Here is a 288,358-nt window from a genome sequence, read left to right as displayed (position 1 = left end):
GTATCAATACAAACACTTACATAAAACATTATTTACACTCAAAACCCATTATTCAAAACTGATGTCCATATGTGTAACTGTTTACAGTAGCAATTATTAATATAGTTACTATTGCTAGCTTTAATATGGATTGTTAAAAAGTTTAGAAATGTTAACTTAAAAATGAACTGTAAGCAAAATCTTTTCTGTTAAAAAGTTAATGTTGAAACCACTGGAGAAACATTATAATGTATTATTGTAGTCATCATGTACACTGAAAAAAAAAAAAAAAAAAAAAAAAATTGCAACACCAAAAAGTAATTAACGTAGAGTAATGAAATTTCAGGAATATATATGTCTAAGTAACTTATTTAAGTGATTAACGTTGCAAGATCACAGGATAATATAAGTGCGAGATACACCATTGCAAATGTGATACAGTAATACATTGAAATCCAGTGTAACTGCCCGAATGTAAGCATGCAAACGTGCATGCATTGTGCTGGATATGAGTTTGTGGGATGAAGTTCCATGCCTGTTTCACATTGTCATCGAAACAGGGATGGTTAATGCTGTTTTTGGGAGACACTGGAGTTGTTCAACGATGTCCCGTGTGCACTGAATTGGAGCCAGACCTGGTGATCAAACAGGTCAAGGCAACATGTTGACGTACTGTAGAGTATACACCCATGCCTCCATCTTTGCTACCCTCCCTGTTTACCTCTACCCTGTTGCTTCATAACCTGGGTTGTGAGTAACTGAATCCACTTTCTCTTCTTCCCCTTCTTTCCCCTCTCTCCTCCCTGATGAAGGAACAAAGTTCCAAAAGCTAGGATACGTAAATTTTCTGTTATGTTTTGTGTATCTATTGGCTGTACTGGCCAGCCCCTCTATCTCTTTGTTAGTATTTGTTTCACGTCTTTATATGAGATTTTCCATCATCACAATAATGTTAGTTTATAATTTATGGACAGCCTAATCCATTATTTCCTGTCAAGGTTTGAAACTTTAGTAAATCATAATTTTTGTCTTGGTAAAATAAAGGTGATTAGCTGTTTCCCTCATGCACATGTAAGAGACTGTCAGTTCACATCTACGTTTATAATCTGCAATCCACCAGGAGGTGCATGGTACAGGGTAAGTCCCATTGTACCAGTTATCAGGGTTTCTTGCTGTTTCATTCATGTATGGAGCGTGGAAGAATGATTGTCTGAATTTGTCTGAATGCCTCTGTGTGAGCAGTAATCATTCTAATCTTATCTTCACGACCCCTGTGAGAGCAATATGTGGGGGGTTGTAGTATATCCCTAGAGTAATCATTTAAAGACAGTTCTTGAAACTTTGCTAATACACTTTCTTGGGATAGTTTACACCTGTCTTCAACAGTCTGCCATTTCAGTTCCTTCAGTATCTCTGTGACACTCTCCCATGGATTAAGCAAACCTCTGACCATGCTGCCTTTCTTTGTATACATTCAATGTCTCCTCCTAGTCTTATGTGGTACAAGTCCCACACACTTTAGCAATAGTCTATGGTGGGGGGGGGTCACACGAATGACTTGTAAGCATCTCTCTAGTAGACTGATTGCACTTCCCCATTATTATACCAATAAACCAAAGTCTACAACCTGCTTTACCCACAACTGAACCTATGTGATCATGCCATTTCATATTCCTACAAAGTGTTACACACAGGTATTTGTACGAGTTGGCAGATTCCGACAGTGACTCACCCATATTATAGTCACAGGATACTAAGTTTATACATTTCTAAACATTCACAGCAAGTTGCCAATCACTGCACTATGTTGAAATCTCATCAAGATCTGACTGAATATTTATGCAGCTTCTCTGAAATAGCACTTCATTACAGATAACTGCATCATCTGCAAAAATCCTGATTTACAGCAAGGTCATTAATGGGCAAGAACTGCAAGGGCCCCAACACACTTCCCTGGGGCACACCTGAAGTTACTTCTACATCTGATGATGACTCTCCATCCAAGGTAACATGCTGTGTCCTTCCTATCAAAAAGTCCTCAATCCAGTCACGAATTTCACTTGATACCCCATATGATCGTACTTTTCACAGTCAGTGTAGGTGTGGAACAGAATCAAATACTGTTAGGAAATCAAGAAACACTATCTACCTGTTGCCTTGATCCAACGCTTTCAGCAAGTTATGTGAGAAAAGTGACAGTTGGATTTCATATCATCTATGTTTTTGAAAACCATGCTGGTTGATATTGAGAAGGTAGTTCCGTTCGAGATACCTCATTATGTTTGAGCTCAAAATATTTTCTAAGAATCTACAACAAATCTATGTCAAGGCTATTGGATGGTAGTTTTGTCACTCCTACAACCCTTCTTGTAGACGGGTGTGATCTGTAATTTTTTCCAAAAACTGGATAAGGTTTTTTGGATAGATTACAGTGAGAAGAGAGGATAACTCAGCCACAAATTCAATATAGAATCTGACGGCGATTCCATCGGGGTCTGGAGCTTTGTTTAATGATTTCAACTGTTTCTCAACACAACTGACACTAATACCTATTTCATTCATTTTTTCAGTGTACTAGGATTGAATTGGGGCAGTTCTCCTGGGTTTTTATTTGCAAAGGAACATTTGAAAATCGAGTTCATAATTTCAGCTTTTACTTTGCTACCCTCAATATCAGTTCCTGTCTCACTTGCTAGGGACTGGACACTAACTTTTGTGCCACTAACAGGCCTTACATACGACCAGAATTTATTTGGATTTTGTGAAATGTCATTTGACAGTATTCTGCTACAGTAGCCATTGAAGGCTTCATGCATTGCTCTCTTGACAGCCAAACATGTTTCATCCAGCGTCTCTCAATCTATAATCCTACACTTTGTTTTACACCTATTATGCAGTAATCTCTGTTCCTTTAGACGTTTTCTTTACAGTGACTGTATACCACGGAGGTTCCATCCCATTATGAACTGTTCTACTAGGAACCTATCTACTCAGTGCATGGTCAACTGTTCTTTTCAAGTAGAGGAAGAGCACCTCTACATGCTCCTGACCTGTCCTGAAAGTTTCAAGTTCCTCACTGAGATAAGATAATACTAATTTCTACTTAGTTAACTGAATGCATAATAAGAGGATCCTCACGACACAGTAAATAACTGTGCGTCAGTCGGGTGTGGCCAATGCGGAGCCAACAAACGACGACTGAGTCCCTGCGGGTGGCTCGCAGGGATGACCGCCAAACAGTCGTCGTCTCCTTGATATGACGGAGTTTGTTTGGCACGGGCAGGTTGCGCCATTCAGTGTCCCAGAAATCGAAAACTTTGCGGCGTAATAGTGCCCGCAAATCAGTCGCCGGGAGGCCAATCTCCAGAGGTGGTTTACTGATGGCCTCTTTCACCAGGCGGTCAACATTCTCATTGCCGGGGATCCCAACATGGCCTGGGGTCCACACAAAGACCACAGAGCGGCCGCTACGTGCAAGAGTATGCAGGGACTCATGGACAGCCATCACCAGATGAGAACGAGGGAAATACTGGTCGAGAGCTCGTAAACTGCTCAGGGAATTGCTACAGATAACAAAGGACTCACCTGAGCAGGAGTGGATATACTCTAGGGCACAAAAGATGGCGACCAGCTCAGCTGTGTAAACGCTGCAGCCATCCAGCAAGGAACGTTGTTCAGAATGGTCCCCTAGAGTAAGCGCATATCCGGCACGACCAGCAACCATCGAACCGTCAGTGTATACAACGCCAGAGCCCTGATACGTGGCCAAGATGGAATAAAAACGGCAGCGGAAGGCCTCTGGAGGGACGGAGTCCTTCGGGCCCTGTGCCAAGTCGAGCCGAAGGCAAGGCTGAGGAACACACCATGGGGGTGTCGCAAAGTGGCCCGGAAAGGAGGTGGAACTGTAAAAACCCTAAGCCCGGAGAGAAGCCCTTTGACGTGGACTGCGATCGTACAACCTGACCGGGGCCGACGTTCAGGAAGATGGACGACCGATTGCGGGAACAGGAGACGATAGTTTGGATGCCCGGGCAAGCTAAAAACATGGGCAGCATAAGCGGCCAGTAAATGTTGGCGCCTCAATCGCAGTGGAGGGACACCTGCCTCCACAAGTATGCTGTCCACAGGGCTGGTGCGGAATGCTCCTGTCACCTGTCGAACCCCACAGTGGTGAACGGGGTCCAGCAGTTGCAACGCTGAGGGCGACGCTGAGCCATACGCCACACTCCCATAATCAAGCCGGGACAGCACAAGGGCTTTGTAGAGCTGCAGCAGCGTATTACGATTGGCACCCCAAGTTGTGTTGCTGAGGCAGCGAAGGGCATTCAGATGCTGCCAGCACTGACGCTTGAGTTGACGAATATGTGGAAGCCAAGTAAGCCGGGCATCGAACAGCAATCCCAGAAAACGGTAAGTGTCAACAACCCTGAGCATGGCATCCTGAAGATAGAGCTCAGGGTGGGGATGGACAGTTCGACACCGACAAAAGTGCATAAAAAAAGTCTTCGCAGGAGAAAATTGAAACCCATGAGCTAGGGCCCATGCCTGCGCCTTGCGTATGGCCCCCTGCAACCTACGTTCTGCAACACTAATGGTGGAGGAGCTGAACAAGATGCAGAAATCGTCAGCATATAACGTGGGTGAGACAGACGACCCAACTGCTGCTGCAAGGCCATTAATGGCCACAAGGAAAAGGGGCACGCTCAATACTGAGCCCTGTGGAACGCCGTTCTCCTGGATATGAAGTGAACTATGGGATGTGCCAATTAAAACGCGGAATGTCTGAACAGATAAAAAATTCTGAATAAAAATGGGGAGAGAGCCCCGGAGACCCCACCCGTGCAACGTGGCGAGTATATGGTGCCGCCACGTCGTGTCATATGCTCTGGAGAGGTCGAAAAAGACGGAGACAAGGTGTTGGCGCCTGGAAAAAGCAGTGCGGATTGCAGACTCAAGAAAGACCAAAGTATCGGCGGTGAAACGGCCCTGACGGAAGCCGCTCTGGCACTGAGCCAGAAGACCTCGAGACTCGAGCAGCCAACACAGCCATCGACACACCATACGTTCCAGTAGCTTGCACAGAGTATTTGTCAAGCTGATGGGTCGATAGCTATCCACAGTAAGCGGGTCCTTACCAGGCTTCAGCACCGGAATGATGGTACTTTCTCGCCACTGCGACGGAAAGACACCATCGCCCCATATGCGGTTGAAGATGGCAAGAACACATCGCTGACAGACCAGGGACAGGTGTTTGAGCATCTGATTGTTGACGCCATCTGGCCCAGAGGCTGTATCGGGGCACTGTGCCAGGACGCTTTGGAGTTCCCACAAACTAAATGGGGCGTTATACGTCTCAGGGTGGTGAGAAGCTAAAGAAAGCCGTTTGCCTTCCTCCCGGCGTTTAAGCGCGCGAAACGCAGGCGGGTAATTCCCCGACGCAGAGGCCCGAACATAGTGCTGTGCGAAATGCTCGGCGATTGCATCAGCATCGGTGGATACCGCCCCCTTGATGGTAAGCCCTGGGACACCTGTAGAGTGCTGCACTCCAAAGATGCGCCGAATCTTCATCCACACCTGGGAGGGTGAAGTACGGGAACCAATGGTGGAAACGTACCTCTCCCAGCACTTCTGTTTCCGCCTCTTGATGAGCCGCCGTGCCTGAGCACGGAGACGTTTGAAGAAAATTAGGTTCTCCAAAGACGGGTGCCGCTTATGTCGCTGAAGAGCCCGCCGACGTTCTGTAATGGCTTCAGCGACCTCCGGAGACCACCAAGGCACTGCCTTTCGCCGGGGGCACCCTAACGAACGAGGAATGGTACGTTCCGCAGCGGAAACAATTGCTGCAGTCAGTGTCTCAACCGCCACATCGATGGTACCGTGGGGGAGAGATGCAACAGTGGCAGCAGAGGAGAATGTTTCCCAGTTTGCCTTGCTAAATGCCCATCTAGGCAGGCGTTCATGGGATCGACGCTGGGGTAGTGAAAGGAAGATGGGAAAATGGTCACTACCACACAAGTCGTCATGGACTCTCCAGTGGACCAATGGTACAAGCCCTGGGCTGCACAACAACAGATCTATGGCCGAGAACGTGCCATGCGCCACACTGAAACGCGTGGCAGCGCCAGTGTTTAAGAGGCAGAGGTCAAGTTGGGAGATGAGATTCTCGACATCTCTGCCTTGGCCAGTAATCTTCGATCCACCCCACAAGGGATTGTGGGCGTTAAAATCCCCAAGGAGAAGAAAAGGCGTGGGAAGTTGGGCGACAAGAGCAGCCAATTCGGTCAGGGAGACTGTACCACCTGGAGGGAGATAGACACTGCAGACGTTTAAGTCCTGGGTAGTCCTTACGCGGACAGCCACAGCTTCCAAAGATGTTTGAAGGGGCACAGGAGCACTATATACAGAGGTAAGGACATACACGCAGGCTCCACCTGACACACTATTGTAAGTGCTTCGGTTGCAGTAATAACCCCTGTATCCACGGAGGACAGGGGTCCGCATTGCCGGGAACCAGGTTTCCTGGAGAGCAATGCATAAAGCAGGTGTCAAGCTTACAAGCTGACGTAGCTCAGGTAGATGGCTAAAATAACCGCCACAATTCCACTGGAGGATTGTACAAAGCGTGTCCTGTAGAGGCATTCAGGCACTGAAAAGGCAAATTACTGGCCAGGGTCACATGCTACCACCAACTGAGTGACGGATGTCGCTACGGCCATCGTTTCTGAGGAGACGGCGAGATCCAGGTCATCAGGGGACGCAAAGAGCTCGACCTCATCCTCAGAGGCTGAGCTGACAGGAAGCGTTGGTGCGGGAACCACTGGGTCCTTATCCTTCTTGGAGAGGTTCCTCTTCTCTCTCTTGTCTTTCGGAGGAGGGTTGGCATGCTGGGTGGGCTTTCCTGACGCATTATCAGGAACAGAGGAAGAGCGTGAAGCCCTTCGACCAGCAGCTGGTGGCTTCTTCAGCCACTGGCTAGTGTCTTGTGAGACACTGGGGAAGTCCTTGGAAGGGACTCCCCCAAGGGATCCCTTCCGAACAAGTGAGGCCGGAGGAGGCTGTTGCGTCTCTGGCTGAACAGCCGGAGAGAGATGTCGCTTCCCCGGCTGAGGAGCCGGACAGGGCTGTCGCCGCTCCGGCTGAGAGGTGGGGACCGACGTCCCCGGTTGCTTGGGGCGCACTGCTCCCAAACTGTGTGTTTTGGGAGCAGTGGAATAGAGAGTGGCCCCCACCGGTGGTGGGGCAGGTGAAACGTGACTGTTCGGTTGGCCAACTGTCAAAGGAGTCTTTGCAGGAACTGGTGGCTGCAGTGTTACAGCAGCATAACTCCTCAACATAGGTGTGGGGTTGAGCCATTCTAATTTCTTCCTCGCCTCTTGGTAAGTTAAACGGTCCAGGGTCTTAATTTCTTGTATCTTCCGCTCTTGATGGTAGACTGCACAGTCTGGCGAGCAGGGAGAATGATGCTCCCCACAGTTAACGCAGGTGGGAGGTGGAGCACACGGAGCACTTGGATGCAAAGGTTGTCCACAATCGCGACATGTGGGGCTGGCAGTGCATCTGGAGGACACGTGTCCGAATTTCCAGCACTGGAAGCATCGCATAGGGGGCGGGACATAGGGCTTGAAATCGCACCGGTAGATCATGACCTTGACCTTCTCAGGCAAGCAGTCGCCCTCATAGGCCAGGATGAAAGCACCGGTAGCGATCCTATTATCCTTGGGTCCCCTAAAGACACGACGAACGAAGTGTGCACCTCGTCGTGCCAGGTTCTCCCGTAGCTCGTCATCAGACGGTAGCAGAAGATCTTTATGAAAGATAATCCCCTGGACAAAATTTAGTGACTTATGGGGAGTGACGTTAACGGGTATGTCACCAAGCTTCTCACAGGCGAGCAACGCCCTTGACTGTGCAGAGGAAGGTGCTTGTATCAAAATGGCCCCGCTCCGCATTTTGGAAAGAGAGGCCACTTCCCCGAACTTATCTTCAAGATGGGTCACAAAGAACAGAGGCTTAGTCCCCAAAAATGAATCCCCATCAGTTCTGCTGCACACAAGATATCACGGTGAATATGGCTCCTGTCTGTCCGCAGCCCTGCGTCCCTCCCAGGGCGTGGCTAGGGAAGGGGACGATTTGGGGTTACATGCCACAGCGTTAAAGTCTACTTTATTGCGCTTAGAGACGTTGGTGGTCATGCGACCACCGGATTGAGATTGTACCCATTTCACTGCGGGATATCCACCCCGATGCCACCCACTCCGACCAGGGGCTCTCCCCACGGGTGGCACCCAGCCACAGCAAAGGCCACCTAGCAGGATGGCCGTTGCCGGGAGTCCTGATGCCCCGGAGAGACGGGCATCTACTCCTTGGCTTACGTGGGGAGGCGGCAGCTCAGGCATCGGCAGTACGATCCCTGTGTTGTCAGGGGGCTACAACCTAGAGGGTACATGACGACCCCACCACAACGGGCTGGCTACCGTGCTGGATTTTGGGTGCCATGGATAGTCCATAGTGATCGTGGGTGCAGATGATGATGCACTAAGGGCGTAACTTACACAATCCATCAGGTGTGTATGCCCAAAATGAGGGATGGAGGGTGCAGTTACGAGGCCCAGACGATAAAGAGTGCCAAGGTCTTAGGGCACAGAGGACTGATGGTGCACCACGTAAGGGGTCCTTCCCCAAAAGGCTCTTACTTCTGTTGAATTTGGAAAAATGGAGGTCAAACCCTAATGGGGACCATCACATTAAAGGCCGAAACAGTTGAGACTCCTTTTAGTCGCCTCTTACGACAGGCAGGAATACCGCGGGCATATTCTAACCCTCGAACCCGCAGGGGGGAAATGGACACAGGCAGACAGTGTTTGTTGGTAATGAGGATCACCCTGTGGCTACACTAGCCTTGGTGCACAGCCAGCACATCTTGGCACAGTGTTACACCGTCCGGGTTATCTGGATACTTCCCACTAACACCAACCTGTCAGAACTCCAGAGATGGGAACTTGCCCTTCAGTATATCCTCTCTTCTCGTTATCCGCCAGGCCTCAACCTCCGCTAATTTCAAGTTGCCGCCGCTCGTACCTCACCTGTCTTTCAACATCATTTTTGCCTCTGTACTTCTGCCTCGACTGACATCTCTGCCGAATCTCTTTGCCTTTACAAATGTCTGCTTGTGTCTGTGTATGTGTGGTTGGATATGGGTGTGTGTGCAAGTGTATACCTGTTCTTTTCTCCCCCTAAGGTAAGTCTTTCCGCTCCCGGGATTGGAATGATTCCTTACCCTCTCCCTGTGTGTTTTTCCCTCTATTATATAAATATAATCATACTATCATTTATTGTTGATGTGCCCTATTCTTGTATACACATAATATACAGAGAAGAATTGCATTTTATGTTCTTTATATCTGCTTTTTTCATATTCTATTCGAATTTTACGATTCCAACAGGACAAAAACATGCCACGTAAACTTACATTTGAAGAAATTCTAGCAGAACTAGAGAACCATCAAGAGAGTGACGATGAAGATGATATACAGAATTGGCGATTATTCCACCCGATGCAGATGTAATAACAGATGAAGAAGACACTGACGAAAATGTACTGTTGTACAAGATGACGCCGGTACTTTAGAACTCACAACCAGCTGAGATGAAGTTAATGCTACAGTTGTACATCCAGAAGCCAAAAGAAGGAAAGCGTTGGGAGGTGGAGGAGAAAGTGGTATGTTATCTACAAAAAAATATATATGTAAGTGGTATAAATGTCAACCAACGTACACAAACAATAGTGAACCAGGGAAGAGCAACAAACATTATGATGCGGAATGTCTAGAAAATAACACAGTGCCCCAAGTGTTTGAGGATTTTTTTTCTGAGAAACTAATGGATACTATTATTGAACAAAGCGAAATTTATTCTTGCCAACATAACAGAATAAATTTTCTGCTAACCAAAGAAGAACTAAAATTATTTATTGGCGTATTACTTCTGAGTGGTTATCATAAGCTTCCCCACAAGAATAAGTACTGGGAACAGGCTCCTGATGTCGGTGTTCCTTTAGTCTTCAACTCCGGGTCAAGAAATAGGTTTGGGAAATAAAGAGATTCATTCATCTCAATGACAACTCCAAAATAGACAGAAACGACAAGATGTACAAACTGAGGTTATAATTTGAAATGCTGAAATAGGAATTTGGTAAATTTGGCGTATTTCATTCAGAACTCTCAACTGATGAAATAATGGTACATTATTATCGCAAACATTCAGCTAAAATGTTTCTGAGGGAAAAGCCTATCAAAGTTGGATATAAAATTTGGTGTCTTACAAGTTCCAATGGCTTTCTTTATAATTTTTCACCATACTGTGGCAAGACTGACAACAAACAGGAGCCTTTAGGTGCAAGGGTAATAAATGAACTAACCAGCATGATTCCAGAATCAGAGTATCCGAATTATAAGCTTTTCTTTGACAACTTTTTCACCAGTGTTGACACACTGATCACACTCGGAAAGAGTAAAATGAAAGCTGCAGGAACAATAACAGAGATCCGAACTAATGCATGTCCTTTGATTGACTCGAAAAGAATGGCAAAAGGAAGGAACGAGGATTCTATGACTACAGATTTGACAAAGAGAATGAAGTTCTGGTTGTGAAATGGAGTGACAACAAACCAGTATGTGTAGTGACAAATAACAGTACTATTATTCCTCGAGTTCTACAAAAAGATATTCACGAGCAAAAAAAAAAGGAAATATCTGTTACACTGCCACATATCATTGAAGAATACAATGCCCATATGGGTGGCATATATCTACTGGACAAGCAGATATCACTTTATAGGACGAGGATAAGGTCAAAGAAATGGTGGTGGCCATTATTCACACAGATGATATATATCTGCGTAGTAAACACATGGCGTGCATACCAAATTGCTAACTCTAATGAGAAGCTCTTACTTTTGGATGTCCGACAGAGAATAGTGATGTTTTTTCTATCAAAGAAAAAAGGATCAGTACCAAAACAAAGAGGACCACAAGGAAGCAAATTGATGGGAGGACGGGTGAGCACAGATGTACGACTAGATCCAGGAAATATTTTCTTTGTGCCAAGTAAAACACAGAAGAGATGTGCTTACTGCAAGAAAAAAACAACAAAAATTTGTGATAGGTGCAATGTTGGTGTACATGACAAGTGTTTTGCTTCATTTCATACTGAATATACATTCCATAACATTAAAATATTCTTTATTTAATGTTTGTGTTGCTTCTTACAATATTATGCATGGAGAATAAGATTGTGAATTTGGATAGCGCATTTGGCCAATGTCCCAAAAATGGGACTTCTGTAGTTTTTGTTCTAATAAACTGAAACTTTTCAAAACAACTTTTTATTCAATTTATCACTCAATGTAACATATTTATGTATAAAAGTTTGCAAAAAAAAGATCCAATAGAGTTTTGGCCAGTAAAGGGTTAAGGGAAAACCAGATGTAACACAAAATGTCTGGCAGAAAATCTGCTACAGGAACTACATCACAAACCCCGACTGCTCACAGATTATGCAAAGGACAATGGTAACATCCCCCCCATGAACCATGGACCTTGCCGTTGGTGGGGAGGCTTGCGTGCCTCAGCGATACAGATAGCCGTACCGTAGGTGCAACCACAACGGAGGGGTATCTGTTGAGAGGCCAGACAAACGTGTGGTTCCTGAAGAGGGGCAGCAGCCTTTTCAGTAGTTGCAAGGGCAACAGTCTGGATGATTGACTGATCTGGCCTTGTAACATTAACCAAAACGGCCTTGCTGTGCTGGTACTGCGAACGGCTGAAAGCAAGGGGAAACTACAGCCGTAATTTTTCCCGAGGGCATGCAGCTTTACTGTATGATTACATGATGATGGCGTCCTCTTGGGTAAAATATTCCGGAGGTAAAATAGTCCCCCATTCGGATCTCCGGGCGGGGACTACTCAAGAGGATGTCGTTATCAGGAGAAAGAAAACTGGCATTCTACGGATCGGAGCGTGGAATGTCAGATCCCTTAATCGGGCGGGTAGGTTAGAAAATTTAAAAAGGGAAATGGATAGGTTGAAGTTAGATATAGTGGGAATTAGTGAAGTTCGGTGGCAGGAGGAACAAGACTTCTGGTCAGGTGACTACAGGGTTATAAACACAAAATCAAATAGGGGGAATGCAGGAGTAGGTTTAATAATGAATAGGAAAATAGGAATGCGGGTAAGCTACTACAAACAGCATAGTGAACGCATTATTGTGGCAAAGATAGATACGAAGCCCACACCTACTACAGTAGTACAAGTTTATATGCCAACTAGCTCTGCAGATGACGAAGAAATTGAAGAAATGTATGATGAAATAAAAGAAATTATTCAGATTGTGAAGGGAGACGAAAATTTAATAGTCATGGGTGACTGGAATTCGAGTGTAGGAAAAGGGAGAGAAGGAAACATAGTAGGTGAATATGGATTGGGGGACAGAAATGAAAGAGGAAGCCGCCTGGTCGAATTTTGCACAGAGCACAACATAATCATAACTAACACTTGGTTTAAGAATCATGAAAGAAGGTTGTATACATGGAAGAACCCTGGAGATACTAAAAGGTATCAGATAGATTATATAATGGTAAGACAGAGATTTAGGAACCAGGTTTTAAATTGTAAGACATTTCCAGGGGCAGATGTGGACTCTGACCACAATCTATTGGTTATGACCTGTAGATTAAAACTGAAGAAACTGCAAAAAGGTGGGAATTTAAGGAGATGGGACCTGGATAAACTAAAAGAACCAGAGATTCAGGGAGAGCATAAGGGAGCAATTAACAGGAATGGGGGAAATAAATACAGTAGAAGAAGAATGGGTAGCTTTGAGGGATGAAGTAGTGAAGGCAGCAATGGATCAAGTAGGTAAAAAGACGAGGGCTAGTAGAAATCCTTGGGTAACAGAAGAAATATTGAATTTAATTGATGAAAGGAGAAAATATAAAAATGCAGTAAGTGAAACAGGCAAAAAGGAATACAAACGTCTCAAAAATGAGATCGACAGGAAGTGCAAAATGACTAAGCAGGGATGGCTAGAGGACAAATGTAAGGATGTAGAGGCCTATCTCACTAGGGGTAAGATAGATACCGCCTACAGGAAAATTAAAGAGACCTTTGGAGATAAGAGAATGACTTGTATGAATATCAAGAGCTCAGATGGAAATCCAGTTCTAAGCAAAGAAGGGAAAGCAGAAAGGTGGAAGGAGTATATAGAGGGTCTCTACAAGGGCGATGTACTTGAGGACAATATTATGGAAATGGAAGAGGATGTAGATGAAGATGAAATGGGAGATATGATACTGCGTGAAGAGTTTGACAGAGCACTGAAAGACCTGAGTCGAAACAAGGCCCCCGGAGTAGACAATATTCCATTGGAACTACTGACGGCCGTGGGAGAGCCAGTCCTGACAAAACTCTACCATCTGATGAGCAAGATGTATGAAACAGGCGAAATACCCACAGACTTCAAGAAGAATATAATAATTCCAATCCCAAAGAAAGCAGGTGTTGACAGATGTGAAAATTACCGAACTATCAGCTTAATAAGTCACAGCTGCAAAATACTAACACGAATTCTTTACAGACGAATGGAAAAACTAGTAGAAGCCAACCTCGGGGAAGATCAGTTTGGATTCCGTAGAAACACTGGAACACGCGAGGCAATACTGACCTTACGACTTATCTTAGAAGAAAGATTAAGGAAAGGCAAACCTACGTTTCTAGCATTTGTAGACTTAGAGAAAGCTTTTGACAATGTTGACTGGAATACTCTCTTTCAAATTCTAAAGGTGGCAGGGGTAAAATACAGGGAGCGAAAGGCTATTTACAGTTTGTACAGAAACCAGATGGCAGTTATAAGAGTAGAGGGGTATGAAAGGGAAGCAGTTGTTGGGAAGGGAGTGAGACAGGGTTGTAGCCTCTCCCCGATGTTGTTCAATCTGTATATTGAGCAAGCAGTAAAGGAAACAAAAGAAAAATTCGGAGTAGGTATTAAAATTCATGGAGTAGAAATAAAAACTTTGAGGTTCGCCGATGACATTGCAATTCTGTCAGAGACAGCAAAGGACTTGGAAGAGCAGTTGAATGGAATGGACAGTGTCTTGAAAGGAGGATATAAGATGAACATCAACAAAAGCAAAACAAGGATAATGGAATGTAGTCTAATTAAGTCGGGTGATGCTGAGGGAATTAGATTAGGAAATGAGGCACTTAAAGTAGTAAAGGAGTTTTGCTATTTGGGGAGCAAAATAACTGATGATGTTCGAAGTAGAGAGGGTATAAAATGTAGGCTGGCAATGGCAAGGAAAGCGTTTCTGAAGAAGAGAAATTTGTTAACATCCAGTATTGATTTAAGTGTCAGGAAGTCATTTCTGAAAGTATTCGTATGGAGTGTAGCCATGTATGGAAGTGAAACATGGACGATAAATAGTTTGGACAAGAAGAGAATAGAAGCTTTCGAAATGTGGTGCTACAGAAGAATGCTGAAGATTAGATGGGTAGATCACATAACTAATGAGGAAGTATTGAATAGGATTGGGGAGAAGAGAAGTTTGTGGCACAACTTGACCAGAAGAAGGGATCGGTTGGTAGGACATGTTCTGAGGCATCAAGGGATCACCAATTTAGTATTGGAGGGGAGCGTGGAGGGTAAAAATCGTAGAGGGAGACCAAGAGATGAATACACTAAGCAGATTCAGAAGGATGTAGGTTGCAGTAGGTACTGGGAGATGAAAAAGCTTGCACAGGATAGAGTAGCATGGAGAGCTGCATCAAACCAGTCTCAGGACTGAAGACCACAACAACAACAACAACAACAACAACAACAATGGTAACTTCCGAAAATTCTCAAAAATACACATTTATTTGCATTGATATACAATGAAATTCAGGGGTGATGTATACTTTGGCTGAGCTGTGAACCACAAAGCATTGATTTGCTACGTAAATTACGTATACAAAACACTGGTAGCACTAACTTACAAAGTATAGTTTTGCAGGCATCTCAAAATTCTGAAACTAAACTATTTCTCACATAATTGGACAACAAAATAAGAGACAGACTATTTTGAATGAGGATGATAGGCATACTGTTCTAAAAATTTTTGAAAGAGCACAATTTAGTTTAAGCCTACAATTGACGCTAATAGTACTAGTTTATCACGGGATTCCCAAATGTTTGAAATTTCACAACATATCAGAATTCAAACAAGTATCGATACAATCAATGAAAAATTATGCAGAAGTGACATGAACAGCAAAATATACAAATATAGAACTTCAAACAGACACATTATCTAGTACAAACAGTCCCCACATAAGGGAAAATTCCTAAGTCAGCTTTATTTAAATGGGCAAATAAAATAAATAACAAAACTGGAAATTGTCCCTCCTCTTGCAATGAATTGCTACTGGACAACTGCTTTTGTACATTAAATGGAGAGTACAGTACACATCTAATTAACACCAATGGATTTCTTTTCGCAGAATAACAATCTTCGGATACTGTACTGCATAGTGTGGGAATTCTGAGACATTCTGGGTTGCTGCAGAGTGATTCATTTTCTAAAATAGACAATGTGTAGTGGTGTAGACTGTTAACACACTAGGCATATTACACGGGCCACTTGTTCACTCCTTTTGTACACACATCACTTAGACTGAGGTAGCAATGGAGTTTAAAAGAAGACATTCATACATGGCACTGAATTTAAGATAGAAGTGAATTTAAAGCAGTATTTGGAATCTCTTCATGCAATAAACCAACAGTCTGCTGCCGATTTAATGATTTCTGAGACACACTCTTCAAGACTGAAGTCAATAATGACAGCCACTACTGAAAGAAACTAGCTTCACCTCTGGATAATGATGACTGAAGAGGACAGCTCCCCACTGCCTCTACCAACAAAATGAATGCAATCTTTGAATCAGATCAGAACTAGTTTGTTGAGTTCCTGCATGGCAATCTTCAGATCAGAAAAATAGTTGTGAAGATCAGAAAAATAGTTGTTAGATAAAACACCTTTTAACACTTCAGTAAAAAAACTTGCTGCTAAATCCTGATAATAAACAGTTGAAAAATTTGATTCTCAGCGGTCAAAAGCAGCATACAATAACTAATGACAGAAAACAACTGTACCAATCTTAGAAACAAACATGTGATAGACCTTCTCAAACACACCCATATGGCAAAAGTGAAAAAGAGGACACAAAAATTATTAATGTCATTGGATGAAAATGATATTTTTCAACTTAAGATAATAGAGTTACTAAAAATATTTTTAATTAAGCAACTAGTTTCAACTCGAAAAGCCATTTTTCGGTTTACACACATAGCGAGGTCCCACAGAAATAAAAAGGCAGCAAACTCACACTATGTGCTACTGTTCATCATGGCTTACAAATTACAGTAGAAATGCTACTGTTTGTTGTACTTTAAAAACATTTAAAATGACTTTTTGGGCCAGAACTACCTGTACAGGGTGATTCAAAAAGAATACCACAACTTTAAAAATGTGTATTTAATGAAAGAAACATAATATAACCTTCTGTTATACATCATTACAAAGAGTATTTAAAAAGGTTTTTTTCACTCCAAAACAAGTTCAGAGATGTTCAATATGGCCCCCTCCAGACACTCGAGCAATATCAACCCGATACTCCAACTCGTTCCACACTCTCTGTAGCATATCAGGCGTAACAGTTTGGATAGCTGCTGTTATTTCTCGTTTCAAATCATCAATGGTGGCTGGGAGAGGTGGCCGAAACACCATATCCTTAACATACCCCCATAAGAAAAAATCGCAGGGGGTAAGATCAGGGCTTCTTGGAGGGTAGTTGACGTTCAGGTAGTTACGGACAGATAAGTGCCAATGTGGTGGTGCTCCATCCTGCTGAAATACGAATTATTGTGCTTCTTGTTCGAGCTGAGGGAACAGCCAATTCTCTAACATCTCCAGATACTGTAGTCCAGTTACAGTAGCACCTTTGAAGAAAAAGGGACCAAAATCTTTATTGGCTGAAATGGCACAGAAAACGTTCACCTTAGGCGAGTCATGTTCATACTGAGTTGTTTCCCGCAGATTCTCAGTGCCCCATGTACAGACATTGTGACGGTTGACTTTCCCGTTAGTGTGGAAAGTTGCTTCATCACTAAACACAATCTTCGAAACGAAAGATTCATCTGTTTCCATTTGAGCAAGGATAAAAACACAGAAATCGATTCTTTTAATCTGATCAGCTGCAGACAGTGCTTGAACCAATTTCAGACGATAAGGTTTCATAACTAACCTTTATCGTAGGACTCTCCATACAGTTGATTGTGGAATTTGCAGCTCTCTGCTAGCTCTGCGAGTCGATTTTCCTGGGCTGCGAACAAATGCGTGCTGGATGCGTGCTACATTTTCATCACTCATTCTCGGCCGTCCAGAACTTTTCCCTTTGTACAAACACCCATTCTCTGTAAACTGTTTATACCAACGTTTAATATACCACCTATCAGGAGGTTTAACACCATACTTCGTTCGAAATGCACGCTGAACAACTGTCGTCGATTCACTTCTGCCGTACTCAATAACACAAAAAGCTTTCTGTTGAGCAGTCGCCATCTTAGCATCAACTGACGCTGACGCCTAGTCAACAGCGCCTCAAGCGAACAAATGTACAACTAAATGAAACTTTATACCTCCCTTAATTTGCCAACAGATAGTGCTTAGCTCTGCCTTTTGTCGTTGCAGAGTTTTAAATTCCTAAAGTTGTGGTATTCTTTTTGAATCACCCTGTATAATTAAGGAGAGGTCTTATTAAAATACAACAGCTTAAATGCAAAAAATATCACCTTCATTCATTATGAAGGTTGTCGTAATGTCAGAGACATTTTGAATGTATCACGCATATGTAAATTTAATTACCTGAGCAGATCAGTATCCTTCATCACTCCAAGTAATGTTGTAAACAGGATATGCAGTCTTCAGAATTTCTACTGTCTTGCTGTGGTCTGCCTTCCCAAACCCCTGAAATGAAGCAGTCTTTGGGTATTTTAAAACTAAAGTACAATTAAACAGTGTGCTACATATCACAATAATAATTAAACACTAAAACGAGAACTCTTAACTACAACTACATCATAAGTAACCGATGTGCTTGTACGTACACTAAAAATGCATCTAATACAGAGCACATGAAACCGTAAAGCAATCTGAAATTTTCTAAACCACACATCACAACACAAAAGCAGCAGAAAAAGGGAGTGTGTAAAGACCTTCAGAACAGATGTGCAATATGCAGCATCAGAATTAATTTTTCTATTGATGGGTCTGGCATTGTACACAACACTGAAACACAAGCAGCAGTAATCGTGCAAAAACATTAAACACGTACCCACAATCTGCAACTGTATTAACTGTGTTAAATGAAACAGGTAGGTCACAAAATGTGTGAAACACAGTCTGAAAAGTATAAAATAGGTGCGAGGGGTACAGAGGAATCATTTGGTCTGCTCCAAGTGCAAGTAATTGTTGATTTGAGTAATTATGACAACTGTCCTGGCAACTGGAAAAAGTCTTGTAAAAACACCAGGCTCACCACAATTCATGTGCTGCCGTAACTATACTCAATCAAAAGATACAGAAGCTGGTAATAATAATAATAATAATAATAATAATAATAATAATAATAATACAGATTAAGTGTGGAATATACCAAGGAGACTCATTAAGTCCTTTCTGGTTCTGCCTTGCTCTGAACCCACTATCCAACATGCTAAATAATACAAATTATGGATACAATATTACTGGAACATACCCACACAAAATCACACATTTGCTATACATGGATAATCTAAAACTACTGGCAGCAACAAATCAACAACTCAACCAATTACTAAAGATAACAGAAGGATTCAGCAATGATATAAGTATGGCTTTTGGAACAGACAAATGTAAGAAAAATAGCATAGTCAAGGGAAAACATACTAAACAAGAAGATTACATATTGGATAACCACAGCGACTGCATAGAAGTGATGGAAAAAACGGATGCCTATAAATATCTAGGATACAGACAAAAAATAGGAATAGATAATACAAATATCAAAGAAGAACTAAAAGAAAAATATAGACAAAGACTAACAAAAATACTGAAAACAGAATTGACAGCAAGAAACAAGACAAAAGCTATAAATACCTATGCCATACCAATATTGACCTACTCATTTGGAGTAGTGAAATGGAGTAACACAGACCTAGAAGCACTCAATACACTTACACGATCACAATGCCACAAATATAGAATACATCACATACATTCAGCAACAGAAAGATTCACATTAAGCAGAAAGGAAGGAGGGAGGGGATTTATCGACATAAAAAACCTACATTATGGACAGGTAGACAATTTAAGAAAATTCTTTCTAGAACGAGCAGAAACTAGCAAAATAAACAAGGCAATCACTCATATAAATACATCGGCTACACCACTGCAATTTCATAACCACTTCTACAACCCTTTAGATCACATAACATCAACAGACATGAAGAAAGTAAATTGGAAAAAGAAAACACTACATGGCAAGCACCCGTATCATCTAACACAGCCACACATCGATCAAGACGCATCCAACACATGGCTAAGAAAAGGCAATATATACAGTGAGACAGAAGGATTCATGATTGCAATACAGGATCAAACAATAAACACCAGGTATTACAGCAAGCATATTATTAAAGATCCCAATACCACAACGGATAAATGCAGACTTTGTAAACAACAAATAGAAACAGTAGATCACATCACAAGCGGATGTACAATACTAGCAAATACAGAATACCCCAGAAGACATGACAATGTCGCAAAAATAATACATCAACAGCTTGCCTTACAACATAAACTTTTAAAACAACACATTCCTACATACAAGTATACACCACGAAATGTACTGGAGAATGATGAATACAAATTATACTGGAACAGAACCATTATAACAGATAAAACAACGCCACATAACAAACCTGATATCATACTCACCAATAAAAAGAAGAAATTAACACAACTAATCGAAATATCCATACCCAATACAACAAATATACAAAAGAAAACAGGAGAAAAAATTGAAAAATACATCCAACTGGCTGAGGAAGTCAAAGACATGTGGCATCAGGATAAAGTTGACATCATACCAATTATACTATCAACTACAGGAGTCATACCACACAATATCCACCAGTACATCAATGCAATACAGCTACATCCAAACATATATATACAGCTACAGAAATCCGTAATTATTGATACATGTTCAATTACCCGAAAGTTCCTAAATGCAATATAACACATACCGTACAGTTAAAAGGAAGTGACGCTTGATCAAGGTCCGCGTCACTCCATTTTTAACCGGACTTAACGTCTGAGAAAGTGAAGGTAATAATAATAATAATAATAATAATAATAATAATAATGTCATAAAATTATGGGACAGAAGATTCTCTCTCTCTCTCTCTCTCTCTCTCTCTCTCTCTCTCTATCTCTCTCTCTCTCTCTTGCTACATATACAACTCTCTCTCGCTATATATACAAGTGGAAGCAAGGATTGTGGCCTCAAAAGTAATCTGAAAGGTGTAAGAAAAAATCATGAATCAGATTGAACAGCACAGTTGGTATCAGCATTGTCCACGGAAGACAAGGTTTCAGGATGTAGTCCTGGCCCGGCACACAGTTTTAATTTGTCAGGAAGTTTCATAATCATGGCTGCTACCCAGAACAACAGTAGCCATTTCAACCATAACACTTGTCCACAACACCACACACAAATTATTGTACACGGTTGTAAGAAGCATGATGATGATGATTTACAGGTATTAACATCTGGTGACATTTGCTTCTGACCATATAACAAGGTATTCTATAATTTGTGCCATGTAACCGAAGCAGAAACTGCTTTCCCATGGAGGAGCTTGGCGTATAACATTCTTAAAAACTTTAAAAATACTTGAATTATAGGGCACACAACGTATGAACAGAAACTTCACTGTTCTTAAAATATTTTTTGTTAACTGTGGTCTGCAGCTTATACGAATTGTAGAAATGACATCACGTAACACTTTAAGCTGTTCATAAATTTTTTTTACGATGCAACCAGTTTTGGTCAGAGACCATTCTTGAGCATCTGTTGTACCCACAGCATGGAAACAGGAAAAATTCAGGCAAAAAGGATACTTCAAAATTGTAATAACAATACATACAATGCTTGTGGATATTTAATTTATATTTCTGACATTGTATTCTTTTGATATATATAGTTTTTGCTGGTAATCAAATTCTGTAAGTGTTGCTTGTATTGTTACTATAATTTTCAAACATTCTTTTCATCCCAAATTTTCCCGTATCCACGATGTATATACAACAGGTGCCTGAAAATGGTCTTCAACTGAAACCAGTCACACAGTAAAAAATTAAGTTGAATAACAGCTCAAGATGACACATACTGTCATTTCTACAACTCACTGCTTTAGGTATCACCTGTGAGTAGCTGTATACTTTGATGACCTTGGCACTGGGGTCGTGCTGTATTCTGCCACCACCAGTGCACTCGGTATCAACACCGAGGCCTTTCACCCTGTCCATTGTCTCATCGTAGACGTCCGAATGGAAGCCAACTCACTTGTATTCTCGCACCTAGTAGCAGGAACCATAGTCAAACTTTGAACAAAATGTATCAAGAGTACTAAGCAAGAAGAAAACACAAAAGTAACAACGTGAGTGGAAATTGTGGCATCAAAAATAATCTGAAAACATAACTTAAAGGAGCTGTTATTATATCCACTATCTATAGGAAACACAAACAGGAGCTTCTGTTTTTTTTTTTTTTTTTTTCATACCTACTGCAAATGCAAATGAAAGCTTTTGTATATTCGGACATGTGTTCTCTCGGAAAACACTGAACATAAAGTAAATCATCTAGCTGACAAGGTAGTTGGCAACATCAGCACACGGCTTTTGGAGAACGGATTAATACTTCACTGCCAACAACTGAACTCTTGTAAAATAGAAATAGTCTTGTCCTGAGCTGGTCGAACAGACATTTTAAATTCTTAAGACTGAAGATAGATGAAAAGCTCTCTCAGAAGTATCATGTTCAACACCTTAAGCAGAAAATGAACACTTCTGTCTTCACTATACACTATGTCTTGGACACAAACACAAAAGCTTGTTTACTTTTGCTCTGTTATCTCATATGGTGTTATAGTTTGGGGCAATTCTGTGCACTTCGCAAGAATATTCTCATCCCTCAAAAATGCAGTCAGCAAGCTCTGCAGTGCCAGCTTGTGAACATTCAGGGTTGCCGCAAGTTTCCCCAAGTGACGTTCCCCGATTTCCAGCAACTTTTAGCATTTTTCCCTGACAAATTTCGAGGTCTCAAGAGCAAGTAAAGACATAAGTTCACAAAAAAAAAAAATGTAAGGACTTCTGTATTTCTTCCCCTCATGAGCAAAAATCTTAAGTACTAATGTCAGCATCTTTTGTAATGAACAGTTTTTAGATGGAGAAAGAAAGACGATGGTATATAATATTCCATGAAGACCACTGATGTTATTTTATTTCAATAAAACTAAACATATTTGGTGACACAAATACGCATTTCCTTGGAGTCGCAAGACAGATTTAAAATACCTACACTGATTTCAGAAATAACCTCAGAAAAAAGTAGGCCTATTGAAAGAAGTATATAAGGCAGGCCAAAATATACAGGTACATAGCATACAAACCGCCTGTGACTGCCGCAAGTTGTTCTTCCTATCACTCATACTTTCTAATATACAGGGTGTACATTACATCTGGGAACACTTTCAATTATTTATTGCACAAGAACCAAACATAGCACAGATATCACACATATGTCATTTTGAAGAGAAACCCTGAAAGTTCTTTTTCATGTATACCACCACAGCATACTTTGGTGATTTGCCGATAGCACCAGTCATAAACATGGCAAGTTCAGGTGCGGAGCGAGCTTTCTGCGTGTTGGAGTTCGACAAAAAAAGTGTGTGCTACAGCTGTTCAATGGATGTTTAGAACAAAGTACAGTAAGAAACCACCAATAAGGAAGGCACAACAAATTTATTATGACCGGTTGCTTGTGCCCAGCACAGAGAAGCAGACATCCCAGTGTGAGTGAAGTGAATTTGGATTGCATACCAGAGACATTCATAAGGAGTCCAAAGAAATTGGTGCGTCGTGCATCCCATGAACTCGAAATGGCTCCACTGACTGTGGCAAGTCATGCGACAGAAGTTGTCTATGAAACCATTCAAATTGGAGCTAGGGTAGAAGGTCAATAACAACGACAAAGACAAGTGTTTTGAGTTTTGTTCACAGTTGCAACAATTGAATAAGGACGGGGATGGAATTTTTGATCGCTTAAGTTTTAGCAATGAAGCCACTTTTCACACTAATGGGAAAGTGTACAGGGATAATTGTCGAATCTGGGGTGCAAAGCATCCACACTAATACATTGAATTTGGGTGTGATTCGCTAAATGTAAATGTTTTTTGTGCTTTGTCGTGTCGAAAACTGTACGGGCCATTCTTCTTCGCCAAGAGAACTGTCACTGGATATTCCTACTCGGATATGTTGCAGCAATGGCTGATGCCTCAGATGCAATTGGGCTCTCCGTTCATCTTTCAGCAGGATGGGGCTCCACCCCATTTTCATCGTTAAGTTTGTGGGTACCTGAATACGGAGCTGCCGCATCGATGAACTGGCCGTGCTACAGAAGGGAACAGCTGTTTCATGAAATGGCCTCCCTGATTACCAGACCTCACTCCGTGTGACTTTTTTTCTGTGGGGACACATTTAAGATCCGGTGTATGTATGGTCTCTACCACGTGATGTAGCGGAGCTCCGGGAGAGAATACGAGAAACAAATATCACAATCGACGATGCCATGCTGGGACAGGTATGGCACGAATTCGATTACTGTATTGATGTCTGCCGGGTCACTCATGTTTCGCGTACTGAATGTTTGTAAAAAAAAAAAAAAAAAGATATGTACATCCTGTATAAATTATTTTCTAAGCCCCAAAATGTACTAGAATAAATAAAATGTTTATAAAACAATGTACCGCACAATGTACTTGCAGTGAGAAAGTCACAATTCCTGAACTCCATCGCCCATGGCCTCTGGCCTGCGAGGAGCACCACAGTCCTGAGTCCTCGGATAAATCACGAAAACCCACTGCATTATACCACACACAAACAGAGCCGGCCTGGGAACAGATCGGCGAGACTAGATCCGATGGGCAGGGCTTGCACATTATTGGGAAACGATGGGCTTCAAATCGGCAGACCCAATCCGTTAGAGAGACCCACAGAAATGACCTGTGGTTTTGGCCCATCATGGAAGTCCATTCATGTGGCCAGCTTTACACAAGTCACTGACATTATGTTGACGAAATGAGATGGTGGTGGTAAATCCATCAATTTGTGCAAATACTCTGAGAATTAATGCTAATGAAGATAGGTAGCAACTGACCGTAAAGATGATCGCTGAACCATGGACAGACACGTAGAAAAGACAATCACACTCTCACAACTAAATTTTTGGCCATAGCCTTTCTTGGAAAATAACACACACACACACACACACACACACACACACACACACACACATATTCACACAATCACTCAGACACAACTCGTGCACATATGACCGTTGTCTCCAGCCACTGGGTCAACAATCTCCAAGAATCATATCAAAACAAACCACCCCTCACGCCTCCCATCGGCAGCTACTAGGCTAGTGGCAAGAAGTGGTGGCAGCACTGACTGCAAGCTGAGGGGAGTGGTAGGAAGTGGAGAAGCAGTAAGAATGAGGGAGTAGGGAAGCGGTGCATGTATTAAGCTGCACCCAGCCAGCGACGATGCAGGAAATCCCAGTAAACAAACTGTTTCATCTACTGAGACAAAAAACTAGATTTCTCCAGGTTTTTTTTTTTCCAAATTTCCCAGCAGGGCAGAAAAAAAGAGTGATACACCTAAGTATTCAAATCCACACACGAAGGTTACCTTGTGGTATGCTAGAATTCCGCACAGGAGGCCCTCACAATACATGAGAACTTCTCTATGCAACATGTAATTTATCCTAATTTCTCTTAATTTCATATTTTATTAATTCTGTAATTTTTTGTTTATAAATTTTATATTCAGCTTTCTGTAAACAAGGTACCACCTCATCCCACGAGCTTTGGCTCAAAGTCTCAAGATATGCGATAAAAAAAATAAATGTCAATCCCAAAACCTCACACGCCAATATAATGATCTGCATGCAATCATTCTGTTGATAATGGCACATTAAATTTGGGGGGGGGGGGGGGGGGAAAAAACTGATGTCCTTGATAATTCAAAGTTGTCATTTAAAGTCACAATTGTATGTATTATAGAACATTGTACAGGAAAAATGGAGTTGTAAATGTAGCTGTGTTTTAGTGAAAACAACGTTTTTTTCAAATGATGGAGAACCAATGGAATACTTGTTGGTAACATCTGCTCTATACCATAAAACAGCACAGTACGGCACTTTATGAAGTTTAGTCAAAGGCCTGTTTTGTGAGATAATTTCTTTCTGGAAGTTGAATGCATTGCTTCCGTCACCAAAGCAGGCGTTAAAAAAAAAAAAAAAAAAAAATGCATTCAGCCCACTCACATCATTACATCATTAGTGCAAACCAGACGATATTTCTCGTGTAAATCTACACAGCTATCTGGCAGTTCACACTTAAGGATACATGGCATTTTTCCAGCTCAATATTATGTAAAAATCAACACCTATTTCTTTCAGGCACTGTTTATAATGTATATGTTTTAAGATTTTTTTGTTGATATCAGGTAATAGAGCACACTTTCTAAACAAATTAGAAGTATTTTGAATATTTTTGAACCTGCTTAGAGTTATTTAAAAAAAGTAACAAGGAAATTCTTCCTCAAACTGAGGTACCATTTAATCCAATGTTATACATTTGAAGGAGACCAAATTTTTACCAGACATGCATGACATGGCTGAGGTACTAGACCTATTTAATTCCACCTATTACGTATATTACAAGGATAAAAAAGTATCACATCTTACATTTAATATTTATAATTTTTTCCTAATAAAAATGTTATTTTTTCAATGATTTAGCTGATTCTGCAATAAAGCTTAGGTCTACTACATAAGTATGGACTACCGAAAGTTACAGAAAAAATTAGAGCAATGCTTTCTAAACTTTAGGAAATATTTGTACCTGAATTCTGAAGAAAACAACTTGCGGGAAATTGCGAATGAACATATGAGTCCAATTAAACTGTGCCTCAGAACATTCCTGAAGCATAGTCTACATCCTGCAGCCTTTCTTCATCTTCAAGCTTCCTCTTGGCATTCCTTTTAGCACTTCTTGCTTCTTTGGTAACTTGAAGAGCGAATCTTTCAACTTCATGCACCCGTTGTCTGTCACACAGAAGAAATTGATCTTTCATATTAGAGCCACATTTTATGCCTAAATTTCTCAGGACTTCCTACCTTCCTATCACTCCATCATTGAAACATAGCACACCATCTAGTACACCAACTATTAATGTATTTATTCCTACAAAAACATTCTTGAGTAATCTTTCCCGTATGGAATGGTTGAAACTTTCATTTGTATTCTGAGTGCCCCCATGAAGACATTTACCGTATTTACTCGAATCTGAGCCGCACTTCTTTTCCGGTTTTTGTAATCCAAAAAACCGCCTGCGGCTTACAATTGAGTGCAAAGTAAGCGGAAGTTCTGGAAAATGTTGGTAGGTGCCGCCACAACTAACTTCTGCTGTCGAATATATGTAGCGCTACACAGGCATGCTTTGCAGGCACAAAGATAAATACTGGCGCCAAACCCTCTGCATGAGTGTATTAAAAAAAAAAAAAAAAAAAGAAAAAGGGGTGGCAGACAAGTTTTTCCTCCGCCTCGAGTTTTGACCACTGCATTTTCATACATTATCCAACGAAGTAAATACAAATTCCGTATTGTGCACCTTTGAATGTAGCAGCATTTCAATGCACTACGAAAATCCCACTGCCAAGACTGTTTGGGATGTTTGTCAATATGGCCAACTCTACGTTCTGAATTTTTTCCTAACTGTGAGAAGAGATGGTTCCTTACAGGAACTTTTATGAATTGTGAATAGCATGCAGTATTCTCTTCACATAAGAATAATTAGAATATAAACATTTTGCCATGTATTCTTTCGTGTTTGCTGCTAACTCATTTAAATCCTGTCTGCCTAATAAACTACGAAACTAGAGTGAGACAACAGCAAACGCGGAAAAATATAGATATCATCCCATGTTTATATCTGTATTATTCTTATGCCTAATAGTGATACAGTCAGAAATGAAGCACGGCAATTGACTAGATTTTTAAATCTAAGATGACTAATTTCAATGCAGAATGTAATGTACTAAAGAGGTGCCTGCAAAGATTTTCAAACGGAGAAAAATTTTCGCTAAACTCCCGTTCAGAATATCTTCTATCATACGCTGTCTATTATTTGTTTCTTGTTGATCATTCTCAAAGAAAGCAGGAGTGTAGGTAACAGCAAATAGCAGTCTCTTGCCATTGTTTCGCTAACGAAGTACGCGAAAGAGGAAGGGTACCCGTATAATACGGATGGAGCGCCTGACGCATAATAATGGCTACCTGGTAAAGCTTAACTACTGAGCTTACGACTCGAACCAAACTACTGTAGCTGTATTTGACCTAAATTGTGTCTCATATTACAATGGACCAACTTTGTTTCGATTTGGAGGTGCGGCCTAAAACTTTTCTCTCCCCTTGAATTTCAAGTCTCAAATATCAGGTGCGGCTTAGATTCGGGAATTTTTTTTTTCCTGGATTTCGAGTCTCATTTTTCAGGTGCATCTTAGATTCGAGTAAATGTGGTACTAAGCAAAACAGGGTCCACTCAGGTCTCTAAAAATTGGTTTTATTTCATTCATAACAGGCTCAATAAGATAATGCTTATGATATTTTGATAGTATATTTGACCACTTTCTTTTGCTTTTTGGTAACCACACCTAAGAATCTGCTCCTTTAGTGCAAAGTCCATGAACAGTGTGGTCATCTGTGGACAACTTATGAAAGTAGGTGGCCCATACAGCTTTCCTCATTGCTGTATCATCATTCAGAGGTGCAGTTTGTCTAATGGCCAGTCCTTAATACCTCTGAAGGAGGTCTATTTCAGTTTCTGTCAATCTGTCTCAGCCAGACAGAGATTTTCCATCAGATAGCAATTTTCCTTTCATTTCTCTTCTTAGCTTCCTCAATCTAGCACCCATCCTCTTTTGCAAATGTCCACAACACTCCAGTTTTGTTACGAAGCTATCACCATAAACATTGAACTCATTAATTTTATTGAAAGCTTTAGATTCCCCTTCACCTAGGTACTTTGTATATCTAACGTTATAAACGGGCACTGACCTCTGAAATAATTTTAGAGCTCCATCACACTCCATACCTCTACTGTAACCATCATAATTATTATAACACTGATGTTCAATAATCCTTCAGTTTTACTATGGCAGGTGTGGCAATAATTAGATAAGCACTCAACATCAAAAACTTTTCCATTCTCCACAGAAGTAGCACTTAAAACACCATTCAAGGAACGATGTCCTCGATGTTGCCATGTCCCATCAAGTGCAACAGCAATGTCCCTTGTTTCACTAATATTAACAGTTTTTTCTACTGCACATTTCACAGATGCTTTAGACACAACCGTCAAGGCACCTAAAAGTATTCTTATGTACTTGCTGAACCTACTGGGAGGAGGAAGGTCAATCAAATGACAAAACGTTTGTGCAGCCTTTTTTTCCTTTTCCTATTGCACGCATTGCGTACACTAACTTCAAATTCACATCATATGAATTATGCACAATGTTCGAAGTCATTTTCGAGGTAGATTTATTGCAGGATCTACACAGACCAACTAATTTTGACGCTAAACCCTTCCTGCTACTTTGTTGTTCAGTTATTTCCAGACAGCCTACACCATCACATTGTTTACATTTTTCCACTTCCTTTATAAAAGAAGATAAGATACCCACACCAACAACAACAAATCCACTACAAACAGCGTCATTTTTAACACAAAAATTTGAATCACCAGGAGGCGTGCCATGTGCGAATTTCTTCACTGAAGAACTGACACGTACGTTACTTTCAACAGTGTGGCTTGTTTTGTTTGTCAACTGGTTACCACAGAATTTCCTTTTATTGAATTTCTTGATGTGTGGCACACTAAAAAATATGTATTTTCACAAATATATGTAGCACTTGGGAAACAAAATTTTATTAACATGTGAACAAACTGCTTCAGAACACAAAAGTAAATACTTGCAAAGATAATCATTTACAGACGCTACAAACCTGCACTGTTACCAACATATACAAAGTATCATACATATAATCGCTGGAAACAGAAAGAAAGTGCACAGTTCTTTTCAAAATAATACTGGTTTCTGTAACAGAAATAAAGGGGGCATGGCAGTATACAAGGTGCGAATGTAAAGTAATGACACTGATGTGAAAAAAAAATGTTGCTTACAGTTTTAGTCAATTTTCGTGTTGTCTCCTTCAAAGTTCCCTTCAGATTGTACACACTTTTTTTAGCACTTCTGTCATTGATGGTAACATTTCTGGAACTCATCTTCTGTAATATCCTCCAAGACCTTCGTCACAGCTTTTGGGACATCTTGTGTTGTTTGAAAATGGTGTCCTTGACCACCATTTTGACTCTTTGACAGAGAAAAAAGTTGCACGGAGCAATATTTGGTGAATAAGGTGGCTCTGGTAGTACTGAAATTTGTTTTGAGGTAAAAAATTATTGTACTGACAGAGCAGTATGGGATGGTGCATTATCGTGATGCAGAATCCAATTATCAGCAATGTTATTATTAGACGAACCGTTCCTCGATTGATGTGTAGCTCTCCTGCAATCATTTTCATGGATAACCTTCTATCAGATTTTACGAGTTCATGCACCCTGGCCAAGTTGACATCCGTCCGTGAGGTTGACAGTCGTCCACTGCAGTCTTCATCTTCAACATTTGTTCTGCCTTCACTAAACATTTTATGCCAATCAAAAACTTGAGCTTTTGACATAATCTCCTCTCCAAAAGCCTTCTTAAGCTTACCGTAAGTTGTCGTCGCGTTTTCACTCAATTTAACGCAAAAAGAAATGGCATACTGTTGCGCAATATTATGCAGTTCCATTTCTGTGATGAGAGACACTAACACGTGTTAACTTATTACAGCACAACTCATGACTGAGCAGTTGCTTCAACATGCCGCTTGGACTAGAAGCGGCTTAAAGACCAAGGTCACAGATATTGTGCCTACGCAAGCCTGCAGGGGTGCCACACCTTGCAAAGAAAATCAGTCTCATTACTTTATTGTCGCACCTCGTACATGACCGTAACTTTAAAATTTGGTATGTATAGGTCTTTTTTCATTTCAAACCCTACAGTGTATATATCAATGTAATCAGGAAAGACTATAGAATTTAATAAAGTCATTTAAAAAATTTTGATTTTTCCACCATTTATAAGTATCCTGTATCCTTAAGTGTTCGGCAGAGGATTCATCGAAAAGCCTTCAGACTATTTCTGTAACATTCCACTCTTCAACAGCACTGGGGAAAAATATCATTTAAATCTTTCTGTGGGAGCTCTGATTTCTCTTACTTTATCACGATAATAATTTCTCCCTATGTAGGTGGGGCCAACAAAATATTTTGCCATTCAGAGGAAATTTCCTGAAAACATCTCATCATAACAAAAAACACCTTTGTTTTAATGACTGTCAGCCCAACTTGTATATCATGTCAGGGTATACGCGGACAAGGAAAAAAAATTCCCAGATTTCTCAGTCAAAAATACACTTTCTCCCAAGTGAAAACATACTTTTTCCCTGTTAACTGACGGTATATTTTCTCTTGGAACTGTATAACTTGTAAGTCCGTTGATTATGGTTTTATACACGGGCGTAGAATTTCCTGGCGCTTTAGGAGAAAAAAAAAAAAACCACGCATTTTGGAAAGATCTTTGATGTGCAGCAACATGTATGCTGTATATTTTTGTATTAGGAAAGTATAAACTCGAATTCCACCAAACACCGCATGTTACTTTCCAAAGCATTGAAATTGAGATTGGGATGTGCTTTTGTAAGTTAGTCATAGCTCATTTCATGCGATTTCGCCAGCCGATCACAGCAGGTATTCAGAGCTTAGGACACGTGATGTAGTCAACCAACAGCAACATCACTGTTAAGTAGCGCGAACACACAAACAGAAAAAGTTAATGGTTCAAATTAATGTAAATAGAGTTGCTAAACGAAACGCAAAGCCTTCACATATAATATTGGTCTATCAGATTAATACGCTGCAAGAGAAGCTAAGCTTTCACATAAAATGTTGGTCTTTTATGCGCGTATTACAATTTAAGATGTATCACACAAAGGTGCCAGTAAAATTTTTAATAACGACATAAATGTCTGATCTTCCAGGCTCAAAATTCATCTAAATGGCTCATCATCAAAGAGTTGATTTTTAAATGAGAGTCAAACACTTTGTGATTTAAGAAATTCATCGTACATTACCTCACATAGTTCTGGTGTAACTGCTAGAATGGTACATTGATGGTAACGATTTTCAACCCACCATTCGAAATATTTTCCCACGACCTGTTAGAAATAGGTTCGTTTCTGCAGTTGCCAGAGAGCGCCAGATGACAGGCATCACTGCGCAAGCGCAGCTACGATGTCGTAGGGAGCCCGCATGTTCGTACGTGTGAAACAATAAAAGATATTACATTATGTAAGAAACAAGACATCAGAGGATACTCCAAGAGAATCGGAATTTCATGGCCCATACTAAAATGTTCACATTTAAAGTGCAAATTTGTATGTCCAGAATCCCACGACCTGTTATTAAGCTTTTCTATGTGGTTTTTGGGATGTAAATTTTCTTCGAGTACCAGTACTGGCCTGTCTCATGTTTGGTTCTTTATTATGGCGTAATGCCAAATGTGCTAGAAGTTGAAAATGTGCACTTGAAATGCAGCAAACACAGTGTGTGGAATTAAACACTTTGTCTCAAATATATTGTCTGCCTTAGTGGAAAAGATTAATGAAAGAAAATTTCTTTGGCAAACCAACAAAAATAACTTCATTGTTCTAAAAGGCAATTAATGCTTGACTGTCAGAAAGATGGAAATAAAATAAAATCTGCAACTAATAACACAGTTTAGCCTTCCATAATTATGTGAATGTATTTTAATTCAGTTGATAGCTCCCGGCCACAGAAATCTGTTTTGTCTTCATTTGACGTGGGAGCAGTAAATGAAGAGGAAACAGCAAAAACACTAAATGTAAAAATGGGTCACGTGGAGACTACCCACTTCCCAACTGTAATTCAGACTGTTCTGCGCATCAGTCCCGGATCTCTAAAATTTCCGAACCGGGGCAATACCCCGCCATCCCCTCGAGCGTTTGAGATAGGACGTTAAAAAAAAATTTTATGGATGATGTGACTTACCAAATGAAAGTGCTGGCAGGTCGACCGACAGACACACAAACAAACACAAACATACACACAAAATTCAAGCTTTCGCAACAAACTGTTGCCTCATCAGGAAAGAGGGAAGGAGAGGGAAAGACGAAAGGATGTGGGTTTTAAGGGAGAGGGTAAGGAGTCATTCCAATCCCTGGAGCGGAAAGACTTACCTCAGGGGGAAAAAAGGACGGGTATACACTCGCGCACACACACACATCCATCCACACATATACAGACACAAGCAGACATATTTAAAGACCATTTTTTGTGGGGGTGTTGTGAGGGTGACATGGTATTAGAAGGTGGAAAGTGTAACATGAGGTTGAAATGAAAATGAAAGATAAAAATATATGGGTAGAGATAAAGGTGAACTAGAAAGCAACTGGAGATCTGGTATGAAAAAAGGCGAAAAAGTGTAGGTTAAGTTGAGACAGCAATGTGCATAAAGGTTAGGTGGTTGTGTTGCTGCTAAAACACGTTAAAGGACGGACAAATTCGGGAAAATTTCGAAAAAACGTGTAATATGTCTGCTTGTGTCTGTATATGTGTTGATGGATATGTGTGTGTGTGTGTGTGTGTGTGCGCGAGTGTATACCCGTCCTTTAAGTTCATTTTGTAGTGCACGTCTTTCTGAAGGGTCTGATGCATGCAACATGTGTGTTCGAGGAAATTTTTCGCTCTGTGGAATTGAAATGTGTATATTTTGTAATGGATGCCATCAAACCATATTCAGGTCTCCTGTTTACAGTTGGCCGGTTTGACATTCTGTCCCTCATTTTTTTTAAAAGAAAGAACTCTTCAGAAAATCTGCACTCTTTGTTCCCTATCAGCTCACAACTTGCTGCTTTGTGTGACATAAAATTAAATATAGGATACATAAACCCAGTAAAGACATGAGACAAGCAAGACAATACATGTTTCTTCAATCCTTAGCTCCTAGAATTTTTTACCCTCTAATCTTGGTACAGCTTTACATGGAGTGCTTTCCTTCTGTGAAAGAATCTATTACCTCATCAAAGTTCGTCAAACATTTTGCTACACGAAAAGTCGAAATGTCGTTGTCTAATACTGAAAAAGCTGTTAATACAAATAGGACCCAAGACTGGTGTTGTTTCCTGATCTGATTACATCTATTTTGTCACTGTCTGCTAGATAAAACAAAATAGGCCTTTCTAATACTACAACAATTGTAATACACACAAAATAAATGAGACTGTTTTGGCACAAACGGTCTTTTTTGTAAGGACAGAAAATAATTCACAAAGTACCCATATCAAATGCCTATTAGGCCAACTACAAGCAAAAAGCTTTACGTTAGGAAATAGTTTCACACTTCATTCATACACTCCAGTTTCTCAAGCACGAGATCGAAAAGTAGTAGTATGAAATTTTTATACGAACTTGGAATCGTCATATTGTTCCATAATTTGTGTGATGCCCCCATTTCTTCTCCTTCATCATTCTAACAAACAGTCTTGTTATCACTAATTCTGTAACTATTCCTGCCAATGCCAAAGCTTATTTGCAGGTTAACTTCATTAACTCTACCAGAATCACCGGTTTAGCTATCCCGTGATTATTTTCCGGTTAGGCATTGTTACATGGTCGTACAACACGTTTTCCGTGCTTCTTCCAGAACAGAACCTAAAGTAGCTGCTAGCTGTGGACTGCACAACTCGCCCTTACTAGTATAGCGATCTGCCCAAAAATTTTTTGTCAAAATTTCATTTTCTTGTATACACCGAGAAGGTAATACGTAATCATTCTTACCTGTTATTCGTTTATTTCCACTCCTGTAGTCTGAATCTATGGATTCCGCTAGTAATTACAACAACGCTCATCATTCGCAAACACAATCAACCACACAATCAGACAGCGGTTGGCATTCATCCGTTCAGCCTTACTTCGCTCAGCTCTGTCAGATTCCACTGACAGAGGAAACATGTACACTACGCACGCATTCACAAATCAACTTGCGATTCATTCAAACTCAACTAGAATGTGTTAAAAATGTTCAAAAACCGACAGGGATGAGTTTCAAAGTAATATGAATAATCAATAAACTAACAAACTAACGTGCGCTGGATGCGAGTCGCTTTGTGAAACAAGGTTTCCTTCCCCCCCCCCCCCCCTCAAGAATATGAATTTGCCCCCCCCCCCTTCCCTAGATTTGGACCTCCTGCGCATGTATAAATCTGGCAGCTTGGGCGCTCCAGTAAAATTTTTCCCGGTAGCATCTAGCTGCTTGCTGCGACTGCTTACACAGCCAACAATTTCTGTAGCCAGAAGTGGGAGAAGGTACTACTCAACTGTGCATGTGCATGATCGAGCTCGTAACTGTTAAAATGAATTTAATGTAAACAGTTGTGACGTCACGCTCAGCGGAGGCAAATTGCTGTTACAAAGCATTGCACAGTCTTCCTAAAGCCTTTGACACATTTTACTGTTGGCGTACACTTGTATGAGCACCGTTTTGTTGCTGTATATGGTGCATTTCCCTTGAAATTTAAGTTTTATTTTCGTTTTTTCTCTTGTTCATGTTTTATTGCTGCAGTATTGAGACACAGTAATATCCTTTGTTAGAGTATTGGTTCTTACCAATCAAAATTACAAAAATTTAACTGAAAACAAAAACAATGAAAAATTTCCCGGGTTTTTCCCCGGATCTTCTGGGTCGTATACACCCTGCATGTCCATGGCGCACTCCCCCTTCTTAGCAATAAAACAACATAAGTTGCTCTTCTTTGAATGCTTTTTCATATCCTCTGTCAACACTATCTGGCAAAGATACCATAGCACACAGGGCCATAACTGTAGTTCAACAGTGTTTCAGTGAAAATCTTTTGTGTGTTTTCAGTTGTATCGCCATCCACCATCTCACTTCCAATTTAACAGTAAACACTGAAACACTATGTTATGCAGATAACAACCAACCTTAGGCTACAATTCCCCATTGCAAGTCACCGACATCAAAAGAAAAATTCAACTGAGAAAATTAAAAAATGATGCAAACGACTGTCTCTCAAATAATAATGTATCACAAAGTTGACCAAATATTAGTTTACCAGTTACTGACCACTAATTTGCTCGGTTCTTTGCCATCAGGACCCTCTGGACCAAAGACATGTATTAGGACATACTTAAATGTTCCCTCTGGGTCGATATCCACATCAGGAACAGCGGCAAGCTTCTCTGCTGCTGTCATTAGTGTCCTGTTAAACAGGTGTTAAAATTATTCCAGAAATATTTATATACAACAGGTGAGAGAAGAGTAGTGGTGCAGTCACAATGTAAACAATACAATTCTGCCTCTAGGATTTATACTGGAAAAAATGTTTCCTTCAGAGAAATAATGATCTAATATTTGGATTTTGAAACGTGTGCCTATTAAGTAAATACAAGCATTCTGTGGAAGATCGTACACCATCCAAACCATAAAACTATCAATTAATTGTATCCAAAGGGAAACATACTTGAGAAAGCCATAAAATTACAAAGAGAGACAACTGCATTCTCGTAGAAAGAATTCGCTGGGTGAATTCCTTCATGTTTGGTGGACTCAAAAATATTTTTTAAAAACATTTATTGGTTATCGTTTAGAAAGAGCAGCCATTTTTGTTTCAGGCTGCAAGCATTCTTACACTTTTATAAGTGTCTGTGGTTTTTTAAATTATTCGGTAATGGATTGCCCCAGACCTTTCATATAAGAGGTATTTATTTCAGCAGACACTGGACTATAAATTAAAACCATGATCACCCTGCTGAATGTATTAGGGAATACACTTTTAATGTCTCAAAGTTGTTGGTTGTAAATTTAAAAAACCCATTTTTAATACTATCTTTCCAAAGAGTAGTTTCTTAGCCTTAATACATTTTGTGGTATTACACTACTCAGTACAGATACCTTTTTTTTTTTTTTAGAGAAACAATTATGACAAGCTTATACTTAAAAACACTTTAAAAACAAATGTTTTGAATTTTTTCATTCTTTGGTCTGCAAATCTTTGTTAATGGACCAGATATAAATCTGAAAATTACACATTTAATAGACCTTTATGATATCAAACTTCTGTATAAATTTCAACCTTGAGATTCCATGGACAAAAAAAATTTCAAATATGAGTCAAAAATATGTTTCTTACTGTTTGCAATATCTGGGCTGATGGAAACAGTGTATAAATTACATAACTTAAAAATATCTAGGATAACTCTTTAAAAAATGAGACAATTCATTACATTATCCCGTTTTCAACTTATTTGTTTTTACTATGTTGTTTATTGAACAACAGAGATATTTCTTCACTCATGTTGGGCACAGGGTTAAATGTTCGCCTAGTCACAGTCATAAATTCCAGGGGAGAAGACAACTCCTTTAATGATTTTTAACGGGCCTCTCGAATTGATCCTTTTCAAATTTTTTAAACGGGGTTCTTGGTGCTGGTAAAATGTAACATCCACATCTTGGTTTTGACGAGCAATGTTACCAACTTTGGCAATCCACCACTGTTCGCCATAGACACAAGCCACTATGTCCTTCCTTTGAAGTGTCAGTGGTACAAGTTTTCCACAGTGATGACGTTCACTATCAGAGGATGTTGATGTGAACTTACAGTTGAGCAAGTTGTATGACTAAGGTATAAAACAATGAAAAGATCAGGTGCCTTTAATCTTCTGACAAGTTTTGAATCTTTCCTCCAAGACATTGGCATAGAGTTCTAGTATTTCCTCACATTTAATGAAACATACGTAATCCCTTTTACCCATTCTTTATACAGAATTTGAACATTTCTTGACGTGTCCAGATTTGGTTCTCATAGGTCCGTTGCAGACTAGCTTTTGTGACAGCTCACTTTGTTGTACCCTTTATGCCATCACACTCACTCTTCCAAGGGCATGATGCAAAAAAGTGCTATTCTGCACCGAGCCAACGGTCTTTTTTCTTTGAGGAAGGAGATATTAATATTTGTTTGCTTTTATATTGGCTTGCAGCACCATCAGAAAAGTTCATCAGTTTGTTTATGGAACTGTCGTGCTGTTTTACGTAGTTTGTTAACTGCAGGTGAAAAGCATGCACTGCTGTAGCTTTGTGCTCAAAGTAATCATTTGCAACACAAAAACTATGACTCTAGTTTATCTGGATCTTTATAACAGAACATAAATGGACAAACTGTGGCCTGTTTGTTTACCCAGTGGTGCCCTTGTATTTCACTTGAACAACAAAGGAATAGTTTTCAGAAAAGTCAGCAATAACTATACATTCATCAACTGCCAAGGTTTGCTTTTGTCCTTCAGAAATTTATCCTGACTTTGGCAATTAAATGACACACTATTGAGTTTTCAAGGTTAGTAACCAACACTTAGAAAAACTATTCTCGTTATTTTGAGACTCCATTGTTCAACTGCACACTTCAAGGGCTCATTATTAACTAAGTGTGAGTGAACAGATGTTGGTGGAAGGGGGATGACAACACACAAATTTGTACAGGCTTGTCTACATCTACATGGATACTCTGCAAATCACATTTAAGTGCCTAGCAGAGGGTTCATCGAACCACCTTCGCAGTTCTCTATTATTCCAATCTCGTATAGAGCGCAGAAAGAAGGAACACACCTATATCTTTCCGTTCGAGCTCTGATTTCCCTTATTCTATCGTGGTGATCGTTTCTCCCTATGTAGGTCAGTGTCAACAAAATATTTTCACATTCAGAGGAGAAAGTTGGTGATTGGAATTTTATGAGAAGATTCTGTTGCAACAAAAAATGCCTTTCTTTTAATGATGTCCAGCCCAAATCCATTATCATTTCTGTGACACTCTCTCTCATATTTCGCAATAATACAAAATGTGCTGCCCTTCTTTGAACTTTTTCAATGTACTCTGTCAGTCCTATGTGGCAAGGATCCCACACCGCGCAGCAGAATTCTAAAAGAGGACGGACAAGCGTAGTGTAGGCAATCTCCTTAGTACTGCCAATAAATTGCAGTCTTTGACTACCCTTCCCCACAATATTTTCTGTTTGTTACTTCCAATTTAAGTTTGATATCATGAAGATCCATTAAGTGTGTAATTTTCAGACTTTTATCTGCTCTCCTTACAAAGATATTGTAGGTCAAAGAATGAAAAAATTCAAAAAATCAATTTTTTAAAATAGTGTACATTTTGTGTAAGCTTCTCACTATAAGAAGTAGTTATACTGTATAGTGTAATAGCACAATAAATATTAAGGCTGAGAAAATACTCTTACTTTTGAAAAATACAATTAGGGTAGATAAAAAATCTACTCACCAAGTGGCAGCAGAACTCGCACATAAAAGACGGAAGAGGGGTGAAGGAAGAGAACTGGAGAGGTCTAGGAAAATTGGTAGATATCGGGAAAGTCACCCAGAACAGCGGGTCAGAGGAGACTTACCGTAAGTAATGTCTTTCCTTCTCATCCCGTATGGTAAGTCTCCTCTGACCAGCGGTTCTGGGTGACTTAACCAATATCTACCCCTTTTCCTAGACCTCTCCAGTCTTCCTCCTTCACTCGATTACTTCCCCTTCCACCCTTCTGCCTGAAGAAGGAGCCACTGGCTCCAAAAGCTTGCCAATTACAGCTGTCTTTTATGTATGTGTTCTGCCGCTGCTTGATGAGTAGAATTTTTATCTATCCAATTAAATAGTTTAAAGAATGAGCTTTTTTAGCTTGCAATCAACAAGTTTGAGCCATTAAAAGTAGGGCCTATATTAAGGAATACATTCATCATGGTTATCATGGTTTTTAATTTATAGTCCAGTTAATGATTCTTATTTGAAATTTCTGGGGCAACTCAGTACTGAATAATTTTTAAAAAACAGATGCCTGTAAAAGCAAAAAATAGCCACTGTTTCTAAATGTTGAGAATAAATTTTTTTTAAAAATGTCTTTAAACCCATTAAACATTCGGGAATTCATCCAGCAAATATCAATTTTTTTCTGAAATGACCGAGCGACCGGTTACTTTTTTCCCTGGCCCACTAGTCCTAGCTTACATAACAGAAATTTTGATTTTTATCAATACCAACTGTCTGCTTTCACCTATCACATCATCAAAATGCCGGACATAAATCACTCATCGAAATCAGCCACACACTGCAACGACAATTTTATCTATTCTCATAACGAAACAATCATAGGCTCCCCAACTTGCATTTAAAAATAATGCAGAAGCAATATAAATATGGAAAAAAAAATGACATACTGTTTTAGAGGTAAGGGATCTAAAATTCTTTTATATATTTTTTGACATAATCTCACAAGCATTTCACAATGCTGTATCCAATTTTGACAAGCCAGCTAACGCCTTTAGGGTAAAGGCACATACTTGTTTCCATTCTGTTCTCAACAACATTGAACACAACAGAAACAGATCTCTGTCTACCATCAGCTTCAGCATATGCCTTTCGTCTGAAGACTACCACTGACTGGTTGAAACTAATTACGGCATTGTGAAACAACCCATGTGTTTGTGTGGAAGTTTTGTGCATGGATATCACACACACCACATCATCAGTAGCATGCTACCAGTCAAAGGCAGTGTCAGTAGATCCAATTAAACCTTCGGAACTCGGCATTAGGGAAGCATCCGATTTAACCCATCTGCTTTGACCCATGACGTCATCTATATGACAGAAACGCCTAAATCCAGAGTATACAAAATGTCGACAATATTGTCACTATGTACACATGCCAACAAACCTGCAGGAAAATAGAAACAGTGAAAGTAATCTTACTTCAATGATAAAATGAAACTACAGAACAACCGCGGGAAATAGGGGGTCTAGGGCAAGGACAACCTAATTTTAACAATACAAAACATCACATCACATCACCCCTAAAAAAGTCTCAACCTACGACATAATGCTACAGCCACAAAGCCAGCAGGAATCATACCGTTCACTCGACCTATATAGCTCAAACCAAGCCCACAATACCAAAAAACCATCATCTGCAATAACGAAAATGGCACTTACGCAGTTTAGGGGGTACATGCGCTGATCATGAGAAAAATACCTATTTTTGAAGCAAACACATATTTCTGAAGAAATAAGCATATATATGCATGGAATACCAAAAAAGTACGTATTTTCATATGGAGGTGGGGGGGAAAAAAGATTAATTAACTGCCTGCTTTCACCAGGTTATTCATGTTGCTATGCCAATATGCTGCAGACATTTTAATATATTTCTTCACAGAGTTCTTTAGCCATTGGTAATGCTTACAGTTTCATACATCCTTACCATGATAGCTATTGTTGGCTTTGCATATTGTTGCATATGGTATATGTCCCTGTTGCTCACAGTTATGCATCTTGATCAGTGCGACCAACAACCTATATTTTTCTGTTGTGGCTGTCCATTTTGAAGTATCGTATATTACTGCGTGTGCCAAAATGGCGAGAAATTTTCCAGATTTGAGCGACTTTGTAATGGAAGATTTATACCATGTTATGGAGAACACCCAAAGCTCAATACAATGGGCTAGGCAACAAGGTCTTACGAAGAACGATATGGTGTGTGAAAATGGGTATTGTGTTGGATACAACGAGATGAAGCTGGAGAAAACTACAGGGAAAGATGGCGAAATTTGGAGCTGCTCCATTGGCAGGGACTGTAGAAAGAAATGTTCAATCAAGAAAATGTCATTTTTTGCTGACAGTCATTTAGACATTTCTAAAATTTTGCAACTGTCTTACATGTGGGTTTTCGAACGCAATAGGCAAAAGTTTTTAATGAGGGAGCTCAAAATTGGCAGCGAGCACACTGTGGTCGATTGGTGCCAATTTTGTAGAGATATCTGCCATGAATATTTCTTAATTGAGCCAATACTTTTGGGCGGCCCTGGCCATACTGTTGAAATAGACGAGAGCTGCTTCGTCAGCACCATCGAAGTCATAGGTGCAAGAGCAATGGGTCTTTGGTGGTTATGACGTTGAGACGAAGCAAAGCTTTATGGTTGCTGTGCCACAACGTGATGCTACCCATTTGCTGCCAATTTTGCAACAGTATGTTTTGCTACTGGAACCACAGCAGTTTCTGATTTGTGGCAACTTACAACACCATAGGTAACTTGGGCTACAATAATCTGGCTGTTAATCATTCGCTTTATTTTCTCGATCCCTTTACAAACGCAACCACAAATCACATGGAGTCAGTCTGGCAAAAAGCTAAAGAAAAAAATCCTATAAGGCCTTTCAGAACTCACTGTGCTATGCTGAATAACTACATGGCGGAATTTCTCTGGCGTCAACGTTTTGGGGAAAATCCATTCCACAATTTTGTTATTAATTCCACCTTTCTTGAAGAGAAAGAGAGAGAGAGAGAGAGGGGGGGGGGGGGGGGGGAAATAAAAATTAAAATCCGTGCATACATATGCAATATGTCATTTTTGATACAAAAAAAATTTTTGAGACAGTTAACTGATTTTTTCTTTGCATCCAAATGAAAAATAAGTACTTTTTTGGTGAAGAGCGCGTCAGATATGACTGTAACACTCAAGTTTTGAAATAAAAAAATTTTTGGTATTCAGCGCATATATATGCTTATATCTTCAGAAATACGTGTTTCCTTCAAAAATAGGTACTTTTCTCGTGATCAGCGCATGTACTCCCTAGACTGCATAAGTGCCACGAAAAGCAGAATCAGATGTTTCCCTCGACCTATACAGCTGAAAGGAAGCCCAGATAGCAAGGAACCAATACAGCTGAAAGGAAGCCCAGATACCAAGGAACCAATAGCTACAACCCGAAGAGTGGAATCAGACATTTCCCTTGACCTATGTAGCTCAAATGCAGCTCTCAATACCTACCAGCAATAATAATAATAATGAAAACAATGTAAACTTCACACACCAACATAACTCAAATAACACCACAAAAACCCAAACCTTCAACAACTCGAAAACACAAAAACCTGTATATACACCAGATCAATTAAAACCAACCAAAGTACGATAAATGTAAAACAGACAGAACATCAGAATTACTACAGATTAAAACCAAAATAAAAGTTTATTACCAACAAAAGCATGCAACAAAATCACCTAGGTTGGCCGCCGCTACCAGTACACACACACACACACACACACACACACACACACACACACACAAAACTAATCAAACCTAACAAAATGCCACACACATAAAAAACCATCACTGAAAAATGAAGATTTCCAAATCCACATTGCAGCACTGGCTACCCAGACTCAAATAAACCCACCATGTTACCATAGTGATAATGAACCCAATATCACATGTTAAACTCAACAAACACAAACCAATTCAAAAACACACACACAACACCATTATGTCATGGGTCAAAGGAGACAGGTGGAATAGAACACTTCTAATGGCCCCTTAACTTAGTTCCTACCTCACGCAGACAGACAGGATGTGAGGACAAGAATGAATAGTTCTGAAAAATAAGATTAGTGTTTCACTTTTAAAAGTGTTAATCAGCAGTAGGGCCTCCTGGGATCTTGCTTCCTTGACTATCAGTAGTGACCAGCCATACTGTTTCTTTATAAAACAATTCCTTAATAACTTCATTGTTTAATATTTGGATTCTTGCACTGATGTCACCTCACGTGTAAGATTGTTCCCCCTATTGTTATCTAGACAACAAACTTGAACTCTAAGACATGATATCACAGTACATAAAAAGATTTTTACATGTTAGTCTGAGAACGTGGACAGTGACCAAGAAGGCATACCCTAAAATTGCACTTACTTTAAGTTTTCAAAATGTCACAACCCCTTTCTTCTGTCATTTATCACTCTTTAACCTCTGGCAACAATCTGTTAATATAAAAACTGCACTGTTTTTAGGGTTCATGTTAAACCACAGACCTCTCTATAACTGACTGGTTGGAGAAAGGCAAGACAAAGAACTGGTTATGAACTGTTGTGTCCAAATCAATCTTTGAAATGCCAAAAACAGGATTAGTTAAAAATGTGATACCAAGCTTATGAACGACAACACCCTTAACGTGGTGGAGATATAAGACACAGAACTGATCAACTGCTCACCTAACTAATAACACGAAAATGTTAGCGAAATAAAATGCTAGAGACTACCAGGATCTCTGTGAGAAAAGGTAGTTTTGGGCCCAGGATGTTCTTTCTATTAGTCCTTCAAATATATTAAAAAATTGAAAATACCAGACCACAATTCGAAAATGGAGCCTCACATAGGTACTTAAATGTATCTATGAAATGACCTACCAACCCAACCTATCCTAGATATATGTTTACACTAGTCTACAGATCAGCCTGTCAATGTAAATGAACACATATATACATCTTGTATGCCACAAGCATTCCCCCAGTCGAACACCATCTCCAGTAGGCCTAGACTTAAAGTACACCTAGCAAACAATACAGTCTAAGCTACCAGCCACAAAAAATAAACTTCATATTATGATCAAAACACACACTCAAAATATTTTACTGAAACAAACAAAATATCCTAGATGCCATATGACATCACACTTCATATAGGCTACCTATGGCTCATGTTGTTCACTGAACTCCAAACACGTTTATTTTTTCACACACAAGCATTTATTGCTTAGTCCACTTTCTTGAATAAGTATCATGAGGCTATCGTGGTTAAGTTTGTCAAATTAACTCCCAAAAACATCTTTTTGATAGCAATATTCTTGAATACTGGTTGTTTCTCAGATTCCACACCCCCTCAGAATACCAGCTTGGTGCTTTCTGGGGTTAGATATTAGCTACACAGTCATAGTTATGCTACCAAGACCTTGTAATGGATCTGGGAGATGTTATTTTTTTACCGTATTTGTCGATACCGAATTGTAAATGTTTTCTTATATTTTTGTCAGAATTTATTATAATTTGTCTTATTATATGTTAATTTACTTCTGTTTTTGAGAGTAAAAGCATATTGATTACTATTAGAAAATGTATCCACAGTCTAATATAACAGTCGCGACACTCACTGCTGTAAAAATTGTTGCCGTTTGACAGATGGAGCGACACTAGCGCTCCAAGTGGCAGGTAAGGTGAACGTCAGACGCGTCGTAAGCATAATGTTTGTTTGCATCCATTTCCTACTTAATTTCCGAATTATTTGAGTTATTTTCTTGGCTCCAAGGGTTTGTGTGGTACCAGAAGGCATATATGTTTCTAAAAATGATTCTAAAAAAAGTGCAAGTAAGGACAAAAATCATGAATAGAGTGGCAAGCTACAACACATTCGTGAAGAAACACTTGTGACATTGGACAGAATTGCAGCTTACCACGTTGATATCAAAAGAATATAAACACACAGTTTCACATGTAGGAAGCACAGACATGTACCTCTACATGCAAAAATGACCGACAGCTTGTTTATCGTTCTGTAGGCCTACTGCGTTTGTCATTTTCGCCTGTTGCCACAAGTACGACCTTCATCTTTATATTATTCTAAGTGGGACAAGCAACTGCAAAATAGTGGGAGAAATATGCTAAAAACATTATAATGAGCTGATTACACTACATTTCAAGAAAAACCAAATATTTGAATAATTTTCAATCAATCAGTCAGTGCACAAGGTGCTGACAAAATAATGTCATCGCACGAAAGAAGCAAGGAAAATTAAGTGACTAAGAACAGAAGTGAACGAAATACATACCAAAGAAATCAGCAGCCCAAATGAGCCAACTTCTTCAGTTTCTTATTTGCTTTCTTGTTGTTAGAAACTAAGTCTTGATTCCAATATTTGAGCCGGTAAACGAGTCTCACTTTAACAAATATCTTGATTAACAGCAGCTTAGTTTCTTCACAACATCCAGGGGGAAAACTTGGGACAGCCATCAACAAGTTTACATATAATTCACCACAGTTTTTCTTGTGAGAATGTTCATCAAAAACTGAAGCCATCTGATTTTCACAATCCCTCAAAAATAAACAAATATTTTCACTGCAAATAACCAAGCTTCAAAATTGCCTTCGTAACTTTTGAAATGGCAATAAAATTTGTCATTTGCATCTAAGTCCTGGCTGTTGTCTACAAGTAGATTCCTGCACTTGACACAATTATGTAAAGAAAAAAGTTTCTTCAATATGTAACCAAACACATATCTCATACTGTATTGTTCTCCAAGGTCTGCTGGAACTTCCACATTTGGTAGCTTTGTTGCAGAACTTGTATCACTACTGCATAACAACTGTGAGACCTTTAATGTTTGAGCAGATTTCATGTCCAGTATTGCCTGATCCCAGTCAATTCCTTCACAATTACTGCTTCCCACATTAGAAGAATTTATCAGTTTGCTTAGTGTACAGTTGTTAAATGCAGCACAAAACTGCCTTGGAGATGGGTTGCTGCAAAAACCACCTCTCTGCCTCATAGTTGAAAAAAAGTTTTCCAATGTGTCTTGGTTAATTTTACGTGAGAATAAGTACAATTTTGTTCCAGTCAGTACCTCGGCAGCAAGCATTTCCAAAGCACATATATTGCTTAGAAGCCCCTTTACACATTTTATCCTCAGGAAGTAATCTTTTCCATCAGAGCCTACAAATTTCCAAGAGTGAATCCATGGCTTCATCACATGTAGAACATCCAGATGCTCTGAATCACTCCTAATACAGTTCCTTAGATGCACAGGCCCTTTCACACTGTATGTATTAAAGAAATCAAAAATGTCATTAACTTTCTGACAAAAGTCTGAAGTGCCAGTTGCAGATAATGGCATACTACCACAAAATACAAGTGTGTCAATACCAGCTGCCACTGTGTGGCTTAACACACAAACTGCAATACCCACTTTCATTTTTGAAAAAGCTGGCAGTTCGACAGCTTTTTTAGTCAGCTTCGGAGCTAACTTGTATTTCCTGTGCAAGTCATTTGAATAGAGCTGAGAAATGTCCTTCCAAGAAGCAGTACCAACCAAACCATCATTTGATGTATGAATTATGTCATACCTAAATAGGTTGTTTCTGATGTTCTTAAACAAATGTGGGGTATCATAGAAGAAATAGATCTTCTGCTCCTCATATACCAAACTTGGATTGACTTGTGTAATTCCGTCTCTTTCTCCAGTCCACAAAATTTGAACCCTGATCAGTCACACAGGTCTTTACAACCAAGCCAATTTCCTTAAGTCTCTTGACTACTTCATAAAATATAGCAGTCGAATGCATAGCTCCCACTGTTCCTTTACAAAAACAGTACAGCAATGGTTGTTTGAAACAAGAAAAAATGCCACTAATCATTATCACCAACACACTGTTCGCAATTTTAGCTGTGCCTCATATGTCAAATTTGCCATTAGAGACATTTCATCCAATGACATGTTCACAAGTTTATCATTATAAGAAAAATGTTGCACCTTTTGCTTTAAAAGATGGAATATATTGTCACTTATCCCACATTTTATTTGTATGCCTTCCACATACCTTTGTAATGTAGCCCTACGCACTGATGGAAGCATAAAACATTCTGACAAAAACCTGTATGCCTGAGTGCTGTAATATAATAAATTTAGAGCAAACAGCTTATTTTCGTCTTTCCATCTTGCAGCACGTTTCTCTTTCAATGGCATGCTAATCTGGCTTAACAACAAGTCAAGGGCACTTTTTTTAAATATGGGGATCCTATGGTCTTTAACATTCGTTTGTCCTTGTTCACTTGCTCCTTCTGATACAGTTTCTGTCGCTGTCTGTAGGCACTTTCCTTGTCCCGTAATAGTTTCGCTCGAAGTCTAGCGATTTGCACATTCTGACACTTCACACGCTTTTGTAAGACACGAACAGCTGCACTTAATCTAACCACTTCATCGTCAAAGCAAGTCTGTGTTGACAATTCACACGAATCTGGCACTGATACATGCAGAGTTGAACCGGCTGCTTCTGTGTCATAGGACTGTTTTACTGCTTTAGATTGACTGTCGAATCTTTGTGGCAGTTTCCTCTTCATCGTCAGCTGAGGTGGCTTATTTGGAATGTCAAACAGTGTGGGTACTGCATTCCACACGAGTTTGTTGTTGTCTGCGTTCATGAACAGGTTTTGTTCGAAATGTAGCGAACAAAACCTAATATTATTATACAGGTACACTGGTTCTTTCTTAATGAGGTCTTCTCGCCTGCTATTAACAAGCCATTTTCTGCTCCTAAAACGAAACATTCATCATTTATACACATATAGTTTGCAAGTGAATCCTGACGATACAGTTTAGTAACATGATGGTATATACCTCTCAGGATCCTTAGGAAACCTAAAAAAAGACAGCTGTGGTGTCTTCTTCCTGTTGTTGGTGCAATGTATTGCGCTACAAACGCTCCCGCCAGTAAAAGCCATTGTATAAATCAAAATAAACAACCACTATTCTCTTTCACGATCGCGCCGAATTCACAGTGTAACCTACCAGCCTCTTGGGGCGCTGCTGGCAACAAAATCGAGGCGAAGTGTCGCGACTGTTATATTAGACTGTGATGTATCGAAGAATAGCAAAGAGGCTGATTACAAGTGAAAACTTGTGAATTGTGTAAAATATCTTTGACGTTGGAGTCGTCTTTGACTATTGTCGTGGTGTGTTTTGACGGAAGAACAATGAGAAGGTCGCCATCATAAATAATTTTGAATTATGTTACTATTATTTTTGTATTAACTAAAAAGAAGAAACTACATTTGAAGAAACTGTATTTGAAACACCAAAATGAGAGAAACACGTTGAACCACGTCTTTTCTGCAGCCGACAACGATGCATTGTGGAATCATACTTAGACAACTGAAGCCAAGACTAATATCGCCTTGCAAACGTCTAACGGAAAAGGTACTGTCACGAAATATGGCAAGATAGTGATCATATTTTCAACTTGTCTCTTAGCCGGGATGCCATATTTCAACTGGGGACTGTAGCCGGGATATTGCGTTCACGAGATTTTCAACAGTGCTACGAGGAAGAACAGTTTTGTGTGTTAATACCAGTTTCTTCAGAATGTGTGTTGCAGTGTTTGTGTTCATCGGGAAGTAAAAGTTTTGGAGAAGAAATGTTTCGGCAAAAAATTAATTTTCGACAGAAGAAAATACTTCAAGAATTTTGGTCAACAATCACATGGATGGAAAACGTGGTTCTGCAACAGTAGAAGAATGTTCCAGATAAGTCACGAAACCCTCGTATTTTGTTAAAACAATATTTTTATCTTGTTTTATATTGTTGTGTATAAATTTTTGTTCTTCACAATGACTTATGAGATTTTCGAGAGTATTGTGCCTAAAGTAGAAAGTAGTAATTTAATAGACTTCGAACATCAGGACAGGTCAAATGAAAGAGAAAGAACCGATAAATTTGATTTAAAAAGTTTTCTTGTAAATTTTACGAAAGAAATTAAACAATCAGTTGACGACAATGAGACTTACTGGGATGAAAAAATTGATAACATTTTGTTGCAAGTCCAAGCAGTCAATACCCAAGTGGGTGAGCTTTCGAACAGAGTTGGCAGTGTTGAGGAAAAAATTGAATCTGTGGAAGCAAAAGTAAATGAAATTGATGCTAAATTGAGCGGTGAAATTAATACTGTACAAAATGAGTTACTGGTAGATAGGGAACGAAATTTAATGGGTTTTAATGAGATAAAAGGGGATATTAAAAATTTGGATGAGAATACAAAAAGTTGGGTCGACAGAAGCGTCCGATCCAACGCGTCGGCTTTGACCCGTGACGGAAGGGTGTTGTGTGTGACGTCATGACGGCGCGGAGTTTGGTTTGAGTCCAGTTCCGTTTTATCTTATTTTATTTACTTTTCTGATCTGTTCGTTCTATCTCGTAAGATTTTTTTAAATTTAAAAACACTTATTACTTATTTTAATTATCTGTTTCCTCGAGTTTCTGTTTTAGTTTATTATATTTATCTTTGATCTGTTCGTTCTATCCCGTGAGATTTTTTTTTTTTAAAAAGACAAAAAACACTAATCAGCTACTGAAGCACCTTTTATCTTCTATGGGTTGCAGGGGTTACGACCCCTGGGGAGGTGGGTCGGTATTCATGCATGGCTGTCTTCACTTACACGTTGTAGGTACGCAAGGCGTCTAAATTTGTTTATATTTAGTTTGCCCCCCACCGAAAACACCCCATTTCCCGCGCTTGTCCCGTTAGTGTCATTAGGCTTCTGTGTTTGTTTTTGTTTCCGCCATATTTGTGACGTCATGGGTCAAAGCAGACGGGTGGGATCGGACGCTTCCGTATTTCCCAAAAGTTTTAGTAAAAAATGTAGAACAAAAAACTGACAATCGTTTGGTTACTCTAGAAGAAAAAGTAGAATGCAATGATTTAGAAAACAAAACATCTGTCAAAGAACTTAGCGAAAAAATTGAAAGTTTTAGCATTGAATTTCAAAGCAAAAATTACAATGTCAACACATGTAATCTTGTATCTAATATTCCATTGAAGCACTTTTCGGTAGATGGATCCTTACATCCCGTTGATTTTATGCTGTATTGTAAGGATTGTTTTTTACCTCACTCACCAGATGAAATAAAAATTAAATTTGTGAAAAAATTCTTGGAAGGGGAAGCTTTGACTTGGGCAAACCAGATTGTAACTCTGGAAAAATTTTGGGATGATCTTAAACAAACTAGAATCAAAAGTGAATTTTTGAATGGGCGAAACTATAGAGAATCAGATGGGAGCATGAAACAATTTTGCAAAAGTGAACTTCAAAAACTTATTCATTTAACAAAACCTTTGGATGACTTGATCAAAATTGATACCTTAAAGAGAAGATTGCCATCAGCAATGCAGTTGAGTTTAGTTCATTGTCCTGATAGTAATGTAGAGCAGTTTCTCAATTATATTGACAAGTTAGATAGGGTAACAACACGAACACACAGTGGGTTTACTCAGAAAGGTAATGGTCAAAATTGGGGAAATGACAACTTTCAAAAAAGGGAACAAAACAATTATCATGGCGTCAGTCAAAATTCAGGGGGATATAACAATTTTGAAAAGAAGGACCATAATTTTTATCCAAAAGAAGAACAACATTTTCACATTAATAATCAACAAAATAGAGAACACTTTAGGGATCAAAATCACAGAAATTTTTATAGAGGTCAGTGCAATAGGAACTACCAACAATCAGGTAATGTTTGGCATAGGAATGGGATCAGAAATGTTGATCAGAGACATTGGCAGAACCACAATCAGCAGTTCATACAGGAACCAGAAATAATAAACGAGTAGACGCCCCCTTGAAGGTCCGCAAGGTTGAGGCAGAAGGTGAGCATGATGAAAGGACCAATGGATGTGACTATCATAAACCCAAACATGACAGTTCCAAACCTAAGCTATCACATGAGGTTATTAGTTGTTACTTATTGAAAAAATTTCAAGAGGAAAATAATATTGATAAAGATAAAATTTTCAGTACACAAGAACATACAGTAGATAAAAGTAATTGTGATTCATTTAATTTAACAGAGTTTTACACTCGGGCAGAAAAGAACAACACTTTGTCAGATGATGTAATTTGTAGTAGTTCAGAGATGTGTGTGAATGAAAGAGAGAATGCATGCTGTGAGAATGAAAATGTTGGTGAAATTGATCTGGTAATTTTAGAAAGGGGAAATAATATTTTGGGGAATAATTTGAATGTGCATGACCTGAATATGTGTAATGATAATGATGTTGTTGATAAAGTTGATAATGATGGTAATGGTATTGATGATGATGTTGAGGAAAGGTATTTCATTAGTTTAAATAGGGAGTTGGGTATACACATGGTTGAAAATGGATTAAATAGTGAGAATATTATAGAAATTCCCAGGGATGTTACCAGGATGAATAAAGCTCACAAGCTGGATGTATGTGAAAGTGTGAATTTTGATGTTGTTGGTAAAGAATCTGACTACACAAATAACGATGACACATGTATATCTTGTAACCTAAGTGAAACTTTTACAGATACTAATGATACACACACATTTCTTATGAATATATGGCTGAACAGTGAAACTATTTCTTTTGACAAGAACTTTAGAAAGATGCTTATTAATGTATGTGAAACTGTATGTCCTGAGTGGTGGAAAAAGATGAGATATTTTATTTTTGAAAAGCTGAAGGATAAGTACTTCAATAGTATACAATGTGATTTGTATGAAAATTCTTGGCTATTTGAGATAATAGAGAGTACTCATGACACTTTTGTCTCTTGTGCAAATTTTATAACTGTGACAATTAATACATGTAATGATATGCCATATGATTCTGATAAGTATAGGTTTGGGGAAATTGAAAGTGATTTATTACATGAGGATACAGGTTCTGAGAAAATTTTGCAGTCCTTATATAAAAGTTCAAATTGGGTCATGGATTGGTAAATGTTTAATTGATACTGGAAGCGAGATCTCGGGAATATCTGAAAGGTTAAGCAAGAAATTGAAAGTGGGGAAAGATTATGTTGAAATGCCAGTTGTTGGGGTAAAGATAAAAGGTGCTACTGGGAAGAGCAGTAAATTGGTAAAAAGCCAGGCTTTAGTGACATTTTTAATTGAAGGCAAGTTGTTCACACATGGATGTTTTGTAATTCAGGAATTTAATGAGGATTTTCTTTTGGGTATGAATTGGATAGTAGAAGTAAATACAGCATTTGATTGGGTTGGAAAATAACTTTTGTAGAAACTAGTGAAAGGGAATACATTCAGACAAATTTTGTGAACACACTTGGTGATCGGAGTAATGGAAATTTTGACAGTATCAATTTACTAAAAGAAAATAGATTGGAGAATATTGAAACTCATAGATTTGATACTGATGAAGTTGAATTTGGGAATTTAGTAAATTTGAAAATTTCAGAAACACAAAATTTATCTGGGGAGCAAAAACAACAGTTAGAAAATCTGCTGTGGGAATACAGTGATGTTTTCAGTGACATACCTGGAAGGGTAAAGGGTTATCAGTGTGAGCTTCAGGTAAAACCTCATAAACCATTTTTCATAAAACCATACAGTATTGCAATATCAAAAAGACCTGCTGTTGAGAAAGAGCTGAAAAAGATGGAAGGATGTAATATAATGGAAAGGAGTATCAGTGCATATAATAATCCTCTAGTAGTAGTTTCGAAAAAAGATGGTGGAGTAACATTGGTTTTGGACTCTACACACTTAAACAAAATTTTGTTCAGACAGACAGACCATCCTGAAAATATTGATGAGTTACTCTATAAATTTACAGATTTAAAATATATGTCAAGTTTGGATCTAACTTTGGGTTTTCATCAGGTACCACTTTCGGTTAATCCTAGAAAATATACTGCTTTCTTGTACAATGGTAAGAGTTACCAATATTGTGTTGTGCCATTTGGGTTAAATTCTTCTGTTTCTGAATTTATAAGAGCTTTGGATCATGTACTGGGGCAAGAACTTGCGTCTAAACCGATAATTTATGTAGATGGCATTTTGGTTACAGGGCAAAATTGGGAGGAACATTTTTTGATTTTGAAGTCAGTTTGTGAAAAACTTAGAAAAGGGGGGATGACATTGAAATTAGAGAAATGTAAATTTGCAGTTTCTGAATTAAAATTTTTGTGTCATATTGTCACAGACAAGGGAATTTTGGCAGATCCAGAAAAAATTAAAGCAATTTCAGAAATTCCTATTCGTAAGACTAAAAAACAATTAAAGTCGTTCTTTGGGTTATGCAGTTATTACCGAAAACATATAAGTGATCAGAGTCTGAATGCACCATGTTTAAGTCAATTACTTAAGAAAAACACTGTTTGGGTTTGGTATAAAAGTTGTCAGGAAGAGTTTGATAAAATTAAGCAAGAGTTGAGGAAGCAACACTTATTACACAGACCAGATTTTAATTTACCATTTTGTTTGAACACGGATAGCTGTAATTATGGGCTTGGAGCAGAGTTATTTCAAGAAAGAGTAGAGAATGGAGTTAAGATACATTGTACCATAGCATTTTCAAGCAGAATGTTGCTCAAGCGTGAGAAAAATTATACAGTCACAGAGAAGGAACTTTTGGCAATTCATTGGGCTTTTACAAAATTTAGAATTTACCTTGTTGGACATAAAACCATAGTATTTTCGGATCACAAAGCTTTGAGTTACTTACAAGAGTGCAAATTATACCACAGTAGATTGACCAGATGGGCAATTTTACTGCAACAGTTTGACTTTGAAATCAAACACATAAAAGGTTCTGAGAATGTAGTAGCTGATTCACTTTCAAGGTTACCAATTGGGGGAGAAAGGGAGATTTTTGAACAAGAGGAGGAAAAGCAATTTAAAATTAGATACTTGAAAGGGGTGGAAAATGAAAAAACAATTAGAGCTATGTGTAACAAAATTAGAAAAAATCAAAATTTAGATCAGAGTTGGAAATTAATCAAAGAATGTTTAGGCAAGAAGGGGTATGAGAAACTTGATAAATTTTACAAATTGCATAAGGGGATTTTATTTCGGAGAACAGATGTAGATTCTGATAATTGGAAACTGTGTTGGCCAGAGGCAGATGCTGATAAGCTGATCATTTACATACATGAAAGTTTTGGTCATTGTGGGATACAGAAGTGTATTCAAAAGATACAAGAAAATGTTTATTTTTACAATATTGGAAAGAAGGTAAGAAAAGAATTGGCAACCTGTGACAAATGGCAGAGATTTAAAGTGAGCAATCAAAGATGTGGTGGAGAGATGCAAAACATTATTCTGGAAAAACCTTTAGATCTTATCGCAGTGGACTTATATGGAATGTTACCAAAGAGTAAAGGTGGTTACTGTTACGTATTTGTTATGGTAGATGTATTTTCAAAATTAATTAAACTATATCCAGTGAAAAAAGCTACTTGCCATGAAATTATAATAAAAATTGAAAGAGATTATTTCGAACAGGTGGGTAAACCAAAAGCTATATTATCAGATAATGGTTCACAGTTCACCTCTAAAATTTGGAAAAAGTTTATTGAAAGATCAAAATTGAAGCATATACTTATATCTGTTTATTCTCCGTCCACCAATCCTGCAGAAAGATATATGAGGGAAATTGGGAGACTTTGTAGAACCTATTGTAGCCATAAACATCCAACCTTGTTTTGGGCACATTCGAAATTTTGAAGATATTATGAATAGCCTACAACATAGTTCCACAGGATTTTCACCGTATGAGATTATGTTTAATATTAGACCTCCAAATCTTATATCAGAACTTATTGAATTTCCTAAATGTACACCTTTAACTATGCAAGAGAGAGAAGATATTTTCAGGGAAACTATGAGGAAACAAGGGGAAAAGAGGAATAAAAGACATAACAATAGGGTAAGATTAACCACTTTTAAAATTGGGGATCTTGTTCTGGTCAAATCTCATGAAAAATCAAAAATGTTAACTTCAGAAATTAAAAAATTCTTTGATATCTATATTGGGCCTGTTGAAGTCATAGAAAATCCACACCCTAATGCTTATCGTTTGGTGTATCCTAAGTCAAAGAAATTATTTGGTCTCAGGAATGTTGTCTCTTTAAAACTGTATAAACAGAAATCATAATTTCAAAATTTAAATAACCTATTATCATCTAAAACAAAAGTCCTCCACTGGAATACACTTGTTAGAACAAAACTGCCTGTACAACCAAGTGTGTATATTTGCATGTATAAATTAATAATTTGAAGTCACATATTAATTGAAACTGATGAAAAAACACTGTTGTAACAAAGAATGAGAGAAAGATTTATTTTTACTTTTTTACAAAAAAAAGTCTCCATAGTGAGCATTTCTGAATTTTTCTAATTTTTGGAAGCTAAGTCTTCCCTGTGGGTGAAGGCATGCATGTGAGGACATGCATGCAAAGGTATAAGTTTCAAAACCAATTTTAGATAAAGCCTCATGATATATGAGCAGTTGATTGTTGTTTATACTGATGTTGTGGGGAGCAAAAGTACTCTTCACAAGAGAAAAATTCGGGGTAGGCATTAAAATTCATGGAGAAGAAATAAAAACTTTGAGGTTCGCCGATGACATTGTAATTCTGTCAGAGACAGCAAAGGACTTGGAAGAGCAGTTGAATGGAATGGACAGTGTCTTGAAAGGAGGATATAAGATGAACATCAACAAAAGCAAAACAAGGATAATGGAATGTAGTCTAATTAAGTCGGGTGATGCTGAGGGAATTAGATTAGGAAATGAGGCACTTAAAGTAGTAAAGGAGTTTTGCTATTTGGGGAGCAAAATAACTGATGATGGTCGAAGTAGAGAGGATATAAAATGTAGGCTGGCAGTGGCAAGGAAAGCGTTTCTGAAGAAGAGAAATTTGTTAACATCCAGTATTGATTTAAGTGTCAGGAAGTCATTTCTGAAAGTATTCGTATGGAGTGTAGCCGTGTATGGAAGTGAAACATGGACGATAAATAGTTTGGACAAGAAGAGAATAGAAGCTTTCGAAATGTGGTGCTACAGAAGAATGCTGAAGATTAGATGGGTAGATCACATAACTAATGAGGAGGTATTGAATAGGATTGGGGAGGAGAGAAGTTTGTGGCACAACTTGACCAGAAGAAGGGATCGGTTGGTAGGACATGTTCTGAGGCATCAAGGGATCACCAATTTAGTATTGGAAGGCAGCGTGGAGGGTAAAAATCGTAGAGGGAGACCAAGAGATGAATACACTAAGCAGATTCAGAAGGATGTAGGTTGCAGTAGGTACTGGGAGATGAAAAAGCTTGCACAGGATAGAGTAGCATGGAGAGCTGCATCAAACCAGTCCCAGGACTGAAGACAATAACAACAACAACCAGTTTCTTTGGCTCTTCAGTGTGTGTATCATATATATTTCCTTATATATATGAAAAATGATAAATAACTCTTGCATATTTAATCTTCACACAGTCTGTCCAATCATGACTGGTAAACGACGCAGATCCAGATATTAAAAACATCAAGTTACTGGTATTTCTATAGATACGTTAACTTTGCACACCTTATGTTATGGAAGTAAGAGCTCTGGAAACCAAGGGGCTGTTAGTTCTGTTTTGCATATATATCTACTTGATTAGTTCTCATTAGTTGGAAAATAATATTGTTGTTGTTGTTGTGGTCTTCAGTCCTGAGACTGGTTTGATGCAGCTCTCCATGCTACTCTATCCTGTGCAAGTTTTTTCATCTCCCAGTACCTACTGCAACCTACATCCTTCTGAATCTGCTTAGTGTATTCATCTCTTGGTCTCCCTCTACGATTTTTACCCTCCACGCTGCCCTCCAATACTAAATTGGTGATCCCTTGATGCCTCAGAACATGTCCTACCAACCGATCCCTTCTTCTGGTCAAGTTGTGCCACAAACTTCTCTTCTCCCCAATCCTATTCAATACTTCCTCATTAGTTATGTGATCTACCCATCTAATCTTCAGCATTCTTCTGTAGCACCACATTTCGAAAGCTTCTATTCTCTTCTTGTCCAAACTATTTATCGTCCATGTTTCACTTCCATACATGGCTACACTCCATACGAATACTTTCAGAAATGACTTCCTGACACTTAAATCAATACTGGATGTTAACAAATTTCTCTTCTTCAGAAACGCTTTCCTTGCCATTGCCAGCCTACATTTTATATCCTCTCTACTTCGACCATCATCAGTTATTTTGCTCCCCAAATAGCAAAACTCCTTTACTACTTTAAGTGCCTCATTTCCTAATCTAATTCCCTCAGCATCACCCGACTTAATTAGACTACATTCCATTATCCTTGTTTTGCTTTTGTTGATGTTCATCTTATATCCTCCTTTCAAGACACTGTCCATTCCATTCAACTGCTCTTCCAAGTCCTTTGCTGTCTCTGACAGAATTACAATGTCATCGGCGAACCTCAAAGTTTTTATTTCTTCTCCATGAATTTTAATACCTACCCCGAATTTTTCTTTTGTTTCCTTTACTGCTTGCTCAATATACAGATTGAACAACATCGGGGAGAGGCTACAACCCTGTCTTACTCCCTTCCCAACCACTGCTTCCCTTTCATGTCCCTCGACTCTTATAACTGCCATCTGGTTTCTGTACAAATTGTAAATAGCCTTTCGCTCCCTGTATTTTACCCCTGCCACCTTCAGAATTTGAAAGAGAGTATTCCAGTCAACAAATAATATTGTGGAAATATAAAACCTACCACCCCAAGAAACGACAGTGAGAAAATGGATGTCATGTAAAAATAAGCAAACACTGCAGAAAGTGCTAGATTCCCAATTTCTGGAATAGACAGGAAGATTTATGGGTCTCTATGTCAGCCGAACATAACGAATAGAATAGTTTGGTAAATACCATAAATGGATATAAGTCTGCCACAGCAGCCTGTATTCGAGATGACTGTAACTGCAAAATCATCTGAAAGGAAAAAAGATCAAGGTCAATTACAAATACACATTTTCTATCTAATCAAGTGCTTCAGATGAAGGATGTTTCATTTATTTATTTATTATACACCTTTAAAAATGCAACCAACATAATCTTTTGTGTACACAGACATAGCAATACAATTACATAAATAACACGCACAGACTAAAAAATATTTTACGTAATTACTGTTCGACATTAAATTGTCCATCATACTGCGCATGATGTATTCTGTAGAATCACATACATAATTTTAATGTAATGAAACTATATTACTGTCTGAGATAATTTTTAAAGCCTGTTTTGAACTCTTCTATTGTATAAAATGCTTTTTCTCTCAAAGCCACATCTGTGCGACGTCTTTAAACATATTGGTGACACATTGTGTACCTGTAGTGACAACATATTAAACTGTTTTACCCTCATGTATTTGTAACTGTCTAGAGTTTCCTTAAGTCTAGCGACTGTGATGTCTGTCTTCTGTTTTAGGTGTGTATTATATTGACGGGCCACGTGGCTACACCACCGCGGGGTCGAGGCACCTTGCCACAGTTCCTGCAGTCCTCCCCCCCTTCAGAGGTTCGGATCCTCCCTCGGGCATGGATGGGTGTGTTATCCTTAGCGTGAGATAGTTTTAGATTAAGTAGTGTGTAAACCAATGACCTCAGCAGTTTGTCCCAATAGGAACGTACCACAAATTTCCAAAATAACATCAATGGATAGAGTGTTTTAGTTTGTAATAATGCTAGTTTTTTTTGTATGTAGGCCTTTTAGACAACTTAATATGAAAAGAAATGTAGCTGTTGGTATTTTTATTTATTTATTTTTTTTTTAAATAGGGTTTCCAAGACTCATTATTTACAGCCCCACAAATGCATCTGAACTCCTTATTTTTGCCAAATGTGATCTTTTTTTGCTCCAGGGAAATTACTCAATAACACAATGGCATGTCAATTGTGCTTGGAAAAAGGTATAGTATGCATTTAGCAATAGCTTATCATTAACACATGACCTTAGTTTACCTAACAAATATGTAACACATACTAAGTTAGTAGAGATATATTTGGTATAATTCTTCCATGTTAATTTCGTGTGAAGACAGAAGTCAAGAAGTTTAGCTGAAGCAGTTATTGCCATCCTCTTTAATTGATAAGGTAAAGAGAATATTTACAGTTTGTCAGTATTAATACAAAATTCAGTGAGATGGAACCACTTACTGGCTGCTCTGAAATGATCCCTACTTTACTGCTTTAATGCTCCTCAATTTTTACCAGCTGGAACAAAAGTGGTACCATCATAACATAAATTTTCACATATTAATCACTGGCTATGACATAACGTATCGTGAGTCACTAAAATTAGGAAGTATTATGTTATGTAGCTGGCATTTGGCTGAAATCAGAAATTAGTGGCTAGTGTTTGGTTGAAATCAGAAATCGGTCATGTGACATTCCTCACTCACTAATTTTGAGACACAGTATTGTATCATCATATTTCATTGTTTCCATGTTATAACTTGGATTTTTTGACAGTATGCAATTTGAAGGCAACGTCAAAAAGAAGATTTATCACAAACACATCACTCTATATACAGTTTGTTATAATTAAATATCCCTTAGACACATCAGTCCTTAAGAGATTTCAAGATGAAATGCATTCACTGTGGTTAGAGACGTATTGTTATAGAACTGAAAGAAGTAGGATAATATCCTAGAACACACTAATACCTTTTCTCTCCAGCTTTGCTTTTGTAACACATTCTGGGTCTTCTTATTTATGTAATAGAAGCATGTCCCACAATATTTGATGTTATTTACATGAAATGAGTTTCTTCTCTTTCATGGCTTCAAGCTTAAAAAATGAACGATGAAACTGCTGCTAGTGAAACAAGCAGTAAAGACATTTACATCATATGAAATTTATATTTTTTCTTATCACAAATAATTGACTTTTTTTTAATATGTCATGATTCCTGAGGGTGTGGTTAGGTGGGAACCTACAAGTAAAGCTTAAGTTACTGCGAGTGAAACGAGCAGCAATCATATGTATAGTCTTGCTTGTTACCAATACTTTGTGGTTTCTTTGAAATAAGCCACGATTTTTGAGAGTGTGGTTATACACAAACCTAAGAGCACAGCTTAAATTGGTGCAAATGAAATAAACAGCAATCATATTTGTAGTTTTGCTTGTCATAAATGCTGCGTGGGATTAGCCGAGCGGTCTAAGGTGCTGCAGTCAAGGACTGTGCGGCTGATCCTGGCAGAGGTCCGAGTCCTCCCTCGGGTATGGGTGTGTGTGTTTGTCCTTAGGATAATTTAAGTTAAGTAGTATGTAAGCTTAGGGACTGATGACCTTAGCAGTTACGTCCCATAAGATTTCACACATATTTGAACGTTTTGTCATAAATATTTAGTTATGATCGAATCTTTAGCAGCGCTTTCATAAATGTGGTAGTCAAGACAAAGAGCACATTACACTGTGGGAGAAAGATATCATGTCACAGTCTGATTTCATGCAAATGCCAGTCACACACTGTGGTACTTCCTGATTTCAGTCACTCATAGCATAAGAAACAGTCCCTAATACAACATAAAAATGCTATCAAGTTATTGTGTCTTTTCATATAAATCTTTTCACTTATATCTACTTTATCAGCTTTCACTTTGTAATTTAAGTTTTCTTATTTAGAAACTATCATCAGCATTACTAACACCTAGTGGAAATCAGAACCACCCACAGTAACATTATGTGTGTGGAGGATGGCTTCTATGGACTAATCCCACTAACTCTGATACGAAAGTGTGTTTCACTTTGCTTTTTGGTACTTTCGTTAAATATAGTTTTTAAACATATGAGATAGATTGATCAAACTGTGAGGTCAAAATGCCGTGATAGAAGAGATCTGATTAATCTAAAAGAAGATGTTTTAGTCATTATTAATTAACTAAAGCAGAAATAAGGATGTAGCAGCAAATTTCAAGATAACTCAACCTTACAAAATCCGACGCCTAATACGTAATGTGCTAATCAGATACAGTCTTTTAATATACCAATTAAATTATGTATAAATTTTGATTTTGTAGTAATTATTGTTTTTGTAACTTTTAGCCCTTCTGTCCCCACACCAAACCAGTTTAGTCAATATATTACAAACACGATTTGCCTCCAAACAACAGAGACAGAGTGTAAGGATACCTGAACATCATTTTGGTTGTCTTTGAAATTGTTTAAACGATAATTCGATTGAAAAGTCATTGTGTAATTCTAACCTGACGCCATAAGAACGACATTACACATCACCATTTTAAAATTAGCTGTTATAGGCAGTTATCTACTAACCAACTAATAAGGGACACATTTGTTTGGTTTGACAGCTTCAGATGACAGTGTGTATTTTCTTTTCTGAGCTATGATATGGTGCAAACATTGATGGCAGCCATATTTAAATGCAGCAAACGTGGATGTTTGCAGAAATTTATTCAGGAGTGGTCAAGGTTTTAAAATTTTCGTATTTGATATGGTCCTCAGCAGGCAATTATACCTAAGAATAAATTGTAATATGGTATTATCAGTTTTATTGTATCTCAAAGCATTGGTAGTTGACTCAGTATATTTTGAAGAACACACTACTTTCATAACCCAAAAGGCAAGCATATGTCATAAATAAATGCAAAGTAAATCTTTTTGTACTAGTAATAATGAATATGGATACATTCTTTTCAATTAAACGATCGAAAATGACATCTGCATATGATTCAACAAATCGGGAAATTATGGCAGACAATATTCACTAAAGATATTTTCATTCATATAGTTATAATGTTTAGATTGTCACTGAATACTGCAATAGAACGAAAAAGTCAGACAGGCTACATAAACCTTGTTGAATATCACAAAACTAACAATAAAAAGTGACTGATTAAAATAGTAACTTTGAAGTCATCTGGCTTACAAAATGTAAAGTCTGATCATGTGAATGGATTTATTAGATTATTTTCACACCATCCAGTGTTTAGGGCTGGCCTGCATAATTAAAGTAAAATGAAGCTTCTTTTTTGGTTTGTTTGGATAATGTGCAACCCACAGTCAGCATTCTAAGCTCCCAAAAAAACTCAAGTTAACCAGTAGAACTGACTTAACAGCCTAGAACTGAAGAAACAAGATGATACTCTAACCCCAGGTTGTCACAATATTGTGCAACATGCCTACTGCACTTCAGGGTTCATAACTCTATAGCTACATGTAGGCAATGATTTTGCCACAGTGGTAACACCGATCCCCATTGTGTGACCCAAGTTAAGCGTTGTAGAGCTTGGCTAGCACTCGAATGTGTCACTATCCCTGTCTGCCAAGTGCTGTTTGCAAGTGGGGTGCATCGAGCAGGTAGTTTGGAGAATTTAAAAAGGGAAACAAATATGAAGATTGATATATTTGAAATTAGTGAAGTGCAGTGGCAGAAAGAACAGGACTTCTGGTCAGGTCTGTACGGGGTTATAAATATGAAATCAATTGGGGATCATGCTGGGATATGTCCAATGATGAAGAAGAAAATAAGGGTGTAGGTTAAGTTTCTATGAACAGCATACACATCATCGTAGTCAAGAAAAAAATGAAACCAACATCCACCACAAAATTACATGTTTATATCCCAACTAGCTTTGCACATGACGTACAGATTGAAAGAATTTATGATGAGATAAAATAAATTATTCTGATAGTTGAGGGAGAGTAGAATTTAACTTTGATGAGGATTGGAATTAGGTAGCAGGAAAATGAAAAGAAGGGAAAAGAGTATCAGGACAAGGACTGGGGGAAAGAATGAAAAATTCTGGTAGATTCTGCATGGATCATAATTTAATCATCACTAATAGATGGTTTAAAAATCATGAAATAAGGCTGTACACATGGCAAAGACCTGCAGACACAAGAAAGATTTCAAATACATTACCTGATGGTAGGACAGAGATCTCGAAACCAGATATTAAACTCAAAAAATTTCCAGGTGCAGATATGGATTCTGCAAATATTTTTATTGGTTATGAATTGCACATTAAAACAGAGGAAACTGCAGAAAGGTAAGAAATTAACGTGATGGGACACAGATAAGTCGAAATAAGCAGAGGTTGATGAGAATTTCAAGGAAGAAGTAGGCAACTATCGACTGAAAGAAGCTTAAGAAACCCAACAGAAGGCAAATGGGTAACACTGAGAAATAAAATGGTGAATATAGTAGAGTATCAAACAAGTAAAAAGAAAAGGACCAGTAGAAATAGCTGGATAATGCACGAGATATTGAAATGATTGACGAAGAAGAAAATATAAAAATACGGCAACTGCAGCCGTGAAAAGGAAATACAGATGTCCAAAAAGAGAGATTGACAGCAAGTGCAAAATGGCTAAGCAGAACCTGCTATATGAGAAATGCAAGGATGAAGAAGCATGTATAACTAGGCAAAGATAAATTCCGCCCACAGAAAATTAAAGAGTCCTTTGGAGAAAGGGAAGCTGCTGTATAAATGTCAAGAACTTCAATGGCAAGCCAGTACTAATCAAAAAAGGCAAAGTTGAGAGGTGGAAGATATACACAGAAGAGCAATGCATTGTAAATTACACTCCTGGAAATTGAAATAAGAACACCGTGAATTCATTGTCCCAGGAAGGGGAAACTTTATTGACACATTCCTGGGGTCAGATACATCACATGATCACACTGACAGAACCACAGGCACATAGACACAGGCAACAGAGCATGCACAATGTCGGCACTAGTACAGTGTATATCCACCTTTCGCAGCAATGCAGGCTGCTATTCTCCCATGGAGACGATCGTAGAGATGCTGGATGTAGTCCTGTGGAACGGCTTGCCATGCCATTTCCACCTGGCGCCTCAGTTGGACCAGCGTTCGTGCTGGACGTGCAGACCGCGTGAGAGGACGCTTCATCCAGTCCCAAACATGCTCAATGGGCGACAGATCCGGAGATCTTGCTGGCCAGGGTAGTTGACTTACACCTTCTAGAGCATGTTGGGTGGCACGGGATACATGCGGACGTGCATTGTCCTGTTGGAACAGCAAGTTCCCTTGCCGGTCTAGGAATGGTAGAACGATGGGTTCGATGACGGTTTGGATGTACCGTGCACTATTCAGTGTCCCCTCGACGATCACCAGTGGTGTACGGCCAGTGTAGGAGATCGCTCCCCATACCATGATGCCGGGTGTTGGCCCTGTGTGCCTCAGTCGTATGCAGTCCTGATTGTGGCGCTCACCTGCACGGCGCCAAACACGCATACGACCATCATTGGCACCAAGGCAGAAGCGACTCTCATCGCTGAAGACGACACGTCTCCATTCGTCCCTCCATTCACGCCTGTCGCGACACCACTGGAGGCGGGCTGCACGATGTTGGGGCGTGAGCGGAAGACGGCCTAACGGTGTGCGGGACCGTAGCCCAGCTTCATGGAGACGGTTGCGAATGGTCCTCGCCGATACCCCAGGAGCAACAGTGTCCCTAATTTGCTGGGAAGTGGCGGTGCGGTCCCCTACGGCACTGCGTAGGATCCTACGGTATTGGCGTGCATCCGTGCGTCGCTGCGGTCCGGTCCCAGGTCGACGGGCACGTGCACCTTCCGCCGACCACTGGCGACAACATTGATGTACTGTGGAGACCTCACGCCCCACGTGTTGAGCAATTCGGCGGTCCGTCCACCCGGCCTCCCGCATGCCCACTATACGCCCTCGCTCAAAGTCCGTCAACTGCACATACGGTTCACGTCCACGCTGTCGCGGCATGCTACCAGTGTTAAAGACTGCGATGGAGCTCTGTATGCCACGGCAAACTGGCTGACACTGACGGCGGCGGTGCACAAATGCTGCGCAGCTAGCGCCATTCGACGGCCAACACCGCGGTTCCTGGTGTGTCCGCTGTGCCGTGCGTGTGATCATTGCTTGTACAGCCTTCTCGCAGTGTCCGGAGCAAGTATGGTGGGTCTGACACACCGGTGTCAATGTGTTCTTTTTTCCATTTCCAGGAGTGTATGTTGAAGGTAATGTTATGGAAAGGGAAAAGAAATTAGATGAAGATGAGCTGAAAATATAACACTGGAAGAAGAATTTTGGCAGAACACTGAGGACTTAAGTGGAAACAAGGGCCTTGTAGTGGACAACATTCAGTGTGGATTATTGGACACTGTAGAGAGCCAACCATGACAAACTATTTTACCTGATGTGCAAGATGTAAGAGACAGGCGAAATACCTTGAGAATTCAAGAAGAATGTATTAATTCCAGTTTCAAAAGAGGCGGCTGCAGATAAGTCCGAATATTACCGAACCATCAATTATTTAGTCATGGTTGCAAAATACAGACACTAATATTCACAGAAGAATGGAAAAAGCCATTAAAGCTGATATTGGGGAATATGTGTTTGGGTTCTGGAGTATGAAGGTACACACAAAGCAATACTGAGACTACGAATTATCTTAGAAGACAGTTTAAATGAAGATAAACCTACATTTATAATTTTGTAGACCCAGAGAAAGCTTTCAACAATGTTGATTGGAATACAGTCTTTTAAATTCTAAAGGTAGCTGGGATAAAATACAGAGAGCAGAAGGTTATGTACTTCTAGCGAACAGACCGTATTGCAGTTATGAAATCGAAGAGCATGAAACATAACTTTAAACGTAATTTTAAATCTTTGTTAAATTTTTTCTCCCTTACATGGTTAGTGTCGAATATTTAACACCTTACCTCATTCTCATATTAATCAGACATTTGAAAGTGTTTCATACATATGAGTTTGAATCTTTAAAGAATCGGGTGATGGGTTTACTGATGAGGCACGTAAAAGTTTTAGTTGATTTTTGCTGTTTTGACAGCAAAGTAACTGAGGATGGCGGAAGGAGAGAGGATATAAAATGCAGACTGGTTGTAGCTAGAAACACATTTCTCAAGAAGCAGAATTTGTTAACATCTAATACAAATTTCAGTGTCAGGAAGTGTTCTCTGAAGCTATTTGTGTGGAGTGTAGCCTTCTACAGAAATGAAATGTGCATTACAAGCAGTTCAAATAAGAAGAGAATAGAAGTTTTCCAAATGTGGTACTACAGAATAATGCTGAACATTAGATAGGTAGATCGAGTATCTAATGAGGTGGTACTGAATCTAATTGGGGAGAAAAGAAATTTATAGAAGAATTTGACTAGAAGGAGGGACCATTTGGTACTACATGTCCTAAGGCATGAAGGTAGCGGTAGTTTGATAGTAGAGGGAAGTGTGCTGAGTAAAAATTGTAGAGGGAGGCCAAGCGATGAATACAGTTAAGCAGATTCAAATAGAGGTTGCTGTATTTAGCCAACATGAGGAGGCTTGCACAGGATACAGTAAGGTGGAGAGCTGCACAAACCAGTCTTTGATTCAAGACCACATCAACAACTACATCACGTTTTATTGGTAGCATTATTATTATTATTATATTTTCCTTATTACTATGCTTGAGACGCTGGAAACAAAGGGAATGGATACCGCTACTAGCTTCACAGTTGTGTTAGGCTTTAACCATAAAGATTGCACTGTCTGAGAGGCTAATTTTGCATTTTTGAATTGATGTTTTAATCCGAGAATGTTATTAAAATTGTATTTAGAGAAATACAATATCACTCTTTCCAACGATCTGTGTGCTGAGATGACGTGGATGCGACCACACCCTGCTCTGTACTGCTATGAGAGTATCACGCCACTTCAAGGCAGCCAGTCCCGTGTCAGCACGTCGCCACGTGACCGACGGAATGACGGCAGCCTACGGGACTTTGTCCTTCCTGTTTCTTTTGCGCAATACTCTTGCCATACGACTGGGCAAGCTGACGCATTGGTTAGCTCACTGTACTCGCATTTGGGAGGACGACGGTTTAAACCCGCGTTCGGTCTTCCTGATTGAAGTTTCTGTGATCTCCCTAAATCGCTTCAGGCAAATGCCGGGGTGACAGCTTTGAAAGGGCACGGCCGACTACCTTCCCCGTCCTTCCCTAATCCGATGCGACCACCGATGATCTCGCTATTTGGTCCCCTCACCCCCAATCAACTCAAACCCTCTTACCAAATGAGGCAACATAAAAGAAATCTATTGCTTCTATTAGTGAAAACACGATTTCTCGAAAGTTTTTAAAAAAAATGTTAATCATGACAAATAACAACCATCCTGTGGTTTTCCACACTCATGCAGCATATTTGTTTGCAGAATCATTATAGCCGTGGTTATGGCATGAGTGAAGAAACACAAAGTATGATGAAAAAATTACGACTAATTGTGGTAATTTAGAAATCTGATAATTTCCGGTATGAAAAACTGTCATCATACCCACTCCTGTGTGTGAGTTTCGTCTGAGGCGAAACGACAGGAAACTCAAAGCGGACACAAGTCAGTGTAGTGCGATTTAGGTTTAACAATAAGTTGTAAAACGAAGGGCAGCAGCGATCGAGTATTCGCTGCTGCATGGTGGTCTTACGTAGCAGCGGCGTGCGAGACGAAAGTGGAGGAGGCTGGCAAAAAAGGCGTGGCCAATATCTTACTCACAATCTCTCGACGTCAGCTATTATCGACTGATCGAGAAAAAGAAGTAGTCCATCTTTAGGCAAAGCCTTTACAAACTATTTCATTATGCCTAACTTTATATGTAGAGGTGGCAGGAGGACATTATTTGGATCTACTAGGTTTTGTGTAGAATGTTCTTCTCACCAGGTTTTAAAGACTTCCTCACAGACGGTTTCTTTCCGTACCAGTGTTCATCCCTAGTCCTACTGTCCCATTCACACAAGAAACATGGAAATTTGGTAAAGCCACCTTGCTGACCAAGGAGCATGCATGTTACTTTTAGATCGCCACATATCATCCAACCATGAGCAGAATAGCCTATTTTATTTAACATTATTTCTAGATTTTCATAGCTTTTTTTCATGTGTACAGAATGTCCAACAGGTATAGATGCATACATGTTACAATTGTCTAATAAAACAGCCTTAAAACTAGTTTTGGATGAATCAATAAACATCCTCCAGTCTTCCTTGTTGTATTCAGTACCAAACTCATTCATCAGACCTGGAATGTCTGAGCAGTGCACTAAATCACCTTCTTGTTGAAAAAAGTTGGAAAATTGCTGCTCACTCTTTCTGTGCATGTATATGCTGGTTTCAACTGCCAATAAGTTCTTTTCTTTTAATCGAAAGCCAAGCAATTCAACTTTTACTTTCATTAAGCCCAGATCCCTAACCAAATCGTTAAGCTCGGTCTCAGTAAACAATTTGGGCTCTAGACTTTCTGTATTACATTGGAATTCATCATCGTCTGGTTCATCTAAATCACATTGTGCATCAGAAAATACTTCTGTTAGAACAGAATTTAAATCATCTGGTGGGTCAGGAAACAGCAAATCTACACCATGCCTTACTGGTCGGATGGCAGTGCAGACATGTGGCGCCCATCCTTACCCATGTACATGCACAGACAGTCATAAACTTCCAAACAACATGCTATTCTAGAACAACAAACTTATAAAAAACCGGTATGCTCACTATGATACTCATCATTTGTCGGCCTGGTAGACATTGTGCAACACATTACCTTACCCAAGTGGTATGTTATACTGTATGTCACCTTTTTGTGTATGTAAATGATGTCATCACAACCACAGGACATAGAGAAATAAATAATACTGCTAGTTCAGATTGTACATTTGTCTTCAGAAACGAAAATTGTTAAAACTTTGTAAAATAAAAACCCTTTACTTATGGTATTTGAACTAAGTAATATTTCATATAATTCTATTTCAAAACATCTTTACTCATGACATAGCCCTAACCTTACTTAATGATTACTTGTGGATTACTTACAAAGACTCAGTAAAAATTTATCATTTCAATGTATCTGATCTCAAATACTTTGCTTGAGGTCGGATAAACACTGGTGCAAAGTAACCATTCTTCAATAGGAATTTGAATTCTTGAAGTAAGTTATAGTCTTAAAATGTTATGACCATATATTATTTTTTCATTGTCTCTATTTCTCTATGTATGTGGACCAGCCACAATGGTGGCTGGTAAACCAGCTGTACCTCTGTTTTAATTATCAATGGTCTATTCAGACACAGTGAGTATTCGTAGCCTAGTCATGCTGACTGGACATGGAGTAATTATTAATTCCTATTATGAATTGATCATAGTTGTATCTTCATCTGGATTACCAACTAAACTTGTGAGGAAACATAGGCTTAGGAGCCTCATTTCTTATTTCCTCTACACTTCCTTCAAGTAGGATAAGGTAAGCAGGCAGTTAACCTACTTATTCTAAGTTAAGCTAACATTCCCTAAAAATGTGTATAAACTAAATCATGTGATTTAACCATCCAAAATAAGTAAAAATTCCCCTCGTAAAAAGCTAGCAAACAAAGGTATTGCTAACCATGAGAAAAGTACAAAAAATTCTAAGGAATAGTTGTGAAACATGCAAACATCCCAAGTCGTTGGATGTATCCATTCAGTTCTGACAGCAAATTATAGTTTTCCATAGACACTTCGAGCTTTTCGGAGTTTATATATTAATCTGTCAATTCCAAACAATGAAATGTAATAAATGTTGAGAACAACTAGTGTAGTGAACTCGTTAACTTCCTACTTTCTGTGTTAAGAGCAGCACACAAAGTTAAGACAATTCTGTCCTAGTTATCCATTTCTGAAATGAGTATAAGAATTAGACCACAAAACTCAGGTTCGTTCCTGTATTTTGCAACTTTGGAGTAATCCTCAAAGCTAATAGTATCCTACTTCTGCAGAAACCCATAAATACTCCTCCTCCTACAGAAAAATCCTTCATAAAGACCATTCAAATTTTATAGCTATATTGGCCCTATATATATGCCTCCATTTTTCCTCCATTTAAACTTAAGTAATACTCCCTTTATCCCACCTGCACTATTCATAATATAATTCATGTATATATGCGTATCATGGCCTGTTCATTATTACATCACTCCCATTAAACCGCTACTTTCTCGTCTTCCTCTTATAACTTTAGTTACCTTAATTCTATTGTATTTTGAACCCATACCTTATTACTGAGCTTCCTCTTAAATATACTACTGTCTCTTAAATATACGCCTGTCTCTTAAATATACTACTCTTTGTTCAACTCAGCATGAGCAAGAAACATTATTTTGAGTAAAGTCATCTAGACCGATATTAGAATTTTCTTCATTTATTACACCACTTCAGCTCCTGCCACTATCAGAGATCGAAAAGCTTAGAACTTACAGAACAAGGTTGTCCTTAACAAAATATATTTTGTTCCTTTTACAGAGTAGCCTTTTTGGACTTAGAATGTAATCTGGATATTCTTGCCATTTATCTCTCTATGTGGTGATGGCTATGCATGTAAGAGAGAATCTATTCAGTTCTGATGTCTCTTCTGATCTCTTGTTCTTTTTAAATGTGGGCTGTGGTAAATTATGGTGACTTCTGTGAGTAATGAGTAATTCCTTAATAGTAAATGCTATCTTCTCATGCATACTTATCTAGATATTACTCATAAAATATTTATTCTCATCTATTATGTAGTGAAGTTCATAGTCAGTGTGAAATAGTGACTTGTCTTGCTTCCAAATTGTTCGGTAATTGAGTAATTCAACTCATGCTTGCCAATATTTCAGGTAATGAAAGCTATTTTTCTGTGAGCTCTCTCTCCTGGATTCGATTCTCCTTGGTACAGCTCACAATCCAAGTTGAATTATTATAAATCAATGGCTAGTTTGAACACCTGATTCACTTTAGGGTGATGCTTTTGCTGTAGGTTGCTTAATATTGCTAAAGTCTTCTTTTGTACTTTCATCACAGTTCCAGATAGTTTTCTATTTCAATATGTTCGATAAATGAGCATCTTTCACAGACTAGCCTCTTATAAAGCTCCTATAGAATCCAGCCAAATCTAAAAGTGATCATAGATGCTTAATATTTCTAGTCTCTGGACAGTCTTTTATAACTTGCATTCTTTCTGGTCTCGCGTCCGTCGGCCGTCGTAATTTAATATATTATTATTATTCTTCTTCTTCTTCTTCGTTTCACCCAACTTTGGGGTACGTTGAATCAATCACTTCTGTGTGTTCTGTGCCTTTCTTTTCGCCCAGTACTGCTTCATTCTTTCTGATCTTGCTTTTCTTTCCTCATCAGAGATGACAATCGTTCTTTTCTTTCTATTTTGGAGCTGGAATCACTCTTTTCTGTCTTTGCTTATCATTTTTGCGGTCCTGTCTGTGAGCATTTTTTCTGTGATGTGTAGTTCTCTTAAGTCTTTCTCTGTTTGGATAAACCAATTTGGTTTGGATTTTTTATTCCTGAAGTAGTCAAACATTCTTTTTGTAAGTCTATTTGGGTTCATTCAGAGTATGTGCCCATAAAACTCAATTCTTCTTTTCCTCATTGTATCCGAAAGTTTTTCTGTGGTTTTGTAGAGTGTTTCATTTTTGGTATGAATTAGTTTGTCGTTATGAAATTTGGGGCCTAAAATTTTTCTCAATATTTTTCTTTCTTTGATCTCTAGCCTTTCAATTGGGCCATGGTTAGTGATAGATAATGTCTCGGCTGCATATAGTGCTTCTGGTTTAATGACAGTGTTGTAATGTTTTATTTTTGAATTCCATGAGAGGGACTTTTTATTATAAGTATTTTTAGTAAGCTGAAAGGCTAGTTCAACTTTGTTTCTTCTTAATTCTATTGCTTTTTTCTCAAGGGCGTTCCAGCTAATCCATTCACCAAGATATTTGAATTCTTTAACAATTTCGATCTTTTGGTCTCTTACTTTAAGATATTTCATTGGCTTTTTTATATTTGTGATTATTTTGGTTTTTTCAAAAGAAATTTTAAGGCCTATTTTCTCTGCTTGTTTCTGTAATTCGAGGATCTGTTCTTTGGCTTCTTCCCATGTTTCAGCTAGTAGGGCCATATCATCTGCAAATGCTAGGCAATTAACCTTGATGCCTTTGTTTTTTGTTCCTAGTCGGATTCCACTATTGATTTTCTTGTTCCATTCTCTTACTATTTTTTCTAGGGCACAGTTAAATAACAATGGAGAGAGTCTATCACCTTGTCGTACTCCAGTTTTTATCTCAAATAGGTCTGAGAGTTCTCCCATAAATTTAATTTTGGAGTATGTGTTGGTGATGGTTTCTCTAATTAGGTTTGTAGTTCTATTGTCTAGGTTCAATTCTTTTAATATGGAGGTTAGAGATTCCCTGTCTATGGAGTCGTACGCCTTTTGAAAGTCAATGAATGTGATGACATACGCTTTTGCTCTCGATTTTTTGTAGGCCATAAGATTTTTGAGGTTTAGAATTTGTTCTGGGCAGGATCTTCCCTTCCTGAAGCCTGCCTGGTATTCTCCAAGTTGACAATCTAGCTGGGGTTCTGCTCTGTTCAAAAGGACTTTAGACAGTATTTTGTATGTTACGTCAAGGAGCGAAATCCCTCTGTAATTGTTGGGGTCTGTTCTGGATCCCCTCTTATGAATTGGGTGAATGAGGGCCATCTTCCATTCATCCGGAATTCTTTCTGTTTTCCATATTTCTTCAAATATGTTTTGGAGAGATTCTATGGCATTTCTATTGACATTTTTCCACAGTTCAGCTGTAATTTGGTTCTCTCCCGAAGCCTTGTAGTTTTTGAGATTCAAAATGATTGATTGTAGTTCCTCGACGGTGGGTGGTTCTGAGTTAGGACTTGTTGAAGTTGAGTTGCTGAAATCCATTTTTTCAATTGGTTCTTTACAGTTGAGAAGGTTTCTGAAATATTCCCTCAAAATTTTGCAATTATCCCTGTTGTTGTGTGCAGTATTACCATTTTTATCTTGTAATTGGAGTGTCGGTGGGCTGTACTTGGTTATTTTTTGTTTAAAAGTTCTGTAAAAGCTCCTAGTCTTGTTATTATTGTTATTATTATTTTTTTATTGTTGCCGACTTACGTGGTGGGCCTTAATAAAAATGATATTTCATTTAATTTTGATTTACGATTAAATGATTTCCTGAAGTTCTCCTTTTTAGCAATATTAATCTCAAATTATTTGTTACGTTAATGAATGTTAGACTCGCTGAATCTTAAAACTTGAGCATATAAGCTGAACAATGTAATAAACTTTTCATATTAATTTCCTCTGCTAGTCAGCTCACTTTAAAGCAAAAGATCTTTAGTTATTAATTACAATTGCGACCCACACACGTGCGAAAGTATTTTTTCTTACCTCCATTAACCATTGTATTGTAGTCAGAGTCCTGGCTCTGGCTCTCGGCTATGGGACTGAAAATAAGAATCTTAAAGCTACGTATTTCTGCAACTTCATGCGACCGTGTAGAAAAATTAATATTATGTTAATAGCGGGCGAGTATTTCGCTTCCGCTAATTTTTCATAAGTTAATATCGCCACGTAATGGCGTCATTGGCTGCATCGGCCGCTGCGATTGTTGAACTGTAAATTACTTGAATGCAGGTTAATTCAAGGAAGGCGGACATGAAATCGGGATCACCTCTTACAAATTAAAAGTGCACAATAATATTAAATCAATATATATATAACTCATACAAAGATGCTTACATTTGCCAGCACTCGCAAGATGTCCGTCTATACACAATCAAGACAAGAGAAGAAGTGAAGACTACTAAAAAAATTAACAAAAGAGCGTATCTTGTCGTCTCTTTAGATCAGTTTGTTGTATTTCTCTGCATTGCATTTCTTTGCATTTCTCGACAGAGGAATTATTGTTTTACGGCTACATGATAAAAATATATCATTCAATTTTTAAATGTCTCTTCTTTATAAATACTGTTTTTTAAGTATTTTCGTAATATAGCACTGGGGACGCTATATACTCATAAAATATTTATTCTCATCTATTATGTAGTGAAGTTCATAGTCAGTGTAAAATAGTGACTTGTCTTGCTTCCAAAGTGTTCGGTAATTGAGTAATTCAACTCATGCTTGCCAATATTTCAGGTAATGAAAGCTGTTTTTCTGTGAGCTCCCTCTACTGGATTCGATTCTCCTTGGTACAGCTCACAACCCAAGTTGAATTATTGTACATCAATGGCTAGTTTGAACACCTGATTCACTTTAGGATGATGCTTTTGCTGTAGATTGCTTAATATTGCTAAAGTCTTCTTTTGTACTTTCATCACAGTTCCAGATAGTTTTCTATTTCAATAAGTTCGATAAATGAGCATCTTTCACAGCCTAGCCTCTTACAAAGCTCCTATAGAATCCAGCCAAATCTAAAAGTGATCATAGATGCTTAATATTTCTAGTCTCTGGACAGTCTTCTATAACTTGCATTCTTTCTGGACATGGTTGTATTCCCATTATTCCCACACTGTGTCCCAAAAAGTCAACTCTTGTCACCAAAAGTACTTTTATTAGTAACCCTTTTGCTTCCAGTCACCTCAAAATATATATCAATAATTGTCAACAGTCTTCCCAAGTCTTGTAGACTATTAATAAATCATTGACATACATTATTAATTCTTGCACTAATTCCCTCCCTAATAAATATTGAGCAGGAATGAAAACTGACACAGGAATGTCCAATTCGGTAATGGAGTAATTCAATCATGCTTGCCAAGACTTCAACTAATGAAAGCTATTGTTCTGTGATCACCCTCTCCTGGATTCCATTTTCCTTGGTACAGCTCACAACCCAAGGCGAATTGTAATACTTCCATGGCATTTACTTTAAACTGAAAAAATTTTCTTTCGAATAAGAAGGCTGTGTATGGCCTTGAGTGGTCATGTAATGCTACCTGCCAGTATCCTTCCATGAAATCTATGGAAATATGAAATTCTGCTTCATCAAAGTTAGATAACATCTCTTCTGTACTCAGGGTTCTAACCCTTTCTGTCTCTTTGTGTTTATGGAGTGATCATGAATCTAAAACTAAATGAACACCTACCACAAGTCTCTTAAGTACCCACAACAGACCCTAAAAATACATTGAGTTATGTTGCTGTCTATCTCCTTTCATATTTCATCTCTCACTGCAATTCGAAGGTTTATTGGTAGTGGATATGACTTGCAAAAGGAAAAAAACTGTGTCATATTTTACTTTAACTTACAGAAGTATTCCTTCATTAGTCCCAAGTTATCTTTGACCACATCTTTATGTTTTAACAGAATACCTTCTAATTAAGATTTCCGTTCTTCTGACACTACAGGTGATTCTCTTGCTATCGATTTAATGCCAACTCCTCTTGATTTAATACTTCCCTTCTTTTTGTTGTTTATTTTCATCTGTTGCAATAATATCAGTAAACACAACTAAATGAATATGCTCCTCTGATGATGGGCCTTGCTTGGATTTCAATGGATTGCTTTGGAAAGCTATGCTAGCTACCTTTTTACCTATTTTCCACACAAATATTTTCTGGTTGAAATCCAATCGATAATAATTATCAAGTAACCAATCTTATCCTAACAGGATATCTATGGCACCAGCAACAATGTTTGATGGAAATTCCACTTTTTAATCGTAACTGGTAGTCATGTTTCTTTTTTAATTTGCTTCCCTTTATTACAGGTGGTTCCGGTAACACACACTCCCATTACTGGTACTAGGAGGCAACAATATTTCTTCCTCATTAGCGCTAGCCATGGTGTAAGATTAATGATATTTTATGCACAGAATATAGGTGAACATCAACTTTCTTTCCAAAAATGTCACTCACTACTATTGGTTTACAATGTTCTCCCTTAGCTTTTACTTTTCCTTCTTTAAACAACTACTCAAGAATAGGTCTCAGCCATGTGAGGATTACTGTCTTCTCTGAATGAGGGCCTACTATTCTATTATTAGTTTGGCATGGATCTTAGTGTCAAATCTTTTTCCTGAACTTTAGGTTGAATTTTACAGCAATTCATCCACAAAGCTTTAATGTAGCAAAAATTATGTTTATATCTTTTTTAGTAATAGGTCAAATTTCGGACAACTTTTTCCATAATGAATCATATTTCGACCAAATTTTTTTCCAGAAATCCAAATGTTTGTCGTATTTTTAAGTACACAAGAATATAAACACGAAAATTTTACTCACATGACAATGTTTGATGTAATGTTGTCACAATTAAACACAATTACTACAAAGATTTATTTATCGGGTTTATAGTAGACAAGCAGTGTAACACATTATGTAGTCCGTTCACTGATATAAAGATTGTTGCACAGAGTCTACAAAACATTCTCGAAGCCAACAAGGGTGGCTTCTGGCGTAATAAACGTAGCACAAGTAGTCGCCCCATTCAGTTTGAATACAAACTTAGTCCTTTTCGATGAAACCAGGGGAGAAATTCTTCAGCAATGACAAGGAAATATTATTTTATAAACTATATGAAGTTAAGGTTAATGGGGGAAACGGCTTTAACGTGTAAAAACACTGCAACACCTCCAAACACAGTAGCTGCACGAAGATAAGTGCTGAAAAGGACAGCAGACGAACGCTGTTATTTGAGTAGACATGTCCATCTTCAGAGGTGCAAGAACTTGTTTAAGATGGTGGTGTCTTGCAATGTCCTATTGGAGAAGCTGAAGAATCCCCGCTTCAGACAGTTCTTGAAGTACAAAATAAATCCAGTTCCAGATGAAGCTACACTGAGAAACGACTATTTATCTGTGTGCTACGAGGAAATGCTCGACAAAATACGAACTAAAGTTGTTGACCAAGAGATTAGGGCGTCTATCGGAAATCACCAATTTGGATAGGGGTTAAATTGTAAATACTTTTGTTGGTGTCCTTAAAGTTGACGGACCTGGAGAAATGTTTCTCCTAAGGGTGTGAAGCTCTCAGCAGAATAAACAGCTTGACAACCGCCTTTGCGTTTGACAACTCAATGAAGCTACTGTCACTAGTTGGTGTGAATAGAGACGAATAAATGGTGCTTCATACATGGCTGTAGCAGCCTACAGACTTCAGAGTCTCTATCCCAGTGTGGCACACATCACTTGCCTTGCACACGCATTGTACAGAGCTGTAGAAGAGGTGAAATTAAATTGCACTGATGTAAGCCAACCGATCTCCTCTAGCAAGAAAATCTATGTGAAATCTCCACTAAGAGTACAAAAATTAAAGAACAGGGGGCTTCCCTCCATTTCCCCCTCAGCTTGTACTTACACAATGAGGTTCTTGGGTTAATGTTGTTGAGTATTACTGTACCTATTACACCAAAACAAGACGATCTTTTCTGAGCCTGATAATAAAGTGCTATCAGAACTGCCAAAGAGTTCTTTACAGATACGTTGTCTCTAAACTTGACATACATCAACGCGCTGTGTCATCCGAACAAGACACAGGTGCAAAGATGCGAGCTGGTGCCAGTGCCATAGAGACTCTCCACTTGCGCGAGTTCCACCTGCGCCACGTCGGCGCTGAGCATGGAGGTAAGAATAGAGGGAGACGCCGTGATGTCACAGCTGTGAAGCTATGTGAAGCCGAGGGTAGCCATCTCAATCCGACCAAAACATTGCTGCTGTAAGCTTGTGTGCATAGGCTGGTCGCTCACTTTTGGAAGGATTTTGCGCTATTATGGTGACTTGTGTGGTGTTCGGATGTACGAATCTTTCTGATTGTGATGCGAAATCGAAGGGAATAACATTTCATGTGTAAGTTGTCTCGTTAAGTGTGATTTTACAACTTCATTGTGAATGAACGTGTGCTACATCGGTACTTGTACTATAGCGTGTTTTTCTCCTGTAGATTTCCTAAAAATGAAAGTCGGAAAGCTCTGTGGGAGAATGCCGTGAGGAGGAAGAATTGGTGTGCGTCTAAATGGAGCACTATATGTTCTCAGCATTTCCGAGAAGAGGACATAGACTGAACTTCCGTTTCAACAGTAAGGCTCCGAGAAAATGCTGTACCATCAGTTTTCCCTACACACCCAAAACATTTGCAAAAGGTATGTTAATTCAAAGAATTAAATTCTTAGTTTTCAAGTTCACGTTTCAGTATAATACGTACGTATCGTCGATAATCGAAGTGTTGAGTAACTCACTTTGTCTTCATCATGTACCAAATTAAAAGCTAACACTACATTAACTGGCCTAAACAGGGCACTGTTTAGATTTGCCATTCTATGTACCACATTTCAGTAAATGTTGGTGGTAATGAAGAGTGTTTCCCAGTAGTGTAACGTAACTGAAATGTCCCAGCATGTATTACAAACAAGATGTATTTATGGGTCTTTGGAGGGAGGGTATAGCTAACTTAGTTTTCAGTTTCTATTATTCAGTTTGTGATACACGTTTATTACTGAATTAACAACATTGTATCGTTTACATTGAAGGCTAGCTGTTCGTAATATTACATTAAAAACTATTTTTAATCAGAAGAAATGTGGAATTTCACCTTTACGAGATTTTATTTCAAACAAAAACTTTGAAACAACCAATCTGATGACGTTACATGTGTATATGGTGCAATTAGCAACTGTAATACACGCAGCGCTATAGCACACTGACAATGTTTTGGTCAGAGTGTCATGGCAGCAAGCCACGCCCCCATGGCTTCAAAACGTAGTACGGCTGGGATTCGTAGCGCCATCTCCCCTTATTCTTACCTCCATGGCGCTGAGGGTAAAGATATCGACCTCGCCTCAGCCACTTGCTGACCGATTACAGTCCGCCAATGACCAGACGACAACGGAAAGAAGCCTGCTCGGACGATAGAAGAGCAGCTCTCGCCCACTTGTTTATAGATCATCGTCCAGAGCTGACTTGGACAGGGAACTTCATTTAGTGAACTCTTAAAAGTGAACAGACAGTTCTTGTAAAAATTTCATTTGCTATGTACTGTGAAGTTTACCTTCAATCATTTGCACTTAGCCATTGAGGGCCTCTTTTGTCTTATATTACATGCAGTATTGCAGACTTAATCATTCAACAAGTCACAAAGACAAGTAAACCTTTTTAATTCATTTGTGTGACTTTGTTGCTAATTTGTTGGAGTGTTGTTGAATCTTCATTCACCTATCCTGTCACCTGACCCTGGGGCGCAGTTGTGTAATAATGCCAGGGACAAATTGTCTTAGCGGTGTACTGCACCAGAAGCCATTCCACAAACTCTCAAACCCGGCCTACCGTAACACGGTGGCAACTCGGCCTCCACAGCAGTATCGATGAGCCCTTTACAAAACTGGTGACGTGAGTTTACAAAACAACGCCAACTTTCCAGTGGTATCAAAAGGCATCACATGACTGTAAGCTGATGGTACTCAACTGTGTGATGCCCTGTCTATTGTGCAACACAAGCAAAGTGAGTTGCATTGAGCTCGTGTTCATCTGATCAGTAAAGTGAACAACAAACTGCAAGGTGTTCTCCAGTCAATCAGCATATTAGTACTTACATTACTGTTCACACAACAATTTGACACTCGGCACGGTGGCTGATGGGAGCGACAGCTGCTGGAGATACCTTCACATCAGCCACCTTCACATCAGCCACCACACTAAGTGTCAACCTAGTTTCTGATGATGTTGTTTACATTACTAGAATGAATTGTCTATGCCTCGTTACTTCCTTGATTATTTCTCCTATTATTATTCCACATCCTTACTTCACAATACTTCGTATTACTTTTTCGTTAAAATGTGTGTGGATACCTTTCTCTTCATTATTGTCTGGTTGGCAGTTGTCACCTTGTGCGTAGTCTCCTCATTCTTTGTTCAGTATATCAATACCTTTGATAAATGTCAATAAACAGTTTGCCGTCATCTGCTAAAATATTATATATCTTTCTTGACATAGTAAGGTATCCTCTGCACCAACACTTTAATTACAGGCTGTCCTCTATAGGATTGTCCACGTATTTTGAGCTTTTTAGCTACCACTCAATATACAGGGTGTCCCAGCTTTTTAGCTACCACTCAATATACAGGGTGTCCCAAAATAATGTATACGCTCTTTGAAACAGAGAATATCATTAATTAAAGGAGACAGAAATACAATTTTTATGGGTAATAATTAAGAAGGCGGTGAAAAACATAACAATGATTTCTTCTGTTTCAGGATTGTCAGCGAACATGGCGTTATCGTTTGAACAAAGGAAATGGATGCTAAAGTGTTACTGGAAAACAGAGAATGTGAGTGTTGTATGCTGACATGTTGTTGTTGTTGTTGTTTTCAGTCCTGAGACTAGTTGATGCAGCTCTCCATGCTACTCTATCATGTGCAAGCTTCTTCATCTCCCAGTACCTACTGCAACCTACATCCTTCTGAATCTGCTTAACGTATTCATTTCTTGGTCTCCCTCTACGATTTTTACCCTCCACACTGCCCTCCAATGCTAAATTTGTGATCCCTTCATGCCTCAAAACATGTCCTACCAACCGATCCCTTCTTCTAGTCAAGTTGTGCCACAAACTTCTCTTCTCCCCAATCCTATTCAATACCTCCTCATTAGTTACGAGATCTACCCACCTTATCTTTAGCATTCTTCTGTAGCACCACATCTCGAAAGCTTCTATTCTCTTCTTGTCCAAACTAGTTATTGTCCATGTTTCACTTCCATACATGGCTATAGTCCATACAAATACTTTCAGAAACGACTTCCTGACACTTAAATCTATACTCGACGTTAACAAATTTCTCTTCTTCAGAAACGATTTCCTTGCCATTGCCAGTCTACATTTTATATCCTCTCTACTTCGGCCATCATCAGTTATTTTACTCCCCAAATAGCAAAACTCCTTTACTACTTTAAGTGTCTTATTTCCTAATCTAATTCCCTCAGCATCACCCAATTTAATTTGACTACATTCCATTATCCTCGTTTTGCTTTTGTTGATGTTCATCTTATATCCTCCTTTCAAGACACTGTCCATTCTGTTCAACTGCTCTTCCAAGTCCTTTGCTGTCTCTGACAGAATTACAATGTCATCGGCGAACCTCAAAGTTTTTACTTCTTCTCCATGAATTTTAATACCTTCCCCGAATTTTTCTTTTGTTTCCTTTACTGCTTGCTCAATATACAGATTGAATAACATTGGGGAGAGGCTACAACCCTGTCTCACTCCTTTCCCAACCACTGCTTCCCTTTCATGCCCCTCGACTCTTATAACTGCCATCTCTACGGAATCCAAACTGATCTTCCCCGAGGTCTGCTTCTACCAGTTTTTCCATTCGTCTGTAAAGAATTCGCGTTAGTATTTTGCAGCTGTGGCTTATTAAACTGATAGTTCGGTAATTTTCACATCTGTCAACACCTGCTTTCTTTGGGATTGGAATTATTATATTCTTCTTGAAGTCTGAGGGTATTTCGCCTGTCTCATACATCTTGCTCACCAGATGGTAGAGTTTTGTCAGGACTGGCTCTCCCAAGGTTGTCAGTAGTTCTAATGGAATGTTGTCTACACCGGGGTCCTTGTTTCGACTCAGGTCTTTCAGTGCTCTGTCAAACTCTTCACGCAATATCATATCTCCCATTTCATCTTCATGTACATCCTCTTCCATTTCCATAGTATTGTCCTCAAGTACATCGCCCTTGTATAAACCCTCTATATACTCCTTCCACCTTTCTGCCTTCCCTTCTTTGCTTAGAACTGGATTGCCATCTGAGCTCTTGATATTCATACAAGTGGTTCTCTTCTCTCCAAAGGTCTCTTGAATTTTCTTGTAGGCAGTATCTATCTTACCCCTAGTGAGACAAGCCTCTACATCCTTACATTTGTCCTCTAGCCATCCCTGCTTCGCCATTTTGCACTTCCTGTCGATCTCATTTTTGAGACGTTTGTATTCCTTTTTGCCTGCTTCATTTACTGCATTTTTAGATTTTCTCCTTTCATCAATTAAATTCAATATTTCTTCTGTTACCCAAGGATTTCTATTAGCCCTCGTCTTTTTACCTACTTGATCGTCTGCTGCCTTCACTACTTCATCCCTCAGAGCTACCCATTCTTCTTCTACTGTATTTCTTTCCCCCATTCCTGTCAATTGTTCCCTTATGCTCTGAAACTCTCTACAACCTCTGGTTCTTTCAGTTTATCCAGGTCCCATCTCCTTAAATTCCCACCTGTTTGCAGTTTCTTCAGTTTCAATCTGCAGTTCATAACCAATAGATTGTGGTCAGAATCCACATCTGCCCCTGGAAATGTCTTACAATTTAAAACCTGGTTCCTAAATCTCTGTCTTACCATTATATAATCTATCTGATACCTTTTAGTATCTCCGCGATTTTTCCAGGTATACAACCTTCTTTTATGATTCTTGAACCAAGTGTTGGCTATGATTAAGTCATGCTCTGTGCAAAATTCTACAAGGCGGCTTCCTCTTTCATTTCTTCCCCCCAATCCATATTCACCTACTATGTTTCCTTCTCTCCCTTTTCCTACTGACGAATTCCAGTCACCCATGACTATTAAATTTTCGTTTCCCTTCACTACCTGAATAATTTCTTTTATCTCGTCATACGTTTCATCTATTTCTTCATCATCTGCAGAGCTAGTTGGCGTATAAACTTCTACTACTGTAGTAGGCATGGGCTTTGTGTCTATCTTGGCGACAATAATGCGTTCGCTATGCTGTTTGTAGTAGCTAATTTGCATTCCTATTTTTTTATTCATTATTAAACCTACTCCTGCATTACCCCTATTTGATTTTGCATTTATAACCCTGTCCAAAAGTCTTGTTCCTCCTGCCACCGAACTTCACTAATTCCCACTATATCTAACTTTAATCTAATCATTTCCCTTTTTAAATTTTCTAACCTGCCTGCCCGATTAAGGGATTTGACATTCCACGCTCCGATCCGTAGAACGCCAGTTTTCTTTCTCCTGATAACGACGTCCTCTTGAGTAGTCCCCGCCTGGAGATCTGAATGGGGGACTATTTTACCTCTGGAATATTTTACCCAAGAGGACGCCATCATCATTTAATCATACAGGAAACCTGCATGTTCTCGGGAAAAATTGGAGACATTGGAGAGCTGAATTTGGAATACCACCATCAACAAGAGTAACAATTCTAATAATCAGAGATAAGTTTGAAATCGAAGAAACAGTGCACAATGAGAAGAAGAGACATAGCGGACGAAAGAGAAGTTCAACAGACAACGAGGGTTTTGATGCAGTAATCCAGGCATACACACGATCCCCGAAGAAGTATGTGAGGCAATGCTCTCATGGGACTGGGATCTGCAGAAGCAGGGGTCATACAATTTTGCCATCTCAGAACTTTAAGCCTTACATTCCAAGACTTCTCCATGCTCTTAACGAGGATGATCCTGATAGGCGAAGCGAATTTTGTGAGTGGCACATTAACAGATGTGAAGAAGAGCAATGTTTCCAAGATCGAATTATTTGGTCAGATGAAGCGACGTTTGAACTTGATGGAGCAATTAACAACCATAATTGCGTGTACTGGGCCAGGGAGAATCCATATGTAACTGAGCAAAGGCATGTTAATCTACTAGGAGTAACAGTCTGGTGTGGTCTGTCTTCTAGAGGGTTAATCAGGCCGTACTTCTTCAACAACACTGTCACGGGTGACTCGTACTTGGAAATGTTGTAAATGATAACTCCTGGTCTTAGTGTTGTGTCTGGAATGGAAGATTATTACTTTCAACAGGATGGGGTGCCACCTCACTTTCACCTGGATGTGAAGGCATTTCTCAATCATACATTCCGTACCAGATGGATAGGACGAAGATGGAGTGTGGAGTATCCCGCTCAATCTCCAGATTTAACTCCTCTAGACTTCTTTCTTTGGGGTACTCTCAAGAATACAGTTTACACTGTGAGACCACACACACTGGATGACCTTAGAGAGCAAATTAAACAAGTCTGTGCTGCTATTCCATTGGAAACAATAACATTGGCATGTCGCTCAGTTGTAAGTCTTTGTCGACAGTGTATTGCGATGAACAGACACCACTTTGAACATTTACCATCTTAAGTCGGGCCATGAGGCACCTAGTACCACTAAAATTGTATTTCTAACCCCTTTCATTAAAGAGATGTTCAGTTTCAAAGAATGTATACATTATTTTGGGACATTCTGTATTTCTTATAACTACCAGGATGCCAACTATTACTATAATATTTTGGGCCAAATAACTCTAGCATTAACTTTTCCTGTGTGCTGGACAACCAGTACTTCTTAAACATTTCCTGAAAATCATTCCAAGAAGGGAATTCTGCGAATGACCAGTTCCTCATTTAGCATCATCCTCTTCCAAATAACTCGGGGAAAAATCAGTTTTTTGGATTCATCACAACACTTAAGCAGGGACTTATAAAATATCTTTAAAAACATGTAGAATGTATATCTGCCTCTGGGTTTAACTTAATACCTCCAGTTTCAATATTTGCATAAGTAGTATCCAATTTATTATTAAAGTCAGATTTTAATTCTGCAAAAACCTTGAATAGCTCTTCCATCTCATATTGGCATATGGTAAAACCATAACGAGTTTGCACCTAATATTCTACTGCTGCTAACTTGAGGCTAAACAAGTGCTGTATCGTTATAAGAGGCACAGGGGAAAGCTAGTGTGCAGGGGTTTACTCCAATTCACTACTACCAATGTCACATCATCATAACGTCTGTGCTTAACATACAAAGGATTACACCATAATATAGTTGTGATATTAAATCTAAATTAAATGCTCCAAACTTCATCAGTGTAGGCTTAAGTATATTATTTTTAACATTTTAAGGTCTCAGAATGATCAAATGAATATGAAGGGCTTATTTCAATAGTCGTACAAGTCCATTTTTGTTCATTCTGAGATACAGAGTCCTAAAATTAAATGAGCGCTGAAAAATCTGCAGTTGAGATACCAGAAATATTCAATTATACTATTGAAATAAGCCCTTCATATGTCAGGCAAAATATACGACCTTAAGAAAAAATAGTGGCACTAAATAATAGAACTTGAGAGCTTAAAACTGGTCATAATATACAAATGCACATCATGTACATCACAATCAAAAGTTATTTGGGTTTTTATGAAAAATTAAAGGTTCTAAATACTAGACTTAGAAACATCCTCAGTAAGATGTAAACATCTTCTATATGTAGCACCAATAAGTTACCTCTTTTGGTTTTCAAATTATTTACTAAAAACCAAATTTGAAATGAAGTCCTAACTCATAATTGATTATCATTTGTATTTGTAATAGAAAGTTGTACCTACAGTACGCGATTGCAATAGTGCAGTAATACAGCTATAGCAAGTTTCGAGACAGTTCATAAATAACTATGAGAACAAGGAATCTTAAAAAGGCTGTTCAGAGGTCTTGTTCTACTGTCGATTCCGCTTTAAAAAATTGTAGCCAGCTAAAACATTTTAATAACTAAACCAAACTTAATTCTATTTATATACAAATTGAGAAGATTACAAATTGTTAAACAATTATTATTAATTAATACGTGTCCGAGAAATGGGCCTTTTAGATTCTGACCCTGTCCCTAGGACGACTGATAGCAGATGTTCCCTTTGGTGGTCCACTGTGGCCATATATAAATATGGCCAGAGAGGCAGTTAGGAGAGACACTTTGAACCAGGATATCAATATGTTCATGTCAGTCAAATGCCTGCTTGCCTGGTGTCTTGGACGACGTCAGAGCTTGGCAGAGTTGAATGCGATTTTCCATAAAAGCTGGAAGTGAACCTGTGAAGATATTCCACTGTCCTGGTTCCCTTAAATTTCACAGAAGTAACTGTGTGTCGCCCACAATGCTGACAAAACCACGTGGCAAGTGAGGAAATTATTTTTCCGCTATATTGGCAAGGAAGTAACTTTTGGTGATTAGAAATCAGGATGATATACCATTTTACTTGGAAGTTCCCACAGTGGTCATCTCTGCACTGTTAATAGTGCTGTTTCTGAAACGATTATTATTATTTATTTCCTTCACTTTCTCAGACGTTAAGTCTGGTTAAAAATGGAGTGACGCGGACCTTGATCAAGCGTCACTTCCTTTTAACTGTACGGTATGTGTTATATTGCATTTAGGAACTTTCGGGTAATTGAACATGTATCAATAATTACGGATTTCTGTATTTGTATATATATGTTTGGATGTAGCTGTATTGCATTGATGTACTGGTGGATATTGTGTGGTATGTCTCCTGTAGTTGATAGTATAATTGGTATGATGTCAACTTTATCCTGATGCCACATGTCTTTGACTTCCTCAGCCAGTTGGATGTATTTTTCAATTTTTTCTCCTGTTTTCTTTTGTATATTTGTTGTATTGGGTATGGATATTTCGATTAGTTGTGTTAATTTCTTCTTTTTATTGGTGAGTATGATGTCAGGTTTGTTATGTGACGTTGTTTTATCTGTTATAATGGTTCTGTTCCAGTATACTTTGTATTCATCATTCTCCAGTACATTTTGTGGTGTATACTTGTATGTAGGAACGTGTTGTTTTAAAAGTTTATGTTGTAATGCAAGCTGTTGATGTATTATTTTTGCGACATTGTCATGTCTTCTGGGGTATTCTTTATTTGCTAGTATTGTACATCCGCTTGTGATGTGATCTACTGTTTCTATTTGTTGTTTACAAAGTCTGCATTTATCCGTTGTGGTATTGGGATCTTTAATAATATGCTTGCTGTAATACCTGGTGTTTATTGTTTGATCCTGTATTGCAATCATGAATCCTTCTGTCTCACTGTATATATTGCCTTTTCTTAGCTATGTGTTGGATGCGTCTTGATCGATGTGTGGCTGTGTTAGATGATACGGGTGCTTGCCATGATGTGTTTTCTTTTTCCAATTTACTTTCTTCGTATCTGTTGATGTTATGTGATCTAAAGGGTTGTAGAAGTGGTTATGAAATTGCAGTGGTGTAGCCGATGTATTTATATGAGTGATTGCCTTGTGTATTTTGCTAGTTTCTGCTCGTTCTAGGAAGAAATTTCTTAAATTGTCTACCTGTCCATAATGTAGGTTTTTTATGTCGATAAATCCCCTTCCTCCTTCCTTTCTGCTTAATGTGAATCTTTCTGTTGCTGAATGTATGTGATGTATTCTATATTTGTGGCATTGTGATCGTGTAAGTGTATTGAGTGCTTCTAGGCCTGTGTTACTCCATTTCACTACTCCAAATGAGTAGGTCAATATTGGTATGGCATAAGTATTTATAGCTTTTGTCTTGTTTCTTGCTGTCAATTCTGTTTTCAGTATTTTTGTTAGTCTTTGTCTATATTTTTCTTTTAGTTCTTCTTTAATATTTGTATTATCTATTCCTATTTTTTGTCTGTATCCTAGATATTTATAGGCATCCGTTTTTTCCATCACTTCTATGCAGTCGCTGTGGTTATCCAATATGTAATCTTCTTGTTTAGTGTGTTTTCCCTTGACTATGCTATTTTTCTTACATTTGTCTGTTCCAAAAGTCATACTTATATCATTGCTGAATCCTTCTGTTATCTTTAGTAATTGGTTGAGTTGTTGATTTGTTGCTGCCAGTAGTTTTAGATCATCCATGTATAGCAAATGTGTGATTTTGTGTGGGTATGTTCCAGTAATATTGTATCCATAATTTGTATTATTTAGCATGTTGGATAGTGGGTTTAGAGCAAGGCAGAACCAGAAAGGACTTAATGAGTCTCCTTGGTATATTCCACGCTTAATCTGTATTGGCTGTGATGTGATATTATTTGAATTTGTTTGGATATTAAGTGTGGTTTTCCAATTTTTCATTACCATGTTTAGGAACTGTATCAATTTAGGATCTACTTTGTATATTTCCAATATTTGTAGTAACCATGAATGGGGTACACTATCAAAAGCTTTTTGGTAATCAATGTATGCGTAGTGTAGCGACCTTTGTTTAGTTTTAGCTTGATATGTCACCTCTGCATCTATTATCAGTTGCTCTTTACATCCTCGTGCTCCTTTGCAACAGCCTTTTTGTTCATTAATAATTTTGTTCTGTGTTGTATGTGTCATTAATTTCTGTTTAATGACTGAAGTTAATATTTTGTATATTGTTGGTAGGCATGTTATGGGGCGATATTTAGCTGGGTTCGCTGTGTCTGCTTGATCTTTAGGTTTCAGATATGTTATTCCGTGTGTAAGTGTATCAGGGAATGTGTATGGGTCTGCAATGTAACTGTTAAATAATTTAGTTAGATGTGAATGTGTTGAGGTGAACTTCTTTAACCAGAAATTTGCTATTTTATCATTTCCAGGGGCTTTCCAATAGTGAGTAGAATTAATTGCTTGTGTGACTTCATGTTGCAAAATTATCACTTCAGGCATTTGTGGTATCATCTTGTATGTGTCTGTTTCTGCTTGTATCCATCGTGCATGCCTGTTATGTTGTACCGGGTTTGACCATATGTTGCTCCAGAAGTGTTCCATGTCTGTTATGTTTGGTGGATTGTTTATTTTAATGTGTGTGTTATCTATTGTCTGGTAACATTTCTTTTGGTTTGTGTTGAATGTTTGGTTTTGTTTCCTTCTATTTTCACTTTTTTTGTATCTTCTGAGTCGTTTGGCTAATGCTTGTAATTTCTGCCTCCTTTCGTCTAATTGCTCTGTCGCTTCTTGTTGTGAGATTTTACCTAACCTTTTTCGTTTTTTTTTCCGAGATTTCATTTCTTATAAATTGTGTTAGCTGTCCGATGTCTTTTCTCAGTTTTTCTATTTTGATCTGTAGCCTGTGTTGCCATGCTGGTTTTGTGGGTTTCTTCTGTGTGTTGGTTGGTTCTGATCTCTGCCTAGTGTGTATATTTAGTGTAGTGAGTGCTCCTATATAAACCAGTAGTTGTAACTCTTCCATAGTTATGTTTTCATTTATTTTGTTGTGTATGATTGTGTTGATAGTTTTTATTGTTGTTTCGACTTGTGGGTTATTTGGTGATCTATGCAAGAATGGTCTAATGTCTGTATTTGTGTCTTTGTATTCTATATATGTTAGCTGAAATTTTTCTTCTATATCTAACATCTGTGTCACTTCGTGTTCTATTTGTGCTTGTTCTGGTGGCTGTCTTAAGATTTCGTTTTCCTCTGATTTTTTAATTGGTGCGTGTTGTTCTTTGTTTGTTTGCTCTGGGATGTTTGAGTCCATTACTGTATTTTCTTCTTCTTCTGATTGCACATTATTTTGTTCCAGTATTTGTTGTACTTGTTGTTTGATGTTTTCTAATTCTGACTGGGGTATCCTGTTATTTTTTATTATTACACGGATCTGATCAGCTAGTCGTTGTTCTGTTAAAAATTTTAATTCTGGGTATCCGGTAATAAATGTTGTGTATACTTGTGATCTGTATCCAGTTGTGTTGGTTCCTAGGTTTGTTGCTTGGTAATAACAGAACATGAGGTGTCGATTAACTTCATCTGACCATCTCATCCTCTGTCTTTGTTTTCCTTCTAGGGTGGTTGCAGGAAGCATATCCTGCAAAACACCTCTATTTGGATTTAAATCATTTTCTAGTTGGCTAGCAGTGTCGTTACCATTATTATTATTATTATCAGGGATATTATTATATTTTGTACATGTGAACTTTTACAGAATATAGCAATCAGTTAAAACTCAAAAGTTTTACTAATAGCCGTAGTTCCTGATCCTGCTGAGTAAACAGCAAAGAGGCATATTTTCTTTCAGTGAGCATAAAGAGGAATCTGGACTTGCAGACTGGAAATTATGCTCAGTATGTTCTCCACTACTTTCTGCCAGACTGCAAAAGTAGTTTCCAGGCTCTTGTAAATATCAAAGGAAGGTGTAAAGCATGCACACAAAATTTAAGTGCTTATTCATAACTGCATAACAAAAGAAATGACCATTTGAATATTTACCTGCGACCCCATGAACTGTCAAGCTGGTGTATATATATTTCGTTCAACGTCTCTGTTTTTGGATGTAGACACTTTTAAATTATTTCACAGTAGGTACTACTGTCACAAAAAAGTAGTATGAATTAAGTACAGCTCACCACAGTTGCTGTGCAGCATGGTGTGTAGCGGACACTGATGGCGAGCTGGATCACTGTGCCAGGTGGACTCCATTGCTTCTCAATTCTATGACATAGTTGTGGAACCAATGAAACAGTTTTAATCCTTAGAAATTGTGATTGACGATCTTCCCACTCATTCTTCAACAGCAGAGTTGATGGCTTTAATAATTACTCATCAACCAAGCAGGTATTCCAAAGTTTCTTTATTGAATTGCTGGTAATGGCTCGTGTGCTACTGTAATCTCAACTATTGGTCACATAGTTAAGAACAACAACAACAATATTTTTCGATGAAACCCCCTTCATAATCGTTATTTTTTCCTGGGTTTCTGTTTATTTTTCTTATTCAGATTTACAGCACAGAAGTAGTCTGGGCTCTTCAATGAGTTGTCAGGATGAAGTGTTTTCCCTTTTGTGAGACAGTATGTTTAGATTACGGCCATTATTTCAATTTCTGATCTACTTCTTTATTGAGTGTTCTGACAATCATGTAATTCTTCTTTAATGTGGACTAATTCCCCACTGCACCTCCTCAGGTGATGGAAGCTGTAAACTTTGTTAATTAATTATTAATTAAGATCAACCTCTACACAATTCTCATATTCTTCTAGTTTAAGATAGACCTTCTCTTTCAGCCACTTTAGTGAGACCTGTGGTACCTATGAAGGTAATATACTAAAACGTCTTGTAACTAGACACTTGTAACTACACTGCGTTTTCTCTAGTTGTTTATGTATCTGTTTTTAATATTTGATAAGTATTATGTTTGTGCACAAGCTGCCTTAGGCTATACTGGTGGTGGTTTTCTTTTAAAGCAAGGGACAACTGTGTATGAAGAGACATGTAACTATTAATACAATTTACTGTTTGGAATAAGGCCCACAAGATGTTTCAGTTATGGAAACAGCTAATGCTCTACTTCTGCTACATTTTTTTTTCTCCAGGAGAATCACCCCACCCAACAAAACCAAATCTTATATAAAAGTGAAAGAATGCACAATATGAACAAAGGTACAGTTTTTCAGAAAGACATTTATGTAGTTTACGCAACAGATAAAACCTGCATCCATATACATGCCAAGTAGTTTTCCAGATATTCATTGGCATTAAACCAAGTATTTGATAACTTGAAGGACTCACCGTTTTGTAGTTTCAGTTTGTTCACATCTTTTCCAGAATTTGCAGTCATTGTGTCATCTGCATCATGTACAGATATACATGACAAATTACTCTGAAGATCATTAACAAACATTGCAAATGACAGTGACTGAAGAATTGATCCTTAGGCAAAGGCTCCAAGTCGTGGATGCCATAATGCCTTGGTATCTCCAGTTTACTAAATCAAATACATTACTCAGATCAGCTAGAGTGCCTTCAGTAGATGTTTTTGATTCAAAAGAAGCTTGCACGAAAGAAATAACATTTTCACATCTTTGAATATGAACCATTGGGGCCTGAAACCACACTGAGACCTAGTGAATTATAAACAGTGTGTATAAAAACAATCATCTGATTTCGCACATCAACATTTCTGAAACTAAAAATAAAATATACAATGAACTTTGTTTTTTGATGAATGGGATACTCAAAAAGTTTTTTCGACTTAAAAGGTCATATTTTTTTATTAAAGTTGGGTATGGAAGTGAACATCTTGTAGCAATCACTTGGGAACATCCAGTATGCTAATGAGGAAGTTATCTGCTTGAGACAGCATTCATTTTAAAATCATTTTTGAATGAGTAACATCAATTTTGAAATCTTTTTTGAGCTATATTTGTGGCTCTGTAGCAAGATCTAGTACACGTATGCAAGCTGTCATGCCACCTCACATTAAATTAGAAGTAACACTGAAACATCTGGCAAACTGATGTCACTGCAATATTTGTATATGTTTGTTTCACTGGTGCAGCACTTATATTGTAATCAGAATTTATAAAGCTGTGGAGAAAAGTAATCACTCAGTAACAGCGCCAATATGAACACTGTCATATTTGCATAGGATTTTAATGATGGACAAGAGTAGTTTTAATTCTCTAAAGTTAAAAATAAACTTCTATTTCACCATAATACTTACACTCAATGACTAAAGCAAGACCTTATTATCACTATACTGAAATAAAAAATACCTTTACAGTATTGAGTGTTCTGCTGTAATATGAACTTCGACAAGTCCATTCTGCCAGTAACGATACTGTTTAATCATTTCGTCGCTTTGAAAGATGATATGTTACTCTGATACAAATAAATGATTATAAAGAGTTGTTGAATGTTAAAAAGATGTCCCTGTCACATAGTTTAAGAATATTTTGTCACTTTAGAAGGTATTCATTTACTTAGTTGAAGAGCAAGCACATTATTTTGGTATGACGCTAACTTTTCACGTAAATAAACAAACGATTCTAGATCTGTGCTGTTGAATGAATCAGAGTAGAATGAGAGCAGATCCACTAATCATAGTTGCTGAAACTTGTAGATGATGGTGGAGGAGGTAGAACGCCACTTAACTTTCAAAAGTTAGGTGTAAGTTGGTATAACAACATGCAAATTGCATGTTTCCACACGTATGTTGAATTATGGGAGTGGTAGCAGGGGATCTACTTGTAAGAAATTCATGCCAGTAGAAACCCAGCTTTAGAGCCAGGTATGGACTTCTGATTACCAAGGGCAGGGGAACTGGCCTTTGTAGCATTGTGACAACAAAATGAAAGATTAAATTTGTGTTAAGTAACATTAACATCATAGATAGCTTTTTCACACTTTCTGCTTCTACCTAATTTTATGTTAATGATAATCCAAGGAGATGGGATAGAGACCATGATGTGGAATATGAACTAGAAATAATTAAAAATACAGAAACATTATAATTAAAGTTCAACTTTCAAACCACTATAGAAATAACACCACTGGTCAGAATAACTTCAAATTGATATGGAATATTATCGGAGAAGGGGGAAAACGTATGGCAGAAGAAAAACAAATAGTTACAAAATGTAGCAAAAGAGGGCGCTGTAAGCATCATGATTTAATAGTGATCGACTAAAAATGAAGGATGAATCATACAACGATACCTAAGGTGTATGTTTGACTTTAAACAAACTGTACTACTCAGTGTGCATGGGTGTACAGTTTTGATACTGTTAGTTAAGTAAGCCCATCCACCATGGCAAGGTCATATCACATAAGATGGGAAAAATCGATTTTTAATGTCCTGAGGTCAAAACCGCATAAAAAGCATCACTCACATTGGTTTTTAATTGTTCTGAGGCATAAAACCACATAAAAAGTATCAGTCACATCGTTTTTTTAACTGTCCTGAAGCCAAAAACCGCATAAAAAGGATCAATCACATCGGTTTTTAATTGTCCAGAAGCAAAAAAGCACGTAAAAAGCATCAATAAAAATCAAATCGTATTATTAATTTCCATGTGACTGGCGCAAAACATGTGCAGTATGCTGTCCACCGTTTTCCACAACACTATGCCTATTCACACACAGTTCAGAAAACATCATTCCTGTGAAACACAACTAGCTCTTTATTCACCTGAGCAGCAATGTAGCAGGGCATGTATACACACCCACAGCAGCGAAAGGCAAGATGATGATAATCTGCATAACTTGTCATGAAAAAGACACTTCCACTTTCACATGGATGCTGGTTGTCATCTAACTTGGGAACACCCAGCTTATGGTGTGCATGTAGATATACTGCTGCCATGATGTAATATCATCTGCACACTCAGACAGAGAAAATACAGTAGCCTTGGTCTGTCTCTTTATGTTTTAATTGTTGTTGACAATGATGATGATTTGATGAAGATGATGGTATCTTCAGACTGGCTTGATGTAGCTCTCCACATGGACCACCTTGTGCAAGCCTCTTCATCTTTGCATTACCACTGCAACCTATATCCACTTTAATCTGCTTACTGTATACAAGCCTTGTTCTCCCTTTACAGTTAGTGCATTACATTTTACTGGGTGCATTCTGTTTTCAGACAACAGACAAGGGAATAGTGATAAACGGAGATCACATCTTTTCTTTCTTTATTTATTTTTCTTTCTTTCTTTCTTTCTTTATTTTTCTTTCTTTCTTTCTTTATATTTTTCTTTTTTTTTATGGTTGATGCAGCTGCTGTGGATCTCTTTTTAAAATTGTATTTTGCCTGATTGATTTCTCAGTCTTTCAAAGCTGATGCTTTAATGTTTTTCAGTGTGCTTAGCTCATCTCTGTTTTGTCTGATGTTCATTGCCACACATACAAATGTATACAGGTTGGAATTCTAAATTAGGGTGTTTTTGCTAAAAATGAGAATGTGTTTGCAGGACATGCTGTAGGGATAAAAGAGTGAGACCTTGTGACTCCGAGAGATTTGTAAAGAAATAAGAACTGTTTCTTCTCATTGACATCGGGGACTTATAACATGGGGGATGTTTATAGGGAACCATTATTGCACTCATTATTTTTGCTCACTTAAGGCTCCAATTGTTTCAAAAAATAATCCTAACTTCACAATCAGCAGCAACAAAAGTTATGAAGTATAAGAAAAAACAAATAGGCCATTGGACCTAGTAGGTAGAATATGGACACCATGATGAAGGCAATCAAGAATTTACAAGACAGAGAGAGAGAGTTTCAAGCAATGCTAAGCTTTTTCTTTTTATCGTGATCTTTACATCCTGGCGTATTTGTTTATTTTAATTATTTTAACATCTAGCTTATCAAAATATTTTATCATTATCAGTGAAGACAATGTTGTGTGCTGTGTAAACTCGTGGTTTCCTTCAACATTATGTCCATATCTTACTTACAAGGCCAGATACCTTGTTTGTTTTATGTTACACTTTGTAACTTTTGCAGCTGCTCCTAATTGTCAAATTGGAATTTTCTTGAAACAGTTGGGAGCCTTATACATGAGCAAAAATAATAGCTGTAACAATATAAATCCCCAATGTTACAGAGAAGAAACAGTTCGTATTTGTTTACATAGCTCTGTGTGTCACATGATCCTGCCCTTTTATCACTATTAGCAAGTTCTGTAAATATGGTTTTATTTTCAGCAAATGTATCCTCATTTAAAGCTCCATTCTGTTTAGGCACATCTGCTTCTCTATTATTGTACAAAATTGTGACATATTTCAGAATGAAGATAACAACAACAACAAGAACAACAGCTAAAATATCTAATTGAGAAGTCATAATTTATTCTTCAAACAGTTGGAACCTTATATAAGCAAAAATAATAGATGTTATAATAGTTCCTTATAAATGTGCACCTCGTTATAAATCTCAGATGTTACAGAGAAGAAACAAGTCTTATTTGTTTACGTCTCTCTCTAGGTCATGTGGTCTCACTGTTTTATTACCATAACATCTCCAGTACATGCTTTCATTTTAACCAAAAACATCTTTATTTATAACTCCAATCATTTTAGGCATATTTGCTTCTCATCTATTATCCAACAAGTATAACATGTTCAACAAGTAAGATGTAGTGTAAGTTCACATACTCCATATCATGTAACACAGATATGATAACAGTTTGAAATTCTGTTTACAGTACAGAGTTGGAAGGGCACGATATAATGAAATCAATTGCCTATCAATGTATGTGTCAAGGTCTCACTGCAATATTGTGAAGAAAGACAAAGGATTATACATAATAGATGGTGGGGTAAGTTATGTAAAGTAGAGACTCGAAGTTAAAATAAACTGATTACTTTCTTGTAAACATTTGAGTATGAGTGTTTTATTTAATACACATTTTATTATTTAAACTGCTGCATGTAACTTTAAATGTCATATTGGCTCGAGGAATAGGCTCAAACCCTTTTTAATATGTACTTGCTAGATCTAAACAACAGTATAATATAAGAGAAACCAGTGGAGTGAGGTGTGGCATATAGAAACATGCAGTAGAAAACAGTATTCATATTAGCTTTCGAGCTCTTACACTTTCTCTAGAAAAAGTACACATATTTAGGCACACAGACACCCAACTACATTCCTGCAGTGAGACTGGCCGTTGATTATCGCTTATTGAGAGCAGTTGCCTGTGCAGATGGTGGTGGGGAGGGAGGAGAGAAGAATGCACTAGAACTGAGGGGTTAGTAGGATAGTGTGAAGGAGGTCTTTCGACAGATGACTCAGTGTCTGCACAACAAGACAAAAGAAATTCAGAGGGTAGAGTTTGTAAGAGATAGAGAAAGGAAGTGGGGTTGAAAGGGATGGGAGGAAGGGAGAGGAAGGTAGAGATGAAGAGGGAGACAGGAAGGAAGGAGGAAGGGTGGAAAAGGGTAGAAAGGAGGCGGGGGGGAAAGAGAGAATGCATGCCACCTCTGGGGGTGGGGGGAGAGTGCTGGGAGAAGACAGTACATGATCTGGAGTGAAAAGGAGTGGTGAGGACAGAAGAGAGAAGGGAAAAGGTAATGAGGAACTGATTAACGGAGGTTTAGATCACAGGAATTGCGTGAGTGCAGGATGTGTTGGAGAGGGAAGTCCCACCTATGTAGTTCGGAGAAACTATTCTGGTAGGGGAATCCATTTGCTCAGTTACTGAAGCAGCTGTTGAAGTCATTTGTGCTGTGGTACACAGCATGTTTGGGAACTGGATGATCAAGTTTGCAGACTGCCACAGTTTGACGATGGCCACTCATGCAAGTAGACAATTGGTTACTTGTCATGCCCACATAGCATGCTGCAGAGTAATTGCAGCATAGCTGATGTATAACTTTTCGGATTTTACACATGACCTTGCCTTTTATTGGGTAGGAAATTCTCTGTCTGGACGGGCCCTGGGGGGCCCAAATGGTATCGAGTGATTGCCACAGCAGGTTATAGGTGTCACGGGATGTGGTTGTGGAGGGGCATGTGGTCAGCCCACTGCTGTTCTGGCCATTGTTAGTTTTCGTGACCGTAACTACTACTTCTCAATGAAGTAGCTCCTTACGTGGTTGTCTCAACGGCTGAGTGCATCCCGCTTACCAACATCCCAAGTGCTAGCCAAGCCTGACAGCACTTAACTTCAGTCATCTGATGGGAACCAGTATTATCAGTGTGGCAAGGCCATTGGCCATTGGAAAGGAAATGCTGTCATATATTAACAACTTATTGAATCATTCACTGTTAAGCTTGAGACTGTTGGGAGTCAGCAAGAGTGCTCCGAGGCAAGAAACCAGAGACACACTGTAGGTACAAGCGTAAATCGTAGCTTTTAGGTTACTCTAGGGAAATAGTAATGGAAGAAACTTACGAACTGCAAATGCTTGGACAGCTGTCCCAGGGTATAAGCCATGATAAAGAGAACTAATTAGTATCTCCACAACCATCTACATGTTGTTGTAAGTAGGCGATAATCATAAACAGTTTCTTAGCACATGCAGCAAGAATGACCATTATACCTAAGAACAGCCGCATCAGTAGTTTCTCAGAAGTTAGATTGAGAGGGAAAATGAAGAAAACTGCTGAAGTAGAGGCCTCTGCTCATGAGATAGAAGCCTGCGTCTGCAGGGTGAAGCATGGCGATGTAAAACACTGTTGTTCCTTACCGTACTAAGAAGGGCAGTGATGTTTAGCTTTCAGCTGGATGCTGTTGCTACCAAATGTACAGCTTGTTAGTCTGAATGCTAGAAGCAGTCATCCAGCAGAGAAGAAGAAGGGGAAGGATGCAAAATGGAGTTGGTTGGAGGCACCATGAAGGAGAAAAGCCCCATGTTAGACTGGCAAATGACTGTGACATTCCAGTAGTGTTAGTGGGGTGGCTGCAGAAACATTGTGCTGTCAGAATACTTTCTAAAGCCTCAGGTTTTCGTATTCCAAGTATTTCTCAGTCAGAGTGTTGGGATTACGTGTCGCTCAACACCAACCTTGGGTAATGTCCAATTTAAGTCTGTTTTCTCACTTTTAATGTTGCTCTCAAATGTTTGTACTTAATGAAGCACTGGGTGATTCTTCTTCTGTTCTCTCTCATCTATGTTTATAAATGGTCTTCAGTGTAGTAGTAAAGTTGGAATCAAGTAATTGATTGTTATGAAACTCTAGAATTCCTTGAGTCTCCTATAATATTGTGAAAGGATAGTTGCTACTCACCATATAGTGGAGATGCCGAGTCAGATAGGCACAACAAAAAGACTGTCGCAAAGTTGTTTTGTTGTCCACATCTTTGACCCAGCATCATTGCTATATGGTGAGTAGCAATTATCCTTTTCATAATATTGTCATCATTCCATCCTGACTTTTCGATTGTTTGAGTCTCCTACAAGTATCCTCCAAGAGTCCCAAAATCCACGCCACTTCTAGGTGCTCCCTGTGACAGTGTTTGGTGCTGACCCAAGCAGCTACCTGCTATCACTGGATGTTTGTCTTTCGGCATTTGCTCCTGACTGCTCGAAAACTATGTCTCACCTGAAACTCCCCTAAAGTTCTCATACACTTCATCTAGCCTATATCAGAACATTACAATGCATATGACTTGACTGCAGTACGAGGTGGTGGATGGTGGGTTGGTGTATGGAAGTGTCTTGCTCCTGTGTTGACCAGAAGGAAATGACCCATGGGGTGCAGGATTGGGAGCTGTATGGCAAGGATATTCTGTTGGTCTGGTGCTTGGCAAACCACTACTTTGGTTGATGTGGGTATGATTTAAGGCACAATGTCCCTCATCTCAGGGTGTAATGAGAGGTAGTTGAAAACCTGGTGAAGGGTGTGGTTGAGCTTTTTGTTGATCTTTTCAAGGCCAAGGTGATACTAGCAGATCAGCGGAGTGCTGGTCGGTGGCTGGTTAACAGGTTTACTGGTGTTTCAGGAGATGACACAGCAGATCTGTCTGTGGACTAGCTCGATAAAACCTTATTGACAGACAGTATCCTGTTCACATCGTGCAGTGTTCTACTGCCCACGCAGTTTACAGAATATCCGTATCCGTCCCTATTCCAAACCTACTGCGAATGCACCCCATGGGTCATTCCCTTGTGGTTAACTCCAGTGCAAAATATGTCCCACACACCTAACCATCTCCTATCACAGTCCACTCACTGGCATTTCCTAGCCAATAAAAGGCAGGGCCACATTTAAAAGCAACCATGTTTTGTGTCAGCTATGCTGCAGTTACTACCCAGTGTTCTATGTGGGCATGACAAGTAATCAACCATCTACTCGCATGAATAGTTACCTCCAAACTATGGCAAACTGCAAATATGACCAACCAGTTGGCGAACATTTTGTGCACCACAACACAGGTGACTCCCACAACTATTTCACTAAGGGAGCCATTTGGATACTCCCTGGCAGCACTAGTTTCTTATAACTACACAGGTGGGAATTGTCTCTCCACCATATCCTGCACTTGTACAGTCCCGTTGGCCTAAAACTCCATTTAACTGTCTACCACTGCCTCACCTGACCTTTTCCCTTCTCTCATCTGTCTACAGCATTCGTTTCCTGTCCAGATTATGTCCTGCTGCTCCCTCCTCCTGCCTCGTGTCGTGTCAAGTGGGCTCTCTCTCTCTCCCCCTCTCTTTTTCCCTCTCCCCTCCCTCCCTCCCCTTCTTCTCTCCCCTCCCCTCTCCCCCTCTTCTCTCCCCTCCCCCTCTCTTCCCCTCCCCTTCTCTCACTCCCACCTCTCCCTCCCCCTCTCCTCCCAGTCTACCTCCCCCCATCTGCCACTCTTCCTCCCCTCCCCTCCTCTTACCCGCACCCTCTCCACTTCCCTCCTCACTCCCCTTCCCCTCCCCACTCCCCCTTCCCCTCCCACCCCCTCCCTCTCTTGCCCCTATCCCTCTTCTCTCACTCCCTCCCCCTCCTATATCCTCCCCTCTCTCACCCCTCCCCATCTTCCCCCTTCACCCCTCTCTCTCACCCCTGTCCCCCCTTTCCTTTCCCCTCTATCTTCTGCACTACTTTTGTCTTGGTGTGCAGCCACTGAGTCATCTGTCGAAAGATCTTCCCCACATTAATCCCACTATCCCTCCTTGCCTTGTGTGTCCTTCTCTACATCCTCAGCACCTGCAGCTGTGCAGGCAACTGCTCTCAATAATCATTAGTCAACCTTTCTATAGTTGTGGGAGAGTGTGCTTGGGAGTTTGTGTGGTTGTGTGTGTGAATATGTGCATTTTTGCTGGAGGAAGGTAACGAGCTCAAAAACTAGTGTGAATAATGTTTTCTGTTGCGTGTTTACATGTGTGATACATCAGTCCTCTACAGTCCTTATTTTATGTTTCAGTTCATCCAGAAATTTCCATTGTTGTTATATGGCAATATGGCAGGCAGTGGGTTATAAATTCCTCTTATTGTTTCAATGTGAAAACAAATTTACTTTTTCAACTGTAACTGCCATGCATGCCTTAAGCTATATTAGATCCTGCCAAATATATAACTGAAGCTGATTCCTTGTACTGATCTCCTCCTATAGCAGACCATAGCAGAGTGAGTGGATTATTGACATTTTTTATAAAACTGTGCTTGAGTTCACTCTCATCTCGAGTATTGAATAATTTCTGTGATTCAGAAGTCCTTAACGTTAATGGCAGATTTCAAAAGAAATGTCCGGAATGTCTATTCCAGTGCCAAACTGTAAATGAAATTCATGAATTTATTAAGTAGCGAACAGACCCAAATCTGAATACAAGAATGTTTTTATTCTGTCTGTATGTTTCTGCAAAATAGAGTACCTTCACTTAAATTTTTAAAAACAATAAAAACTCATAAAAGATGTGTATTCACTATATTTCTGTCTTAAATTACACAATTTTTCGATTTTTTTATGCTTCTTAAATAGCTGTTAAGTATTTTTGCAAAAACTATAGCCCATGTAGGAAGGTGTTATCACACAGAGAAGTGGAGCAGTAGAGAAGTGTGGAGGGGACAAGATTTACGTAAGAAAGGCAGTAGAGAGTGGGCAGTCAAAGTCTGCATTGCAAGGCCTTGTTGCTGTGGGCAACAATCAGTTTCATTTGTTGGTTATGTGTTCCATTGATCATTCTCACAGTAACCATTATGATGTGGAATGTGTCAAGTGCATAATAAATGCATACATGAATCAATTTTTTTATGCTTAAAATTTGTATCATGTACCCCATATCATTAAATGGCACAAAACTCATATATTATACCTATAAATTTATTTATTCCTATTCAAGAATTCATGTATGGTCTGTCAAACATTTTATTTCATCTGGTAATTTATCAAAAAGTTTTACAGCAGCATATTTTACCCCTTCCTGTGCCAAATATAGGTAAAGAAGAGGAGAGTGTAAGTCTTTCTTCCTTCTAGTATCATAATCATGAATGTCACTGTTGTTTTTAAAATGGTCCATGTCATTGAGAACAAATTTCATTAGTGAGTAAATGTACTATGAGGCTGTTGTAAGAATTCCTAACCTTTTAAACAGATTCCTAGATGTGCGACTATGAGTCCCACAAATTATTCTAACCTCTTTCTTCTGAACAGTGAATACATTTGCCTAAGTGTTGAGTTACCCCAAAATATAATTCCGTATGACATCAGAGAGTGAAATTGTGCTAAGTATGTTAGCCTACTAATTTCTATATCCTCAGAATTGGCAATTATTCTGATTGCAAAGTTCCTGAACCTAGTCGCTTTAGGAGATCCAAAATATGAATTTTTCCAATTAAGAATCTCATCTATACGTCCACCTACAAACTTAGTATGCTACTGTCTACTGACTTCTGTTGATGTGTTATTTTTATTGAAGGAACTGTATTCCTTGTGGCAGAAAATTGGATGTACTGTGTTTTTTTTTAAGTTCAGAGCAAGCCCATTCGCAGAAAAGCGATGAACAACTTTTGCAAATTCATTATGTGTATCATTTTCTATTGGAGTTTCTTTTACTGTATAAATAATGATGCTTGCAGAATCAGCAAATAGTGTCGGGTTAGCTTCTTGTTTCACAGAAGTTAGGAAGGTCATTCATTTATATCAAGAACAGAAGGAGACCCGGGATCAAACCCTGTGGAACACCTAACGTAATTTCACTCCAGTTACATGAAGTGGCAAACTTCCTTAAATCATCTAAACCATAGAAAGAAACTTTTTTGTTTCCTCTTTTGTAGATATGGCTTAAACCATTCATATGCTGTTCCATTTATACCGTAGAATTGCTAGTTCTGTAATATAATGTCATGGTTCACACAATCAGATGCTTAGGATAAGTCACAGAAAATTCCTATTGGCGATATTTTACTATTTAAAGACTCTATTACATGGACAGTGAAATTGTATATAGCTGTCTCAGTAGAACAGCGTTTTTGAAATCCGAACTGTGATTTACTAAGTATCCCATTACTGTTGAGATGGCTAACCACTCTTGAGTACATTACATTCTTGGTGATTTTTGAAAATGCTGTAAGCAAAGATACTGACCGGTAATTATTGACATATGTGGTGTCCCATTTTTACTAGAGAGGCTATGACAATGACATATTTTAAACTGTCTGGGAAAATACCTTGAGTTAGTGATGCATTACATATGTGACTCAGAACATCAGTTGTAAATTCTCCACATTGTTTTAATATCTTGTTAGAGATGTCATCTACTCCAACTGAACATTTATTTTTCAAAGATTTAATGATTTTCCTTATTTCATAAGAGGTTGTTAGGTGAAAATTAATTTAAGATTTCTCCAAACTGACTCTTCCACGTGCTGCTTGTTTTTTTCTCTTGAACTGTTCTCACCAAGTTTTTTACCTACACTTAAGAAATGGTTGTTAAATACATTAGCTGCTTGTGTAGTTGTTAAATACATTAACTGCTTGTGTACTGTTGGTTAAAATAGTCTCATTCCCCTTAATAGTAATACTAAATACCCCCGCCGTTACTTTTCCTATCTCCCTTCTAACAACATTCCATATTGATTTGATTTTATTGCCCGACTTGTTAATTTCATCTCTAACATATGTATCTCTTTATTTTCTGACAACTTCTTTCAGTATGTTACAATAACTTTATAGTGTAAAATTACTCCTGGGTCTTTACTAATTCTTGCTATCTCATACAGTTTTCTTTTACTTTCTGAAGACATTTTAATACTTTTAGCAATCCAAGGTTTCTTTGAAAAATGGTGTTACATTTAGTAATTTTTTTGGGCAACAATGTTTAGAAGGGGATATAAACCTATCAAGATATATGTTGCATTTATCATTAGCATTTGGCTCATTGTATAGGTACATCTCCCCAATTAACATTTCTTAAACTTTCTTTGAAGTGCTCTATAGGTACTGGGCTGAGCAACCTTACATTGTTACTTAATGGTTTCTGAACTGTACACCCTGCTAGGTTTTGTAAGTTAATCAATTGTGCATCATGGTCTGATAATCCATTTGTCACAGGGAAAGCATGTGTTAGTTCTGCATCCTCTTGCTTTACAAATACATTATCTATTAGAGTGGTACTGTCTTGAGCTATATGTGTAGGGAAATTGATCATTGATTCTAAGTTACATGTCATTAATAACACTTCTAGTTCACTTTTCCTATCAGAATTGCTTAGAAAGTTTATATTGAAATCACCACAGATTAATAACTTCTTCTATCTGTATGACGGACAGCATAATAGGAAGTCAAACGTTTTTTATGAATAGCTCCCATTCTCCTAATGGGGACCTGTGCACTGTTGCTAATATCAACATTCACTAGCTAGCTGTAGTTCATATGCACAAACTTCAGAGTGTTGATCAACACAAAATTTGCTTACTTCTACAGTTTTGTATTTGTACCCTTGTTTTGTGTAAATGGCAATTCCTCCTTTATCCATGCTAGATCTGCAAGTGTAAGATGCTGAATTATACCCATTTGTACTGACACTTTCCATCCCCACAGTTACATGGTGTTCAGACAGACAAAGTATATCAATCACATTCTTATTTTTGAGATCATCTAAACACACTAATAGGTCATCTACTTTATTTTTTGTTTCCCTGATATTTTGGTGAAGTAAGTTGATAGTACCCATAGCTTTATCTCTATTTGCTGTACATATGGCTTCATTTGTACTATTTTTCTTGATTGTAGTCTGTCTGGACTTTGGCTTTAATCTAAAGAACCTGTTTGCCTGGTCCCATTAACCACAGGGATCGTCCCATGTGTAACTGTGGCCCTCCTTACAGTATCTACTAATAGAGAAGCGACCTTGTCTTTCCCCTTCATATTTAGGTGCAGGTGTATTCCCACTTACCAATAGCATCAACTGGAACAACACTTACATGAGATTTTGCCGGTGTCTGGGGCATCCTGTCCAGTCGTGCCTTATAGCAGTGTTTATCCAGAGCCGATCATGGCATAGAAAGAGCTCCACAAACCCCACATTTGTGTGCCCATTTTCTGCTCCTGTTTTATCCAGGTCACTCCTAATGATTTATCTTGGATTCATAGCCAGGCTGTCTCCTGCTCCTCCAATTATAATAACCTGATGTTCCTTCTCAGAGTTCCTGCATAACTGACCTAAGTTTTCTGTCACCTGGCTAAGGCTAGCACATGGTTTCACAAAACTTGTGACCTGTTACCCTGCGCCTAATTCGTCCTGAAGCCGCTGGCCTACACCCCTCCCATGACTGCTACCTAGAAGCAGGATTCTTCTTTTCCTATTCTAATTTAATCCCAACCTGTTTTTTCCTTTAAGCTAATATTCTGCTTCAACCTACATTCAACTACATCTGGGTGAGACCCTTCCTACATTGCCTCAGATAGCAAGTAAAACTGATGATGTGTTCAAATCTGTGAGGGGAACAACAAATTTTAAAATCTGATTTGATTTGATTTGATTTTTTATTGGTCCAGTTTTATCATACAGCACAAATTGTACAATTGATATTGGACAGGTCAAATATAAGTTACAATAATACATAGTATAAGCAAAATAGTAGGCAAATTAAAAATAGGTACCTATTACAATTAATTTTGTTACGTATTCAGAAATTCTCTGGCAGAATAGAAACAGTGCTTTATTAGAAATGCCTTTAGTTTAGCTTTAAATATTGGATGAGTAGCATTTTTTATTTCCTCTGTTATCTTATTATGTAGTATTACACCAATGTTAATTATGCTCCTCTAATAGGTGGTTGTTCTGTGATATTTTTGATGTATATTTGATTGCCCTCTGGTACCATAGTTGTGTACATTTTTGTTCTGTAGCAGTTTGCTTGTTTTCAGGAGGTAGTCCCTAGTGAACAAGACAGTTTCATAAATGAATAAACTTGGAACATTTAGAACACTAAGCTCAGTAAAATGGGATTTACAGGAGTCCATCTTTTTAAGGCCACAAATTATTCTTAGAGCCCTTGTTGCATTCTAAAAACCTTTACACTATGAATTGAGTATCCCCAGAAAACGATCCCATATTGGACTAGTGAGTGGAACTGTGCATAGTATGCCTGCAGTACTGTTGTTTTGCTTGTTGTAGCCTTTAAAATTCTTAGGCCATAGCACACAGATTATAGTTTTCTAGACAAGTTATTTATATGTGTGCCCCACTTTAAGTCCTGCTGAACCAATAGACCCAAAAATTTTGTGACACTTACATTTTCTAGGGGATCATTTTTTAATTGTGCTTGAATAGACATTTGATTAGTTGGAGGAATTAAATGAAAATCGACACACACAGTTTTTTCAGTATTTATAATGAGGGTTTTTTTTTTTTTTTTTTTTTTTTGTGAACCACTCAGAAAGTCTTTCCATAGAACTTTCTGCTGTGGACTGCAAAGTTTCTGGATTGGATCCAGTGAGCAATATGCTGGTGTCATCGGCAAACAGGATGGTTTTTGTGGGACTCGTATATTCAACTAAGCCATCCACATAAATCAAGAAGAGTAATGGACCTAAGATTGAGCCCTGCAGTACACCAAGTTTTATTGTTAATTCGCTAGAAAGAAAGGAGTTGTTTCTTATTTTATTAATTTTGTCGAATTCATACTGAAGTGATACTTTCTGCCTGCAGTTTTTTAGGTATGAAAACAACCAGCTATGTGCTACACCTCTTACTCCTTGTCTTTCTAATTTTTCGAGCAGAATGTTATGGTCCAGGATATCAAAGGCTTTTGATAGATGTAGAAAAATACCTGCAGCTAATTTATGTTGATCAAGGGATTAAAATGCAGTCTAAGAATTCGAAAATTGGTGTCTGTGTAGATTTAGACTTTCTAAAACCGTGTTGTTGTACTGTAAGTGGTGCATATTTATTTATGAAACTTAGAAGCCTGTCATAGAAGAGTTTTTCTAGAATTTTAAAGTAGAAACTTAACTGTGACACGGGTCGGTAGTTTGATATTTTTTTCCGAAGAACCTTTTTTTAGCATTGGTGTAACTTTTGCTATTTTAAAAACATCTGGAAATACACCAGTTTTTAAAGAGAGGTTGAAAATTTTTGCCAAGGGGTTTTCTATGTGGTGAGCACATGTTTTTAATATGAAATCAGGTACTTCATCAAGACCACTTGACATTTTATTGCTTAATGATTTAATTTTACTTATAATTTCATTGGGGTTTGTTTCATAAACATACATAGAAGCAGTCAAGATCACTGACTTGCTGGAGAAACTTTGGACTTGTCCTTGACAGTGTACTTGAATGAGGTCTTCAGCTAGTGAAGTGAAGTATTCACTGAATTTTTCCACTATCAAATTTGGGTCTGTGACTTTTGAGTCTTCTAGTGTTAATGATACATTCTTTTTCTTTGGAGCTGAACTACAAGTTTCTTTCTTTATAACTCTCCACGTGGATCTCATTTTGTTAGATGAGTTTCTTATCAAATTGTCATTCCACATAATTTTTGCCTCTTTGACTGCTCTACCATAGATTCTTTTGTAGGCTTTTGAATAATCTGCGAATTCTTGGGTTACTCTATACTTTTTACAACAGTACTGCAGAAATCTGTTTCTCTCACTGGAAATTTTTATGCCTTTAGTTACCCATTGCTTATTATTGTTAGGTTTTACTGTTTTTACTACTTTTGGAAATGCTACATTAAAATAGTGAAGAAAGATGCTCTGAAATCTCATGTACATGCTATCAACATTGTTCTGAGTGGCGATGCTTTCCCAGTTTTTCTTCGCCAGTAAAAGATTGAAAGATTTAATGTTAGCTTCAGGAAAGGTTCTCTTTTGAACTACTTTTTTGGAACTACTACTACTTGTTGGCATTTCTATACACAGCAGCTGTGCCTCATGATCACTATAACCCATGCTCAGTACTCTGCTTGTGAAACTGGAAATTGTGTCAGATATGAATATTTGGTCAATAATGGAATTTGTGCATTCTGTTAATTTTGTTGGGCAGTCTATTGTGGGAATCATATTGAATGTGTTGGTCATATTTATCAAAGCATCTCTGGTGCTGCTGTCTTTGGAAAAATCAATATTGAAATCCCCACAAAGCACTATCTTCATATTTAGTGTATTGATCCTGTTCAGCAGAACCTCTAGTTTATTCATGAAGACTGGCAAGTTTCCACTTGGCACTCTCTATATATGTTAATAACTATGAAATTAAGTGCCGTCAGTTTAGTAATGGAAAGTTCAAAGTCTTTTTCAATCGGGTCAATATAACTTTTACTGACATCACAGAACTTTATTTGTTTTTTCACAAAGATAGCAGAGCCACCTTGTTTGGAAAACTCTCGGCTAAAATGACTTGCTAATCTATATCCTGAGAATGAGGTTAATTTTACTTCGGCATTTCATAGCCAGTGTTCAGTAATGCAAATTGTATCTACATTTAGTGCATACTGGAGTAGTGCTTCCAACATGGAAATTTTATTTGTGAGTGACTGAACATTATGGTGTAGTATAGCAAACCCTGGGTATTTAGTAACTTTAGTGGAAATGGTTTCTGATTCTTTATCCAATGGCATTTCTAATACAGCACTTACCCTAAAAATTTTCAGTACCTTTCTTGTGTATGGCTTCTGTTTTCTGGTGGCAATCAGTTAACTTCTGGAGCTTGTATAAGTTTTGCTTCATCCACATCTGACCTCTTCAGTTTAAATCATTTCGTAATTTTCGTTTGGCTGATGACTTGATTGTTTGTTTCTCACCTAATCGGTTTAAACCACACTGTTTGGCAGATGGCACAGCTTGTAACTTGTCTAAAGCACTTCTTAATCTCCGTTTGTTTGTCACTTATACTTTTTTCTTCACTCTTCTTTGAGATGCGAGTACATATTTTTTCGGCTAGTAATTTCTTTCCATTAATCGTCTACACGAGACATGAGCTGACGATGTTGTGTATGTTGCTCCTCAGCTATAACCTGTGTGACGGCAGAAGGTGAAAACAGCTGATGCGGCTTTGTGAAGACTTTTTAAGTACAATTTTTCTCAAAAAAATGATCGTCTAACGATACGATCATCAAAATTGGTTACAGTGTTTATCATTTTAGTAAAAACTGAACAATATTATTAGTAAAAAATGTAGTAACAACCAGATTAACTTCAAGCAGAAACCAAAATTGCTATACTTGATTGACAACTGCTTCTACTACATAGAATTAAAAAAAAATGTAAGTTTATATTTTGTGTGTGTGTGTGTGTGTGTGTGTGTGTGTGTGTGTGTGTGTGTGTGTGTTTTACTGTAGTTGAATGTAAATCACTGTGTGTAAAAAAGAATTACTTATCACAATTCTTTATAATTATAGTGGTTGGGGGGAGAGATGATGTGAATTCTCCAGATCTGAAGTAATTATCATTTAGCCGCAGCAAAACTTGTCCATAAATGCGCACAGGTATAGATGCGTACATGTTAAGAACATTGTGGCATTGAATAAATGTTAATTCCTGTTAGTTTGGGTGCGCGGCGTGGTATTTACCTTTTCTCCCCAACGATGTACAACAACATGGCTGCGGCGGCTATTCTCTCTTCAGGTTGACTTCATCTCCAAAAAGGTCCATTTAAAAATGCAAGCCCTTGTCACATTGGGAAGTAGAAAATACGGTGTAGCTAGGTACGAGAATGAAAACTTGTGTCTTCTGCATATTGTAACTTTTAATTAAAAGAATACTGGTAGAGTGCAATTACATACGTCTTTATTGCACCAGCTCAAAAGACCAACAAGACACCGAGATATATATACGAGGGCGGTTCAGAAAGTAACCTCCGATTGGTCACAGTGCGGGTTGTGGGGGGAGTAGCGACGCCATCTGTGCGTTCATGCACTCAACAGGTCAGTCGGCATCAAGCCGTGGTCGAGTGAACGTCGTACCTGCGCTAGTTTAGTTTTTGTGGCAGTTTGAAATGTGTGCTGCAATAGAAAACCCCGCCAAATGTGAAGTGCGTGCTGTCATAAGGTTTTTTACAGCCAAAGGATATTCTGCAGCAGCTATTCATCGTGAGCTTTGTGCCATGTACGGACCAAAAGTTATGAGTGAAGGAGTTGTCCGTGAATGGGTACGTTTATTTAAAAGTGGACGAGAAAACGTTCATGATGAAGAGAGGAGTGGTAGACCATCATTGGTGACTGACGAACTCGTTCAGACAGTTGATGCAAAAGTTCGTGAAAATCGACGTTTCTCAATGTCGGAGTTGTCTACTGGTTTTCCACAGATTTCTAACACTCTCTTGTACGAGATAGTGACAGCAAGATTGGGTTACCGTAAGTTCTGTGCACGATGGGTGCCCAAAATTCTTACCGACCACCACAAAACTCAAAGAATGGCCTCTGCATTAGACTTTCTGTCACGTTATGAGGACGAAGGAGAACCTTTGTTAAACAGAATCGTGACCGGTGACGAAACCTGGATTAAGTACGTGAACCCTGAGACAAAAGAACAATCAAAGATGTGGGCACATTCAAATTCGCCTCCCAAACCAAGAAAAGCCTCGCAAGATTTTTCTGCCAGAAAACTGATGGCAACGGTGTTTTGGGATGCCAAAGGGGTGTTGTTGGTTGAATTCATGGAACATGGTACGACCATTAATCAAGACGTGTACTGTGAAACAATAAAAAAGTTACGACGGGCTATACAGAACAAACGCCGTAGTATGCTGACTTCCGGTATCGTTTTTTTTCACGATAACGCCCGTCCTCACTCTGCTCGCAGAACAACGGCCCTTCTTGAGTCCTTCAAGTGGGACGTTATCAACCATCCACCTTACAGCCCAGACCTGGCGCCAAGTGATTATCACCTCTTCATGCATTTGAAGTAATGGCTCGGGTCACAGCGGTTTGATGACGACGAAGAGCTCAAAGATGCGGTCACAGGCTGGCTCAAGGCACAAGCAGGTGATTTTTATGCACAAGGAATTTCAAAGCTTGTGAAGAGATACGATAAGTGCCTCAATCGCTATGGAGACTATGTAGAGAAATAGTGCAAAGATGTAGTTGTAAGATGTATATATTAAAATATTTTTATTTAACTTGGTGTATTTTTTTAAATCAACCGGAGGTTACTTTCTGAATGGCCCTCGTATATATATATAAACAAAGATGATGTAACTTACCAAACGAAAGTGTTGGTATGTTGATAGACACATTAACAAACACACACACAAAATTCAAGCTTTTGCAACCCACAGTTGCTTCATCAGGAAAGAGGGAAGGAGAGGGAAAGACAAAAGGATGTCGGTTTTAAGGGAGAGGGTAAGGAGTCATTCCAATCCCGGGAGCGGAAAGACTTACCTTAGGGGGAAAAAGAGACAGGTATACACTCGCACACACACATATCCATCCGCACATATACAGACACAAGCAGACATATATACATAAAGAGGTACATAAAAATCGATAGTTTTGTTTTTAAATTTTCTGTCAACGTAGATGTAATCATACCTCCCTATGATATCTCTGCCACGTGGGGATGGTGCGACAATTTATTGATATGTGTAGGTCATTTAAAGAACTTACACAATTGCAACCCCCCCCCCCCCCCACCCCTTGCCACCCCTTACCCCTTACCCCTCCCCGTTTATTGTATACTGGAGTGATCCATATCACTGGTCGCTGGATGTCAGTATGCAGTGGTGGTGCATTAACACTATTTAACTTTTCTGTACTTTAAACTCTTGGCCTGCCATTGTACTGAGACCTTCATTTGTGCCCAAGTTTACCTCATGTACTCTCAGAACATGCCATTACATAATGTTTGTATCTAATTTTGTTTAATGTACACTTTACACATTATTACTACCGCTATTTACAAAATAATAAATGAATAAATAAAGGTTGCATCAACAGGCACATTTGAATTCAGAGTCTGTAGTTTGATTATTGGAATTTAACTTCTGCTATTGCGGCATCGTCCAGAGTGCTCACCTCACATGAAATATGGTGCAGGCGCACTTGAGTTTGTTAATGCTGCTGTTAAGTTGAACTGTCCATGAATGTGCTACAGTTTCACTTGTTTACCAAAGTCAATAAAAGTGTTCATCCCTTTGCTGGAACATGGTGTGCTGAGGCTTGTGCATAGTGGAACCATTGATACTGTGGTGAGGAGGTTCATCATTTATGGCCCAGGCATTTGTTCCTCTCATAATCCACATGTTTCAGTGGTTGAACCAAGCTCACGCTGTCAGCATTCTGAGGCAATTGAATGGATTCAACGTAAGTCTCCAATGCCCTTATTCGTTTCCATACCACGTCTGTGGTAGAATGCTTTGTCGATACTCAAGTCCACTGATGATACTAATGTTTGATACTCTTCAGCACTGGCACACGGTTTTTACAGGAACACACCATTGAATTGCGGGTTTCAAACCTTCATAAAATGTTCGTTGCATATTTGGTGTTATATTCAGCTCTACATTACATCACAGGCTGCCACGTAATCGTGACTTATTTAGTTTCATAATCGAAAGCAGTCTTTCATGCATTTATGTTGATCGAAACATTGTTATCACGTTTGCAATCTCATTGTATGAACGTGGAATGTCGAGCTTCGGGACAGTTTCAACACAGAAGGATTTGGCTTATAAACGGGAAATACGTTGCAGATCGATAAGCTCCATCTGCAGTTGCCCAGGGGCGCTTTAAAATGAAATGCAAAATGGTCTCTAAAAGAGATCACAAGGAAATATAGAACTGGCAGTGCGCTCAAATGTTTGGAAAACTATTTCTGTAATTCTTTTAACGAGACAGAAGTTTGTTCAAATTCACGTTTTCTTTAACACCAGTGAGTTTAGGGAAATGGACGGTGTTTTTTTTCATAATTTATCACCCGCACAATGCTATTTTTTTAAACATATCCCCGTCATATCAAAAATAGATTATTTCTCACCTTGCAATATCTTACTGTGGGCAGTGTGCAGTCAAATCCACGTAAAATGCAAAGTCTTCAGCCCATCCTGGGTGTTCCAATTTTCTTTCCTCCTTTCATTTTTCTTTCATAAATTTAACAATAGCGGGTTTCAATTTGAAAAATCGTTTCAGGCATGCCCCTTGACTTAACCAACGTACTTTGAAATAATATAGCTCAGTTACAAAAGACCTGACACCCCTTTTATTTCCTGAACGGTTACAGATATCGAAACGAGGTTTCGTGCAATTGATAGTACCCTGAGGGGCACTGTTTTGTATGGATAATGCCCTGATATCAGGCATCAACCGAGATGTTGATACAAGTATGATTTTTTTTATGGAAACGTATACTTTTCATAACTATATTCAGTAGGTCTTGGAAAGCCAATTACGATGATATAGCGCTTTTATTACTGACACTGAAGCCTTTTGCAAGAGAATCCGAGAAATGCACTAAAACTGGGAAGCAATGAGGTGAGAGTAGGCCATTGCTGTGAAATAACACCAAGCTCTCAGACCCGACTCAGCCGTTATATGCCGATGCAGCAAGGCACGCCTTCGCTACTAAAATAAAACGTCATTTTGTATACGACCTAGAAACACCTACGATTTTTTTTGTGAGACTATGGCATATGCTAGTTTCTGGCGTATCAGATGGGACTAAGGAAAGCTGTTTCAATTGTACGTACTTTTCCAGGTTTTTGTAGGAACACCTACAGTTTCTTCGAGCAGTTTTTCATTACTATTTTCACAGAATTTTCTTGACATTCGTCTCATAATAGCGTGTCTAACTTTTCCACATTGGTGTTCATGTCAGCATGCAAGAAATTATGAAGCATAAATGATCTGCTGACAGACAACACAGTTTTGTTAGTTCTGGGGCACAGAGAAGTAAACAGTCGAAAAGCTTAATACAACGATGTAGACTGGCATGACCATGTTTACAATGTAATATCTGATTCCGGATGACTCAGTTTTAGAATATTTCTCTCATTCTTTTGCAAAGAGTTTCTACTACAAAATTAACAAGCATTGTATCACTGCAGTCGTCTTCTCATGCGCTTTCGGATGCCGTTAAGAAAGTATATCATTCTCTTTAAAAAATTATACTTGCTTCATTATCACGATCGATACAAAAGCGAAGATTCTGTATTACACACCAAATTACGTGTCCCTTAGCGTGCTATCATTGGCCCAAAACCTAGCTTCGGTATCTAAAATCATTCACGAAATAAAAGGGGTATTACGTCGTGCATGACTCATCCTGAATATACTCCCTTTGTCAGAAATGTTACAGGACAGATTAAAAAAAATATAGAAAATTGTACTTCAGTTACCAACATTTCTGGAGGTCTTGAAAGAAAGCAGGGAAATTTTCAACTTCTATGCTTGTAAGCTCATTTGTCACAGGCTGTCGTATGTATGTGATATCTTGATGGAGCTTTTCTTTCAGTTGCATTCTTGAAAGGGCCTCGCTGCAGTTGCTTAATCATCGTCCACATTTCACTAGGGTTTTCCCAGCTTAACGCATATCTTATTGTTCACTCTTTGCTCACGATCAGCATCGATTGTGTCACCAAAACTAATGCGCCAAGAATCCAGACAGGGTGTTGCTAAGCACAGCCTTGCCACATAGTGAGTTTCACGGAAATACGTGCAAGGTCATTTCGAGGACACACACGTTAACATGAAAGCAACATTTGTTCCCTTTTGGTATTGCAAGCTCAGAAATAAAAAAAGCCCTGGCCGACCATGGTGTATAACAACTGACGCTCAGAAAACCGATGTTTGATCGGAATAGCAGAGCCGAATGAGACAATGTGTGAATATGATAGTGAAAATGGGCCTCCGGTATCCGGCAAGCTATGCGGGCGCGCGCGGGCCACTTAGCGCTTACCTCCTCGCGGGACAGCGTCTCGTGTGGCCAGCGCGCGTCCAGGTCCTGCAGCAGGCGCAGCAGGATGCGAGTGTCCAGCGGCGAAGACAGCGCCTGCCGGCAGTAGGACGTCCAGCGCACGGCGGCCAGCTGCAGCTCCGTCACGTCGCCCTGGATCGCGTGTTGGTGCAGGATCGTCTGCGCCACATGCGGCAGCTCGCCGCTCCACTCCCACGTCGGGCCCTGCGGGCACATCGCCGGCACCCGTCACTACAGACAATCTCACAGGACAAAATATCAGCCACCCCCTCAAAAAAGCTCAACTCCTCGCTTTGGAGCTCTGAAGGTGGCAGGGGTAAAATACAGGGAGCGAAAGGCTATTTACAATTTGTACAGAAAGCAGATGACACTTATAAGAGTCGAGGGGTATGAAAGAGAAGCAGTGGTTGGGAAGTGAGTGAAACAGGGTTGTAGCCTATCCCCGATGTTATTCAATCTGTATATAGAGCAAGCAATAAAGGAAACAAAGGAAAAGTTCGGAGTAGGTATTAAAATCCATGGAGAAGAAATAAAAACTTTGAGGTTCGCTGATATTGTTGTAATTCTGTCAGAGACAGCAAAGGACCTGGAAGAGCAGTTGAACGGAATGGACAGTGTCTTGAAAGGAGGGTATAAGATGAACATCAACAAAAGCAAAACGAGGATAATGGAATGTAGTCGAATTAAGTCGGGTGATGCTGAGGGAATTGGATTAGGAAATGAGACACTTAAAGTAGTAAAGGTGTTTTGCTATTTGGGGAGCAAAATAACTGATGATGGTCGAAGTAGAGAGGATATAAAATGTAGACTGGCAATGGCAAGGAAAGCGTTTCTGAAGAAGAGAAATTTGTTAACATCAAGTATAGATTTAAATGTCAGGAAGTCGTTTCTGAAAGTATTTGTATGGAGTGTAGCCATGTGTGGAAGTGAAACGTGGACAATAAATAGTTTAGACAAGAAGAGAATAGAAGCTTTCGAAATGTGGTGCTACAGAGAAATGCTGAAGATTAGATGGGTAGATCACATAACTAATGAGGAGGTTTTGAATAGAATTGGGGAGAAGAGGAGTTTGTGGCACAACTTGACTAGAAGAAGGGATCGGTTGGACATGTTCTGAGGCATCGAGGGATCACCAATCTAGCATTGGAGGGTAAAAATCGTAGAGGGAGACCAAGAGATGAATACACTAAGCAGATTCAGAAGGATGTAGGTTGCAGTAGGTATTGGGAGATGAAGAAACTTGCACAGAATAGAGTAACATGGAGAGCTGCATCAAACCAGTCTCAGGACTGGAGACCACAACAACAACAACCTGTGTAGGACTTCTGCCAGGCTGTCACGTTACCCTCCACCACTCTGAAGTATGTCATGCCGGCCAAGTGGTGGGTACACCTTCTGATCAAAAGTGTCCAGCATCTAGTAATGGACATAAAGGGCACTGCGCACACACACCAACCGACCGACCAATTTCCTGTGCAGCCTACACACTTTACGACCTACTTTACTGAGCGACTACAGGGACAAACGATGAACTTCTGTCGGTCGGCTGGCAGGGCAACGCATAACATAACATAATTTTTTGGGTGGAGTGATTGGGGGAGGGAGGGGTTGGGTGAAATTGTGACGGAGATCATGCGAAGGGCTGGTGGGTCGGCTGTTGGCTGTGTGTGTGTGTGTGTGTGTGTGTGTGTGTGTGTGTGTGTGTGTGTGTGTGTGTGTGTCCCTTTATTACTCATGGGATATGACCACCCTTTAATTTATGATAGCTGGAATTCTGCTGGGGACATTTCCAGTGAGGTGCATGAATGTCAGTGAGGGAATGACAGTCTGTTCTTCTTCAAGTGCTGAAACCAGAGGTGGTAGTGATGTTGGATTCCGGAGCGAAGTCGATCTTTTAACACTTCCCAAATGAGTTCCATTGGGTTCAGGTCGGGACACTGGGCAGCATAGTCCATTTCAGGAATATTGTTATTCACAAACCATTACCTCACAGATACTGCCGCACAACAGGGTTTACTGTCATGCTGAAACAATTATAGTCTCCGAAAACTTCCTGTGCTGAATGCAGCCTAAAGTTCCACAAAATGTCTTCACATACTTCTGCATATAGCGTTTTCCTAAGTGCAATGAGGTAACGACACCCTAAGCACGATAAACAGCCCCATATTGTAACGTCATCTCTTCTGTACTTCTGTGTTGGAATTACGCATGATGGCAGGCATTCTACAAACCCTTTCATTGGATTTCCAAAGTATGTAGCGTGATTCCTCACTTCAAATCACCCCTTTCCAGTGATACACTGCCCAATGGCGTCATTCTTTACATCACCCCATGTTTTGCTTAGCACTAATTACAGAAATTTGTGGCTTGACAGAAGCTGCACGACCATCGTACTCCATTCCATTTAACTCTCATTCATTGTGCTAGCTGGACTACTGGTAGTACTTTGGAACACACGAGTGATCCCTTCCACTCATTTCGTGCGGTTTCTTACAACCACCGTCTGCTAGGGTTGGAGGTCCTGTCCGTCAGTACATGATGTCTGCTTCATCTAGGTTTAGCTGTGGTGTTTCCTCCCCACTTCCACTGCACACTCACATCGCTAGCAGTCGACTTGGGCAGCTTTAGAACGTCTGAAATGACCCTGATAGATTTGTTACTCCGGTGACATCCAGTCACTACGTTCGAGATCACCGAGCCCTCGTGAACAACCCATTTTACTGTTACTGTTTCTCTGCTAATTAGACAATGGCTCCCACCTCCAGTTACCCTGTCGAGTCTACCTCTCGTGACATATAGTCGCCAATTCCGCATCACATAGCGGTGTCCAGATACTTTTAATGAGATAGTTTATGTGCCAGTCGGTTATAAGGAACACCGCAGTAAGAAGGCTCTACATGGAGAAGTGACAGGATTGCAGTTAGTAGTTATCGTGTGTGGACTCTCCTGTGATCAGATCGTGAGTGCAGTCCACTGATTTGTTGATGTATCAAGACAGTAATGGTAGATCTCTCGCAGCCATGTAATACGGCGTAGGAGCAACGCTAGTAAGAAGACTTTAGCTGACATGGACCAGAGACAATTGTCATACATTAACAGATACAATCGGTTTCAAACATGACAAGGAATTGCTGCTCACAGCAAATGCTTTGAATCGCTCTAAGTCGCGTAGAACTGATACCAGACGGTTGTGTGACACTCCACTGCTGAACTAATTCAGGACAGTGCCTCTTTACAATGAAATTCTGTGTATGTGCCACTCAATTATACGAAATTTGCGCTGTAAGATAGGTTGACGAGGTAATAGGACATGTACATGTGTTAAGACATTAGGCAGTAACTTGGATGGTACTAGAGGGAGCTGTAGAAGGTAAAAACTGTAGGTGAAAACAGAGATTGGAATATATGCACCAAATAATTGAGGACATTGTTCTTCTGAGATGAAGAGGTTGATTGGTGTATCATTGTGGATTGTCTACATGGAATGGTGGACCACTCACAGTCATGTAACACATATTAAGAGCAGCCGTTGTTAAAACACCCTAACCGACAGTGACTAGTGACGGATGACACACCTTGCCAATGACAATATTTTTCCAACCCGACAGAAATTGCTGCAGTCATTCAATGCAGACACGGATCCACAGTAGGATTCTAATGGGGGGGGGGGGGGGGGGCTCTCAGTTTCTTACTTTCTCACCTCTCCCACCGCAAGGATCCAGGACTGAAAGAATGCAACAAGTTTCCAGCGAACCAACGTTGCGAATGGAACTGCATGCCATGGACTTTCGGAACGAGGTACTTCGCAAAAGGTCATTGCTCTCAGCGGCATGTAGAGTTGGACGTCTTTAATTGGACAAACAACACAGTACCTGGGCAGTAGTTGACTAGAGTGCAATGATGCCACACTGAAGAGTGGAAGTTGTGGATCAATCCGGAGGTGGTTCTGTGATGTTTTGGGGCAGTTTTCGCACCGTGACTTGCGACCATTCATTGCCATGAAAATAAACCACGATGTTCATCTCTACATTATCTGTAATTAAGCATTACCCCTCTACATTTTGGTATGGATATGCTGTGGACCCTCCCGTCTTCCAGGATGACAACAGCCATTTTCACAGGGTTGTATTCTTTTGTTCCTGGTATGACAAACACTCTCACTCCTCTCTGCAGATGACAGCTCTTGCAGGGGTGGATTCGTCAAGTGGATGTGGCATACCTGAAGAAAGTTCTGGAGCATATCATTGTGTGGAACTGAAATATATACCAAGCGAAAATTTGAGAAGTATAAATTAGAAGGACCGAAGATTTGGCTTCCTTTCAGCGTCATCATAACTAGAGACTGTGCATAAACTGAGATGTGTGAAGGATGTGAAGGGAAATCGGCGTATACTTTTCAAAGGCTCTATCCATGCAGTGACCTGAAGTGGTTCAGGGAAGCCACGAAAATCTGATCTCAGTGTGGGGCGAGTATTTGAATCCACCGTCCTCCCCAGTACGAGACCTTTACCTTCATCACTACGCCACTTCAAACGATCAGAAATTGGGGAAAATTTGATCCTTTCAGATGTGGTACTATCGAAGAAGGTAGTAAAGTAGAGAGACGGGATACGAAACAAGGAGGTACTGAAAAAACAGCCGGCCGCAGTGGCCGAGCGGTTCTAGGCGCTACAGTCGGGAACCGCGTGACCGCTACAGTCGCAAGTTCGAATGCTGCCTCGGGCATGGATGTGTGTGATGTCCTTAGGTTAGTTAGGTTGAAGTAGTTCTAAGTTCTAGGAGACTGATGACCTCAGATGTTAAGTCACATAGTGCTCAGAGCCATTTGAACCATTTTGAAAAAACAAATAGGCCCTATATTAAATCTATGGGAAAGCCTTACCAGTAGAATGGTCACGTTAATGGAACATTTGCCACGCAGGCCGCTAAAATTAATTTTGCGCTGGAAGGAATTAGAAATGGAAAAAAGTAATGTAGGTGTAGACAGATACTAGAACACGCGTCCTAGTACAAAGAAATTATAAACTTGGTGTTCTAGATACGTTGAAGCAGACTTCGAGGGGTTGTAGATGGTATCTTGAGGAATACGTTGCGGGTAGAAACCCATGTTGGGAAACGTCGTTCAACGACGCTAGAGCGCGCCAATGTTATAGGCGCCGGCAGCAAACGTGACTTTGCACGCTGAAGGACGGTAGGCAGAAAGTCTCTTAATGTTGTTTGTTTATTCACTGATCGAGTGTTTACCACGACCCTCAGTGGAGAAGGTGGAGCTAGCTGCTGCTTAGAACGGCTTTGTTTCCTATGAATACAATGCTCTGGTGCTTCGGTTGGTGGCGGTTTCCGACACGAGTATCCACCCGCAGTTTATTTTTCTCCTGGAACCCTCTAAAATACAGGAGAAAAATAAACTACAGATGGAAACCCGTGTCTGAAACAGTCATCCGCCAAAGCAACAGAACATCGCATTCATTGGAGACAAGGCCTGTCTACGCAGCAGCTAGCTCCATCCACTCCAATGGCGATCATGGCAATCAGTTGCGATCACTGAATAAGAAATAACATTGCGAGGCGTTCCTCTTACATTTCGTCAGTGTACAACGTGAATTTGCTGCCGAAGGGGTGCCCTAGTGGCAGACATAGGCTTCTATGACTTCGACGTTCTGTAGCTTCGTTGCATGAAATTTCTGGACACGTATTCCTATCCTCCATTTGTTCCTCAAGACACCCTCTACAACTCCTCGAATTTTGTCGCAACATTTCGGGGACACCCTGTAGAGATGAAAAGTAGTGCAGAAGATAGGAAGCGATGTAGGACTCGAAACCAGTCGAAAGACAGATGAATTAAAAAAACAGACAGTACTTTGGATACACAGCTGTACACCAGGATAAACTGAAGCAATACCACGTGGGAAGACTGTGGCTAAGGTCCTAAATTCTAAGCTTGTATATGTATTGTCAAGCAACGTACAACTGGTTCATGAATCAGTACTGACAATGTTTCGCGTCAGTTGTTAAATGTGTGATATAATAACCAGAACATGTTTCGGGACTACGTTATAAAGTGGTATAAAGTAAGGAAACAAATCGAAGATCGCAATACTACATACACTGAAAACCATGTAATTATATTGTCCTGCATTATACCATACCCTGATTGAGCCGTGCGCGGCTCGTGTTAGTGCCGTTTATTGCTTAACATTTTGTCTTTGCGGTACTGCCGTCCTGTTTCTTATTAGATTTACTGGCGTCACTAAGTTGCTGGCTTGCCTGCCCGTGAGTGGCACCAGCGGCGCTTATCGATAAGAGGACTGTCGTACTATCTTTAGAGCGACCGCTAGTATTTCCGGGTCGTCGTGTGTCGGGACGGAGCAGCAGTGAGGTCCGGACAGCCATGTACCTGTTATTGGAACACAGCATTCTGGACAGCTCAGGAACGTATTTAGATAGTTGCATGTATTCTCTGTGGTTATCAAGATTAGTGCTGAACCATCTTTTTTTCTGATTCAGTGCTGGCAGACAGTAATAAACTTAGTTTCATGTAAGTACTGTGTGAATTATGAAATTTTTCCACCACACAGTGCTGCCTGCACATTACTGGATGTTCTGTGAGTAAATTTTCCACTGTAACTGCGAGAAATGCGTTCGATTTTCCCCAGATAGTAGCATAGCTATATTGTTAAAACACTTTCCCCGGTTTTCAGAAAGCATGGGTGGTTTTCCAGGAATTCCATTTCTAATCTGTGCAATCGCATGTGAGCTCGAGAGCAAACTTTTTTATATCCTATTTTGAAATTTAATTCATAGTGTTGCACTTCGTAGATTTATACTTAGTCATAGGTTACAGAAGTGGGGGGGACGTCAGGGGACGGACAGCAAGGAGTTGCACTTGCCGCCAACTCCCCCCCCCCCCCCTCCCTCCCCACCATGAGCGTTTGCGATAAACTTCATCCATTTAAGAATTATCACTAATTTCTGGATGTGTCCCGCATGTAATTCGTGACAGACTAAATATTGAGTGTCCTGTCAGTTATTTGTGCAATGTTTCATTTGTTATAATAAATACATCATTTGCCTGTCGTTTCGGAACACTGCTGAAACAAAGTACCTTGTGTTGCTTCTTTCGCCCCCTCATACAGCTGGAAATTAGTTGCAATAATGGACAGTTCCGACTTAGCACCGTGTATACCTGTGTGACAACTGTCCGAAATTTTAAGAACAGCCCTTTCGTTTCTGGACATCGTGACTTTAACAATATGTCTGAACTTTACCTGTTAAGGCTTGCTGAGAGTTTAACAGCAGACAACTGGATTTCATATCCAAAGATTTATTTCATTTGCAGTATGGACAACATAACATCCTATACTATGTGTTTCTTTACTTTTGGTTTATCTGAGGGCAAACAATAATCCTAGGCTAAACGCGATGGAAAATTGTGAATATTGAGGTTGAAATGGTGTTTGGATCTTTCTCAACTACATGGTTGAGAATTTATACGCTGTATGACCCTGTCTCACTTCTAGTCACATAACTTGTGTACTCGAGTTCACGCATGTACACATGATCACTCCAAACCGAAGAGACGAAGACCATTTTGTTTGCATCATTGGCCATTGATACGTGATTATGGGTATTCATGTCGGCTCTCCAGCCAGATCAGATGATGTTTTGAATCTGGAGCCCCGACATGAATACAACCAATTATTACGCCGGCAGAGATTACGGAATCACATGAAGATCCTCTACGGTGAGGGGACGTTTCAACTTTCAAGGGTATTTCATGAACTTCGTAACAAGGGGAAATTACTGAGCAACCTCGCTTTTTGGCTGAGATGCTGGAATGAAGTTTTAATACCTAAATTTGCCAGAATTGTTGATTACATTGAGACAAGAATGGCCAACACCATTAAGAAGCGTGCTGGTTTTGCCTTACTAAGGGAGCGCAATAGTTTTATACGTGCACAACTGGATTTCATATCCAAAGATTTATTTTATCTGCATTTGGCAGTTTCAGCGCTGCTTCCGCTGCATCCTGGAATTGGGTCGACAGTTCGTCCTGGGCAATATCAGACTGGGTGTAGGCAAACGCCGTCAGTAGGAAATCTTCGAAAATTCAACGGTTTTCTTCGCAGTCTACACTGATAACACCCGTCGACATGTGATCAGTCTCACAACGAAAGAGTGAACGATGCTACGCCTGCAGTATTGGAACAGGAATTCAATTTTACCCATACACCCAGTGATGTTCCAATTACGGAATACATTTCTGCCGTTGAAAAAGTCGTGTCCAGGTTTCCCGACCATCTAGCTGATGAGGTTAGGTAAGAGGTGTCTCAGCTGCGTCAGGTGCCACCCCCGCGACGTAACATCTCGCTTTAAAGAGCCGCAATCCGGTCCTTCAGAGAAGATTTAGTAATTCCTCCAGCGGACAAGGCCAGTTCAACGGTTCTTCTTTCGCGGGACAATTATGTGCTTAAAATTGATCTCTCTCTTGCACACTCGGCATACCAAAGATTGCAGAACTATCCAACTCACCGTATAAAACCCAAGACTCTCAAGACTCTTCCAGTCATTAAAAGAGACTTCATTATCTGATGAAGTTCTGGGAAAAACGTCGACCTGGTTCTGCAGTCCAGCCGAGATTATACGGTTTGCCTAAGGTAGACAGGAAGGACTTTCTCTTCGGCTTTTTGTTAGAAATTTGGGCACTCCTACTTATAAGTTGGCTAAGTATCTAGCGTCCATTCTCAGTCCCCCTGTCGGAAATTGCTATAATCTTGTTTCCAATTCTCTGGTTTTTATTCAACATATGACTTCTGAGTCTCAATCCCAAGAATTGGCTCTTTAGTTTTGATGTTGCGTCTCTGTTTTCCAAAGTTCCTCTTGAGGATTCTTTGCAGTTAATTTGTGAAAAATTGGACGAAGGAACAACAAGCTTTGTCGCCATGTGTTGACGTTGACGTGTTTTTTTACTTAATGACAAAAGTTTTAAACAAACTGAATGGCTATTGGGAGTCCATTATGCCCCGTGGTCGCCAATTTGTGGAAGATTGAGGACATTGCAACATGGTTCTTTAAACCAACTTGTTCCTGGAGATACGTCGACCATACGTTTATGGGATGGCCATTTGGGAGGGATGTTCTGGATCGTTTTCTGTATCATTTTAATTGTGTGCATCCCAATATTGAGTTCACGATGGAAGTCGAAGAGGACGGCGAACATCCGTTTTTAGGTGTCTTGGTCCACAGGAGGGGTGATGGGACATTAGGACAGTTTATCTGAAGCACACGCATACGAACAGATATCTTTATCCATCAGGCAGTTATCAATCCTACCAACGCAACGGGGTCCTACTTACATTGGTGAAAAGGGTTTACGCTATCTGAGATGCAGACAGTTTGACGCAAGAACTGGAGACTGGACATTTGCGGGAACTAACAGAAGATACAAGCAAATCTGCGGAATTCCTACATTTTGCGGGAAGTATATCTTCAGAAACAGGAAAAAGTTTAAAGAAGTTTGATATTAAAAGTATTTTCCGTCCACCGCCTGAGACCACAGCTCTTCTGGGCTTAGTGAAGGATAACTTTGGTTCAAGAAAGCCCGGGATCTACACAATTCCCCGCAGTTGCGGGAAAGCCTACATTGGACGAACTATTCGTACGCTCCAGTATCGTTGCGTGAAGCACGATCGGCACGCACATTTAATTCAGCCAGAAAAATCTGAGTGTCTGAACATTGTCTTACTGAAAAATATGAAATGTTGTACGATGAGACAAGTGGTTGACCCTGCGTCGCTGTATTGGGACTGTGTAGTGGAAGAAGCCATTGGAATGCGGCTATCTAACAATACTCTGAATTGAGATAAGAGGTACCCTTTAACTAACAATTAGAACCTTGTTCTGTTTGATGTTAAGAAACACAATGGTCCCTGTTTCGGTCATCAGAAACTGTCAGTTTTTTATATCTATTGTTCCCACGAGCTTTCACCACCTGTGCGCTGTTGTGCCTGTCGCTAGAGGGCAGTTGTGTTCGCGCACGCGCGGTGGACCCACGGTCGATGGATATTTGTGTTCCGGCAGATAGTGCGACGGCTCACAGCCGTAGTATTGTGACCAGATGACGATGTGTTCCACCTGGAGACCTGACATGAAGACAACCAATGGGGACGTTTACGGAACCTCAAATGGTGATTCTGCTGACCAATTCTATAGTTGTTTTTAACTATTATTCTATGTTCACATTCACATCAAGCATGTCAGAAGATGTACTGCTGATATACTCACGAGGTACGCTTACTTTCAAGGTACAGCTGCCATCTACATTTGAATAATGTTCGCTGTGTAGCTGTCAAGCGTTTGAGACAGGATAAGCTGTGTGTACTTCATGTGAAACTTATTTCTGCTGCCAAGGGTATTTAACTCCACTGGACGCTCTTTGTTGCTTACGTACAAGGTAAAACAAAATTAACCACTCTGGAGCAACCCATACCTCTAGCTACGCTACATATAAATCTGACCACAACCAACATTTCATTAGGGAGGTGGCAGTATTTCTAACTAGTCAAAATCAGCCTTTGATTATCACAAGAAGCAACTGCATGGAAAAAAACGGGAATTTCAGAACATCCTTTAGTTACATGATTTGGCCTCACCAAACACCTGTAATACTTTACTCGGAAGAAACACAGTAGTATGATGAATCTCACAGGATACTGAGCTACAAGCATGTGAATTGGGCATTGTTCAAGGAAATGCTTGAAAAGTCGTATCCCACAAATTCCCAAAATTACACAAAGCAGGAAACTTGTTGAAGCTGTCAAAGCCCTTACCACTGCAGTTCAGGATGCAATAGCAGGTACCATTACAGTACTTATACCACAAGAATGTTCAATGGCCCTGCTCCCAGAAATACAGGGGCCGATGTCAATGAGAGACCATCTCGGGAGATACTGGCTGTACAAACAGCATATTAGCAGGCTCCAGGGGATCATACAGGCTAAATTAAAACTTTTAAAACCACAAACTGGGACAATACACTCGCAGGGCTGCACACCACATGACCTGGAGTGTGGCAAATAGCTGTCCACTCCACCAAGAAGAAATACTACACACCAAGTTTACAAATACCTTACAGACCAGCATACTCCATGGAGGAGAAGCATGAGCTGATGACCAGAACACTAGCAACATCATTCACACTGAATCTGGCTCCTTCCAATCCAGCACTGCTACTTGAAATGGACCAGGAGGTTACATGGCTTGTAACCCAGCCCAAGTGCAATGTAACAATACATACTGCTACACATGAAATTACACAGGTTATTAAGCACAAAACAGCTAGAAAAGCTCCTGGTCCCAATCACTTTCAAAACCGTGTCACCCAGGAGTTCATGAATAAAGCTATAGAGCATCTCACACATATGACGAATACCATTCTACAACATCAACACTTCCCTGTCCTGATGTTCAGGAAGCCAGGGAAATACCACTCCCTACCACAAAATTACGGAGCCATCAGCCTGCTGAGCTCCCTGAATAAGATTGTTGAGAAGATGATTCTCAAACATCTTACTATGCACTGCAACACCAATGACTCGCTGAGACTGGAGCAATTTGGATTCAGCAATCACCACTCCACAACACAACAACTCCTCCGTGTAGTAGAACATATTACACACACACCCAACACCAACAAAGCTACAGGAGCGCTGTTCCTGGTCTTCAGTCATCTACGGCACAATCGTCTCATTCGCAAACTCTGCACTGCTAGTCTCTCCGACGAGCTCATACATCTTACACACTCATATCTCACCCACAGAAGCTTCAACACCGACGTTCAGGGCAAACAGTCAACACAACACAGTATACAAGTGGGAGTACCCCAAGGCAGCATCCAAGGGCCCCTCTTGTTTAATCTCTACGTCAATGACTTTCCAACTGAACAAAACACAATGGCAACCATCTACGCAGATGACACTACCATCCTAGTGCAAGACTGGAAACCATCAGGCATAATTCGCAACTGCAAACAAAACTGCCTAGCTGGAATGACAGTGTGTTAGAGCAAATGCTGACAAGTGTGAAGCAGTTCTGTTCATTGACAAGCCATAACAACTGCACAATCATAAAGTGTTCTGGCATACCCACAAGCTCTGGAATGAAAATTAAGATTGAAAGAGCAAAGAAGGCAGTGAACGCACCGTCAGCCAATTGCCCATTGGCAAGGACCACACCACGACGGGAGCAGGCCCCTAGACAAAGAGAATATAAGTGCCGCTCCTGCCAGCCTCGGCCACTCAGTACTTGGACAGGATTAGGACAGTATACGGACAGGCCTAGCGCAGAATGCTACAATAACAGTTGTTAGTGATCCACAAGCTGTGTGTCAAACTTGCACGAACATTGTATATAGCAAAGGACTCGGATTTATACTGCATGTCGCCTATTGCTTGCGACACCATTGTAAATTCCAGGTTAAGCATTGTCAAGCTTCTTATTTGTAATAAAAACTATTAATGTTGTTTGCTTGAATTGTTGTATAGCATGTTGAGAATGCAGCATCCTGTAGGCACCCTATACGAGATGAGTGGGCAGGACCCCACATTAAGACTGCAGACAAATAACACTACACACGCGCCCAATACGTTTCAGTGTGAAAGTCAAATACTTCAGTGACAGGCCAACTGAGCAAATGCAAGGCTCAAACAGTGTTACTCTAAGCTCAACAGGTAAAGCACACTGAATAGGAGGGTATCGAGGTCCGTGTACATGATACAGATTAGACCCATGATGATACATGCAGCTGCAGTCTGGGGTTACGTGGCTCTGACCGCCTGTGCCGCCTACAGGTGATACAGAACAAAGTGCACCACAGTCCACACACACTGTCGACCTTCACAGAGAATACTGCCTTGAGACTCACACACAGATATTCAAAAAACTCACCACACGACTGTACAGGAACTTGAAACACTCTGACAATCACTTCATTCTTAACCTGGGAAACTACGACCACAACCACGGGTGAAAACACAACTGCTGAAAAACACTTCTATCTAGGGACAATTAATCACCTGTGGACAGCACAAGCTCACAGGCAAAATAAACACTGGTGAATCCCTGCATTACAGCAAAACTAAATGGCATTGCCAGCTGCAAATATCTAGCTGACCAACTGGCAATACGGGAAAGCAGTATTGCACACTAAACATAAACATATCCAACCAAACCTCTTTATGGCCAACTGACCACTTGTATAATGACCTTGGCATGTTACAAGTACAGATGCTGCAGGTGGCCCAGGCGACACTCAGGTGCACAGCCCAGGAGTACCCCTCCTCAATAGGACTGACGCTCGTAAAGAGTGTTTAAGCTGCGACAATGGTATTGAGCATCGCACGATACCCAAAACTAACGACAACCTCACCCTTGCAGACAGAAAGAAACTGCTACTGCTCTTACTATCTGTCCAGACTATTGCAGAAGTTCTTTTCCTTTGGTGCTTGCCTCGGCACTTTTCTCCCTCTGCCCTTAAAACTGCTACCTTCTGCTCACTTCTCGACCACTTCCATCGCCTCAAAGTGCCTGTATTAATGGGTAATCCTACGGACAACATCATGACCCCACATCCTGTGCACTTCTCAATTGTAACGAAGCAAACGGAGGTGATGGTAGAACTTTGGTGATGGTCACCATGTCAGTGTGGGTGTGGAGTAGCTTCGCCCTTTAAAGAAAAAGGCATTACCATGAATTGGACCTGGGTCCTCCACATAGCAGCAAGATATGCTGACCTCTGAGCTGCTCAAATGGACAAGAGAGAATTTAGCATTAATTGCAAAGTTTGCAACCATAACAATCACAATATAAATAATTTCCATAGAGAATATGCATTGAAGCTTAGGGTTAAGAAAACTGTTTTATATTCAGGTGCAACACCCTTTTAACATCTGCCAGCGGACATTAGGAGCAATCTTTAAATCCCCAAATATTCAAAATTAAAGTAAAAAATGTTTTATTAGCCAGTCCACCAATAATTTACCTGGATATGTGAATTTACCTACCCGTCCCACCTCAGATACACAACGCACAAACACTTTCTAACAGAAAACCATATTTAGCCATGCAACATATTCTCTAGGAGCAGACAGGAATGGTAGATGGTTTACTCCACAGAGGGAAGCTGGCAGCAGCTTTGGAATGCCTTTTGAAGTGGTGATTCCATCTTAATAATAGCCTATGTGCAGGTACGGTTGGTTCTCCACGGAACAGAAACTACTGTACCGGTCCCAACGTGGCATTGACAGCATAAAGGCAGCAGCCCTGTAAAGTTAATTGTTTTGGTATCATTTTAGAAGTGTCAACTACATTTAATTTTTGATTATTTTATTTTTGTGATTTAGAAGTAGAAAACTATAGTGGTAAGTATACTTCCCACTGTCTTTAGTAAGCTGTTATGAGTTACTACTACATGTGAAAAAAAGGAATTTTCTGTTTTTATTTGACTATCTATTTTACAATCCTAGAAACTTCATTCAACACTACTTAAAGAAACGAGCTGAGACAAGTCACAATAGCATATATTGCAGAATGAAACAATGTGTTCTGTTGTAACAAGTGACAAAAGCACTGATGTCATGACAAACAGACACCAGTTGTTTAGCATATTATCACAAAAGGTCAACCACATCCAGAGGAGGTACAAAATTTTCCCAAGAGCATAGTAAAACAACTAAATTAGTGGTAAGTATGGTCAGTTGGTGGTAAGTATCCTTTTTGCAGTCCAAAAAAGAAATTAATTTTGTGGTAAGTATATTCCCCTTGTATCATGGAAAAATTACTTTGGTAGTAAGCATACTTCCCAGTGGCCTTCAAAACAACATTATTTGGTGGCACATATAGTTGCAACTGCTTCTGAAAGGAACAAGTGACATTTAATGACAATTAAAAGCTACATTTCATAACAGACAGAAAGTTCAGCTGGTGCAGCAAACTAACATCAGGTGCCAGGTGCATACAGAGCTCGTATGATGTGTTCTCAGGAATACAGTAAAGAAATACAGTTGATGGTAAGTACACTTCCCACATCCTGTGAAATGGTTAAATCAGGTACTTCTCTCACAATATATCGAGCAAGGTGGCACAGTGGTGAGCTCACTGGACTCACATTCAGGGCGACTAACAGTTAAAGTCCATGCATTACTCTCCTGTGGCAACCTGTTCATCTCAGAGTAGCCCTTTCAACCTACAGCCTCAATTATCTGCTGGATGTATTCCAGTCTGTGTTTTCCTCTACAGATTTTGCTCTCTACAGCTCCATCTAGTCCACCCAGACTTGGGTTTCCTGAGCTTTCTCTAAATCAGTACAGGCAAATGCCGAGATGGTTTCTCTGAAAGGGCACAATAAATAGCCTTCCCATCCTTGAAACAATCACAGTTTGTGCTCAGACACTAAAGACCTCAATGTTTATGGGACATTAAACACTTATCTTCCTTCATTTCTCCTTCCTCAATATTCTTTTGTCTACCAGAAATCACTAAGTACAACTGACTGTGTAATGTAGGTGAAAGCGAACCTGCACTCTCATTTACCTTAGCAGAGTGCACTATGTCTCCATTCGTTAATGGGACAGTGTGACTCACGTGGGCCGTACAGTCTGTCGACCTGCTGCAAAGAGTCACTTAAGGCTTTTACTGGTCATGAGAGATATACTTAGCAGTAGCTGCGTTTCTTTACTGCATTTATGGGAATACATTGAACCATTTCTGCATGCTCCTGGCATCCAGTGATAGTCCGCTGCACCAGTTTACTTTCTTTTTGTTATGAAATATAACTTTTAGGGCTGTGAGAAGTATACAGCCCACCAAATAACAGTGTTTTAATGGCTCTTGGAAAATATGCTTTCCATCAAAATAGTTTCTCAAAATGGTTTGGGAAGTACACTTACTGTATTTACCCGAATCTAAGCCGCTCTCAAATCTAAGCCGCAGCTGAAAAATGAGACTCGAAATCAAGGAAAAAGAATTTTCTCGAATCTAAGCCGCACTTGAAATTTGTGCCTCGAAATTCAAGGGGGAGAAACGTTTTAGACCACATCTCCAAACCGAAACAAAGTTGGTCCATTGTAATATGAGACAATTTAGGTCGAATGAATGATGATACAGCTACAGTAGTTTGGTGCGTGTGGTAAACTTAGCAGTTAAGCTTTACCACGTAGTCATTGCTATGCGTCAGGCTCTCTGTCCGTATTTATACTAGAGAGCCCTTTTCACGTGTTTCGTCTGGTTTGAATTGATTGCTAATTTTTCTTTGATCTGATAAGTGCCATTCCTTTTGTTATAGGTGTTTCCGTCACTCTAAGCTCAAAATGCATTATCGTACTGTGCCATGCATTGTTTGTCGCATTCTGATTATGCGTGTTTACAGCCTGTCACCGCTCGCGGGATGGCTTGCTTTTGCGCACGCTACCTCCGCTTACAATTAAAAAAAAAAAAAAAAAAGAGAGAGGAATCGTCTCATCAGCGAAACAATGGCAAGAGACTGCTATTTGTTGTTACTTACACTGCCGCTTTCTTTGATAATGATCAACAAGAACCATATAATAGACTGCATTTGATAGATGTTCCAAACGAAAGTTTAGCGAAAAATTTTCTCCGTTTGAAAATTTTTGCAGACGCCTCTTTAGTGCATTACATTCTGCACAGAAATTAGAGCCATCTTAGGTTTAAAAATCTAGTCAGTTGCCGTGCTTCATTTCCGACTGTATCACTATTCAGCATAGGAATAATACGAATATAAACATGACATGATATATATATTCTTCCGCGTTTGCTGTTGTCTCTCTCTAGTTTTGTAGTTTATTAGGAAGACAGGATTTAAATGAGATAGCAGGAAACACGTAGGAATACATGGCAAAATGTTTACATTCGTATTATTCCTATGGTGAAGAGAATACTGCATGTGATTCACCATTCATAAAAGTTGCTATTAACAACCATCTCTTGTCACAGGTAGGACAAAAATTCAGAACGTAGACTTGGCCATATTGACAAACATCCCAAACACTCTTCCAGTCGGATTTTCGTAGTACATTGAAAGGCTGCAACATTCGGAGATGAAGAATACGGAATTTGTATTTACTTCATTGGATAAAGTATGAAAATGCAGTGGTCGAAACTTGGGGCAGAGAAAAAAGCTCGTCTTCCACCCCTCCACCCCCATTTTTTTTAAATTTGTTTACTGATGCAGAGGTTTTGGCGCCAGTATTTATCTTTGTGCCTGCAAAGCATGCCTGTGTAGTGCTACATATATTCCATGGCAGAAGTTAGTTGTGGCGGCACCTACCAACATTTTTCAGAACTTCCGCTTACTTTCCACTTGATTCTAAGCTGCAGGCGGTGTTTTGGATTACAAAAACCGGAAAAAAGTGTAGCTTAGATTCAAGTAAATACGGTATTACTCAATTATGTCTTTTGTGAATCTCGGGAAGCATAACTGCCAACCACTTAGTGGTTTTACAAAGCTTTTGGGAATATATATTACCATCTGTAGATGTACCTGGTATCTTGTGATAGTACACTGTACCAGATGCATAAAAATTGCTACAACAAACAGTTTTTGTTTGTTGTCCGATCACTACTATCATCACCTGTGTAGTTGGAAAAAAAAATTGCGTCATTTTCACAGTGGGAAATAGCAGCTCACAAAAGGGCTCTAGGAGAAATACACTACCACTACAGTTTTTGTCCTAAACCACAAAAATAAAATTACAAAAATAAATAAATAAACAAACTGATCACATGTCCAATATAACATCAAGAAATTTGACTTTGCAAAGGGATTAAAACGTTAATGCTTAAAGACTGCCCAAGCACTGTTACTTTAGAGTAAGATACCTGATGATCCTTGTAGAAGGGTGCGGAAATGACCAGGTACCAATGCATGTCTCAAGTGTGAAGACCCACAGATTCAGCACATAGTTGAGTCAGTCTGGTTTTGGTCTGGTGTCACCTATGGATATCAAATGCCTCTAATAACTAGTAAGTATAATTTGAGAGCTGTGCAGTATCAGAACTGAATCCTCCAGCCTACTGTCTAGCCAACATAATGTCAAAATTTCAGCAATGGGTCTCTCGACAAATAGTGCACTATGGCATAGATCCTGTTCTTAGCATGCATTTATTGTAATTTCCTGCTTAATGCAAAGTCCTAAGCAATTGGAAAAAAGCACGGTAATTTCTGTATATAAGAAGAGTAAAAAAATGGACCCACAACATTACAAATCAATATCCTTAACATTGGTTTGCTGCAGAATTCTTGAATGTATTTTCACTTTGACTTCCACGAGACAGAATAGCTTCTGTTCACAAATCAGCACAGATTTAGAAATCATCGTTCGTGTGAAACTCGACTTGCCCCTTTCTCACAAGATATCCTGCAAATCACGGATGAAGGGAACAGGCAGATTCCACATTGTTATTTCCAGAAAGTGTTTGCCACAGTGCGCCACTGCAGACTGTTGATGAAGGTCTGAAATTACAGATTAAGTTTCAAGATATGTGAATGGCTCGAGATGGCTTCTTGTGTAGTAGCAGCCAGAATGTCGTCCTTGATGGTGAGTGTTCATCAGAGGCAGGGGTATTGTGGTTATTCTCAGGAGTGCCCCGGGGAAGTATGATAGGACCACTCTCATTCTCTATACAGGGTGTTACAAAAAGGTACGGCCAAACTTTCAGGAAACATTCCTCACACACAAATAAAGAAAATACGTTATGTGGACATGTGTCCGGAAATGCTTAATTTCCATGTTAGAGCTCATTTTAGTTTCATCAGTATGTACTATACTTCCTCGATTCACCGCCAGTTGGCCCAATTGAAGGAAGGTAATGTTGACTTCGGTGCTTGTGTTGACATGCGACTCATTGTTCTACAGTAATAGCATCAAGCACATCAATACGCAGCATCAACAGGTTAGTGTTCGTCAGGAACATGGTTTTGCAGTCGGTGCAATGTTTACAAATGCAGAGTTGGCAGGTGCCCATTTGATGTATGGATTAGCACGGGGCAATAGCCATGGCGCGGTACGTTTCTATCGAGACAAATTTCCAGAACGAAGGTGTCCCGACAGGAAGACGTTCGAAGAAATTGATCGGCGTCTTAGGGAGCACGGAACATTCCAGCCTATAACTAAGCGACTGGGGAAGACCTAGAACGACGAGGACACCTGCAATGGACGAGGCAATTCTTTGTGCAGTTGACGATAACCCTAATGTCAGCATCAGAGAAGTTGCTGCTGTACAAGGTAACGTAGACCACGTCACTGTATGGAGAGTGCTACGGGAGAACCAGTTGTTTCCGTACCATGTACAGCGTGTGCAGGCACTATCAGCAGCTGATTAGCCTCCACGGGTACACTTCTGCGAATGGTTCTCCAACATTGTGTCAATCCTCATTACAGTGCAAATGTTCTCTTTACGGATGAGGCTTCATTCCAACATGATCAAATTGTAAATTTTCACAGTCAACATGAATGGGCTGACGAGAATCCGCACGCAATTGTGCAATCACGTTATCGACACATATTTTCTGTGAACGTTTGGCAGGCATTGTTGGTTATGTGTTGATTGGTCCCCATGTTCTTCCACCTATGCTCTATGGAGCATGTTATCATGATATTTTCAACATGTGGTTCATGCACGATGGAGCTCCTGCACATTTCAGTCGAAGTGTTCGTATGCTTCTCGACAACAAATTCGGTGACCGATGGATTGGTAAAGGCAGACCAATTCCATGGCCTCCACACTCTCCCGACCTCAACCCTCTTGACTTTCATTTATGGGGGCATTTGAATACTCTTGTCTACACAACCCCGGTACCAAATGTAGAGACTCTTCGTGCTCATATTGTGGACGGCTGTGATACAATACGCCATTCTCCAGGGCTGCATCAGCGCATCAGGGATTCCATGCGATGGAGGGTGGATGCATGTATCCTCGCTAATGGAGGACATTTTGAACATTTCCTGTAACAAAGTGTTTGAAGTCATGCTGGTACATTCTGTTGCTGTGTGTTTCCATTCCATGATTAATGTGATTTGAAGAAAAGTAATAAAATACGCTCTAACATGGAAAGTAAGCGTTTTCGGACACATGTCCACATAACATATTTTCTTTCTTTGTGTGTGAGGAATGTTTCCTGAAAGTTTGGCCATACCTTTTTGTAACATCCTGTTTAGACTGGTGGTCCAAAACATTATGACCTGCTTAATAGCTTGTTTGTCCATCTTTGGGACAAAATACATCACTGATTCTGCATATCAGGGATCAGACAGCTTGTTGTTAGGTTTGAGGAGGTATGAAGCATTAGATGTCTACACACAGGTCTTGTAATTCACGTAAATAACATATCACTGATTTGCATACGTGGTAATGATGCTCGATAGTGATCCAGATGGGTTCTTTAGGTTTACATCAGGCAAATTTGGCCACCAAGACGTCAACGTGACGTCACTATAATGCTTTTCAAACCTCTGTAGCATGATTCTGGCTCTGAGACACAGACATTTACACTGCTGAAAGATGACATCGCTGTCGGGGAAGACATCAAGCATGAAGGGACATAGGTGATTCACAGCTGTCGGCATGTCTTCGATTACTACATGCAAGTGCAGGAGAATGTCTCCCAAGCATAATGCTGCTCCCACCAGCCGGCATCCATGGTGTGCTGCACATTTGGAGCCGCCATTCACCTCAATGATGGTTTTTGTGGAGACACCTATGAACCTAGTGTAGCAAAGAGCCAACATTTCCATTGATTGATGGTTTAATCCGAATGGTCCTGTGCCCACTGCAATCACAACTGATGATGTTGTTGGGTAGACATGTGAACATGTAGGAGTGGTCTGCTGCGGAGCTCTGTGTTCCAGAATTTACAATGAACAGTGTGCTATGGAACACTTGTGCATGCACCAGCATTGTGCTCTTTCAGCAGAGTTGCTACAAATCACCGTCTATCCTACATTGCAGCCAGACATGCCCTCAAACCCCAAGTACTATGAAGAGTCATGGATGTCTAACCATTTAGCACTTAGTGATAGATAGTACACGAACATTTGACCAGCATTGCCGCTTTTGAGATGTGTGTCACAGGCTCAGCATAATAATAATCTGCCATTTATCAAAATCACTAATCTCAACTGATTTCCCCATTTGCAGCCCATATCTTCCCTAAAGTGAGCCCCCATCTGTGTCTGCTCTATTTACATATTTTTGGTACCGCATCGCATGCCCGCAATGCCACCAGGCAGCATCCAACTCGCAGTGGGCAGTGGTCATAATGTTTTGGCTAATAAGTGTACATTAAGGATCTGACAGCCAACGTGGCCAGCACTATGAGGCTGTTTGCTGATGACGCTATTGTGTATGAGCAAATGTCGCCATTGAGTGACTATAGGAGGATATAAGATGACTTAGACAAAATTTGTGATTGGTGAGATGAATGGAAGCTTATTGTAAATATAAAAAAAATGTAGGTTAATGCAGATGAGAAGGAAAAAAAATCCCATGATGTTTGAATACAGCATCAGTAGTATGCTGCTTGACAGTCATGTCAATTAAATACCTAGGCATAATGTTGCAAAGCAGTAAGACATGAAACAAGCAAATTTGGTTGTAGGGAAGGCAAATGGCCAAACTGGTTTATTGCAAGAATTTTAGGAAAGTGTAGCTTATCTGTAAAGGACACAACACTAGTGTGACCCATTCTTTAGCATCGCTTGAGTGTTTGGGATCTGCATGACATTGGATTAAAGGAAGACATTGAACCAATTCAGAGATTTATCACCAGTAAGTTTGACCAGCACATAAGTATTATAGAGATGCTTCATGAACTCAAATAGGAACCCCTGGAGGGAAGATGATATTCTTTTCACAAAACACTATTAAACTATTTAGGTACCTCGTACTTGAAGCTGACTGCTGGACGATCCTACAGCCACCAATTTACAATTCATGTAAAGGCCACAAAGACAAGAGAAATTAGGGCTTGTACAGAGGCATATAGACTATCATTTTTCCTAGCACTATTTGTCAGTGGAACAGGACAAGAAATTACTAAGGTGGTTTGTGGGGTATGTACGTAATTTTAATCAGCATGATAGATACATTTTTGTACATGTTTACTTTCAAGGAACTTTGTTGTGCTGTTCTTTTTTAATAAAAACAAATACGAAGCTCGTGCTTATTCACTCCATTCCTGGCTGATGAAAGTATCTAATGTAATTATCATCTTTCTCATGTTCCCAGTATCTCGGAAACTCTCTGTCAATTGTATTTCTTTTTATTTGGCATTTATGGTGTGGACATCTTGGTATTCACGAGCATCTATTCTGTTATCAGAAACATTACATTCTCTTCAGACCATTCTGCTGCTCAAAGATCTTGAGTTGAAGACAAAAGTTCACTGATGAAACACCAGAATTTAGCTCTTTCTCTCCTGCTCTCACCAATGCAGAGATGATGGAGACTTCGTTTGACAGTTCATCGAAAGACTGATAATGGGCAGAACATGAGTGAACACCTGTGAATGCTAACCAAATGCAACAGAATGGTGTCTGCTTGTGCTCAGCTACTGTTCAGAGCCACAAAGAATTCTTGTTCATTTGTGTCCGCTCCAGTGAAAAATGAGTTTCAGACCTGCAGTCCAGTCTTTTAAGTTTAGCAGGCAGATGGATCGGTCATGTTTTGGGCCAGTATGGTATACAGATGTCTGACACATCTCATTTCGAATGAGGCTATTTGAGGGCTGTGCAAAGTGATGATAGGATCCTCGAACCTACTGTCCTGTCATATAGTCGACGTTTGGATGATCATTGGTTGTGTTTCAAGATGACAATGCACAAGTACACCATGTGATACGAATGATGGAGGAAATCAAAGTCAAAATGAGGGCAGCTCAGTCTGTATTATTGTAAAATATTAGGAGAGAGAGAGTCACGGACATGATATGCGAGTTGAGGTGGTAATCACAAAAAGAAATACTTTTTTGCTGTGGCAAGATCTTTTCACAAAATTCCAGTCTCCAACTTCATCCTCCAAATGCAAAAACATTTTCATTTTCATAGCACTCACCTTCATAGGGAAATATGATCGTTATAATAAAACACAACAAATCAGAGATCACATAGAGCAATGTAAGTGTTCCTTTTCCCCACACATTGTTCAAGAGTGGAACGGTAGAGAAACAGTATGAAAGTGGTTTGATAAATCCTCTGTCAGGCACTGAGTTGTGAAATGCAGAGTAGTCATATAGATGCAGACATTTCATATCCCATTAGCACGGTGGTTGTGGTGGTCTAGTGGGTAGCGCACTAGACTCCAATCAGGGGTCCTGGGCTCTATTCCCAATAAAACATAAAAGGTGGGGATTTTTCCTTGTTCCAGTGACTGCAGGATGGCCCCAGGTGACACCAACCTGCTATCAGATGACTCCTGGGGATATTTCCCAGGGGTAAAAGGAAGCTGGGGTGATAGGCCATAACCCTCTCCCTCCTAGTGCCACGGTGAACAAAGGCTGCACCCTACCTGCTGTCAGGACAACAGCCCAGTCACTGCCTGCCATCATAGACCTTACTTTAACTTTTATGTTGTATGCGTCTGAACAATTACTTTAACACAGAACAAATACGTAAATGAACAAGACCAGAATAATTAACATATTCTGTTGGATTTTCTGTTGCGGCTATATCATGAATCAAACAACAACAGAAAGACATCTTCAATCAATTTTCCAAAATTCATGACATAAAAGTATTGTATAAATCATTAAAACTCTACTGTACTTTATCGAAATTGTAATACCCCTGGGTAGATGCCAATGTTAGCATGCAGCTAGAGCCAGTGTTGACATGGTTTTTAGGCTATTGTCCACATCCGACTAGATGAATAGCAGACTGGTATGCACACCCCACATCAGTTACATGATCCTCAAACATTTTGAAAACATTCTCACACTTTCACACACGATAATATTAGATACATACAGATACAGGGTACATAACTTTCATCCTGTGTTGGTTGGAATGGGGGGGGGGGGGGGGGGGAGGTGGCATGGAAAGGGCATCTGGCCACAATTTACCACTAATACTGCCAAATCCACATTAACATGCTGAGACTGTGATAGCAGGGGATAAAGACTAAGAAAAAGAAACAGTAAAATGTATCAAAGTTGTGAGGTAAAAGTCTGTGCCCACTGCCAGAAGAAAATTCCCTCCAGATTTAATGTTGCAACAGTGCATATGGAGTACATGAAATGATCACATTTACAGATCAACACTGCAGATGCTTCTCAGCTAGCATGTACCGACCCGTGCCAAAACACACACATTAGTATGTGGTGTAGCCCTCACTGGTGACAATGCAGGCACTGACTATGGCATTCAGTCGATAGTACAGATGGCAAATACTGTCCTGAGATTATGTCACACATGCTCAATCTGTTCACATAGTTATGTAAGAGTTGTTGGTTGACAAGTTGCACGAGTCACTTCTCATCCCATGTTCCCACATGTGGTCGGTTGGAGACAAACTCATAGAACATGCTGGCCCGGGAAGTCACTGCTCATCTTTCGGAGAACACTGAGTTTCGTGGGCAGCGTGTGGGTCAGCACTATACTGTTGGAACAGTACATTACCTTCCAGTTGCAAGAATGCAAAAATAACAGGTGTAACATCATTCTGCATGTACCAAGTGCAGAAACACCACAGACGAATGAGAGTTGTAGTTTATCGCACCCCACACCATAAGGCCTGGGGTGGGGCCACTGTATCTTGGACGAATGCACTCTACAAGAGAGTGCTCACCAGATTTATGTCATTTGCTGATACGACCATCACTTGTGTGCGAGCAGAATCTGCTTTAATCACTTACGACCATGGCGTGCCATGCCATCCTCAAAGAGATCCTCTGATGGCACCACTCGAGCCATGCATGTCAGTGCTGAGGCACGATTGGAAGACGGGATAGATGTGTGCACGTCCGTAACGCAACTGGCAATAACTGCTTTGCAACAGTTTGTGTTGACACATCTGGGGCTCACAAGACCTTTTATCTGTGCTGTGGTAGCCGTACGATCTCCAACTGCTGCCCTTTCAGTACAACAATCCTAGTGAGCATCTGTGCTGTGTGGATGTCCAGAACCTCGACTACGTGTGTGATAATGTTCACGTGACTACTGATACTAGCAACGTTGCATAACTGACGCAGCACGTCCAACTTGTGTGGCAATTCCCCCGAAAGGACCATCCTGCCACTCGGAAGCCCACAATTTGACCCCTTTTTAAACTCACTCGTTGGCTATAAGAATCACGAGTGTGCCTTCCTGGCATGGTTGCCTGCTTGCTTCACACGTCTGCATCACACTGGCTGTGAGCATTTCCTATTAAGGGGTAGACACATATAGCACTCTGATAGCTATGCCATTACACTATCTGTTGGCGGATGACACTGAAACCATTGCCAGTACATCTACTACTCCCAGGTGACATGTGTTGTCATCAGAACAAAATTGACATTGTATTTCCAGGTGTACAATATTAGCTGTATCAGCAGAAACATGTGACTAAAAAGATGCTAGCCTTACATTATTCTTGCACATTATCATTATCTTTGATGTTAATATGACAAGAAACATGAAAAATGCAATATCGAAAGTGAAGTTCATGGGAGAGATCTATGAACCGTTCAAAGTAAAGACAGGAGTGAGGCATGAGGAGAAAATAATCAGGACATGGTACAAAAGAGACAGATGGGTGAAGACTGAACCGTCGCCCTCCAAGTGCCGTGCCATACAAAGACTGCACTCTACATATAGTCAGATCATGTCACACACCACACCATGGCTTGCGGAATACATATGCACATGTAGATAAAATGTCTGGCCTTTGCTGATGATATAGCCATCATAACAAATAACAGAAAAGAAGACAAAAAAGCTCTACAACCACTTTATCAAATCTCAGTCATAACGGGACTACAAATCTTACATGAAAAAAACTTGTACATTGACACAATGTAAAGAGACAGACACCCACTAGTAACAAAGTATGGAAAGATATCACATGAAGAAAGTTTCCAGTGCCTGGAGAGATTACACAGAAAATGGGACTGAACTCAACATCCAATGAAAAAAGAATCACAAAACTACATAAGGTATTCAGACTTATATGGAACAATTATAACAAAAGAAGTTTTTCCATCAATGCCAAATTAAGACACTGTAGTACAGTAGTTACCACAGGCCTTGTACACCTCAGAACAACAGCCATGAAGGGAAGAACAAAAATCAAAGAGATGGAAAAACAGAAGGAAAGATCTACAGGCCAGTTCAGAGAGAGGGGATCTGGATAAACATATTGACAAAAGAACTGTACAAGTACAAACAGAGAATTAAAAACAACACCAGGTAAAGAAGGACAAAGTTCTAGAGACACATACAAATTATGCACAAAAACAGACTTACCAAGAATATTTTTTATATAGTTATGGCCAATAAAGTGAAAACCAACTGGTTATAGGAAACCATGGAGGACCTCAATAAACTAAACATCTCCGCAGAAGACATCACAGACAGGAATAAATACAGAGTAAAAAACTGGAAAACAGAAATTTCAGCAGATATTGAAAGAAGGAAACGGGGAAGAATGGTACAGAAGGGAGGAAGAAGAATCAGAATGAATATATGAGAAGTTTTTGAAAGACAAATGAAAGAGACAGAAAAAAAGCCTTGGAAATTGATGGTGCTTTACTGCTGTCCTTAAGGGGGTATTCATTAACAATAATTCAATATAATAATAATAATATTTGTTGTACTTTAGAAAACATCAAACAACAAGTACAAAAAATACTGGAACAAAATAATGTGCAATCAGAGGATGAAGAAAATACAGTAATGGACTCAAACATCCCAGAGCAAACAAACAAAGAACAACACGCATCAATTAAACAATCAGAGGAAAACGAAATCTTAAGACAGCCACCAGAACAAGCACAAATAGAACACGAAGTGACACACATGTTAGATATAGAAGAAAAATTTCAGCTGACATATATAGAATACAAAGACACAAATACAGACATTAGACCATTCTTGCAAAGACCGCCAAATAACCCACAAGTCGGAAAAACATTAAAAACTATCAACACAATCATACACAACAAAATAAATGAAAACACAACTATGGAAGAGTTACAACTACTGGTTTATATAGGAGCACTCACTACACTATAGATACACACTAGGCAGAGATCAGAACCAACCAACACACAGAAGAAACCGACAAAACCAGCATCGCAACACAGGCTACAGATCAGAATAGAAAAACTGAGAAAGGACATCGGACAGCTAACACAATTTATTAGAAATGAAATGTCAGAAAAAAAACAAAAAAGGTTAGGTAAAATCTCACAACAAGAAGCAACAGAGCAATTAGATGAAAAGAAACAGAAATTACAAGCATTCGCCAAACGACTTAGAAGATACAAAAAAAGTGAAAATAGAAGGAAACAAAACCAAACATTCAACACAAACCAAAAGAAATTTTACCAGACAATATTTAACAAACACATTAAAATAGACAATCCACCAAACATAACAGACATGGAACACTTCTGGAGCAACATATGGTCAAACCTGGTACAACATAACAGGCATGCACGGTGGATACAAGCAGAAACAGACACATACAAGATGATACCACAAATGCCTGAAGTGATAATTTTGCAACATGAAGTCACACAAGCAATTAATTCTACTCACAATTGGAAAGCCCCTGGAAATGATAAAATAGCAAATTTCTGGTTAAAGAAGTTCACCTCAACACATTCACATCTAACTAAATTATTTAACAGTTACATTGCAGACCCATACACATTCCCTGATACACTTACACACGGAATAACATATCTGAAACCTAAAGATCAAGCAGACACAGCGAACCCAGCTAAATATCGCCCCATAACATGCCTACCAACAATATACAAAATATTAACTTCAGTCATTAAACAGAAATTAATGACACATACAACACAGAACAAAATTATTAATGAACAAAAAGGCTGTTGCAAAGGAGCACGAGGACGTAAAGAGCAACTGATAATAGATACAGAGGTGACATATCAAGCTAAAACTAAGCAAAGGTCACTAAACTATGCATACATTGATTACCAAAAAGATTTTGATAGTGTACCCCACTCATGGTTACTACAAATATTGGAAATATACAAAGTAGATCCTAAATTGATACAGTTCCTAACATAGTAATGAAAAATTGGAAAACCACACTTAATATCCAAACAAATTCAAATAATATCACATCACAGCCAATACAGATTAAGCGTGGAATATACCAAGGAGACTCATTAAGTCCTATCTGGTTCTGCCTTGCCCTGAACCCACTATCCAACATCCTAAATAATACAAATTATGGATACAATATTACTGGAACATACCCACACAAAATCACACATTTGCTATACATGGATGATCTAAAACTACTGGCAGCAACAAATCAACAACTCAACCAATTACTAAAGATTACTGAAGTATTCAGCGATGATATAAATATGGCTTTTGGAACAGACAAATGTAAGAAAAATAGCATAGTCAAGGGAAAACACACTAAACAAGAAGATTACATACTGGATAACCACAGCGACTGCATAGAAGCGATGGAAAAAACAGATGCCTATAAATATCTAGGATACAGACAAAAAATAGGAATAGATAATACAAATATTAAAGAAGATCTAAAAGAAAAATATAGACAAAGACTAACAAAAATACTGAAAACAGAATTGACAGCAAGAAACAAGACAAAAGCTATAAATACTTATGCTGTACCAATATTGACCTACTCATTTGGAGTAGTGAAATGGAGTAACACAGACCTAGAAGCGCTCAATACACTTACACGATCACAATGCCACAAATATAGAATACATCACATACATTCAGCAACAGAAAGATTCACATTAAGCAGAAAGGAAGGAGGAAGGGGATTTATCGACATAAAAAACCTGCATTATGGACAGGTAGACAATTTAAGAAATTTCTTCCTAGAACGAGCAGAAACTAGCAAAATACACAAGGCAATCACTCATATAAATACATCGGCTACACCATTGCAATTTCATAACCACTTCTACAACCCCGTAGATCACATAACGTCAACAGACACGAAGAAAATAAATTGGAAAAAGAAAACACTACATGGCAAGCACCCGTATCATTTAACACAGCCACACATTGATCAAGACGCATCCAACACATGGCTAAGAAAAGGCAATATATACAGTGAGATGAAAGGATTCATGATTGCAATACAGGATCAAACAATAAACACCAGATATTACAGCAAGCATATTATTAAAGATCCCAATACCACAACAGATAAATGCAGACTTTGCAAACAACAAATAGAAACAGTAGATCACATCACAAGCAGATGTACAATACTAGCAAAAACAGAATACCCCAGAAGACATGACATTGTAGCAAAAATAATACATCAACAGCTTGCCTTACAACATAAAGTTATAAAACAACACGTTCCCACATACAAGTATGCACCACAAAATGAACTGGAGAATGATGAATACAAATTATACTGGAACAGAACCATTATAACAGATAAAACAATACCACATAACAAACCTGATATCATACTCACCAATAAAAAGAAGAAATTAACACAACTAATCGAAATATCCATACCCAATACAACAAATATACAGAAGAAAACAGGAGAAAAAATTGAAAAATACATCCAACTGGCTGAGGAAGTCAAGGATATGTGGCATCAGGATAAAGTTGACATTATACCAATTATACTATCAACTACAGGAGTCATACCACACAATATCCACCAGTACATCAATGCAATACAGCTACATCCAAACTTATATATACAACTACAGAAATCAGTAATTATTGATACATGTTCAATTACCCGAAAGTACCTAAACGCAATATAACACATACCATACAGTTGAAAGGAAGTGACGCTTGATCAAGGTCCGCATCACTTTCCATTTTTAACCAGACTTAACGTCTGAGAAAGTAAAGAATAACAATAATAATAATGACACTGTCTCTGTCTCAAGAAACTGATCTTCGAAGATCAGCTGAAGTTATCTCCCATGTCTTACTCTGCCTCTGTCCATGTGAATAACAGTAAAATTTAGGCTTATTTGGGAAAACAGCATCAAAGAAATTGTTTATTACAAATGGAACAACAGTATTATAGATTGCACATGACAAAGATTTATTGTCACAAATTGATGTTATCACCACTCTTGATAAATCCTGTTAATTCAGTCCAATAAAGAATAACAACACCCGATAAATCTCTGTACACACGCCACATTACCACAAGTGAAAACTACATGGAGTGGATACAGAGGGAGATACTACGACGCAAAATTGTTTCCATCTTATGACCTTCTTGTTGTTGCTGTGGTAGTCTGAAGATTGGTTTGCTGCAGCTCTCAATACTAATCTATCCTGTGCAAGCCTCATCACCTCCACCTCTACATATCTATTACAACACCCACCCATTTAAACCTGCTAGTTGTCGTGAAGTCTTGATCTATTTCTACAGTTTTTATACCCCTTCCCTTCCAACACACACACACAGACACACACACACACACACACACACACACACACACACACACACACACACACACAAGCCACCAAGGAAGAGCCTACAGCTTTGATTCAACCTCCCCCCAGTCATACCCTCATACCTCCCTAACTATGCTTTGTTCATTACTCCATCTTCCACAATCACTACGAATTCCTCCATCCTCCATGAGATATATACATCCTAAGCACCAATCCTGTAAAACTGTTGTCAACCTTTCTGCCACAACTCTTAGCCCTGCAGAAGTCTTGGTACTTTCTAAAGGCCTCACCTTTAGCCCAAAACCTAAATTCAAGTGTGCTGGACTTGTAAAGGACGACCTTCTTTCCTTACCTAATCTCTGCAGCTGAAATTTCTTCAGTGTGCATTAGGGAGGTATGAGGGTATGACTGGAAGAGGGGGAGGGGGGGGGGGTTGAATCAAAGCTGTAGGCTCTTCCATGGTGGCTAGTGTGTGTGTGTTGGAAGGGAAGGGGTATAAAAACTGTTGAAATAGATCAAGACTATGCTCCAGACTGAATGCTGAAAGGCATAATCAGTCTTAAGTGATGATGATGATGCATCCCACTAATAACAGCCAACAAAAACCTCACATAGAACCTTGCTTAAAACAGTTCCAGCCTCCCTCCCACCCTGAACCTCCCATTCCAGCCAGTCATCTCTTGGTTATCTTTCAGGAATTCGTCACTTCTAACCCGGCCTTACTTTCCTTTCCTAAATCCTCCCTAGTGAGACCAACATCACTCCTATGTAACACACAGTTAACCATATCCTGAAAATCAATCCGTGCCTTATCATCTTTCCTACAGATAAAAGCTTCATCACAGTGTTCATGGATCGTAGTGACTATGTGGCTGAGAGTCTTCACCAACTTTCTAACACCTCTGCATACAAACCTTACAACCATGATCACATCCTTGAATTCCAACAAGACTCCAGCAGCTCTCCAAGACCTTAAGTCCATCCCATAACCTGACTCCTGGATCTATCTCACTCCTCACACCACTCCTTCCTTTTTACCTATTCGCCAAACTACACAAACCCAACTACACAGGTCTCTCCACTTGTCCAACTGTGGCTGGGTACAATCCTCCCACTGAACATCACATGCAAACCATTGTCTGTAACCTCCCATCCTACAGTGAAGACAATGCTCACTTCCTTCACCGCCTTTCTGCATTTCCTGTTTTGCTACCACATGACTCCTTGCTGGTTACTATGGATGCAACATCATTTTACAACATCCCCCATGCCCGTGGCCTCACTTTCCAAACATCCTCCTGATACCAAACCCACCACCTCTTTCCTAATCCCCTTACCCAATCACATCCTGACCCACAATTATTTCACTTTCGAAGACCAAGTCACAGGGTGAAATGCCTAAAGCTCTCACCACAAGTATGAAGTGCTATTGATTTGCGGCTTTGACAGAATGGATTGGTAGTCAGGGACTCATTATTGTTACCCAATCAACAGATTGTAAAAATCCTTTCTTGTGCAGATGTACACTTTTTAAATGAAACTGTGCTTACTGACATTAACAAACTAAAAATAAGGTAAATCAGAATGTCAGTGGGGTTTGTTGCAGGATTCTAGTACAAGTTGTCAATGAGATACAGTATTTTTAAAAGTTTCCACACCAATACTAGTTTGTGCCACTCAATCTGGGTAGTTACTAGGTATGATGTTGTTTGCTTACAGTGTGTTTGTGTGTGTGTGTGTGTGTGTGTGTGTGTGTGTGTGTGTGTGTGTGTGGGTAGTTGCTAGGTATGATGTTGTTTGCTTACAGTGTGTTTGTTTGTGTGTGTGTGTGTGTGGATAGTTGCTAGATATGATGTTGTTTGCTTACAGTGTGTTTGTGTGTGTGGGTAGTTGCTAGGTATGATGTTGTTTGCTTACAGTGTGTTTGTGTGTGTGTTCCTCAAGTGCATTGTGACTTGCAAGTCAGTTAGTGTGTGACAGTCCAATCAGTAGGTCGTGAGTGGACGATGGGATTTACCAACGCAGAAAAAGGTGACATACTCATGGTGTATGGAGAGTGTATGAAGAATGCAGTTCATTCTTGTACAGTATATGCGGCAATAAATCCCAATAAATGTCAAGCATCTCGGCAATCATTTATCAACCTCTTCAACCAGTTATGTGGAAGTCATAGCCTAACTCTTAGCAACAAACAGATGAAACAAGTAGTTGATCCACATGTTACCTCTTGCACAATCGCATGTGGAAATGGCATTAATCGGGCAAGTGTCCTATGCATTCTCCATTGATATAGGTTTATCCCTTTCTATAAAGAGCTGCATGGAATTGATCAAGAGAATTGTGTTAACTTCCATACATGGGCATTAAGACAGGATACTCCAGATGTATCATGTATCTTGTTTAGTGGTGAAGGAAATTTTAACAATCGTGGCCTGGTAAAGTGCTGAAATAAGCACAATTGGTCTGTTAAAAATTCTCTTTGGCTGTGGCAGATGGTATGTCAGCATCCTTGGAGTGTAAACGTGTGGTGTGGGGCAGTGAACCATCAGCTCATAGGCCCGTTTTTGTTAGAAAGAACACTGGATGCGCACAAGTATCATAGCCTCCTAACAAATCATCTTCCACGGATGCTAGAAGAGATTCCTCTGCAGACTAGGAGCAACTTGTGGTACCAATACGATGGCTGTACAACCCACAGTGCACGAAGTACAACATGGCTTCACAAACTGTTTACAAATCATTAGATTGGATGCAGAGGACCTGTATCTTGGTTGACCCATTCGCCAGATTTCATGCCTGCAGACTTTTTTTCTATGGGGAAAGCTGAAAGACTGTCTACAAGGGCATACCAACTAAATCTGATGATATGCAATGATGTATTACTGCAGCCTGTCGGATTGTCCCTGCTGAAATATTGGTATGTGTGCAGCAGTCTTTCCATACCAGAATGGGAGCATATACTGGTGCTGCCAGTGGTCATTTTGAACACAGCCTGTGATGGTTAATTGTCTCATTACTGGTCACAATACACATAACTAGTGTATGGACTTGGACTGTTCTTTGGTGTGTGCTACCGCAGTACATTGTTGTACTACACGTTATGGTTTTTCCCCATTCAATGCTCATGTGGAGTGTGGGAAGAATGATTCTTCAAATGGTTCTGTGCATGCTGTAATTAATCTTGCCTTCATGGTCCCTATAGGAGTGATACATATGTGGTTATTGTATAATCCCTAAATACCTCGCTTAATACAGGTTCCTGAAATACCATAAGTTGGGTTTTGTCATATATTTGGCGTCTATCTTCACTTGTCTGGCATTTCCAATTTTTAGTAGCTTCTTAATGCTCTCCCATGCATCAAATAAATCTATGATCAATCATGTTACACTATTTTTTATACATTCAATGTCTGCCATTAGCCTTATTTGTTATGGGTCATACTTAAGCAATATTCTAGAATGGGCCACACAAGTATTTTGTAAGCAATGTCCTCTATAGACTGATTGCATTTTCCAGTATCTTACCAATGAATTGAAGTCTGCATTCTGCTTTGCCTACATGTGAGTCTATGTCACCATTTCATTTCATCCAGATATTTGTATGAGTTGACCAATTGAAACTGTGATTATTTGATAATGTAGTCATACAATACTGTCTTTTATTTGTTTTGTAATGTGCTCCAATTTACATTTCTGAAAACTTAAACTCAGTTGCCTTTCTTTGGACCAATTTGAAATGTTATGATCTGACTCAAATTTGTGCAGATTTTTTTCAGGCAATAATTCATTATAGACAACCCTATCATCCAGGAAAAGTATGAGGTTCCTTATAATATCGTCTTCCAGAGCATTAAGGTACAACATTAATGTAATGGTATAAATTACTATAACTGTATAAATAAGTTTATAAGTGAGTAAAATACATTGAACTATTTGTTACAACAAAACATTGTACCGGTATACTCAGCAAGATGTTAAATCAGCAGATAGCTACATTTTATGTTCAACATTTTGTGTACAGCAATATGCTGGAAAGAATTTATACCCAAATTAAATAAATCTGAAGAAATGGTAGTGTGTGTCTGGAAAAAAAATCCGTAAAACTCATACAGTCCAATTTGCTATTATGTCACTGTTACTGAAATATAATACAAAGTAACTGAATTCGATGAACATTCTCAGAGTGCAATATGCCTCAGAGTGAAATGCACAGTAATGTCAACATTATTTTTCAAGGCTATGTTTGTGAAAATGGATGAAAGCAAACCACACATTTTGTTCTCAATCTGCGGAAGCATTATGCACTGTGAAACACTGTACTGCTGTTATACATAAAAGCTGTCTCATTGCCAACATCTTTCCCCTGCTGGCTGTTCTACACTCCTCATCACTGATTCAACACGTTGTAAGATATTTTATGCTGTATGACACCACAGTCCAATCTCGTTAGGATAGCATAAAAATAATATATAAATTTCAGTATTGAAACTGGAACAGCAGAACAGCTCTCATCACACTGGATATCAAATCGAGGTTGGATTACAGCCATGGGTACATCATTTCATGCTACTCAACTGTATGTCATATGTATTCATCAACTGTAGTGGCTGGCGACTGGTGGCATACCCATCTCTTGGCATCCTGTGAACAGACGTTCTCCACAGGTGACAGATTTGAAGAAAATGCTGGATACGGCAACAGTGGAACACTCTCTGTATCGAGGTAGCTCAGTACAGCTCAGGTGATGTGTAGTCTTGCATTATCTTGTTAAAAGATAACATCATGGAGCCCTTGAAAATAGGGCACAGCGATTGGCCTTAACAAAACACAAATGAAATGGCTGCTGTCCAAATTACTGGCTATGTGAACCAGAGGTTGTGACATGTGTCCGGTTGCACCCCATACCATCACATCACATGCTGGACCTGCATGAGAATGACAGGTACAATCTGGCCAGGTCTGTTGGCATCAGAGCCTCCACACACATGTACATCAATTGTGACGATGTTGCAGAACCGAGACTCATCCGATACGATGACACAGTGCCATTCCTGTGTCTGGCATTGTTGTCAGTTGCACCGCTGTCAGTTCACCTCTCTCTAGAGCTGCATTAAGGGCTTGACAGTCTGTGCTGCTCCAGATGCCATCACATTGTCTGTGTGGATACTTGTCTCACTGTATACAAGCCCACTTCCTGACTAAATGTACACAACTTCACTGCAGGATCACGTACACATGAGCGAACACTTGTCTGCCCTCTCAGGTGCTAGTTGGGTGGCACTACTGAGGCACTGCAAGGCATTTAGCATGGCCCTCTTGAAACAACCAACACTGAAATAGAATTTCTGAATGAGAAACCTGCTCCATAAGCTTTTCTTGCATACAGAATATGTATGGGAGTGCTGAAAAGTAATGCCTCTGAATTTTTTATTCTGTTCTCAATATTGGTCAAGGTATGACACGTCACGCATATTACTTGGTCAACTTTCCCACTTCACTGACTCATGGCACACCCCCCTCCCGCAAACAGATGGAGTCGCAATAGGCAGCCCACTCTGACCAGAGATTGTGAATATGTTTACGGTGCACTTCGAGGAAGAGGCCCTGATGTCATCCAAATGGAAATCCATCTTCTTCTTCACTTCTGTTATGTGGATAACACACTTGTCATCTGGCCTCATGGAAGAGACAAACTTCTTGACTTCTTTGTACATCTGAACTCCACACGCCACAAAATCAAATTCACTATGGAGACCAAAGAAGAAGGAAGACTACCATTCCTGGACATCATAGTCAGGAGAATAATGGACAGCACCGTGTATCTGACTCTATAAAACACATAAACTCAGTTCTCCCTATGGCACTGTGAATAATTTCAATAACAAAAAGTGAGATGAATGTTGCAGCGGATATTTAATTTCCACTGTGGCTTTGCATTCAAGATCAGTCTTACCTGAGAGTGCAACATTACATCTTTGGTTAATTTAATTATATGTTCATTAGATTTTGGTTATAAGGCACGTTTTGCTGCCTAATGTTTCATCTCCAAATGCTGGAAACAATCCATGGAGGAAGAGGAGTATGTAAGACATTGGTGGACCAGGTTGGAAGAATCTGTGAATTTCAATACTCTGTAGAAGAGCTCAATCATTTAAAAATAACTTTCAGACCTTGTGGCTATTCTAACAGATATACATAAGGCACTACATTCTAAAATATTTGCATCTTTCACTGAAAAACAAGCAACTAGAGGAAAAGTTCTCTGGCCATTTGTAAAAACTGTCACAGATCACGACCTCCGAGTGCTATGAAGAGAAGGTATTGACGCAGTGCTTAAACCAAACTGAAGACCACAACAGCAGCCATACTCAAGTAAATTGCTATGCAGTAGTTTCAGTGAATTTGACAACGATGTGGCTGCTTTCATGGTGGCCCATTCATATTGTGGGGTAGGGAATGCCAGTGACAGGGCTGGAATTGTAGGTGACAGATGGATTTTTGGCAAAGCCTTGTATCAATACCTCCTTAATTATTGAGCTGAAAAACTGTAGAGAACATTCATACAGTAAAATCACACAAAAAAATTTCCTATTTCTGCAGGTATTGTGCCTTCTGGTTCTTTTTCATTACAAAAACATATTGATTCATGTTTATAAAGTCACAACTATGTCACTGTGATTTGTGTAACACACATTCTAGAACATGTTCCAGGAATGTCATGAAACAGACAGCTTTAAATACTTACTCTAGCTCATCTTTCAAGACTTGCATGCCAACAACAACACCATCTATCCAATCTGTTTTTATTTCACTTTCATGTAAAGATTTCTCCACAAAGGATATCATCTGCCATGTAGGCAGTGCAAGAGGAAATTCCACACTAACATTTGGGTAATCAAGTGGATTCTGTGTCTTGTCAGAACCAAGTACAATCAACCCAATTTCATCTTTACCACTGGTAAATATCTGGAAACATATTAAATGGTAAAAATAAGTTTTGTTTATAACAAGTTGTATACCAATAAAAACATCACACACAGATACTCTTTATAAAATTATTTAATTGGATAGATAAAAAATCTACTCACCAAGCAGTGGCAGAACACACACATAAAAGACTGTTGTGATAGGGAAGCGTTTGGAGCCAGTGACTCCTTCTTCAGGCTGAAGGGTTGCAGGGGAAGCAAGAAGGGTGAAGGAAAAGGACTGGAGAGGTCTAAGAAAAGGGGTAGATTTTGAGAAAGTTACCCAGAACCGTGGGTCATGGGTGACTTACCGTACAGGATGAGAAGGAAAGACTAATTGTTGGGGACTGCATCGGGCAAGATTCGGAAACCTGAGAGCTTAAAGGTGGAAGACAGGGTAATATGCAAGACAGAGATTACTACTAAAACTGTATATGAGTTGATAAGAGTGAGAAGCTAAGTGTATTGTATGCAACAGTTGTGGGAGGGGGCAGTGAAAATAGACGGGAAAGACAATGAAAGATGTAGAAAGCTAAAACGGAGTGAAGCAAAGAGTAATTACAGTGAAGAAAATCTGAGACAGGAGAAATTAACATAAATTAAGGCAAGGTGGGTGGTGAGAACCAAGGACACGTTGTAGTGCTAGTTCCCACCTGCAGAGTTCTGAGAAACTGGTGTCTGGCGGAAGAATCCAGGTGGCATGTGTGGTGAAACAAGTGCCGAGGTCACATATGCCATGTTGTAGAGCATGCTCTGCAACAGGATATTGTGAGTTTCCAGTATATACACTATGCCTATGCCCACTTCTCCTAACTGATAATTTGGTGGTAGTCATGCAGATGTAGAAAGCTGAACAGTGTTTACATAATAGCTGGTATACGACATGTGTCGTTTCTATTTTTCGCCTGATCCGCAGTTCTGGGTGAATTTTCCAAAATCTACACCTTTTCCTGGAACTCTCCAGGCCTTTTCCTTTACCCTTCTTCCTTCCCCTTCAACGCTTCTGTCTGGAGGAGCCACTGGCTCCGAAAGCTTGCCAATCACAAATAATTTATTGTTTTTGTTGTTATAGTTACTCTTTATAACCTACTTAAAATACATCACGTACCCTCCTCTCCACAATTCTTCGAACACATAGTTTTGCCTTTTGTAAAAAATCACTGCGTTTCTGTATAACATACTTGGAGTCAAAGTGTCCAACATCTATTACAATTATAAACAGAAGAAAGAAAGTCATTGTATTTATTGGCAGTATTACGCAATCAAATATTTTGAAAAAGTTCCAGTGGTATAAATTTACAAAATCTTACAAGTAAATATATACGTTTATTCTTTAAATCAATTCTTAGCAATAACATAATAGTATAAATTGCAGAATCAATATAGCCAATTTTAATGTAATGACTGCAATACAAATACAACATAACAGCGGTAAGTTATAACAAATGAGAGGGAGAGAGAAAGAGAGAGAGAGAGGCATTTAGACAATGTTTCATTACAGTGTGAAACTTATTAGAATTAAAATGAAGCCATAGTGAATTATTACATTCCAAAAATAATAATTATTGTGTTCTTTCACCCCAAAATAATACATTCATTAGGTAATACATACTTTTAATTTCAGAAATTTTTACAACAGCTCTGGACTTCACTGCCTCGATGAATTTATTACATGTGTCAATGAATGAGGGTTGATAACACTGCTTTAGTCATTCAATTGTTCATCATGTGATATTCGCAATGTTCTTAATAACTTCTTATGTAAAGTTCTATCATCAAAAAGATAATCTACGTAAGTTTTAAAAGTCGCGAATCTTTAAACAACAACTTGAAAATGGGTATACCAGTATTTTGTATACATTCTAGCATTGCTAGATTTACTTTTAAATTTTAAAGTATATGAGCCGATTGAGCGACTTTCCATCCAGAAAATTTGCTGTTGGCAAGACCTCACTACAAAGAAAAATGGTCTTTCCGGAGTCAAATGCTAAAAAATTCATAAATACCAGCATTGTAAGTGATACAAACAGGTATTAAGCACCGGGCATAAATATCGTTCTGCTTGACGAGAAAAAAAGTAGGTAGATGAAAGAGTAAATTGGGTGCAAGGATTGAACATAAAGTAACCCAATTTACAAAGGGGGGGGGGGGGGGGGAAACAAGAGGGTCACTGCTCAAGAATTGAGAACTGCCCCCCCCCCCCCCCCCCCTTTCTTTTACAGGCTTGGTTTCACTTTTCAGATGAGACCATGTCCCCCATATGTGAAGAAAATAGCCAATATGTAAAGAGAATTACAGATAAAGAGTTTTCTAGAATGAGATTTTCACTCTGCAGCATAGTGTGCACTGATATGAAACTTCCTGGCAGATTAAAACTGTGTGCTGGACCAAGACTCAAACTTGGTGATCGTAGCCCCAGACCTGTGTTGCCGTTTTGGGAGGTAGATCTCGTATTTGGAAAGAGGAGATGACAGTTAGGGTACTATGGGCGAGCAGCTGCCATCAATTTTTGATGGTGCAGAACCCACAATAGTGGAACTGCTGCCTAGTCCAAAGGCACCTGTTACCAGTCTTACCCCACAATAGTGTATCGAATCCAGATGTAATGTCGAAGCTGATAAAAAGTCATATGAGAGGTTCCTGTAATCTAGGTGTGACTGCACCAATGCTGCATACAGCCATATCAAAGTAGAGTGGACCACACCGCTGAGGCATAGAAGAGCATTCAGGTGCGACCTACATGTCTGCTTTAGTTGGCAAAGACGGGGAAGCCATGTCGACTAGGCATCAAAGACCGGTCATAAAAAACACAATGACAGAAATGCATAACGTAGGTCATGGCAGCCAAAAAATGGATGCTATGAGTGAAAGCCCAGGATTGTGCTTGGTGTATTGCTCCCTGCATTCTGCCGCCAGCAATAGCCAGATCATTGATAGCCACAAAAAGGAGAGCGACACTCAAAACAGAACCTTGTGCAAGCCCCTTCTCCTGCAGGGGGGGATGCTACAGGAGGCACCAACCTGTACCCAAAAAGTGTGACATGGAAGAAAGTTCTGGATAAAAATCAGGAGTGGGCCATGGAGGCCCCACTCCTTTAAGGTGGCAAGGACGTTATGGCACCATGTGGTATCATAAGATATACACACAGATCAATGAAAACTGCAACAACGAACTGACACTGAGCAAAAGCTGTTCAGATAGCACACTTCAAGTGGACTAAATTATCTTCAGTAGAGCGCCCTTGGCGAAAAGCACCCTGGACCGAAGCCAAATGATCCGGGGATTCAAGGACACAATACAGCCTTCGACTAACCATATGTTCAAGTAACTTGCAGGACACTGAGTAAATAATCTGGACGACAGCTGTCCGTTTGAAGAGGCAATTTATCTGATTTCAAAATTGGAATAACGGCATTTTCTCGCTACTGGGAAGAGAATTCTGCATTGCACCAGGGATGGTTAAAGAAAGGCCAGGTACACTGATGGAAAAATTTGCAACACCAAAAAATAATTAATGTAGAGTAATGAAATACCAGGAATATATTTGTTGAGACAATGTATGTAAAGTCATTAACGTTGCAGGATCAATGTGATTGTGAGATAAGTCACTGCAAATGTAAATGTAAATGCTGGTACGCTGTTGTACACGTGTCATGTGTCAGTTTGTGGGATGGAGTTCCATGCCTGTTGCACTTGGTTGGCCAATATTAGGACAGTTATTGATGTTTGTGGATGGGTTGAAGCTGTCATCAGATGATGTCCAATATGTGCTCGATTGGAGGTAGAGCTGGTTATCGAGCAAGCCAAGGCAATATGTTGACACACTATAGCATGTTGGCTTACAACAGCAGTATGTGAGCAATTGTTATCCTGTAGGAAAACACCTCCTGGAATGCTGTTTGTGAATGGCAGCACAACAGGTCAAATAACCAGACGGACATACAAATTTGCAGTCAGCATTCGTGGGATTCATACAGACAGTTTTGTCAGTGGAAAAGTGAAAGCCATTGTCGATGCTCCAGGAGTAAAGACAATCAAGACATTGCTGAAGATGCCAGAATGGAACCCTGAGACACACCATTTTCCTGGATAAAGGTGTCCGACAAGGCAGACCCTTCATGCACCTCGAAAACTCGGTCTTTTAAAAAATGTCTGAAGGAAACAGGGTAGGTGGCCACGGAAGCTCCACATGTGAAGAGTATGGAGGGTTCTAGCTCTCTAGCAGGTGTCATAGGCCTTTTCCAAATCGAAAAACACAGCGACAATCTGGGATTTCTGCAGAAAACCATTCATGACATGGGTGGGCAAAATAAACATCACAGTGGCTCCATAAAAAGTGAGCAAGTGGAAGCTTTCCTGGAACGGGTGCACTAAGGGATGGACATGTCGTAGGCTTTCTCCAAATTGAAAAACACTGCCAGTCTGGGATTTCCACAGAAAACCATTCATGACATGGGTAAACAAAGTGGGTGATAGCCAGAAGGAAGTTGTTTGTCCTTATCGGGCTTAGGTGTGGGTATGACAGTGGCTTCATGACAGTGGCCGGGAAACATGCCCTCTGCCCAGATCCGGTTGTACGTATTAAGCAAAAAGTGTTTGCCCACAAGAGAAAGGTGCTGCAACATTTGAAAGTTAACAGTGTCTGGTCCAGGGCGGAGGATTGAGATGAAATGAGAGCGTGATCTAGCTTCCTCATAGTAAAGGCAGCACAGTAACACTCAGGATTCTGAGAAGAGAAGGGTATTGCCCGAGTCTTCTCTGCTCATTTCCAATAGAGGTAGGCAGGACAATAGTGGGAGGAGCTCAAAATTTCTGCAAAATGGCGACCCAAGGTGTTGGAGATAGCAATAGGGTACACGATGATATTGTCTGCTACTGTCTGGCCGAAAATTGGGGAATGGATCTTGCTCCCAGAGAACCGTCAGAGGTTGGTGCACACGATGGTAGAGGGGGGGGGGGGGTGAAACTGTTAAAAGAACTAGTGAATGAAGTTCAGCTACCTTTTTGGTTATCCCGAAGAATGCGAATTGCATCGCAGCACGCTTCAGTCTACCAAAGGACTGGGACACAGCATGGTAAAGAGGAAGTGTGAGGAATGGAATGTTCTGCAACAGTAAGGATAATGTTTGTAAGAAATTCCACCTGGTCATAGCAACTGCGGAAATCGTGTTTGTTGTAGGTCGCCAGGGAGGAGTAAAGTCTCCATTCAGCCTTAGTGAGCTGCCATTTCGATGTGCACGGAGGTGGGGTAGGAGTCAGCAAATGGATAGCACAGAGGAAATGGTCGCTCGAGTAGGTGTCAGAAAGAACGGACCGTTCAAGATGATGTGCAGGACGGGCAGTGAAGAAGGAAAGGTCCAAATGGGAATAGGTGTGTGACGAGTCTGAAAGCAACATGGGTGCTTCTGTGTTAAAGAAGACAAGGTTAAGTTGATTAAGAATGGCAGCGAAGAGGGCACCTCTCGGATAGGTTCTGGAAGAGCCCCAAATGGGATGGTGTGCATTAAAGTCCCCAAGCAGCAGAAATCGGCGAGGAAGCTGTCCAATAAGCTGGAGGAAGTCGAACCTGGTGACATCGAATGACGGAGGGATGTAAATGGTAGAAAGGGAAAAGCTCAAGTGAGGAAGGAAAAGACAAACTGCAACAGCTCGATGACAGGTAGTCAGGGAGATGGATGGGTTGACTATGAATGTCATCCCATATGACTCCCCCATGAGACAGAATGCCAACCTCGAGCGGAAGGTCAAAACAGACCAGGAAGAAATGCGAAAGCTCAAAGCAGTCATGAGGATGAATTTTGTTTCCTGAAGGCAGAGTACAAATAGAAGCTGCGATTCTAAAAGCAGTCATAAATCCTCTTTGTTGGATCAAAGGCTGCAAAAGTTCCATTGAAGGACAGTCACGATGAGGACAGTAGGAAGGGGTGTCACCTCGGCAGCTGCCGAGTGCCAGTCTGCGAAAACTCGCTGCTACAGGGCACAGAGGCAAGAGGATCCTGCTCCATGAGGTCCTACAGAAGTGTCGGCTTTCTTCTGCTGTCGACATGAGGAATCCAGGGCATGTTGTCTGTAGTTCAACAATGCCTAGATGTTCAATACTGCAGTTCGATTACATCTGCATTGTTACACTGTGCCAAGAAGGGCTCTCAACAAGGGTAGTGTCCAGGCATCGTGGAGTGAACTGTGGCAATGTTGTTCGGACATGGAGGAGAAACAGAGAGACAGAAACTGTCGGTGACATACCCTGCTCAGGCCACCCGAGGGCTACTACTGCAGTGGGTGACTGCTACCAATGGATTATGGCTCTGAGGAACCCTGACAGCAATGCCGCTGTGTCGAATAATGCTTTTCGTGCAGCCACCGGACGTCACATTACGACTCAAACTGTGTGCAATAGGCTGCATTATGTGCAGTTTCACTCCACACATCCATGGCGAGGTCCGTCTTTGCAACTGCAACACCGTGCAGCACGGTACAGATGAATCCAATAACAAGCTGAATTGGACTGCTCAGGATTGGCATCACGTTCTCTGCACCAATGAGTGTCACATACGCCTTCCGACGATTGTCAGAGATGTGTTTGGAGGCAACCCGGTCACGTTGAACTCTTAGACACACTGTCAAATGAGTGAAGCAAGGTGGAGGTTCCCTGCTGTTTTGGGTGTGATTATGGGGGGCTGATGCACACTGTTGGTGGTCATGGTAGGCACCATGACAGCTGTGCTATAAGTGAATACCATCCTTATATTAGAACAAATAAGCCCTCGGTCACAAATATTAAGTCAAAATTGACCAGGTTTCAATGCTACTATGAGTGTCGTCTTCAGAATTAGACTAACTGTTCTTGAACTTATTAGGTATATAATACATTAATAAAATTAAAGTTTGTACTGACTGGAAAAGATGAAGTACAATCTTTAATTTTTTGAATGTATTATATACCTAATATGTTTTAGAACAGTTAGGCTAATTCTGAAGACGACGCTCATAGTAGCGTCGAAACCTGGTCAATTTTGACTTAATATTTGTGACCGAGGGCTTATTTGTTCTAATATAATTCTGACACGGGCACTGAACCTTAGCAGCTATGTTCAAAGTTTTATGAATGCCATCCTCCGACCAATAGTGCAGTCATATTGGCAACATATTGGCGAGGCATTCGTTTTTGTGGATGACATTTCGCATCCCCATTGTGCACATCTTGTGAATGACTTCTTTCAAGATAATGACATCACTCGAAACGATGTTGATCTCTATTGCAAATTTCTGCACAGGTTCAGGAACCGAGGAGATGCAAAACGTTTTTTGATGTGTGTATGTATGTATGTATGTATGGGATGGGCATCAGTTGTTTGGTAAGTGGTGCTTAGGTGTGTGTGTGTGTGTGTGTGTGTGTGTGTGTGTGTGTGTGTGTGTGTGTGAGAGAGAGAGAGAGAGAGAGAGAGAGGAGGGGGGGAAACTGTGGTTGGTAAGACCTTTTTCCTTTTTGTAATGTGGTGGATTTGTTTACGGTTCATTGAGGTAATTTATGTTTGATTAATTTGGTATTATTTTTTGGGGGTATTTATTTGCTTATATCGGTGGGTTTTATGGAGTGTGGTCTGGTGTTGTTGATTTGTGGCAGTTGGTAGTATTGTGCACCTTGGTTGAGCTATATAGGTCAAGTGAAATTTGCAGTACCAGGTTTTTGTGTCTGGTTTCATGGTATCTCTGGCTATGTTTGAGCCGTATAGACCAAGTGAAAGTTTCAGTGTATGTGTGGGTTTCTAGTATCACTGTCTTCATTGGAGCTGTTTAGTTCAGGCAAAATGTATGATACCAATAGCTGTTTTTCGCAGTTTTGGGGTGGGATGATTGTTGAGGGTTTGTTGAGGATTTTGTGTGCATAATTTTTGGTTTGATATTTATTTTGGAATGGTGTCATGATCCTTATTGTTGTGTGTGCTAATTGACACTGCCCAAAACCCCTACTTCGAGCGGTTCCCCCATTAGTTTCACTTTATTTCTGGTGTTAAATATTCCACTTGTTAGGGCCCGTTTATGTTTGTTCATGGGTGTAGTGATAGATATCGTGGTCTCCATATTGAAAACACTTGAAATAGGAGTGTCACCATCTTGAAGATGCCACGGTTTAAAGCAAATAAGAGAACAAGAACTTTTGGTAATCCCCTGCTGCCTATGTCTGTAAAATATGCTAACAACAAATTATGGCTAGTGCTACTCTGCTCGAATTGATAATTATTAAATTACTTGTAGATTTGTTATGTCAGGGGTAAAACAGCGATTTTGAAAATATCCACTGCTCATCCTATACTATTTAGCTGCTATTTTTATATAATACTTCAAACAAAACATTCATGTAATGGGACACAGACTACTGTCAGCTCTCTATATATGGGTAAAGTCAGGTTCTATATAATAGTATTAGTATGCAGAATTTACCTTCTGGAGCCCAGGTATTCTTATAAATTATGGACACCTTGTCTCATGGGGTATTTTTTTACTTCATTTTTAAGGATTTGGGGATTTTTGTTTGCCTGTCCGTCTCTTGTCATACTGTTACACTTTTGTAGCAGAATATAAAGCTGTAATCTGAACCGTATGGAGAGGTGCACAGTGTACATGGAAATATCCCATTGGTACTTGAGGGAACATAGATATATTAATGCTTAAATTCACATCATTGATTTTCCACAATAGTATTTGTTTTATAGTCTGTTATAAACCAGCGTTTGGCATTCTGTGTCATCCTCAGACAATTTCTGATGATGTCCTAAAAAGCCAAAATCTGATTCATAACGAACTGTAAAATAAATGACTTTGATCATGCTGAGCACCACAGCTGAGACCAATATTAATGATTATATGTGTTATTACATATTTATCATGTTGCAGTTGGTTTCACTGATTGAACATCTTCAAATTGCCCATTTGTGTCATGACTTTACACATGTAGGCCACCTGAATATGTTCAGTGAACAAATCTGGTCATAACACAATAAATGTGTAATAATACAGCTTAGATGGTTATTAATATGAAACAAATATTATTATGGCACATCAATCATGTGTATTTCCAGGGTTGCCACATGTTCTGGAAATCAGGGAATTTCAAATGTATCAGGGAAATTTGAAAAGAGCACTGGAAAAATCTTGTTTTTGTCTCAGTAGATGAAGTGGTTTGTTTACTGAGATGTCATGTGTCATCACTGGCTGGGTGCAGCTGAGTACGTGCGTAACTTCCCTACTCCCTTATTCTTACTGCTTCTCCCCTTTATACCACTCCCCTCGAATTGCAGTCCGTAACGCCACCACTTCTTGCCACTAGCCTAGCAGCTATCGACAAGAGACAGGGAGGCAGGAGGAGTGGTTATTTGAATCTGATTCTCAGAGATTGTTGACGCAGCAGCCAGAGGTGGTGATCACGTATACATGAGTTGTGTCTGGGTGACTGTCTGGATATCTGTGTGCTCTTGTTTTCTGACAAAGGGTATGGCAGAAGTTTAGTTGTGAGAATGTTATTGTCTTTTTTACATGCCTGGATGTCGCCCAGCAATCATCTTTACCGTGAGTTGCTACTATCCTCATTAGTGTTGATTCTCAGAGTATTTGTGCAACTCACCAGCTACACAACTGGCAGGCCGGAAAGGACAGAAGGAAGACTCCCTTGAAGACTTGCTACATCCCTCCAGCCAATCAACACATGAGTCTCCCTCTGCCAACTGGAAAGGCTTGAAAAAGTCCAACAAAGGCAAATGGTCTTCTCTTTCGCTGACCCAAAGATCCTCTTTGACGGTGTCGCCATGTGATACCTTCTCCTGGCCGGCCTCCATTTCGCCAGTGTGCCCCACCAAACTTTCTTGTGCCCTGGATTCCTCATGTCGACAGCAGAAGAAAGCCGACACTTCTGTAGGACCACATGGAGCAGGATCCTCTTGCCTCTGTTCCCTGTAGCAGTGACTTTTCGCAGACTGGCACTCAGCAGCTGCCGAGGTGACACCCCTTCGTATTGTCCTCATCGTGACTGTCCTCCAATGGAACTTTTGCAGCCTTTGATCCAAAAAAGAGGATTTATGACTGCTTTTAGAATCGCAGCTTCTACTTGTACTCTGCCTTCAGGAAACAAAATTGCATCCTCACGACTGGTTTGAGCTTTTGCATTTCTTCCTGGTCTGTTTTGACCTTCCGCTTGAGGTTGGCATTCTGTCTCATGGGGGAGTCATATGGGATGACATTCATAGTCAACCCATCCATCTCCCTGACTACCTGTCATCGAGCTATTGCAGTTTGTCTTTTCCTTCCTCACTTGAGCTTTTCCCTTTCTACCATTTACATCCCTCCGTCATTCGATGTCACCAGGTTCGACTTCCTCCAGCTTATTGGACAGCTTCCTCGCCGATTTCTGCTGCTTGGGGACTTTAATGCACACCATCCCATTTGGGACTCTTCCAGAACCTATCCGAGAGGTGCCCTCTTCGCTGCCATTCTTAATCAACTTAACCTTGTCTTCTTTAACACAGAAGCACCCATGTTGCTTTCAGACTCGTCACACACCTATTCCCATTTGGACCTTTCCTTCTTCACTGCCCGTCCTGCACATCATCTTGAACGGTCCGTTCTTTCTGACACCTACTCGAGCGACCATTTCCTCTGTGCTATCCATTTGCTGACTCCTACCCCACCTCCGTGCACATCGAAATGGCAGCTCACTAAGGCTGACTGGAGACTTTACTCCTCCCTGGCGACCTTCAACAAACACGATTTCCGCAGTTGCTATGACCAGGTGGAATTTCTTACAAACATTATCCTTACTGTCGCAGAACATTCCATTCCTCACACTTCCTCTTTACCATGCTGTGTCCCAGTTCTTTGGTGGACTGAAGCGTCCTGCGATGCAATTCGCATTCTTCGGGATAACCAAAAAGGTAGCTGAACTTCATTCACTAGTTCTTTTAACAGTTTCACCCCCCCCCCCCCCCCCCCCCCCCCCCTCTACCATCGTGTGCACCAACCTCTGACGGTTCTCTGGGAGCAAGATCCATTCCCCAATTTTCGCCCTGACAGCAGCAGACAGTATCATCGTGTACCCTATTGCTATCTCCAACACCTTGGGTCGCCATTTTGCAGAAATTTTGAGCTCCTCCCACTATCGTCCTGCCTACCTCTATTGGAAATGAGCAGAGAAGAGTCGGGCAATACCCTTCTCTTCTCAGAATCCTGAGTGTTACTGTGCTGCCTTTACTATGAGGAAGCTAGACCATCCTCTCACTTCATCTCAATCCTCCGCCCTGGACCAGACACTGTTAACTTTCAAGTGTTGCAGCACCTTTCTCTTGTGGGCAAGCACTTTTTGTTTAATACGTACAACCGGACCTGGGCAGAGGGCATGTTTTCCAGCCACTGTTGTGAAGGCACTGTCATACCCACACCTAAGCCCGGTAAGGACAAACAACTTCCTTCTGGCTATCACCCACTTTGTTTACCCATGTCATGAATGGTTTTCTGTGGAAATCCCAGACTGGCTGTGTTTTTCAATTTGGAGAAAGCCTACGACATTTGTTGGAGGACTAGTATCGTTTGTACTCTCTACACATATGGCCAACTGCCCCATCTCCTTGAGGAATTTTTAAAAGACGAGTTTTCGATGTACGTAAGGGGTCTGCCTCCTCGGACACCTTTATCCAGGAAAATGGTGTACCTCAGGGTTCTGTCCTGAGTGTTGTCGTCTTTGCTGTCGCCATTAACCCTACAATGGCCTGTCTCCTGCCGGGCATCTCCGGCTCTCTTTTTGTTGATAATTTTGCTATCTACTGCTGCTCTTCATGAACCTGTCTCATTGAGTGGTGTCTTCAGCAATGTCTTGATCATCTTTACTCATGGAGCATCGACAGTGGCTTAAGTTTTTCTACTGACAAAAACATTTGTAAGAATTTCTGGCAGCACAGCTGGTTTCTCCCACCATTTTTACATCTTGGGCCTGTTGCTCTTCCATTCATTGAAACTACAAAATTCCTGAGGCTCCTGCTTTATACAAAACTATCTTGGTCCTCCCACTTCATGCTCCCTGCAGCTTTTTCGATGGGTGTGAACCCTTCACCATCTTGGCTTCGTGCGGCAGCCCATCTTCACCTTGACCTTCATTCACTTTCTAAAGACACTGCACCAGGCTCGGTCTATTGCCTTCAGTTTCACGACCTATGCATGGAATTTTGCAATAGTATCTTTGTGTACACTGATGGCTCTTGGACTGACCGTGGTGTCGGGTGTGCCTTCAACGTCAACCAACACTTTTTGGTACTGACTTCCGGCACATTGCTCAGTATTTACAGCAGAGCTCTTCACCCTGTATCAGATCATGGAGTACATCTGCTGACATACTCTTTTCACTGTGTCACTGCTCAGACTCTCTTGGCACCCTTCAAAGCTTCTGTGCACTGTAGACTGTCTATCCCTTAGTGCACCGGTTCCAGGAAAGCTTCCACTTGCTCACTTTTTATGGAGCCACTGTGATGTTTATGTGGGTTCCAGGTCATATCGGTCCAAGAGGTTGCTGACACGGCTGCCAAAGCTGCATTCCTCATACTTCAGCCCAATAATTCTTGCATTCCCTCTGATGATCTCTTGTTGCTTTCTGTCAGGTGGTGGTGTCACTTTGGCATCGCCACTGGTCCTCCATTCATAGGAATAAGCTCTGGGTTATTAAGCCTCTCCCAGTGGCTTGGACAACCTCCTCTCAGTCCTCCTGCGGCGTGGAGGTCATTTTAACTAGGTTGCATATTGGGCACTGCCTTTTTAGCTATCACCATTTGTTAAGTGGTGCTCCCCTACTACTTTGTGCACATTGCACCCAACTTTTAACTGTCTGCCGTTTCCTGAGGGGATGCCCTTTTTTTTACCGTTTACATTCCCGTTTGGGTTTGCCATCTGAGTTATTGGCCATTTTAGTGAACAATGCGTGGGCTGTCGACCGTGTTTTACTTTTTATCAGTTGTAGCAATATGGTGAAGGCCATTTAATTTTTAGTTCTGGGCCTCCATTTCCCTATTGCGTACTTCATAGACCTTTCTCCACATCCCTGCTTGTAGCTGTCCTATCTTCTGTCATTAAACGTTGACATGTAATCATTTTTAACTCCTCTCTTCATCTTTGTGTTTCACAGTTTTGGCATGGACACATATGACCCTAGTTGTTTTTGCGCCCTAAAACAAAATGGGGGAGAAATACAAAGCCCTGACATTCTTTTGTCGACTTATGTCTTTACCTCCCCTTGAGACCTCAAAATTTGTCGGGGAAAAATTCTAAAACGTGTCTGTGGAATCAGAGAAATATCAGGGAATTTCACTTGGAGAAACTTGTGGCAACCCTGATTTTAGGTTTTTATATATGGAAATTATTTTTGCTTCTAGTATTGCAGTTCTGAATTGCTGAGTTCATCTTAAACTAACTCTTGTTATTAATCACAAATACCATTAGGGAATATAACTTCTATAGGCATGTAAGTGTGAGAATCCATGGGTCCCTGAAGAAGCTTTTTCAAGATGTAGAATAAATATTTTTTTCCGCTTAGCTGAAGTACCTCAGAAGATTATGCCATATGAGTAAACTGAGTGAAAGTGTGTTAGCAATCCTTTGTCCAGTTTCATACAGTAAGAGATTTCTAAGCACAAAATGGGCGGAACTGAGCTTCTCGGTTAACTGACCCACATGCTGGTCTCACACGTGATTGGTATCTGCATACCCAGGAACTTAGAACATGGGAGCCTAATTGCCCATTTATCCCTACTTTTGATATTCATATCTGTAAGTCGCTTTTATTTCTTTAGAACTGCACAATACAAGTTTTTAGGCCTTAAGCTGGTACCTGTGGATCAGTACAAGCCTGTTCTGTTATTCTCCTGAATGTTTCTGGTATGGATGAGTTTAGATCTTGCATCAATAAGTTTGTGACACTGCAAAACATTAGAGTTTTTCCAAAGCCCTCCAGTGCCCCAAGTAAATCATTTTTGTGGACTTGGCAGCAAACACTGTGTGCCACACCATATTTTATGTTCTCCCTTTTTGAGTTTAATCTTATTCCTGTCTTATCATTTGTTAATGTGACCTTCCATTTTCTGTAGTTAAAGTACAACTCAATGCATGCAAGGGGAAGACTTTTAATGCCATACTATTTTAGCTCCCCCTCACAGAATTTTTTAATCTAAACAGTCAAAGGATTTGGCAAGATGACAGGGGGGATAATTTCCACTATTTAATTCTACTGGAATTGAATTTTTGAGATATTATGTTGGATTCTCAGTATAGAAGCCTTTACAGAAGTCAAACTGTGTTGTTAAAAAGTTATTCTCTGAATGGCGGTTCACCATTCTAAGTGGATTTAGGTTGAAATACTATGCAGAGATGAAGAGGCTTACAAAGGCTGGAATAGGCTGGTGAGATGCACCAAAGCAGTAGTTGGATGAAGACCACAACAGCAGACTTCAACTCAGTTTATTGATGGAAATCCAGCTCTTGCCGAAATTAGCTCTCTCTCTCTCTCTCTCTCTCTCTCTCTCTCTCTCTCTCTCTCTCTCTCTCTGACACACACACACACACACACACACACAAAAACACACACACACACACACACACACACACACACACACACACACACACACACTCTTCCTTCTACCTACCACTCCATCTCTCTTACCAGTGTGTTCGCAAGGTGATGGGACATATGATTCATGCCCGGATAATATGGTGGCTCCAGTCTCACAATTTTTGATGAATGCACAGTGTGGCTTTCAACACAGCATTCTGCAGTGGACCGTCTCATTATTTTGCCCACCCATGTCATGAATGGTTTTCTGCAGAAATCCCAGATTGTCGCCGTGTTTTTTGATTTGGAGAAGGCCTATGACACCTGCTAGAGAGCTAGTACCCTCCGTACTCTTCACATGTGGGGCTTCCGTGGCCACCTACCCTGTTTCCTTCAGACATTTTTAAAAGACCGAGTTTTCGAGGTGCATGAAGGGTCTGCCTTGTCGGACACCTTTATCCAGGAAAATGGTGTGTCTCAGTGTTCCATTCTGAGTGTCATTCTCTTTGCTATCACCATAAACCCTATAATGGCCTGTCTCCCACTGGGCATCTCCGGCTCCCTTTTTTTTTGATGATTTTGCCTTCTATTGCAATTCTCTATGAACCTGTCTCACTTAGTGGCATCTTCAGCAATGTCTTGATTGTCTTTACTCCTGGAGCATCGACAATGGCTTTCGCTTTTTCACTGACAAAACTGTCTGTATGAATCCCACGAACGCTGACTGCAAATTTGTATGTCCGTCTGGTTATTTGACCTGTTGTGCTGCCATTCACAAACAGCATTCCAGGAGGTGTTTTCCTACAGGATAACACTTGCTCACATACTGCTGTTGTAAGCCAACATGCTATAGTGTGTCAACATATTGCCTTGGCTTGCTCGATAACCAGCTCTACCTCCAATCGAGCACATATTGGACATCATCTGATGACAGCTTCAACCCATCCACAAACATCATTAACTGTCCTTGTATTGGCCAACCAAGTGCAACAGGCATGGAACTCCATCCCACAAACTGACACATGACACGTGTACAATAGCGTACCGGCATTTACATTTACATTTGCGGTGGCTTATCTCACACTCCTATTGATCCTGCAACGTTAATCACTTTACATATGTTGTCTCAACAAATATATTCCTGGTATTTCATTACTCTACATTAATTATTTTTTGGTGTTGCAAATTTTTCCATCAGTGTACCTGGCCTTTCTTTAACCATCCCTGGTGCAATGCAGAATTCTCTTCCCAGTAGCGAGAAAATGCCGTTACTCCAATTTTGAAATCAGATAAATTACCTCTTCAAACGGACAGCTGACGTCCAGATTGTTTACTCAGTGTCCTGCAAGTTACTTGAACATATGGTTAGTCGAAGGCTGTATTGTGTCCTTGAATCCCCGGATCTTTTGGCTTCGATCCAGGGTGCTTTTTGCCAAGGGCGCTCTACTGAAGATAATTTAGTCCACTTGAAGTGTGCTATCTGAACAGCTTTTGCTCAGCATCAGTTCGTTGTTGCAGTTTTCATTGATCTGCGTGTATATCTTATGATACCACATGGTGCCATAACGTCCTTGCCACCTTAAAGGAGTGGGGCCTCCATGGCCCACTCCTGATTTTTATCCAGAACTTTCTTCCATGTCACACTTTTTGGGTACAGGTTGGTGCCTCCTGTAGCATCCCCCCTTGCAGGAGAAGGGGCTTGCACAAGGTTCTGTTTTGAGTGTCACTCTCCTTTTTGTGGCTATCAATGATCTGGCGGCAGCTGCATGACATATGGTGTCCCCATCGTTTTTGTTCGTCCGCGACGGCTATTGCTGGCGGCAGAATGCAGGGAGCAATACACCAAGCACAATCCTGGACTTTCACTCATAGCATCCAGTTTTTGGCTGCCATGACCTACGTTATGCATTTCTGTCATTGTGTTTTTTAGGACCGGTCTTTGATGCCTAGTTGACATGGCTTCCCCATCTTTGCCAACTAAAGCAGACATGTAGGTCGCACCTGAATGCTCTTCTATGCCTCAGCGACACCGACCACGGTGTGGTCCACTCTACTTTGATATGGCTGTATGCAGCATTGGTGCAGTCACACCTAGATTACAGGAATCTCTCATATGACTTTTTATCAGCTTCGACATTACTTCTGGATTCGATACACTATTGTGGGGTAAGACTGGTAACAGGTGCCTTTGGACTAGGCAGAAGTTCCACTATTGTGGGTTCTGCACCATCAAAAATTGATGGCAGCTGCTGGCCCATAGTACCCTAACTGTCATCTCCTCTTTCCAAATACGAGATCTACCTCCCAAAATGGCAACACAGGTCTGGGGTTACGATCACCAAGTTTGAGTCTTGGTCCAGCACACAGTTTTAATCTGCCAGGAAGTTTCATATCAGTGCACACTATGCTGCAGAGTGAAAATCTCATTCTAGAAAACTCTTTATCTGTAATTCTCTTTACATATTGGCTATTTTCTTCACATATGGGGGACATGGTCTCATCTGAAAAGTGAAACCAAGCCTGTAAAAGAAAGGAGGGGGGGGGGGGCAGTTCTCAGTTCTTGAGCAGTGACCCTCTTGTTTCCCCCCCCCCCCCCCCCCCCTTTGTAAATTGGGTTACTTTATGTTCAATCCTTGCACCCAATTTACTCTTTCATCTACCTACTTATTTTCTCGTCAAGCAGAACGATATTTATGCCCGGTGCTTAATACCTGTTTGTATCACTTACAATGCTGGTATTTATGAATTTTTTAGCATTTGACTCCGGAAAGACCATTTTTCTTTGTAGTGAGGTCTTGCCAACAGCAAATTTTCTGGATGGAAAGTCGCTCAATCTGCTCATATACTTTAAAATTTAAAAGTAAATCTAGCAATGCTAGAATGTATACAAAATACTGGTATACCCATTTTCAAGTTGTTGTTTAAAGATTCGCGACTTTTAAAACTTACGTAGATTATCTTTTTGATGATAGAACTTTACATAAGAAGTTATTAAGAACATTGCGAATATCACATGATGAACAATTGAATGACTAAAGCAGTGTTATCAACCCTCATTCATTGACACATGTAATAAATTCATCGAGGCAGTGAAGTCCAGAGCTGTTGTAAAAATTTCTGAAATTAAAAGTATGTATTACCTAATGAATGTATTATTTTGGGGTGAAAGAACACAATAATTATTATTTTTGGAATGTAATAATTCACTATGGCTTCATTTTAATTCTAATAAGTTTCACACTGTAATGAAACATTGTCGAAATGCCTCTCTCTCTCTCTCTCTCTCTCTCTCTCTCTCTCTCTCTCTCTCATTTGTTATAACTTACCGCTGTTATGTTGTATTTGTATTGCAGTCATTACATTAAAATTGGCTATATTGATTCTGCAATTTATACTATTATGTTATTGCTAAGAATTGATTTAAAGAATAAACGTATATATTTATTTGTAAGATTTTGTAAATTTATACCACTGGAACTTTTTCAAAATATTTGATTGCGTAATACTGCCAATAAATACAATGACTTTCTTTCTTCTGTTTATAATTGTAATAGATGTTGGACACTTTGACTCCAAGTATGTTATACAGAAACGCAGTGATTTTTTACAAAAGGCAAAACTATGTGTTCGAAGAATTGTGGAGAGGAGGGTACGTGATGTGTTTTAAGTAGGTTATAAAGAGTAACTATAACAACAAAAACAATAAATTATTTGTGATTGGCAAGCTTTCGGAGCCAGTGGCTCCTCCAGACAGATGCGTTGAAGGGGAAGGAAGAAGGGTAAAGGAAAAGGCCTGGAGAGTTCCAGGAAAAGGTGTAGATTTTGGAAAATTCACCCAGAACTGCGGATCAGGCGAAAAATAGAAACGACACATGTCGTATACCAGCTATTATGTAAACACTGTTCAGCTTTCTACATCTGCATGACTACCACCAAATTATCAGTTAGGAGAAGTGGGCATAGGCATAGTGTATATACTGGAAACTCACAATATCCTGTTGCAGAGCATGCTCTACAACATGGCATATGTGACCTCGGCACTTGTTTCACCACACATGCCACCTGGATTCTTCCGCCAGACACCAGTTTCTCAGAACTCTGCAGGTGGGAACTAGCACTACAACGTGTCCTTGGTTCTCACCACCCACCTTGCCTTAATTTATGTTAATTTCTCCTGTCTCAGATTTTCTTCACTGTAATTACTCTTTGCTTCACTCCGTTTTAGCTTTCTACATCTTTCATTGTCTTTTCCGTCTATTTTCACTGCCCCCTCCCACAACTGTTGCATACAATACACTTAGCTTCTCACTCTTATCAACTCATATACAGTTTTAGTAGTAATCTCTGTCTTGCATATTACCCTGTCTTCCACCTTTAAGCTCTCAGGTTTCCGAATCTTGCCCGATGCAGTCCCCAACAATTAGTCTTTCCTTCTCATCCTGTACGGTAAGTCACCCATGACCCATGGTTCTGGGTAACTTTCCCAAAATCTACCCCTTTTCTTAGACCTCTCCAGTCCTTTTCCTTCACCCGTCTTGCTTCCCCTGCAACCCTTCAGCCTGAAGAAGGAGTCACTGGCTCCAAACGCTTGCCTATCACAACAGTCTTTTATGTGTGTGTTCTACCACTGCTTGGTGAGTAGATTTTTTATCTATCCAATTAAATAATTTTATAAAGAGTATCTGTGTGTGACGTTTTTATTGGTATACAACTTGTTATAAACAAAACTTATTTTTACCATTTAATATGTTTCCAGATATTTACCAGTGGTAAAGATGAAATTGGGTTGATTGTACTTGGTTCTGACAAGACACAGAATCCACTTGATTACCCAAATGTTAGTGTGGAATTTCCTCTTGCACTGCCTACATGGCAGATGATATCCTTTGTGGAGAAATCTTTACATGAAAGTGAAATAAAAACAGATTGGATAGATGGTGTTGTTGTTGGCATGCAAGTCTTGAAAGATGAGCTAGAGTAAGTATTTAAAGCTGTCTGTTTCATGACATTCCTGGAACATGTTCCAGAATGTGTGTTACACAAATCACAGTGACATAGTGTTTTTGTAATGAAAAAGAAACAGAAGGCACAATACCTGCAGAAATAGTAAATTTTTTTGTGTGATTTTACTGTATGAATGTTTTTTACAGTTTTTCAGCTCAATAATTAAGGAGGTATTGATACAAGGCTTTGCCAAAAATCCATCTGTCACCTACAATTCCAGCCCTGTCAGTGGCATTCCCTATCCCACAATATGACAGGGCCACCATGAAAGCTTTCACATCATTGTCAAATTCACTGAAACTACTGCATAGCAATTTACTTGAGTATGGCTGCTGTTGTGGTCTTCAGTTTGGTTTAAGCACTGCGTCAATACCTTCTCTTCATAGCACTCAGAGGTCGTGATCTGCAACTGTTTTTACAAATGGCAAGAGAACTTTTCCTCTAGTTGCTTGTTTTTCAGTGAAAGATGCAAATATTTTAGAATGTAGTGCCTTATGTATATCTGTTAGAATAGCCACAAGGTCTGAAAGTTATTTTCAAATGATTGAGATCTTCTACAGAGTATTGAAATTCACAGATTCTTCCAACCTGGTCCACCAATGTCTTACATACTCCTCTTCCTCCATGGATTGTTTCCAGTACTTGGAGATGAAACATTAGGCAGCAAAACATGCCTTATAACCAAAATCTAATGAACATATAATTAAATTAACTAAAGATGTAATGTTGCACTCTCAGGTAAGACTGATCTTGAATGCAAAGCCAAAGTGGAAATTAAATGTAAGCTGCAACATTCATCTCACTTTTTGTTATTGAAATTATTCACAGTGCCATAGGGAGAACTGAGTTTATGTGTTTTATAGAGTCAGATACACGGTGCTGTCCATTATTCTCCTGACTATGATGTCCAGGAATGGTAGTCTTCCTTCTTCTTTGGTCTCCATAGTGAATTTGATTTTGTGGCGTGTGGAGTTCAGATGTACAAAGAAGTCAAGAAGTTTGTCTCTTCCATGAGGCCAGATGACAAGTGTGTTATCCACATAACAGAAGAAGAAGAAGAAGAAGAAGAAGAAGAAGAAGATTTCCAATTGGATGACATCAGGGCCTCTTCCTCGAAGTGCACCGTAAACATATTCACAATCTCTGGTCAGAGTGGGCTGCCTATTGCGACTCCATCTGTTCGTGGGAGGGGGGTGTGCCATGAGTCAGTGAAGTGGGAAAGTTGACGAAGTAATATGCGTGACGTGTCATACCTCGACCAATATTGAGAACAGAATAAAAAATTCAGAGGCATTACTTTTCAACACTCCCATGCATATTCTGTATGCAAGAAAAGCTTTTGGAGCAGGTTTCTCATTCAGAAATTCTATTTCAGTGTTGGTTGTTTACACGAAGACCGTGTTAAGCATAATGGAAGAAGGAGAAAAGTTTATCAGCATTCCAGATTTGGCAGTGGCAGGCTCATGGTCCGGTGAGACTCTGGTTTATTGTTTCACTATATTGCTGCTTGCATTGCTCAGAATCTCATTTTGTGCGAACATAGAATTGGTAGGTTCAGGAGGGCCATGCTAAATGCCTTGCAGTGCCTCAGTAGTGCCACCCAACTAGCACCTGAGAGGGCAGACAAGTGTTCGCTCATGCGTACATGATCCTGCAGTGAAGTTGTGTACATTTAGTCAGGAAGTGGGCTTGTATACAGTGAGACAAATATCCACACAGACAATGTGATGGCATCTGGAGCAGCACAGACTATCAAGCCCTTAATGCAGCTCTAGAGAGAGGTGAACTGACAGCGGTGCAACTGACAACAATGCCAGACACAGGAATGGCACTGTGTCATCGTGTCAGACGAGTCTCGGTTCTGCAACATCGTCACAATTGATGTACTTGTGTGTGGAGGCTCTGATGCCAACAGACCTGGCCAGATTGTACCTGTCATTCTCATGCGGGTCCAGCATGTGATGTGATGGTATGGGGTGCAACTGGATACATGTCACAACCTCTGGTTCACATAGCCAGTAATTTGGACAGCAGCCATTTCATTTGTGTTTTGTTAAGGACTATCGCTGTGTGCTATTTTCAAGGGCTCCGTGATGTTATCTTTTAACAAGATAATGCAAGACTACACATCACCTGAGCTGTACTGAGCTACCTCGATACAGAGAATGTTCCATCCAGCATTTTCTTCAAATCTGTCACCTGTGGAGAACGTCTGTTCACAGGATGCCAAGAGATGGGTATTCCACCAGTCGCCAGCCACCAGTCGCCAGCCACTACAGTTGAAGAACTCTGACATATGACATACAGTTGAGTAGCATGAAATGATGTACCCATGGCTGTAATCCAACCTCGATTTGATATCCAGTGTGATGAGAGCTGTTCTGCTGTTCCAGTTTCAATACTGAAATTCGTATATTATTTTTATGCTATCCTAACCAGATTGGACTGTGGTGTCATACAGCATAAAATATCTTACAACGTGTTGAATCAGTGATGAGAAGTGTAGAACAGCCAGCAGGGGAAAGATGTTGGCAATGAGACAGCTTTTATGTATAACAGCAGTACAGTGTTTCACAGTGCATAATGCTTCTGCAGATTGAGAACAAAATGTGTGGTTTGCTTTCATCGATTTTCACAAACATAGCCTTGAAAAATAATGTTGACATTACTGTGCATTTCACTCTGAGGCATATTGCACTCTGAGAATGTTCATCGAATTCAGTTACTTTGTATTATATTTCAGTAACAGTGACATAATAGCAAATTGGACTGTATGAGTTGTAACGGATTTTTTTTCCAGACACGCACTACCATTTCTTCAGATTTATTTAATTTGGGTATAAATCCTTTCCAGCATATATGCTGTACACAAAATGTTGAACATAAAATGTAGCTATCTGCTGATTTAACATCTTGCTGAGTATACCGGTACAATATTTTGTTGTAACAAATAGTTCAATGTATTTTACACACTTATAAACTTATTTATACAGTTATAGTAATTTATACCATTACATTAATGTTGTACCTTAATGTTCTGGAAGACGATATTATAAGGAACCTCATACTTTTCCTGGATGATAAAGTTGTCTATAATGAATTATTACCCGAAAAAAATCTGCACAAATTTGAGTCAGATCATAACATTTCAATTTGGTCCATAGATATGTAAATTGGTGCACATCACAAAACAAATAAAAGACAGTATTGTATGACTACATTATCAAATAATCACAGTCTTAATTGGTCAACTCATACAAATATCTGGATGAAATGAAATGGTGACATAGACTCACTTGTAGGCAAAGCAGAATGCAGACTTCAATTCATTGGTAAGATACTGGAAAATGCAATCAGTCTATAGTGGACATTGCTTACAAAATACTTGTGTGGCCCATTCTAGAATATTGCTTAAGTATGACCCATAACAAATAAGGCTAATGGCAGACATTGAATGTATACAAAATAGTGTAATATGTTGATCATAGATTTATTTGATGCATGGGAGATCATCAAGAAGCTACTAAATATTGGAAATGCCAGACAAGTGAAGATAGATGCCAAATATATGACAAAACCTAACTTATGAAATTTCAGGGACCTGTATTAAGTGAGGTATTTAGGGATTATACAATAACCACATATGTATCACTCCTATAGGGACCATGAAGGCAAGATTAATTACAGCATGCACAGAACCATTTAAAGAATCATTCTTCCCACACTCCACATGAGCATTGAATGGGAAAAAACCGTAATGTGTGGTACAACAATGTACTTTGTCGTACAAGCCAAAGTGGTTTATACAGTGTGCATGGAGACATGGAATCAGTTGACAGTAGCTGGGTAATGGTTCATATTGATTCCCATTTCCCTGTTGCAGTAGGTGATCTTATGCCTCTAATTATTTTTTCATTGCTATCTTAACTTGCATTCTTCAATTCAGTTTATTAACCCTTCTTATCTCTTTGTATTAGGCAAATGTTTAGTTAACTTTTAAGGAATTTTTATTTTCAATTTATCAACTGGAGTTTTGTTTCATATGCAGCAGCAATGTTACAAATTATTTGTTTCAGTTTCTTTAGAATAATTTGCTGTTTTATGGGTGCCTTGAAGAAAATAAAAGATCTCGAAAGTGTCTTAATGACAACCGATGGCCTCATGTTGACAAGACAGCTGGTTGCCTTGCAGAGGGCAGGGCTTGACAGTCTGAACATCAGCTTAGACACCCTGCAGTCCCAATGCTACAAGCAGATCATGAGGAGGAAAGGCTGGGAGCGTGTCATGGCTGGCATAGATCTAGCCTTGCAACTTGAATACGACTCTGTGAAGGTATTACTAGTGCAGCTGTCATCGCTTGCAGACTTTCATAAGCAAAAGATATAAATCTGTTGTTAAGAATATCAATACAAGAATCACCATTTTAAAGCAGTACTCCCTCACCCTCACCCCCATCCCCGCTCCCACCCTCACCCCTGTCTCCACACTGCAGCTGTAAGTGAAGGAAGGTATATTAAGACAGAAGAAGTAAATTTTAGCTGACGATGCTACCAGTTTCGTAGTTTATACAACATAAAAAAGTATGCCTTGCAAGTTTACCAATTAAATATCTTATATTTTCCTCCCAAGAGAGTCTTATGAGACTCAAGATCTTTACAGTTTCTCTTTTTTTCTTTTGTGTCTTTAGATTAAAATAAGTTTCCTCTATTGTGGTGTTGATTTGGAAAAAATACTCGATTGTTTGGAAAAATTATTCTTAATTTTGTAGTCACATTTTTGTTGTGTCTAAGTACTACTGGTTTCAGTAGCAAGTGCCAGCATCAGTTCATCTTATTATCAAAAATTTCTGTGCAAAATAAAAGCTGACCACTGTGGCCGAGCGGTTATAGGCACTTCAGTCCGGAACCGTGCTGCTGCTACGGTCGCGGGTTCGAATCCTGCCTCAGGCAGGGATGTCCTTAGGTTAGTTAGGTTTAAGTAGTTCTAAGTCTGGGGGACTGATGACCTCAGATGTTAAGTCCCATAGTGCTTAGAGCCATTTGAACCATTTTGCAAAATAAAAAGCTTCTGTACAACTGCAAACTAGACATACCATTTTCAGGGTGCAGTTCACATCTATTGAAAGCACAACAGTGACCTTTACTTTTAGTAGATAAGACACCTACTGGGGTAAGTGACTTGATGACTGCACACAAGAAGTTGTCATTTATTCCATATGTAGCTACCATGCAGACTCATATTTTGTATTAGTTTGTCCTTACTCTTCCAAAAGGTTAAACCTTGTCTCTGCAGCCACAGCTTCCTCTCTTCAGCAGTTGTCTTCATCTCCATATGTGAAGAAAATCCCATTCATTGATCATGTTGTTTAAGTAGGATGTTCTCAGTCATCCCCTTGTTTTCTTACCTACGATCTTGCCTTCAGAAATGTTTTTTAAAAGATTATCGTCTCCAGTTAAGTGTCCAGTATATTTTGCTTTGCCCTGGCCTATAACTTTCAGTGGTTCTTTCTTCTCTCCTATTTCCTTTAATTTTTCTGTCAATGCAGCTAGTTCTTGTACTTCTCCTCCAGAACCACATTTCAGCAGGTTTGAGGCGAGCTTCCTTTGGCTTTTCCAATGTACAGATTTTGCATCTGTGTGTCAGAACACTCCACACAAAGGTCTTTACAAATATTTTCTTAATGTGGAAGCTGATACGTTTATTCAGTTGCAGCTTCTTCTTATTTTGGAAGGAACTCTTCACCTGTGCTATTCTTTTCTTGAATGCCTTGAAATATTGATTGTTTTCTTGCAAAATGCTACTGAGATATTGAATTTCAGTTCCTTTCTTGAGTTGCTCATTGCCTGTTCTTGTGTCAGTCCTACCTCCACCTCCTTTCTTTTCTCTAGCCATAACTTTTGTCTTCTTTGTATTCATTTTTAGCTTTAGTTTTACCACTTCTTGATTTAAGGCCTGAAACATTTTATTTAGTTCCTACTCTGATTTACTATTGCAATGTCGTCAATCTGCAGTGTATATGCATGCAATTAAGTTTCCATATCGACATCATGCTCCAAAAACCACCTAACTGTGTGTGGCAGGGGGTACGTCTCATGCCACCAACTGATCCCCTCTGCCTTGTTCCACTTGTGAACAGTGCTTGGGAAGAATGACTATTAGTACGCTTCTGTATTATCTCTAACTTCTCAAATTTTCTTCTCGTGATCATTTCGTGAATTGTATATGAGAGAAACTATTATGTTGTCAGACTCTTCTCGGAAACTACTCTCTCGAAATTTGGGTAGTAAATCTTTCCGTGGTGCACAAATGCTCTCTTATGGCATCTACCACTGGAGTTGCTGAGCATCTCTGTAATGATCTCACAGCGACTAAATGATCCTGTGACAAAACACTCCGCACTTCGTTGGATCTTCTTTCTCTCTTCTGTCAGTCCTACTGGGTAAGGACACAGGGGTAATTTACATTCACTTAAGATTCTTCCTGTGAATTTTAGTCTGGCATCTGCTTTTTTATTGCTGTCTTATGTGGTCATTCCACTTTAAGTTTGCTCTGGATAGTTACTTCTAGATATTTTATGGTAGATTCTGTTTCCAGCAATTTGTCATTAATAGTGTAGTTGTACAGTATTGGATTTCTTTTCCTGTGTGTGTGTGTGTGTGTGTGTGTGTGTGTGTGTGTGTGTGTGTGTGATATGTTACATTTATTTATGTGCAGGGTCAACTGCCAGAGCCTGCATCATTCACCAATCCTCTGCAGGTCATTGTGCAAATTGATACTGTCTTCTGTTGTTGCTACTTTCTGATGGACAAGTGTAGTACCTGTGAACAATATTAAGGAGCCTCTGACACTTTCTACTGAATCATTTATATACATTGTAAATGTAATGGTCCTATCACATTTCCTTGGCGTATTCCAGAAATTTCCTTTTGATTCTTGTCATCTTTTCTTTGTTGTTGTTATTACTTCCTTGATGAACATATTAAGGAAGTAAGGTGATAGAAGGCACCCCTCTCTCACTGCCCTTCTGGTTTTCCTTCTTTCATATCCGGTTCAGTACTCTGACTTTTGTATATACTCAAAATTAATCATCTGTCCTTCCACTTTGGACATTACTTTAAGGAATGATGATATAATGGTAATCTGTTTATTAAACAATATTTTAACGATACACTATGCTTTCTGATCATATAGTGGCTTGATGATGGAATTTGATACTGAAATTAGTAATCATTAGACAAAATAAAAGTGAAGCTATAATAAAAGAAAGTAATTTTTTGGATCATGTCAGTTGTTGTTCCAAACAACAGCACGTCAGGAATAGGTTCAAATGGCCCTGAGCACTATGCGACTTAACTTCTGAGGTCATCAGTCGCCTAGAACTTAGAACAAATTAAACCTAACTAACCTAAGGACATCACACACATCCATGCCCGAGGCAGGATTCGAACCTGCGAACGTAGCGGAAACCTGCGGAGTGCAGAAAAAGGCAGTGTCCAGAAAAGTAAACAAGTGTAAAGGCAAAAGTTTCATGACAGGATGTTGTGTCACCATACTTGGAAGACAATTATAGCCAAAGACAGAAATTTAAAAGAAACTGGCTCATTTGAGCTGCGGAGACCTAGTCGAGGATTCTCAGTAGATAATTGTTAGCATAGTAGAATTTATAAAGAGACAATGTCAGTTCATGTCAGGGAAGGTTGATTGGTAAGTATCTATCAGCTTTCTCGTAAAACTCACAATTTGAAGAATACACATCAAGGAAAAAGTAGAAGTCCAACAGTGTCAAATCTAGGCAATAATATCGATCATCCAACAGTTTTGCAAAATCGCCAGTTGTACTTACTTTACTTACTTACTTACTTACTTACTTACTAACTTACTCAGATTTGCTGTGTACCATACAAGGAACTGGTTTCCACTAGTTCACTCGATCAGCTGCCAAGTTCTCACCTTCCTCCAAGTTTGTGTCCATGCATTGAAGATTCATTGCAAAAGTTCCAGGTGTTAAAAGGTCTTCCTGTACATCTGTATCTGTCCATTGATTTCAACAACAGTGGTGATTTTGGGATTCTTCCACCTTACATGCGTAGAACATAACCTGCTATCCTCAGTCTTCTTTCAACAATAATTTTGTGCAGGCTGTGTAGACCTCGTATTCTCAGCACTTCATCGTTTGTAACTTGGTTGGGTTAACATCTTCAGAATTCATCTCTAGCATTGTTGGTGAAAAATATGGAGACTGTGTGCTGATTTTACTGACATTTTCCAAGTCTCACACATATAAACGATAAAGGAGTACAGTCAAAGCTTTGTTGGCATATTACAGACCTAATTGCCATATGGACTGATTTTCCAGTTCTGCTGTTGATTTCTGCATCTGTGACCTCATTATTACATATAAAGCTACCGAGATATGGCAATCTGTCAACATCTTGTAGTATCTTCTATTGCACTGTAATCGGGGAAGAGACGAGTAATTTCCACTTACTTTGCACATTCTGTTTGCCTTATCCCTATTAATTTTCAGCCCTACACAATAGGGTATTTAATGAGAAAGCAGATAAAAATTAACTTGACGCCTTCCAAGGAGACGGTCTCTACTTAGTCTCTACTCCTTCAAGTCTGACTTTGTAAGTGCAGACCAGACATGGTTTAAATTCAGAGAAATAGTATTGACATCAATTAAGAGATATATACCAAATAAATTGAAAGGATACCAAATAAATTAAAAGGGTGGTGCACAAAATATGTCAAAACTCAGCTGCAGAAGCAATGAAAAAAAGCATGTCAAAATTTAAAAGAATGCAAAATCTCCAAGATTAGTGATGTTTTACTGAAGCTCGAAACTTAGGGTGTGTTTCAGTGCAAGATGTGTTTAATAGTTCCCATAGTGAAACTTCATTTTGAAATCTGGAAGAAAATCCAAAGAGGTTCTGGTTGCATGTGTAGTACACCAATGGCAAGACACAACCAATACCTTCACTGCGCAATAGCTGTGGTAATACTACTGATGACAGTGCTACTAAAGCAGGGTTACTAAACACGGTTTTCTGAAATTTCTTCAGCAAAGACAACAAAGTAAATATTACAGTATTGAAATCAAGAACAACTGCAACTGTGAGTAACTTAGTAGTAGCTCTCCTCAGTGTCATAAAGCAGTTATGTTTCTTTCAGAGAATGCTGATACAATAGCTCCATTAGAAATCATATATAGCCCTGGAGATTCTAAAAGGTATCAGATAGATTATATAATGGTAAGACAGAGATTTAGGAACCAGGTTTTAAATTGTAAGACATTTCCAGGGGCAGATGTGGACTCTGACCACAATCTATTGGTTATGACCTGTAGATTAAAACTGAAGAAACTGCAAGAAGATGGGAATTTAAGGAGATGGGACCTGGATAAACTGAAAGAATCAGAGGTTGTACAGAGTTTCAGGGAGAGCATAAGGAAACAATTGACAGGAATGGGGGAAAGAAATGCAGTAGAAGAAGAATGGGTAGCTTTGATGGATGAAGTAGTGAAGGCAGCAGAGGATCAAGTAGGTAAAAAGACGAGGGCTAGTAGAAATCCTTGGGTAACAGAAGAAATATTGAATTTAATTGATGAAAGGAGAAAATATAAAAATGCAGTAAATGAAGCAGGCAAAAAGGAATACAAACGTCTCAAAAGTGAGATCGACAGGAAGTGCAAAATGGCTAAGCAGGGAGGGCTAGAGGACAAATGTAGGGATGTAGAGGCTTATCTCACTAGGGGCAAGATAGATACTGCCTACAGGAAAATTAAAGAGACCTTTGGAGATAAGAGAACCACTTGTATGAACATCAGGAGCTCAGATGGAAACCCAGTTCTAAGCAAAGAAGGGAAAGCAGAAAGGTGGAAGGAGTATATAGAGGGTCTATACAAGGGCGATACACTTGAGGACAATATTATGGAAATGTAAGAGGATGTAGATGAAGATGAAATGGGAGATACAATACTGCGTGAAGAGTTTGACAGAGCACTGAAAGACCTGAGTCGAAACAAGGCCCCTGGAGTAGACAACATTCCATTGGAACTACTGACGGCCTTGGGAGAGCCAGTCCTGACAAAACTCCACCATCTGGTGAGCAAGATGTATGAAACTGGTGAAATACCATCAGACTTCAAGAAGAATATAATAATTCCAATCCCCAAGAAAGCAGGTATTGACAGATGTGAAAATTGCCGAACAATCAGTTTAATAAGCCACAGCTGCAAAATACTAACACGAATTCCTTACAGACAAATGGAAAAACTAGTAGAAGCCGACCTCGGGGAAGATCAGTTTGGATTCCGTAGAAATACTGGAACACGTGAGGCAATACTGACCTTACGACTTATCTTGGAAGAAAGATTAAGGAAAGGCAAACCTACGTTTCTAACATTTGTAGACTTAGAGAAAGCTTTTGACAATGTTGACTGGAATACTCTCTTTCAAATTCTAAAGGTGGCAGGGGTAAAATACAGGGAGCGAAAGGCTATTTACAATTTGTACAGAAACCAGATGGCAGTTATAAGAGTCGAGGGACATGAAAGGGAAGCAGTGGTTGGGAAGGGAGTAAGACAGGGTTATAGCCTCTCCCCGATGTTATTCAATCTGTATATTGAGCAAGCAGTAAAAGAAACAAAAGAAAAATTCGGAGTAGGTATTAAAATCCATGGAGAAGTAATAAAAACGTTGAGGTTCGCCGATGACATTGTAATTCTGTCAGAGACAGCAAAGGACTTGGAAGAGCAGATGAACAGGATGGATGGTGTCTTGAAGGGAGGATATAAGATGAACATCAACAAAAGCAAAACAAGGGTAATGGAATGTAGTCGAATGAAGTAAGGTGATGCTGAGGGAATTAGGTTAGGAAATGAGACACTTAAAGTAGTAAAGGAGTTTTGCTGTTTGGGGAGCAAAATAGCTGATGATGGGAGAAGTAGAGAGGATATAAAATGTAGACTGGCAATGGCAAGGAAAGCGTTTCTGAAGAAGAGAAATTTGTTAACATCGAGCATAGATGTAAGTGTCAGGAAGTCTTTTCTGAAAGTATTTGTATGGAGTGTAGCCATGTATGGAAGTGAAACATGGACGGTAAATAGTTTGGACAAGAAAAGAATAGAAGCTTTCGAAATGTGGTGCTACAGAAGAATGCTGAAGATTAGATGGGTAGATCACATAACTAATGAGGAAGTATTGAATAGGATTGGGGAGAAAAGAAGTTTGTGGCACAACTTGACCAGAAGAAGGGATCGGTTGGTAGGACATGTTCTGAGGCATCAAGGGATCACCAATTTAGTATTGGAGGGCAGCGTGGTGGGTAAAAATCGTAGGGGGAGACCAAGAGATGAATACACTAAGCAGATTCAGAAGGATGTAGGTTGCAGTAGGTACTGAGAGATGAAGAAGCTTGCACAGGATAGAGTAGCATGGAGAGCTGCATCAAACCAGTCTCAGGACTGAAGACCACAACAACAACATATAGCCACTTATTTGATAAAGATCCATACCTAGAGACTGAAAAGTTGCTCAGGTCACACCAATGCTCAAGATAGAAAAGAGGAGTAATCTACTAAATAACAGACTCATATCACTAATGTTGATTTGCATTAGGATTTTGGAACATATATCGTGTTTGAATATTATGAATTATCTCAAAGATAATGATTCATTGATAAATAGCCAAGATAGATTCAGAAATATCGACCTTTTAAAACACAGCTAGCTCTTTAGTCACACAAAGTAATAAGTGCTTTCAACTGGGGATCTCAAATTGATTCCATATTTGTAGATTTCCAGAAGACTTTTTGAAACAGTTCCTCACAAGCATTTTCTAATCATATTGTGTGCCTGTGGTGTATTGTCTCAGTTGTGCAACTGGATGTGTGGTTTCCTGTCAGAAAGGTCACAGTTCATAGTAATTGATGGAAAATTGTCAAGTAAAACAGAAGTGATATCTGACATTCCTCAAGGAAGTGTTATAGACCACCTGCTGTTGCCGATCTACATTAACAACTTAAGAGAGAATCTGAGCAGTCCTATTAGATGATGCTATCATTTACAGTCTTGCAAATCATTTACTGTCTTGTAAAGTGATCAGATGATCAAAACGAACTGCAAAATGATTTAGGCTACCTATCCATATGATGCAAAAAGTGGTAACTGACCTTAAATAATAAAAATTGTTATGTCATCCGCATGAGTAGTAAAAGGCATCTACTAAATTTTGGTTACATGATAATTCACGCAGATCTAAAGGCTGTGAAGTCTACTGAATACTTAGGAATTACAGTTACAAATAACTAAAATTGGAATGCTCACATAGATAATGCGGTGGGAAAGCAAACAAAAGACTGTGATTTAATAGTAAAACATTTAGAAGATTAGGATTACTAAAGAGACTATCTACAACTATACTTGTCTGTCCTCTTTTGGAGTATTCTGCATGGTGTGAGATCCTTACCAGATAGGACTGACAAAGGACATCATTTAAAAGTTCAAAGAAGGGCAGCTCATTTTGTATTATTGGGAAACAGGAAAGTGCATGCCACAGATATCGCATGTGAATTGGGGTGGCAATCATTAAAGCAAAAGCATTTTGCTGGAGCAGGTTCTTAAAATTTCAATCATCAATTTTCTCCTCCGAATGTGAAAATATTTTGTTAGCGCCCTCTTACATAGGGAGAAATGATCATTGTAATAAAATAAGAGAAATCAGAACTTGTACGGAAATATTGAAGTGTTTGGTTTTCCTCAAATGCTGTAGGGGAGTGGAATGGTAGATAAATAGGTTGAGGGTGGTTCTCTGAACCCTCTGCCAGCATTTAATTGTGAATTACAGACTAGTCATGCAGATATAGATAATGTAGATAGGCTTTCAATATTGTGCACTGATTCTCTAATTTTATACATTGCTCAAATACTTTCGTGGCGCTTTGGAGTGACCCCTTTAAAATAACACTTTACCAGTCTTCTTAATATGTATTTTGGTAACCAGCTTGATAAGAAGTTACAACAATACTCTCTTATTACTCCCCAGTTTTGGGTTTTATTAATGAACAAAATCGCCGCAGTGTTCCATAACAATTATGGGCTGAAGTTTCCTGCTGATGGAACCAATATGATTTTCTGTGTTTCTGAGCATACAGGTTGTGTACGCTGTTAGGAGTCTGGTGTATGCTGAATCAAATGTTTTTATTGTTGTGATCTTCCATCTGAAGATTGGTTTCATGGAGTTGCCCATGCTAGCTTATCCTCTGTGACCGTCTTCACCTCTGCATAACTACTGCAGCGTACAATAACTTGAACTTGCTTACTGCAGTCAGTTTTTGGTCTCCTACAGTTGTTACCCCCATTATATTCACAGATGACCACATATTGTGGAAATTGCATATTGTAATGTAGGATGCAATAATAACATACGGAAAGTTTCTGTTGAAAATTACGAATTATTTAGGAATAAAGGAGATGGCTCAGCAAAAGGCAGAAGCACTGTCTCATTGATAGGCACACGAACAAAAGGTATGTAGAATGAGATTTTCACCGTGCAGTGGAGTGTGCACTGATATGAAACTTCCTGGCAGATTAAAACTATGTGCCGGTCCAAGAGTCAAACTTGGGACCTTTGCCTTTCGTGGGCAAGTGCTCTACCCTCTGAGCTATCCATGCACGACTCACGACCCGTCCTCACAGCTTTACTTCCACCAGTACCTCGTCTTCTACCTTCCAAACTAAAAGGTACGTTACTTGGCAAGCTTCCAGAATGCACTTTCTTTTTCTAGCTGTAGGGAAAACATGCGTGCGCGCACACACACACACACACACGCACACACACACACACACACACACACACACACACACACACACACACACACTCACTCACATGCGCATGCATGTCTCCTTACGGTGTGGTCGCTCAACTGCCAGCTCTTTACTGGCCCACGGTGAGTGTTCTGGAGTGAGGTGGGGCTTTAGAGTGGGGTAGGATGGGGTGGGTTGAGGCAATGTGAGAGATGGAGAGAGATGGGAGGGGTTTGGAGGGAAGCATTTAGTGGCTCGTGGGAGAGTGGGGAGCCATCTGTGGGCTAGCTAGGGGTGCAGGTAGAGGGGTCAGGTGCCAGACAGCTGGGCACTCGTAGACTAGGGTGTGATGTGAGATAACAGCACACAACTAGCTGATTAGCGAGGGGGGGAGAGAGGGGCGTGTGTGTGTGTGTGTGTGTGTGGTGGGGGGGGGGGGGGAGGAGCTGGGAGTTAACTTGGATTTAGGCCAGGAAGCAAAGGATGTGCTGTAAGTATGGCTACGAAAGTTGAATATTCTTAAATAAGATCAGCTGGTGCCAATGTATTGGAAAGTAACTGGCACACAAAGTGCAATTGTGGAGCCTTTTTTTTAAAAAAATTTAAATAGTCTGCAGAGCAAATTGAATTAGGAGGATCAGGCATTTGTGTGGGTCTAGGAAAGTGAATTGTAGAGCCAGATAAAAGGCGCACAAGACAGGAGGGGTACTACTACTCATCACTGCTGTATCGTGCTAGTATGTGTCAGTGTGAGTGCACCGAGAGTGGTGTTGCCGTACATGCGTCTTTAAATTGGTCACCGACTGATCATTGCAGGCTGGCTGCTGGATTCTGTCTCTGGAAGCCAAGCGTGCGGCACGGTCCCTGCCATGCCATCTGCTGGTGACTCGCACATATATTAGTGTGGAACAGTGCTGACTGACTCTCTGTGTGATTCTAGTTTGTAATGTGCACATCAGTGTTCTGTGTCTTGTTGAGTCCTTAGAGGCATATTGCTCAGAGTTTATTATTAAAGCCATATTTGTGCAACTTGATCACACTTCAGTATTTATTTATTTATTTATTTCTTGTTCCATAGATTCAGTTAGTGAGTCAATCACAAGGATATGGAACATGTCAAATTATACAGGTTTCAATTTAAACTATACAAGGGCAATTCAATGGCAAATTGTACATAGTTTAAGTAAGACATACTATAAATACAGTAACAGATACAATGTCAGCTAGATAACATAACAACCATTTGACAGCAAAAGGAGTTTCAAATAAAGGTTAAAGATAAGAGCACAAAGTTAAATCAGATATTAGGCCTACAAGAGTAAATACATGTACAGCCAATCTGTTGTTACAAAAAGTGTGCTAATGCCCAAATGCACAATAAAATCAATTGAACTACTTCTAGACACAATAAGTTTAGTGATGGTATACATTTTCTTTCAGGTATTCATGCACAGTATAATAAGATTTCTCTGTCAGGTAATCTTTGAGAACTCGTTTAAATTTTGGCAGTTCTGTATGAACACATTTGATATGTAGTGGTAGAGCATTGAACAGCTTAATGGTGGAGTAGTAAACTCCTTTTTGTACCAGAGTGAGACGTTTCATTTCTAAATGTAGATTGTTTTTGTTTCTGGTGTTATAACCATGGAATTTACTGTTGTCTTGGTAGATGGAATAATTTTTGCACACAATGGTCAGCAAGGAAAAAATATACTGTGAGGCAGTTGTTAGGATACCTATCTTCCGAAACAAGTGCCTGCAAGAGTGTCTTTGATGGACCCCACACGTTATTCTGATTGCTTTTTTTTGGATGGTGAAAACTTTTTTTGCAAGTGGTTGGTTCCCCCAGAATATGATAGCATATGACATCAATGAGTGGAAGTAGCCAAAGTAGGCAACCTTAATAGTGTCAACTTCAGCCACTGAAGAAATTACCCGTAGTGAAAATGTTGCCGAGCTAAGTTTTTTACATAGATGAAGAATGTGAATTGACCAGTTACATTTACTGTCTATGTAAGCACCCAGGAATTTTGTGTCTTCAACTTTCTGTATTGGTTGATCTCTACATTTTATGTCAATTTCATTGGGATTACTTTGTGATGTATGGAACCTCATATAATGAGTTTTATCTGCATTGAGTGAGAGACCATTTGAGGAGAACCAATTTAAGATGTCATTAAAAACAGTATTTGTAGTTTTTTCAAGATCATGATCAATCAAATCGTCAATTAGAATTGTGGTATCATCGGCAAACAGGGTAAATTTGCTGTTTGTCTCAGAACAAAGAGGAAGATCATTAATAAAGATGAGGAAAAGCAGTGGGCCCAAAACGGAGCCTTGAGGCACACCACACGTTATCGTGCCCCATTCAGACGAGGCAGGTTCTCCAGAAGAGCCATTTAGCATTACAGTCTGCTTCCGATCCTGTAGATATGATTGTAGCCACAAGCCAACAGTACCACCTAAACCATAGTATTCTGCCTTTTTCCAAAGAATTTGGTGGTTTACACAGTCAAAGGCTTTCGTAAGATCGCAAAAAATACCCACTGGAGACATTTTTTTGTTAATGGCTTCCAAAACTTGGTTGCTGAAAGGGAATATTGCCTGTTCAGTACAAAGACCGGCACGAAAACCAAACTGATTTTTGCTTAAGATACTATGGAAGTTGAGATGGTCTACAATCCTCCTGTGCATGAGTTTTTCTAGAATTTTCGAGAAGGTAGTTAATAGGGATATTGGGCGATAGTTTGTAACAATGCTTTTATCCCCTTTTGTAAAGAGAGGAATCACTACAGCCAACTTAAGTCTGTCAGGGACAATCCCATCTTGTAGGGATGCATTGAATATGTTGCATAAGATGGGACTAACAAATTTATAACAGTGTTTCAGTATTTTACTAGAAATATTGTCCACACCAGCAGAATTTTTGTTTTTTAATGATCTAATTACTCTTATGACTTCACTTACAGTAACTGGAGATAAAGATAACTGTGGGATTCTGTTGCTAATAGCTTTCTGTAGGAGGGACAATGATTCTTCCATAGAACCATTACAGCCTGTCTTCTCTGCTGCTCTCAAAAAGTGGTTATTAAATATTTCTGCAACCAACTCAGGTTTCTTTATGATACTGTCCCCTGTTTTAATCTCTACCTGAGACACGTTCCCTGTTTTCCTGCCAGTTTCCCTCTTTATTACATTCCTTATAGTTTTAATTTTATTTTCTGAGCTTTCAATTTCTGATTTTATGCACATACTTTTAGATTTATTTATAACCTTCTTGAGAATGCTACAGTAAAGTTTGTAGTGTTGTCATTTCTTTGGATCATTACAAGTCCTGAGAGAACTGTATAACATCCTTTTTGTTCTACAAGATGTTGTTATCCCTGTAGTGATCCAAGACTTCTTGGCATTGCCTATATGACTATTTCTAACTACTTTTTTTGGGAAAGATGGACTCAAATACAGACATGAATTCATTTAAAAATGAATTGTACTTTTTGTTTACATCTGTTTCCCTATCAACTCGGCTCCAGTCTATCTCTTTTAGGCTATCATTGAATTTTTAAGGCCCTGTTCATTTATTATCCTAAAAGATTTCCAAGAATGCTCGGAACTGTTGCACACACTGATGTAATTGAGCCTAAGCAATTGACCACCATGATCAGAAAGGCCAAGGATTGGATGTACAGTGATCTCATTCCATGTAGACTTATCTATAAATATATTATCTATCAGACTTTTACTGTTAACAGTAACCCTAGTTGGGAAATCTACTATTGCCATCAGATTATAAGACTCCATTAAATGTACTAAATCAGCTTTACTATTGCTCTAATTTAGGAAATCAACATTAAAGTCACCAGTAATTATCAAGTTCTTGGACTTTGAGTACAGTATGGATAATAAAGAATCTAAGTGCTTAAGAAATACATTCAAATTCCCTGAGGGAGATCTATACAGTGCTAACACTACAGCCGTGAAGTCATTTACAAAAAATCTCAACACCACATACTTCAATTTGTTGCTCTATACAATGGCTCTTTAAATCTAATGCATTGTAAGATATGTAGTTTTTTACATAAATTACCACTCCACCTTTTTCCATGATGGTTCTTGAGTAATGCGCTGCCTGACACACAGTATTACTTGGTTAGTACATCACCACAAACATATGGACCGGGACTGTACATGCTTTGGCAGTTTGCTACGTCTCTCTCTTCTAGGACTGACATGGTAGCTGCCTTGCATTTCTTAATGACTCTGACCTTGTCAACCACAAACCGAATCTTAGTACAGTCATGATTTCCCTGAAGAGATTACATGACAGCAGAGACTTGTAAAATTGTGTTACCCATTTCTCTAGCCAGTGAAGATTCATTCTATACCTTCAGATACAGTGTCATGTAGGAGTAGAACAGCAAGAAATACGGAGCTCCTCTAACAGTAATGACAGTTTATCACCTCCCAACACTACATGTGCCAATGTTTCAGTGCATTTTTGAATATATTTGTTAACAGATTCATCAACACAACAAAAATTTACGATCTCAGTAGCATCTTGTTTCTTAACTCATACTTTACTATTCATCAGAATCTTCATCGCTGCTCTTTGATTTGTCAGAGCTCCCTGCTGTACTTTGTTTTATTTCATAGTCAGAATTAGTTGAAATACCACCTACCGTATTTACCCAAATCTAAGCCGCACTCAAACCTGAAAAATGAGACTCGAAATAAAGGAAGGAAAAAAAAAATTATCGAATCTAAGCCACACCTGAAATTTGAGACTCGAAGTTCAAGGGGAGAGAAAAGTTTTAGGCCACACCTCCAAATCGAAACAAAGTCGGTCCATTGTAATATGAGACACAATTTAGGTCGAATGAATGACGATACAGCTACAGTAGTTTGGTTCGAGTCGTAAGCTTAGCAGTTAAGCTTTACCAGGTAGCCTTTGCTATGCGTCAAGCGCTCCGTCCGTATTTATACTGGTACCCTTCCTTTTTCACGTGCTTCGTCTGGTTTGAATCGATTGCTTATTTTGCTTTGATCCGATAAGTGCCGTTTTCCTTGTTATAGGCGTTTATGTCACTCTAAGCTGAAAATGCATTACTGTACTGTGTCATGCATTGTTTGTCGCATTCTGATAGTGCGTGTTTGCGACCTGTCGTCGCTTGCGGCATGGCTTGCTTTTGTGCACGCTACCGCTGCCTACAATTAAAAAAAAAAAAAAGAGAGAGAAATCATCTCATTAGCGAAACAATGGCAAGAGACTACTATTTGTTGTTACTTACACTGCTGCTTTCTTTGATAATGATCAACAAGAACCAAATAATAGACTGCGTATGATAGAACATGTTCTGAACGAGAGTTAGGCAAAAATTTTTCTCCATTTGAAAATCTTTGCGGCCGCTTCTTTAGTACATCAAATTCTGCACAGAAATTAGAGTCATCTTGGATATAAAAATCTAGTCAGTTGCCGTGCTTCATTTCTGACTGTATCACTATTAGGCATAAGAATAATATGAATATAAACATGACACGATACGTATATTCTTCCGCGTTTGCTGTTGTCTCACTCTAGTTTCGTAGTTTATTAGGCAGACAGGATTTAAATAAGATAGCAGCAAACACGAAAGAATACGTGGCAAAATGTTTATATTCATATTACTCTTATGATGAAGAGAATACTGCATGTGATTCACATTTCATCAGGTTGCTATTAACAACCATCTCTTCTCACAGGTAGGAAAAAATTCAGGACGTAGGGTTGGCCATATTGACAAACATCCCAAACAGTCTTGCCAGTCGGATTTTTGTAATACATTGAAGTTCTGCTACATTCAAAGATGAACAATACGGAATTTGTATTTACTTCGTTGGATAATGTATGAAAATTGTCTTCCACCTTTTTTTTTTAATTTATTTACTGACGCAGAGGTTTTGGCGCCAGTATTTATCTTTGTGCCTACGAAGCATGCCTGTGTAGCGCTACATATATTCGACGGCAGAAGTTAGTTGTTTCAGCACCTACCGACATTTTTCAGAACTTCCACTTGCTTTGCACTCAATTCCAAGCCGCAGGCGGTTTTTGGATTACAAAAACCAGAAAAAAAGTGCGGCTTAGATTTGAGTAAATACGGTACATCCTCTCCTTTGGATTCAACTTCTTAAGTATTATCTTTCAAGTCAACACCTGCTAATCTGTGAGACCGAAATGATGAGCCATACTACTCTATTTCACTGTGCCTGTATGTTTCATTTGTATAACATTTTATTCCATCATAGATGCTGCACTTATAGTTTCATATATGCATTGCAGAAGCAGACACAATGAAAGTAGCAATCAGCAGTGCTTAGTTTGTTGAATGGGTAAAAAATATGCCATTGTCCCAGTTCCACATATCCCCAAAATTTGATTCTGCCAAATTCTGTACTCTCTGAAATCGAATGTTTAATCCAAAGATGAAAGTGAACAAGTTTGATGCAGTATTGCTAATATTGTTTATTACTCATCTTGCTGAATGAAGTGCATACCGTGTTCTTTCTGAAAGGTTTGCAGAAGTAATGCACATACCAGTTTTCTAAAAACTTACATTGAGATTGTGCTCTCCTTCCTCTTGTACAAATTAGTAGAGCCCTTCGGATTACTCCACAATATGCCTCTTGGCAAGGTCGTAACGACAGTATTATGAAAAGGATAGATTGGCACTCACTGTATAGTGTAGATGTGTTGTTGGCAGGGGGGGGGGGAGGGGGGGGAAAGAACACCACCTATTAGTAAACACGTAAGCTTTTGGTGCAAACCCCCTCCCCCTTCCCTCACACACACACACACACGCACACACACACGCGCGCAAATGCAGATCACACATACATGACCACTGTCTCTGGCTGCTAGGGCCAGACTGGGAGCAACTGCACATCATGGGAGAAACAACGGTCCTGTGTGTGTGTGTGTGTGTGTGTGTGTGTGTGTGTGTGTGTGTTTTGTCCACTTTGGAAGAAGACTTTCTGATTGAAAGCTTACATGTTTAGTAGTCTTTTTGTTGTGCTTGTCTGTGACCTAACATCTCCTGTATACAGCAATGTATCTTTTTTATAATATGGTCATTACTCCAGCCTAGATTTTCTATTGTTTGTTTCCTTTTAAGACCTTATAAAGACAGTTACTGACAATTTCTTTTTTCTTATTGGAGAAAAGTAAAACCATATGGGGCCAGACATAGATTGTAAATGAATATGGAATAGAGTATTTTTATTCTCCCTGTATGCAGTGTCAATAACGTCACCTCACACACTTCATTTCTGGCAGCACCTCCTTCTCAACACGACTGTCCCCCACCACCTCACCATAGTCTTCAAGTTATATCCTATAGCACTTCTGGGTGGACAAATAGATGAAGGATGTAGTTTAAAACAGTATAACTAAACTTAAAAGTCAAACTGCCCTTTTATAGAGACTGCCATCATTATTTAAACATACTAAACAACATCAAAACAGTCAAAAGAATTTTTTTTTCAAAAGAGCAGAAAATTGTAGTGAAATTCATGAAAGGATTGTTTTGAATTATTATATCTTAAATCAATAAGTATGTCAGCATTTCCCAGGATTTTCTGGCTTAATTAAGACTAGGTCATGCCACCACAGTGGTCAGACAGTGGACTTGACTTCGAGAGGACAACGGACCCGAATCCCATCGGGCCATCAAAATTTGGGTTTTCCTTGATTTCCCTAAATGATTTAAGACAAATGCTGGGATGGTTCCTTTGAAAAAGATGACATTCGGCTGAGGAAGCTAATTTCTGTGGCACGTCTGATGACACAGTGCTGGTGGAAGGACGAGTATTTCAGAGCACACCATTTATTGCACATTGTTAAACATGGGGCTCTGCTGCAGACAACCCCTGTATGTTCCCATGTTGACAACACTGTTGAATTACAATTTCTGTCGCTCAGGAGTATTGAGATTGGGCAGTGAATCAATAGAAATGTGTCATCTGGTTGAATCATTCGTGTTTCGCATTACACCTGCTTGACGGTTTTGTGCACATACACTGTCAACAGAGTGAATTGGTGCTTGAAAGGTGCACTTTGCTACAGACTTAGGCCAGTGGGAGCAATATTATGCTATGGAGGACATTCACCTGGTCTTCTATGGGACCTGTGGTAGTAACTGAAGGCTCCATAACAGCTTTGTTCTGTGTGAACATTATTGTGCACTGTCCGCACCCTGTCCCTAATGAAGGTGACATGTTTCAACTGTGGTGTCACCGCCAGACACCACACTTGCTAGGTGGTAGCTTAAATCGGCCGCGGTCCATTTAGTACATGTCGGACCTGCGTGTCGCCACTGTGTGATCGCAGACCTAGCGCCACCACAAGGCAGGTCTCGTGATACGAACAAGCACTCGCCCCAGTTGTACGACGACATTGCTAGAGACAATACGGACGAAGCCTTCCTCTCATTTGCCGAGAGACAGTTAGAATAGCCTTCTGCTAAGTCCATGGCTACAACCTAGCAAGGCGTCATTAGCCTTACCTACTTTGAGAGTTATAGTATAAATGTCTCAAGAAGAATGCTGTATTCATCACATAATAAAAGTTAAGTATAAAGCAGCTACGTACTTTTCTTGCTACCATTCAATAGTTATCCTGTTCCAGAATTCACGCCCGTCGGCGTGTGTGTACGCGTGCCTTTCTTTAAATCGGCTACCTCAAGTGGCGTAACAGTCTTGTTACGTCACTACAGATTGGCGACGATTTAAAGTATTCTTTCTGATTGCTTACATTTACTTGTGTCATGGCTTCGCCAGATGTACTGTCCGAATTTTATCGCTTGCAGAATCAGCAGACGCAATCGTTATTGGATGCTGTTGCACCTCAATTCCGACCCTTTGATGCAACCCACGAGTCTTGGCAAGAGTGGTCCCGTCAATTCGCCTTCCACCTCGCCGCCTACAGAATTCAAGGTAATGAGCGGCAGCCGTTTTTGCTTTCTTGTGTCGGTGTGTCCACATACCGTGTGATAGTGAAATTGTTTCCCCGACGCGACGTAGCAACTCTGTCCTACGAGGAAATTTTGTCTGCTTTAGATGCCTATTTCAAAGAAACAGTTAATGTGGTTGCAAAACGGTATACGTTTTTTCGTACAAAACGTACGGCCGGTCAAACTAATAGGGAGTGGGTAGCAACATTGCAAGGACTTACTAGGGACTGTGCCTTTGACTGTGACTGTGGTCTTTCTTATTCAGATACAATGGTGCGTGATGCAATTGCACAGAACGTTTCTGATGTTTGCATATGGGAGCAAATTTTGAAACTAGTTAATCCCTCCCTTCAACAAGTGATAGACATATTGGATAGGCAAGACACACTTGACTGTGCTCAGGAATCTTTTGAAACTTCGCCAGCTGTGTGTAACATTAACCGGCCCGCCAGGCACGCTCGCGCTACGCGGCCCGGTCAACTGCCCTCGCGTACGTCCGCACAGCTGCCGCCGCGCGCTAAACCAGGTTTGCCGCGCCAGCCCACAAATGCAGTGAAATCATGCCCGCGGTGTGCTACTAGACATTCGCGTGAACATTGCCCGTCACGCCAAGCTATTTGCTTTTTCTGCAATAAGAAAGGACATGTTCAAAGTGTTTGCCAGAAAAAGCTCAGTTCAGACACTCTTAATCATTCCAGGCCCTTTGCTTCGCGCCGGAATCGAACCAGGGACACTCAGGCTCGTGGACCTTCGCCCATGGACATTCATGTCGTTAATTCCACTTCGTCCAGTGACACTTTCTCTAACAGTGACTGTGTTCGTCCCACAAAAAGAGTGCGTCAACGTCGCCGGAAATCACGTCCATTAGCAAGTGATTCTGTACCAGTGTCTGTTCAAATTGCACGAGACAGTCGCTCTTGTCGTCAGCTGGACAATAAACTTTTTGTAGATTTGGACTTTAATGGCAAGGTCATACCATTCCAGCTCGATACCGGAGCTGCAGTTTCATTGCTCAATCACGACACGTACAAACAACTGGGCAAACCTCCGTTGCGTTCCGCAAATGTTAAGCTAACCACATATTCAGGACAGAAAATTCCTGTGTTAGGACAGTGCACTCTTCTTGCAACATACAAGGGACAAACAAAACTTGTGTCATTTTACGTTCTTCGTTCTTCTTCTGCAGTGAACTTGTTTGGTTTAGATTAATTTCAGTTGTTTAACATGTCTATAGTAAATCAGGTCCTATCAGTGAATCAAACTGTGCCTTCAGACAGTGTTTCTCGTCTGTGTGACGAATTTGCTGACATTTTTGCACCGGGCTTAGGTTGCGCTAAAAACTATGAAGCACATTTGGAACTGAAAGTAAACGCGCAACCGAAATTTTTCAGAGCGCGCAATGTTCCCCACGCATTGCGTGATGAGGTCGCACGAACATTGAACTATGTAGAATCACAAGGTGTAAGTGAATGTGCGCATTGTCTCTTCCATTTCAGCTCCGCTTCCTCGCTTACGCCGTACAGGTGTTCCGTTTCTCTGGACGACGGAATGCGAACGCGCCTTTCGCCAGTTGAAATCGGCGTTGCTTTCTATTACTTGCCTCACGCCTTTCGATCCCCAGAAACCCCTTTTGTTGATGGTAGATGCATCGGATTTCGGGGTCGGTGCTGTGCTTGCGCACAAAGTTGGCTCGCATGATCGCCCTATTGCCTTTGCGTCCAAATTGCTCTCATCTGCGCAAAGAAATTACTCGCAGATAGAGAAAGAAGCTTTGGCTCTCGTGTTTGGTGTTACTAAGTTCCATGATTTCTTGTATGGTCGTCACTTCACCATCATCACAGACCACAAACCTTTGACATCGCTTTTTCATCCGAACAAGCCGGTACCTCCACGTACGGCGCAGAAATTCATTCGCTGGTCTATTTTCCTCTCGCAGTACCGCTACGATATCTTGTATCGGTCCACTGCTAAGCACGGAAACGCCGATGCGTTGTCCCGTTTGCCTGTTGCTGAGGATAAAGCATTCGATTCTTCCGAACTTGCTTGCATGTTCATTGATTCGGAAACCGATGAAGTGGTCGAATCGTTTCCGATTGATTTTCGTCGTGTAGCTACAGCCACAGCTGCTGACCCTGTCCTTGCTACTGTTTTGCGTTTTGTTGCTACGCAATGGCCTTTGTCAAAGTCTCGGATCGAGGATCCGTTGGTTCGCCGATTTTTTGCTCACAGGGAGAGACTTTTTGTTCGACGTGGTGTTTTGTTGTTGCGTTCTGATAATGATCAGTCCCGAGTCATGGTCCCACGTTCGTTACAGTCCTCTGTCTTACGGCTTCTTCACCAAGGACATTGGGGTATAGTGCGAACGAAACAACTTGCTCGTCAGCACTGTACTTGGTTCGGAATCGATGCTGCGATTATGAATATGTGTTCTTCTTGCATGGCTTGTGCCGAACAACAATCCGCACCACCGCGGAAAGTCTTCGCATGGCCGAAAGCCACTTCCCCTTGGCAACGCTTGCACATTGATTTTGCTGGTCCATTCTGGAATGCTCGATGGTTGGTTCTGGTCGACGCCTTCAATAATTTTCCTTTTGTGGTCCGGATGTCTTCCACGACGTCCTCCGCCACCATCCAAGCATTGTCTGCTATCTTTTGTATTGAAGGTCTTCCGCAGGCTATTGTTTCCGACAATGGCCCACCATTCATGTCCGCAGAATTTCAGTCATTCTGCCAGGCCAATGGTATTCAACATCTGACATCCGCGCCGTTTTCGCCTCAGTCAAACGGTGCCGCTGAACGATTGGTCCGGACTTTCAAGTCACAGATGTTGAAATTGAAAGAGTCGCATTCTCGGGAGGACGCGTTGTTGCTCTTTTTGTCCTCGTATCGCTCTCAGCCCCGAGATGGTCGCTCGCCGGCTGAGTTGCTCCACGGTCGTCCTCATCGCACCTTGATGTCTTTGCTGCATCCGCCGCATCAGGTTCCTGTGCAGCGGCAGACTCCTGCTTTTGCTCCAGGCGACGTTGTATTTTATCGCAACTATCGAGGTTCACGGCGTTGGCTCGCAGGGCGCATTCTTCGCTGCCTTGGCCGCGCGATGTATTTGGTTTTGGGGGCCTCTGGTGAGGTGCGTCGGCATCTCAATCAGCTGCGCCTCTGTCGTCGCACTGGTTGTGCCGCTCCCCGTCTGCTTTCAGCGACGGTGCCGTCCGGTAAGCGCCCTGGGGACCCATCTACTGGCTCGCCTCATCCCCAGGTGTTACCGACGATGCCTTCCCTTTTGCCCCATGGCGACGCGCCGCCGCAGCAGCCGCCGCCGCCGCCGCCGCCTGTTCTCCCGTCGGCGCCGCCCGCATTCGACGCTTCGCTGCAGCCGCCACGCGCCTCCCTGGGTCATGCGCCGCCGCTCGCTTCCCGTGACCAGCTGTCCTCCGCCATGGAACTCTTGCCCGCTCCGGACCACATGACGTCATCACGCGTCGGGTACCCCGACGCAATGGATGTCGACCCTTCGGCCCCTCCTGTCTCATTACGGGCGCATACACCGCATGTTGACGTGCACCCTGGACTAGGTTTTCAGGCGTTTCCTAGCTCCCCTCGGACCGAATGGCCGGGTGCGGGTGGCACAGCCTCGCCTGTTGTTAGGCTCCCCACCTCATCGCATACGTCGACATGGGGTCCTCCCCACGGCGGGCGGCAGCCTTATCTCCCGACCGTTCGCCGATTTGCGGGGGAGGAATGTGGTGTCACCGCCAGACACCACACTTGCTAGGTGGTAGCTTAAATCAGCCGCGGTCCATTTAGTACATGTCGGACCTGCGTGTCGCCACTGTGTGATCGCAGACCTAGCGCCACCACAAGGCAGGTCTCGTGATACGAACAAGCACTCGCCCCAGTTGTACGACGACATTGCTAGAGACAATACGGACGAAGCCTTCCTCTCATTTGCTGAGAGACAGTTAGAATAGCCTTCTGCTAAGTCCATGGCTACGACCTAGCAAGGCGCCATTAGCCTTACCTACTTTGAGAGTTATAGTATAAATGTCTCAAGAAGAACGCTGTATTCATCACATAATAAAAGTTAAGTATAAAGCAGCTACGTACTTTTCTTGCTACCATTCAATAGTTATCCTGTTCCAGAATTCACGCCCGTCGGCGTGTGTGTACGCGTGCCTTTCTTTAAATCGGCTACCTCAAGTGGCGTAACAGTCTTGTTACGTCACTACATCAACAATATGACTTTCAGTGTCACGAGGCCAGAATCAAATTCACCCCTTCTGAATCTGATGGAATACATCTGCGATGCTATCAGATACCAGTTCTGCACCCAGAAACCACTGATCTCCAATTTATGGGAATTACATGACCTGTGCTTAGACATGTGGTGCTGCATAATGCTGGGAACATACCTCACATAATGCTGGGAACATACCTGAAATTTGTTGAACTTGTCCCACACAAAATCACTGCTGTATTGTGTTCCAACAGTGGACAAACACATTATCAAACAGGAGGTCATAGTGTTTTGTCTCATCAGTTTATATATTCAAGCTTTAATGAAAGGTGTGCTCTTTTCCTTTTTTCTGCCATTGCGTGTATGTGTAAAGCAGGCTGTTCTACCATTTGGGCTTGTTTATATGATGGCTGTCAGTATTACCACCTGCACGGATACTAAATGCTCCTTTTGTGAAGACCTTTTATCTTGAGAACACTTTTAACTTTGTTTCACAAATGGCAGCACAGTTTCAAGAAAGCTTCTTAATTTCATGTAATAGTTAAAATAATACCTTCAGCAATAGATGTGTGCGTTGGAGTGGGGAAAAAGATTGGAGATGTATGTAGTTTAATTTTCATAAATTGTTAAGAAGGTTAACAGCTTGGCATGCTAAGATAAATTCAGACATTCTCTAAAAAGAGAGAAAAATATTAATTTAACAGAATCAGTGAGGTATACAAATATAACAACAGACTTGTAGAACCATTATTTTGTAGGTTAGATTAGATTAGATTCAGCTTTTGTTCCAAGACCCAAAACATGAGACGATTCTCATGGGTGAGTAACATGCCAGAAAGTATAACATAAAAAATATAAAACATTTGAATACCCTGATCATTTGTCAGGAGATTGTCAAACTAGGTGAATACAATACAAACTGGAACAGCTAATATTTTCAGAATTGATACGCTGTCAGACTGAAACATTGTTATGCACTATTAATAAATTTATCAAACAAAAAGTACATAATCTTGACTGTTATGACAAAGTGCTCTCAGAACTGAAATCTAACAGACATTCTTATTTAAGCTGGCCTAACAGCCACTGTTAAGATATTCATCTATAGAGTAGGATGAGTTACCTATCAAAAAGTCTTTCAAACTCTGTTTAAACCATGCTTTATCTGATACCAAGTTTTTAATGGTGTCTTTCTTCCACAGATAAATTATGTTGTAATGCGAGGTTTTAATGAAGATGAAGTGTGCAGTTTTGTGGAGTTAACAAAAGAGAAAAATGTTGATGTAAGATTTATCGAGTACATGCCTTTCAGCGGCAACAAATGGAATGATGGGAACATGGTCTCATTTAGTGAAATGCTCCAAATAATTAGAAAGCAGTGGCCTAATTTTGATCCTCTTCCCAATGGGCCCAATGATACCTCAAAGGTACGTGCAGTATTACATATGAACATACATTGAAAATAATTTAATGTTTATGACTTACTACCAATCACAAGAATACTTCACATCTGCTGGTGGTGTGAGAGATGGACTGGTTTAGTTACATATTTCTCATCCCATTCAGTAAGTCTGTCCTGGCCTGGGTTTCTCTGCAGCTTTTCTGCAACTCTCCCCATTTCCTAAACCTTGACAATACTTTTCTTTCTTCCTTTTTCCTTCCCCTTCATTGTTTCTGCCAGAAGAAGAAGCCACTGGCTCCGAAAGCTTGCACATTTCCATAATGTTAGACAAACAGTTGGTAACAGGTAGGTTTTTTAAATTAAAATACAGAACGTAGGTACATTTGAACATTTTATTTCGGTTGTTCCAATGTGATACATGTACCTTTGTGAACTTATCATTTCTTAGAACGTATGCTGTTATGGCGTGATTACCTGTGAATACCACATTAATGCAGTAAATGCTCAAAATGATGTCTGTCAACCTCAATGCCTTTGGCAATACGTGTAACGACATTCCTCTCAACAGTGAGTAGTTCGCCTTCCGTAATGTTCGCACATGCATTGACAATGCACTGATGCATATTGTCGGTGGATCACGATAGCAAAATCCTTCAACTTTCCCCACAGAAAGAAATCCGGGGACGTCAGATCCGGAGAACGTGCGGGCCATGGTATGGTGCTTTGACGACCAATCCACCTGTCATGAAATATGCTATTCAATACTGCTTCAACCGCACGCAAACTATGTGCCGGACATCCATCATGTTGGAAGTACATCGCCATTCTGTCATGCAGTGAAACATCTAGTAGTAACATTGGTAGAACATTACGCAGGAAATCAGCATACATTGCACCATTTAGATTGCCATCGATAAAATGGGGGCCAATTATCCTTCCTCCCTTAATGCCACACCATACATTAACCTGCCAAGGTCGCTGCTGTTCCACTTGTTGCTGCCATCGTAGATTTTCCGTTGCCCAATAGTGCATATTATGGCGGTTTAGGTTACCGCTGTTGGTGAATGATGCTTCATCGCTAAATAGAACGCATGCAAAAAATCTTTCATCGTCCTGTAATTTCTCTTGTGCCCAGTGGCAGAACTGTACATGACGTTCAAAGTCATCGCCATGCAATTCCTGGTGCATAGAAATATGGTACGGGTGCAATCGATGTTGATGTAGCATTCTCAACACCGACGTTTTTGAGATTCCCAATTCTCGCGCAATTTGTCTGCTACTGATGTGTGGATTAGCTGCCCCAGCAGCTAAAACACCTACTAGGGTATCATCATTTGTTGCAGGTCGTGGTTGATGTTTCACATGTGGCTGGACACTTCTTGTTTCCTTAAATAATGTAACTATCCGGCGAATGGTCCGGACACTTCAATGATGTCGTCCAGTATACCAAGCAGCATACATAGCACACGCCCCTTGGGCATTTTGATCACAATAGCCATACATCAACACGATATCGACCTTTTCCGCAATTGGTAAACGGTCCATTTTAACACGGGTAATGTATCATGAAGCAAATACCGTCTGCACTGGCGGAATGTTATGTGATACCACATACTTATATGTTTGTGACTATTACAGCAGCTGGCCGGAGTGGCCGAGTGGTGCTAGGCGCTACAGTCTGGAAACGCGCGAACGCTACGTTCGCAGGTTCGATCCTGCCTCGGGCATGGATGTGTGTGATGTCCTTAGGTTAGTTAGGTTTAAGTAGTTCTAAGTTCTAGGGGACTGATGACCTCAGAAGTTAAGTCCCATAGTGCTCAGAGCCATTTGAACCATTTTTGACTATTACAGCCCCATCTATCACAAAGCGAAAAAAGTGGTCCAGCTAAAACATTCATATTTCTTTACGTACTACATGAATATGTAATAAAAAATGGGGGTTCCTATTTTAAAAAAATGTAGTTGATATGAGTTTGACCTATGGCAGCGCCATCTAGCAGGCCAACCATAGCGCCATCTGGTTTCTCCCTTCAAGCTAGACGAATTTCGTTCTTTGTAGTTTTTTCATTTGTTACTTATTATGTCCCCCCCCATGAACCATGGACCTTGCCGTTGGTGGGGAGGCTTGCGTGCCTTAACGATACAGATAGCCGTACCGTAGGTGCAACCACAACGGAGGGGTATCTGTTGAGAGGCCAGACAAACATGTGGTTCCTGAAGAGGGGCAGCAGCCTTTTCAGTAGTTGCAAGGGCAACAGTCTGGATGATTGACTGAGCTGGCCTTGTAACAATAACCAAAACGGCATTGCCGTGCCGGTACTGCGAACGGCTGAAAGCAAGGGGAAACTACAGCCTTAATTTTTCCCGAGGGCATGCAGCATTACTGTATGATTACATGATGATGGCGTCCTCTTGGGTAAAAAATTCCGGAGGTAAAATAGTCCCCCATTCGGATCTCCGGGCGGGGACTACTCAAGAGGATGTTGTTATCAGGAGAAAGAAAACTGGCGTTCTACGGATCGGAGCGTGGAATGTCAGATCCCTTAATCGGGCAGGTAGGTTAGAAAATTTAAAAAGGGAAATGGATAGGTTGAACTTAGATATAGTGGGAATTAGTGAAGTTCGGTGGCAGGAGGAACAAGACTTCTGGTCAGGTGACTACAGGGTTATAAACACAAAATCAAATAGGGGTAATGCAGGAGTAGGTTTAATAATGAATAGGAAAATAGGAATGCGGGTAAGCTACTACAAACAGCATAGTGAACGCATTATTGTGGCCAAGATAGATACGAAGCCCACACCTACTACAGTAGTACAAGTTTATATGCCAACTAGCTCTGCAGATGACGAAGAAATTGAAGAAATGTATGATGAAATAAAAGAAATTATTCAGATTGTGAAGGGAGACGAAAATTTAATAGTCATGGGTGACTGGAATTCGAGTGTAGGAAAAGGGAGAGAAGGAAACATAGTAGGTGAATATGGATTGGGGGACAGAAATGAAAGAGGAAGCCGCCTGGTAGAATTTTGCACAGAGCATAACATAATCATAACTAACACTTGGTTTAAGAATCATGAAAGAAGGTTGTATACATGGAAGAACCCTGGAGATACTAAAAGGTATCAGATAGATTATATAATGGTAAGACAGAGATTTAGGAACCAGGTTTTAAATTGTAAGACATTTCCAGGGGCAGATGTGGACTCTGACCACAGTCTATTGGTTATGACCTGTAGACTAAAACTGAAGAAACTGCAAAAAGGTGGGAATTTAAGGAGATGGGACCTGGATAAACTAAAAGAACCATAGGTTGTACAGAGATTCAGGGAGAGCATAAGGGAGCAATTGACAGGAATGGGGGAAATAAATACAGTGGAAGAAGAATGGGTAGCTTTGAGGGATGAAGTAGTTAAGGCAGCAGAGGATCAAGTAGGTAAAAAGACGAGGGCTAGTAGAAATCCTTGGGTAACAGAAGAAATATTGAATTTAATGGATGAAAGGAGAAAATATAAAAATGCAGTAAGTGAAACAGGCAAAAAGGAATACAAACGTCTCAAAAATGAGATCGACAGGAAGTGCAAAATGGCTAAGCAGGGATGGCTAGAGGACAAATGTAAGGATGTAGAGGCCTATCTCACTAGGGGTAAGATAGATACCGGCTACAGGAAAATTAAAGAGACCTTTGGAGATAAGAGAACGACTTGTATGAATATCAAGAGCTCAGATGGAAACCCAGTTCTAAGCAAAGAAGGGAAAGCAGAAAGGTGGAAGGAGTATATAGAGGGTCTATACAAGGGCGATGTACTTGAGGACAATATTATGGAAATGGAAGAGGATGTAGATGAAGATGAAATGGGAGATATGATACTGCGTGAAGAGTTTGACAGAGCACTGAAAGACCTGAGTCGAAACAAAGCCCCCGGAGTAGACAATATTCCATTGGAACTACTGACGGCCGTGGGAGAGCCAGTCCTGACAAAACTCTACCATCTGGTGAGGAAGATGTATGAGACAGGCGAAATACCCTCAGACTTCAAGAAGAATATAATAATTCCAATCCTAAAGAAAGCAGGTGTTGACAGATGTGAAAATTACCGAACTATCAGCTTAATAAGTCACAGCTGCAAAATACTAACACGAATTCTTTACAGACGAATGGAAAAACTAGTAGAAGCCAACCTCGGGGAAGATCAGTTTGGATTCCGTAGAAACACTGGAACACGTGAGGCAATACTGACCTTACGCCTTATCTTAGAAGAAAGATTAAGGAAAGGCAAACCTACGTTTCTAGCATTTGTAGACTTAGAGAAAGCTTTTGACAATGTTGACTGGAATACTCTCTTTCAAATTCTAAAGGTGGCAGGGGTAAAATACAGGGAGCGAAAGGCTATTTACAATTTGTACAGAAACCAGATGGCAGTTATAAGAGTCGAGGGACATGAAAGGGAAGCAGTGGTTGGGAAGGGAGTAAGACAGGGTTGTAGCCTCTCCCCGATGTTGTTCAATCTGTATATTGAGCAAGCAGTAAAGGAAACAAAAGAAAAATTCGGAGTAGGTATTAAAATTCATGGAGAAGAAATAAAAACTTTGAGGTTCGCCGATGACATTGTAATTCTGTCAGAGACAGCAAAGGACTTGGAAGAGCAGTTGAATGGAATGGACAGTGTCTTGAAAGGAAGATATAAGATGAACATCAACAAAAGCAAAACAAGGATAATGGAATGTAGTCTAATTAAGTCGGGTGATGCTGAGGGAATTAGATTAGGAAATGAGGCACTTAAAGTAGTAAAGGAGTTTTGCTATTTGGGGAGCAAAATAACTGATGATGGTCGAAGTAGAGAGGATATAAAATGTAGGCTGGCAATGGCAAGGAAAGCGTTTCTGAAGAAGAGAAATTTGTTAACATCCAGTATTGATTTAAGTGTCAGGAAGTCATTTCTGAAAGTATTTGTATGGAGTGTAGCCATGTATGGAAGTGAAACATGGACGATAAATAGTTTGGACAAGAAGAGAATAGAAGCTTTCGAAATGTGGTGCTACAGAAGAATGCTGAAGATTAGATGGGTAGATCACATAACTAATGAGGAAGTATTGAATAGGATTGGGGAGAAGAGAAGTTTGTGGCGCAACTTGACCAGAAGAAGGGATCGGTTGGTAGGACATGTTCTGAGGCATCAAGGGATCACCAATTTAGTATTGGAGGGCAGCGTGGAGGGTAAAAATCGTAGAGGGAGACCAAGAGATGAATACACTAAGCAGATTCAGAAGGATGTAGGTTGCAGTAGGTACTGGGAGATGAAGAAGCTTGCACAGGATAGAGTAGCATGGAGAGCTGCATCAAACCAGTCTCAGGACTGAAGACCACAACAACAACAACTTATTATGTGAGATATTTGGCCCAGTCACTATCAATGGACCACCCTGTAGAAAGCTGTGGATTGCTGTGTTATAAAGGTTAAATTATGTGTTTGTATTGGTAGCACTGTCAAAAATAGTATCGTATCTTTTCATAGTATAAACATGCTTTGTATATCGAAGTGCTAACGTTTTTCCGAGGAATAGTGACGAATAGACTGGTAAATCTCTCAAAAAGTGTGACTCCAAAATGAAGTGTTTTTAAGAAATGTGGGTTTCATGGTAATAAATTTTTGAATAAAGAGAAACATTGTGTTCAGCATGTGGTGTGTGAAGTTACAGACAATGAAATACTGGCAAACTCATGAGTATCTAGAGAAACACCCATTAGTGCTTCGAAGATTAAAATAAAACATAGTGATAACACAGTTATCTCAAAACAAAACTCATGTAAATGGTAGGTTAGGTTATATTCTGATACATTTACACATCCTAACAGGGGTGTTATGTGAATGTGTGTGCTGTATGTATGTGGAGGGCCAGTTAGTTTACATGAAGACATTGAGGTATCAAATGGACTAGCCGGGAAACTTATCATTAATTCTGCCAGTTGTAAATATACTCATTCATTTTTGAGTTCTGATAAGTGTAAAGATAATTATTTTGAAATAAATGTTAGGTGGTTTTATGGATTGGGAGCTATTGGCAAAGGACACACTGCAGCAGAAACAATGTGTGTCGTGATGTATATGCCACACCCACTTTGTAAAATGTACAAGTATGCAGGATTTATTGGAGCTGCTGTGAAATCTGCTGCATGTGAGTCAATTAAGGGTGCTGCAAATGAAGCTGCTGAAATAAACGATGGTATGATTGACATATCAGTAGCTTTTGGGGCACTTGGTAGAAGCGCAGCTGCAGTTCTAAGAATTCTGTTGCTACAGTGACCAGTGTGGATACTGGAAAGCTAATAGATTTCCAGATTTTAACCAAACATTCTTATAAGTATAAATCAGGGAATGAAGAAGGGCATATCTGTGACAGAAATTATGAAGGACAACTAGTCGTACGGAGGCATGTGCAGCTGTTGAAATTTATAATCGATCTGTAAACTAAAGGGGAGTGTGTTACACTAAGTTCTTAGGTTAGGCAGACTCAAATGCATATAACAGTGTAGTAGCCACTCATCCTTATGGTGAGAAGCTTATCACAGAACTGGAATGTGTTGGTCATGTCCAGAAGAGGATGGGTACCAGATTGAGGAAGTTGAAACAAAGTTTGAGAGACAAGAAACTTTCAGGTGGTAAGACCATAAGAAGCAGGCTGACAGACAACATGATTGATGAACTACAACAGTATTATGAGAATTGTTGAAAATGAAGCAGGCAGTATGGGCTACCTTCTTCCAGAGACTGTCAGCTGATGATAAACCAGTACACCATCTTTGCCCTCCTGGATCTGGTTCATGGTGCAATTACCGCAATGCCCAGTATTCAAACAGGTCATACAGCCATAAACATTCTATCCCAGCAGCAGTTGTGGATATCATAAAACCTGTTTACAGAGACCTGGCAATCCTGAATTATTGAAGAAGTGTCTGCATTGTCAGACTCAAAATCCCAATGAGTCGTTCAATAACCTTATAGTGTCAGTGTCAACGTAACTGCCGTCTGCGTCACATCTGCTGTGCAGCGAGCTATGCTAATTTTAGTATTAACTCTATTTTTCTTACTTGTCACTTCTTCTTCCGTGTGTTTTTGCTTTTAGGAAGCTTTAATTGTCGAGTGCTAGTAATAGTGTTCCATAGATTTTGTGGTTGTTTTGAATACAGTCAGAGAAAGTCCGTTTAGTCAGCCATAGTGCCAGTAGTGCTAGTGTTTGTTTTCAATACAGTTCAGAGACAGGTAGTGCGATTTTCATTGTTTTGCTACAGGAAGTGTCTAGTAACAACAGTTTAGTCAACTATCAGCCGCCTTTAGTGAATTAGCAGTCTAGTTATAAGTTGATTAACTCTCTACAGTAAATTGATTTCTTAGGATGGATAGGATGTGTGACTGCAGTGTACGGACACAGGAGGAGCCGGCCACTGTTCGCAAACAGCTGAACGTGTTGATGGCCGCGGTTAGCCGTCTTCAGGCAGTGGTGAGTCTGGTGCGTTGCATGGTACACCCCAGGTGTTACATGCTTCACCCACTGACCCTGCTGTCGACACATCTTTGCGGGTACCGGGCGCGGTTGGGCCACCCTCTTCCCAAGGGGAGTGGCGGGTTCAGCGGCGTTTGCGGCGCACGAGGCGGAGAGTCAGTGTGGAGGCTGGCCGTGTGGCATCGCCCGTTCTGCCTGTGAGTGGACATGTGGCCACTCCTTCAGCAAGGTCCGAGCAGGCACATGGGGGGAGGGGTTTATTAGATATTGGGAGCTCCAACGTTAGGCGGGTGATGGACCCCCTTAGGGAAATAGCGGAAAGGTCGGGGAAGAAGGTCAGTGTTCACTCTGTCTGCTTGCCGGGGGTCTCATCCGAGAGGTGGAGGAGGCCATGCCAGCAGTGATAGAAAGCACTGGGTGCACCCGACTGCAAATTGTTGCTCATGTCGGCACCAATGACTCCTGCCGTCTGGGTTCAGAGGTCATCCTCAGTTCGTACAGGCAGTTAACGGAGTTGGTGAAGGCGGAAAGCCTCGCTGGGTGGAATCTGAGCTAGCTATTTGTAGTATCGTTTCCAGAACCGATAGTGGTCCTCTGGTTTGGAGCCGAGTGGAAGGCTTAAACCAGGGACTCAGACGATTCTGCAGAGATCTGGGGTGCAAATTTCTCGACCTCCGCTATCGGGTGGAGAAATGTAGGGTCCCCCTGAATAGGTCACGCGTGCACTACATGCAGGAAGCGGCTACAAGGGTAGCGGAGTATGTGTGGAGTGCACATGTGGGTTTTTTAGGTTAGAGAATTCCCTCCCTAGGCCCGACAAGACACCTCCTGAGATGCGGCAAGGTAGGAGTAGACAAAATGCAACAGGGAATAACAATATTAATGTGCTAATAGTAAATTGCAGGAGCGTCTATAGAAAGGTCCCAGAACTGCTCTCAGTAATAAGCGGTCACAATGCCCACATAGTACTAGGGACAGAAAGTTGGCTGAAACCAGATGTAAACAGTAATGAAATTCTAAACTCAGATTGGAATGTATACCGCAGAGACAGGCTGGACAGTGAAGGGGGTGGCATGTTTAAAGTGATAAGAAGTGCAATAGTATCGAAGGAAATTGACGGAGATCCGAAATGTGAAATAATTTAGGGTGAAGGTCACGGTTAAAGCAGGCTCAGACATGGTAATTGGATGTCTCTATAGGCCCCCTGGCTCAGCAGCTGTTGTGGCTGAGCACCTGAAGGATAATTTGGAAAATATTTCGAGTAGATTTGCCCACCATGTTATAGTTCTGGGTGGAGATTTTAATTTGCCGGATATAGACTGGGAGACTCAAACTTTCATAACGGGTGGCAGGGACAAAGAATCCAGTGAAATTTTTTAAGAGCTTTATCTGAAAACTACCTTGAGCAGTTAAACAGAGAACCGACTCGTGGCGATAACATATTAGACCTTCTAGTGACAAACAGACCCGAACTATTTGAAACAGTTAACGCAGAACAGGGAATCAGTGATCATAAAGCGGTTACTGCATCGATGATTTCAGCCGTAAATAGAAATATTAAAAAAGGTACGAAGATTTTTCTGGTTAGCAAAAGTGACAAAAATCAGATTTCAGAGTACCTGACGGCTCAGCACAAAAGTTTTGTTTTAAGTACAGATAGTGTTAAGGATCAGTGGACAAAGTTCAAAACCATCGTACAATATGCATTAGATGAGTATGTGCCAAGCAAGATCATAAGAGATGGAAAAGAGCCAGCGTGGTACAACAACCGAGTTAGAAAACTGCTGTGGAGGCAAAGGGAACTTCACAGCAAACATAAACATAGCCAACACCTTGCAGACAAACAAAAATTACACGAAGCGAAATGTAATGTGAGGAGGGCCATGCGAGAGGCGTTAAATGAATTCGAAATTAAAGTTCTATGTACTGACTTGGCAGAAAATCCTAAGAAATTTTGCTCTTATGTCAAAGCGGTAGGTGGATCAAAACAAAATGTCCAGACACTCTGTGACCAAAAAGGTACTGAAACAGAGGATGATGGACTAAAGGCCGAAATACTAAATGTCTTTTTCCAAAGCTGTTTCACAGAGGAAGACTGCACTGTAGTTCCTTCTCTAGATTGTCGCACAGATGACAAAATGGTAGATATTGAAATAGATGACAGAGGGATAGAGAAACAATTAAAATCACTCAAAAGAGGAAAGGCCGCTGGACCTGATGGGATACCAGTTCAATTTTACACAGAGTATGCGAAGGAACTTCCCCCATTCTTGCTGCAGTGTACCGTAGGTCTCTACAAGAGCATAGCGTTCCAAAGAATTGGAAAAGGGCACAGGTCATCCCCGTTTTCAAGAAGGGACGTTGAACAGATGTGCAGAACTACAGACCTATATCTCTAACATCGATCAGTTGTAGAATTTTAGAACATGTATTATGTTCGAGTATTATGACTTTTCTGTAAACTAGAAATCTACTGTGTAGGAATCAGCATGGGTTTCGAAAAAGACGATCATGTGAAACCCAGCTCGCGCTATTCGTCCACGAGACTCAGAGGGCCATAGACACGGGTTCCCAGGTAGATGCTGTGTTTCTTGACTTCCGCTAGGCGTTTGATACAGTTCCCCACAATCGTTTAATGAACAAAGTAAGAGCATATGGACTATCAGACCAATTATGTGATTGGATTGAAGAGTTGCTAGATAACAGAATGCAGCATGTCATTCTCAATGGAGAGAAGTCTTCCGAAGTAAGAGTAATTTCAGGTGTGCTGCAGTGGAGTGTCGTAGGACCGTTGCTATTCACAATATACATAAATGACCTTGTGAATGACATCGGAAGTTCACTGAGGCTTTTTGCGTATGATGCTGTGGTATATCAAGAGGTTGCAACAATGGTAAATTGTACTGAAATGCAGGATGTTCTGCAGCGAATTGATGCATGGTGCAGGGAATGGCAATTGAATCTCAATGTAGACAAGTGTAACGTGCTGCGAATACATAGAAAGAAAGATCCCATATCATTTAGCTACAATATAGCAGGTCAGCAATTGGAAGCAGTTAATTCCATAAATTATCTGGGAGTATGCATTAGGAGTGATTTAAAATGGAATTTTATTGCAGAGGATCTTTGTCACCACTAATTATTAATTTTGTGTTCCAGTTAATTAGACATGGTTTCATCCTTTCCTGGATGTGCTCTTTTTGTTAAATTTTCCTTCAAAAGATCTGATTTACTTCAAATTAATAAACCTGAGTATTCTGAAAAAGGAGGTGCAGCTTACAGCTGCAGTGTGACAGTTGATCACAGGGTGATTTTATCACTGCCATATCGTGGGTACCCATGGCTCGAGACACTTATTCTATAAGGGTGTGTAGTCATTGGGCTTTCTTGCACCACAGTGTCAAAGGTGTACTGTGAGCAGATTTATTCAAGGAAAATACTACCACAATCAGCAGAGTGAACTGCTATGGGCAACAGGATATCATTGACAGGGGTTACCACTGACTAGCATGGCTTTAGCAGCGAACAGGTGGGCCACAATGTAGCAAATGACTCACCAACTCAGTGACAGTCAATAAACAGTAACCATTCATGCCACTGGGAACTGTCACCTCTTTGTGGGATACAAAGATGCAATCTGCACACTGCTCGTCACAGTTACAAAGATTAGCATTGGTTCGGAACAGCACCAGGGGATGCTCGAAGCATGCAGGAAGGTCGTCTGTCTGATGATTTGCGGTACATATTGCCAAGGTGGCAGGGAGCAAAATAAGGAGTGATCAAAAAACTTCCATTTTAAGGCTGCATAGTTCAGATCAGTATGCCACACACACACACACACACACACACACACACACACACACACACACACACACACACATATCCATCCGCACATATACCCTGCTTGTGTCTGTATATGTGCGGATGGATTTATGTGTGTGTGTGTGTGTGTGTGTGTGTGTGTGTGTGTGTGTGTGTGTGTGTGTGTGTGTGTGTGTGCGCGTGAGTGTATACCTGTCCTTTTTCCCCCCTAAGGTAAGTCTTTCCACTTCCAGGATTGGAATGACTCCTTACCCTCTCCCTTAAAACCCACATCCTTTCGTCTTTCCCTCTCCTTCCCTCTTTCCTGATGAAGCAACTGTGGGTTGCAAAAGCTTGAATTTTGTGTGTGTGTTTGTTTGTGTGTCTATCAACATACCAACGCTTTCGTTTGGTAAGTTACATCATCTTTGTTTTTAGATATATTTTTCCCATTTGGAATGTTTCCCTGTATTATATTATATATCAGTGCTTTCCTCTCCCACAACTATCCTGCAGACCTTGTCCACAAACAGATCTCCCAAGCAATACATTCCTCCCCACCCAACAACAATGTTACTACCCCCAGACCACACAGAAGCATCCCCCTTGTCACCCAATATTATCCTGGTCTTGAATACATCAACTAATTACTCTGCCAGGGATATGACTTTCTCAAGTCAAGCCCTGAAATGAGATCATCCCTTGACAATATTCTCCCCACACCACCCAGAGTTGCCTTTTGCCGACCCCCTAACCTCCGTAACATCCTTGTCAAACCCTACAATATTCCCAGACCACCTTCTCTACCCAGCGGTTCCTACCCCTGTAACCGACCCCGATGCAAAACCTGCCCCATGCATCCCCCCACAACCAACTACTCCAGCCCCGCTACTGGTATAACATACACAACTCAAGGCAGGGCCACATGTGAGACAACACGTCATTTATCAGCTGACATGCCTGCACTGCACAGCCTTTTACATTGGTATGACGACAACTAAACTGGCTGAGCGCATGAATGGGCACAGACGAACTGTCCACCTAGGAGATGTCCAATACCCAGTAGCGGAGCATGCCCTCCAGCATAATTCTAGGGACCTAGGAACCTGCTACACCATTTGTGCCATTTGGCTTCTCCCACCCAACACCAGTACCTCGGAACTGCGGAGATGGGAACTTGCACTCCAACACATCCTTTCATCCCGCCATCCTCCTGGACTGAACCTATGTTAACCAATCTCACTCTCATTTACTCTTTAGTCTTCTCCTCTTTCCCTTTCCTCTTTAGCCATTCACTCATCTTTTCATCCTACATAGTTGCGTTTATCTTTATACTATGTACCTCTTTACTTCTGTATTCATCCTCCTTGGTTTGAAGCTGGCACAGTAATTACAGTAGAATATCTTTGGCTTCCCTCTGACATCCATGCCTCCATCTTTGCTACCCTCCCTGTTTACCTTTCCCCTGTTGCTTCATAACCTGGGTTGTCAATAACTGAATCCACTTTCCCTTCTTCCCCTTTCTTCCCCTCTCTCCTCCCTGATGAAGGAACGAAGTTCTGAAAGCTAGGATACGTCAATTTTCTGTTCTGTTTTGTGTATCTACCGGCTGTACTGAGCTGAGGTAAGTACTGGCCAGGCCCTCTATCTCTTTGTTAGTATTTGTTTCATATATATAAACACACACACACACACAAACACACACACACAGACAGGGTGATGCGTATTAACATTTAAAAACCTCCAAAGCACTGTAGATGACCCTGAGACAAGTAATTTAATACAAGACACATGGGATCACAAATGTTGGATACGATACAAATGTTGGGAAATGTGTCAGAAGCGAATGACAAATGTCACCAGATGATGTACCTTGCCATGCTTGCAGTGGTTGAGCCTCTCGGCCTCTCACAGAAAAATAATGTATACAAATCTTCTCAGATTTGCCACTGAATAACTTTGTGCAAGCCTCACAATATTTCACCAACACAACTGTTCGTCATCTTCAGGTAGTGGTGGGTCCTGTCATCACTGCTGCAAGATGTGGCTGGTGATATTCGCACAGCAGAATTGAAATTTGTCAGGCTAGAAGCAGGAGTACGAATGTGTGGACAGGCACTCCCAGTTGGATGGAAATGCCATTCATAGTAGCCTTCTGCTTATGTGTTGTGGGCAATGACTGCACTTCTGGACACTCGTGTGGTTAAAAGCTGAATTAACTCTCTGCAAGGTGCTGCATCAGGTCATACATCGGAGGATCTGGTTTCTACTGTTTTAATTTCATGGCAGTCATTGCTGGATTCTGGGCAGTGCTTAGTCAAAATTCCATATTCCTGTTGGTAAGATTGCCCACCGTATGGCTACATGCCTCATTCTTAAAAACACAATCCTAGAGTGATGATGCTGAGGATAAAATTTCAGTGCTCTTGGGAAACGTGTGGTGCCCTGTATTCAGGCAGTGCTCTGCTACCACTGATTTACTGGGTGGCATTTTTGTCAGCGCTGTTGAACACAGTGTTCTTGCACAATGTGAGGTGTCTGCCCTATATAAGGTTTCCCATAATGGCATCAGATCTTATATATGATCTGTGTTTTCTAAGGTCAAGATTGTCTTTAACTGAACACAAACAATTCCTTAGTTTTGCTGGTAGACGAAAAACACACTTGATTCTGTTTCTCTTAGCGATTCTTTCAATTTTGAAAACATGCCACTGAAATATGGCAAGAAAGCCATTTGCGGTGCTTGTCTAAGTATCTTCATTTACATCCCTACACTGAACTTGCTTTGCTCAGAACACATTGCAAATCTGTTTACAAGAATAAACATTCTGCTGGAACACTGTTCTTAGGTGTTACAGTTCACCAGGCAGACTGTCAGTATCTGAGATCACGTGTGCTCTATGTGCCAGGGAGTGTAAGACACTACCACATTGTGCAGGGTGACGGCAACTTTTGGACCGCAAATATAACTCTGCGTGTATCAGTTTGCAGTAGAGACTAAGCCCCAGTGTTATGTCAGCTTTTCTTCTAACCGTGACATCCAGGAATGGTAAGCTGCTATCTTTTTGTACTTCCACAGTGAACTGAATATTCAGATGGACCGAGTGCAAATGCTGCAGGAACATAGGTAGTGTCTGTATTATGTGGGCCACACCACAAATGTTTCTTCAGCATTCTGCCAGAAGGAGGAATGTTGGATATTTACTAAGGGAAATAGAGGATCTCCCATGGGAACACTGTCCACTTGATCAAAGTAGTTGGTGTTACATAAGAAATAGGATGAGGTATGCACATGTTTAAACAGCACCACAATTTCTTTCTCAAACTTGCTGCTAATAACCTCTAATGAGGGCTGCAGGGGCACTTTTGTAAGTAATGGTATAACATTTGAGCTAACTAAAAGATCTGAAAGTTCTAGTTTAAGCATCTTCAGGTATTCTATGAAATCCTCTGAATTCTAAATATGATGGTCATAGTCATCCACATGATAAATTTCAAAGCTGTCACGTGGAAATTGCCAGTTGCATCTTGCAGTTGTGATGGTGGAAATCACCACCACCTGAAGATGCCAAAACGTTGTGTCACTGAAATATTGAGGGAGGGACTTGCATAATGTTATCTGGTGGGGAACCCAAAGTGTTTTTGCAACAGATCTATCAGGCAAGCCTGAAAAGTCACATATACTCCAAGCAGTAAGTACCTATTGTAAAATGGTCACATTAGTGAGCTTGGCAATTAATTAAGAGTTTATCAATAAATTTGGCTTCATTTTGCAAGAAATTGTGCTGTGTTCCAGTACTCCCTCTTCAACAAAACTAATGTCAGTTTCTGCTCCACCTCTTCAGCCCGAGATCCTATGTATACTCTTGAGCATTTGTGTAAGATACCTGTTTATTTATAAAAATAAAAGTAACTTCTATCATGACTTTCCCATTCTTGTCCAGTGGGTTTGTTATCCTGCTGTTGCCTACTGCAGACTACAAGATTACTGTTGAAGATTTCTGCAAAGTTTTTCTTCCTTTTTAGTGTACCAACATTTCACTGTGTGGTAATTGCCTGGTACTGTTTAACGGGTGTTTTAACTGTTGTTTCAGAGATGCAATACGAAGCAAATGCAGTGAGGATGACTTGCTTGCCATGATTGGGGCAGCAGTGAGAAGAAAGAAGAAACAACATGGAGGTAAGATACATAACAGCAAATGTAACTCTATACATAGAAAGAAAATTTCTGCTTAACAAGTCATAGCAAACATAAGAACAAAATAGAATGAAAAGCAACAGTGATAGAACCTGTGTTTTTTGTGTAAACTTGGATTTAATTTTTTATTTAGTATTCATTCTGATTGATGCCCATTGGTCAACAGTATATTTCAGCCCTAGAATTTGGTTCTGCAAGGTCCACCAGATAACCATATATGGCTGTTGTAACTCCTTTATTGGACTTCAGAAGTTTTCCAGCAACAAATCTTTTTTTTTCTTTCTTTCTTTCTTTTTTTTCTTTTTTTAAAAAAAGCTAAAATGCAGAAAACATTATAAAGGAAACACTCACAGAAAAGCATCAGTGTCCTTGAAACAATGGAAACTCCAGTAGGAATATCAACAATGTTGGAAAAGACAGATTACTACTTACTGATGAAGGCTGTGGCTGAAAGCTTTATGTAAGTGTCTTTTAATTCTTCCCATCTGCAGCCTAAGGTATCTTCTTTATGGTAAGTAACAGTCCGTCTTTTCCTTCATTATTCATTAGTGTTCTTTGTTTTTATTGCTGTTTAGCAAGCATCATGTGGTATATAAGGGATGTGAATAGCGTCAGATGTTGAATCATCACTCTGGAGGATATGAAGGTGCTGCATATTGGTGTGAGACAGCATTATCTGATGAGAGTTTGAAAGAAACCCCATTGTGGATGTCTATTTGGTCGCCTGGTTAAACCTTGCAACATCTGTATTTTTGGAGTATTTGGATCTGACAGTGGCCTGATGTTGGAAAGTAAGGGCATACTCATCATCAATCTTCCAGTTGACTACATCAGACCACTACAAGGGAGCATCACTGTGTAGTGTACTGAGTACATTGTAACCTGTTCACGTCTGTGACTGCCATCTGAGAACAAGTACAGTAAACTCTCGTGCAGCTACACTTTTGGCTAGCTAGATTGACACTTGACAAGTTTCAATTTGCGTGCACCTGGAGCCAAGCATTTGCTGGTGTTTTTTGGCAATCCACTGCTAATCAGTGCACTGGTGCGTGTCAAAAGTCCAAGTATCGTCAATTCGTGCATGTGTTGGTTGAAGCTCTAGTGTGTTTCTTATTCATATTGCATGGTTTCATGCCACTGCCATCTATTGGAACTCCTTGGAAGTACAGTACATACAGTATTGTTCTATGCAGCACAACGTAGCCCTGTCGAAACCGACAATTAGAGTGCGCCGCCTAACACTTTCCACTTGTTGTCGGTACATCAAAGCTGAGTGTTTAACAGTGAATGTACAACACCCTGTTGTGTTGCCACGTGGGCTTGGGTAGAACAGAGGAAATGGCATAGATGTATCAAATGCTTTCATTTGATGGCTGCCACAGCCTGGTTTCAAAAATCAAAAGTTTGTCTAGTGCATCTCGAGTGTTGTCAAGTTGTGCATCTGTGTGTTTCTGATTTGAGGTTTTGTGCTCCCACTATGTGCCTTAAAGTGTCCAGAGATAAAAGGGGCCAAAAACCATAAAGGACTCAGTCGAGTGTCTGTAAAAAGAACACTGAATGTGACTACGGGCACGAAACATAAAATGAATGTGATCTTGTTAGAAAAAGAGCTTCACACTTTGCAGAGAATTGATGCTGGTGAGCCACCCACAAAAGTTGCTGCAGAGTAGGAGTACAATTACTGATCGGAAGACAAATCGATCAGGAATTGAAAAATTTTGTTCCATCCAAGCATTGGGCAGTGCAGTGAAATCTTGAAAAACAATGAGAAAAGGTGCACATCCTCAGTTAGAAGAGGCATTATTTTTGTGGCACGAATAAATAAGAGCCAAAGGTGTGTCAGTTTCAGGTCCTCTAATTTGTCAAAATGAGCTAATGAGCTGATAGAAGGAAAGAAGCAAGAATTCCTCGGAAGTAATGGCCGGCAGGATCGTTTCAAGAAGCAGCATGGCATCCATGAAATTGCCATCAGTGCCAAATCATTATCTGGGGATGAAGCTGCTATGCTGATTTTAAGAAGAAACTGCACACAATCATTGACAAAGGAGGTTATACTGGCAATCAACTTTACAAATGTGATGAAACTGGGTTGAATTACAAAATGCTGCCAACGAAAACCCTTGCCTCTAAAGAAGAAGAAATGGCTTCCGGATACAAAAAAATCAAAGAAAGATTTACTGTCCTTGCTTGCAGTAATGCCACTGACAATCATAAACTGTGTCTTACTTTAATTGGCAAATCCAAAACACCAAGAGCATTTAGACACCAACCAACCAGCTTTGCCACTGAGGTACACGAATCAGTCTTATGGCATGTATGAACAGTGCCATCTTCAGAGAGTGGTTCCAGGCAGAGTTTGTTCCAGGTGTAGTAAATTACATGGAAGGAAAAGGACTTCCTTGAAAAGCGCTACTTCTTGTGGACAATGCTCCTTCTCACCCAGGTGATCTGCAAGATGGGGATATCAAAGTTGTATTTCTCCCACAAAATGTCACATCTCTATGTCAACCGATGGACCAAGGTATTCTTGAGGCGATGGAAAAACATTACAGACACAAGATGCTGGAATACTTAATAGATGTGATTGATGCTGCAGATGATTTTGTGGAAGCTCTTAAAAAAATCGATGTTTTAAGTGTCATTCATTGATTGCTGAAGCTTGGAATCTAATTCCTCCAGTTCCTCTTGTTAGGTCTTGGAAAAAACTCTTAGATCGTAAGGCAACCTAAGTGGTGAGAAGGAGGAGGCAACACCGAAACTCAAGCTGACATAATTTTGGTGAATTTACGGGAGAAGCTGGTTGTAAAGACACACACTTCGAAGACATTGAAGAGTGGATAGAAAATGGCATTTTTTCATGTGACTGAGGATGAAATCGTCCAAATTGTGACCGATCATAAAGCGTTAGAAGACTATGTTTCTGATGATGAATCAGAGAAAAATATTCCTCACACATTCTGTTATGAAGTGATCCAAACTGCCCTGGAGTACATCAGCCAACAGGAGGAGACGATTTATCCTGAAATAGTTTGATTTCAACGTTGGAGATGTATTGTTGCAGCAATAGTTTCTCAAGCAAAAAAACAAAAGAAAAAAAGACATTCATGACTTCGTTACCAAAAAATAAACTCTAATGAAGCATCCTAGAACTTCTATGTCCATAACTTAAAAAGTTTTTTTTTTTTTTTTTTTTACTTTTCTTGAAAGTTCCTCTGGACAGACTTTTCATTCCTTTGAGTAATCTCTAGATTTGTTTCATAATTTTGTTCAGTAGTTTATTTTTTATTCAAAAGAGTAGGTAATAAAATTAAAACTCCTGTTTTTTCCTGCTGCCAAATAAGGGAGATTTTTTTCTGTAAGAATGCAAAATAAACGAGCTTTGTTATACAGCATTTAAAAACTTTGAGTTTTCAATCATAGTTTGGTGCCTTTTTAACATGTCAACACAATTTTTTCAGTAAAAAAGTGCAGGGTTATTTGCAACCATATCAGTAACGTTTTACATACCCTACGCACGTTTTACGATCGTATTTTGCAATATTGACACAATTTGGAGTGTTCGCATGTGAAAACAGGGAGACTTTGATTTATCTGGAATTTTCGTTATCGGAACCAGCCACTGTCCTGATCATTTCGGATAAACAGGAGTTCACTGTAATAGACTCCTTGCAACATGCTGTGTCATACAGCTAGGAGCAGCCAGACTATGGAATTGCCGTCCTGTGCATAGGCTGCCATTAACACCCAAGCAAATGACTGCATGTGAAGTGGTGCCATGATCAAGAAGTACGGACTGCTAATGAATGGCGTCACATTATGTTCACTGATGAGTCCCAGTCCTGCACTGCTCCAAATGACTATCGTGGAGAAGTTTGACAGTGACCCGGGGAGATGGGGAGAGGTCCCATTCTTCCACTTTTTTGGGGGGGGGGGGGGGGTCACAAAGGAGTCCCATGGTGTGGGGAGCCATTGGGTATGACTTCAGGTCATGGCTTGTAATGGCCGAGGGAACTCTAATGGTACAACAGTGTGTAATAGTATTGTGGTGCTATTTTTCAACAGGCCACTGCTTGTCCACATGTAGTATGTGTCTCTTTAAATTGTCTGTGTGATGTTGATATACTCCTGTGGCCAGCAAAATCCCCATATCTGTCCCCGATAGAACATTATGGGACTAACATGGACGTCAACTCCATCCCACTGCCTGTATCCATGATTGCAATGTCCAGTTACAACAGTTGTGGATAACCTTTCTCAGGAGGGTATGCAGCAGCTTTACGACATCCTCACGCACTGTCCAGGCCAGACAGGGTGCATTGCTGTATTGATAAGTGGGCTCAAACTGATAAGTTCTGTGTAGATTTGACTCTGTTTTGTTATCACTGAAATAACATCACATACCCTCTAAATTAGCTACGTTTCAATTTGTTTTCTCCCCATCTTCTGAGTGTCTCACTTTTTTTCAAGCAGTGTAATTTAAGACAGACATAAGAATATGAAAATGGGATGGCATATCACATTGCTATTCAACTATGCCCCTAAGAAAATTTGTAAGATAATGGAGAAGAGCTGGTGCACTATTACACTGACTAGAACGTAAACTTAAAGATAGAATTATATTGTGTAACCTATACCGATGACATAATACTAATTGACAAAAACATCACTGATGTGCTAAAGCAATTTGAAATATTAAGGGAGCAAGCTAGGAAAATTGGACTACTAATTTCACCTGGAGAAAAAATTATTGACTGATACCAAAATGGCACTGGGTGAACTTATATAGGCAATGACATTGTATTCGGTCTTAAATAGTTTAAATAATTTGGTGAAAAAGACCACTGAATATCATAATGAAAAGAAGGCCATAGAATCCAGACTTCAGAAAGTACAAACTGTCTCTCAGTTAACTAAAAGTATTTTTCCTGGAACTCTAAAATCTAACATTGTACAACAGTGATCAAATTAGTATTTCTTTATGCATGGGAGAGACTCTTTGTCCAACACAAGACATGAAAACAGCAAACTGAATTAGAAGAATGTAAAATTGTAGTAAAAACCTTAGGTCCAAGAATAAAGGATGGGATACATCACACTGAACCCAGTGTGAAATCTCCAGGTAAATTCCTAAAAGCTCTTGTTACAATGTGTCTCCAAGGAATCCAACTTGTGGGACATACAGAAAGAATGTATCCAAACAGGCAGCTCATTGGATTCCCACATACTTGAAAAATAAGATCCTACTGATGAAAACAAACAGGAAGAGACCTTAAGAAATTGGAATCACCACATTTACAGTATTCTGATGTAGTGATGAGTCACACAAAGTGCAGTTTCGCAGTAGCTTGATCGATGCTTGTACTTGTGTATGTAGTATATGCAAGTGTGTACAGCGTCTCTTCTGGTGTACTCATGATATGCTAATTTAGTGGCCGCGCAGTAAACCGGATCCCTACTCAGTTCCAGTGTGCTGTGCTAATTATTCTTCTTCACTTGACATTTATGCTTGGAGCTGCATGAGAGGTCATTTTCCAGATAATGCCACAAAAACAACAAATTCTCAGATATCAGTTTAACTTACACTCTTCAACATCATAGACAACATTTCACATTAATATGTTGCAGAACACTAGATTAGTGTTAAAATTGCCAGAGTAAACATTGTTCTCCATGTGACAGATTGTCACCCGATGTCCAAAATCGATAAATTTTATATCTCTGCACAGAGAAGCAGCTGGTTGCTCATTGTCATCTGTGGTGCTAATCAATGGGTCGAGCTCGTTGCTGGCACAGCGCCACCACAGAGTAAGTGGCCCCTCATCCCAGCAGGTGGCGATGTTTTAACACCCGTATAGCTCCCCAGACTTACCACGTCTGTGGGTAACTCCGTCTCTGCACAGAACTTCCCACATTTCCCACACAGTGGGCCCTCGTGTCTTTTACACACAATAAATCTTCAAACTTATTTCATTGGCTAAGTTAAATTTCGAGTGTGACATGCTATTTCGTAAAAAATAGCAAACGGTAGACATGGATGTTATTGTGACTCTTTCCTAAGGCAACATTTGTGTATTACACTTGTAGAAGTGCACTGCAACATAAAACAGTAGACCGTAAGTTCAAACAATGGAAACTCCAGGTTGGAATATCAGCAGTGTAGGAAAAGATAGAGTGCTAATTACCATAAAGATGGCACGTTAAAATGCAGACAGGCACAGTTAAGACACTTACACATAAGCTTTTGGTCACAACCTTCATCAGAAAAAGAAATAGAAATACACACCATTCATTCACACAAGCAAGCACACCTCACACACACGTGACCGCCAACTCCGACAGCTCAGACCAGAATGCTAGTCTGTAAGTTTGCTACACAATAAAATAATTATTCTGAGCTACAAGAAAAATGGATTCAAAGAACTAAACTGCTTGAAGAAAAAAAAGGGAAGCTCCCTGAAGCAACGTAGTTTCTCGAGTGTGCATACCAGTGGTAAATTATGAGAGTCGCAACTCTCTGAAATGGATACAAAGGCCACCGGTTTGCATTAGCTTTGTTTGTGTCTCGGATTGTTACCAAGAATGGTAGGAGCTATAAGAGATGTGAAGAGTGTAAGATGTTGAGTGATCCCTGTGAAGGATACAGATGCCCTGTACTTCTGTGAGACAGCATTATCAGCACGTAACATAATTCGAAGGGGCCTAGTTGTGTGTCTCCATTTGCCAGGCTGATTGAATTATGCAATATGCAGATTTGTGAGACATTCAGATGTGGTAGTGGCCCCATGTTGGACTGCTTGGGAACGTAAGGGCGGTGTGCTTGTCAGGAAGCTTCCAGTTTACCGTGTCTGACGAGCCCATGGGAGAATTGCTGTAATGTACACCGAGCACATAGTAACACTTTCACACCTGCACCTGTCATGTGATCAGCAGTGAGTCACATTCTGCAAGACCCGCGATGACAGTTGTCAGTGAGTATGACAACGACATAGGGAGAGGGCGTATGGGGCAGCATCGGATATGACTTCAGGTCACTCTGACAGCACAGCAGTATGTCATGGACATCCTACATCCTCATTTGCTACCTCCATGTCCAACGGAGTTACAAGAGACAGAGCAGTGAAAACATATCCAGTTGTTGACTCACAAAACGGTTTTGAGCTGTGACGCATGTAGTCTTAAGCGAATCATTCATACAAAAAGAAAAGAAGAAGAAGCTAAAGTCAGAATGTGAAAAAATTGGAGAATGGAATAGATATTTGAAGACTTCACACTTGAAACTCCCAGTTTTCCTATTGTGAAAGTGCCTTTGTGACCATATGCATTTCACTGACGATAAACTTTTTTTTTCCCCCTGGGTCTTGGCTCCATATTTTTTCATCCAGTTGAGTCAGAATACTTGCATAGTATTTGTGAGGTATTGTTTCAGTCTTGCAAGCTAATCTAAAATACAAATCCCTTTTGCATCCTAGAAAACAATGACCACTCTTTCTCTCCGATGAAGTCACCTTGGCTATTTTTGTGCAACTGCTGTTTCATTTCGGTCATCTCTCATCCAAGGGAACAGATTGGTGCATAGAATCAGTTGTGTGTCAGATTGTCCCAAATTGTTTTTCACATTAGGTTGTAGTCAGGCTTCAACAGACATGCCACTCACTTTCTGGTACGGCCACGGCATCAACTGTTTTGCACATCTTTTTAATTACTGATCTTGCAATATCACACTGTGTTCTTTCTCAGCATTTTCATATTTGATTGTAATTCTAGGAAGTTGTTCATGAGTCATCTTACAGAGACATATGCTACATATGAATTCAGCCACCCATTCCTTAACTGTTGACTATGAAGGAACTCCCCCCATGAACCATGGACCTTGCCATTGGTGGGGAGGCTTGCGTGCCTCAGCGATACAGATGGCCATACCGTAGGTCCAACCACAACGGAGGGGTATCTGTTGAGAGGCCAGACAAACATGTGGTTCCTGAAGAGGGGCAGCAGCCTTTTCAGTAGTTGCAGGGGCAACAGTCTGGATGATTGACTGATCTGGCCTTGTAACATTAACCAAAACGGCCTTGCTGTGCTGGTACTGCGAACGGCTGAAAGCAAGGGGAAACTACAGCCGTAATTTTTCCCGAGTACATGCAGCTCTACAACTTGACTAGAAGAAGAGATCGGTTGGTAGGACATGTTTTGAGGCATCAAGGGATCACAAATTTAGCATTGGAGGGCAGCGTGGAGGGTAAAAATCGTAGAGGGAGACCAAGAGATGAATACACTAAGCAGATTCAGAAGGATGTAGGTTGCAGTAGGTACTGGGAGATGAAGAAGCTTACACAGGATAGAGTAGCATGGAGAGCTGCATCAAACCAGTCTCAGGACTGAAGACCACAACAACAACAACATGAAGGAACTGACTCCTAATAAGTAAGATGATGCCTGTAGAAAAGTACAACAAAACAGTAATCTCAAAAAAGGACAGGATAGACAGTACATTCTGTAGGACATATTAAAAGTGATTGGTAAAAGAGACTTGGTGTGTTAAATGCAGCTTTTGATTACATGATAATTGAATTGGATAGATAAACAATCGACTCGCTAAGTGGCGGCAGAACACACACATAAAAGAAGATTATAATTAGGCAAGCTTTCAGAGCCAGTAGCTCATTCTTCAGGCAGAAGGGTTGAAGTGGAAGGAAGAGGGGTGAAGGATAGGTCTAGGAAAAGGGTAGATTTTGAGAAAGTTACCCAGAACTGCTGATCAGGGAGAACTTTCCAGATGGGATGAGAAGGAAAGACTGATTCCACATCTACATACATACTCCACTAGCCACCATATGGTGCATGGCAGAAGGTACACTGTCTCACTACAATAGTCTGAATAAAATTACTTGATAGTTGACATCAATCACTTGCTGCAACAATGTTGCCACATTGGGTACCAGCAACCGTTTGGTTACAGGTGAGAACAAACAAGCGGCTCACTTCACAAATTATGTTAAACGTTTAACACAGAGCAATTTTTCTAGTGGCTGGTGCAAGGTATGTCAGAAATGTTGGATACTCTGTCGACTATTGATTTAATGTGATCAGTGACTGAACTGGGGCAGACGACCCGTTTTGTATCCCTGACTGTAAACTTGTGTCCTAACCCAGCCGAGAAAATTGTGGTCAACAGTCTGCAGCAGTACTAATATCATGATCGCTTTGTTCATGGCGATTAAAGCTAACGCTTAAGGGTAAACTCAAGACAACAAAAACTCAATTTCAGGGCTGAAAGCAAATTGAAATTTCTCCATGTGATTTGTTACCTGTAACTATCCTTATTCTAGCTGCACATGCTGCCATGTTAGAAAACAGTGAACAGTCCATGTGGGCACTTGTTCGTGGATTATAGATGACTGAGGCAGATTCCAAATGAAGAAATAATGACAGGAAGAAAAATAAGACCAAATAGAACAGTCAAAACAATGATGAAAAATGATGCAGCAAAGTATTAAAAATAAAAAAATACATTTAAACCAATTAATTGAATGAAAATAATAATCACACTCTTTTGGTTGGATTTAGAAATAAAAATTTTGCTACATTGATGAGATTCAAACCTACGACATGTTACACATTAGATTAATCTGCCAACCATTGTGCTATGCCACAGCACTGCATGAAGTATTTATATATGTGAATGTAGTGACCCAGTTGCAACTATGAATTGCAACCTTAAAAATTTCAGTTTCACACAGTGTAGTGAAAAGCTTATCTAATGTAAGATGATCTCTGTGAATATGATAACTATATGTATGATACTGAATTACACCTTGTGCTGAGTTATTCGGTAGTGTTTGGTTAGTGCTATGAATGAAATGAGTGTCTTTCATTAGCATTGTTAATGTGTGTTGTTTTTGGTGTAGCTATCGCGTGTCATGAAATACATAATAAAAGTGTCGGGCTCGTAATTCGGGATACAAATACATGAAGAAAGAATGCTGAACCAGGAATTGGAAGTGACTGGCCAATTCTGGTGGAGTTTGGCAACAGCAGACAGTTCAAGTGTGACGCTGACTACTCTTATTGGCATTTGAAGTGCCAACTATCAAGTAATTTTATTTCAACTGTAGTCAGTTCCTTTCCCATTCCATCTGCCAATCGAGTGAGGAAAAAGTGAATGTCTATATGCCTCTCTATGAGTCCTAATTTGTCGTCTCTTATCTTCGTGGTCCTTACACATAATGTATGTTGGTGCAAACAGAATTGTTCTGCAGTCAGCACAGTGTTCCTCAAAATCCCTCCAGGGATTCCCATTTTAGTTCCAGAAACATCTCCATAATACTTGTATGTTGTTGTTTCAACCTACTGTTAACAAATCTAGTATCCTGCCTCTGAATTACCTCAATGTCTGCTTTAATTCGACCCCTTGTGGATCCCAGACACTAGCATCCTATATGTGATGTCCATCACAGCTGAGCCACACTGTAGTAAAATCCACCCAACAAATGAAAGATGATTATTCGCCCTCCCTACCATGACCCTCACAAGTTTGTTCCATTTCATATCACATTGCAACGTTATGTCCAGATATTGAAACAATGTGACTTCTTTCATGACACTACTAATGCTGGATTCTGGCATTATGGATTAGTTTTTCCAACTCATCTGCAGTAACTTATATTTTTCTACATTTAGGGTTGGCTGTCATTTATCACACCAACTGGGAACTTTGCCCAAGTCATCTTTTATCCTCCTAAATCACTCAACGATGACACCTTCCATACACCACAACATCATCAGCAAACAACCACAGATTACTGTCCACTTTGTCCATCAGATCAGTTATGCACATAGAAAATATGAGTAATAGCGCTCCTATCACACATCCCTGGAATGATCCTAATGATACCCTAGTCACTGATGGACACTCACCGTCAGGATAATGTAGTGGGTTCTATTACTTCAGAAGTCCTTGAGCCACTCACATGTCTGGGAACCTATTCCATGTGCTTGTACCTTTGTTAAAAGTCTGCAGTGAGGCACTATGTCAAATGCTTCTCGGAAATCAAGAAATATGGAATCTGGGTTTGTGAATTTTGTGATGACAAAGTTAGAGGAGTAAGGCATCTGCATTAAATTTTGCGTGAAGCTCAAGAAAACCTTTACACAGACACACCAAATGATGCAGGGAGCCTATAGCGATGAGTGCTTAAGCCATACTTAGTGTTATGTATTATTCACACGTTTTAAAATGGCTTTACAAAAGTCAAAAATGTTCCTTGTTCAGGACTCTCTTAGATGTCCCCTGATGACACTTGTGACAGGAACGTCAAAGAAATTGTGTGTGGCAGTCGAAGATTCACTGTCTGAGAGATTGTAGAAGAATGTAACATTTCAATTGGATCATGTTATGAAATGACACAGCATCTTGGAATGCATTGTGTTGCCGCCAAGTTCATTCCACGGCTCATGAGTCAAGACCAAAAAAACTTTTTGGATCTCACAAATGAGAATGAGATGTTCCTTGCGAGAATAGTATCACCCCTGCAGACTTCTTTTTATTTCCAAAGTTGAAAAGGATGAAGTTTTGCAATGGTAGATGAGATAAAAGAAAATTCGCAGACGGCACTTTATGCGACCCAGCAAGAGGTGTGTCAAGACTGCTCCTGGAAGTGGAAATGATATTGGGAGCAGTGTATCAATTGTGGAGGAGAGTATTTCGAAGGAGACAGTCCATAGTAATTAAAAGATAAGCATAGAAAATTTTTTGGACAAAGTTCTGGAATTTTTTGAACAGACGTTGTATGACAAAAGGGCATGCTGAGTTGCCCATGAGCGATGCTTTGTACTGATTTGTGGACATAAACTTATTGGTCTCTATGAAACTGATTAGATTCAAACCCAGAATATGTTCAAGAATTCTGCAGCAAACTGATGTTACGGGTATTGGTCTGTAATTTCGCGGGTCTGTTCTTTCGCCCTTCGTATATACAGGAGACGCCACTGTATTTTTTTCCCCAGTTGCTTAGGTCTTTCTTCTGGGTGAGAGATTCACAATAAATACAAGCTAAGTAAGGGTCCAGTGCCATATAGCACTCTTTGTAAAACCAAATTGAGATTCCATCTGCAACTGGCGACTTATTTGTTTTTAATTATTTCAGGCGTCAGGGATGCTTATGAGGGTGGTTTGAAAAGTTCTTGAAACAGAATAGAAAAAAAGTACTTATGTCACTGAAACTTTTTTGTTTTTCAGTGTACCCTGCTTGTAGATTAATTCACTTGGTCCAACAGTGTTCCAATACCTTGATCCCATCTCGACAATGATTTTCCTCCAGGCCTATAAAATAGTTGTCAACTCAGGCTATCAATTCTTCATTTAAGTGAATCTTCATCCACAAAGAAAAATTTTCAGTTTAGGGAAGAGGCACGTGTGGCAACAATTCATACCTTAGTTTGTGTAATTTTACCATGGCGATGGTACATGCATGCGAGCGTGCATTTGCTTGATGCTAGATGACTTTCTTCCTTATTAAACCTGGCCTTTTTCGCATATCATTTGTTGCAATTTGTCCAGAAGGTTAGCATAGTATTCTCCAGTAATTGTTTGCCCAGTGGGGAGATAATGTACAAACAGAATCCCCTTCTCATCCCAGAACACTGATGCCATGCTCTTCCCCGCTGAAGGAATTTGGTGGCGCATGCCAGAACACTGTCGCCATGTCCTTCCCCGCTGAAGGAGTTTGGCGGTGGAGATTCAGCATGTTTCCACTGCCTTGATTGTTGCTTTGTCTCTGGGGTATAGTAGTAAACCAAAGTTTCCTTGTGGTCACAAACCAGCACAAAAGATCTTGTTTGTTTCTCCTAAAACAGGCCAAACATTGTTGTGATATGTCCATTCTAATGCGTTTTTGACACAGCGTCAAGAGTCGCGGCACCCATCTTGTGAATACCTTTCAGATGACATCTGGCAAGCGTGAGCAATTTCATGCACTCTAAATTGGTGATCCTCCTTGATCATTATGCGCACTTTTGCAATGATTTCTAGAGTAGTGACACATCTTGGCTGACCTATTCATGGATGTTCATCATCTAAGCTCTCCTGACCAAATTTAAATTCATTTATCCACTTGGCAACAGTTGAAGACAAAGGAGCAGAGTCCCCTGGTGTATTCTGGAAATCGACATGAATGTCCTTCGCTTTCATACCTTTCTTTATGAAGTATTTAATCACTGCTTGGATCTCGACCCGACCCCCCCATCCCGTACCGTCGCGTCTTTGCAGATCACTGCACAGGAACAACAACAGAGCCGTGTCACTGCCACAGCTCTCTTCCAAGAGCACTGACATGGCACGGGTTTACAGGCAACAGTCCAACGAATATCATGTGAACAACTTGTGCTAGCGCTGGCCTCTTGTGGTGATTGTTGTTAGGTGTCTTTGTGCTATTGTCAAATGACGGTATGTTTATATGACTCTCTTGCATGAATGATTTCTTAAATGCAAAATTTAAAACATTTATCTCCTACTGCCACACCAGACTGGTCAAGTGACTTGATGGAAACCTTTGACTCACTTAGTGATTTTACATAGGACAATAATTTCCCCTGCTTCTCAGCCAGATCTTTTGCTGAGGTATGGCAGTGGTAGTAACCTTTCCTTGTTGCCATTTGGCATTCTCTTTTGAACCAAGAGTGCAGTAGCTTTTCCTTCCTCAGTAATTTCCAAATTTCATTGTTAAACCGCAGTGGCTCTTTTGCATCCTTAATTTGTTTACTAGGTACAGACTTGTTGAGAGTGCAATTCACGATCTGTTTAAGCTTTGACCATAATCTCTCTACATCCATCTTAATGGAACTAAGTGATGTCAGTTCTGTCTAAGTAAGATGCTAACATCTGCTTATCTGCTCTTTCTGGCATGAACATTTTCCTAGCCTTCTTGACTGATTTATTAATTTTTGAAACCTTAGTTGTTATGATGTTATCATGATTATTAATCCCCATCTCTATGCTGAAGTCATTGATGATATCTGGCCTGTTTGTAACTACAAGGTCTAAGATATTTCCATTGCATGTGGTGTGCCAAACTAGGTGCTCAAGACAATTTTCGAAAACCACATTCAAAGGTGCTTCACAAGATTGACTGCACCCTCTGCAATGAAGCCATAGGCTACCATCTATACTCAGTAGGCTAAATTCACCTACAACTAGTATTGCATGATCTAGGTATTTACATGCTACTGTATGTAGACTTTCTGTGAATGGCTCCAAAACTGTCGTAGCAGAACTGGGTGGCTGATTATCCATTAATTAACGTGATTTCACATAGACTTGTTATACGCAACCAGATAACTTCACTGTCACAATCAGCTTTGACCTCAATAGAGACAATGGACACTCCCTCTCCTACAGTGTCTAACCTGCCTTTCTGATATATATTCCATTAATCACTAAATATGTCAGATCTTTCTACTCTCAGTTTCAGCCAGCTCTCAGTCTCTGAGAATAATTTGAGTGCGATACTTTCCTGGATGGCAGTAAATTCGGAAACTGTGTTACAAGTACTTTGACAACTGATAAAATTTTGACAACCTACACTGGAGTGAATTCAAAAGATAAACCTCAACCAACATTGAATGTATCTTGGTGATAAAGAGCCCAAATAAATAAATTGATGATTTTATTCCATTTCATCTGATTGAATGAAACACACACAGCATAACTACTCAGCAAACAACTATAGTGCTGATTACATTTACTATCATACATGTAGCACTCTGAGAACATTTCACCTTGTCATAGTAGTCCTGTGTTTTGGAACTAGGCAGTGCTTCATTTCACAAAGCGAAAGGAATAGCTTGTGTAAAAAACAAAAGAAGGGGAAATAGTGGTTGCTGGTGTTTTTAACACTATCATTCAATTTAGTTCCTATTGTGAACTTTGCAGCTAGGATATGTAAATGCTCTGAGACTGCTATTGATAATATCTTTATGAACAAATCTAGGGGAAAAACATCATATCACAAAACCAATAGTAAATGGACTATCTGATCACGACATGCAGCATCTTGTGTTAAATGTTGAAACTTGTCAGGATAAAAAAATATTAAATCTGAGTACAGGAGGATAATGAATAAGCCAGAAATTGAGGAATCCAGGAAATTGCTCAAAGACATGAACTGGAGAGATATTTACCTGACTCAAATGGAAAATACAAAGCATTTATTAATAAAGTTACCTCCTCTTTTGAAAATTGTTTTCCCCTAAAGGTAACTCAGATCACACAGAAGTCAAAAGATAAACCATGGATTACACAAGGAATAAAGATATCATGTGGGGCAAAAAGGAGACTGTATCTACTATCTAGGAACATTTGTGATATTAGAATTGTAATGCATTACAAAGAATACTGCAAAATATTGAATCAAGTAATCCAGAAATCGAAGTAGCTTTATTAAGAGAAAAAGATAATTGTATCGGGCAACAAAATAAGAACTGTATGGGATATAGTGAAGACAGAGAGAAGTGGGGCCAAAAAGGAAGTGGAACAGATAGCTCTAAAAGTAAATGAGACTTTGGTAACAAGTGCATGTAGTGTTGTAAATCTCTTAAGCAAGACTTAATTTTTGTTACTGACGGCTCGGGGTTATCAGGTTCGGTGAATGGTGCAATGGAGTATCTGGGACCAGTCTTTGAAGAACATCGTGTAGAACCTATTCGAGGAACTTTGAATTCCAACCATTGCTTCTCAGTATACTTACTCCTTAATGAAATTTGTTGCAAGTTATATATCTATATTTCCAACAAATAGCTCAATACATATTATCAATACTAGGAATAAGAAAAATCTACATAAAGACCTAAAATCACTTATGTTGGTCCAAAAGGGGGTCCAATATTCAGGAACACACATTTTCAATAAATTACCAGCAACCATTAAAAACTTGGTTTCAGATAAAGCACAGTTTAAACAGAGTTTGAATGACTCTTTGATAGGCAATGCCTTCTACTGTATAGATGAATATCCTAACAGAGAGTGTTAGGCCAGCTTAAGTAAAAATATGTTAGATTTATGTTTTGACAGCACTTGGTTGCAACAGTCAATATTAGGTATTTTGTGTATGATAAATTTATTAATAGTGCATAACAATGTTTCATTCTGACAGCGTATTAATTCTGTAAATATTAGCTTTTCCAGTTTATTGTATTGTATTCACCTATTTTGACAATCTCGTGACAAATGATCAGGGTAGTATTCATTATATTAAAATGTTTTGTGTTATACATTCTGACATGTTCCACATCCTCGAGAATCATCTCATTTTTTCGGTGTATGTAATGAAAACTGAATCAAATCAAATCCAATCACCATCTCTCGTCATGTAATAACTTCACTTCTTCTTCTTCCCTTGTCGTCTCCTGTTTTTCCAGTACTCGTCCATCTCCTCCTCATGTTTTTCCCCCTTTATTCTATTCGTGTTGTTCTCAATCCCCTATTTCTTCTGCATTGAAAGCCTTTTATTTTTATTTATTTATTTATTTTATCGAGGTGAGTCTCTACGGACTGCGTGGTAACAACCGACTTCACTCTAGTGTCCAGGTCTTGTTCTTGCTCCAGCTGTGACTTCCTGCCAGTATCTTCTGAGCCCCTCCAAGAAGTGCCTTTTTATGCTCTTCAGATAATGGTCCTCACTGTCTTTCGGATGTTGATGCCATGTTAAAACCTTGGCAGTTGGTCACCAATCTTCTAAATTTGTTCCTTTCAGGAATTTCTCTCTGAGATACCAATCTGCTTAAGATCTTTTTCACATTCTTTGAACCATCTCAGCCTCGTTTTCTTAGATAGGATGAAACTCCATATTCTTTTTGTTAGTCGATCACCGTCCATTTTCATGAGATGACCATAAAACAACAATCATTTCTTCGTAATGGATGCTGTGATAGGTTCTGTCTTGCTGCACGAGTCCTCATTTGCTCTCATTCGCCATTGTCCATCGACCCATCTATTACCTTAGGATTTTCCTTAATATCCTACACTCACGCTTTTCCAGCTGCTCAGCTTGACCTTGTCTATTCGTCGTAAAAGTTTTGGATTCTTATAAGCCCTCAGGTTTTACAACTGTATTATAATGTTGGAACTTGGCCCATATACTCATAGACTTTTTGTTATAAGTATTCTTTGTCAGTCGGTATGCTTGGTCTAACTTCCTCATCCCGACAATTGCTTCTTCTTTTAATCCATTCTCCTGGTGGATGTCTTCACCGAGATACCTGAAATTCTTAACTCATCCGATTTTTTCCAGGTTGGTTATCATCCATTCAGGTCCATCACAGATCTTCGTCATATATTTTGTCTTTTGAATAGAGATCTGGAGTCTAACTTTTTTCAGCAATTTCTGACAGCCTATTTATCTTGTTGACTGCTGACTCTATGTTGTTAGCAAAAATGGCCAGGTCAGCCGCAAAATCTAAGCAGTCAATGCACACCCCTTTGTTCTTAGGACCAAGTCTGAACCACTCTTCATTTGTTTCTCCTTGGGCTAATAACTTTCTCCACTCTTGAATGACCTTTTCCAAGACACAATTGAAAAGGAGAGGGATAGTCCATCTCCTCGTCTTATGTCTGTTCTGATTGTAAAGGGTTCAGATACCTCACCCATAAATTTAATTTTTGACACTGTGTTAGTAAGAGTTTGTTTGATCAGCTTTCTTGATGTATTATCCACCCCAAACTTTTCCAAAATATTCATTAATGCCTGTCAGTCGATGGAGTCATATACTTTCTAAAAATCAACAAACATGACATAGTTATTTTTCCAATTTTTTTTGTACCTGATGATGTTCTTCAGGTTAAAGATCTGTTCTGCGCAAGAATCGCCCTTTGGGAAACCAGCTTGATAGTCCCCAATCAGTTGGTTACAATGATCTTCTATTCTATTCTGTATCACTTTGGAGAGAATCTTATATGGAACAGATACTAATGAGGTACCCTTATAGTTATTGACATTCTATTTATCACCTTTTTTGTGTATACGATGGATTAAAGCTGATTGCCATTCAGTTGGTATCATCCCAGCTCTCCAGATCTCCTCAAAAAGTTGGACTAGTATATCTAGAGTTTCATTATTTGCCAGCTTCAGTAGTTCCACCACTATTGAATCCTCTCCAGCTGCCTTATTATTCTTAAAGTTGTTGATGATCTCTTTGGTCTCCTCTTTACTAGATGGAGATGAGGGGTAGTTTGTGGATTGGGGCACATACAGGGAATCTTTCTTTCGGTTCATCACAATTAAGTAGGTTTTCAAAGTAACGAGACATTATCTTGCAGTTCTCTTTGTTGGTCATTCCGAGTGTGGTGTGCATACTGTAAGACCTTCAGTACACACACCATTAGATTATTTGACTTGTTGCTCTAATGAAGTAAGCGAGTGTCAGCAATATGTCTCATGGTCTTATCATGGCATGTTTATCTTCTGCCATTAGGTCAGACGATAGAAATGCCACTTGCACGCTTCGAGTAGCAGATTGACGGTGACCAACTTTAAACAGAACTTGATTAATTTTCCCACACATTTATTAAAATAATAACAAATATAAAAATTACTTAACTTGGTTCTGGATGTTATTTACAATTGACAATCTGAAGTTCCTTTGGTATTGATACATTAATCTTATTCTCACATATATCTCGGATACTTGACAAAATTGTCTATACATTTATCTTCATGGCTATGTACAGGAATATGGTAATCTTATTAGGTGCAGACTGGATCTTGTCTATGGACTGGCACAGACAATTGTAGAACTCATGCAGACTGGTACAGACTAATGCAGACTGGTACAGACTAATGCAGAGTGGTGCAAACAAATGCAGACTGACTGATCGAAGGTCTTTACACTCGTTATAATACCTTGCACGTTCATGTATCACTGCGCGAGTGTTATGCGCGAGGAGAAAGTGTTCTATGTTAGCAGCAATCTCATTGGCTGCGTTACATATTAATACGCGAATCGGCGGAAGCAGAATTTGGTCTGTCTCTATGGCAGCGCCATCTTGTAGTGCGGAGATGGACGAGTGTTGCGTCTGCGCTGTTGTGCTTAGCGGGGCACACTCTAGTGGGAAATTTGTGTACGCACTGAATACGCGGAACTATGTACACAACACTGAGCTTTCCATTTTCGTCTCTAAAACAAAAACTAGGGACTTGGTATCCTTTCAAATTCGATTTGAACGTCTGATAGAAGTCTCTGACATTCTTTTTCTGGAAACGCTGATCGATCTGTTCAAACTGCTGTTTCTCATGCAGTTTCTTAGCCCTTCGTAGAGTTCTGGCTGCATATTTTTGAACTTCATGGAATACATCAAAAGCAAGTCTCCTGGTAGAGTTCCACTATTTCCATGCACTTGCTGTTTGGGCCACCACCTCACCACAAACCTCATTCCACCATGTATGATTCCTCTTTTTAGCTGTCAGGATTGTAGTATTAGCTGCTTGTTGGATCATGGAGGCAATGTCTGCCCGTTTATGGGATTCAACTGTCAGTTACTGGTGGCATTGTTCCAATACGTTTTGATTGATTTTGAGCTTCGCAATATCATATTTATGAAATTTATTTCCGGTTTTCACAGTCTTATTGAGAGGGATGAAATTAATTTTGATCTTGGAGAGGTGATGATCCTTTTAAATTCAGTATTTTATCTGTAAAAAGGTTTCTTTCTATTATTTCTGATTGTTTGATGTTGTTTCTTTCTTATTTCTGTAATCCATGCTATCATTGATTCCTTCTTCCAGAACTACTCATTCAGTAGAGGTCTCTAAAAAAAGATTAATCTTCTTTTAGCCATTACTTCTGATATTTTCTCAAAATTTTTGTAGATCTCCTCATTACTTCTCATTTTCCAGCCATCTGTAGCTTGTATTGCAACCATTATTTTCTAATAATGCTCCTTTGAGGAACCTCTGTTCTGTCCAGCTTATAGTTCATCATTAGGCATCCTCATCCATGTAAACATCCTGGTCATACCACTGTGGGATAGTGTTTAAATTTGTTTTTTTTAGTTGTACATTTCTTGTTGTAAATATCCTTTGTCAAACGATTTGCTCTCTCCAGTTTGCTGACTCTTGCATCTACTGTTAATTCTTCTAGTCCATTTTGTTGTACAGTTTGTCCAATATATTTAAATTTACTTACTAATGCTATTTTACATTTTTGTTTTTCTAAGAATGTTGATGCATTGTTTGAAATTGTCATCAATGTTGTTTTTTCGGCTGAAATTTTGGGACCAGCTCTCTTTGCTATTTCTTCCAAAAGATTTCTTTTAATAACTGTCTGTCAGATTTTTTGAAAGTATATCAGAATCATCTGTAGAAGCCAGGTAGTTTACCTTAATTCCATTTGTTTTTTGTCCTAAAATTATTGGTTCAATTTTGTGATTTTTTTTTTCTCCAAATTCCAATAACTTTCTATTTTTTTTAGAATGTAGTGTTACAGTAAAGGTGATAAACTGTCCCCTTGTCTAACACCAGTTTTTATTTCAAATGGTTGAGATACTTCTCCCATAAATTTAGCTTCAGTCTTCCTATTTGCTAGTGTTTTGAGGATTATGTTTGCTTTAACACAAAATTCTTTGATGATTTTACCCATAATTTCTCTGCCTACCAAATCAAATGTTTTCTTGAAACCAATACATGATACTATTATTGGTTTGGTGATTAACAGTCTGTGGAGAATTATCAATTTTCTAATAAACATCTGTTCTGTGCAGGGTCTTCCCTTTCTAGAGCTCCTTGAGATTCTCCCAGTTATTTGTCTAAAGTTTCTACAACTCTGTCCAGAGAATTTTTGATAATATTTTGTATACCACTGGCAGAAGTCAGGCATCTCTGCAGTTGTTGACATTTTGTGTGTCCCCTTTTTTTCATAGCTGTGGATTAATGCTTTCAATAATCTCTTCAGCTTTCCAAATGTTCTCAAACAGCAGTTGTAGATCATTTGTGTGTTCTGACTATTTCAATAATTTTGCTGTAGTGGAGTCTTCATTTGTTGCTTTGAAGTTTTGGAATGATTTGATGACTTCATGAATTTATTGTTCTGTTAGTGGAAAATCTTCCTCCAGATGTTGTGGAACTGCTGTTATATATTGCTACAATGTGCTGTTATTATTATTGTTGTTGTTGTTGTTTGGTTGCCTGTTCTTCAGCACTATCTTTCTGTTTCGTTTATCTATTTACCGCCATTTTAGCCCATTTACCGGTATTTTCAGCTTGTTCTTCACTTATTTGAGCTTTTGGTGGCTCCTCTTGAAGAGATCTTATTTCTCAGCATTTAAAATTACATCATCTGCTGCTCTTTTGCAACTGAATTTCATCATGTCCAGTCTAGTTTTTTCATTCATTTAACCATTCATCTTCCTTGACTCAAGATCCTAAATTTTCATCCTTATTTCTTGAACAGTCTCATTTCTCTTTTTACATTTTCCAGATGAAGAAACTTTTGGTCCTCAAAGCTAAGATTAGTATCAGTTTTTTTATTTGTTTCTGCCTATGGCTGCTATATCTCTTTAGTTAGAATATTTTCTCTCTTTGTATTTGATTATAGTCTAAGTCTGAATATTTTTATAAGTACATTTATTGCTGTAGCAATGAGTAAAATAAATGGTATTGCACTGCCTGTAGCATGTAGCACCATTTTGACTGTTAGTCCTCTTGCTGTACAAAAAGTAGCTTTGATGATTACTTAATGCAAGTATTTTGTAAGAGCTGTGGAATGGTTAGTATCTGTTTATATTTTTCTGATTAATTCAAGCTTGTCAATGCACATCCTGTGTTAAGGAAATATTTGCTGTGTGTTAAATATAAGCAGTGGATCCATTGGGGTAGTCTTTTTGGTAGAAATATGTCAAGGTGAACAAAACAGGAGATGGTGAAGGAAGAGAGGGAAAAGATCAACATTTGCTTCTCATCAGCAATATAACTGGGTTGCAACATTCAGTGAAAATTATCTGTGACAGGAAGTTGTCAGAAATACATTTCTTGAAGAAACTTTATGTTTGTATAAGCATTTATTAAATTTAAAAAATTGGATTTCATCTGTTAATACAAAAGATAATGTTTTGCATTGCAGGCATGCTGAACCTGTCAAAGACGAAGAATCGGCCAATGATTCATATTGGAGGATAACAGTATGTATAACTTAAACTTGAGATTCCTGAAAATAAAGCTAGTCAGTATTTCTTAACAGTACTGATTTAAATACATCTAAAAGATCACTGTTACCTAAATGGAAGTTGACGAGCAAAGTCTTAGTGGACATTTGTATAAAATTGTCATAGGTATTATTTACAAGAAGAGTAAATAGTTTCAATAGGAATGTGGTGAGACATTTAACAAATGTCATGACCACACATTAATAGGACCTTATAACACTACCATTATGATATTAGTATGCTTTTATGTAAATAACAGAAACCCTGTCTCTATGTTGCCATGTATAACCCTCTTACTAAAATTTAGTTTAGTTTCCAAATAAAATACACTATGGAAGGATAGTCCTGTTTATAGGAAAAGATAATCAATAGAGTTATCCTTCTTACAGGATTTACCATGTGTTGTGTCTAATGGATAAGTAAATTGGACTATTCACTTCTTTTCCAAAGATCTTACCCAGTGGCTAGATAGAAACACAGTATGAATGATAATATACTGAAGCTAGGACAACTCATTTCCAAGTTCATTTAGTGGTTTAAAACATGTACTTAATGGTCACCAACCTATCCTGGCAATGAAATAGTGAAGTATTGGAGAAGCAGAAATGTGAATTTTGCCTACTTTCTTGCTACTGTTTAGTTTGGCTCTTCAAATAAATTACCCCACTTAAACAATTTTGGGCTACATCTTTATACATTATGTTTTAAAAAAAGAAAAAGCCCAGTAGATAACTTCAAGGAAGGTAAAAAAAATTAGCCGGGGATGGGGGGAACAAACTTTAGAAAAGCACTTTCCATAATCAAGAAACTTAAAAACTTAGACACTAAAGCACACACATTTTAACTGAACATTTCACTTAAAGAAAACCTCTTTCTTGGTGGAATTTACTTTCAAAAGCTATTATTCTTTGAACTAATTCTGTATAGCCATCTAACAGGTTCTAGTAACTTGGCTTCACTCTGATTGAATTTTATGTAAGCAAACTATAACACTTTGCAATAGTTAAGAAAACATTTTTATTATTTACACTAAAGCAATTTAAATGGTTCCTCTTTATATTAACTTGGCACTTCATAAGTCTGTAAAACAGGACACTCGGATCAATCAAACACCAGGAAGGAACCCTATACAGATGTATGATTAGGATGAGATGACAGGGTGAGCCAGTTTCCGTAAAGTTCAAGAATGATTATTAAATCACAGTTTAAATTAATGGTTCATGCTGTACAAAGGTAAAAATAGAAAAAAATCTTATCTGGTGGCTGTAGGCTTGGGTGTGGCGAACAGTTATGACGGCTACACTACCCACACTATGGCCTGCAAGTTTCTTGCTGTATGGGCTCAATTTCTCTTCTTGGCTTCATCCAGTTTTACATACAGTAGCTCAACAACTCGCAGCTATGCTGTAAGCTGTTTGCAGTCTTCAATCAAGGCATTTTTATGAAAATTTGCAGGCAAAGCTTCTGCTCCACAAAGGAGTTACCTCAATCACTGCTGCCTACAGACTGTGTGACTTACTTCCCACACTTGCTCAAGGTAGCACGCCAATTCGCCTTTCGCACCTTTTCCACTCCCCACAGCTATTTTCGTTTCAAACAAAAGCACACTGGCTTTTACATAACACCTATTTCTTACATTGTTCCTAAGCATGACCATTTCTTAAATTGTCAAATTTACATCAACATGAACAATTTATACACACAAATATTTTTAAATGCAAAATGTTATCAAAACATTATTTAGACCCTTCGTATCCTTTGTAGAGGACTTGGGCAGGTTTGTCCCGTCCTAGTACACATTATTTTGTTACTTCCCTTCAGATATTCCATTTAGCTACATCTACAATAATTCCCAATGTTCTGCCTTTTGAGGTGTCCAGTGCGGGTTGCTCTCCACTTCCTGGGTGTATTGTATCAAGTTAGCTTTTTCAAATTTCCATGTGGGTTTATCAATGTATTTTGTAACTGATATTTCAGCACCAATGATAACTTTTGTGAGCCAATGTACACTCCTTGAAAAATGTTTCAGTACTACTATTGAGTGATTCAGTGGTAATTTGTTCTCATCAGTGGAAAAGATGGATGGGTCAGGTTTTGTATCAGTTTCCATTTGCCTGCCCAAAACGTTTTAAATTCCTTGGCATCAAACTTAGATAATTTCTTGTGTATTGATCCATTTGAACAATGGTTCTCTACTTTGGTCTCTATTTAAGTATCTCCGGGTTGTGTTTTGGAATTAAAATCTTAAACATATACGTGCTGTCTAGTTGCTGTGTGTAAGACTAGTGTCAGACACTTTCCGTTAGGTGATTTGTGGACTGATGTAATAACCAGGCCTTTGAGTTTTATCCTAATTACTTCTACATCACTAATTTTCTGACAGCTTAAGCCAGCATAATCCAAGAGCTGTTTCTTTTTTCATTTATTGTGGTAGCACCTAACAATTGAGAGGAGTATTGATATTGCTTTATATTGCGTAATCTTGCATGTAGCTGCTGAATTATCACCTAAATGCATTTCCTATAGAGCTATAATACTGATGGCATGCTCATCATCTAATTTGCTTTGGTAACTGCATTTGTCACTTGTTAATCCTACGTTAATTTGCATAATATGGACACCTTGCCTGATAATTTTTGACTGTAAGCTCTGAGAAGTGCTGGACCATCTTTTGTGTAGAGTTTTTGCTGTATGCTCCTGCAGTCACACTGCCTTGGTGCACCATCTCGGGGTTGTCTACATGCCACACAACAGTCTTTTTGGTGTCCCGTGTGAATGATTCACTGGTAAATATCCTGTCCCATACACTTTTGTTTGTAGACAATACTTCTGTGTTAGCTGAAAATAGAGCCAGGAAGCAGTAGTCTCAGTACCTCAGAGAATTAGTTTCAGGTAAAGTATATGGATCTAACATATCTAAAATGCACATGGTTTAGTTTGGAAACCACACAAACACCCAAATGTACACACCCGCAGTAGCTGCAGGGGGTGGGGGAGGGGGGGGGGGCAGAGTGATTGGAGAAGACAGTACATGGTCTGAATGGGAAAAGATTGGTGGGTACAGAAGAGAGAAGGGAAAAGGTAAAGTGATACAGTGGGAAACAAATTAGCAGAGGTTTAGGTCAGGTGGATGGCACTAGATGTGCTGGAGAGACAATTGCCACCTGCGTAGTTCGGAGAAACTTGCACTGGAAGGGAATATCCAAATGGTATGTCTAGTGAAGCAGTTGTTGAAGTGGTGTACAGCCTCTTGGCAACTGCAATGTGAAGTCTGTGGTTTGCCACAGTTTGGTGCTAGACATTACTGCGAGTGAACAGTTGGTTACTTGTCATCCCTACATGGAAAATTGTATGGTAATTGCAGCATAGCTGATTTTTAACAGGTTGCTTTTGCACATGATCGTGCCTTTTATATTGTGGGAGATGCCTGCAACTGGACTGCTGTAGGAGGTGGTGGGTGGATTTGTGGGACAGGTCTTGCACCTGGGTCACTCACAGGATTAGGGGCAGACAAGGATGTTCTCTAGATTGTGCGGGCAATGGAACACTACTTCGCAGGAAGTGGGTAGTATCTTGAGTACAGTATACCCCATCTGAGATAGTCAAAGCCCCAGTGAAGGATGTGGTTGAGCTTTTCAAGGCCTGGGTGATTAGATGAGTGCTGACCATTGTCTGGTTAGCAGGGTTACAGGTGTGAGATGAGGAGATGGCACGGGAGATCTATTTATGAATGAGACGGATAGGATACTGTGGCTCTGGTAGTGCTATTGCCATATTTAGACAACTCCTGCTTTCCACTGGGGATAGCGAGTCCACGTGTGACAAGGCTGTATGGAAGAGACTTTTTGACATGGAATGGGTGACGGCTGTCAAAGTGGAGGGAGGTACTGTTGATGGTTGGTCCACTTGACATGTATTTATGGATATCGATGTCTAGTAATATGGCGCATTGAGTTGAGAATAATCAGGTTAAGATGATTTGGGAGTAGGTTTTTAGGTTATGGAAGAAGCAGTCTATACCATGAGTCCAGATCATGAAAATGTCTCAATTACTCTGAATCAGACAATGGGTTTTAGGTGTTGACTGGATAGGAAGGACTTCTCCTGATGGCCGATACAAAAGCTGGCATAGGATGGCACCATGCGAGTACCCATGGCAGTACTACAGATTTGCTTGTACAGGGATAATCACTTAAAACCTGCACCACAAACATTGCAGAAATGGAAAGTGCTATTGATGTGTGGTTTTCACAGGATGGATTGGGAGTTGGGGGCTTATGCTAGTAACCAACCAACAGGTTGTAGTGATATTAGAAATTGCATTTTTTGTGCAAACATAAACTTTTTTAAATGAAACTATGCCTATCGGTATTAACTAAAAGTAGGGTAAATTAGTCTATCAGCGGTGTTTGTTGCAGGAGTCTAGTGTGAGCCATTCATGAGATATCATATTTTGAAAAGGTCCCACACCAACACTTGTACATTAGCTGTAAAGTTCCCACGCCAACACTTGTACATTAGCTGCGGTAGCACACACCAAAGAACAGTCCAAGTCCATACACTAGTTATGTGGATTGTGACCAGTAATGAGACAATTGACCATCACAGGCTGTGTTCAAAATGACCACTGGCAGCATCAGTATATGCTCCCATTCTGGTATGGAAAGACTGCTGCACACATACCAGTATTTCAGCAGGGACAATCTGACAGGCTGCAGTAATACATCATTGCATATCATCAGATGTAGTTGGTATGCCCTTGTAGACAGTCTTTCAGCTTTCCCCATAGAAAAATGTCTGCAGGCATGAAATTTGGCGAATGGGTCAACCGCGATACAGGTCCTCTGCATCCAATCTAATGATTTGTAAACAGTTTGTGAAGCCATGTTTTACTTTGTGCACTGTGGGTTGTACAGCCATCGTATTGGTACCACAAGTTGCTCCTAGTCTGCAGAGGAATCTCTTCTAGCATCCATGGAAGATGATTTGTTAGGAGGCTGTGATACTTGTGCGCATTCAGTGTTCTTTCTAAGAAAAACGGGCCTATGAGCTGATGGTTCACTGCCCCACACCACACGTTTACACTCCAAGGATGCTGACATTCCACCTGCCACAGCCAAAGAGAATTGTTAACAGACCAATTGTGCTTATTTCAGCACTTTACCAGGCCACGATTGTTAAAATTTCCTTCACCACTAAACAAGATACATGATACATCTGGAGTATCCTGTCTTAATGCCCATGTATGGAAGTTAACACAATTCTCTTGATCAATTCCATGCAGCTCTTTATAGAAAGGGATAAACCTATATCAATGGAGAATGCATAGGACACTTGCCCGATTAATGCCATTTCCACATGCGATTGTGGAAGAGGTAACATGTGGATCAACTACTTGTTTCATCTGTTATGTTGCTAAGAGTTAGGCTATGACTTCCACATAACTGGTTGAAGAGGTTGATAAATGATTGCTGAGATGCTTGACATTTATTGGGATTTATTGCCGAATATACTGTACAAGAATGAACTGCATTCTTCGTACACTCTCCATACACCATGAGCATGTCACCTTTTTATGCGTTGGTAGATCCCATCGTCCACTCACGACCTACTGATTGGACTGTCACACACTTATTGACTTGCAAGTCACAATACACTCGAGGAACACACACACAAACACACTGTAAGCAAACAACATCATACCTAGCAACTACCCACACACACAAACACACTGTAAGCAAACAACATCATACCTAGCAACTACCCACACACACACAAACACACTGTAAGCAAACAACATCATACCTAGCAACTACCCAGATTGAGTGGCACAAACTAGTATTGGTGTGGAAACTTTTAAAAATACTGTATCTCATTGACAACTTGTGCTAGAATCCTGCAACAAACCCCACTGACATTCTGATTTACCATATTTTTAGTTTGTTAATGTCAGTAAGCACAGTTTCATTTAAAAAGTGTACATCTGCACAAGAAAGGATTTTTACAATCTGTTGATTGGGTAACAATAATGAGTCCCTGACTACCAATCCATTCTGTCAAAGCCGCAAATCAATAGCACTTCATACTTGTGGTGAGAGCTTTAGGCATTTCACCCTGTGACTTGGTCTTCGAAAGTGAAATAATTGTGGGTCAGGATGTGATTGGGTAAGGGGATTAGGAAAGAGGTGGTGGGTTTGGTATCAGGAGGATGTTTGGAAAGTGAGACCATGGGCATGGGGGATGTTGTAAAATGATGTTGCATCCATAGTAACCAGCAAGGAGTCATGTGGTAGCAAAACAGGAAATGCAGAAAGGCGGTGAAGGAAGTGAGCATTGTCTTCACTGTAGGATGGGAGGTTACAGACAATGGTTTGCATGTGATGTTCAGTGGGAGGATTGTACCCAGCCACAGTTGGACAAGTGGAGAGACCTGTGTAGTTGGGTTTGTGTAGTTTGGCGAATAGGTAAAAAGGAAGGAGTGGTGTGAGGAGTGAGATAGATCCAGGAGTCAAGTTATGGGATGGACTTATGGTCTTGGAGAGCTGCTGGAGTCTTGTTGGAATTCTAGGATGTGATCATGGTTGTAAGGTTTGTATGCAGAGGTGTTAGAAAGTTGGTGAAGACTCTCAGCCACATAGTCACTATGATTCATGAACACTGTGATGAAGCTTTTATCTGTGGGAAAGATGATAAGGCACAGATTGATTTTCAGGATATGGGTAGCTGTGTGTTACATAGGAGTGATGTTGGTCTCATTAGGGAGGATTTAGGAAAGGAAAGTAAGGCCGAGTTAGAAGTGACGAATTCCTGAAAGATAACCAAGAGATGACTGGCTGGAATGGGAGGTTCAGGGTGGGAGGGAGGCTGGAACTGTTTTAAGCAAGGTTCTATGTGAGGTTTTTGTTGGCTGTTATTAGTGGGATGCATCATCATCATCATTTAAGACTGATTATGCCTTTCAGCGTTCAGTCTGTAGCATAGTCTTGATCTATTACAACGGTTTTTATACCCCTTCCCTTCCAACACACACACACTAGCCACCAAGGAAGAGCCTACAGCTTTGATTCAACCCCCCCCCCCCCCCCCTCTTCCAGTCATACCCTCATACCTCCCTAATGCACATTGAAGAAATTTCAGCTGCAGAGATTAGGTAAGGAAAGAAGTTCCTTTACAAGTCCAGCACACTTGAATTTAGGTTTTGGGCTAAAGGTGAGGCCTTTAGAAAGTACCAATACTTCTGCAGGGCTAAGAGTTGTGGCAGAAAGGTTGACAACAGTTTTACAGGATTGGTGTTTAGGATGTATATATCTCATGGAGGATGGAGGAATTCGTTGCGATTATGGAAGATGGAGTATCGAACAAAGCATAGTTAGGGAGGTATGAGGGTATGACTGGGGGGGGGGGGGGGAGGGGGTTGAATCAAAGCTGTAGGCTCTTCCTTGGTGGCTACTGTAGAAATAGATCAAGACTTCACGACAACTAGCAGGTTTAAACGGGTGGGTTTTGTAATAGATATGTAGAGGTGGAGGTGATGAGGCTTGCACAGGATAGATTAGTATTGAGAGCTGCAGCAAACCAATCTTCAGACTACCACAGCAACAACAAAAAGGTCATAAGATGGAAACAATTTTGCATCGTAGTATCTCCCTCTTTCCACTCCATGTAGTTTTCACTTATGGTAATGTGGCGTGTGTACAGAGATTTATCGGGTGTTGTTATTTTTTATTGTACTGTATTAACAGGATTTATCAAGAGTGGTGATAACATCAATTTGTGACAATAAATCTTTGTCATGTGCAATCTATAATACTGTTGTTCCATTTGTAATAAACAATTTCTTTGGTGCTGTTTTCCCAAATAAGCCTAAATTTTACTGTTATTCACATGGACAGAGGCAGAGTAAGACATGGGAGATAACTTCAGCTGATCTTCGAAGATCAGTTTCTTGAGACAGAGACAGTGTCATTATTATTATTGTTATTGTTATTATTATTGTTATTATTATTATTATTATTATTATATTGAATTATTGTTAATTAATACCCCCTTGAGGAGAGCAGTAAAGCACCATCAATTTTCAAGGCTTTTTTTCTGTCTCTTTCATTTGTCTTTCAAAAACTTCTCATATATTCATTGTGATTCCTCTTCCTCTCTTCTGTACCGTCGTTCCCCGTTTTCTTCTCTTTCAATATCTGCTGAAATTTCTGTTTTCCAGTTTTTTACTCTGTATTTTTTCCTGTCTGTGATGTCTTCTGTGGAGATGTTTTGTTTCTTGAGGTCCTCCATGGTTTCCTATACCCAGTTGGTTTTCACTTTATTGGCCATAACTATATAAAAAAAATTCTTGGTAAGTCTGTTTTTGTGCATAATTTGTATGTGTCTCTAGAACCTTGTCCTTCTTTACCTGGTGTTGTTTTTAATCCTCTGTTTGTATTTATACAGTTCTTTTGTCAATATGTTTATCCAGATCCCTTCTCTCTGAACTGGCCTGTAGATCTTTCCTTCTGTTTTTCCATCTCTTTGATTTTTGTTCTTCCCTTCATTGCTGTTGTTCTGAGGTGTACAAGGCCTGTGTTAACTACTGTACTACAGTGTCTTAATTTGGCATTGATGGAAAAACTTGTTTTGTTATAATTGTTCCATATAAGTCTGAATACCTTATGTAGTTTTGTGATTCTTTTTTCATTGGATGTTGAGTTCAGTCTTATTTTCTGTGTAATCTCTTCCAGGCACTGGAAACTTTGTTCATGTGATATCTTTCCATACTTTGTTACCAGTGGGTGTCTGTCTCTTTACATTGTGTCAATGTACAAGTTTTTTTCATGTGAGATTTGTAGTCCCATATTGATTGAGATTTGATAAAGAGTTTGTAGAGCTTTTTTGTCTTCTTTTCCGTTATTTGTTATTATGGCTATATTATCAGCAAAGGCCAGACATTTTATCTACATGTGCATATATATTCCGCAAGCCATGGTGTGGTGTGTGACATGATCTGACTACACGTAGAGTGCAATCTTTGTTTGGCACGGCACTTGGAGGGCAACGGTTCAGTCTTCACCCATCTGTCTCTTTTGTCGCATGTCCTGATTATTTTCTCCAAAACTGAGTTAAATAGAGTAGGTGATGGCCATCCTCATGCCTCACTCCTGTCTTTACTTTGAACGGTTCATAGATCTCTCCCATGAACTTCACTTTCGATATTGCATTTTTCATGTTTCTGGTCCTATTAACATCAAAGATAATGATAATGTGCAAGAATAATGTAAGGCTAGTATCTTTTTAGTAACATGTTTCTGCTTATACAGCTTATATTGTACAACTGGAAATACAATGTCAATTTTGTTCTGATGACAACACATGTCACCTGGGAATAGTAGATGTACTGGCAATGGTTTCAGTGTCATCCGCCAACAGATAGTGTAATGGCATAGCTATCAGAGTGCTATATGTGTCTACCCTTTAATAGGAAATGCTCACAGCCAGTGTGATGCAGACATGTGAAGCAAGCAGGCAACCATGCCAGGAAGGCACACTCGTGATTCTTATAGCCAACGAGTGAGTTTAAAAAGGGGTCAAATTGTGGGCTTCCGAGTGGCAGGATGGTCCTTTCGGGGGAATTGCCACACAAGTTGGACATGCTGCGTCAGTTATGCAACGTTGCTAGTATCAGTAGTCACGTGAACATTCTCACACACGTAGTTGAGGTTCTGGACATCCACACAGCACAGATGCTCACTAGGATTGTTGTACTGAAAGGGCAGCAGTTGCAGATCGTACGGCTACCACAGCACAGATAAAAGGTCTTGTGAGCCCCAGATGTGTCAACACAAACTGTTGCAAAGCAGTTATTGCCAGTTGCGTTACGGACGTGCACACATCTATCCCGTCTTCCAATCGTGCCTCAGCACTGACATGCATGGCTCGAGTGGTGCCATCAGAGGATCTCTTTGAGGATGGCATGGCACGCCATGGTCGTAAGTGATGAAAGCAGATTCTGCTCGCACACAAGTGATGGTCATATCAGCAAATGACATAAATCTGGTGAGCACTCTCTTGTAGAGTGCATTCGTCCAAGATACAGTGGCCCCACCCCACGCCTTATGGTCTGGGGTGCGATAAACTACAACTCTCATTCGTCTGTGGTGTTTCTGCACTTGGTACATGCAGAATGATGTTACACCTGTTATTTTTGCATTCTTGCAACTGGAAGGTAATGTACTGTTCCAACAGTATGGTGCTGACCCACACGCTGCCCACGAATCTCAGTGTTCTCCGAAAGATGAGCAGTGACTTCCCGGGCCAGCATGTTCTATGAGTTTGTCTCCAACCGAGCACATGTGGGAACATGGGATGAGAAGTGACTCGTGCAACTTGTCAACCAACAACTCTTACATAACTATGTGAACAGATTGAGCATGTGTGACATAATTTATCTCAGGACAGTTTTTGCCATCTGTACTATCGACTGAATGCCATAGTCAGTGCCTGCATTGTCACCAGTGAGGGCTACACGACATACTAATGTGTGTGTTTTGGCACGGGTCGATACATGCTAGCTGAGAAGCATTTGCAGTATTGATCTGTAAATGTGATCATTTCATGTACTCCATATGCACTGTTGCAACATTAAATCTGGAGTGAATTTTCTTCTGGCAGTGGGCACAGACTTTTACCTCACAACTTTGATACATTTTACTTTTTCTTTTTCTTAGACTTTATCCCCTGCTATCACAGTCTCAGCATGTTAATGTGGATTTGGCAGTATTAGTGGTAAATTGTGGCCAGATGCCCTTTCCATGCCACCTCCCCCCCTCCCCTCCCCCCTTCCAACCCACACCAGGATGAAAGTTATGTACCCTGTATCTGTATGTATCTAATATTATCGTGTGTGAAAGTGTGAGAATGTTTTCAAAATGTTTGAGGATCATGTAACTGATGTGGGGTGTGCATACCAGTCTGCTATTCATCTAGTCGGATGTGGACAATAGCCTAAAAACCATGTCAACACTGGCTCTAGCTGCATGCTAACGTTGGCATCTACCCAGGGGTATTACAATTTCGATGGAGTACAGTAGAGTTTTAATGATTTATACAATATTTTTATGTCATAAATTTTAGAAAATTGATTGAAGATGTCTTTCTGTTGTTGTTTAATTTATGATATAGCCGCAACAGAAAATCCAACAGAATATGTTAATTATTCTGGTCTTGTTCATTTCCGTATTTGTTCTGTGTTAAAGTAATTTTTCAGACGCATACAACATAAATGTTAAAGTAAGGTCTATGATGGCAGGCAGTGACTGGGATGTTGTCCTGACAGCAGGTAGGGTGCAGCCTTTGTTCACCGTGGAACTAGGAGGGAGAGGGTTATGTCCTATCGCCCCAGCTTCGTTTTACCCCTGGGAAACATCCCCAGGAGTCATCTGATAGCAGGTTGGTGTCACCTGGGGCCATCCTGCAGTCACTGGAACAAGGAAAAATCCCCACCTTTTATGTTTTATGGGTAATCGAGCCCAGGACCACCTGATTGGAGTCTAGTGCGCTACCCACTAGACCACCACAAACACCGTGCTTATGGGATATGAAATGTCTGCATCTATACGACTACTCTGCATTTCACAACTCAGTGCCTGACAGAGGATTTATCAAACCACTTTCATACTGTTTCTCTACTGTTCCACTCTTGAACAATGTGTGGGGAAAAGGAACACTTAAATTGCTCTGTGTGATCTCTGATTTGTTGTGTTTTATTATAACGATCATTTTTCCCTATGAAGGTGAGTGCTATGAAAATGAAAATGTTTGTGTATTTGGAGGATGAAGTTGGAGACTGGAATTTTGTGAAAAGATCTTGCCACAGCAAAAAAGTATTTCTTTTTGTGATTACCATCTCAACTCGCATATCATGTCCGTGACTCTCTCTCTCCTAATATATTACAATAATACAGACTGAGCTGCCCTCATTTTGACTTTGATTTCCTCCATCATTCGTATCCCATGGTGTACTTGTGCATTGTCATCTTGAAACACAACCAATGATCATCCAAATGTTGACTATATGACAGGACAGTAGGTTCGAGGATCCTGTCATCAAATTGCACAGCCCTCAAATAGCCTCACTAGAAATGAGATTTGTCAGACATCTGTATACCATACTGGCCCAAAACATGACCGATCCATCTGCCTGCTAAACTTAAAAGACTGGACTGCAGGTCTGAAACTCATTTTTCACTGGAGCGGACACAAATGAACAAGAATTCTCTGTGGCTCTGAACAGTAGCTGAGCACAAGCAGACACCATTATGTTGCATATGGTTAGCATTGACAGGTGTTCACTCATGTTCTGCCCATTATCAGTCTTTCGATGAACTGTCAAACGGAGTCTCCATCATCTCTGCATTGGTGAGAGCAGGAGAGAAAGAGCTAAATTCTGGTGTTTCATTAGTGAACTTTTGTCTTCAACTCAAGATCTTTGAGCAGCAGAATGGTCTGAAGAGAATGTAATGTTTCTGATAACAGAATAGATGCTCGTGAATTCCAAGATGTCCACGCCATAAATGCCAAATAAAAAGAAATACAATTGACAGAGTGTTTCCGAGGTACTGGGAACATGAGAAAGATGATAATTACAATAGATACTTTCATCAGCCAGAAATGGAGTGAATAAGCACGAGCTTCGTATTTGTTTTTATTAAAAAAGAACAGCACAACAAAGTTCCTTGAAAGTAAACATGTACAAAAATGTATCTATCATGCCGATTAAAATCACGTACATACCCCACAAGCCACCTTAGTAATTTCTTGCCCTGTTCCACTGACAAATAGTGCTAGGAAAAATTATAGTCTATATGCCTCTCTACAAGCCCTAATTTCTCTTGTCTTTGTGGCCTTTACGTGAATTGTAAATTGGTCGCTGTAGGATCGACCTAAAGTCAGCTTCAAGTACGAGGTACCTAAATAGTTTAATGGTGTTTTGTGAAAAGAATATCATCTTCCCTCCAGGGGTTCCTATTTGAGTTCCTGAAGCATCTCTATAATACTTATGTGCTAGTCAAACTTACTGGTGACAAATCTCTGAATTGGTTCAATGTCTTCCTTTAATCCAATGTCATGCAGATCCCAAACACTCAAGCAATGCTAAAGAATGGGTCACACTTGTGTTGCGTCCTTTACAGATAAGCTACACTTTCCTAAAATTCTTGCAATAAACCAATTTGGCCATTTGCCTTCCCTACAACCAAATTTGCTTGTTTCATGTCTTACTGCTTTGGAACATTATGCCTAGGTATTTAATTGACATGACTGTCAAGCAGCATACTACTGATGCTGTATTCAAACATCATGGGATTTTTTTTTCCTTCTCATCTGCATTAACCTACATTTTTGTAATATTTACAGTAAGCTTCCATTCATCTCATCAATCACAAATTTTGTCTAAGTCATCTTATATCCTCCTATAGTCACTCAATGGCGTCATTTGCTCATACACAATAGCGTCATCAGCAAACAGCCACATAGTGCTGGCCACGTTGGCTGTCAGATCCTTAATGTACACTTATTAGCCAAAACATTATGACCACTGCCCACTGCGAGTTGGATGCTGCCTGGTGGCATTGCGGGCATGTGATGCAGTAACAAAAATATGTAAATAGAGCAGACACAGATGGGGGCTCACTTTAGGGAAGATATGGGCTGCAAATGGGGAAATCAGTTGAGATAAGTGATTTTGATAAATGGCAGATTATTATTATGCTGAGCCTGTGACACACATCTCAAAAGCGGCAGTGCTGGTCAAATGTTCATGAGCTATCTATCACTAGGTGCTAAATAGTTAGACATCCATGACTCTTCACAGTACTTGGGGTTTGGAGGCATGTCTGGCTGCAATGTGGATAGATGGTGATTTGTAGCAACTCTGCTGAAAGAGCACAATGCTGGTGCACGCACAAGTGTTCCATAGCACACTGTTCATTGTAAATTCTGGAACACGGAGCTCCGCAGCAGACCACTCCTACATGTTCATATGTCTACCCAACAACATCATCAGTTGTGATTGCAGTGGGCACAGGACCATTCGGATTAAACCATCAATCAATGGAAATGTTGGCTTTTTGGGTGAATCCCATTTTTGCTACACTAGATTGCTAGGTGTCTCCACAAAAACCATCATTGAGGTGAATGGCAGCTCCAAATGTGCAGCACACCATGTATGCCGGCTGGTGGGAGCAGCATTATGCTTGGGAGACATTCTCCTGCACTTGCATGTAGTAATCGAAGACATGCTGACAGCTGTGAATCACCTATTTCCCTTCATGCTTGATGTCTTCCCCGTCAGCAATGTCATCTTTCAGCAGTGTAAATGTCTGTGTCTCAGAGCCAGAATCATGCTACAGAGGTTTGAAAAGCATTATAGTGACGTCATGTTGATGTCTTGGTGGCCAAATTTGCCTGATGTAAACCAAAAGAACCCATCTGGATCGCTATCGAGCATCTTTACCACGTATGCAAATCAGTGATATGTTATTTACGTGAATTACAAGACCTGTGTGTAGACATCTAATGCTTCATACCTCCTCAAACCTAACAACAAGCTGTCTGATCCCTGATATGCAGAATCAGTGATGTATTTTGTCCCAACGATGGACAAACAAGCTATTAAGCAGGTCATAATGTTTTGGACCACCAGTCTAAACAGGATGTTACAAAAAGGTACAGCCAAACTTTCAGGAAACATTCCTCACACACAAAGAAAGAAAATATGTTATGTGGACATGTGTCCGAAAATGCTTACTTTCCATGTTAGAGCTTATTTTATTACTTTTCTTCAAATCACATTAATCATGGAATGGAAACACACAGCAACAGAATGTACCAGCATGACTTCAAACACTTTGTTACAGGAAATGTTCAAAATGTCCTCCGTTAGTGAGGATACATGCATCCACCCTCCGTCGCATGGAATCCCTGATGCGCTGATGCAGCCCTGGAGAATGGCGTATTGTATCACAGCCGTCCACAATATGAGCACGAAGAGTCTCTACATTTGGTACCGGGGTTGCATAGACAATAGTATTCAAATGCCCCCATAAATGAAAGTCAGGAGGGTTGAGGTTGGGGGTGTGTGGAGGCCATGGTATTGGTCTGCCTCTACCAATACATTGGTCACCGAATCTGTTGTTGAGAAGCATACGAACACTTTGACTGAAATGTGCAGGAGCTCCATCGTGCATGAACCACATGTTGTGTTGTACTTGTAAAGGCACATGTTCTAGCAGCACAGGTATGAAATCATGATAACATGCTCCATAGAGCGTAGGTGGAAGAACATGGGGCCCAATCAAGACATCACCAACAATGCCCGCCCAAACGTTCACAGAAAATATGTGTCGATGACGTGATTGCACAATTGCGTGCAGATTCTCGTCAGCCCACTCAAGTTGACTGTGAGAATTTACAATTTGATCATGTTGGAATGAAACCTTATCCGTAAAGAGAACATTTGCACTGAAATGAGGATTGACACAATGTTGGAGAACCATTCGCACAAGTGTACCCGTGGAGGCCAATCAGCTGCTGATAGTGCCTGCACACGCTGTACATGGCACGGAAACAACTGGTTCTCCTGTAGCACTCTCCATACAGTGACGTGGTCAACGTTACCTTGTACAGCAGTAACTTCTCTGACACTGACATTAGGGTTATCGTCAACTGCACGAAGAATTGCCTCGTCCATTGCAGCTGTCCTTGTCGTTCTAGGTCTTCCCCAGTCGCTTAGTCATAGGTTGGAATGTTCCGTGCTCCCTAAGACGCCAATCAATTTCTTCGAACGTCTTCCTGTCGGGACACCTTCGTTCTGGAAATTTGTCTCGATACAAACGTACCGCGCCATGGCTATTGCCCAGTGCTAATCCATACATCAAATGGGCATCTGCCAACTCTGCATTTGTAAACATTGCACTGACTGCAAAACCACGTTCCTGACGAACACTAACCTGTTGATGCTACGTATTGATGTGCTTGATGCTATTACTGTAGAGCAATGAGTCGCATGTCAGCACTAGCACCGAAGTCAACATTACCTTCCTTCAATTGGGCCAACTGGCGGTGAATCGAGGAAGTACAGTACATACTGACGAAACTAAAATGAGCTCTAACATGGAAATTAAGCATTTCCGGACACATGTCCACATAACGTATTTTCTTTATTTGTGTGTGAGGAATGTTTCCTTAAATTTTGGCTGTACCTTTTTGTAACACCCTGTATAGAGAATGAGAGTGATCCTATCATACTTCCCCGGGGCACTCCTGAGAATAACCCCAATACCCCTGCCTCTGATGAACACTCACCATCAAGGACGACATTCTGGCTTCTACTACACGAGAAGTCATCTCGAGCCATTCACATATCTTGAAACCTAATCTGTAATTTCAGACCTTCATCAACAGTCTGCAGTGGCGCACTGTGGCAAACACGTTCTGGAAATAACAATGTGGTATCTGCCTATTCCCTTCATCCGTGATTTGCAGGATATCTTGTGAGAAAGGGGCAAGTCGAGTTTCACACGAATGATGATTTCTAAATCTGTGCTGATTTGTGAACAGAAGCAGAAGGATATTGGTTTGTAATGATGTGGGTCCGTTGTTTTACTCTTCTTATATACAGGAATTACCGTGCTTTTTTCCAATTGCTTAGGACTTTGCATTAAGCAGGAAATTACAATAAATGCATGCTAAGAACAGGACCTATGCCATAGTGCACTATTTGTCGAGAGACCCATTGCTGAAATTTTGACATTATGTTGGCTAGACAGTAGGTTGGAGGATTCAGTTCTGATACTGCACAGCTCTCAAATTATACTTACTAGTTATTAGAGGCATTTGATATCCATAGGTGACACCAGACCAAAACCAGACTGACTCAACTATGTTCTGAATCTGTGGGTCTTCACACTTGAGACATTCATTGGTACCTGGCCATTTCCGCACCCTTCTACAAGGATCATCAGGTATCAAAGAAATGCTTCACATATTGTGAAAGGAATACAATACCACTGATCCAAGTTCCGCTGGAGGACACTCTGTATCACCACTAGTAATTTCCTTTCCTGTTGCACCACAAACAGAGTGAGGGCAAAATGACTTGTCTATATGCCTCTGAATGAGCCCTAATCTCTGTAAACTTGTCTTCATGGCCCTTACATGGAATGTACATTAGTCGCAGTAGATTGTTCTGCAGTCAGCGTCAACAGCCATTTCTCTAAATTTTCTCACTAGTGCTCTTCAAAAAGAATGTCGCTTTCCATCCACCGGTTTCCAAGTACACCACAATTCTTTGTGCACTACATTCCCCGGGGGTTTGTACTGTAGTACATAATGGACACCTAGAGACCCCACTGAATGTGTCGAGATGGTTGTGTACCGTGTGAGTCAACACAGCTCTCCCCATTATCTGCAAAAAAAGTCACAGTGCAGTTACAGTAAGTTCCCGAGGTACTACCTGTCAGCTATAATTTGAAGTTAGCAGTCGTCAGTTGTTGTTGGCTCTGAGCAATCTCTGTAGTGCTGATTTTTAACATTTTGTTACTGCAAAGGCTGTGGAATGTTCATATGACGCCGCTGTAGTGTTTGCCAATTGTGTGGTAACTTTCCATGCTGACAAACATGCTGACTGTAAAGTAACAGTGCTTGGGCAGTCTCTAAGCATCAACGCTTTAATCCCTTTGCAAAGTCAAATTTTTTAATGTTATATTGGACATGTGATCAGTTTGTTTATTTATTTATTTTTGTAATTTTATTTTTGTGGTTTAGGACAAAAACTGTAGTGGTAGTGTATTTCTCCTAGAGCCCTTTTGTGAGCTGCTATTTTCCTCTGTGAAAATGAGGCAATTTTTTTTTCCAACTACACAAGTGATGATAGCAGTGATCTGACAATAAACAAAAACTGTTTGTTGCAGCAATTTTTATGCATCTGGTAAAGTGTGCTATCACAAGATAGCAGGTACATCTACAGATGGTAATATATATTCCCAAAAGCTTTGTAAAACCACTAAGTGGTTGGCAAGTATGCTTCCCGAGATTCACAAAAGACATAATTGAGTAATACCGTATTTACTCGAATCTAAGCTGCACTTTTTTCCGGTTTTTGTAATCCAAAACACCACCTGCGGCTTAGAATCAAGTGCAAAGTAAGCGGAAGTTCTGAAAAATGTTGGTAGGTGCCGCCGCAACTAACTTCTGCCGTCGAATATATGTAGCACTACACAGGCATGCTTTTCAGGCACAAAGATAAATACTGGTGCCAAAACCTATGCGTCAGTAAACAAACTAAAATAAAACAGAGCTTTTTTCTCTGCCCCGAGTTTCGACCACTGCATTTTCATACTTTATCCAATGAAGTAAATCCAAATCCCGTATTCTTCATCTCTGAATGTTGCAGCCTTTCAATGTACTTCGAAAATCCGACTGGAAGACTGTTTGGGATGTTTGTCAATATGGCCAAGTCTACGTTCTGAATTTTTGTCCTACCTGTGACAAGAGATGGTTGTTAATAGCAACTTTTATGAATTGTGAATCACATGCAGTATTCTCTTCACCATAAGAATAATACGAATGTAAACATTTTGCCATGTATTCCTACGTGTTTCCTGCTATCTCATTTAAATCCTGTCTTCCTAATAAACTACGAAACTAGAGTGAGACAACAGCAAACGCGGAAGAATATATATATCATGTCATGTTTATATTTGTATTATTCCTATGCTGAATAGTGATACAGTCAGAAATGAAGCATGGCAACTGACTAGATTTTTAAACCTAAGATGGTTCTAATTTCTGTGCAGAATGTAATGCACTAAAGAGGCGTCTGCAAAAATTTTCAAACGGAGAAAATTTTTGGCTAAACTTTCGTTTGGAACATCTATCATATGCAGTCTACTATATGGTTCTTGTTGAACATTATCAAAGAAACCAGCAGTGTAAGTAACAACAAATAGCAGTCTCTTGCCATTGTTTTGCTGATGAGACGATTCCTCTCTCTTTTTTTTTTTTTTAATTGTAAGCAGCAGTATCGTGCGCAAAAGCAAGCCATCCCGCGAGTGGCGACAGGCCGTAAACACGCATAATCAGAATGTGACAAACAATGCATGGCACAGTATGATATTGCATTTTGAGCTTGGAGTGACGGAAACACCTATAACAAAGAGAACGGCACTTATCAGATAAAAGAAAAATAAGCAATCAATTCAAACCAGACGAAGCACGTGAAAAAGGCTCTCTAGTATAAATATGGACGGAGAGCCTGACGCATAGCAATGACTACATGGTAAAGCTTAACTGCTAAGTTTACCACACGCACCAAACTACTGTAGCTGTATCATCATTCATTCGACCTAAATTGTCTCATATTACAATGGACCAACTTTGTTTCGGTTTGGAGATGTGGTCTAAGACGTTTCTCCTCCTTAAATTTCGAGTCACAAATTTCAAGTGCTGCTTAGATTCGGGAAAATTTTTTTTCCTTGATTTCGAGTCTCATTTTTCAGGTGCGGCTTAGATTCGAGTGCGGCTTAGATTCGGGTAAATACAGTAAGTGTACTTCCCAAACCATTTTGAGAAACTATTTTGATGGAAAGCATATTTTCCTAGAGCCATTAAAACACTGTTATTTGGTGGGCTGTATATTTCTCACAGCACTAAAAGCTATATTTCATAACAAAAAGAAAGTAAACTGGTGCAGCGGACTATCACTGGATGCCAGGAGCATGCAGAAGTGGTAGTTCCTTTCAGAAGCAGTTGCAAATATATGTGCCACCAAATAATGTTGTTTTGAAGGCCACTGGGAAGTATGTTTGCTACCAAAGTAATTTTTCCGTGATACAAGGGGAATATACTTACCACAAAATTAATTTCTTTTTTGGACTGCAGAAAAGATACTTACCACCAACTGACCATACTTACCACTAATTTAGTTGTTTTACTCTGCTCTTGGGAAAATGTTGTACCTCCTCTGGATGTGGTTGACCTTTTGTGATAATATGCTAAACAACTGGTGTCTGTTTGTCATGATATCAGTGCTGTTGTCACTTGTTACAACAGAACACATTGTTTCATTCTGCAATATATGCTGTTGTGACTTGTCTCAGCTCGTTTCTTTAAGTAGTGTTAAATGAAGTTTCTAGGATTGTAAAATAGATAGTCAAATAAAAACAGAAAATTCCTTTTTTTCACATGTAGTAGTAACTCTTAACAGCTTACTAAAGACAGTGGGAAGTATACTTACCACTATAGTTTTTTGCTCCTAAATCACAAAAATAAAATAATCAAAAATTAAATGTAGTTGATACTTCAAAAATGATACCAAAACAATTAACTTTACAGGGCTGCTACAAAAAATGTGCCCACAAATGGGTTAAAAACAAAGTATGCAAGCTGTGGGGGCAGTGTGAAACTTTTTTAAGCACTGTATTTGAAAAATATTATTCATTTTGTTCCACCTCTAGAAAGGAAATTGGACGGATAGCTGACTCCATAAAAATTAATACATTTCATACTGTGCTCTAGCACAGGCAATAAAAAACTGTGAGCAAACATGATGTGTGTACTTGTTGCCTCAGGGTCTCCTGCAAAACTGAGGTGCTTGAGTAAGCTACATCACACTGCTTCGTTGTGTGCTTGTTGTCAAGCCAGTTTATGAAGTACACATCCCCCTTCATTTCTATATAACTTTGTTTTGAATGCACTGTACAAGAATATTGAATACCTTGAAAATTATCGAGTTCAGCCATTCATTCACATGTAATATTCCAACAGCTCCATCACCGATGAGAGCCTTCAGGGGTGTAAAACGAGTAAGTGAGAAGTGCCACTGAACTACTAACAACCATTTTCATCTACTACTAATCTGCCCACATTAATCATTATTCAAGGGGATTAGTTCTACATCATTTTATTTTTATAAATATACAGAGAAACAACTACTTGAAAAAAGCCAATGCTCTGCTACTTAAACTGCTCTGCCACTATTTTGATTTAATACTTCATGCTAAATGGGCATTTAATATTACACAGGACACTGTCATCTAAACTTATTCTGATAAATTCATATACTTCCTTCCTGTGCAATGCCCTTTATGCTGTCAATGCCACGTTGGGACCGGTACAGTAGTTTCTGTTCCGTAGAGAACCAACTGTACCTGCACATAGGCTATTATTATGATGGAATCACCACTTCAAAAGGTTTTCCAAAGCTGCTGCCAGCTTCCCTCTGTGGAGTAAACCATCTACCATTCCTGTCTGCTCCTAGAGAATATGTTGCATTGCTAAATATGGTTTTCTGTTAGAAAGTGTTTGTGTGTTGTGTATCTGAGGTGGGACAGGTAGGTAAATTCACATATCCAGGTTAATTATTGATGGACTGGCTAATAAAACATTTTTTACTTTAATTTTGAATATTTGGGGATTTCCAGATTGCTCCTAATGTTGGCTGGCAGATGTTAAAAGGGTGTTGCACCTGAATATAAAACAGTTTTCTTAACCCTAAGCTTCAATGCATATTCTCTATGGAAATTATTTATATTGTGATTGTTATGGTTGCAAACTTTGCAATTAATGCTAAATTCTCTCTTGTCCATTTGAGCAGCTCAGAGGTCAGCATATCTTGCTGCTATGTGGAGGACCCAGGTCCAATTCGTGGTAATGCCTTTTTCTTTAAAGGGCGAAGCTACTCCACACCCACACTGACATGGTGACCATCACCAAAGTTCTATCATCACCTCCGTTAGCTTCGTTACAATTGAGAAGTGCACAGGATGTGAGGTCATGATGTTGTCCGTAGGATTGCCCACTTATACAGTCACTTTGAGGTGATAGAAGTGGTCGAGAAGTGAGCAGAAGGTAGCAGTTTTAAGGGCAGAGGGAGAAAAGTGCCGAGGCAAGCACCAAAGGAAAAGAACTTCTGCAATAGTCTGGACAGATAGTAAGAGCAGTAGCAGTTTCTTTCTGTCTGCAAGGGTGAGGTTGTTGTTAGTTTTGGGTATTGTGCGATGCTCGATACCATTGTCGCAGCTTAAAATACTCTTTACAAGTGTCAGTCCTATTGAGGAGGGGTACTCCTGGGCTATGCACCTGAGTGTCTCCTGGGCCACCTGCAGCATCTGTACTTGTAACATGCCAAGGTCGTTATACGAGTGGTCAATTGGCCATAAAGAGGTTTGGTTGGATATGTTTATGTTTAGTGTGCAATACTGCTTTCCCGTATTGTCAGTTGGTCAGCTAGATATTTGCAGCTGGCAATGCCATTTAGTTTTGCTGTAATGCAGGGATTCACCAGTGTTTATTTTGTCTGTGAGCTTGTGCTGTCAACAGGTGATTAATTGTCCCTAGATAGAAGTGTTTTTCAGCGTTTGTGTTTTCACCTGTGGTTGTGGTCGTAGTTTCCCAGGTTAAGAATGAAGTGATTGTCAGAGTGTCTCAAGTTCCTGTACAGTCGTGTGGTGAGTTTTTTGAATATCTGTGTGTGAGTTTCAAGGCAGTATTCTCTGTGAAGGTCGACAGTGTGTGTGGACTGTTGTGCACTTCGTTCTGTATCACCTGTAGGCGGCACAGGCGGTCAGAGCCACGTAACCCCAGACTGCAGCTGCATGTATCATCATGGGTCTAATCAGTATCATGTACACGGACCTCGATACCCTCCTATTCAGTGTGCTTTACCTGTTGAGCTTAGAGTAACACTGTTTGAGCCTTGCATTTGCTCAGTTGGCCTGTCACTGAAGTATATGACTTTCACACTGAAACGTATTGGGCGTGTGTGTAGTGTTATTTGTCTGCAGTCTTAATGTGGGGTCCTGCCCACTCATCTTGTATAGGGTGCCTAAAGGATGCTGCATTCTCAAAATGCTATACAACAATTCAAGCAAACAACATTAATAGTTTTTATTACAAATAAGAAGCTAGACAATGCTTAACCTGGAATTTACAATGGTGTCGCAAGCAATAGGCGACATGCAGTATAAATGCGAGTCCTTTGCTATATACAATGTTCGTGCAAGTTTGACACACAGTTTGTGGATCACTAATAACTGTTATTGTAGCATTCAGCGCTAGGCCTGTTCGTATACTGTCCTAATCCTGTCCAAATACTGAGTGGCCGAGGCTGGCAGGAGTGGCACTTATATTCTCTTTGTCTAGGGGCCTGCTCCCGTCGTGGTGTGGTCCTTGCCAGTGGGCTATTGGCTGACGGTGTGTTCACTGCCTTCTTAGCTCTTGCAATCTTAATTTTCATTCCAGAGCTTGTGGGTATGCCAGAACACTTAATGTTTGTGCAGTTGTTATGGTTTGTCAGTGAACAGAACTGCTTCACACTTGTCGCATTTGCTTTAACACACTGTCATTCCAGCTAGGCAGTTTTGTTTGCAGTTGCGAATTATGCCTGATGGTTTTCAGTCTTGCACTAGGATGGTAGTGTCATCTGCGTAGATGGTTGCCATTGTGTTTTGTTCAGTTGGAAAGTCAGTGACGTAGAGATTAAACTAGAGGGGCCCTTGGATGCTGCCTTGGGGTACTCCCACTTGTATACTGTGTTGTGTTGACTGTTTGCCCTGAATGTCGGTGTTGAAGCTTCTGTGGGTGAGATATGAGTGTGTAAGATGTACGAGCTCGTCGGAGAGACTAGCAGTGCAGAGTTTGCGAATGAGACGATTGTGCCGTTGATGACTGAAGACCAGGATCAGCGCTCCTGTAGCTTTGTTGGTGTTGGGGGTGTGTGTAATATGTACTACTACATGGAGGAGTTGTTGTGTTGTGGAGTGGTGATTGCTGAATCCAAATTGCTCCAGTCTCAGTGAGTCATTGGTGTTGCAGTGCATAGTAAGATGTTTGAGAATCATCTTCTCAACAATCTTATTCAGGGAGCTCAGCAGGCTGATGGCTCCGTAATTTTGTGGTAGGGAGTGGTATTTCCCTGGCTTCCTGAACATCAGGACAGGGAAGTGTTGATGTTGTAGAATGGTATTCGTCATATGTGTGAGATGCTCTATAGCTTTATTCGTGAACTCCTGGGTGACACGGTTTTGAAAGTGATTGGGACCAGGAGCTTTTCTAGCTGTTTTGTGCTTAATAACCTGTGTAATTTCATGTGTAGCAGTATGTATTGTTACATTGCACTTGGGCTGGGTTACAAGCCGTGTAACCTCCTGGTCCATTTCAAGTAGCAGTGCTGGATTGGAAGGAGCCAGATTCAGTGTGAATGATGTTGCTAGTGTTCTGGTCATCAGCTCATGCTTCTCCTCCATGGAGAATGCTGGTCTGTAAGGTATTTGTAAACTTGGTGTGTAGTATTTCTTCTTGGTGGAGTGGACAGCTATTTGCCACACTCCAGGTCATGTGGTGTGCAGCCCTGCGAGTGTATTGTCCCAGTTTGTGGTTTTAAAAGTTTTAATTTAGCCTGTATGATCCCCTGGAGCCTGCTAATATGCTGTTTGTACAGCCAGTATCTCCCGAGATGATCTCTCATTGACATTGGCCCCTGTATTTCTGGGAGCAGGGCCATTTGAGCATTCTTGTGGTATAAGTACCTTAATGGTACCTGCTATTGCATCCTGAACTGCGGTGGTAAGGGCTTTGACAGCTTCAACAAGTTTCCTGCTTTGTGTAATTTTGGGAATTTGTGGGATATGACTTTTCAAGCATTTCCTTGAACAATGCCCAATGTCCACACGTCAGTTGGACAATGAGCTCATGCTGTCTCCGAGCCATTGCTTCTTGATTTGTGGCAGCAAAGTCCAGATTTAGCTGGTTCATCACTTACTGATAGGTGGCAAAGCAAGACAGAAACGTCGAAGGGAACAGATGGCACTCCTGCCTCTTGTGCTGCAGTCTTGCTACGGGTCGTCGGGTGGGATCTGCTCGGTGGATCTGCGTCTCCCAGACATAAGGATACTTTTAAGGATAGAATGTGGGTATGAGACAGTTTTACTTTTTCGTCTGAAAAGACAATTTTGCTTTTTTAGTGTACATACAGAAGAGGGGAGTCCTTATGACTCACTTGTGCAAGATGCAATGCTCAGTGCAAGAGAGCACGGGTGGAAGACAGCAGCCTGTACTGGACAGTGTTGTCCAATGTGAACGTGCCCCGGACACTGAAATACCCTATTAAAGAATGGGAGAGTCACACTGGGGAAGTTCCAACCACAGTTGCAGGAACTTTGAGCCAGAACTCTTGGCCACCTAGCACTGTCAAGTGTGTAGCAGCGTGTGCTTGTTAGTGACACTCCAAAAAGTGTCCTGTGGCATCTACGCCAGTTTTAGCGTATGTGTAACACAAATATCCTCTCGCAGCTACTGCAGGTACAGGGGGAAGGCAGCTGCTCAGCTGTGACTCACCCATAGTACTGCCCGTGGTTTTCCTTGGTGGGAGGACTGGAACGAGGTGCACCAAGCCTTGTGATGCTCATTGAGGAACTGTTGGAGTGAGACGTAGTGACTCTGAGGTCAAGAAAGCTGGCAGTGACCAGAACAGGGTGTGCTGACTCCCGCCCCTCCCCAGATTTTCGACCTTAGCTTAGGAAAGAAAAGAATCATCACAGATCATTAAGGTTCAAAGAACTTGTCTTGAACACTGTAAGGGATCCGTGATCCAACAAACATTGATGCTAGTATCTGATGCCCAGGTCGATAGCCAACAGGAGTAGATTGTCGAGCGCTGCAGTAGGCAGTGAGACTAGTGCTGAGTGCGCAGTAGTATGGTAGAGTGTCGAGTGAGAAGTAGAGCGGAAAAGACGGGCAAGAATGGTGGTCGAGTGAGTTGTAAACGGTAAAATTCACTGGAGTATGACAAGTGAGCACGTCCCCCTGATCGTCGTGGGGTTGACTCTCACTAATGCCGATTCGCGAGTGATAAGAAACAGAAAGTGACAAGTGCCGAATTACGTGTTTCACGTCAACCGCGTCGGCCAGCAACAACCATGGATTGCAGTGAGGATTGTTGTGAATGTTAACCATCAGCATTGCGTGTGACAAAGTACTGAAAATCAGCAATCAATAAAAAGAGATAACCGCAATTAGACGTGTAAGGCAAAGGTAGCAACTGCCTCAGAATTTGTGTGTTAGTAGGAAATATATATCAGTTGTACATCGCAACCTTTGTGATACTTGACAATAGACAAACTTTCAATCATTAGCTATTCCGTCTCAGAACAGCCGCATTCGGTTGAAATACTCCTGAAACCACAGCAGAACAACCAATAGCCTTTCATCCATTAAGCACACGGTCATATATCATAATAATTAATTGTTTGGTGGCTTCGGTAAATTACCCAAAATCCAGTAAAGGCATTAATCGGGGGTGTTTCGACACGAATGCTTAAAAATTCTTTTGTAGTTAACCTATTTTCAGATTATGAAGTGTTCTTTGTTACAGCTTGTATTTTTGTTCCAGGTGGCACTGAACTTGATGGCTGTAGTGATGTCGTGAAGGCACAAAGTCGGAAGTTGTTAAACCTTCAGAAACAAGATTTTCAAAAGTACTTCTTCTCAGAAACCAATATTTCGCCCCTGTTTGTGTCGGATACACAGATGTTTCAGTTGTTGTCACATAATTTGAGTGTAGTGACTGAATCTAGAAAACAGTTTCTTTTGCTTCCCTGTACCCCAAGCATTATGTGCAATGCAGGACTCCTAACAAGACAAACACACAGAGCGCAGCCCTCTGTCTTCTCTTGCCATTTCTGCAGTTTGGGAGCACAGTCCGGAAGTCTGACTCATGTTGACCGGACCGGCAGGGCGAAAATGGTCAACGTGGGTTCGAAGCTGGTGACAGCATGAGCAAAGGTTTTTGTGGGACCCGAACTGATGAAACTCGTACGAGAAAATGGCCTGAAGAAAGGTGACGTACTTAGCATTGCTCGCCTGGCGGGAATTGTGGGGTCCAAGCAGACGTCCAGCCTTATCCCTCTGTGTCATAACATAATTTTATCCTCTGTGGCTGTGGACATTGAACTGGACTCTGCTCTCAACTGTGTGATTATAACTGGCACGGCAAAGTGTAGAGGGCAGACGGGCGTGGAGATGGAAGCTCTCACTGCTGTATCGGTGTCTGCCTTAACAGTGTATGATATGTGCAAAGCTGTGAGTCATGACATTGTGATATCTGAAATAATGCTTCTGGCCAAAAGTGGGGGAACTAGAGGAGACTTCCACCTGACATGAGCATCTGTGTGGGTAAGTGAAATAAGTTAAGTATACCTGGTGTGATGTAGGCAAATTTCAAAGTCTGTTCATAGTTATCATAAATTATACACTCCTGGAAATTGAAATAAGAACACCGTGAATTCATTGTCCCAGGAAGTGGAAACTTTGTTGACACATTCCTGGGGTCAGATACATCACATGATCACACTGACAGAACCACAGGCACATAGACACAGGCAACAGAGCATGCACAATGTCGGCACTAGTACAGTGTATATCCACCTTTCGCAGCAATGCAGGCTGCTATTCTCCCATGGAGACGATCGTAGAGATGCTGGATGTAGTCCTGTGGAATGGCTTGCCATGCCATTTCCACCTGGCGCCTCAGTTGGACCAGCGTTCGTGCTGGACGTGCAGACCGCATGAGACGACGCTTCATCCAGTCCCAAACATGCTCAATGGGGGACAGATCCGGAGATCTTGCTGGCCAGGGTAGTTGACTTACACCTTCTAGAGCACGTTGGGTGGCACGGGATACATGCGGACATGCATTGTCCTGTTGATACAGCAAGTTCCCTTGCCGGTCTAGGAATGGTAGAACGATGGGTTCGATGACGGTTTGGATGTACCGTGCACTATTCAGTGTCCCCTCGACGATCACCAGTGGTGTACGGCCAGTGTAGGAGATCGCTCCCCACACCATGATGCCGGGTGTTGGCCCTGTGTGCCTCGGTCGTATGCAGTCCTGATTGTGGCGCTCACCTGCACGGCGCCAAACACATATACGACCATCATTGGCACCAAGGCAGAAGCGACTCTCATCGCTGAAGACGACACGTCTCCATTCGTCCCTCCATTCACGCCTGTCGCGACACCACTGGAGGCAGGCTGCACGATGTTGGGGCATGAGCGGAAGACGGCCTAACGGTGTGCGGGACCGTAGCCCAGCTTCATGGAGACGGTTGCGAATGGTCCTCGCCGATACCCCAGGAGCAACAGTGTCCCTAATTTGCTGGGAAGTGGCGGTGCGGTCCCCTACGGCACTGCGTAGGATCCTACGGTCTTGGCGTGCATCCGTGCATCGCTGCGGTCCGGTCCCAGGTCGACGGGCACGTGCACCTTCCGCCGACCACTGGCGACAACATCGATGTACTGTGGAGACCTCACGCCCCACGTGTTGAGCAATTCGGCGGTACGTCCACCCGACCTCCTGCATGCCCACTATACGCCCTCGCTCAAAGTCCGTCAACTGCACATACGGTTCACGTCAACGCTGTCGCGGCATGCTACCAGTGTTAAAGACTGCGATGGAGCTCCGTATGCCATGGCAAACTGGCTGACACTGACGGCGGCGGTGCACAAATGCTGCGCAGCTAGCGCCATTCGACGGCCAACACCGCGGTTCCTGGTGTGTCCGCTGTGCCGTGCGTGTGATCATTGCTTGTACAGCCATCTCGCAGTGTCCGAAGCAAGTATGATGGGTCTGACACACTGGTGTCAATGTGTTCCTTTTTCCATTTCCAGGAGTGTATACACATCGAATTGGCCTGAATATAAGTTGCACCTTTAATTTCGAAAAAGAGAGAAACTTAATTAAAAATAATTTGTCAAGTTGCCCATTTACAAAAGCTTTTCAAAATGTGATTTACCCTTAACCACTTTTTTTGTAGTACACTGTAGATAAATTACACACAAAAACAAAGCTTTCAATTGCAGTTTTCATGTAAGACACTCTTAACTTCACTAACATTCATTGTTTTGTCACTGTCAGTATTTTTGTCACTCTCCTCCCAAAGTACAGTGCCATCGCTACAATCCCGGGCATTGCATGTGCAGCATTTCTTGAACCATACCTTTAAAAAGCACATCTGTTAGATGAATAACTGTGAGTTTGAAATTTGCAACGTAACTGTACCGAATTCCAAAATTTTCACTCAATGTTGTGCTTCATTGGTGAAGAATAAATTATATTCTTTAGTTAGGGAAAAACTATGCCTGTCCCATTGTCTAAAATAGTGAAACTGTGACAGTGGTAATACAGAGGGGTCCAGAAAACTGTAGACTCTCTTTGATAGTCAATATTGATGGAACAAAATGGCATAGTGTCAAAATTCTTGCATGGGAGGAAGATCATTTTGTGTGTTCAAAGTGACACCTGTTAGCAGCCAAGCAACATCAATGTTGCTGAATTGTTGACTGAAGTACAGCTGTCAGTGTTGCCAGTGTGGTAGCTGCACAGGATGTCTTGATGGTCTCTCATATCTCATTCAGTGTAGCTGGGTTCTGTTGGTAAACTTTGTTTGTCGAGTTCCCCCATTGGTAGAAGTCGAGAATTGTAAGGTCCTGTGACCTTGGTGGGCACTTGACAGCTCCTCTTCGACTTATCCGTCGTCCAGGTAGATTTTCATCTAAGTAGAATCTGATATCTCTGTGGTGGTGAGGTGGAGTACAGTCTTGTAGGTAAAAATCTTTTGTTTCCAAACACCACTTGGATGGCTAATAAAATCAATGTTTGCAGCATGTGATACACCTCACCATTTATGTACCTTCAAAGAAGAATGGGTCAGAGAAACAATACTATGACGGACAACACCACACATGAACACCAAGTGAAGTAACATGTTTGTCCATGTGAACATGAGGATTTTCAGCAGCCCAATACACGCAGCTATGGCAGTTTACATTACCATTCAGGTTGAATTGTGCCTCATTAGGCCAGATAACCTTCCCTGCAAACCATTCATCTTCGTGAAGCATGCCTTCAGATCACTCGTAGTGCTCCATCCTTCAATTCCAGTTGTCCTCATTCATAGTGTGAAACAATCTTGGAATGTACACTTTCCACTTTGCAGTCTTCAGAATTTATCATGCACTTGATCAGCTTATCCCACTTCCCCATACACCCTGCTTCATAGATTCTTGAGATGATCTAGAAAAATGTTGCAATACAGCAGTGCTGGAACCTGGAGGTTGATGTTCTTGTTCGGAGGACCTTTCCTTGTGCACATTTTAAACAGTATTGTCGGCTTAAAATTGATACCAAATACAATAAATTGTTGTTTCAGTAAAGCCTTGCATTGGTCAAACAATAGTTGTACTTCATTCAGTGCTGCATTGTCATCTGCTGGAAACCCACACTACAAGATCTGTTGGGAAAACAGTGGTTTATGCTACCACTCAAAATTGCAGCCATATAACACATTGTTCCAAAGGTAATAACTATCAGAAAATGTCTACACTTTTCTGGATCCCTCTGTAGTCACTACCTAAATGGGATATCAACAAAGAGAATGTTTGCATTGCTACCTCATACACAACAATTGATTTACAAACTGTAGTGATATTTTTGTTTCATTTCAAACTTAAGAAGAAGCACTACAGTTGAGGTTTCTATGATTCATAAAAGTCCCAGTTTTTATGGGGTGTGCTGTATACTCTAATTTTTTTGGAGATTTTTTGTAGAAATGGTGTATCTTATATTCAGGCCAGTATGGTACCCGGTACCATCCTGTTTTAAGTCTTAATTCAAAATATTTATCTTTCTTTTTCCAATACCTAATCAATTTGAGAGAGATATTTAAACCAAAAAATAAGCACTAGCAAGTACATTAATTTGCTGTTGTTAAAACTTTTTCTCGTGCATGTTCTCTACAATTTTGATATGACACCACCTGCACTCTTATCTTGTTGCCAGTAAAAAGTGAGTAAGTAGGTCATTAAACTCTCTCTCTCTCTCTGTGCCCTCCCCCAGCTGTGTGGTAGCGTCCTCTGTGTTGCTCTATTGTTTCAATTTTTGATGGTCCTGTGCTGTGAAAAGTTGAGGTGAAGTGTTCATTCTTAAATGAATAGTGTGTATGAGCTCTTTTCTCTTAGGATCAGGTTGTCATTGCTGTGTTCATTGATGTAAAATGACACTTTTTTAACAGTTCCTAAAAGGTGCACCACTTCATTGACACTTTTGCTCAGGTGTAGAGCATATTGGCCAGACTAATTTACATGTTTCAGCTTTACACTGTATGGTATCCTCTTTTTTAAAGGCCTATTATCTTTCTTGTGTGTGACTTGTCCAGAGATTGAAAATGTTTTATTTTTTAAGTTACCAATCCAGAACAGGTTTCTGTCAATTTAATTCTTCAGGTTTTTCCAGAAATTTGCTGAAATTCCCGAGTTGTCCTTTGCACAGTCGGACATCATTGTCTTACTCGCATATTTCGGTGACATTAGTTGTTGCTTTTACAAAGTGCTACTTGAGACTGATCATCAGATGGAGCAGGTCTGTAATTTGTTCCCTCAGCCTTCATGCTTCATCTGCAATCTGCTCTGACAGACACCATCCTCGGGTATCCGTGTTATGTGATATTCCGAGTGTCATCTACACTCACGGGCACGATTCTTGTGTGTTATGTTTTCAGTCCAAGCTGGTTGGTAGAATTCTGTTTGCGGGCTGTCCCTGTTTGGGGACAAGGATCGGCAGGGCATGAAACCCTAATCTTTCATCTTTCAGTTAACTCAAATGTCGAGTGTCACTTTTTTCATGTACTGCGGTTACAAATATAAGAAAATACAAAATGAAAATTTCTCAACATAGTCATGTTTCTTTTCAGTATGTTTCTCAGATCAGTACACTGCAATGTAAATATTCCATTAAAAGAATATATTTTTGATTGTTTCTTCAGTCAAAGATGCATTGCCTTTTTGACTTAACAATCAATGTCAAATCATTGTCCCTCAAACAATGCTGCAGGGGTTTGACAACGTGAGACCATGGCTTTATGGAGGATCACCTAGAATTAGCTGCCGTCTTTTCTGACATGATTTTAAATCAATGCTACCATCACCGTTTCTTTTGCTTAGGGTTTTGAATCTAGGAATGATGCAAACAATCAGCAGTTTATTTCTTTCTTATGTGATCTTGTTTTCTCCTCCCCAGCCCCCTTTCTTCTTTCATTTGGTAGCCTTGAGCAAATTGAATATTCCTGATTTTGTTTGTATTTATTAATCTGTTTGTGCCTCTAATTCTTAAAAGACTTCATTATGACAGTAATACTCTGAAGCAGGAAATTTGGGGAAAAAGAGCTGCATTCATTTATGCTGTTGTAAAATGGAGGAATTGGTTGTAGTTGGAAAATTTAATGCTGGTCTTCAATATTTTAATTGTTATAGTTTGGGGTATGATTGTTGTAATTAGAAAATGAATGTGTGCCTTGTGCACTATGTTGTTACAGTAATTTGGAGTTTATTTTGTACATCATCTGGTGTAAATTATAACATTTTAAGCAAAAACTTCTGTCTCTCAACAGCTTTCTTAATAACACTATTCCAGTAACTGGATATGCATATTGAAATATCTGTGTTGTATATTAGATTCTATAACCTGTACTGAGGCAATATTTTGCGGTTGCAAATTTTCTTGACTATTATTAAGTGTGTGTGTGTGTTGCTTATGCCCTACATACGAGTCCTCCAAGCTACTGATGATCTGACCAATGTACGACATGCCAAAATGCTACGGCTGCATGGGGGGATACAATTAAATCCCATCCCCCCCCCCCCCCCCAATTATCTCTCTCTCTCTCTCTCTCTCTCTCTCTCTCTTTCAAAGATCGGCAGGTTCAGGAATCTAACACAGAAAGAATTTAATCACGGTTTCTTTTTCATCTCTATCATACAATGTAGTCCAATTTTTTGCTAATACAGAAATAACATTTTGTGATTTATGTTGTGTACTCTTCAAAAGATCTAATGATGTCCTCATTCCTTTCTTATAAACAAAACAAGAAGAAACTGACAATAATTGTCATTAAAATAAAACACAGAACAGTGTTCATCCACACTCTGCAAACCACTATGAAGAGTATGACAGAGGGTACATCTCACTGTACCAGATATTAAAGCTTGTTCATATTTCCTTTCCTCCATCTTGTACTTCAACTTTTCTTCCTTAAACTTATCCTGTTTCTAACTACTCTGATTTGCTTTTGTGGTTAGTGTGAATTTAAACTCAGTTGCCATAAATATCTAATATGTTTTATTGAACAGTGAATGGATTATTTTATATTTCATCTAATGCTGTTCTGCTCTTTGTTACGGCACAAATGGTGTTCCCTACTTTTGTGCAATTTTCACGCAACTTGAAAAAATGGTGAGATAAACAACTAGCTTCATGATTTATTTATGTTTTGAATGTACCACAAATGTTTTGAATGTAACCAAAAATGCTTGTTGTTGTAAAATATACTTTCAACTTGCCTCCTTCACTAGCTGAAAACCTTTTTAGTTTCTCATGTTACCCCTGATGTCTTCTTTTTGGTTGATTCATTTATAATAACATTTTACTGTCCTGAGTAGTACCTGCGTATAAATATAATTTTATTTTTATTTTTAGTGATGTGCGTTTTTATGTGCATATTCTTTCAGTCCTGTGTAATGTGAGTCTCTGTTTAATGGTATGGTTATGTTGTCTTCAGACTTAAAGAATTGATGTAGAAATTTATAGTTTTCAGCATGTGGTTCAACAGATCCTTATTGTGTTCCTAAATTGGAAAAGTCCTAAAAACAGAAACTATAAAATAACTGTATAGAAATTTTGGACCACCATTGGTTAAATATTTTACTACCAACCCAAGAAATAAATTGGGAACAATGTGCAGCATCTTATTCAGTGTAAAAGAAAACTCAAATTTAGTTAAAAGTGGACCACTTGAGTTTGCTAAAGGCATAGAATCATGTGTTTCTAGTGTTCTTAAATCCATTCAAAACCCTCGAAAAGAACAAAAAACTAAGAGAATATAATATTGAACTTACAGGCCTAAGTCTGAAAACAACATTATAATTGTGTGTATTTGGTTTTGTTTCTATGCTGTTGACATCCTGTACTGTTGATTTTAAATTATATGTGAGAGTTGATGTTTGGAAGCTAAGTGCAGGAAAGAAGACCATGAAGTGAAATCCACCCTTTATGTTCTCAGTTGGCGGAGAATGTGGGCAAAGAACTGGAAATCTTTGAGGTACCAAATGGTCAAGGGCTGTGATATTGCCCTTTTAACGTCACTTAGAGTAGACATAGTTCTCTTAGTCCCAAGTGTAAGACAACATTTTTGGTACCTTACAATTTCAGTGGTTTCCATTTACAATTTCTGTTTACAGTGCTCATCATCAAATGTTTTGGTGTTGTTATTTGATTTCATATAAATAACATAGAGGTAGATATTTCACATACTATTATGTTTCTGATAGCTTTTTCTCACAAAGCATACTTTAGGCTCATATTTTATTGTTAAATATTTAAACTGACAGACATATAGACTTACATTTTCGGCATGTCTTCTGTCACCAGTTTCACCTCTAATATTGACTGCAAAGCAGAAGTGATCAGCATAGAAAATGATGGAGTGAGGGTGGAGAGGGGGAGGGGGGGGGGGAGAAATGTAATATTGAAACTAAAATCAAGAAAGAGAGCAGTCAATTGAGGATACAATGAAACATTTGGGACCTCATTAACTGCAGGATCATTCTAGTAGAATAGAATTGTATAAAAGATTACTGCCAAAGAGAAGTGTTAGAACTTCAAGTTTAACACATATATTTAGGAACAACACAACAACACATATAAGTCACTGAGTAAGTTGACCTGTGTACAAGTCGGCATTCGATTCAACACTGAGTCTCAGTCTAGCGGCCGCTGCTCAGCTGGCCGCTTAGGTGGCGCAGCTGCTGCATGGCTGGCAGACAGCACCGCACGTAGAGGACATGTGTAATTGCGCGGCAGCACTTTGAATAATCGGCGAGTCACAACACTTTTCCCCCCTTTGAAATTGTTGCACTGGTCTTGATGGAGGTGTCCTGGAGATGGCTAACGTCCATAGGCGTTGTTTGACTCGCCGTAAAGTCTCGAGGAGTAGGCTTCCCGTACGGACGGAAGTGTCCCCGATGATAACGGGTTGAAATGACAGGAGACGTGGGCGATGTGTCGGCGTCCGTTGGAGAAGGAGGCGAGTAGCTGTACTCTGACAGAGGATGATCCTCCGGTTCCTGCATGGGCACGTCTCCTGGTGGCGTCCGTTCTGGTGCTGGCATCGCAATGACGGTGAGAGGGCTGCGTTGTGAGTATTGAGAGATGCCAAGATCCCGAGCATCAGGTAGAGCCAAAGGTGGTGTGGCAGCATTCAGAACAGGCGTTGCTGGCACCCGAGGCCGAAGCTGGTCCAAATGACGCACTGCAACACCCATGTCCATCTGGATTTCATACAGGCGTCTGCCACAGTGTCGTAAGATGCGGCCCGGGCTCCTTTTTGGCCACCTGCCATATCCCCGTACCCAGACGAGGTCGTCGGCGGTGAACCGGCCAAGGGAAGGCACCCGCGGCCGTGAGGAGGGAGGCCGCAGAAGATGAAGTAGCGTGCGGGGCTGTCGCCATGTAAGAGCTCAGCCGGGCTGTGATCACCCATGGGGGTGAAACGGTAAGACGCCAGGAACAGGAGAAGCGCATCATCAGCAGCAGAAGAAGTCAGAAGTTTTCGCATCTGAGCCTTAAATGTGCGGACCAGCCGTTCAGCCCCACCGTTGCATTGTGGATGGAACGGCGGGGCCGTGACATGAGTAACGCCGTGACGAGCACAAAAATCTGCAAAGTCGGAAGAGGCAAATTGCGGACCATTATCAGTAACAAGAGTACAGGGGAGGCCTTCCAAAGAAAAAATGCAGGCGAGAGCACTGGTGGTTGCCACGGTGGTAGGTGACATGCAATGGACAATGAAAGGAAAGTTAGAGTAGGCGTCAATTACAAGGAGCCAATAAGTACCTAAAAAAGGTCCCGCAAAGTCAGCATGAATGCGCTGCCAGGGCTTCTCAGGCGAAGGCCACGGTGACAGAGATGACTTCGGGGCAGCGGCCTGTGACCACTCACTGGAAGTGACAGGAAGTAAGACCCCTGACGCAGTGAGACGATCCAACTCCCGTTTAACCCGATTTCAAAGGGCCACAGGAATGGGCAGAGCCCGAAAAAACTTAGGCCGAGCAGTGGGTTTGAGCGTAATATGAGCTTCAAAGTCGTTCGCACGGCCTAAACTGGGAGAAAAAAGGGACAAAAATGTAGTCGACAAGGAATCCAGTTGAGCATAAGGAATAGCGTCAGAGACAATATTGACAGAGTCATCTATGGAGAACCCAAAAACGTGAAAGGCATCGAAACCAAAAAGATTTTCTGCATTGGCAGAACTCCGGAGATGGGAACTTGCCCTTCAGTATATCCTCTCTTCTCGTTATCCGCCAGGCCTCAACCTCTGCTAATTTCAAGTTGCCGCTGCTCATAGCTCACCTGTCTTTCAACAACATCTTTGCCTCTGTACTTCTGCCTCGACTGACATCTCTGTCGAATCTCTTTGCCTTTACAAATGTCTGCTTGTGTCTGTGTATGTGTGGTTGGATATGGGTGTGTGTGCAAGTGTATACCTGTTCTTTCTTCCCCCTAAGGTAAGTCTTTCCGCTCCTGGGATTGGAATGACTCCTTACCCTCTCCCTTAAAACCCACATCCTTTCGTATTTCCCTCTTTCCTGATGAAGCAACCGTTGGTAGCGAAAACTAGAATTTTGTGTGTATGATTGTGTTTGTTTGTGTGTCTATCGACCTGCCAGCGCTTTCGTATGGTAAGTCACATCATTTTTGTTTTTAGATATATTTTCCTGCTTGGAATGTTTCCCTCTTATTATGCATTCAGTTAACTAAGTAGAAATCAGTAATATCTTATCTCAGTGAGGAACTTGAAACTTTCAGCGCACGTCAGGAGCATGGAGAGGTGCTCTTCCTCTACTTGAAAAGAACAGTTGACCACGCACTGAGTAGATAGGTTCCTAGTAGAACAGTTCATAATGGGATGCAACCTCCATGGTATACAGTCACTGTAAAGAAAACTTCTAAAGGAACAGAGATTACTGCATAATACGTGTAAAACAAAGTGTAGGATTATAGATTGAGAGAGGCTGGATGAAACATGTTTGGCTGTCAAGAGAGCAATGCATGAAGCCTTCAATGACTACTGTAGCAGAATATTGTCAAATGACATTTCACAAAATCCAAATAAATTCTGGTCATATGTAAGGGCTGTTAGTGGCACAAAAGTTAGTGTCCAGTCCCTAGCAAGTGAGACAGGAACTGATATTGAGGGTAGCAAAGTAAAAGCTGAAATTCTGAACTCGATTTGCAAATGTTCCTTTGCAAATAAAAACCCAGGAGAACTGCCCCAATTCAATCCTCGTACACTGAAAAAATGAACGAAATAGGTATTAGTGTCAGTTGTGTTGAGAAACAGTTGAAATCATTAAACAAAGCTCCAGACCCCGATGGAATCGCAGTCAGATTCTATATTGAATTTGTGGCTGAGTTATCCTCTCTTCTCACTGTAATCTATCCAAAAAACCTTACCCAGTTTTTGGAAAAAGTTACAGATCACACCTGTCTACAAGAAGGGTTGTAGGAGTGACAAAACTACCATCCAGTAGCCTTGACATCAATTTGTTGTAGATTCTTAGAAAATATTTTGAGCTCAAACATAATGAGGTATCTCGAACGGAACTACCTTCTCGAATCAACCAGCATGGTTTTCAAAAACATAGATGATATGAAATCCAACTCTCACTTTTCTCACATAACTTGCTGAAAGCGTTGGATCAAGGCAACAGGTAGATAGTGTTTCTTGATTTCCTAACAGTATTTGATTCTGTTCCACACCTACACTTACTGTGAAAAGTACGATCATATGGGGTATCAAGTGAAATTCGTGACTGGATTGAGGACTTTTTGATAAGAAGGACACAGCATGGTACCTTGGATGGAGAGTCATCATCAGATGTAGAAGTAACTTCAGGTGTGCCCCAGGGAAGTGTGTTGGGGCCCTTGCAGTTCTTGTCCATTAATGACCTTGCTGTAAATCAGGATTTTTGCAGATGATGCAGCTATCTGTAATGAAGTGCTATTTCAGAGAAGCTGCATAAATATTCATTCAGATCTTGATGAGATTTCAACATGGTGCAGTGATTGGCAACTTGCTCTGAATGTTTAGAAATGTATAAACTTAGTATCCTGTGACTATAATATTGGTGAGTCACTGTCGGAATCTGCCAACTCGTACAAATACCTGTGTGTAACACTTTGTAGGAATATGAAATGGCATGATCACATAGGTTCAGTTGTGGGTAAAGCAGGTTGTAGACCTTGGTTTATTGGTATAATAATGGGGAAATGCAATCAGTCTACTAAAGAGATGCTTAAAAGTCATTCGTGTAACCCCCCCCCCCCCCCCCCTCCGCCCACCACCCTAGACTATTGCTAAAGTGTGTGGGACTTGTACCAGATGAGACTAGCAGGAGACATTGAATGTATACAAAGAAAGGCAGCATGGTCACAGGTTTGCTTAATCCATGGGAGAGTGTCACAGAGATACTGAAGGAACTGAAATGGCAGACTGTTGAAGACAGGTGTAAACTATCCCAATAAAGTGTATTAGCAAAGTTTCAAGAACTGTCTTTAAATGATTACTCTAGGGATATACCACAACCCCCCCACATATTGCTCTCACAGGGGTTGTGAAGATAAGATGAGAATGATTACTGCTCACACAGAGGCATTCAGACAAATTCAGACAATCATTCTTCCATTCTCGATACATGAATGAAACAGCAAGAAACCCTGATAACTGGTACAATGGGACTTACCCTGTACCATGCACCTCCTGGTGGATTGCAGATTATAAACGTAGATGTGAACTGACAGTCTCTTACATGTGCATGAGGGAAACATCTAATCACCTTTATTTTACCAAGACAAAAATTATGATTTAATAAAGCTTCTAACCTTGACAGGAAATAATGGATTAGGCTGTCCGTAAATTATAAACTAACATTATTGTGATGATGGAAAATCTCATATAAAGACGTGAAACAAATACTAACAAAGAGATAGAGGGGCTGGCCAGTACAGCCAATAGATACACAAAACATAACAGAAAATTTACGTATCCTAGCTTTTGGAACTTTGTTCCTTCGTCAGGGAGGAGAGAGGGGAAAGAAGGGGAAGAAGAGAAAGTGGATTCAGTTACTCACAACCCAGGTTATGAAGCAACAGGGTAGAGGTAAACAGGGAGGGTAGCAAAGATGGAGGCATGGGTGTATACTCTACAGTATGTCAACATGTTGCCTTGACCTGTTTGATCACCAGGTCTGGCTCCAATTCAGTGCACACGGGACATCGTCGAACAACTCCAGTGTCTCTCAAAAACAGCATTAACCATCCCTGTTTTGATGACAATGTGAAACAGGCATGGAACTTCATCCCACAAACTCATATCCAGCACAGTGCATGCACGTTTACATGCTTACATTCGGGCAGTTACACTGGATTTCAATGTATTAGTGTATCACATTTGCAATGGTGTATCTCGCACTTATATTATCCTGTGATCTTGCAACGTTAATCACTTAAATAAGTTACTTAGACATATATGTTCCTGAAATTTCATTACTCTACGTTAATTACTTTTTGGTGTTGCAATTTTTTTTTTTTTTTTTTCAGTGTACATGATGACTACAATAATACATTATAATGTTTCTCCAGTGGTTTCAACATTAACTTTTTAACGGAAAAGATTTTGCTTGCAGTTCATTTTTAAGTTAACATTTCTAAACTTTTTAACAATCCATATTAAAGCTAGCAATAGTAACTATATTAGTAATTGCTACTGTAAACAGTTACACATATGAACATCAGTTTTGAATAATGGGTTTTGAGTGTAAATAATGTTTTATGTAAGTGTTTGCATTGATACTTAAAATTAAATGTCATGTAATGAATGTCCACTGTTTTGTTGGATCAAGTTATTTACGAACGCGATGTACTGTGTTCTTCCATTAGAGAATGAGACTGTATTGTTTATCGGTTTCATTACAAAGTGCTAATAAGCTTTTAGTTAGAAAACCTTCTGTAACTGGAATTATTAATATGAGAAAAATAGGAACAATGAAGGAACGGAAGATCAGTTGCAGAAACAAGAGTAGCTCTGAGTTGCAAGAGTGGTTGCTTTTCCCACACATGTAATTAACTGGCATTATCACCACTATTAACTTACCGTGGTTTCACATCTCATCTGTTCATTGTTCCCCATGTCCTGCCCTTCTGTTCCCCCTTCCTATTAGACCATATATGCCTCTGTTACTGTAATCGATATGTAAACAATATTTTTCACATGACCATTTTTTTTTACAGGTTGTAATATTTGACATTGCAGCTTTTGAAAATGGAGCAGGATGTTGTGCCCTCTTTCCTATTGGAGTGTTTCTCTGTGATCAGAATTGGAGGCAGACAATTCACTTGAACTTCCATTGCTGTTGTTGATATCTTTGAATCATGTTGTTTCTTTGTGATTAATAAAAAAATTATACAATCCAATGGTTTCTTCACCTTGTCTTTAAAAATTCCAGACCTATTGTTCAAACACATATTTTGAGAGTTATGCATCTGAGCATTTTTGTGGAAAGTGTGTTTCACACATACTTTCAAGATAAATTGAATAATGACCCCCATTTTGTGTGTTGGGGAAAATAATTTGATACAGCTAAATGCATATTCAGGTACACACATTTGCTCGCGCCTGAGACAAAGTGAGAGTGATTCAAAGGAAGAATTCACTACTTTTTACCTACTTTCTGAATAACTCGTACTTTCATCAGAAATGTCACAATGCAAAGTTGATTAGACAAAGGGACAAAAATGAGAGCAAAATATAATTTGAATATCAGAAAAAATAACCAATTAGTGTTTGCGTAATACTTTACGGCAAGCCTAAAATTAATTTTTAAGCATTGGGAAATCTGGGATGGAATAACAATAATATGGAATAGGATAGCTTTCTGCTCCCCACCTAGAGGAGACACTGAGTGGCAGACTGGCACATTGAAGGAAGATTTTTAGATATTAGAAAGTATGGGACAGTCCTCATCTAGCAGGTGTGGTGGTGTGAGGCCGGGGTGGGAGCAGGTAAAGGCCTAGATATGTGAGACAGAGAGACTAGCAAAGGTTTAGGTAACGGGGTTTACAGGAGTGAAGAATATGTCACAGCTAGAGTTTCTAGGCTTCGTTCCTGTGGCCCCACACCTCAATGCCCTCCCCTGCTCCCATTCCAACCTCACACACTATTACGTCCCCCTAGTACACCTCTCTCTGTCTGTCCACCTCCACACTCCCAACCAGCAGAGACTCCCTATACTGAGGTGGGCTCTGTCCATTAGATTACACTCGTAAGATAAAAATAAACATTATGCAGCATGAAAGAATTATCTGTGTGGGATGGAAATATGTAGATGTGATGTACGTGCACAGACACAAAAAAAAAAAAAAAAATTACAATGTCAGAAAAATTGAATGATTTATTCAAGAGAAAGAGCTTTACAAATTGAGCAAGTTGGTCCACCTCTGACTCTTGAGCAAGTTTGGCATTGATAGATTTGTTGGATGTCCTACTGAGGGACATCAAACCAAATTCTATCCAAGTGGCGCATTGTATTGTCTAAATCATGAGCTGGTTGGGTGGCCCTGCCCATAATGCCCCAGACATACTCAGTTGGGGAGAAATCCCGTGACGTAGCTGGCGAAGATAAGGTGTGGCAAGTATGAAGACAAATTGTGTGTGGGCAGGCATTATCTTGCTGAAATGTAAGCAAATGATGGCTTGTCATGACGAGAAACAAAATGGGGTTTATAATATCGTCAACAGATGTCTGTGTTGTAATGGTGACACAGATGACAACCAAAGAGGTCCTGTTATGAAAAGAAATGGCACAGTAGACCATCAGTCCTCGTTGGGCTGTATGGCAGCCAGCAGCCAGGTTGGTATCGCACTGCTATCTGGTGTGTCCCCAGGCACGTCCCTGGTCTGGAATTGCATTGACTGGAATATAATTGGCTTCAGTGATGAATCCCACTATGAACTGAGCCTCAATGATCAGCACAGAAGTGCCTGAAGACGCCCCAGACGGTGGGATACCACCTTGAATGTCACATCCCTTACGGTCCAACTACCAGGACTGATGATCTGGGGTGCGATTTCTTTTCGTAACAGATCCCTTTTGGTCAACAGACGACTATGCTGTAGGGGTGACATGGATGTCACCCCTACAGCATAGTTGTCTGTTGACAATACTGTAAATCCTATTTTGTTTCCCTTCTTGGCAAGGCATACATTGCTTACATTTCAGCAAGATAATACCTGTCCGCACACAGCTTGTCCTCATGCTTGCCAAACCCTACCTTGGCCAGCAAAGTTGCTGGATCTCTCCCCAATTGAGAATGTAAGGAACATTATGGGCTGGCCGTTAGACCACCTCGGTATTTTGACTATCTACAGTGACATTTGAATAGAATTTGGCATGATGTCCCTCTGTTGGACATCCAACAACTCTATCAGCCAGAGCCAAGCTTGTATAAGGGCCAGAGGTGGACCATCTCATCCAATTTGTGATGCTCTTTCTCTTGAATAAATCATCCAGTTTTTTCTGAAACTGTAATTATTTTTCTGTCTTCACATGTATGTCACATTTACTGATTTCAGCCCTATTTGGTATTTGGATAATTCCTTCAGTACCTAAGTGTTTTTTTGAGTATATAATATCTGACAGTTTCTTTTTTTTTTCAGTATGCTTGTCTGCTGCACATTGCCTGCTCTAACTGGTGAGTAGCAATCTGTCCTATTTCATATTGTTAGAATTAACTTTTGACACTCAATATTTATGATGCAAGCAAACTGTTATTGCCACTTGACATGATGGTGAATGGTACTCTGTTAGCCATTGGCACAAATGGATTGACATGATAAAACAAGGCTCCACAGCTTTTACAAACTTTTTGAATGTGATAAATACAGCTTACTGCTGTCAATACTTTTGTTAATTACAATTTTGATCGTTTGTTATTTTCAAGCATACATGTCAGGTGCTACGACACATTTGAATTACTGCAAATGGACAAAGATGACCAGACTCATTTCTCTTCAGTAGAAACAACTATCGACAAGAGAAGAAACTTAATGTCATTCAAATCTACTTTTTCATTGGTAGAGATCTTTCACTCATGGGATTAGCAGCAGAGATTAAAAAGAAGCAGCAGCAAACAGATCCAAGGCATCCATTGTTTGGAGCTCATGTTCTTCCATCACAACTCCTTATAATAGTATCAGCTCTGGAGAACTAAGTCCTGATTCATTTTCTTGTAACAAAATAGACTGGCATTACCTTCCAGTTAAAAATGTGAAGCTTTACATGAATGTCCTACATGCAGTTTTTTTATACTTGTGCTCTTTGAGTTCCTGTCCTAGAATACATTAAAATATTAAAAAATGTGTAAATTAATCTTTGAAACAATCCAAACCTTTCAATGGAAACCAGGAAAGACTTAGAAACATTATAATTTAAAAAAAAAATCTAGGAAAGGTAATGTAAGGAACAATCAGGGAAAGTCTGCTGTACCCTTCCTGTTGTGTATTGTGTTATTGTTATTCTTAATTTTTTAAAATTTGATAATGGCCATTAAAGACCATGCAGAATAGCAATTGCACATTACTAGAAGCTGCCTTTGCATTCTTCCTCCAACAGCCCGTTGTATTTGCTCATCGTAGAAGCCTTTAAAGTTGTAACTCTGGTCAGTCTGAGACACCGCCTAGATTTAATCCAGCCTGTCAAAGATCCCTTTGTCATTCCCCTGAACCACGTCAGAAACTTTAAGGTTGTTTCCAAGAGTATTAAAAATCTGTTTTGTCATCCTGACCTTCAAACTTTCGTCTTCCTGACTCGACAGGTGCAGGCAGTATTTCTCGATTTCTGAACAGCTTTTGACTTAGTGCCAGATTGATGCTTATTATCAAAATTGCTACCGTGAGGGGTATCGAGTGAAATTTGTCACTGGAATTGAGGATATTTTGGTAGGAATGACTTACATGTTATCTTGGGTGGGGAGTCATCATCTGATGTAGAAGTAACCTCAGATGTGTCATAGAGAGGTATGTTGTGACCATTGCTGTTCATGTTCATGTACATTAATGACTTTGCAGACAATATTAATAGTAAAGCACTCTTTTCACAGATAGTGCATTTATCTAGAATAAAGTACAGTCTGAAAGAAATTGTACAAACATTCGTCAGATCTTGATAATTTCAAACTTTCTTTTAAATGTTTGGACATGTAAAATCGTGCATTTTGCAAAATGAAGAAAACGCAGTGTGGTATGACTACAGTATCAGGGTGTCTTGCTTGGATTAAGCCTATTCATACAATTACCTGGGTGGAGCACTTTGTAGGGATATGAAATGGGACAGTCATATAGGCCCACTCAGGGGTAAGGCTGGCGAAAGAGTTAGATTCTTTTTTGGTAGAATACCATAGAAATGCAGTCATTCTACAAATCGTTTGTATGATCCATCCTAGAATATTGCTCAAATGTGTGGGACTCGTATCAAAATGGATTAATGGGTGATTTGAACGCATGCAGAGAAGGGCAGATCAAATGGTCACAGGTTTGTTTGACCCAAGGGAGAGTGTCACAGAGATGCTGAAATAACTGAATTGGCAGACGCTTCAAGATAAGATGTACACTATCCTAAGAAAGTATGCTTACCAAAAGACGACTCTAGGAATATGTTACAACCTTGTAACTATTGCTCCCATAGGGACCGTGAGGACAATATTAGATTAATTACAGCATGCATAGAAAGATTTAAATGGTCTTGAAACATGAACAAGCTTTAATATCTGGTACAGTGAGATGTACCCTCTGTCATACTCTTCATAGTGGTTTGCAGAGTGTGGATGAACATGTAGATAGCATCATCAAGAACGCAATCAACGTGTCTCTGAAACTTGAGCTTCTCCTAGTGTGTTGTGTCACAAACGTTTTGACATTATTATACATACAAGACTGCAAAGTGGAAAGTGTACATTCCAAGATTGTTTCACACTATGAATGAGGACAACCCGAATCGAAGGATGGAGCACTACGAGTGGTCTGAAGGCATGCTTCACGAAGATGAATGGTTTGCAGGGAAGGTTATCTGGCCTAATGAGGCACAATTCAACCTGAATGGTAATGTAAACTGTCATAGCTGCGTGTATTGGGCTGCTGAAAATCCTCATGTTCACATGGACAAACATGTTACTTCACTTGGTGTTAATGTGTGGTGTGGTCCGTCATAGTATTGTTTCTCTGACCCATTCTTCTTTGAAGGTACATAACTGGTGAGGTGTATCATATGCTGCAAACATTGATTTTATTAGCCATCCAAGAGGTGTTTGGAAACAAAAGATTTTTACCTACAAGACTGTACTCCGCCTCACCACCACAGAGATATCAGATTCTACTTAGATGAAAATCTACCTGGACGACGGATAAGTCGAAGAGGAGCTGTCAAGTGCCCACCAAGGTCACGGGACCTTAAAATTCTCGACTTCTACCAATGGGGGACCTCGACAAACAAAGTTTACCAACAGAACCCAGCTACACTGAATGAGATATGAGAGACCATCAAGACATCCTGTGCAGCTACCACACTGGCAACACTGACAGCTGTACTTCAGTCAACAATTCAGCAACATTGATGTTGCTTGGCTGCTAACAGGTGTCACTTTGAACACACAAAATGATCTTCCTCCCATGCAAGAATTTTGACACTATGCCATTTTGTTCCATCAATATTGACTATCAAAGAGAGTCTACATTTTTCTGGACCCCTCTGTATTACCACTGTCACAGTTTCACTATTTTAGACAATGGGACAGGCACAGTTTTTCCCTAACTAAAGAATATAATTTATTCTTCACCAATGAAGCACAACATTGAGAGAAAATTTTGGAATTCGGTACAGTTACGTTGCAAATTTCAAACTCACAGTTATTCATCTAACAGATGTGCTTTTTAAAAAGAAATGCTGCACATGCAATGCCCGGGATTGTAGCGACGGCACTGTACTTTGGGAGGAGAGTGACAAAAATACTGACAGTGACAAAACAATGAATGTTAGTGAAGTTAAGAGTGTCTTACATGATAACTGCAACTGAAAGGTTTGTTTTTGTGCGTAATTTATCTACAGTGTACTACAAAAAAAGTGGTTAAGGGTAAATCACATTTTGAAAAGCTTTTGTAAATGGGCAACTTGACAAATTATTTTTAATTAAGTTTCTCTCTTTTTCGAAATTAAAGGTGCAACTTATATTCAGTCCAATTCGATGTGTATATAATTTATGATAACTATGAACAGACTTTGAAATTTGCCTACATCACACCAGGTATACTTAACTTATTTCACTGACCCACACAGATGCTCATGTCCGGTGGAAGTCTCCTCTAGTTCCCCCACTTTTGGCCAGAAGCCTTATTTCAGATATCACAATGTCATGACTCACAGCTTTGCACATATCGTACACTGTTAAGGCAGACACCGATACAGCAGTGAGAGCTTCCATCTCCACGCCCGTCTGCCCTCTACACTTTGCCATGCCAGTTATAATCACACAGTTGAGAGCAGAGTCCAGTTCAATGTCCACAGCCACAGAGGATAAAGATATGTTATGACACAGAGGGATAAGGCTGGACGTCTGCTTGGCCCCCACAATTCCCGCCAGGCAAGCAACGCTAAGTACGTCACCTTTCTTCAGGCCATTTTCTCGTACGAGTTTCATCAGTTTGGGTCCCACAAAAACCTTTGCTCGTGCTATAGCAGTCCGTTCTGCCACCAGCTTCGAACCCACGTCGACCATTTTCGCCCTGCCGGTCCGGTCAACATGAGTCAGACTTCCGGACTGTGCTCCCAAACTGCAGAAACGGCAAGAGAAGACAGAGGGCTGTGCTCTGTGTGTTTGTCTTGTTAGGAGTCCTGCATTGCACATAATGCTTGGGGTACAGGGAAGCAAAAGAAACTGTTTTCTAGCTTCAGTCACTACACTCAAATTATGTGACAACAACTGAAACATCTGTGTATCCGACACAAACAGGGGCGAAATATTGGTTTCTGAGAAGAAGTACTTTTGAAAATCTTGTTTCTGAAGGTTTAACAACTTCCGACTTTGTGCCTTCACGACATCACTACAGCCATCAAGTTCAGTGCCACCTGGAACAAAAATACAAGCTGTAACAAAGAACACTTCATAATCTGAAAATAGGTTAACTACAAAAGAATTTTTAAGCATTCGTGTCGAAACACCCCCGATTAATTCCTTTACTGGATTTTGGGTAATTTACCGAAGCCACCAAACAGTTAATTATTATGATATATGACCTTGTGCTTACTGGATGAAAGGCTATTGGTTGTTCTGCTTTGTTCTGCTGTGGTTTCGGGAGTATTTCAACCGAATGCGGCTGTTCTGAGACGGAATAGCTAATGATTGAAAGTTTGTCTATTATTAAGTATCACAAAGGTTGTGATGTACAACTGATATATATTTCATACTAACACACAAATTCTGAGGCAGTTGCTACCTTTGCCTTACACGTCTAATTGCGGTTATCTCTTTTTATTGATTGCTGATTTTCAGTACTTTGTCACAGGCAATGCTGATGGTTAACATTCATAACAATCCTCACTGCAATCCATGGTTGTTGCTGGCTGACGCGGTTGACACGAAACACGTAATTTGGCACTTGTCACTTTCTGTTTCATATCACTCGCGAATCGGCATTAGTGAGAGTCAACACCACGAGGATCAGGGGGACGTGCTCACTCGTCATACTCCAGTGAATTTTACCGTTTACAACTCACTAGACCACCATTCTTGCCCGTCTTTCCCGCTCTACTTCTCACTCGACACTCTACCATACTACTGCGCACTCAGCACTAGTCTCACTGCCTACTACAGCGCTCGACAATCGACTCCTGTCCGCTATCGACCTGGGCGTCAGATACTAGCATCTATGTTTGTGGGATCACGGATCCCTTACAGTGTTCAAGACAAGTTCTTTGAACCTTAATGATCTGTGATGATTCTTTTCTTTCCTAAGCTAAGGTCGAAAATCTGTTTCGTCTGCAGAAGTGTGCAATATGAATATTACACAAAGTTGATAGGAACATCTCACATAAATCTGCTCAGTGGCTGTAGATTTCACAATCTTGCAGGAGTGGATACAAGGGGAGGTCATAGCAATGATGATAACTACCACCCACTTCCCAAACAACATATTATACTGGGGTGCCCTTAAGAAGGAAGCAGTGTGGTGCATTCTGTGCAGAAAGAGATGGGGAATGCTTTATGGTGCTGTCTGTGTGTTCTCTCTCTCTCTCTCTTTCTCGCTATCCCACGACTCACATTTCAGCCACTTCCAACCCTCGTATCTTGCACAGGCCACTGTGTCTGCTTCTGACTCTGCCTAGTAGAATTTATGCGGTCGGAAAGCTATCGCTGTTGCTTTCTAATGTAATACTTGTCATGTTTCCTTTATGCCAGCCATTGTGAACACTAATGGCTAAGTAATCTCACCATACCTAAATGCCTTGTATCGTACACGCACCACAAAATGCACACTACAGACAGATGTGGCAGAATGACACAATGTCTTTATATTTCTTACTTCACCAATTTCCAAATGCACGCATAACTTTTGGAGAAGGAGGTAGCGTGGAAACAGAAGTGTGTCAAAAATGCCAAGTTCTTCCAGCAATGACAAGCTACATGTAATAAAGGACACTTTTCAGTTGCTCGTGCTAGGGTCTGCCCACAAGGACATGCTTTTGGTCTGATTGACAACATTCCAGCCGGGTAAAGCTGCACACCACTGGGTTGAACATACCAGCTGTCGACAACAGATCCGATACAACAACAACAGAAAGAATGACTTCCCGAACACAGTTGGAAATCACTGATAGAAACAGTATTCCCCTCATTCACATGTGTTTGCAGACCTCTGTTCAGTCATAATGTTTATTGAAAGAACGATGGTGAGCACACAGTTTGACAGAGTTCAACTTGGTTGTTACGTGATTGTTCAGCTTTTTCCTTCTTTCCTCCTCCCGTTTCTCTTCCCAAAATCTTTTCAATCTTTGACTGTGTTCTTGTTTCCTTTGATATGTACATATTTTCTCTATTTTCTTCCTTCCCTTTACTTCAAGTTTTATGTTCATAATTTTGTTTCTGAATTTGTCTCTTCCATTCATCATTTCCATTCTGATTCCTGCTTGTTTGTAGCCTTCTTCTATTTCTTGAAACCAACTAGTTTTTTTGATTAAGGCATTTACTACATCCTAAATCCCTTTGTGAATCTGTCGCTGTTCATTGTGTGTATGTGTCCACAGAATGTTAGTCGCTGTTTTCTGATTGTGACTGAGTCTGCCTCTGTGTTCTTATAATTCTCTGGTTGATCTCTTCATCCATATACCATCTCTGTGCACTGCTCCAAAAAATTTTCTGAGGATTTTGCATTGTATTCTTTCTGCTTTGTGGTGCCTGGTCCTCAGATTGTGGTCATTTCTGATGCGAAGAGTGCTTCTGATACTATAACTGTATTGTAGCGCATGTGTTTGCCTTGTACTGAAATGTTTCTTTTATTATTGTGTGTCCATGTCAGTTTGTACACTTTCTGAAGTTCTTTTGTTTGTTCTATGTTTTCTTCCTTCTTTGATCCACCTATTTGTATTGTTGCTACTATATTGAATAATTTAATATATTTTTGTGTGTTTATTATTGTTATTAAAATTGTAGATGTCTGTCGTATACTAACAGTGAGGTTGCTAGCGAGTTGCATTTTTGAGGGAAGCTGGGCGAGGGGGGTGGAAACAATAACAAACCATCACTCCCCCCCCCCCTCCCCCCACCCCGCAAATAACCAAACCCTGGATGCCAACACATTTGCTCTGTATAGGTGTTTGTGTCCAGAAGTAAGAGTCAATTTAGCAAAAAAAAGCAGAGGAAAGCTTCATGTTCTGGGCCACATCAAAACCAGATGACCAACCACAGTGTAATCCTCTGCAATGGCATCACTGAAAGCAGTATTGTGAGAGGGGGAAGGGGGGGGGGTGAGTCAGCACACCCTGTTCTGGTCACTGCCAGCTTTCTTGACCTCAGAGTCACTACGCCTCAGTCCAACAGTTCCTCAATGGGCATCACAAGGCTTGGTGCACCTCGTTCCAGTCCTCCCACCAAGGAAAACCACGGGCAGTACTACGGGTGAGTCGCAGCTGAGCAGCTGCCTTCCCCCTGTACCTGCTGTAGCTGCGAGAGGATATTTGTGTTACACATACACTAAAACTGGCGTAGATACCACAGGACACTCTTTGGAGTGTCACTAACAAGCACACGCTGCTACACACTTGACAGTGCTAGGTGGCCAAGAGTTCTGGCTCAAAGTTACTGCAACTGTGGTTGGAACTTCCCCAGTGTGACTCTCCCATTCTTTAATAGGGTATTTCAGTGTCTGGGGCACGTTCACATTGGACAACACTGTCCAGTACAGGCTGCTGTCTTCCACCCGTGCTCTCTTGCACTGAGCATTGCATCTTGCACAAGTGAGTCATAAGGACTCCCCTCTTCTGTATGTACACTAAAAAAGCAAAATTGTCTTTTCAGACAAAAAAGTAAAATTGTCTCATATCCACATTCAATGCTTAAAAGTATCCTTATGTCTGGGAGACGGCAGATCCACCGAGCAGATCCCACCCGACGACCCGTAGCAAGACTGCAGCACAAGAGGCAG

General features: G+C 40.2%; 2 protein-coding genes across 3 annotated transcripts; one reads left to right on the top strand and one right to left on the bottom strand.

Moving 5' to 3' along the window:
- Positions 1-58,299: 58,299 nt before the first annotated feature.
- Positions 58,300-278,032, top strand: LOC126471506 (uncharacterized). 2 transcript variants are annotated; one of them, XM_050099726.1, is made up of 9 exons: positions 58,300-58,609; positions 77,769-77,967; positions 80,076-80,149; positions 95,539-95,652; positions 199,579-199,803; positions 215,175-215,260; positions 237,383-237,440; positions 263,896-264,677; positions 277,903-278,032. In XM_050099726.1, the coding sequence occupies exons 2-6, from the start codon at positions 77,841-77,843 to the stop codon at positions 215,199-215,201; spliced, it is 567 nt and encodes a 188-aa protein (XP_049955683.1). In that variant the 5' UTR covers positions 58,300-58,609; positions 77,769-77,840; the 3' UTR covers positions 215,202-215,260; positions 237,383-237,440; positions 263,896-264,677; positions 277,903-278,032. The 2 variants fall into 2 exon arrangements, with proteins under 2 accessions (XP_049955683.1, XP_049955684.1); XM_050099727.1 differs by lacking the exon at positions 58,300-58,609 and adding an exon at positions 77,281-77,674.
- A 5,969-nt stretch (positions 278,033-284,001) lies between these two features.
- Positions 284,002-284,544, bottom strand: LOC126471392 (molybdenum cofactor biosynthesis protein 1-like). Its single transcript, XM_050099517.1, has one exon. It carries the CDS (start codon positions 284,434-284,436, stop codon positions 284,002-284,004), a length of 435 nt encoding a protein of 144 aa, XP_049955474.1. The 5' UTR covers positions 284,437-284,544.
- Between the last annotated feature and the right edge of the window lie 3,814 nt (positions 284,545-288,358).

Source organism: Schistocerca serialis, chromosome 3, assembly GCF_023864345.2.
Source record: "Schistocerca serialis cubense isolate TAMUIC-IGC-003099 chromosome 3, iqSchSeri2.2, whole genome shotgun sequence".
In the NCBI taxonomy this organism is placed as follows: Eukaryota; Metazoa; Arthropoda; class Insecta; order Orthoptera; family Acrididae; genus Schistocerca; species Schistocerca serialis.
Note: the sequence above shows the minus strand (reverse complement) of the source record. Positions and strands in the feature narration are given on the sequence as shown.

Excerpts from the sequence above, each read along its gene's own strand:
- LOC126471506 (XM_050099726.1), top strand. The coding sequence starts at position 77,841 with ATGGAGCACTATATGTTCTCAGCATTTCCGAGAAGAGGACATAGACTG. Across the intron at positions 77,968-80,075 it reads ACCCAAAACATTTGCAAAAG|GATTGTCAGCGAACATGGCG; the intron begins GTATGTTAATTC and ends CTTCTGTTTCAG. Across the intron at positions 95,653-199,578 it reads TATACATAATAGATGGTGGG|ATAAATTATGTTGTAATGCG; the intron begins GTAAGTTATGTA and ends TTTCTTCCACAG.
- LOC126471392 (XM_050099517.1), bottom strand. The coding sequence starts at position 284,436 with ATGGTCGACGTGGGTTCGAAGCTGGTGGCAGAACGGACTGCTATAGCA.